The sequence below is a fragment of the Xenopus laevis genome, chromosome 3S, assembly GCF_017654675.1.
Source record: "Xenopus laevis strain J_2021 chromosome 3S, Xenopus_laevis_v10.1, whole genome shotgun sequence".
In the NCBI taxonomy this organism is placed as follows: Eukaryota; Metazoa; Chordata; class Amphibia; order Anura; family Pipidae; genus Xenopus; species Xenopus laevis.
Window position 1 is genome coordinate 36,256,337 of NC_054376.1, and position 288,358 is coordinate 36,544,694.

Consider the following 288,358-nt stretch of genomic DNA (forward strand, 5'->3'; position numbering starts at 1 on the left):
CCTTCCTGACTCCAAAATGGCAATCGGACTAGTCCCTGGATCAACTTGTACTATGAACTAAAAAGCTATCCAACCCCTTCTTAAAGCTATCTAATGTATCAGCCTGTACCACTGATTCAGGGAGAGAATTCCATATATTCACAGCTGTCACTGTAAAAAACCCCTTCCAAATATTTAGGCGGAACCTCTTTTCTTCTAATCGGAATGGATGAACTTGTGTCAGCTGGAAAGACCTACTGGTAAATAAAGCATTAGAGAGATTATTATATGTTACAATTATATATTTATACATAGTTATCATATCACCCCTTCAGCTCCTCTTCTCCAGCGTATATCTCCAAGTATATTTCACAAACATGTAGAGATCAGAAGGGAAATTGTGTGACCATAATTAAATAAGAACCTAGGGGAAGAAGGAAAATACACACACAGTACTTTGTTTGGAATCATTTCATATCGTAGTTGACAGGATCCAAGGAAAGAAGAAGCAGACTGGGGGATCAAGGTGATCGGGGGTCCAGAGAGGCACTGACTGATTATTACAATAAAATAATGTACTACTGCACTACTTTGCCCCTATGTTCCAGTGTTCTCAGCTAAGCTGGGGTCGGGCACCCTATAAACATGTCCACCAAAAATCACTGAGCATTTACAATAGCATTTACAAGAGTACCTGCCTATGAGCGAATTAGCAAACTAGTTAACCTATGCGTACTATTTTTATGCAGTTTTATATGTATTATAATTTAAATAGTTCTTTCCATTTAACTGACTTTACAGCAAATGAATATTTCAGTTTTATAAAATAAAAATTCACTGAGTGTAAGTATAGAGGAAGTGGACCCTGGGTAATGGGGGGGGGGGCAGGCCCCTATAGCTGTGTAATATAGTGAAATTCCCCCTGTCCTGCTCTCCTACCTGTGGCCAGGGAGTGGGGGAAGCAGGTCTGGCAATTCCAGGTAGGAATCAGTGAGCACCGGGCCAATCCAAAGATTTCTATGTGGGGGGGGGCAGTGTTATACCACTGTAAAAATGTGTTAAACCCCCCACTACTAATTGATGCATTGTATTTTTTTATAAATCATAATGACAATGGGAGCTATTATCTAGAATGCTCGTGATCTGGGGTTTTCTGTCATTTGGATCTCCATGCTTTAACAGGCCATTTGTCAACAATCTCATTTTAGTGTAAGGTTGCCATCTGTCTGGTTTCCACCCGGACAGCTTGGTTTTTTGAAGGGCAGCCCGGGTCAAAACTGCCCTAAGATTGACGCGGCGATTGGCCAATTGCCGATCGCAATGCCATAGCCCCGCCCCTGACATCATGACCCGCCCCCCACAGTGTCACAACCCCGTCCCCATTGCACCACGGCCCCACCCCTTGCGCAGATTCAACCGAGCTAAAAGGTGGCAACCCTATTTTAGTGGTTTTAGAGGTTTTTGAAACCACAACTAAACTCAATTTCTCTAAAACCACGAATGTCATGGAATTCATTAAAAGATCCAAATTTAAAAAGCACAAATGAAAAAAAGCACTGAATGATCCAAAGCAAAAAAGCAAATACCTCTTAAATTCCTATTTAAAAAAATGAGAAGGGGTAAATTTACTAAGGGCGAAGTGGTAAACGATGGTGACAATTCGCCAGTTTTACCGCCCACAGGGACATCGGCAATTTACTAACAGGCGCAGACCGTAAATAGGCCCCACAATCTATTAAGAAATCACAAATTAATTTAATTAATCCGATAGGATTGCTTTGCGTCCAATGTCATGGAATTCATTAAAAGATCCAAATTTAAAAAGCACAAATGAAAAAAAGCACTGAATGATCCAAAGAAAAAAAGCAAATACCTCTTAAAGCCTAAATTCCTATTTAAAAAAATGAGAAAACCTCTAAGGGGCAAATTTACTAAGGGCAAAGTGGCAAACGATGGCGACAATTCGCCAGTTTTACCGCCCACAGGGACATCGGCAATTTACTAACGGGCGCAGACCGTAAATAGGCCCCACAGTCTATTAAGAAATCACTAATTAATTTAATTAATCCGATAGGATTGCTTTGCGTCCAATAAGGATTAATTATATTTTAGTTGGGTTATCTTAGTTACAGTTTTACTGTTACAGGGAAATAAGGAAAGCATTTTTAAAATGTTGAATTATTTCATTGAAATGGAGTCTATGGGAGATGGTCTTCCCATAATTCAGAGCCTTCTGGATAATGGGTTTCTAGATACGAATCCCATACCTGTACCAATTTAAGACAATGCATAGCGTCAATAAATGTAATGAATACCATCAATGTCAATAACAGCAATATCTCAATCTCTGTTTTTCTGCCATCTGCTACATTTACAAAAAATATATTATAAAATATAAATATCAAATACATTTAGAATATGTATTATTTAAAACAAAAGGAATGACATTAATTTAAAATGAAATGTGAAAGATGGATTTAGACAATTGCCAGGTTGTTTTGCTCCCAATCTGCCCAACTGCTTATTTAGCCGAAGAGACTTTTCTGAGAAGGTGCAGTGTGCTTTCAGAACAGTTGATATTCTTGCACTAAACACCTGGCTGTGACATGTCTCATCACAAATTGTTAGATAAAGGAAATGCTGTGGTATAAGTGCAGCTATCTGACAAGCAGCTGCAACTGACAGATTAAAAAGGCTATTGGAATAATCCAGACCCAGCATTTACTCCATAAAACCTGGAAAGACTAAGATTCAGAAATCTAAGGCTCCACGGTCATTTAGAAGCCAACTACACTGTATAATACATATATTTTTATAAACTACTATACCTTCATTTTTTACAATTCTTTTACATATTTTTTGACAGCATGCATTTGCAACTACCCAGTAGCTCCCTGAGCTCTCTGCACTGTTTCAAGCCCCGCTAGTGTGTTTTATATACCTGTGCTCACCCACTCCAATAATATCAGCAGAGGGCATGGCAGGCGCAGGTATATAAATCAGAGCAGCACAGTGGGCAGGGTTTGGTGCAGGCTTGTCCTGTATGTTTTTTTACCTACACTTTACTGCTACAGGGGCTAAGGGACATCCACTTTACCACTTTAAAGGACAAGGAAAAGATTAATCATTGGGGTACCAATATTTAGGTCCCCCTTAGTGATTATAGGTGCTTTGCTTTATAAGTGGACACTTGCTTGGAATGCCTTTATTTGGATTAGGTTTCTGCTCCTAGTGGAATACAATTAGACCTAGACCTGCTTTAGGTCCTCATTGGAACTTCTATTCCAGAAGCTCATGTATAATAATATGCAACTTAGTGTTTAAATGTTTTCCCACTCACTGATCTTTATGCTTGACTAAGGGGTGCTCGCTCTGCTAAAATCGCAATAGGTGCTGGTGAATTTCTCTTCTACTTATGGTTTAGAGCAGTGATCTCCAACCAGTGACTTGTGAGCAACATGTTGCTCTCCGACCCCTTGGATGTTGCTCCCAGTCGCCTTAAAGAAGGTGCTTATATTTGAGTTCCTGGCTTAAGAGCAAGTTTTAGCTGCATACACACCATCTTTATTGCCAAACAGAGGCTCCTGTAGGCTGCCAGTCCAAATAGAGGTTACCAATAAGCCAGTCACAGCCCATATTTGGCACACAAGGAACATTTTTCATGCTTATGTTGCTCTCCAACTTTTTTTACATTTGAATGTGGCTCACGGGTAAAAAAAAAGGTTGGGGACCACTAGTTTAGAGGGTGCCGATTCCTCTTCACTGTGCACCAGGCTAAACTGCTCCTGAAGGCCAGGAAGCCAATATTTCTTGATTTTTAAAAGCAATAATGAAGAAATGGCAACAAACCATATGCCATTAGGGAGATAATGAGCCACTTCTGGTATTTTTGAGAATTTCTTTGATGTTATCATTTAAGGAAAAGACACACAGAGCTCCTTGCAGCAGTTGCAGATAGCAGCTACTTGTCATGGCTTCAAAAGTGACAATAGTGATAATTGGTTTTACACAAGCATGAAAAATGTTCCTTGGGGTGCCAAACAAGGGCTGTGATTGGCTATTTGGCAGTCCCTATGTGAGCTGGCAGCCTACTGAAGGCTCTGTTTGACAGTGCACCTGATTTTTATGCAACCAAAACTTGCCAGTGGGAGCAACATCCATGAGGATTGTGAGCAACATGATGCTCACGAGTCACGGGTTGAAGTATCACTGGTCTATGGTATAGCTGCTACTAGGAGCTCCACACAGAGGCCACCCCTTCAGACTAGAAGAAAAGAACTTTCATTTGAAGCAACGTAGGGGGTTCTTCAGTCAGGACAGTGAGGTTGTGGAATGTACTGCTGGGTGATGTTGTTATGGCTGATTCAGTTAATGCCTTTAGGAATGGCTTGGATGATTTTTTGGACAGACAGAGTATCAAAGGCTATTGTGATACTAAACTCTGTAGTTAGTATAGGTATGGGTATATATAATTTATGTGAAAGTAGGGAGGGGTGTGTGTATGGATGCTGGGTTTTCATTTGGAGGGGTTGAACTTGATGGACTTTGTCTTTTTTCAACCCGCTTTAACTATGTAACTATGTAACTATGTAACTGTGTATGTAACATAGAGGCCCATTTATCAAAGGTCAAATTTTGAATTCATGTGAATTTTTTTAAATTCGAATATACACACAATTCGACTGGGAGATTATTTAAGAAAAAATTTGAATGTCTAATATTCGATCGAATGGTTCTGACCCAAAAATTTGAATAGTATTAGATTCTTACAAATTGAGTTTTTCTCCTGAAAAAAAAAGTTGAATGTCAAGAAGGCTATTAACATCAGAGCCGGGCCAAGCCGGCCAGACGCCCTAGCCAACCTGGCCGGTCACGCAATATGCCGCTAAAGGACTAATAAATATACCCCATTGTGTTAAGATAAATTAGGTTTCAGAAATCCAAGATTGGGTCATTATCACACTATTGATGTGGGGTTAGATAACATTTCTGATAAAACTGTGTGTACAATAAGTGTATTCAGCTCATAGGTACCCAACTAGAACTTTATTCAATAGAGCTAATGACTAAAATTCTAAACATGGTCATGCTGAACACTTCTTCCTTATTTGGGCAGGGTGATGAAGTGCGCCCGAGGCCAGCGCCGGATGCTTCGCGGGTGCTCACACCCCCTCCTGTGGCCACATGGTTGTAGCGCGAACCCCCCGTGCGCAAATGAGTGTGCTCTTAGCTCCTCAGGATGTGGCAGGGCAGCATGACGCCCCTAAAATTTTGCCTCCCTAGGCCCGGGCCTTTGAGGCCTTGCCACAAATCCGGGCCTGTATTTGGGTGTAAATATTTGACATGGTCATTCCCAGTGCTCATCAGAATTAGCTTATCTACAGCAGCCCAGATAAAATCAGCATGTACCAGTACAGTAAAGAAACATCATTTCTAGCCCAATCCTGTGAAGCGTTCATTGAACCAATTAAACTGTTGGAAAGTATCCATAGATTTCAGTCATTCCCCTTCAGTTAAAAAAACTAATTGGTGTGAAAAAGGGCAATCAGCTAGTGCAGAAATGATAACTTGCTTCTGTCCTTACTGAATATATTCATTCCACTTTCAGATTTGTCAATTAGAACTGAAACTGATGCATGGGACTCACTAAAAACTATTTGAAAGAATCATTCATTCTGGTCATAATTGTGCCTGCAATGAAAAGAGAATTGGAATGGCCCACATTAGGTCTATGTGAGCATAAAGAATGGCTAACCTAAGGCTATGCAATGCTGGATGTTTTTACAGATGATAGAACAGATGATGGAACAATCGAGAAATATCCCTAAATATTTACAAAGAATAGTGCCACATGTTGAGATGCAGGAGGTCCCTGTAGGAGGGCAATACATGCTACAATTCATAATGCTTGGGGCATTGACCCATAAAAATGTGGCTGAGCACAGAAATAACAGGCAAAACACAGCCCAGCCCTTACCACTTGCGATTTGGTTGAGGGCAGCCTACATGCCTCCCCCAGTTGGCTCCTCATAAATACAGCACTGCCAAAACAGAGGCACTGCTGTATTCATCAGGAAACGGGAGGTCCATTTTGAAGTGCATGGACCTGTGTCTGTGGTTCCACATGGTGGGGACAGGGTGCATAGTGGGTTTGGCTGAATCCTTGTGCCTGGCCAAACTGAATACACATATATAAATTAGGGGTGGGAAGGTAAATCATGTGATTTTTTTGTCACAAAACAAGGAAGTAAAAAAATATTTTTCCACGTTTTCAATTCCCATCCCTAATTTGCATATACAAATTAGGATTTGATTCGGTATTCGGCCAAATATTTCATGAAGGATTCGGGGATTCACCCGAATTCCAAATAGTGGATTCAGTGCATCCCTACTTTGTACCCTTCCTCACAACTAACAATGACCCCCAGACAACATGCTGAACCAACAGGATATTGAATATTGCCATTACTAGTAATCATAAAAAAGGAGAGTAGGACCAGATGATTAGTTCCATTTTTGTTTAGTCCGAGATACCATTGATTCATCTAGGAGAAGGGGATTGCTGGTTAGTTAGAATTCAAACGATCAGATTAGCCCAATATTGCCCATGGGCATATCTGTGAATGAGCCCCTTGTTTGGCGACCTCTTTAAATGTATGGCCAGCTTTAGAACCCATCACATTTACACACAGCAGTGTAAATTTTATCAGGACCCAATTCATCTGCCTGTATATTTTGGGAGTGCGGGTAAAACCTGGAATACCCAAAGGAAGAACATACATGTCAGATTCTGTTCTCTCCAAATGGGTCTACATATGCCTCTATTATAATCTGATCACAACTGGATCATCTTTACTTAGCCCAGTGTGTAGCTAAATAAAGCAAAGATACTCTCATTTAGCAACTATGCCAAATGGGGTTTTAATATGTATGTCCAGCTGATTGCAGAAAGGTAGAAAACAATGATTTACTAGTGTAATTAAATGGAGAGGACCCAGGTGATAGCAAAACTCTCAGCGGCATTACTGTAATAAAAATAACCTGTTGAATATGACTCAGGAGACTTTTTATGTGAAAGAGAATTGTGATGAGTTATGTAGTTGATTTATCTTTGCATAATGTAGTGTTGTTTCATAGCTGGTTAAGCATATTTATTGCACAATAACGTCAAAGATTTGGGGATACCTTCTAGAAAGACGGTTTTATTGTAGGGGGGAAGCAAAATATAAGTGATGCCTTTGTATTATTCAACACAATTACAGTCTCTATATAAGCACTTCCTATGAGACACTAGTATTACATGGAACCATTGCATTTTGCAATACAGAACCATATTTACCTAGGGGCAGATTTATCAAGGGTCGAAGTGAAGGTTCGAAGTTAAAAACGTTGAATATCGAAGTAATTTTTGGGTACTTCGACCATTGAATAGTCCAACTTCGATTCGAAATTTATCATGTACTGTCTCTTCGAAAACTTCAACCATTCGCCATGTAAAAGCTGCTGAAGTGCTGTTTTAGCCTATGGGGGACCTCCTAGAACCTGTATAGAGGCAATTGGGGGAGTTTGGGAGATCGAAGGTCGAAGTTAAAAAAAACTTCGAATCAAAGTAGTGCTACTTCGAATCGTACAATTCAAACTAGGCCCACTTCGACCCCAAAAAATTTCGACCACCATTCGGTTGGTCTTTTTGAATTCAAAGTTTTTTTTAACTTCGACCTTTGATAAATCTGCTCCTTAGTGTCTTTCATGGACAGAGTAGAGGAGATTAGGCTCCCTATTTGCATTGGACTTAAAGTTGGATAGTTTTATAACATTATGTTTGACACCAATAAAGAAGGATAAGGCAAATGTATCTCATGGACAACAGAGGACCATGCATAATTGTTTCAAATGGACAACAGAAGGCCTGCTTTGATTAGTGCATGCTTGGTGTTCACAGTGATCAATATATTCCTTCAGCTTGAATTCTGCTTCTTGGAGAAAGAGTCGCTACTAAATATACAGCAGTGCTTAAAAGTTTGTGAAATATTCTATATTTATATATGAATGTGACCTAAAACACCATTTGATTTTCAGTCAAGTCCTAAAAGTTGATGAAGAAAACGTAGTTAAACAAATGAAAAATAGACGACCAAATATAAGTTTATTTACTGAAAAAAATGTTTCAATAACATATCTGCGTGTTGCAAATACTTATCATATAATTTTAAGGTGAAATCAGAGGTTGGTGTTTCCAGTCAATGGGATGATAATCAGGAGTGAATGACCCTGTTTTATTTAAAGAACGGGGATCTGGCAAAGCCTTATCACACTTACAACACATTTGTGTATGGCTTGAACAAAGGAAGTGTCTGTGGACACCAGAAAAGGTTGTTGATGCCCACAAAGCTGGAAAAGGTTACAAGACTCTAAAGAGTCTGCACTCCACCAATCAACAGTCAATTTGTGATTGCGTACAAATGAAAGACCGTTGTTAATCTACATTGAAGTGGTCCCTCTTCAAAGATAACTCCACCTGCAAGGGGTCTAATAGGAAACCAGGCTAACTAATAAGGAACTGAATGCCTGTCTCACATTGGTGAAAGTTGATGTTCACCATCAGGAGACCACTGGACAGCAATGGTGTGTATGGCAGGGTAGCAAGAAGAAAGCCACGGCCATGTGGACATACCAGAAGGAATAATGTTTTGTTGACGGATGAAGCCAAAAAAGTACTCTGTGGATTAAATGAGGAGCGTTACATTTGGAGAAATAAAAATACTGCATTCCACCATAAGAACCTTATCTCATCTGTGAAACATGGTGGTGGGAGTGTTCTAGTTTGGGCCTGTTTTGCTGAATCTGGTTCTGGACGGCTTGACATTATTGATGGGACAATGAATCCTTAACTATACCAGAAAATTCTACAGGGAAATGTCAAGACATCTGTGCAAGAACTGGAACCCAAGAGACAGTGGGTCAAGGCAACGATCCTTACCTGGTGCTACCAAAGAATAGTTAAAGGCATTGTTCAGTATAAAAACTGGGTAAACAGAAAGACTGTGCTAAATGAAATTTTTTTTCAATATAGTTAGACAAATGTAATGTATAAAGGTGGGAATGACGATGTCTAACATAACACCCAGAACACTACTTCCTGCTTTGCAGCTCTCAAGCAGTAACCAATCAGTGACTTGAGTGGGGGCCAAATGGGCCATGACTATATGCTTTTGAATCTGACCTGCATGCTAAGGATCAGTTGCAAAATCACTGCACAGTTATGTCCCATATGGCCACCCTTAATGCCACTGACTAACTCAAAGTTAGAGAACTGCAAAGCAGGAAGTAGTGTTCTGGCTATTATTAGAGATCCAGTCACTCCAGCCTTTATACATTACATTTTTGGCTAACTAATATTAGAAACATTTTTCATAGCTTATCTATTTACCTAGTTTTTATACTGAACTGTTTCTTTAAAGAAGAATAAAGTGAATGTTCTGGAATGTTCGGAGTCAAAGTTAAGATTGTCTGTGGTCCATTTGAGAGCACCTCTGTTGAACTTCACACATAGGACACCAGGGGTGTCTGGCGACTTGCATTTAAAAATGAATTACTTTATTCCACAATAATATATGGAAATAACTTGGAAAAGTGTTGGTGTGACTTCACCTGGTGATTAGCATGGTACAAACAGTAAGTACCCGGACCACTACATGTTCTCAGCTTTACACCACAACCTAATTTGTTAAGATACCAATGGCATCCCTTATTCAGAAAACCCCCGAATTACATAAGGGCATCTCTTAAAGAGTCCATTATAAGCAAATATTTCTAATTTTTAAAAATGATTTCCCTTATCTCTGTAATAGCAAAACGGTAGCTTGTACTTTATGGTAACCAAGCTACAGGAATTCATATTGGTGGAAAAACAATCCTATTGGGTTTAATGTTTACGGAAATAACCCTAATCCGGGAATCCCAGGTACCAAGTATTCCGGATAACAGTTTCTTAGGGGGTTTTGAGATAGATAACCATTATATGTCATGTAAGAATAGCAGATAGAACAAGTTGCAATCTGCTTTTCCATTTTGCTGCCACATATTTGGGATACGTAAATAATGTGTGTCCAAAATCTTGTGGAAATCGGACAGAAGGGGATAAGTAAGTGCTCAGTTTCTGTGGAGAGGCAGAAGCTGCTGGAGCAATAGAGCTGCAATGACAGAAAAGCAAAAGACAGTGACATTTCTATTTAAGTGTAAATTGTTGGGGCATGAGAGTTGATTGGATATGTCTTGTCTGTGGCCCATATGTGGCTAGCTTAAGAGAGCAAAGGTTTTAGCCAGGACTTCATTATTTTTAATCTTCTCAAACTCTTCTGTCTGGTATGGCCGAATAGATTTGATGAAAAGCAGAAGTAATTTCTCTATTCAAGCAAATGAATGCTCTCAGACTGGAAACAATTATGGCCAAACTGGGGAAGACATTCATCGCAAAACACATTCAGAAGTTTTCAATTATGATCATAAGTATGGGTGGCTGCCAAAATTAAAGACTTGAGACATCATGAGCTCCAGATCACTTTCAATGTCCCTTGATGTAGATAATACAAAGTTACCACTTTATCGACTGTTCATCATTCACATCACTGTTAAACAGTGATCGGTTATTTACTCTTAAGTTGATCTAGGAACTGGTTTATTTGTTCTTTTAAAGTTTTCTTTTAACCATAATTCAGACATAACTTGCCTCCAAATCAGGAATTCTAAAATAAGCACCTGCTTTGAGGCAATTGGGAGCAACATTCAAAGGGGGTTGGTGAGCAGCAACATGTTACTTGCAAGCCACTGATTGGGGAACACTGGTTTAAGAGTTGCACGAAGACCTGGACAAGTTGTGGGGCCGATTATCATCTAGTTACGCCACTGTGTGTGCCTATTTGCAATCATCTCTAGCCACCATGCCGTAACACTTTGCCAGAGGTGTGCTGGAATGATGTCCACGTTTCCCTTAAAGGGGAAGGAAACCTAGTCGGCGGAACCCCCCCACCCCTCCTCCCGTTTGTTGCCCACCCTCCCTCCCCCCCCTGGCCTACCCGTCCCACTGGGCAAATGCCCCATACTTGTTACTTACCCTTCTGCGCAGGTCCAGTCCAGGGAGTTCACAGACGACATCTTCTTCCACGCAATCTTCTTCCTGCTGTGAACGGCGTTTTGGCGCATGCGCAGTAGGATCATTTCGCCGGTACGGATCTACTGCGCATGCGCCAAAAGTCACGCGCAGTAGATCCTACCGGCGAAATGATCCTACTGCGCATGCGCCGTTCAAAGCAGGAAGAAGATTGCGTGGAAGAAGATGTCGTCTGTGAACTCCCTGGACTGGACCTGCACAGAAGGGTAAGTAACAAGTTAGGGGCATTTACCCAGCGGGACGGGTAGGCCAGGGGGAGGAGGGAGGATGGGCAACAAACGGGAGGGGGGGTGGGGGGTTTGCGCCGACTAGGTTTCCTTCCCCTTTAAGGCTGTGTGTCGAGGGCACAATAATGCTGAAAGCCTGGAAATAGATGTTGCATTATGGGTAAAAATCATGGCAATCTGCAAACATTTGGAGAGAGGTGCTAGGAGCAGTTGTGAATAAAAGACTTTACTGTAGTAACCAGCCTTTGTGCTACTTTATTACAAAATAATCATAGCCTCAAGCGTTATGTGCATGACTGTGCCATGTTAACAGTAAGCTGATGGCGCATGAAACGAGTAAGGCTACGTGTAGGATTTTTAATCCAATATAATTTTTATGTATTTGAATTTTGACCTGGAGGAACTCTGTGAGCGCCCGTCACCTTCTACAATTACATTTGTTCTTTTGCTTTGCTGAAGGTTTAGGTGTCTGTGCTCCTGTACCAAGGTGTATTAAAGGAGCAGATTTATCAAGGGTCGAAATTTGAAAAAAAACGACCAATCGAAATTTATTAAAAAAAAAAAAAAAAATATGGGTGAATAGGATCGAGCTGCAAATTCAAATCGAATTTGATTAAAATTTTTTCACCAAAAAAAAAAACAAAACTATTTTTTTAATAAAATGACTCCAGATTGATTGCAGGAGGTCCCCCATAGCCTAATACACCAATTCAGCAGGTTTTTCAATTCGAATTCTTAAAGGGACAGTACATGATACATTTCAAAATTCAAATTTCGATTCTTTTTTTTTTTTTTAATTTGAATAGAATTTGGACTATTCCCTAGTCGAATTACACTTGAAAACAACTTGAAATTAGAATTTTTAATTCGAACCTTGTAAATGTGCCCCCAAGTGTCACAAGCTGTATTCCATACAAAAAAAAAGTATAGCACTGTATGAAATTATATAAAAACTCAGCACAGGTGAAAAGAAAGGACTAGACGAACTCCAGAGTTTGTATTTTAGTAAAGCACCCCCCCCCCCCGTTGGCACATCACAGTTGGCACGGTCCAGTGGGAAGCCTCCGCTCCTACATCATAACTGGTGAGAGGTCTCATCATGCCTGAGAGAATGGGGGTGTTTATGTGCCAGGAAACGCTGTGGGCTGAAGAAGTTGCGGCCAGTTGTGAGGAGAGCAGCTGTTACCTCGCATCCACACAGAAACCATGTTTATTTCCCAGGAACAGCTGCCCTCATTGGCACGCAGCGAGGTAGCGCTTCCCCCTCGATCTACCTCACCCACTTTGGGTCGAACTTGAGCAGCTCCGGCCATGAAGCACAGGGAGATGCCTCAGGCAGATAATAGACCGTCCGGATCGACATTGCCAGGCTCTTCCTGCAGTGCGCGTTCCCTCCTTTACCCTCTCTAGGCAATTCGGCTCAGCGCAGGGCACCACTGCCACTCACTGAAGGACCCTACCGCTGGGAGCTATTGGCTGCGTCCCCTTGAGCTCCGCTTCTGATTGGGCTAGCGCGCTGTCGGTAAACAAGCTCCCGCCCCTTGAAATAGTAGGTTAGTGTTTACCGCGGTGCAGCGCAGGACCCGCGAAGCGCAGAGCCCGTCCCCGGGTGAGCAGAGAGAGCACAGTACCAGCCGCACAATGGATATGAAGAAGAGGATCCACCTGGAGCTGCGCAACAGGACGCCGGCCGATGTAAGGAGCGATGCGCTTGTCACTTACTGTGGGAGAGGCGGGCTCTGAAAGAAGAACGGGGCAGCGGGTACAAAGTGTCGCTTTGGGTTTAGGGGGCACCTGACACACAGGACTGAGCTCTGTGACGCTGCTCATTAGCTGGGAATGGAGAGGGCTCGTGTTGGGAACTTTGTAATCGTACGAACGCGCCAGCCTCATTCTCATACACACCTTACGTACATCTCTTCCCTATACACTCCTTACTTACATCTCTTCCCTACACACACCTTACTCACACACCTGACTGAGCGCCTCATACAGTGGAGCAGCAGCGCACCGGCTACTTTCCTATTAACTGAGCTCCTACAGTCCGACATTGTGCGTTTTAGCCGCTCTTCCTTCGAAGCCGCGTTTCTCCCCGCCCGGCGCGAGTATATCGGAGCCCCTCGGATAGAAGTCGGTAGCGCACCTGTCAACTACAGCCGAGCTCGTTGTTATTTCCTGCGGCCGGAGCCTTAGGACTTTTATATAAGCGTTAGATCATAGAAGAGGGGGCGGAGCGCGCGATGTCACACACCCACAGGGGCTATTTAGTGCCGTCTTTACTGAATTAGGGTGTGAAGAGACTTCCTTGTGCCGCCGGACACCCACCTGGCTTATCGCGGAGGGTATCGCCTCTGCACTGTCCCTAGCGGTTTGGGCAGGGAGGGATCGCGGCCCCATGATGTGTCCGGATATCAGGCAGCGCCGCCATCTTTAGAGCATGATGGCAGCAGCGTCGGACTTTATGTTGGCGGCGCGGATGCCTCTAATTGTGAAAGGGCAGTAAGGAGACATTAATCCGCCGCCCTGACATCGTAGCAGCTTCCTGTATTGCGTTGGGCGTCGAGTCTAACGGGGCAATGGTGGAATTCCAGTCACATGACAAATAGGGCGATGCCATTTTGTAGAGTTGTCCCCAGGAAGGGCAGAGAGACAATACGTAGTCGCTTCTCTGACATTGTGCCTATTCACTGAGCCCTCCTTGTATCTGTGCGCTTCAGCACGGGCACGGTTGCCGGGTTTATTTTTTCGAAACCAGCCGAAGTCGGCTTAAAACCAGCCCAAAACTAGCCAAGAGGCACTTCAAAAGTAGCTAAAAAATAACAGAATATATGCAGTTGAAAAAAAAGTAATTAAATGAAAATATGCCTTTTTCAAATTTTTCATTGAAGCAAAATGGGCCAGGGTAGGGTTGCCACCTGGCCAGTGGCCCCTGCCAGGGCCAGTATTACACATTTACTGCCAATGTAGCTGCCGGTAAATTTGTAATACCCTTAAAAAGACCCCTCGCCCGCCCCCAATCTCCTGTAAACTTAATTTTTGTTCTTCTTGAAATCTCTGCGATGTGGCCTGCCCCTTTTGACATCACAATCCACCCCTTTTTGTTCCCGCCCCCCACCAGCTGGTAAAAAATTCAGGAAAAGGTGGCAATAGGGTTGCCACCTTTTTTGGAAAAAAATACCGGCCTTCCTGTATATTTAGATTTTTCCCTATTAATAACATTGGGGTCAAGCATCATTTTTACTGGTCAGGCCGGTGGTAACCCTGGCCAGGGGCGTAACTACAGAGGGGGTCCATGAGGTATAGGTGCTCCATAAGGCCCCAATACATATACCGTTTCAATAAATATTGGTAAAACAGGTCAACCTCAGTCTAGACATTTTAGTCTAGATGTTTGCCCTAAAATAGTCTGAAATTGAGGAAAAAGACCGGAAAATGCTAGAATGTTTGAGTGACAGGAGACTGGGGTACAGAGCCCAAAATCTGGTAACTCCCAACTTTGAAAAAGGACATGCTGGGTACTGTAGTCTTACATTAAACTTGACAGTTGGCAACTTTTTTTTAAAAAAATTTTTTGGGAGATGCAGGCTCAACACATTAGGGCAAGAAAACATTTTGGCTGGTTCTTTCCAAGTTACAAACCAGCAAAAGGCCCAAAAAGTATCCCAAATTCATACCTTGGCTAGTTTGTACTTTAAAAACTTGTCTGGGCTTTAAATTAGTAGCCCAATTTGGCTGGAAAACTGACAACCTGGCAAGCCTGAGTACGTGCGACATGCTTGCGCCTCTGTCAATTCACTCGGCAGCACAAACATCCTCACAAAGCTCCTCTCCTGGGTGGAGGATCCCAGCCAGCCACATTGCAGCTGCCCCTTCCACACACACACGAACAGGTGCCTTGTTCCAGATGCCCAATGTGCAACCTCCTCCACACACGCGCATAGTTTTATAGATATCTCTTGTAATACAAGCATCTTGGAGGGGCAACTGCTATTCTCACAACATGTTTGCAGCCTAAAACCCAATTGTACGTCGTATGTTCACAATACTGACTTTCATTTTAGATGCTGTATGGGATTAAAGGGTGGTTCATGTTTAAGAAACCTTTTAGTATGTTATAGAACTACAACTTTTTATAGACCCGCCCCACCGATGTCAAAAAAGGGGCGAATCGAGCAGGCGCGCATCTATAAAAGGGGAAGTTTGAAGCCGGCAGTGTAAGGTGGCAAATGGGGGTGCAAGGTCTGCCCAAACCCGCCCAATCCGCGGGTCCCGTGGGTATCGGGCCAGCCCGCAAATCACTACCACAGACTTTTATCTTAATAATTAAATGCAGAAAATCACTTAATAATTCACTGTATGCAATTTTCTATTGGATTTTATTTTCTGTAGAATTATATCCGTGAATTATAAAGGTAATAACACCTGATTATACAGAAATTATTTCTAGATATAACTAGTCATAACTCATCCAACGGGCTATTCAGTGTTTATATGATGCAAATGTTGCTGTATTTAACAAACAATCATAGACTGACTTTGGCCTTTTTCTTGGTGTTTTGAATGCATTGCCAGAAGTGAGTGTGTGTGTGTATATGCAAAAACCCTGCTAGTCTCATCCATCTGTTTCACTTCCTTTCCCAGGCCCTCATAACTCTGTAGGACAGGAACCAATCAGCAACTAGGCTGACCTGATAGAAAACTGAAGCCAGTCTTTGCTTGTGTGACTGCAAGGCTGTGATTGACTACCCCCCCCCTCCTATTGTGCTTCAGGCAGGGAACTTTAGGACATGCCCACCCCTCATTTGAAACACAGACAGGAATCATAGCAGATATATAGGGAGCTCCAATAAAGGGTCTGATTTTAAAGAAAATATTAAGTATTAGCCCAATGTGAAACCAGCACCATATATTATTCAGAATTGCCTACAAGACTGTTTTTTTTTTTTAGTTCTGTTATATGTGTCCTTTAAAAGGACATGTCCACTCTCTGGAGTAGTTATACCTGTGCTCTGGCTTTTACAGCTCCAAATCCCCGTAGTTTCATAGTAAAAATATTACCTGACTGCCAATCTTTTCTCTCCAGTCATTTTTCTCTTATACTGTCAACATGTCACTGTTGTATCCTAAATTTTCCTCTTGGTCTGCACTCTGGCCTTCCCAGTACCCAGGAGGCAGGACAGTTATAAGACAGGGGTCACTGGTCCAATTGAATTCTACTGCAACTCCATGTTTAAAATCATTAGATAGAAATTAAATAAAACCTCCTGCAAATATATTTTTATTTGACAAATAATCTATTAATGCATAATAAAGCTAAGGTGCAGGATTGCTCTCCAATGTGCCTTATTCAGATCCTAGCCTGAGTTGTGCTGCAAGTCTGCGTCTGAATACACTGTTGTGTACAGGTAGTAGTCTGTGTTCTTCCATAGTTTCTTCAGGAGGTAGTATAGTTGTATATAAATTGGAAAGATCTAGTGGCCCATTTATCAAAGTCCAAATTTATTAGGGATGCACCGAGTCCGAATCCACTATTTTGGATTCGGCCAAACCCCCGAATCCTTCACGAATCCTAATTTACATATGCACATTAGGGGTGGGAAGGGGAATACATTTTTTACTTCCTTGTCTTGTGACAAAAAGTCACGTGATTTCCCTCCGTCCCCGAATCCTGCTGAAAAAGGCAGAATCCTGGCCGAACTGAATCCTGGATTTGGGGCATCCCTACAATTTATCTGATTATTTTCTGAAAAATACTCAGACCAAATCCGCATGGTTTTTTTCCCCTTATTTATCAATACATTTTTCCCAAAAAATTTCTGTGCGGGGGTAAAAAAATGTGAAAAAAACTAATCGTACAAATTTTTTCGGATTTTTCGAAAACTCACATTTTTTAAGATTTTTGCCCAAAAACCACTAAATCTTTGGATTATTGCACGAAACCCAGGGCAGATCAAGATATCTTGGGGACTTCTCCCATTGACTTATATTCAACCTCGGCAGTTCTGAGATGCTGGATTTTCAGATTCTGACTTTTTCCATCCTCGTGGTACAATAAATCCCGAAAAATTCCATTTTTTTTTTTTTTGCACTAAACGTTTGGATTTTATAGTAAAAAACACATTTTGTTCAGGTTTTTGCCATTCGGAGTTTAATAAATAATCCCATAAGATATTCTGTTGTATATTTACACAGTAATGACAACCCATTTGCTTTTATTTAGAGCGGGGATGGTGGGCTGTCCATTCTTGGCAATTAGCAGAACAGTGACTTACTGTATGTTAAGTGACATAATAATGCTTTACGAATCCCATAGTATCATCATATAAGGGCCCCCTTTACTTTGGGAATACAACATTTCTTATAATCATAGACTTAGCTTATCAGTCAGTTCCCCTCTTGGGCTCCAGCAGTAGCAGGGTCTGCTTCCTCTCTAGTTACATCCCTGGTTTTGCTCTCTGGAGCTCTTTGCTAGCATTTACTGTATTACTACTAGTTTCTATTTTTATTAAAGCATTCATAGCTGTTGTAAGCTCATTTAAAAATCTCAGCTGTCAATCAAATATTGTTTGCCCCTCCTCAATGCCTTAGTCATAGAGGCAGGGCAGACAATTACTTTCCATTCAGCATTTCTTAGATGTCACTGCTCTCCCCACATTCCCTCGTTCTCTTCACCGTTTAATTGTGTAGCCAGGGCATGGGGATGGACATCGAGTCCCCCATTCTGGTGCACAAACAAGATTCTGAGATGATGCAAGGCTTGTCTTAATAACAGTGTCCTCAAAATGGCTCCTGCCTGCTTGCTATAATTATGAATTCCCAGACTAAAGGAAACAAGATTCAAATAATTTATATAGTGTAATTAAAGTTCATTTTGCTTGACTAATGTGATAAAATATGATTTTGAATAATTTTGTTGGGTGACGGGTCCCCTTTAAGTCTCTAAATGGCATTCTTGTAACTGCATGTGAAATCCATGCACAGATAACATAAATTTTAGTGCTAGACAGTATGAAGAGGAAGGGGTTTGTTTGCAATTTTTGTACAAATATCTTCCAGAATGATAGAGCCTTTATGTCAACCAGCTGAAATCTTTTTTTTTTTTTTTTGAAGCACAGACATTACAGTTGGACAGGCAGAGTTAATTATATGACCTCTGTCTACAATAGTGTTGCCCAGGTCATTATGTAGCCACATCTGCCCGTTACTGTGGCGCCAGAGGTAGGTGGGGACAGGCCTGGTCCTCATTCAAGGTGCTGCCGTAAGGTGTCCTAGAAAATCACTATGTATTGGGCTGGTGGCGGGCTGTTTGGGCCTTTGTGTACTTAAAAAGGCCAGGGCCTATTTTGATATTTAGTTCATATCTGGGTGGGGACGTCACTGTAGGGGAGTAGGATATGCCTGGTGATATCATCAAAGGAGTTGGGATATGTTTAGTGAACGTGGGTGATTTTGGTGGTTCACCTTCAAGTTAACTTTTAGTATGTTATAGAATATGTCTATGAAGATTTTCATTCATCCAGGTCATGGTATATCTGATATAAGTAATTCTGAAACAACTGGACTTGCTGAGTAATCATTGAAGACGTTTCACTACTCATCCAAGCAGCTTCTCCAGTCAGTTGAAGCTGCTCGGATGAGTAGTGAAACATCTTCAATGATTACTCAGCAAGTCCAGTTATTTTAGAATTACTTATATTAGATATGTTATAGAATGGTCAATTCTTAGCAACTTTTCTTTTGGTCTTCATTATTTATTTTCTATAGTTGTTCCATTATTTGCCTTCTGACTTTCCACCTTTCAAATGGGGGTCACTGACCCCATAAAAAAACAAATACTCTGTAAAGCTACACATGTATTGGACTGCTACTTTTTATCACTCATCTTTCTATCCAGACCCTCTCCTATTCATATTCCAGTCTCTTATTCACATCAACGCATGGTTGCTAGGGGAATTTGGACCCTAGCTACCAGATTGCTGAAGCTGCAAACTGGAGGGCTTTTGAATAAAAATCCAAATAACTAAAAAAAAACAAATAATAAAACATGAAAACCAATTGTAAAGTCTCAGAATATCACTCTCTACATGATACTAAAAGTTAATTTAAAGGTGAATAAGCCCTTTAAGGCCACCCTTAGGCAGCCTACCTAATGTTGCACCCCGCCCTGCTCAAAAATGTAACAATGGTTAAATGGGTTTGCATTGTTAGTGAAGAGAGCAAAATTGTGGTCTCTGCACCAGAAGAGACAATTTTCTGGTTTAATAACTAGAATGTCTGCTCTGAAAGTATCATGGGAGGCAAAAAAGATGAGCGCTTCCATCTGAGACAAGATTTTCACCTTGTCTTATGTTAGTAGCACCCTTTGCAATGACCACCAAATAACTATAAAAAACACCAATGCACCATTTGCACTTTAGCTGCTACTTACCACTGACTTAAAGCAGTTTCCATGCCCCCAGTTTAACAAGCCATGTGTCCTTCCTTTATTTTGTTCTATAGAAAACAAGCAAGCCTAATTTTTGGTAGTCAGCTATGAGTTTCTACAAATTCCTAAGTATGGCATTAGCTTGAAAGCTGTTCAGTACAATATTAGCTTATTGATCACTACAATAGAAAAATATCAAACATTTATTTTATCAAAGAAAAAAAGAGGATATTCTAGTGATCAACTTGCTGAAAGACTATTTGGATTTTCTTTGCTTGTAGGTAAAAGAGCTTGTCCTGGATAACTGTCGGTCAAAGGAAGGAAAAATCGAAGGTCTGACGGATGAATTTGAAGGACTGGAATTTCTGAGCACAATAAATGTCTGCCTTAACTCAATTGCCAACTTACCAAAATTAAACAAACTGAAAAAGGTAAGTCTCCTTTACTCTCCACACAGAATACTCTCGAGGAAATACCCTCTTACTATTTTACAGTAGTCATCTCACTGCCATGTTTCCGTCTACATTATCACCATAAAGATTGCATTTATTCTGAAGCTGCCTGTTAAAATAAATCCTCTGGATTCAACATAGTCATCCTGCAATAGCTTTGGAGAATGAACTAGACCTACATGAAAAAGATTACAAGGATACTGTAACAAAGAGACATGTTTCCATCTTCACTTGTAAACTGTGCATGACATCAGGTAAATTAGTATAACGCAATAAGTGGTTCGTTTTCATCCCTGCAAATATTTTTATTTTTTTGCTTTCAGAGGTGGTTTTGTTCATAGAACTTGTAGATGAGTTCCACTGATCTCTGGTGCTTTGTAGACAAGACAATGGATATTGCTATGCTAGTAGTGATGAGTGAAATTTTGTGAAACGCATTGAAGTCAACAAATTATTGCTCGACAATGCTCCAAATGCGTGACTTTTTTTGTCCTAATACATTAAAGTCAATGGCCGTTTTTTCTTATGGCGACTTTTTTCTCTAAATGCATTAAAGTCAATGGCCGTTTTTTCTTATGGCGACTTTTTTCTCCAAATGCATTAAAGTCAATGGGCGTTTTTTTTTTATGGTGACTTTTTTTTCTCCAAATGCATTAAAGTCAATGGTCGTTTTTTCTTATGGCGACTTTTTTCTCCAAATGCATTAGTCAATGGTCGTTTTTTCTTATGGCGACTTTTTTTTCTCCAAATGCATTAGCGAAAAAATTCACACATGGTCAAATTTGGAATTTCCCCCGTGAATCCATGGCTGGCGAATAAATTCGCTCATCACTATATGCTAACATTTACATACTGAGAGTTAAGAATTTTACCCAACCAATGGATGGTCCCAGGGAAGTGCAAACCTGCTTTAAAAAGTAATATGATCACATTTCAGAATGCTATAATATAAGATACTTAGTTGATTATTTTGGCACGTGTGGTTGATCACCAGGCTTTCAGCCAGACTGAAAAATTACAATTCTGCTTTATTGTTTAATAGATTTAGATTGTTAATAGACATAAAGGCTGCCCCAACCCCAAGATCTGCTTTCAATGGTTCAATCATGGGAATCTCCTGCAGCAGCCTATTTATTGCATTTAGCCTATGCAGGATGTAACATCCTTTTCTTTGTGTGTCTTTTGATGCAGACCCTGCACCAAGTGGGTGCTTGGTGTGGTACAGCTGGGGTTCCAATCCTTAGGGTATTCCTTTGACTTTCAGCTGGAGTTGAGCGATAACAACATCTCGGGTGGACTGGAAGTATTGGCAGAAAAATGTCCAAACCTCACACACCTCAACCTAAGTGGGAACAGGATAAAGGACCTGAGCACAGTAGAACCTCTGGTGAGGCAGCTTAAACTTCTGGGGTTCACATCATTGGGGCTTCCACTAAATAAACAGCAAATTACTTCAGTCGACTTGCGCTAAATGTTAATGTATTATAGTGTGTTATGTTTCAAGTGTTACATTTTTAGGATGGATAATACTGATTGTCTACTGTGCCCAAGACTGAAATATTTGGGTTGTCCAATTAAAGCAGGTAATGAGCAAGTGTTTTGTAAGCAATGTATAACATATGGTGGCTGACTGTTATTAAAGGGAACTCCACAAGAACATAACTTAAGCTTTTTGAAAAGTAAACACAATTTCAAGCAACTTTGCATTATACGTCAATTAAAAAATATGCAGACTTTTCATAATTTGTAATGGTTTGGAACAGTTCCCTAGCCTAGCCCCCTGCTCTCCTTCTGATCTGTCTGACTACTTTGCTGAGCTGGCTGACTACCGTTCGTTAGTGTACATTGAAAAAAAACCCACCAAGACAAACTTAAACTTTAAAATTGCAAAGTCTTTATTAAGATAGAACTTACCGAAACTCCGCTTGCGCTCCTCTTCAGAAAGCGATCGGGCGATCCATCAAATGGCGCTCGATTTATCCTCCCTGACTTCCTTATAGGAGATAGTCAGGGAGGAGAAATCGAGCGCCGCACGATGGAACATCGCCCTGTCGCCTTTTCTGAAGAGGAGCAGAAGCGGTGTTTAGGTAAGTTATTTCTTAATGAACTGGCTTTGCGATTTTAAAGTTTAATTTGCCTTGGTGTTTTTTTTTCTATGTATACTAACTAATTTTGATGTTACTGGTGCTTTAACTGAAGTGACAAAATGGGGACGCCCATTTATCAAAGGTCGAAATTCGAATTCGGTTCGGAATTCGGACAGGATTCAGCCTTTTTCAGCAGGATTCGGCCGAATCTTTCTGTCCGGCCGAACCGAATCCTAATTTGCATATGAGGGGAATTGCGTGACTTTTTGTCACAAAACAAGGAAGTAAAAAATGTTTTCCCCTTCCCACCCCTAATTTGCATTTGTAAATTAGGATTCGGTTCGGTATTCGGCCGAATCCTTCATGAAGGATTCGGGGGTTCGGCCGAATCCAAAATAGTGGATTTGGTGCATCCCTAGTTTTTTTTAACTTTAATAAATTCGAATATACTCGAAATTCGATTGGGAGGTTATTTAAGAAAAAAATTGAATATCTTAAACAAAAACTAATATTACCGACCCGAAAACTCTTTAATAGAATTAACTCGAATAGAGTTTTTTCTCCGAAAAAGCACGAATGTCAGGAAGATCTTCGAATTGGTCACTGGACCTCTCCCATTGACTTATACATGAACTCGTCAGGTTTTAGGTGGCGAGTAATCAAATTCAAATTATTCCCAGGGTATAGGTTTGATATAGGTTTGATAAATCTCGAAATAACAATTCGAAATTCAAATTTACTATTCCAGCCTTAATAAATCTGCCCCTTAATGCACACTTGCAAGAGAACTTACCTTTCATTGCTCAATGTTGGTGCTGTAAAGTGGAAGGTGTAGAAAGGGAGCACTGAATCATTTTCCTCAGTATAGTGTGTGGTAAGACACTATAATTAATTTAGCAGTTTAGTGTGTTGGAATGGAGTGGGGAAGGAGTGGGTTGTGAAAAATCTGGGGGGGTTATATTCTTTGATGTAGTTGCTAAAATGTGATCATATATAGTTATATTTTGCATAGTGCCTGGTATAATGTCATGCCTAAATATGAATAGCTATTGGGGAATTTACGATTCTGTTGGCGATGGGTTAATAAACCAATTCCAATTGTTATAAGTCATTGGATAAAGTTCCTTTGTTACCTTATATCCCATGTTTTAATCTCTGCAGAAAAAGCTAGAGCATCTAAAGAGCTTGGATCTATTTAACTGTGAGGTTACCAACCTCAATGACTATAGAGAAAATGTATTCAAGCTCCTTCCCCAACTCACTTATCTTGATGGGTACGACAGAGATGACAAAGAAGCGCCTGATTCTGATGCTGAAGGTTATGTAGAGGGCTTGGACGATGACGAGGACGATGAAGATGGTAAGTGCTGGAGATAAGGTCTCTATAAGCTCCTCTTAAATTCCAGTAAAGTCTACTTCTTCCTGTAAAGTCTGTAACTTTTAAATTTACTATTGTAATTTCCTGAGACATTGCCAGTTGACATATGGGCCTTCTTTACACAACCAGAATTTGCTTGTACCTTGTACCTTATTACTGCCTGCACTAGTGTCCATATATCTGCTTTCAACAATACACCTATCTGCCAGCAAATTTAGTAAAGAAATCATCATGCTTGACTGGCCTTGGGCTCGATTGGGATAGTAATGCTGTGACGCAATTCATTAGGTAACTTGTTTTTTTGTTTTTTACATTGTTCCAGATTATAAAATGCAGCCACAATAATTCACTATTTCTACAGTTTTTTACCCCTTCAGGGCATTCGTATTATGTGTTATAATGTGCAACAATGCTCAATATATGAAACTGATATTGAAGCTAAATAGAAACTGGGAGAGATTTTAAATATACATAAAAAAAAGTCCTCCGTTTTCCAACTGGCATTTTTACTCCATGGCAAAATGTTTTTAAAAGGCGGCATAAAAACAGCCATGTGTGAGAGCCCTAACACTTTTCCTCTTTTTTTACAATTAGAGGCCCAAAACGAAAACGAATCTGACTAAATCAGCACAGGTTTTTTCCCCTTATTTATCAATACATTTTCCCGAAAATTTTCCATGCGAGAAAAAATCACGAAAAATCGAATTTTTCAGATTTTCCACCCGAAAACGCTTCTTTTTCGGATTTTTGCCCAGAAACCATGGAATCTTCAGATTATTGCATGAAACCCAGCTCAGATCAAAATATCTTCGGGACTTCTCCCATTGACTTATATACAACTTTGGCAGTTCTGAGATGCCAGATTTTCGGATTCAGACTTTTTCCATTCTCTGGGTATAATAAATCCCAAAAACACGAATTTTTCGGGTTTTTGGCATTCAGAGTTTAATAAATAACACCCTAAGTGTTCACTGTTTGGGTTTCAGCTTCATACTTATGGCTTGAAAACTGCATATGTCAATTGCCATTCAGGTATTCCATTACACATATTTGCCTTGTTTAATTAATGGCATTAACCTTGAATTTCTCTACATTCTAATTCACTGTTAAGTATTTTCACTGAACAGTCAAATGAATTCTCAGCACTACAGACACATCCATAATATAGAAATGTTCCCAATGTAATCCTTTTCCAGGTTACCCTGGAAACTATTCCCACTCTTGTTTTTCTACACATTGAGTCACCGACACATTAGGCACCACAAGAATACTAGAATTATTTTGTAGCTTGATAGATTACTTATTTTAATTCAGTAAGCCAGTGTTGTGTGTACACAAGTGTGTCTTCAAAACAGGGCTGCTGTACCAGCTCCAAAGTAAGAATGTGGAGCAGTGCCTTCAAGGCTCTTGCCTTGCACTTTTAGAATGTATTAAAGTAAAACAACAATGACTTCTGCAACAGGTCAAAAAGGGTCCGCTCGCCCTAAAAATGAAACCCAACCAAACACTTTGTGGTGTCTCACTCCTGGATACATAGATAGCTGAACTGAAGAAGCCACTCGGATAATACTCCGGTATTCTGACCTAAGCTTACAGTTTGTAAATATGCACACAAAATATTTTTTTCTCCTGAAAAGGAACTAGGGGAAACCTTTCCTGTGACCACTGTACTGTGCACCTTTCAGCTTATTCATAAAGAACCTGTACCTGGCAATTTGTGCAAGGATCATGTATAGAGACATGACAATAAGTGAATCTCTGATGCTTTTATTGCACTCCTAGCAACAAACTCCAGTTCAGTTACGTCTAAGTAGCCTATGGCCAACCTGACAGTCAAGAAATGTAGCAGCTTTAAGGTGTATATGTCCTTGATGTTCTGGTGCTATGTCATTACACAATATACTGCAGACCAGCGATTTGGGTAAGAATTTGTGTCCTACACTGTAACCAGACCGTGTGTAGCTACTATTATAAAGGAACCCTTGTATATTCTATACGATAATCTGAAGCTTATACTTGAGTTCATGACAAATAAATAAAGTTATCCTTCTCTTTTATAGAAGACGATTATGATGAGGATGCACCGCCAGGCGAAGAAGGTGAAGACGATGAGGATGAGGAGGAAGGGGAGGAAGAGGAAGTGAGCGGAGAGGAAGAGGTACAAAAGCCGACAATTTACTGTATTGTTCAGCCTACTTGTTAACATTATTCCTGTATTGCAAAATACTGGAATCCTTTTCTTATGATAACAGTGAATTTTTATCTGTACTGCCACAGCAATGCCAACTTCATACAAGACCAACCTCCTGCTTGGATGCATAGTGGAAATATTATTATTACAGCAACTGCAGCTCTTATTAGATAATCAACAGTTAATTTAAACTATGACTGCTGGAAATCTTATAATGTGCTGCTGTTTGTTTTTAAGGAGGATGAGGACGCTTCCAAAAAAGGGGATGAAGATGAAGCTGATGAAGAAGGTATGTGAATGATTCCATGCTACTGCTGGATCTATACTAATAATACTGTAAATGCTTTAGTATCAATCTTCTTACATAAATCAGTGTATTTTATAATGTTTTACCACTCGAGGAGCTACTTACTGATAGTATATTGCCATGACGTGCAGAATAGTTAAAGGAACAGTAATATCTCAATATAGTGTAGTGTTGCCCCGCTGTGCTAAAACTGGTATGTTTGCTTCAGCAACAATACTATATGTATATAGTAAGGTGCGGTATAGCCATTTAAAGGACAAGGAAAGTCTAAAATAGAATAAGGCTAGAAATGCTGTATTTTGTATACTAAATATAAGCATAAATTTACTGCACCACAAAGCCTAATCAAACAAATGATTTATGCTTTCAAAGTTGGCCACAGGGGGGCTGTCATCTTGTAACTTTGTTAAACATCTTTGCCTGACCCTGCACATGCTCAGTGGGGTCTGGGCTGCTTAGGGATCATCATAAACAAAGCTGCTTGAGTTCTGCATGGCTGGGAAGTAAGGCGGGGGCTCCCCCTGCTGTTCATAAGTATGATTGTTTCCCTGCTCAGCAGTTAGTGACCATCTGACAATTCCTATCCACAGCAGTAAATGAAGGGAGAATTTCACTGCATAGTCAGGTTTCTTATACAAATGGTACACATTTTTTAATTGAAGTATATTGGAGATAGGTTTCTTTTTCATTAAAGAAAGTAAAAATGGGATTTTATTTTTTTGCCTTTCCTTGTCCTTTAAGCACAGGGTACATGGTAGATAACAGATAAACTCTGTTGAATCCCATTGTATTCTACAGAGCTTATCTGTTATCTGCTATGTAAGCTGTGCCTTTTCTCCTTTTTCAGCTTGGAATGACTGCCCCATGGCTCCACAGCAGCTTGTTTATATAAACTATGGTAGAGTTTCTGAAGCAAACACAACAGTTTCACCAGTGCAGCTGGTGCAACAGTACATTATATTTTTATTACTTTAAAACACTAATTTGTTGGTGTTGCTGTTCCTTTAAGTTCCATCCTGCATATAAACTAAATAAGATAAAAAGAGTGACTGTTAACTTGAACTGACCATATATCTAGGCATGAGACCCCTTGCTTCAATCATTTTCTTGACCTCAGCTGTCTAGCACTGCAGATATCAAAATTAGGAATCTTGGTTAGCTCTGAAATGTTAATGAAAATGATTAGTGTGGATTATTAGCAGAGTGAAAGCTTGTAAATATATATAACTTCAAATTGGCTGGTGACTGTGTCTCCTCCTAGGAGACTGTGTGCTGGCAGCTCCAAGTCACTTAATATGATATACACAGGAGAAAAGGCATTCCACAGTGCTGAAAAAAAGAAAAATAATTGGGACCAGAGCTTCAGTCTAAAGGATTTGCTGTAAATGGCCAAGCATAGAGCATGTAGATAAGGAATCACTGGCACTCAAGGGCAGGTGCAAGCAGGGACAAACCCTTGCGTTTTATTAGCAGAAAATGCGACGTTTCGGGGTCAGGCCCCTTAATCAAGCATGCTTGATAAAGAGGCCAGACCCGAAATGTCACATTTTCTGCTAATAAAACGCAAGGGCTTGTCCCTGCTTGCACCTGCCCTTGAGTGCCAGTGATTCCTTATCTACTTGCAGTAGGAGGATGCCGATCCCTTCATCACCGTGCAATCAACACGTAGGACAGGGAGTGCGAGCGGAGCTTCTATTTGAAAGCATAGAACATGCTTATGCCCGAAGGACCACATGGGCAAATGGCATGACCCATAAAAATAGATGGGGTATTCCAGTTTAACAGTAATATTGCATTGCCTAAAATCTTTTAAATACTTGTAATCTTTAAAATTACTGAAAGAGTTTTATACACACTGTGATCTTAAAGGGCATGTAAAGGCAAAAAAATAAAATCGCATTTTTAATTTCTATAATGAAAAAGAAACCTATCTCCTATCTCTATACTTTAGTTAAAAAATCCACATTAGATTACATGACAACACAGGACCCAGTGCAGTCTGTATATTCTGATTATTAATCAGTCTTGCTGTATCGGCTTCTGGCAGATTTGACTTGTGCCGTTTTGATGATTTATGTTAATTCTAATATTTAATATTATATTAAATATATTTATTTTGGAATTCCTGACACCTCACATGGTGCATGCTTTGAAACTGCAGATAAAATGATCTTGGTGTCCATCCTGAACTGTTTCATGCTTCTTTTTTAAATGGTGAGGTTAAATACAACCAATAGTCAGCTGAAATCACAGCAGCAATAGAATGTGCACGGAATCTTATTATGATGTTCTGATATCCAACCATTGCCTTTCTTTACAGCCGAACATGGGGAAAAGAGAAAGCGAGACCAGGACGATGACGGGGAAGATGATGACTAATCAAAAACTGTATGGAAATGAAAGAATGGAGGACTGAGACAAATTTTGATAAAGAAAAAAAGGAGGACTGAACCCTAAAATCCTTTCTAAATTTTTTGTTGTAATTTGACTGTTTTTACCATGAATTTCCCTATTTTTTGTTTTTTATTTTCATTGTAAGGTTCCTTTAAGCTGGACAGATACTGAAAATGGAGGATCGCACCTTGTATTCCTACTGTTGCTCTTGCAGCTCTTGCAACTTGTTCTTCAGCTTTTCTTTAGCAGATTCTGTGCAGTGGGACTACTATCACTAATGTGTTTGAATTAGTTTAATGTCACTGTTTTTTTTATTTTTGTTAGTAAAAGAAGTCTTAACATTTTTACTTCACTAGCAGTTGGTTTGCAGCAGGCCCAGTGGCAGCACCAAAATGATGGTTCTCCAAATGAGCATTTGAATCTGCCATGTGTTACCCTGTGGCATACTACTGCAGAGCCATTTCCAGTCTATTCATTAAACTAAGACTGTAACAAACCAGGCACCTACATTTCCCAATAGTTCTGTTCAAGAACATACAATGTGCACCCAACACTAACATTTTGAGATACAGAAAATATCTGTGCTCTCATTGGTGCTGAGCAAGGAACACTTAACAACTGATCACAAGTGGGATACATATACAGATTAAAGGACTGGCTTTTCCAGCAGGGCATTGTCACATCTTAGCAATACTTAATCTTAATATACATGTTAGTAAAGCCAATCCAGCATTCTGCCATATTCATGATAATTTGCTCACACGGTGCACTATTTCTTTAGAATCTTTGAAGAAAGCACTACAGAAACATCTACACATATTCAACAGAAAATATTAAGTGTATGAAGAATATTCCATCACCATATACAAGTTTTACCGAACACTTCTAGAAAACAAATGTGAAAGTAAGCCATGCTTATAAATAAGGGTTTATTTTCCCTTTAAAATGTATCCTCAAAAATATCTGTAATGCATTATAACCTTGTATGTTTATGTGAGAGTGTTTTTGTAGATTCCTGCAGAAGAGACTATTCTAGTTTTGTTTAGCAGCTGCCTACAAGCAGCAGTGTGTGTTGTTCACTGTATAAAAACACAGATTAGCAGATAACATCACATAGCTCGAGGCTTTCCTTGATTAGCTAGTTCTTATTATGCTAGATGTCTGTTCCCGTGAATCAAAAGTGTGTATTAAAGGAAGCTGAGGGGTAACGATGTAGACAAGGGTTATCTGGGATGATCTGTATGCCCTGCCTACAAAATACGTGATTTTAAGAGAGTTTCCCCTTTAAAGGGGATGTAAAGTCTTCCTGTTGAGTTAAGAGGTGCTGATAAAAACCCTATAAACAAGCACATTTGCAATATATACTTTGCTTTATTCTTACTGTTGTGAAGATAAAGGAACCGGTAAAAGGGAGCCTCATTCAGCCCTACTTCAGCTCTTCTAGTCACCGGCTTTCGCTATCTCTCACTGCAGCCAGAGCCAATCCGAACAGAGAATGTATGAGCTAGCTTGCCTGTGATTGGCTGCTGCTGCACACACGTGCCTGAGCAGTAGGAGAGGGATTGGGTTACAGCTAGGGTTGCCACCTGGCCGGTATTTTACCGGCCTAAAAAAAACCCTTAATTCCTTTAAAAAGACCCCTCGGCCCACCTCCAATCTCCTGGAAACTTAACTTGTTTGCTGTCTTGAAATCTCTGTGCCATGGTCCCGCCCCCCTTTAACATCATGGCTGCCCCTTTTGACATCACACTCCGCCCCTTTTTGTTCCCGCCCCCCCCCAACAACCGGTAAAAAATTTAGGAAAAGGTGGCAAGCCTAGTTACAGCAGAAATGAAGCAAGCAGCTGCCTGTGGCTGCAGAAAACAGACTGATTATTTCTCCTAGTCAAGTCAAGTTGGGGGACAGTGGTGTATAGCTGGTACCACTAGGAGGCAGGACACAACAATAAAAAAGGAAAACATGTATATTAGAAAGTTGCTTGATTCTATTAGAATCCCTTAACTTAATTGGAAGGCCTTACATCCCCCTTAATGGGAGTAGGTGGCCGGAGTCCATTTTCAGGATAGATTCTGAGAACAAGTACAGGTATATTATAAGATTTGTTATCAGGAAACTCATCTAGAATGCCCTGAATTACGGCAAGGCCATCTCCCATAGTCTCCATTTTAATCAAATAATTCACATTTTTAAAAATGATTTCCTTTTTCTCAGTAATAAAATGGTACCTCGTACTTGATCCCAACTAAGGTCCCAACTAAGGTGGAATTAATCCTTATTGGAGGCAACACAATCCAACTGGGTTTATGTTCAAATGTTTTTAATTAGACTTAAGGTATTGGTGATCCAAACTATAAAAAAACCTGGGTTCTGAGCATTTTGAATAACAGGTAACATACCTGAAATTACATGAGCATTTTATTTTGCCTATATTAATTTAAGCATCGGGCTTTAGTAACAGATGATGTTAATAAACCAAGTTTTTATACTCTGTGTATGAAGTGGCTGGTAACTCATTAGCACTAATCAACCGCACAAACAGGATAGACGTAATGATTATTTTCTATAGTTGAAGAAATGGCATTTAGTAGGAGGGATAGGCCACTATGGACCCATAAAAATGAAATGATTGGGCTAAAATAAAGTTACCCTTGGTCTCACCTTGCAATGCCAGGATACAAATTCACTACTTTAGAAATGCATTGTGTGTTTTGAATATAACTTCAGTCACTTCTGAGTATGGCATTCGATTCGAGATTTGGATTTGTCACTGTATTGAGGTTCTTTCCAGTTCACCAAGGCTTCTGTGGTTTTTATAGAACTTGTTTCTTATTTAGGAGTGACTCTTTATGCCCTCTATATAAATTAGCAGATTATAATCGGCTTCCGTTTTGACAGGAGAGCCACACACTGCAGTTTGTCATTGGTAAATTTCAATAAAAACTTTTTTTTGTACAACTCCTCTTTTATTTCTTCATTTTTCACATATAGTGACTACTCTCAAATAGTATTAAACAACCTAGTGCATTTTTACACCAGTACTAAGGTTTTTCATGTTAATCCAATTAGCTGGGACTACATTGGGCACCTCACATTTATCCTTAAGGCCCCCATACACGGGCTGATAAAAGCTGCAGACAGACCGAGTTGGCAGCTTATTGGCCCGTGTGTGGGGCCATCTGACGGGCTTTCCCGGTCGATATCTGGTCGAAAGTTGGCCAGATTTCAATCGGGCGGGTTAAAAAATCCCTTCGGATCATGGCCACATCTCTGCGTCTCCTGCATTATGATCCGATCGTTTGGCCCTAGGGCGCATGATCGGATCAGTCCGATATCGCCCACTTCAATGTGGATATTCACCCATCACTATTAATGATCTACGTTTCCAATTTTCATTAGGGTTATGCAGACATAACCTCTCCTTCCTCCTTGTTTCCACTAGGGATGCAACAAAAACCGAATCCTAATTGAATTAGAACCTTGCGCTGTGTGCAGTTAAAAACATTTTTACTTCCTTGTTTGTGTGACAAAAAGCCCCATGATTTTTAGGATTCGGTTTGGATTCAGCCAAATTCTGCTGAAAAAGTCTGAATTCTGTCCGAATCCTGAATCAAATATTGGATTTGGTGCATCCCTAGAATCCACTACTGATTTCTCTCCTGATTCCTTGCTCCCGAGTCCTACAGTTCTTCTGTATATGGCTTTGTTCCTAAATATCCTCCTATTCCTTTGTCAGTGCTATCCTTTTCTGTCTTACAGAGGGTTTCCAATATGTTTAAGTAACAGCCCAGTATTCAATAACACTGGTCTGTGTTATTATTTTCACTCTTTGATAAATGTGCTCCTAAATGTCTGCAGAACCAGAGCTGGTCCTTGTGCTGACCCACACTTTTTTGGTACTTGTGCACCTAATGTGTAAAGAAGCATTTTATTCTCTGTACTTTCCCATGAGCAGAAGAGGTAATGTGTAGTACCTTTAATAAAGCAATGCATTTCTCCTTTGTTATGTCCTTGGAACTTATTGTGAGATGTGCAAGTCGTAAAATATTTCCTTACCTTCTATGGGGACCCACTAAAACGTGAATTTTGCCTGAGACAATCTTTATCTAGTAAGTGGTTAGTAAGTGCAGTTCTGCCTTCATGGGTTGCATTTCAGATTTGCATAGGTAGACCTATAGAATAATTGTGGATACCCACTTGTAAGTTCATGAGCTGATGATTCATTTTCAAGGGACTTGTCCCTTAAGCACTACCCTAGAAATTAACAAAATTATTATTTTGACTTAATTGCTAGTAAAATGCTTGTCATCATAGCAACCAATTTTACATTACTGGGACTTCTGTATCCCCTGCTAATATGTGTGCCAATTAATGGGGTCAAGGTTTTCATAACCTAATTCATTTACTTCATTCTTGGGAATTCAGAGATCATTTAAATTTTTGCAGCAGCCAGGACCGCCATCAGGGAGGCACTGGGGGGACCGGTGGCTCCTATATGTTAAGGGGGGCCTATGCTGCATTTCCTGGATTAACCTGGACCCCTTGAGCTGCCAAAGTAGGAGCCGAGTTACGCCAAAGAAGGAGCCGGGTTGGGCCGAAGTAGGAGCTGAGTTGCATCAAAGTAGGAGCTGAGTTGCATCAAAGTAGGAGCCGAGCCGAAGTAGGAACCACTGCCGAAGTAGGAGCCAAAGCCACGGAAAGGACCAGAGGAAGTAGACAGGTAAGTTCCACTGAACACCAATGACCACCTTTTTGTTTATTAAACCGTTGGGCACTATTTTTTTTTTTTTGTAGGGGGGGGCACCCTGGCCACTGATCTTTTTTTTTTAACTTGGTGGGGGGAAATCTGGCTGCATCATTTGTTTGTTTTTGCCTTACTATCTCCCCCTGTATTTAGCTAAGTTTGTATTATGAGACATGACGAGCTCTGTATAAACAAACTCAATGGACACAGGGAGGGTAAAATGCTTTGTGGCCCATGGGAGAAGAATAATACACATTTTCTCTACAGAGCTGTATAAAACTGATGAATTTGTATTTTTCCCTATAGTTTAACCAGTTGTACAGACAACTGCTGAAAGTGGAGTGCTGTGGTGTGCTGTGAAGTGGGATACTGATTTGCTAAGTATACCATTATGTAATAATGTCTCCTGGGCAGTTTGGGTTGTTAATACCTTTAATATAATACTTTGCATAGGAAGTGATTAGCAATAAATAATATATGCCTCATCTTGTACAATAAGGCTCTGTGGAAGAGGAAACAACATGGATCACTAGAGGAGATGTATTTATGTGGTTGAAAGGGTGAGTAGGAGGAAAGAATAAGAAATGAGTAGGCTGGAAACAAAACGAGGATGGAGGAAGAAGGGGGAGCTCTGCAGTGCTTTATTTATAGCTCATTCTGTAAATTCGGCGCATTCAATTATGGCTTTATTTTTTAACATCCCTGAATCTTCTGAACAAATACATTCTGGAAAGGAATGTTTTTCTATTGGGAGTTAGAGTGAAGTATTTAGAAAACCTATTAGCCCCACACATTAAAGGGATACTGTCATGGGAAAAAAAAATTTTTCCAAAATGAATCAGTTAATAGTGCTGCTCCAGCAGAATTCTGCACTGAAATCCATTTCTCAAAAGAGCAAACAGATTTTTTTATATTCAATTTTGAAATCTGACATGGGGCTAGACATTTTGTCAATTTCCCAGCTGCCCCATGTCATGTGACTTGTGCTCTGATAAACTTCAATCACTCTTTACTGCTGTACTGCAAGTTGGAGTAATATCACCCCCTCCCTTTCCCCCCCCCAGCAGCCAAACAAAAGAACAATGGGAAGGTAACCAGATAACAGCTCACTAACACAAGATAACAGCTGCCTGGTAGATCTAAGAACAACACTCAATAGTAAAAACCCATGTCCCACTGGGACACATTCAGTTACATTGAGAAGGAAAAACAGCAGCCTGCCAGAAAGCATTTCTCTCCTGAAGTGCAGGCACAAGTCACATGACATCGGGCAGCTGGGAAATGGACAAAATGTCTAGCCCCATGTCAGATTTCAAAATTGAATATAAAAAAATCTGTTTGCTCTTTTGAGAAATGGATTTCAATGCAGAATTCTGCTGGAGCAGCACTATTAACTGATTCATTTTGAAAAAAAATTTTTTTCCCATGACAGTATCCCTTTAAAGATAGGTCACATAGGTCTCAGAAAGCTCTCTCATCCAGCATGCCCCCTTTCTTCCCCTCTTGAGCAGATCTATCTCCTCCAGATATGAAAGTCTAAGACAATAAATGCATGTATTCTGGTGGAGCTGCATGTATTAGAAGCATGGAGCCTGTCTTGGTGTTGGACAGATTTCCAAGCAGAGGAGAAGGAATGCAGAAAGTTAATATAGATGTTTAAGCTCAGGGGACATACTGAAGGTCTAATTGCATTTGGAGATATACAGCATAGTGCAGATCTAAACCCAGTTTCCTTGACTACCACAAAGAGGTAATACATGGGTAGTTAGTACATTTATAAACAAAGACCACCCCAGAAGGCAAGAGCACAAGCCGTTGACTGTCCTAAGGCCAATGGAAAATGTCCATGAGTAGGAATCAGCTAGCTGTCCTTGTCCTTAGGGTTGTTCCTCAGATTTCTGAGCTCCAGCTCCAACTGTCGACAAAGAAGATCTCTTTGGCTCAGCTGTTCCTTCAAGCGCCGGATTTCTTCTTGCTGCCTGAAGAACATGCGGAGCAGCTGCAAAGTACAGGTAAGCAAGCAGCACTGTGAGAGTACAGTAGTGCAGCAGAAGCTGTGATTGGCTGTTAATGCTAATTTATGTGTATATTGTAATATTATTATGTAGGTAAGAACTGTGATAAGTGCAAGATAAAGAGAGTGGACAAGAGCAGCAAAAGTTCAGCACAGGCTGGGTTACTTACCTCATTCTCAGTTCGAGGTGGAACATTCTCAAGCAGATCAATTCCATTCACCACTAAACTCCTCTTCTCTTTCACTGGGGCTTTAAATACGGCATTGTTCTCTTTCCTATAACCCTCCTTCAGGCTCATCAGAACTGGGCCTAGAGAAAAGGAATGAATTAGGTCCTGGAGAAGCCATACAATTATATGGTCAAGGCTACACAAATAGAACTGATAAAGTAACTAGGCCCAGAAATAAATATACTGAATTACAAAAATAAGGAGCCCATTTGTAAAATATGAAATATTCATATTTTGGCTAAAATTCCAACCCTTTCGTATTGCAGATACAATTTTAACAAGCTGAAGAATGACATTAGAATTGGCAAATGTCTAGAAGCTCTAAAATCAAAGTGTGAATAGAATGTGCCCATAACATGCTGGCATCTGACAAATTGCTGTTAATGGCGAATTAACATCTCGCAGTCCCTAGAAAACTAGGTCAATATCCCCTAAACTTCCCCATAACAATTTCTCACCTTTGTTGACTCCACGCAGCCACTCTTCTGGGCTCAGTGCTGGTTCTGTGCCTGAAGTCATTGGATAAATGTCTTCTTGGTAGTTTTCTGACTGAAATGAGAAATTGGTATTATGATTATATAGAATTACTTATAGCATCCTTGGAAGGGACATAGGCCATTTCCTGGGAGGCTTTGTCATGACTTGAAATCAAAATCCTGCTGCTGGCTTATACAAGACACACATATATGGCTTGCTCACAATAGAGTTTATACCCCAACACTTGTTAAAATAGACTGACTTGGTGGGGCTGGTTCTAGGAGGAACTTCCCTGGGAAGTTCAGGTGGAAATGCAGCAGGCTCCAACTTTCAGGTAAAAAGTAATCTGTTAAAATAGTGAGTAGTGATGGGCGAATAAATTCACCTGGCGAAATTCGCAGTGAATTTCCGCGTTTCGCCGCCGGTGAATAAATTTGCGAAAATTCCCAGCCAAAAATTCACTGGCGTCAAAAAGTCCCTCGCTGCAAAACTGACGTGAGCAACTTTTCGGGCGCACGTCCAAAAATGACGCAGATGTCAATTTTCGTTTTTCGCAAATTTTTCGCAAATTTTTTGCCATTTCGCGGGAAATTTGCCAATTTTTCAGCGAAGCGAAATGGGAGAAATTCGTCCATCACTAATAGTGAGCTATACCTATCTTTTTATCTCTATAAATTTGAAACTTATATGAACATTTCAAGTGCGGAGAGCTGGGAGGGGACATCATATGATTTTACTTTGTTTTTTTTAAAGGGTGAAATGTAATTTATTTCACTGAATCAAATTAAAATCTAATGTCTACAAAGCAATACCAGACAAAGAAGATGGTGTTAATGAGGCCTAGACTAGACAATAAGTAAACTTCTTATATCCTTGCCAGAGCCCAAGATGACCACAGCCTTTTAGAATGAAGATCTGTGGTTCTGAAGATACCTCCAGTAGCTCCCCATTGTCTTTTTTTTCTGCTGATTTACAGCACATGCCCTTGGCTGCTTTCACATGTTACTGAGCTTAGGGACTGACTCGCGATATTCTGTATATATACAATATAAAGGTCCCAATTCAGGACTAATTAATAGTTAATTCAGATTTACATTACATGGCAGCTCATAAATGAATGTGTTCTGCATCACAATTGAATGATCAGCCTACAGTATCATTATCTATGACAAATATAACTTTATTCTCTTTGTGATAAGGATTACTGATGACCTCTCAACAGCAGCCCAGAGCACACTGAGCATGTGCAATGTCACTAAAAAGATGGTCTAACCCCTATTATCTATTCTCCTTATGTATGCAAAAAAGGCCATAGCCCTGCACTGGAAGGCTACCTCTGAACCAACAGTCCTATGCTGGCTAGATATTATCCAGAAAGCTACACCTTTATACAAATTGACATATATGAGAAGAAACTGTCTTGATAAATTTTGTAAAGTATTTGGCATTGGTTAGACCCGATAGACATTTGAGAGAGACCCCATCTAAGGGAGGAAAGCCCCATACCCCGATCTTCTCAAATCATTAGCCTGGTAACCAGCTCCCATTCCCAAAAAGCACCCCCATGATGGCCCCCCTACGCCACTACTGATATACACAGCTGGCCTCCCCTGGACGCACCGTATGTGACTCCACATTGCCTATATAGTTCTTATGTAAATTATTAAAGAAAATACATTTGTTATAAATAAATGTACACTGCACGTCATCTCTGAAATGTACTCTGAAGTTTATTGTTGATTACGGTTTTTTAAAAAAATGTAAACTTACAATGTACTACCATACCACTGTAATAATAATTGTTTTTTTTCTGTAAATTTTAGTAAACAGAATTGAGAAAAAAAATGGTCTAGCAAGAACCAAGATGTGGAGCTTCCTCGGACAGCTTTGAAGCCCTAAACAGTACCATAACTATTACACAGCTGTTGAGAACTTTGGGCTGAAATATTAAGTTCAGTAAATAAAATAATAAATACAGTATGTATAGCCATGTTCATTTTTAGGCTTAGTTTTCCTTTAAATGACAACTGCCTTTTAGGAAGGCTATACTTACCCTTCTAGGAACAATCATGGATATTGGCTCTATCTGGTTCTTCAAGGTGATGAGTTTATAGAATCGAAAAATCTCACATGCCGACACATCCAACCCATGTTTTGGCATCACCCCTGCAAAAGAGATTGTCCAATTATTTAGAGCCATGTTTGCTATGATGCTCACCAAATATACAGTATACCAGTGAGACACATACTGTATGCTTCTTTTATCTTCCGTCAATGGGCTAAAATTCCTCTTTTTGCTCCTGCTTTGCATTTGTGTGTTGTGCAAGTTCATTTTGTTATTGCATGTTATACAGATGCAGCCACGTTGGTTTGTCTGTTTGACACAGAATAACTAAACACAGATATCCCATTTATCTCATTTAACACAGAAAACTGCGTCACAACATCCCATCTAATTAAGGCATTCACCATTGTTCACAATGGTGCTTTGGTATGCTAATGGAAAGGTTAAATGCATTAAATGAGTTAAGATGACTTTAGATAACGCAGTTTCTTCAATTAACCATGAGTCATGACGCATTTATCTCACAAATCCAAGTGGCTTCATCTGTAGTTAAACCGCAGAACCCTGCAGCACCAGATTTCTCTGAGCAAGGTACAAGTATCGCATGTAATTTGAGTTATGATGCTCGGCTACATCCAGAAGATAAAATGGGATCTACAGGATTCTACAATATCAATCAATTGGTGGACAATAAATGTACGTCTAATAAATAAATGGAAATGGTTGGGACTCAGGTCACTAACTTAATACTGCAAATTACATTTTAGAGAATGTAGATGCAGGGGAACTTTTATAATATTACTGGCATTAGCCCCTACTCCTAACATCTGTCCTGGTGAAAATATCTGCCTGGGACATTTCCTCTAGAACAGGGCTGTCCAACTGGAGCTCCCCCCTCCTTGTGTGGCCCCCCACATGAAAGTCTGCCTGCTATGACTACCTTGTGTAAGCTTTAAAATATATCAGTACTGAGAATAACTGCCCCCTGTATTGTTTATCAGACATTAGGCTCTTGCATTGTTCACACCTGAAACTCTTCTATTGCACACATTCCTAATGCTCAGTACTGTTCACACCTCAGACCCAGACTGAAAATGCCCACATTGTTCACATGTTCATACAAACTGCTGGAGGGGCACCAGCTTTGTGTCACCGTATGTAGCACAGTATGATCTTTTTATTTTAGAGTGGTCCTCATAGGCTTCCCTGTCTCCTGCTGTATTCTACCTGCCCTTTGCTCCTTGTGTGTGCCATACTCTTCCTGCCCTTTGTTCCCTGTGTGTGCCATAATCTGCCTGCCCTATGCCCCCTGTGTGTGCCATACACACACAGGGGGAGCGATTCTGGTAGGGTTTGTTAACATTTGGAAATTGGTGTAAGGGGGCCCTAAGGTGTTTAATCATGTGTTGGGGGTGCAGTGTTATCAAGAGGAGAGGAGGAGGCATATGGATTTAAGGGTATGTTTAATATGACTTGACTATAATATCCCTGCAGTTAGCACCAACCATTTTGTTTTTTGGTGTGCTACCACCATTATTGTGGACTTGGTCTTAAAAGTTCTTGTGGTAACATGGGTGTGGTTTTTAAGTGGGTGCGGTTCAAAAACAGGGAGTGGTCTACAGTGGCTTTCATTATCTCCCTCCACCACATAGACCAGAAAAATTCCATCCCTCTGTACCACAGAAGTTGGACAGCACGACTCTAGAATGTTGGTCCTTACCTAACCCTTTCTGGGGGGCAGGAGAGCGGAATTCCATTAGAAACACTAGGTATGGCTTCTCTGCTGTGATCTCATAATAGCGAATGTTACCATCTCCCTGGTGTGAGAAAGAAGTAGGCAGTTAGCCAAATTACTCTAGTAGAATACGTTTTCCTAATGGTAGAGCTGCAATGAAATACAAGTATAGCTCACCTTTCCAGCCAAGTACAACATATGTGTATCTACATCATAAAAGGGGAATAACATCCCAGAAAGGCCATCTATTTCCTCTTCAGTCACAGGCATGGACAGATCCTCCTACAACCACAAGATTACAGATGTGAAATTAAAAAAAACCACCACACACACAAACACATACAACTTTAGTTAGACTGCTAGATGTGTGCATAGAGTTGTGCAAAGCTAATGACAATTCAGGCTTTAAGTAAGTAAATTCAACTTACCAAACAACTGGTTATTCGGATACCTACAGCAAAATCATACCCTCCAACAAATTTACAAACCCCTAGAGGCATAAAGTAGAAGACTAATGGGCATTACCCAAATATACCCAATTCTGGTTATGCTTTTCTCGTATGTCAATAGTCCTATGGTGTTGCATAGTGATGAATGAGATTTTTTGCCAAGTTTCGCTATGAAAATTACGCTCACAGACCTTAATTAATGGGTGAAAAAATTTGTTGTGTGTCAAAAATTTGTCGTGCAATATGTCTTGCGTCAAAAAATTTTTTGTCGTCCATAGACTTGGGAAATTTCCACCAATTTTCCGCGAATCGAAACAGGTCAGATTCACTCATCATTGGCTGTTGCAATTTAAACATTCACTTCCAAAACTGTATAGAAAGTTGGTGCAGGACATTTCATATTTGATATGTGTTGAGGAAGGATGTTCTGGAGTCAATCGCAGAGCCTCAAAGATATAATTAGCTAACTAAGATGATCATCAAAGCAAGTTTTCTGAACTTTATATTGTGATTGGATTAGTGGAAGAGTTTATATGCCGAGGACTTCCCACACCAGTCAGTTGAACTAAAGAAGCTGCTCGGATGAGTAGTGAAATGTCTTCAGTGATCACTCAGCAAGTCCAGTTGTTTTAGAATTACTTATATTAGATACACCATGACCTGAATGAATGAAAATCTTCATAGTCAACTTTCAGTTCCTGTATCAAAGCTAATTAAGTTTGTTCAGAATTTAGTTGTTCAAGGTTTGTATTTATTTTAGAATGGGTTCCTGCTTTTAAAAGCAAATCTTCAAATATCTGACATTGGGACTACAATATAGAAAAGTATCTGGTTTTGTATTCCATCGTTGTTTCTACTATTGAAAGGTTCTTCAAATGAAAGATCATTGTTGTTGTTGTCAGATCAGGCATGATGGCACTCTCTGTTCAGTGTGATATGTAGTCTGCAAAAGTAACCTTAAGGCTTGCACTTCACAACGGAAAAGAAGGTAGATTCTGTGCAGTGGTTTGTACATATTCTAATCACCATCTGTAACTTTATAATATGGTGGATTCATTTCATAAAAACTACTACTAATAATATGGTATGGTACGGATTTTAGCTATGGGATCTGTTATCTAGAAAGACCTGAATTATGGGAAGGCCTTCTCCCATAAACGCCATTTTAATCAAAATTTTAATAAATTATTTCCTTTTTCTTAGTAATAATAAAATAATACATTGTACTCAATCCTATGATATAAATATTCCAAATTGGAGACAAAGCAAACTTATTTGATTTAATTCATGTGATCATGTGATGTCCCATTCTGGATAACAGGTCCTAATAGGGCTATACTATAGAGGAAGCAGACCCTGCGGCTGCAGAGGGGCCCCAGGAGGTATAGGGGGCCCATGAGGTCCTAATTAATGAGCAATTTCAGTAGATATTGGTAAAACAAGTCAAACTCTGGACATTTTGGAGCCCTATAATGAATATACTATGGGGCCCAGTAACTTCTAGTTATGCCCCTGTCCAAACCTTTAATAATAAACCCAAAGCATTGAGAAATTCTTTGGCTGCCCTTCAGTTACTCACTTGGTCCCACAATGCTATCTGCCTTGTGTTCCATTTGGAGACACCTGTTGTGAGAAGACGTTTCATATCCCCAAGGAAAACAACCCGTAACACCTTATGATTCTTACAAGTGGCTTCCTAAGAGAAAGACAAAAGGCATATGAGTTGCATGAAGGGATGCATAAAAGTGAGAAGAGGTACAAGAAAGCAACAGATACAGTCACTATATAATAGTAAGGAAGTGTGAGAGTGACAGCAATTTAAGATGCAATGTGTGTAGAGCCTGACCGATAGATAAAAGTTAAGTCTGGACCATTATAATCAGTGAGTAAGGTAATCTAGGTTTCCCTTACCTGCAGGACACGCCCTGAGCGAGGTTCTAGAACACGTAACTTTTTGTCCTTACACGTGGTGGCCAACAGACTCCCATCCGTGTTAAAAGACATACAGAGGATGACATCTGTGTGACAGTCTATCATCTTCACTGCTTCCCCGACATCCAGATTCCAGATCAAGATCTGTGTGAACGGGCAAAAAAAAAAAAAAAAGATTTTGACAGCTCACTAAGGGGCAGACACACATCTATGTTACAGACTTCAGAGAAGAGGCATAATAAATGTGTTTTTATAACTTCTGATCCAGTTGAGAATGTTACATCTCACAGGATCTGGTGCTCTGACAGCCTTCACATATTTTTACATTTCAGGCTAGATAAAGGTAACATTGAAAGGCATATTGTTTAGATGCCTTACAAAGTGGAAAAGGGAAGCTAAAGCACAAGTTGTCTCAGAATACTACTTTTTACATCTTCCTGTAGAATAATTTTAGGGTGAGCTACTCCTTTAAACTAGGCCAGTATCTAGTCTAATTGTATCTATGGGCCCTTTTCAGACTGTTAATAAACACTGACTTCCCTAGCCCTTAGCCTACCTTATGCTTTTTAAGCATCTATGTGTTTTACTTTGTGTTATTTTCCCAATTATTTTAGTTTCCTTTTAACAACCGAAGGGAAAGCAACAACATCTTTAGGTCAAGACTTCATATTGAATACATATCTTAATATCATCATGACACTGACCTTATAGTCATAACCAGCACTGAAGAGAATGTTGATAGCTGTTGGGTGCCATTCTATTAGCCCCACTCTCCGGCTGTGTCCGTATAACTCCAGGACAGCCTCTGTCATGTTCCGCTTCAATCCACCATCTGGTATTTCCCATATCCTCACCTAAGAAGTAGCATAGAAATAAAGAGCCATGCTGATATAGATATATAAGCAAACTATTCAGAGCAATGAGTGTGTGGGATATGCTCTACTACCACACAGTATGAGGAAGTTCATCTTTCTTTCATTTCTAGAGAGAGAGAGAGACTTTACTCAGAGGCTGGACATTTCTATATAGCAATGATTTTGATTTGGTTCTGGGCTCTGGAACAGGAGGTTTAAATTTGTTTTCCCACAAACTCGAGGGCAGTGCTGTCCAATTTATATGGTACAGAGGGCCGGAATTTTTCTAATCTACATGGTGGAGGGCCGATAATGGAAGCCAGTATTAGCCACTCCCTGTTTTAGACCACACCCATGTTACCGCAAGACCATGTCCACATTAATAGCACACCAAAACAACAGATGGTTGGTGCTCATTGCAGGGATCAGGGCCAGAACTAGGGGTAGGCAGAAAAGGCGGCTGTCTAGGACGCCATCATTGAGGGGCGCACTTTTAAAGTTTTTTTTTTTCATTTTTTGCAAGCGTTTATTTAATAATTTGTTTAAGTAATCATGGTCACTCAGTCGGGTGGAACCCCCCTCCTTCACCTTCTCCCTCTTGCCAACAAGTAATAGCTCCTTCTGTGCAGTGTGCAGTGTATATACGCGTCAATAACGTCACTGATGCGGTTGGGTGGCAGAGAGAGCAATGGTGCCCAATTACCATTTTAAATAAGGTGTGAACAGGTGAACAATGTGGGCAATTTCAGTCTGGGTCTAAGGTGTGAACACTGCAGGTCTTTAGGATATAAACAATAGAGGTGTCACAGGTGTGAACAATGCAGGGGGATAACATGTTTGAACAATATAGGGGATTACTGTGTGAATTTGAGGTTTAAACAATGCAGGGACCAGTTACTCTCTGTAGTGATACCTTTTAAATTTTACTAATGGTAAAGAGACACAGCAGGCAGATTTTGATGTGGAGGGCCACATAAGGGGTACGGCCTGTGGGCCTCCAGTTGGACAGCCCTGCTCTAGGCGATCATCTTTATTATTCTTTACAGCACATATGCACAGGAAATGTACATAATAATACACCTAACTGGGAATACTGCCTTGCAGCAAGAATCAAGTTTCGGGGTAGACCACTTTAAGTCTCGAGTATACAAAATAATCTAAACTTTACTTGTAACAACACATAAATCAGTAGAGAAATGCATATTCACTCACCGAGGTGTCTTCAGAGCAGGATGCAATGATATTCTCAATGAATGGGTTCCACTTAATGTCCAAAACAGTGCCTTGGTGTCCACACACTTTACTGTAATTAGGTTCAATGCGGCCAGTCTGGGGGAGGTACAGAACATTGTACGGTGAACCCCCCCACCTTGCAGTCCTGTGAGAGGAGCACAGATACACGTCAGTGGCTCCTCCCACAATCTGCATAATCCAGCACATGTAACATCACTAAACCACATTTTAACCCTTCTCCTTCTGCATACAGTGACCCCCATGTCATTATACTAAAACATGATCACATAAAGAAGTTTTCTATTGTGACACAAGTGGCATGTGAAATAAAGAGTTTTTTTTTTTTAAATTGAGTACATGAGAGTGCTGGTCCTTACTATATATATATATATATATATATATATATATATATATATATATATATATATATATATATATATATATATATATATATATATATATATATATATATATATATATATATATATATATATATTCCCACACTCTTACATTTTTATAGGGGCATATGCATTCCTGTGCACTTTTTTTTAATTGCCCAGACTTTCCCCAAATCTGTGCATTATAATGTGGCCTTATAGTTATTCTTTCCAATTAATTATTATACATATGGTCTTCATTCCTGAGTATTTATATCTCCTCTAAGGATCTCTTAAAAATAATGCAAAATTATAAGAAAAATATCTACCCTGAGTGTGACCAACAATTTAGATTCTTACATTTGGGTTATAATACAATGTTTTGTGAATCTTATAATTCTAGAAAATAATCTTATTGCCCAAAATGTAAGAAATATAAACTGGATATTTTCCACTATATTTGGTCATGTCCTACTATCAAGGCATTTTGGGATAACATACAGGAATTTATGAGAAAAATAACTAAATTTAAAATTGAACCTGTCCCACAGTTTGTTCTTCTTGATTTTATAGATTATTTCAAAGAATCTGATAAGGATTTGCTTCCTAATGTTTCCGTTGAAATGATTAATCTTTGTTTTTTGGTTACGGCAGCAGCACGGAAGACAATTTTTCTAAATTGGATTAAAGATACTGCTCCTGTTTTGGAAGTTGTTTTTCAGTACATTTATAATCTTTGTTGACAGGGTGCTGTTAGATATAAGATAGGAGATCAATCGATAAGGAAACAATTTAAGTCTAAATGGTCTATTTATTTGGAAACTTAAGAAAGGTCAAAAAAGCAATTTATCTACAACTTTATGGGTAAAGATTTTGAGATCCGGTGACATATTGTTATCTGTCAGGTTTGAATTTGAATAGTCCAATTCACATAAACACAATATTTTTTCTCTTTGTATTTATCTCAAACAGAGTGATGTTATTTTACTCTTTGGCAACATGATAGTTTCCAGTTATTACTTTGTATTCGTTTTCACTGGTTTTAACTAGTGTTGGTTAATATTCTTCTATTAATCTATCAATTATTTCATTTAATTTGCATTGAAATCGTCATGTCGATTTATTAAATGAATTGTTTATTGATGTATTATTATAAAATTCAATTAAAAAGAAATTGAAAAGAAAGGGGTATATATCTGTGGCTACCCTGGACAGGGTTCTCTAGTACAATCAGGTGATACATGTCCATGGAATACCAGATTAGATGATAAATATGGACATGTCATATAAGCCATACAGTATATAGACTGCGCTATGGTTGGAATGAGGAGCAGTTGGCTCAGCCACAGTGCTTGCCATATTTGTGCAGCAGGAGTATTAGAAACTTTAACTGACAGGCAGAGGTGGGACAGTCAGGTTGGCAAAACAGTCAGGTTTAGGAACTTCAACTAACAATTACTTACATAAAAAACCTCACAGCAAAAAACGTGATCAACATGACCTATAGGTAACTTTTAATGTACATTCATATTTTAAAAAGGAGTTTTTTAGTGTCAGTATCACTTTAACTTTTAGTATGTTATAAAATATAAGTGGCTAATTCTAAGCAATTTTTGGTCTTCATTTTTAAAAATGATTTGCCTCCTTCTTCTGACTATTTCCAGCTTTGAAATCGGATCTACTGACCCCATCTAAAAATCAGTTGCTCTGTAACGCTTGGTACTGCTATTGCTACTTTTTATTTCTCATTTTTCTATTCAAGCCCCTATTTATATTCCAGTCTCATATTCAAATCAGTGCATGGTTGCTAGTGTAATTTGGACCCTAGCAACCAGATTGCTGAACTTGCAAACTGCAGAGCTGCTGAATAAAAAGCTAAATAACTAAAAAAACACAAATAATAAAACATGAAAACCAATGCAAATTGTCTCAGAATATCACTCTCTACATCATAATAAAAGTTCATTTAAAGGTGAACAACCCCTTTATGGAACTTTGATCAGCTGGCCTGTAGCAGGAGATAGTGCCTACAAAAGCATGAATGATCTTTAAATATGAAAACTGTCCTTGTTTATTGCCATTAACAGGGAAAATAATCGGTTTCAGTCCCAGCGACTCACTACTTCTGAATAGTGATGGGCGAATTTATTCGGCAGGCGCAAATCTGTGGCAAATTCCCACGATTCACCTCCGGCGAATAAATTTGCAGTGAAAATTCGCCAGCAAAAAACGGACGCTGGCGTAAAAAAAACGGACACCGGCTTCAAAAACGGAAGCCGGCGCCGCTTCGTGAATTTTTCACAGTTTCCCCGAATTTTTCAGCAAAACGCCCCAAATTCGCCCACCACTACTTCTGAACCAATTAAGTCTACCAGGCATTTAGCTGTAACAGGCTTTTGGTGCAGATTTGTCCCAGTGCAGTAGCCTAAAGCATTTGATCTAAAATCTTCTGACACTGGGTAAGCCTTGGGCCTGTTTAATGTTAACTGCTCTATGTGTCACTCACCTGGTGCAAAGGAATTACAAGGAATGAACCCCCTCCTGCACTTTCGGTGACAATTGCCAGGAACTTAGGGTTGACAGCACAGAAGTGGTTGTCGTGTACGTTCTTAGTTATGGGTATACAATCGTAACAGTTCTCTCGGCTCGCCACTTTCCCGTACACATTCCGAAATTTGGAGCACCGATACTGTGGGCGCCATGACATCTGTAAGAAAAAGGTTACAGAGGGTAGTACCATATTGCTGATCTTTAAATATGTTTCAGACAACATTTCGAGGCTTGATAAAGGGCTAGAGTTGGCTGATCTGTTTGCACATAAACACTATTTCACAATAAGATTCGGAGGGCTGCATTGAGTTTGTATTTAGATCCTATACCTGTATCACACTCCTCAGGCCTGACTTAGTCTCCATCTTTAAACTACAGTGACAATGAACAGAACCCACAGACATAACCCAGAATGTCGGGCACATTTCAGCTGTTATTTAAAACATTTCAGTATTTATCTTCATTAACATATTGAGTTGTTCATAACAATAAAGACACTATATAAATCATGTTATGTTTGGGCTGGGTTGTACCAGTGCCATGCATATATTAAAACGTCATGTCAACACCGGTTACAATAAGTGATTGTGAGGGTCTACAGAGAAATTACTGTACATGGCATTTTCAAATTTCAATAGTAACTATGTAATGCATGTGTTAATGTCACCCATCCCACAGTGTGTGTGATTATATGCTGAATATATTTCTGCCCTTACAGGTCACTGTAAATAATATCTTTCATTCAATTAAGTTAGTAGGGAATACTAAACTACAATGTAGTTAAAGGGGAAGTTCCCCTTTATGTTACCTTTTAGTATGTTATAGAATGACTAATTCTAAGCATCTTTTCAGCTTTTCAACTGGCCTTGTTTTTTTCTTTTCATAGTTTTTGACTTATTTGCCACCTTCTTCTTCTTACTATTTAAATAGCTTTTAAAGGAGAACTCAATCTAGTATTCTACCTAGTCCTCCCTCCTTGGTCCCCCCCCGCATAGGTGATAACACCTATAAGTGCCCCTAATCCTTTACTTGACTATAGGCAGGGCAGCCGTCAGGGGGGGACAGGGGGGAGAGTTGTAGGGGGTCCCGAGGGTAAGGGGGGCCCGGCCTCGCCACACTTACTTGATTAGCCGGGCCTCCCATCTTTGTGAGAGCTGCTGACTTCGGGAAGGCATGGACGTTTATAAGGGGCCCAGGCCACCAATTTTCTTATAATGTGGGGGGGGGGGCTGGCCACCAATTTTTTTTATGGGGGGCCCTGACCACCAATATCTTTTTATTAACATGTGGGAACCCTAGCCACCAATATTTTTTTTGGTTTTTTACAGGTGGTGGGGGGCGGACCTGGGGGGCTGGTTTACAAACGCCTGATCCAGCATCTCACTCACAACTCCCTCCTCGACCCCTTGCAATCTGGCTTTCGCCCATCACACTCGACTGAAACTGCACTCACCAAAGTAACCAATGATCTTCTATTGGCAAAGTCTAAAGGTCATTATTCCATTCTAATCCTTCTAGATCTCTCTGCAGCCTTTGACACAGTTGACCACACACTCCTCCTTGACATTCTACACTCATCTGGCATTCGGGACACTGCTCTTTCATGGTTTACATCTTATCTGTCTGACCGTTCCTTTAAAGTTTCCTTCTCTAACTCTACTTCTACTACTTTCCCACTCTCTGTTGGAGTTCCTCAAGGCTCTGTTCTTGGCCCCCTGCTGTTCTCGCTCTATACAACTTCACTAGGAAAACTTATTCAGTCATTTGGACTTCAGTATCACCTTTATGCTGATGACACCCAACTCTACTTGTCTACTCCTGATCTTTCTAATTCTGTCCTTTCCCAAGTCACAGACTGTCTCTCTGCTGTCTCCTCCTGGATGTCACAGCGCCACCTGAAACTGAACCTTTCTAAAACAGAACTCATTATATTTCCTCCAAGATCTTCCCCTGTCCCTCAGATATCACTCACCGTAAACAACACCACCTTTCATTCCACCACACAGGCACGCTGCCTAGGAGTTATCTTAGACTCACATCTGTCTTTTCACCACACATTCAAACACTTGCAAAATCTTGTCGTATTCAACTGCGCAACATTGCTCGAATACGACCCTATCTCAGTTCAGAATCAACTAAAACACTGATTCAATCTCTCATCATCTCCCGCCTTGATTACTGCAACTTACTCCTCACAGGTATTCCAACAAGTCACCTTTCACAACTCCAATCTGTTCTAAACGCGGCCGCTAGACTCATTCATCTAGCTCGCCGCTCAACATCAGCTGCTCCCATATGTATGTCCCTTCACTGGCTCCCAATCTCTTCTAGAATTAAATTCAAATTACTTACACTCACATTCAAGGCCCTTAATAATGAAACCCCTCCCTATATTTCATCTCTAATCTCCAAATACACTCCTTCACGCAACCTTCGCTCTGCTTCTGATCTTCGCCTCACTTCTCCTCTGGTCACTTCTGCCCATTCTCGTCTACAAGACTTCTCTCGGGCTTCTGCTTTTCTCTGGAACTCTCTGCCACAAGCTGTCAGACTTTCTCCTTCCTTCCAAACTTTCAAGCGCTCCTTAAAGACCCATCTGTTTAAAGAGGCCTATTCGATGTACCTTAATTAATCATTGCTGTATCAAAAATGACAGTGTTTATACAATCCTAATGTCTCAATTGTACCCTAAACTTTTAATTTGTAAACCCTATTGTACTCTGTAATCCTTGTCTGTTATCCACCATTTATTCCCTGTTTGCTATAACTGCAGTAAAGCACTGCGTATCTTGACAGCGCTATATAAATAAATGATGATGATGATGATGATGATGACCTGTGGGTTGGGGAGGGCAGACCTGTAGGTGGGGCTTGCGGTGGGCGCAGCCCAGGGGGCCCAGGAAATTTTGTTGTATGGGGCCCTGCGATGTAGGATGGCAGTCCTGACTATAGGTGCAGAGTAAGCGCAGTTGAGCTCATAGGCGCCATCTTCCGGCTCTTCTGCGCACAAGCGCATTTGGAGCAGTTTTCCGGTTCGTAGCAACTGTGCATGCGCCAGTACGCAAATTGCCTAAGGAAAGAGGACTCAAAGAATACAGAAGAGTTGTAAAATGGGCCCATGTGCACTTAATCTGCTCTTATAGGCAAGTAAAGGATTAGGGGCATTTATAGGTGTTATGCGGGGGGAGAGCTGGGAGGGGGAAACTATTACTGGGTAGGGGCTTTTATAAGTGGGGGGGTTGAGTTCTCCTTTAAATAGTGGCCACTGACCCCATCTAAAAACAAATGCTGTGTAAGGCTACAAATGTATTTTTATTGCTAGTTTTTATTACTCGACTTTCTATTCAGGCCTTTTCCTTTTCATATTCCAGTCTCTTGTTCAAAGCAATGCATGGTTGCTAGGGTAATGCCGACCCTAGCAACCAGATTATTGAATTGCAAACTGGAGAGCGGCTGAAGAAAAACCTAATTACTCAAAAACCACAAATAATAAAAAATGAAAGTCTGTTGCAAGTTGTGATCAAATGAATGTTCTACATCATCCTAAATGTAAATTGAAATCGGTTTCCCCCAAAGAAATAACGTTTTGTCTTTTTATATTAGCTAAATGATCGTGTAAGCTTTGCTGCAATACTTTGCATACACTATTCTGCCAATTTGTTTACCAGAAGTCATGTATTCTTTTTAAAAAAAGTTATTTACATGAATTGCCTTACTAACAATCATGAACGGTTTTATTCTTACCATCAGTCAGTTAACCACAAGAATTGCCTCTCCATGTTCAGAAAGCCTACTAAGTTCATACATGAACCTGTTAACTGTAAGAACAGTGTTTTACTTACAGCAGTCCATTTGCCTAAACTGATTTAGCAGCTAATTATCTGCATGCACTCTTTGCACGTCTGACTAACTACACAGCATATTTTTGGCAATAAAACGTTATAAAGTGTGGATTATTCTTCATACTAATTCTTCCACCTTGTCTGAACTGCAAGAACACGAATACCTTCAACCTTTTCTGGGAAAGGGTAGAGAATTCTACATGAAAGTCACATAGTCTGTAAGTGCTTTGGGACAGGAATGTATTATGTATTTATTCTCATTTTCTTATGTATAATAACTATAGTTGTGTTTGTGTTTTTCACTGTGTACATTTCTATATAAATACAAAGGGAACCACAAGTGAGAGGAATTTATGTGTAATTAAAAGCGTGACTAGAAAATAATGGGACTCATTTTTAATAAGGGGGCAAGGTGGAAAGTGCATGAAAAGGGGCACCAAGGCAACAGATCCTTAAATTATATTAAATATAAAGTTCAACGTAAGGCAGAGTAATCCATTTTCTAAATCGGATCAGCTTCAGTCACGAGGCAAGTTCTCTTTCCTACCCTTCGTCTTCCTAACCAACTCAAGAATACATGAGACAGACATCTGTTCATAATAGGACATTTACATTTTGTTGTGGAGACTTAGTTCAACGTGGAAGGGTCATTGTGCTGCAGTGTAACAGTGTACAAGGCAGAAATCTCTCTGTTGCAGTATTATATTGTTTCCAAGGGCAAAGGACTAATATAATAAAGTACTGGATTTCCTGTGTAGCACAGTGGGGGAGTCAATATGTCTATAGAAGAAGGATATCAGCACACGAGGCAACTAGCGTTGCAGGGCACAGCCTGCTCGTTTATTATGCGGTGATGCATAATAAACAAGCAGGCTGTGCCCTGCAACGCTAGTTGCCTCGTGTGCCAATATCCTTCTTCTATATCCAATTGTGAAGTTGCTGATCCTCTAATATTGTGCACCGGGCTGATTTCTTTGAGGGTGTGCGATTTTTCTAAATTGCTGGAGTCAATATGTCAACATTTTATAGATTAATGCATAAAAGAGATTGTGTTACCACATTTAATTGCACATCTTGGAAATCAATGTGTTACATTTTCACACTCAATATTGTTAAGGTAAACATTTTCTACATTAAAGGGGTGGTTTGCCTTTAAGTAAACTTTTAGTATGTAGTAGGATGACTTTTCACTTCAGCTTTTAATTGGCCTTCTTTATTTATTTCTATAGTTTTTTTTAATTATTTGCCTTCTCTTTACAGCTTTCAAATGAAGGTCACTGATCCCATCTAAAAAAAAAAAAACAACTGCTCTGTAAGGGTAGCACTACATGGACGTTTTCGTCGTGATTCGACGCCCTGCGACAAAATGCTAATCGCATGTGACGGAAATAAGGTAAGAGATAGAAATGTCGGATGAAGTCGCAGCGGTCATCCGTCACGACATGACGATTCTGCACCTGCATCCGACAGTCGTGTCACGTTGGTCTAACGCTGCGACTTCATCCGACATTTCTATTTTCGTTGCATACGATTTGTCTAATGCGTTTTGTCACAGTGCGTCGAATTGCTCCGAAAACGTCTCTATAGTCCTACCCTTAGGCTACAAATTTATTGTGGCTTTTAATCAATTCTTTAATAAAATTGTTATTGTGCTAGTAACCAGATGAAATTGCAAACTGGAGAGCTCCTGGAAAGCTAAATAAGTTAAACACCACAAATAATAAAAAATGAAAACCAATTGCAACCAACCAATTGTCTAAGAATATCACTTTCTACATCATACTAAAAGTTAACTCACAGGCAAACAACCCCTTTAAAGCACAGAATCCATGCGGCAAAGGGTTATACGGACTATACGAGTGGCACAGTCAATGTTTTGAAGGTGAGACACTCGGTATTCTCATCACATTCGACTCTGAGGAAGTGCCGGGAGATCCGGCAAGAAACGCGTAAGTCAGTCAGCCCTGTATACCCACCGCTGTAACCCTCATTCATGTGTGTGTTGAAATAAAGCCTAACTTTTTACACCGATGCAGTTGCCTACATACCGTGTCCTGGATCAGCGCCGAATGTGATGAGAATACCGAGTGTCTTACATTGAATACCGGCGGGAAGTGGCTGGCGTCTCACACAGGCTGCGACCAGGAGGACACAGCAACACTGGGTGAGCTTCGATGCGAATCACATCATTTTCTGTATAGTTACTTGCAATGTTTTGAAGGTACATAGAGTTGAAGGTTCTAGGAATTCATGCAATACTGAATATTTTTGACAAGTTTGGTGAACAACTAAACATGCAAGTTTCTAGGGTAATCAAACTATCTGGCTACTTATTACAATGTGAATGATATGTCAAAGATGGTGACATCTGAAGAAATTCACAGAGGTGTTGATTCTGTGTAGTTACTGTGATAGGATTATCCAATGTGTCATGCAACTCCTAGATACAGGTGTTACTTGTGAGAGTTGCATGAATGGATGTGTGAAGTGTTCTGAAACCGCCAGGGTACAGATGTTAGAACAGCATTGTATGTAGCAGACAGGTGGTGTTGAAGGCCCCGCCTCTGTTCAGGGATGGTTTCTCCACCTTGACATGAATCGCCACTTTCAGGCCTCATTCACACCAGCGGCCTTCTTTATCCAAGATTTGGACATTATTATATTTAAAGGAGTGTCCCTTGTCTTTTAGGTGTAGAAAGACACTTTTTATGTCTCAGTGTGTTTCTAGGTTTGAAAAACACAGGGAAGTGGTGTTTGTTGAAAATCCTCCTGAGTTTCTCTGACACTCCAGCTACATATGGGATGACTATGGGTAGCCACACGCTATCAAAGCTCCTCTGAGATGATTTTGCTCTGTGTCTTTGGACTCTGTATCAGTCGTCGCACATTCTGCCCTGTGGTGCAGAGTTCTAATGACACCCAGTTTGTGTTCCAGCGGATGGTGGAAATCAAACAACAGATATTGATCCGTATGAACGAGGTGTGAAAAAAGCGATTCATGTCAAGGTGGAGAAACCATCCCTGAACAGAGGCGGGGGCCTTCAACACCACCTGTCTGCTACATACAATGCTGTTCTAACATCTGTACCCTGGCGGATTCAGAACAATTCACACATCCATTCATGCAACTCTCACAAGTAACACCTGTATCTAGGAGTTGCATGACACACTGGATAATCCTATCACAGTAACTACACAGAATCAACACCTCAGTTGAAGAGTTACAATGTGCCATTGTGATTGGATTAGTGGAAGAGTTTATATGGCGAGAACTTCCCACACCAGTCAGTTGAACTGAAGAAGCTGCTCGGATGAGTAGTGAAACATCTTCAATGATTACTCAGCAAGTCCAGTTGTTTTTAGATTTACCTATACTAGATATACCATGACCTAGATGGATTAAAATCATCATTGTCACTATTGTGTTTTACTTTCAATTCATGGAATCATGTATATCTTTGTAGAAAAAACAAAAGAAATGTATTTATATCTGGAAGTTCAGATAATGCTTATGCATCTTTTCTATATATAAGCCCAGCTAAATGAGCTCATGTCAAAAATATATTTATTTTAAGTGAATATTAGCTTCCTTGTAATCGGTGGCGTAACTTTAGCAGAAGCAGAGAACAGGGTGGCCGGAATGCGGGGTTCAGATCCGGATTCCTAACTTCTGTGCCCCGAGGCCTCTTCACGCTGAATGGTCCTAGCGCCCGACAACAGCATGCTGCAGGGTCCTAACGCCCGACAACTTAATGCGCATGCACTTAAGCGCTACCGATTAGTTATTTTTAGAATGTGGCTGGACGGCATGCTGCCCCTACAGTCTTGCCACCCTAGGCCTGGGCCTCTGTGGGAGAGGGGACCTTCGGGGGGGGGGAAATGGGCAGGTGGGTGGGGAGTGCTGTACATCAGGCCCCTCTGAAGATTTTTTTGCAGGGGTTATACCACTGCTTGCAATCACTGAAAAAGTGGATTTTGCAGCTTTCAATATACTACTACTTTGATGGCTAAATGACTCTTTGAGCTGTAACTTACTCTAAGGGAAGTTATCATTGCCTCAGAAACCAGGGTCAACCTGGGCCGGTGTACATGGTGGGCCTCGCCAACCCAGACCCAAACCCTGCTGCGCTCCCTTCCCCCAATTGCCACAAAAATAAGTAAAAGGTGTGCTTGCAGAGGGACTGGGCTGGTGGTGGGTGAGCAGGTGGTTGGTGGTGGCCCCAGAGGGGATGTGGGGGCCCCAGTCTCAGAATCTGAACACTCAGTAATTGCATGGATTCGGCTTCAGCCCCTAAATGGAATTTATATACCTTTACTTTTATCTCTCTGAATACACGTCATTTTGTCACTTATGGAAACTGGGCATATTCTGCCCAAAATCAGCCTGTGTGCATAGTACCCGATGGATGCTTTTTCTGGCCAGTAGAATGCCATATCAGAGTATGACATTACTTAACAGTGACTCTCTCTCTAACTGGAAATGTAAAGTAGTTGTTGTTGTTTATTACTAGATCCTGATATCTCTATTTAAATTGTTGGTGGGCTCACGCAAGCAGGAATATTCTTACATGTTCTATTAATCTGTCCTGTTTTCAGCCATCTGTTAGAAATTCACAATGTTCTTGTTATATCGATTGCTAAGAGAGGGGGGAAAAAAAGACTTCTCGTGTAGAAAGTGTATTCATACTATTTACAGTTACAATTGTTGCAACAGGCCAGCGTTGCATATACTGACACTGCAATGTGGGCAGCACAATGTAATTTTGAAGTGGCCTTAAAAAAAGTTACTTTATTTTGGTTGAGACATTACCCTGTTGAATACAAGAGGTCCTCTGCAGTCAGTGCAGAGGATCTATTGTATTCGTCTGTGTGAATTTTGTGGTCACAGCCTCATTGCACCCCCTCTTAATGGTTTTAAAATTTAGTGGTGAACACAACTTTCCCTTGTACATTACCCTGGTCATCCGTTTTGTCCTCCTCCCAGCTGCCAGTTCTCAGGGTACAGTGTCATTACTATAATCAGGAGGAAGATTAATGCAAAGTGTTATAATGCCTGAGTGATTGGGGCACCATTATTGTCAGTGTGCAGTAACTTTTATTCTTACAGCCCACGCTAAGCAGTCTTTCTGCCTGAACGCATTGCAAGGAAAATCTGCAAAACAACATTGTTTTGTAAAGTGTTTGCTCCTAACCATTGGCAATTCAGGATGGACATTTTATGCCAACATAAGATATATATCTACCAGTTTAGGATATGTGATGTGGATGTGGTGCTCCCTGCAAACTGGGGGAAGCCATGGATTTTGGCATCATTACTTCTTGTTTTAGTGCATCTCAAACTACATTTACCATTGGCAGTGAATCCCTGCAGAAAAGAAAGATATATGGCCAGTGCTGCCAAAATGTATTAGACTATACCTAGCCTCTATTTTAGCAGCACTGTTTATTCTTTTAATGGAGACATTTCCCTGGTTTTACACTTGTGGGACTATTTTGAAACATTTCCATTTCTCAATAGCCTGACAAGCAAATGCACCCACATTTGCAGGTGATGTGGTAGAAGTGAAGGGTTGAATAAGTTTGAACATTTTTTCTCAGCCTCCCAATAATATAATCTACATGGGTAAAACCTGCTGGAAATCGTATTATTTTTACAAAATTAAAGTTTAAATTTTAACGTTTGTGTCTCTGTTGTTTCAGTCTGGCAACTCAGTGATCCAGGATCAGATTTGGTTACAATTTTCTACATTTAATTGCTACAATTAGTTGATACATTTCTCAGCAGCATCTGTGGAGTATTAGCAACTATTGTATCAATTCTAACAGCTGCCTTTAATGAAACTCAGGGATTCCGCTCAGCAGGTACAAAGATAAGAAATGTATCAACTAAATGTATCCATTTAGAACAGTTAAAAAAATTGGCCACCCCCCCAGAGCTACTTGAAAAGGCGGAAAACAAAACTTTACACTTCAGTGTTAGAAAAATGGTCACAAATAGATAAAAGAAAGTCATTGGAAAAAGTCTTTATTTCTGGTGAACTATCTGATACCTACTGAACTAAAAAAAAAGGGTCTGAAGGTGAACAACCTCTTTGAGGTCTTTACAATCTATTCTTATATTTCTAATGTCTATGGTCTAATCTCATCTAGTCTATGTACATATATTTCTATCCAGTGGCGTAACTAAATGGGAAGCAGACCCTGCAGGGGGCCAAGGAGGTATAGGGGCCTCATGAGGCCATCATTTAATAAATATTTGTAAAATAGTTCAACCTGTAGACATTTTGAGGGAAAATAAATTTGCAGTGGGGCCCAGTAATATCTAGTTACGCCACTGTTTCTATCAACACACACATAAATACCCACCTTTAAACGAAAGTATGGTGGTGGTAAGGATCTCTCCCATTCATAAAGTGGTTGGTAGAAAGGCATATTGTCTCCAATGGATCCCTCCAGTTTTTTTTAATGAAAACTCTTTATTTCCAGAGGCATGCAACAACAGGGGGAATGTACTTTTATCAAACTCAGCTATACACTTAGAAGTATCTCTAATTTTTTTTAGTTTTTTACTCTGATAAATACGATTGCACTTTTCATTGCTGCCTCAAATACATTTGACCTTTAATTTAACAGGTGCTCTTTTATACCCTATTCCACATGTGTCACGCTACTAGCAGGAAAATGAATATAGATTTGGAATTTACTATCTAACATTGGTTTTGCCATTAGTATGAGTTAATCCAGATTAGTTAGTAGTAAAAGGCAGTGCCTATGTGAAATGGCAATGACACATTTCAGAGGTTTCTGGAGAGCAGATTCCATACCTGTATATAAGCTAACTGGTACAAATAAGAAAATGCTTTATCTGAAAACCCATTATTCAGAATGCTCTAGGGTGCATTCTAAGTATATCAAATCTTTCACAATTATTTTCTTTTCCAATAATAATAATAATAATAATAATCATCATCATAATAATAATAAAACAGTATCTTGGACTTCATGGTAACTAAACTGCATAAATCCATACTGGTGCCAAATATTCCTGTTGGGTTTATTTGGGGGCAGATTTATCAAGGGTCCAAAGTGAATTCGAGGGAATTTTGGAAGGCAAAAAATTTGAAATTTGAAGTCATTTTTTGCATACTTCGACCATCGAATAGGATACAGCGACTTCAACTTCGATTAGAAGTAAAATCGTTCTAATATTCAACCATTCGATAATCGAAGTACTGTCTCTTTAAAAAAACTTCGATTTCAATACTTCAATACCAAATTAAACCTGCGAAAGTGCTATGTTAACTTATGGGGACCTTCTAGAGCATTTTTCTACGTTTTTGGAAGTCGAAGTAAAATCAATCGTATCTGAAATCCTATGAATCGTTCCAATAGAAGGATTTAATCGAACGATTTTACTTCGACTGCAGGATACCCAAATTTGCTGAAAAAAACTTCGACTTTGATAATCGAAGTCGAAGTATTTCAATTCAATTGAATTTCAAAGTATTTTTAACTTTGAAATTCGACCCTTGATAAATCTGCCCCTGAATGTTTAATATTTTTTTTTATACAAAAAACTCCAGGTTCCAAGCATTCTACCCTACCACTGTATACATTTTAGTAAAGTAAATCGTAAATGGGTGGTTCACCTTTGAGTTAGCTTTTAGTATGTTATTGAATGGCCAATTCTAAAGAATTTCAATTGTTCCTCATTACAAATGCTCTGTAAGGCTACAAATGTATTGTTTTTGTTTATTACGTATCTATCTATTCAGGCCCTCTCCTATTCATATTCCAGTCTCTTGTTCAAATCAATGCAAGGTTGCTAGGGTAATTTGGACCCTAGCAATCAGATTGCCGAAAATGCAAATTATAGAGCTACTGAATAAAAAAAGCGAAATAATTCAAAAACTGCTAATAATAAAAAATGAAAATGAATTGAAAATTTTCAAAATTGTCACTCTCTACGTCATACTAAAAGTTAACTGAAAGGTGAACAGCCCCTTTTTGAAACAACTGTCTCGAAAATATTATATATTTTGTAATTTTTTTATAAACATGATTTACAGGCCAACAACAAAGGCACAACATAAATGGGGTTTTTAATAAAGGTCAGTTGTCCCTTTTTGTTATTTAAAGCCAGCTATAACACATTAGGCGTTAATCAGTTTATTAGGAATTAATCAGTCTATAATAAGACTAACACAGTCATTTTTGACACACTTTACTTTCCACAAACACATTGAACAAATTCAGATGATAAATTTTGGAATGAACAGCGATATAAAGAAAAAGCAGCTGTGAACTGATTTCTGAATTATGGAAGAGCACCTATTCCTGGTCCTCGCCACTTAGCCATAGAATAATGTTGCTCTGCAGCAGCAGCTATACACAAACCATGCCCTCTCCTTTGGGTAACTAAGGACAGATGGCTGTGAGTGCTGTATGCATAAGATAGACCAAATCCTTATTAGCTTAGCAGCGGGTATGATTTACAAAGATTCATGGGGATTGCATTGTCTCTTATTGTTACCAAGTTGGAAATTAAGGAAACAGAAAGCAACTCTATAGATCTCAGCAACTAATTGTTTTGCTGCAAAAAATAATGAATACAATTAAATAAAACATTTACTGCAGGTTGGGGATTACAAGTTTCTGTAGGCTAAGGCAAGCCCCCCCCCTATCTTCTCTCTCAGCCATGGCAACACCATCATTCCATCTGTCAACCCACTCAAGAAGCAAGTATCTTGGATTTCACAGAAAACTTTGCCTTATACAATGTTGCTGCAATTAACATAAAAAAAAAATCACACAGTGTGCGTTCCTTCCAGCACAGATGGTTGTGCTTAACACATTGCTCCCCGGAATACATTTGGTCTTTAATTCAGTGGGTACCTTTTTTAATATCCTGTTCAACATGTAACACACAATAGTTTTACTAACAAAATACAATAGTAACGAGCCCTGTGTGTATCACAGCTTAGCGGTATTCATGTAACCTAAAGCTCTACCATAGCATAAACTTCTGCTTACAACCCATACCCAAATTACCAACAACTCTCCAGGTACAATGTATGATTCTAATATAAAATCCACAAACCCATAAACATTTTCATCCTTTGCCATGAATAGCACCAACAAGGAAAGAGTTTTTTGTTGAGTTACTCTTACCTCCGTGTGGCTTTGAGGAAGACAATGCTGCTACTTTCAGCCTGGTGCCTTTCTAATTTGGAAGAGGTGCTTAGGAAGATGAGCGAACGAGTGACAAGATCATAGTGACAGAAGGAGGTCACGGTGTGCGGCAAGGCAATAGCAGGTGGCAGAGATCATACAGTGACACAATGAGTATAAGATATTGAGGTGAGGGCAATTTAGCAGCACTTATAGCAATAGGCAAAAAGGCAATTGTTGTTGCCCCTGACAAACAATCATATTGGTCGTCTGAGCTGTACTAATTGCAGGCTGAAGGAGTAATGGGCAAAACACCAATGATTGGAAAACAAGCCATTATGGTGGGTAGTCAAGTTTAAATCATAATTACGCCATCATGAATACAAAATAAATAAATAAATGTTGGCCGTTTATGTAGCCAAATATTCAACTAACCATGTTGTGTTTCATTTTGTAGAACATATCACTTCTTTAATGAAAGGTTTGAAAAGCTTCCACACCATGCAATGTAATCCACTGGATAATCTTTTTCTAAAAATACACTTAAATACATTCTTATCCCCTCGATTATTTTTGGATTTTAGCGTGTATGTGGACTTGGCGGGGGATGATTTTGTTAATCTTTTCGGTCTTATTGCACAGGGAAATTCCTGGAGGTACTATGACTGTATCTATGTCCTTTCTATTGACACAAATGCAGTTGCATCATGGTTCATGACATGGTTTGGTTGGAGACACATTTATACACAGGCCACCGTTTTTGGGAACTGATGAAAAATCCAATTTTTTGGTTTGCATATATCTATAAATAGATTCTTATAAAGCCCAACACTATACTAAAATGGATATATAATGATTCCTACCTTTACCTTCTAGCTTAGTTTAGTGTGGTACAAGGTTCCCTGAATGCCTGAAGTGTATCAACTACATACAACCAGAGTAAAAAGTCTTATCCTTTTTTTTGTAGGGGACCCAATTTTGTTTTATAATTAATTGAGCATTGTATTTATTATTGTGTGTTATATTAAAATAAGAATATTTCATTTTACTAAATGGGGTCATAGAGCTCCGCCATAAACAGCATGGGGCAAAATTTTGGGTCCCAATACATATTTTAAGAATCACTGCTTTAACCTAATTATTAGGTGCTGTGTGAAATGACCAACATTGGTAAGATTAATCATGATTTAGGGAGGCTTAAACATTCCCAGGGAGGTGTTTTCTTAAGTTCTCCAATGGAAAACCTATAGTTAGCTTCCCCAAACAAAAATTCAGCCTTTGTCTCAAGACATGAAAACTCATAAGACTGTCCTGAGTGATGCATACATCTACCTGGAAATTCGGCCCTTAAAGTTACAAGAGGCGGCTTTTTGCCACCTCTTGTAACCGGCCGCTCACTGCCGCCATAGGCAATGTTCTCAGGTTGCCGAATATAAAACATAAAATTTGGTGCAGGGCACACTGGTAAACTCACGTATTGATCAGACCAGAAAAATAGTAGATTAAAAATTGAAGCTTTATTATATAGTCATCTCTCGCCTGACACGTTTTGTGTCACTGGGACACTTAATCATGATTAAGTAACCCAGTGACATGAAACGCATCAAATTGGAAAAAACTGCACTCACGGGACTTATTTAATGCAAACAAAAATAGTGGTTTTTATTGCAACGTTTTCGGCTATTAGACTCGAGCCTTCTTCAGGAAGTGAAGTCTGAGAGCCGGAACGTCGCAATAAAAACCACTATTTTTGTTTGCACTAAATAAGTCCTATGAGTGAGGTTTTTTCCAATTTGGTTACATGATTTTATAACCAGCAGCCAGGCAGTTGTAGTTTCTATGCATGAGTGCTCCAGCTCTACTAAGGATATAGATATATATATGTATAGCATTGCAGACACTCTCCTGTGGCTCCTTCCATTGGACTTCCTTTACTAGGACCTTACAGCCTGACACGCAATACACACAGGAAGCGCATGAATCCTTTACATTGTATTGCCCCTCTATGCAACAAAGCCACCGGATAGTTTGTAAATACTCCTGAAATACAATAAGCCAAATATGTACATTCTGCAATCATAACAATAATGCTAAGCTGGCCAAAACGCCTCTCTAATTGCTGGATTGCCGGCTGACGTACTAAATTGATTGGTTCTTCCTCCTCGCTATAAAATGGAACATGCTTATGAAATCTGATTGGAAGAGAACCAATAAAAACTGAGCAAGAGCAAATGCTTTTGCCATTAAGAATAGGTGGCAGAGAAATTATTTTCTGTTCAGTGTACAAAGCATGAGGTTGGCTGGAATTGTACTTGCTTTCTTTATGCATACTGCAAAGGCAGGAAATATACAGTATACAAAAGGCTGCTCACATTACAGTCTAAATTATCAATGTGTATTGGCTTTCCATATCGTATAGGACATGGGGCCAAATTCAGTTTGATGAACTTGATGAGAAAAACTTGTTTTAAATCATGAAAACTCATTTATAATATATAAGGGAATCTGGAGAGGAACCATTGTTTTTTTTTCATTGCAATGTATTAGACAGATATTCTAACCCTCCCTATTTTTAGAGTGTAAGCTTCTCTGGGGCAGGGACCGACACAGGATGAATGATCTCTGTAAAACCTTATGCAAAGATGTCAGCACTACATAAAGGATGTAAATTAGGGGACTAATAACAATAATTACCTTTCATAATAAATAATAAAGTCATTAGTCCTCTTTAATGTCACACATCCCTCAAGACTTGCACTGCAGGCCTGACCTGGATTTTCCCATTATCCTGTCTGTGTGCCACTGAAAAGCGGTTTATCTGGTAGTCTGATAGATTGGTTTTATTTTATTTCATTCTGCTTATGAAGACATCTGGGTACAGTATAAGGGTTAGTCCACACAAGGAGATTCTGGGAGACTAATCGCCTCTTCTTCTGAACGACAATCTCCCCAAACTGCCTCCATGTGTCTTTCCATCGGCTATAATGAAAAGTCGCCTGCACTAAAGCACATGTGGTGCTTTGTTTTCCGAAGTCGCCCAAAGTTTCCATGTGAGGCAACTTCGGAAACGAAGCGACACGTGTACTTTGGCAAAGGCGACTTTTCATTATAGCGGATGGGAAGACACAAGGAGGCCAGGCGACTAAATCTCCCCGAATCTCCTTGTGTGGACTAACCCTAAGGCTTTGGTCTCAGTGGGCTTATTCTCAGCCTGCAGATAAATGCACTTGGGACCATTGTGCAGCCCAGGTGAAGGCAAACAATGCAGATTTTAGCACCTAAAATTCATACTCATGCTGTTTGGCTCAGGTATCTGCTCCATGTGCCTGCATCTGGACCTGCATAGTGGTTCTGGGTGCAGGCATGGAAGGAAGCTGATGCCATTGTAGGCACATTAGCGTAAGGGTGAATTAGCCGTGCATGGTATTACCCATGGTAGTAAAACTGCCCCTGTCAAAAAAAGTTTTCCATATTCCCATCTTGTTCTTGTTGTTGCAGAGAAAAGGTTAGATTAACCTTGCAGATTTTCACTTTGCAACAAATCTTATTTATCCTCTTGAATCTAATAATATATTATATTGTGTAGCATTGAACATTATTATCCTTCTGCCGTCTCTGTTTCTTATTCTTGGAAATGGGGCTTTTTTTTCAACTATTTGACATTGTAATTCTTCTCTAACTCCAGTGGTAAAACCCATTATCGTTAAATAGTACTAGCAATGATTAGAGATCTTTATAGAGCCCCTTACTTGCAATCAGCTAATGGAATAGATACATTCGGTACCATTATCCTTTTCAGGATGTGAAAGCAGGTATTTGGAAGCAAGTACAAACTGCTTGAGAAAATATTTGCATCTTCACTGAGTTATTCCAATGGCCTGTATAGAATCTTTGTGGCATTCTGATAATATGTATGTGGGTCTGCAGAACCAGGCCCCTAATGGAATGAAGAATCATCAGACTTAAACATGTGCTTGACCGAGTGCAGGGAGCAGAACACATAAAGAGCTCGGTTTGGAATTATCCACAAGGTGACTTTAGAGGTCAGGGGCTGGCAAACTGTGATTTAGCAATTCAGCATTAATATATATATAATATATATAAGCTGGCATCCAGTGTTCTCTGCACTGATGCCCTACTCTACATGAAAAAGAACAGAATGAATTGAAATGTTACAGTGAGTCTGCTACATCTCCTTCTTATCTCCACCTTAAAGACACATATTTCTTTACTGATAATCCACCATATATGTTACATTGGTCACGGGAAAGATCATTTGTTTTCATTACAGATGTGCAGAGCTGAATCATCATATATACAGGTAGAAACAATAGAATTCTCCCTGTATGACGATTCAGCAGGCCGATCAAAATTTTCCGACCTGCCCAATGGACGAGACGACTGATATACTTGTTTTCTGTCAATCGATGGTCACCTTTAAAAATTGAATTTTTCCCCAAGATGGCTTTCTGTGTTCCACTACGTCTCACATTTCCCTAATAAATTGCTGTCTTTTTTTTCCATGTATCTACTGCATATTTTCCTCTTCATTTTTCAGGTTAAAATGAAATGGCCTCATAAGCATTTTTTCTATTTTAGCTTAACAGGTTATACGGTACTTGTAGTTAAAGTGATTTGCAGCAAGTAGCTAGGAAACTGGCTGGTTGTTGGCTGGTAGCTACAAGAACATGATAAAAGAGGCAGCATTGTTAAAGGGCATGTAAAGTCTAAAAGTATACTAAATATAAACATGAACTTACGGCACCACAAGCCTAATCAAACAAATAATTTATGCTTTCAAATTTGGCTACAGGGGGTCACCATCTTGTAACTTTGTTAAACATCTTTGCAAGACTAAGACTGTGCACATGCTCGGTGTGGTCTGGGCTGCTTAGGGATCGTCATAAACAAAGCTGCTTGAGTTCTGCATGGCTGGGAAGTAAGGTGGGGGCTCCCCCTGCTGTTCATAAGTATGATTGTTTCCCTGCTCAGCAGTTAGGGACCATCTGACAATTCCTATCCACAGCAGTAAATGAAGGGAGAATTTCACTGCATACAGTCAGGTTTCTTATAAAAACAGTACACATTTTTTAATTAAAGTATATTGGAGATAGGTTTCCTTTTCATTAAAGAAAGTAAAAATTGGATTTTATTTTTTGCCTTTACATGCCCTTTAATAAACCCACTTGGATAAGACCCTATTTGTTTTGATACAAGCAATATGTGTGTGTTCATCCTCTAGGCACATTACATCACATGACCAGACATACAGAACTCATTAACTTCTGTAAACAGGGTTCCTATTCAACCCAAAGTGCAGGACCTGACCTGACATCTGTCCCTGATTGGCACTACACTTAATCCCATTTCAGTAGTGTGACGTCCCTTCTACAAGACAAGAACTATTCAGACTTCATCGCAATCCTTATATATATCTTAGATGACATTGATTAAAGAACCATTTATATACTGATGCCATCAACATCATTATGGGAATGGAAACAGCTATCCAGTGATTATTTTTCAGGCCCCCCAAATGTTTAGCATTTTTTAAATTTTTTACCAATATTTATTGAAACTGTATGAGAATTAGGCCTCATGGTGCCCCTATACCTCCTGGGCCCCCTGCAGCCGCAGGGTCTGCTTCCTCTATATTTATGCCCCTTCCCTTAACAAAAAATGTTAAGGTAGAAAACAGAGATATTATCCATAGTTGTCTATATGACGACGCAAACTTTCCCTACAAAGCAAGTTAATCTTTTTAAACAGTCTCATCGGATTAAAGAATAAGCAAATTTTGACATAATCCAAATCCAAAACCCTTGAACATTAAGCATTTAAGGAGATGTACTGAAGTATCTGGTCACCCATACTGAAAATGCTAATGATTGGCATTATTAGCATTAATCCAATCACATTAAGTGCAATAGCTCTTAGTATTGTGGTCCAGGAATGAAACAACCTTATTAGCCAGTTATTATTTTATCATGAGTTAGCAAGATATTATTGCATCTTATAGAACACATTGCCAGGGCTTTAATGTTTGCTTTGCACAGACAACCGTTACACAGCCATCCCTTTAGAACTTGTCTGAAACAACACATCTCATAGGCAAAGTTGGAAGGCTGATAGATGACTATTAACACACTGAAGTCTAATGACCTGTTTCTATTAATGACTGCAATTATGAAGTGCCATGTGTTCCTGCTGCAACTTATGGCTAAATGCGACATGTAGGACTAGCAACCACGATCCTTTTCATCTAAATTAGTGTTTCTCAGGTGAGACAAATTAAGTAGTAAAAATAGCTTCAGGACCCAAAAAACGGTTTACATATTGACCCACTCTAAACAATAAGCTTTTATAAGCTTCCTTTATTTCTTCTGGCTCAGAGTATGTTTTTTTTGTAAAAGTAAGAAATTTATCTTCATTCTCCCTCAGAAGCATGAATTTTGGGAATGGGCCACTGGGTATTGTTAAAGGAGAAGGAAAGGTTAAAACTAAGTAAGCCTTATCAGAAAGGTCCATCTAAATATACCAGTAAACCCCCAAAGTAATGCTGCTCTGAGTCCTCTGTCAGAAGAAACACAGCATTTCTTTCCTTCTATTGTGTACACATGGACTTCTGTATCAGACTTCCTGCCTTCAGCTTAAACCTCATTGCCCTGGGCGTGAGCATGCTCAGTTTGCTCCTCTTCCCCACCCCCTCCCTTCTCTACTGTAATCTGAGCCCAGAGCAGGGAGAGACTCAGGCAGGAAGTGATGTCACACCATGTTAATACTGCAGCTCCTATCCTAAACAAACAGAGAGTTTCTAGAGCTTTTTACTCAGGTATGGTAAAACATTCTACAGAATAAATATAGCATTCTAGCTTGCACTATTGCAGCTAATCTATTGGCAATAAAATGCCTCCGTAGCTTTCCTTCTCCTTTAAGGGTGAAATGTCTGCCCCTCTGGCCTTGGGCTGACAGCGCTGTCATAAATTGGGAGTGGCAAGTGGTTATGGTAATGGACAGTTGTAGTTCCAGGAATGGGTTGAGGAATGGGCGATCTGTAGGTTCTGGCAAGTGACAGGGGCCGTTTTTAGATTTTTCCCTTCAAAAAATGAATGCGTTATACTTGATTTTTCCTGGCACCGTTGGGACACCATATAATTTTTATAGTCACATAAACATGCTGAATGATAGTCAATTCCTATTTCTTCATTTCTTCCTACAGCCAATTCAGCAAGAGCATGAGCACTCATAGATGAACACATATTAAACAAGGGATAGTCTGGATCTGAAAATACTTGGATCCCATTCAATATTGAATCCTTGGCAAAAGATTGGCTAAATACCAAATCAAAGCTAAACCCTATTTATATTTGAAAAAAATGCCACCAAAATCGCATCATCTAAAAAAAAATAGTTATCTTCAGTTCTAAGTCTTTGTTTAAGGGTTCAGTTTGGCTGATTTGCCAAATCCAAATCCACTTTCCTGATCACTTCCAGGTCAAATATAATATCCAGACTGTGTGAAGGGAAGAAGCACACCAATATATGTTGGCAACTTGACATACTCCTTTATCACATTTTATTGCATTTAGTTGTAGCACAAGCTTTCAGGGACCAACCCCTTCCTCAGTTTCAATACACACTAGTGAATATACAGTAAAAACCTTAAATACCCTTCAAATCATGCAATACAGACATGTGATCTATTTAACCCCAACTTAACTTTTTATGCAGCTGCTCTTGCCTAGCACTTTAAAGTGAACACCATGAAGGGCCCTAGTCAGGCCCAGATTTGTGGAGAGGCCACCAAAGCCTGGGCCTAGGGTGGCAGGATTTTAGGGGGCGACATGCTGCCCAACCACACCCACATTGGTTCAGAAACACTGGGGCAGCGCAGGAGATACAATAGTTTTTAAAATTTCCTGTATGCTTATCCTCATTGCTCTGGTCCCACTGATGAAAATTTGATTGAATAAAAGGGAGGGGATGGGGTGACGAATGACAGCAGTCCTAGGGGCGCCTGCTATGTAGATCCGGCCCTGGCCCTAGTTCTAAAGAATAAATGTGTATCTTCTTATACATTTACATAATGTATTTATGACAGCATTAACAAAAAAAAGAAGAAAAAAAAATGCTGAAAGTGCAGACAAACCATTTCTCTTATTCGAAACCCTTTGCAGTGCAATAAGTAAAGCTATATCCCTAAATACAAATTAAACTTATGAAATAAAATAGAAATACAGATATGGGACCTATGATCCAGAATGCTCTGTACCTGGGGCTTGCCGGATAACGGGTTTTTCCGTTATTTGGATCTTCATACCTTAAGTCTACTAGAAAATCATGTAAACATTAAATAAACCCAATAGACTGGTTTTGCTTTCAATAAGGATTAATTATATCTTAGTTTGGGTCAAGTACAAGCTACTGTTTTATTATTATAGAGATAAAGGAAATCATTTTTAAAAATTTGGATTATTTGATTATAATGGAGTCTATGGGAGATGGCCTTTCCGTAAATTGGAACTTTCAGGATAGCGGGTTTCCAGATAACGGATCCCATACCTATACTGTAAATGGAAACATTTATAAATTCAGAAATCAGATTCAGAATAATCATATATAAAACAATGATGAAAACAGGACAGCTGTGTTTAGACCCATGCACAATCAATACAACCAGTAGCACAATGTTGACAATGTACAAAGGCCATACCTCCCAACAGTTTGGAGATAAAAAGAGGGACAAAAAAGGTTTTTTTTTTTACCACGCCCATTTTTGTGGCCACACGCCCTAATTACCATGTTCATTTTACAAATTTTGGCAGGTTTTGTAAGTTTGAACATATTTCTGTAGTTTTTTTCAGTTATTACAGTTTTGCTAATGGAGGTGAATTGCCCTTTAAGCTGTGAGTCTAACTTCTCCCAAAAGACCTGTTATCTTATATTGTTACAGTTACTTATTTGTGTATCTCAAAATTGTTACAAAAGTATATTATCTGCAGCTGTGGCGGTTCTGGGCTCTCTGCCAAAAGCCAATTAAGTTAGAAACATTGTTTCTTTTTCTGGCTGTTCAGTGAAGAGAAAATCAGGACTCTCCACTACAAATGTGGGTTGAGCTGTCAAAAGAGGGGCTGTCCCTCTAAAAACGGGACAGTTGGGAGGTATGACAAAGCATCTATCAGTAAAATATACACAAAAGTACAATCGTCTTCAGTGCTCCCTTTTTATTGCAAAGAAATGTCCAAAGATAACCCAGGTCACTGTTCTGGCTTATGGATTTCTTCCCCTTAAGGTGGCCATACACGATAAGATCTGCTTGTTTGGCGAGGTCGCCAAGTAAGCGGACCTTTCCCTGATATGCCCACCAAAGGCAGGGCAAAAATCGAGTTAATATGAACATTTGGCCCTAGGGCCGAACGATCGGATTACAACGAGAGACTAGGCTCAGATGGAATGCGGTCCTCGATCACCAGAAAAATCAAACCTCCCTGTTTGATATTTTAGCCAGATATCGACTGGGTAGACCCATCGGGAGCCCCCATATACTGGCAGATAAGCTGCCAAATCGGTCTAAAGGACAAATATCGGCAGTTTTAATCTGTACATGTATGGCCACCTTTATTCTTTGTCAAATATGACTAGTGATGGGCGAATTTGCGAAATTCGCGAAACGGCGCCCGTTTTTGACGCCGGCGTCCGTTTTTTCGAATTTCGAATTTCGAATTTTCGCGGGTGTTTTGAGAATTTATTCGCTGGTGGCGAATCGCGCAAATTCCCCGAGAATTCGCGCCTTGCTGAATAAATTCTCCCATCACTAAATATGACCACGGACACTGTATCCTGCCCTGCTTCTTGTTTAGGTCCCTCAATAACCTTATGTTACAACAAATCCTCCAGTCCAAAACAGACAACCCCCAAACAGACATTTTATCTTTAAGGCATATCTTTGATATAGTACGTACTGATAAGCCAAACACACCATCAAAGCCCCCTTTCAATATTTCTATACAATTTATAGATATACTGAAAGATCCTTTCTTTTTAACTTAAACTAAAGACAATCAAGTTTTGACCTTTTACAAAAAAAAAGCATGTTACTGTGTGACATTAAAAAGGATGCGGCCCCTCTGGGTAGGAACTGCAGACAGAATAACTCCATACATACTTAATGATGAGCTAATGGATGTTTGCTAGCCAGTCTCTTCACATGAATATCCCATTCAGAGCAATTTCCCATAATAGATATTTCAGTCTAACATGCAGTCTCCCTCTGGAATTCAGCTCAACTCTCAGTAACCAAAGAAAAATGAGGGAAATCAGTGGAAGGGGCAAACAATGGGCCTCTTACAATCAGACAGGAAAAGGAAAAGTTGCCAAATTAGATTGCATTTGGTTCTGACAAAATGACATTTTATACAACTGCTGGGAGAACTCAGCCGTATATCAGTACCACAGAGCAGCACATGTGAAGTTAACAGCATGCCTCATTAAAACTAATCGGGGCATCCTCAGATGTCTAGGTCACAGGCCAGTACCTTACCTTCCTTACTGCTCTGTATCCTATGTGATTGACTCTGCCTGGCTGCGGCACACTGGCACAGAGCTCCATCACGCCACTGCAGCATCCTCACCCATAACATATAAATCACAGAAATGAAGCTTGCTGCTTGGGGCAAGGTTAAATTGGCATCTCTAGAAACTCGTAAGCACATTTCAATGTTACTACTGTACAATTCAGTATATGTATCTCCCCACCAATTCCTTGGGCAAGGGCACACTGGGCGATCCGGGCAGATTTAGTCGACTAATCGCTTCGACTTTGCCGCGACCAATCTCCCTGAACGCCTTCCATCACTCTGCGCTGGCTAAAATGAAAAATCGCTGGCGCTAATCACATGCGGCGATTCGTTTTCCAAAGTCGCCTCGTGAGGCAACTTCGGGCGACTTCGGAAACGAATCACCGTGTGTTATTAGCGCTAACGCAGATTTTTCACTTTAGCCAGCGCAGAGTGAGGGAAGGCGTTCGGGGAGATTGGTCGCCGCAAAGTTGAGGCAATAAGTCGCCAGGCGACTAAATCTCCCCGAATCACCCAGGGTGTCTTTACCCTAACAGGTTCATCCGGGACTTTGCTGACAAAATGTAGCCCTACAGCTGTCATTGCACTACAACTCCCAGCAGCCTTCAGCTGTGAGAAGAGTGTTGGCGTTTGCTTTCTGCAGGTAGGACCAGAGTTTGGACCTCTCTGATGTTTATACTATACACAATATGATCTGTCCCTTGTTCTTGCATCTTTAATTTTTCACATCAAAGAGTCCTCCTGATGTTGGGGGTCCAGGACAAAAGACATTTTAACCCTACCTTAAAATAAAAGAATAAAAGGCAAGATCAAAGCTAGGATGAGTATGTTCCGATAGCTTAGAAATAGTTACAAAAGCAACAAGCTCACATAGAAGGAAACGTTCACTAGATATATGCACTTATTTGCAGTCGGACGCACTTACAGATACTTACAAATCTGCAATCTCATTTCTTCCAGGGTAATTTCCTGCAACCAAACAACACGGAGCTTCACAGTATAAAGAGTATGAGCATAGAAAGTACAGCTACGACTAATACTAATCAGAAGGTTGAAGAATAAGTGAATAAAAAATCAGTTTAATCTTGTTTCTGAATGATCAGCTTCTTATTTGGAGGAGGGAATGCATGTTTCCTGCAGAGGGTTTCCCCTACACATTGAAAGCAGTTAAGCTATGCCACAACTGGTTTAAGTAGCCAAATGTTTTGCTGCACAGCCATGGAAAATAACCAACCCTTTACTAACTACATCCTCATCCAACTCAGAACATATCAGCCAGGAATAACTCCCTTCAGGTACCGTGTGCCAGTCTTCGCTTAGTCGTGGAAAAATGAATACATATTTCCATACCAGTCATGAAAAGTCCTCATCCAATCTAGTTTCCATCACTTACCATAGAGTCATCTCTCCCTTACTTGCCCACCACACCCTCTCTTTCAACCAAACTCTTCTACATTACAGTGCATGCATACAGTGCATCCTGAAAACCGGTGGCTTGGGTTTTTCACCATATTGTACCTGTACCCAGAATAACCCTAACTGCCCTCGCCAGTCCCAGACTGATTCTCTATCTCTATTTTCTATTCTCATCAAAATCACTCACATATTTAAAATGACCATATATAAACACCTGCCATATTTCTCCCTCTTCCCATACTGACTTTATTGCCTCATATCAACTTTGTTTACACTCATCCAAATTCAGTGTCTTGTGTCTAACCCCACAGAGCTTTAATTTTCTGAAGTTCTCACACAACTTCCATCACACCCAACTGTAAAGTAAAACCACCATGTGGTCACACTCATTGTGATCATACTTAGTATCCAGTCCCCAGTAACCCACTCCACATACCCACCTCCTTATTTCACACCCACTCGCCCACCCAACCAAATTACTGTGACAATACCCTCCCACCTCAATGAGTTATGCTTGGAGCACTTAGAGGGCTCTAACAAGCACGCTATAAAAATGCCAAATAATGAATTTCAGAGACCGGAGCTTATAAATAATGCATGCTGGATAGGATTTGAGAAGAATAAAGATCTTAGGGCTCTCAGTGGGGTTATTGCTGAGCCTTTTATTATTATTACTGCAATGCAGCATGTTGACAAACATTGCCTCTCTCCAACTGCCAGTGAGTATTTCCATACAACACACAGGGATATTATGAGCATGTTACTCTTTCTGTCATCTTTCCACCCCGCTTTCTCCAACCTTTATTTAATCTTTTCCTCTCTAAGGATCCACGTTCTGTCCCCCCTCCCAACAAAACTTGTGTCTCCCATGCAGAGCAGGAGGTGAAATAGCACTGCCTAATCTTACCTTGGTGACAGTCATACAGAGCTGTGTCAGTGCAGAGGGACCAGGTGCCCGGGCTGCTGATTTCTGACTGCAGAGTTCTGTGCCTGTTTCTGCCTCCACACACACACTCTCTGTGCTGCCTCCCCTCCTCCTCATTATTCCCATCCTTAGCGAATTGTGATGTCACTTTGCATCCATAATGATCAGGCAGGAAGCAGCTCTGCAGTTCTGTTAACCTTTTCCCAGCCCAGAGGCATATTGCAGTTTAAAGGGAATGCTGGAGGGTTTATAAAGCTTGTCCTGGTTTGTCTGTACCCCCTAAAAACATTCTCTACTGTAGCACTGTTTGATGTAGCGACAGGGAAAACATGCTCTCACCTGAGGAGCGGTATATATAATATGCTCTCACCCGAGGAGTGGCTGGGAAAACATGCTCTCATCTGAGGAGTGGTAGATATAATGTGCTCTCACCTGAGGAGCGGTAGATATAATTTGCTCTCATCTGAGGAGTGGTAGATATAATGTGCTCTCACCTGAGGAGCAGTAGATATAATTTGCTCTCACCTGAGGAGCGGTAGATAAAATGTGCTCTCACCTGAGGAGCGGTAGATATAATGTGCTCTCACCTGAGGAGCGGTAGATATAATGTGCTCTCACCTGAGGAGCGGTTGATATAATGTGCTCTCACCTGAGGAGCGGTAGATATAATGTGCTCTCACCTGAGGAGCGGTAGATATAATGTGCTCTCACCTGAGGAGCGGTTGATATAATGTGCTCTCACCTGAGGAGCGGTAGATATAATGTGCTCTCACCTGAGGAGCGGTAGATATAATGTGCTCTCACCTGAGGAGCGGTTGATATAATGTGCTCTCACCTGAGGAGCGGTAGATATAATGTGCTCTCACCTGAGGAGTGGTAGATATAATGTGCTCTCACCTGAGGAGCGGTAGATATAATGTGCTCTCACCTGAGGAGCGGTTGATATAATGTGCTCTCACCTGAGGAGCGGTAGATATAATGTGCTCTCACCTGAGGAGCGGTAGATATAATTTGCTCTCATCTGAGGAGTGGTAGATAAAATGTGCTCTCACCTGAGGAGCGGTAGATATAATGTGCTCTCACCTGAGGAGTGGAAGGGAAATGTGCTTTCACCTGAGGAGTGGAAGGGAATTGTGCTCTCACCTGAGGAGCGGTAGAAATAATGTGCTCTCACCTGAGGAGCGGCAGGGAAATGTGCTCTCATCCGAGGAGTGGTAGATATAATGTGCTCTCATCTGAGGAGCGGTAGATATAATGTGCTCTCATCTGAGGAGCGGTAGATATAATGTGCTCTCACCTGAGGAGCGGTAGATACAGTATAATGTGCTCTCACCTGAGGAGCGGCAGGGAAATATGCTCTCATCCGAGGAGCGGTAGATATAATGTGCTCTCACCTGAGGAGCGGTAGATATAATGTGCTCTCACCTGAGGAGCGGTAGAAATAATGTGCTCTCACCTGAGGAGCGGCAGGGAAATGTGCTCTCATCCGAGGAGTGGTAGAAATAATGTGCTCTCACCTGAGGAGCGGCAGGGAAATGTGCTCTCATCCGAGGAGTGGTAGATATAATGTGCTCTCATCTGAGGAGCGGTAGATATAATGTGCTCTCAACTGAGGAGCGGTAGAAATAATGTGCTCTCACCTGAGAAGAAGTAGATACGTGCTCTCACCCAGTGTCAGACTGGGACACCAGGGGACCACCAAAAAACATTGGATCAGGGGCTCACTCTCAGTACTATTATAATTCCTCTCCTCACTCAACCTCTATTCTGCTAGTCTCTTTTCTTTACATGCTATAATCTATCATTCAATCTATTTAGTCGCTTTGTTCTCATAGAAATAGGTAATGGCCATGAAATAGGCCAAATGTTTTGAAGCAGGAGGGCCCACTGATACCTGGGCCCAGCGGGAGTTTTCCTGGTATCCCTGTAGGCCAGTCCGACAGTGCTCTCACCTGAGGAGCCGTAGATATCTGCTCTCACCTGAGGAGCCGAAGGTATATTGTGCTCTCACCTGAGGAGAAGCAGGGATAATGTGCTCTTGAATGAGGAGCAGCAGGGATAATGTGCTTTCACCAGAGGAGTAGCAGGGATAATGTGCTCTCACCTGAGGAGCAGCAGGGATAATGTGCTCTCACCTGAGGAGCAGCAGAAGCCAGTAAATACCTATGAACCAGCATCTGATTGTGTGTGTGTATTTCCAAAACACACTTCTGTTCTGTTAGTAATAAAATGCACATATAATGGTTTTGCTACTGCCGGTAAGTTCTGTCTTGAGTGGGTCAGTACTGTCCTGGTCTTGTGCAGCACCATTACTTTCCCAAGGTCTATAGATGAAAGTCAATGTTTGATGTTCTCTTGAGACATTAATGCCAGGGTATTTACTTTCATTTGATGCTCAAACTGCTATAGGCTTAACTGGCCATTGCAGAAAAACACTAAGCTACAGTTATGATGGTGACAGCAGCGTATGCGTGAGTTCACAGACTGTGCTGTTCCCTCTGTACTCTGTACTGTATGTGCATGCCAATCTGAGACACAACCACAAAAGAAACGGTGGTGGTGGACACAGAGAGTTTGCATGGACCTCATACCGCTAAAATATATTAAAGGGGATATAAACCCCGAAATAAAATGTTGTCTAATGTTTGTAAAATGTATTGCCAAGCAACTCTCCAAGACACATTCATTATGACTTGACAGTGGTTTATAAATATATATAGCAAAAATCAGATGCAGAAAGCATGCTTTTTTTAGGTCTGTTAATCAGTTGGATTCAGGGTAGAGAACAGAAAGGGATACTGATTTCAGTAGTAATCGCATTTACAAATAATGTAAAACAAATACGTTCAATAACTGTATACTTTAAAGATGATATTTTCTTTCAATAAGTAGAATTTTCATTTTATAGGATACATTCAACCTAATGCTACAGGCAGTAAGCAAGTACGATGGATTTACTACTTGTTCACACCCATCCAGTGTTTGCGACTACATATTTCCTGGATTCTATTAACTCTTGGGGTAACTGTATGACCATTGCACTAGTGCTGTCATTTTATAACTGGCAGTAGAACATAACTAATCACGGATTAGTTGTCATGGTCATTGCATTGTATAACACTACTATTCTGCTTATGTCGAGGAAAATCTTGAAATAAACCAAAATGTAAAAATAATGTAGGTACTACTTTATAACGCAGCTTATGGGGTTAGATTGCCTGCATCAATTTAAATAGGTCTGTAGGAATTGTGCAATCTATATTATTTGCCACAGAAGTGTAGACTTCTAGTTCAATGTTTGATTGACTTTACTCATCAATAATTTAACTATTGGTCAGTGAGGAAGTATAATATGGTGAGATGGTGCCTATAGTAACAGTGGGATAATAGTCTATGGGAAGGGACTGTGGCTGTGGGATAGCAGGTATAGTAGGGAGAGATGGTGTCTATAGTATCAGTGGGATAATAGTCTCTGGGAAGGGACTGTGGCTGTGGGATAGCAGGTATAGTAGGGAGAGATGGTGTCTATTGTAGCAGTGGGGATAATAGTCTCTGGGAAAGGAACTGTGGCTGTGGGATAGCAGGTATAGTAGGGAGAGATGGTGCCTATAGTAGTAGTGGGATAATAGTTTCTGGGAAGGGACTGTGGCTCTGGGATAGCAGGTATAGTAGGGAGAGATGTTGCCTATAGTAACAGTGTGAAAATAGTCTATGGGAAGGGACTGTGACTGTGGGATAGCAGGTATAGTAGGGAGAGATGGTGCCAATAGTAGCACAGGAGATAATAGCCTCTTGGAAGGGACTATGGCTGTGGGAAAGCAGGTATAGTAGGGAGAGATGGTGTCTATAGTAACAGTGGGATAATAGTCTCTGGGAAGGGACTGTGGCTGTGGAATTGCAGGTATAGTAGTGAGAGATGGTGCCTATAAGTAGCAGTGGGGATAATAGTCTCTGGGAAGGGACTGTGGGATAGCAGGTATAGTAGGGAGAGATGGTGCCTATAGTAACAGTGGGATAATAGTCTCTGGGAAGGGACTGTGACTGTGGGATAGCAGGTATAGTAGGGAGAGATGGTGCCTATAGTAGCAGTAGGGATAACAGTCTCTGGGAAGGGACTGTGGCTGTGGGATAGCAGGTATAGTAGGGAGAGGTGGTGCCTATAGTAACAGTGGGATAATAGTCTCTGGGAAGGGATTGTGATTGTGGGATAGCAGGTATAGTAGGGAGAGATTGTGCCTATAGTAGCAGTAGGGATAATAGTCTCTGGGAAGGGAGTGTGACTGTGGGATAGCAGGTATAGTAGTGAGAGATGGTGTCTATAGTAGCAGTAGGGATAATAGTCTCTGGGAAGGGACTGTGGCTGTGGGATAGCAGGTATAGTAGGGAGAGATTGTGCCTATAGTAGCAGTAGGGATAATAGTCTCTGGGAAGAGAGTGTGACTGTGGGATAGCAGGTATAGTAGGGTGAGATGGTGCCTATAGTAGCAGTAGGGATAATAGTCTCTGGGAAGGGAGTGTGACTGTGGGATAGCAGGTATAGTAGTGAGAGATGGTGTCTATAGTAGCAGTAGGGATAATAGTCTCTGGGAAGGGACTGTGGCTGTGGGATAGCAGGTATAGTAGGGAGAGATTGTGCCTATAGTAGCAGTAGGGATAATAGTCTCTGGGAAGAGAGTGTGACTGTGGGATAGCAGGTATAGTAGGGTGAGATGGTGTCTATAGTAGCAGTAGGGATAATAGTCTCTGGGAAGGGACTGTGGCTGTGGGATAGCAGGTATAGTAGGGAGAGATTGTGCCTATAGTAGCAGTAGGGATAATAGTCTCTGGGAAGAGAGTGTGACTGTGGGATAGCAGGTATAGTAGGGTGAGATGGTGCCTATAGTAGCAGTAGGGATAATAGTCTCTGGGAAGGGACTGTGGCTGTGGGATAGCAGGTATAGTAGGGAGAGGTGGTGCTTATAGAGAACTTATTTGCTGTTGCCCCGCAAATGGACTAGGATACGGTTACCACCACACCCCTTTAATACAGGCCATATATAAAATCCACATCATGCAATTTATTTAGAGAGTCATGCTGCAGCAGGTCAATTGAAACATCAGGGAGAATTCTAATAAATGCAAGTTGCTGGGCTACATTAAATGTAATCGCTGTAGCTGGATTTTTAAGCATCCTCAGCGTTAAACCTTACAAATATATGAATGCATAACAGGCTGGATTTGCAGTAGTACATCATCTGGCCTTACAAACATCAGTAGCTTTGGTAAGCCATTATCCAGTAGCCCTTTCACTTGCATGAAATGTGCTCCAAAAATGGGTCAGATACAAGATCACTTGAAAACACATTTGAAGAAAAAAAAAAAAAAACAGCTTGAAAGGCTGTACAGGTTGCACTTTAATTCAAATACAATCAATGCAGCCCTGCCACATGCATTTATAAGAGGTATCCCTGAATATAAGTGATCTGGTAACTTTAAGCCATTAGTAACACTATACACAGCAGTTCCCAGAATTCCATGTACCTTTCCTGTAGGCCCAAAGACACAACACACTTTCTGTGTACAGCTGATCGGTGCAGCAAATCAACGCATTTCCAAGTCCATCGTAACACAAATAATCAGTCCTTTATCCTTCGCCTGGATAACAGTGCTGTATAGGAATCCTAGATTTATCCTGTATTGTTTGCCTTAATGAACAATCAGACTTGCTGTTTTTGGAGCTGCACAGCAGTGATGGGAACAAATTGATTAAATCCTGTATTGGGGCCGCCTTTTGTAATCCAGTGTGTTTGTGAGAGGATATACAAATCCTGGAATCCATTTATGTTAGTCCTGTATTGCTGGCCTGTATCAAACTGCTCTGCTACACACAAGAGAACTTTCATTTTGCATGGTTACTGACACAAATCCCCCAGTATTTGTGTCAAACTGTATGAATCCAGGATTCCGGTTTTAACTGCATTTCTGCAGCACAATGATTTGGTTCACTATGACATTACATGACTATAACATCCTAATAAAGCTCTAAATTGCACCCGTGTCACTGCCAATAACAACCAACCAGATACTTGCTTTCATTTTCTAACTTGTAGGAGTCTGATCAAATGTAATTGCTGATTGGTTTCTATGGGTAATGCCAATTTTAGCAACTAAGCACCCGGAGGGTAAATAAGCACTTGTATGTACAACTATTGCTACATTTTGTGCCATTTTAGATCCAGTCAATGTATTTTGTTACCATGAGCACTATTTAAAGGATTTTGGAGTTCAAGTACAACAAGATCATGGATGACAGCGGATCGGACAACCTTGTCCAGTATACAAGTATAAAAGCAAAACATGTTACAAATTACACAAGCATCCCATCTCCCAAACTACACTGGAATGATTAAGCAATAATAGTAACATTAGATTCATGATATTGGGAATACATAGCTCAAGCCATATTTCCTTCATGGTCTTGACAAAATAGAAATGTCTGTAATATTGTGAATGTGATACATTATAAATATGGAGATGGTGTGACCTTGTACAAATACTGCTTGAATAAAAATAATTTTTTAAAATGTAAAAATTGTCACAGGGGGTCACCATCTTGGAATTGATCTGATATTAACTGTACTGGTTTCTGTGCTGCCATGTACTAATTACTGTATCTGTACTAATCAGCCTTATATTGTGACATTTCTATTCTATGTGTACTGTATATTGTACATAGATCCCTAAGTTCAGTAAGTGACAGCAGCACAGAGCATGTGCAGTGAATCAGCAGAAAAGAACATGGGGAGTTACAGGGGCCAAATAGGATTGCCACCTTAAAAAAATACCAGCCTTGCTATATATTTGTATTTTTTCCCTATTAATAACATTGGGATTAACCATCATTTTTACTGGCCAGGCCAGTAAAATACCGGCCGGGTGGCAACCCTAGAATAAAATGAGGCAGCCAGCAATGCCATAAGGCTGTAAAATATTCCAGTGTGTGGGGTCACTTACTGACCCCCTTATTGCTTTACTTCCAAATTCCAGATGGTCCACTGGTTATGTAGGTCATTGGCCAACAGTTGCAGTGACTGGACCTGCCACAGAAACACCATCCCATCCAATCATTTGGCTGCAAGCTGAGCTATAAAATCAGTGCACTTTACCCATTCACTTTTTCAAACAGATCAATTGGGGATATTTCCTTCCCATGGCTGTTATTATCTTGTAGGCAGAAGCAATGGCGTAACTAGATATTATTATTTTTCAGAACCCAAAAATATCTAGAGGTTTTACCAATATTTACTGCAATTGTATATGAATTAGGGCCTATGGGACTCCTATGCCTCTCGGACCCCCCTGCAGCCGCAGGGTCTGCTTCTTCTGTAGTTACACCTCTGTACAGAAGTTATGTGAGTAACTCTGCAGTTTGACTTTTGAGTTTTTTTAATGATGTGCGCAAGCCAGTTATTATGTATTGTAATTATAGCATTTATTAGTTCTCTTTCTGCTTCAGCCCTCCCTTATCCATCTTCCAGTCTGTCATTCCAATCACTATCTGCCCAATCTTAAGGCTGATGGGTTGTTGCTAATTCACTGTTGCACAGAAATGGAAATCCTCAAGATACTTAGAGCATTTCAGGCAGCTGGTGAGAGCTAATGGTCGAGGGTAGAGAACTATCTCAATGATATATGAACCCCATCCTGTAGGAGGTCACTGCATTAAAACCGCTTTTATACATGCATCAAAATATAGATTCAAAATTCAACAGAGGTAGAAGTTATACGTAGATACAAAGAAGAGTGCAAACTGATGGATCTGATAAAGTGCCAGTTTGTTAACTAAAGCTTAACTAAAGAAGTAGCTAGAAATGTTGTACATTATGTTTTGAGCTTCTGTACCAGCCCAATGCAACCACAGCTCTTTAGCAGTAAAAATCTGTCTCCAAAGATGCCCCAGTAGCTCCCCATCTTCTTTTCTGCTGATTCACTGCACATGCTCTATGCTGCTGTCACATCCCATCCAATCATTTGGCTGCAAGCTGAGCTATAAAATCAGTGCAATTTAACCATTCACTTTTTCAAACAGATCAGTTGGGGATATTTCCTTCCCATAGCTGTTATTATGTTGTAGGGAGAAGCAGTGGCTTAACTAGATATTATTGGGCCCAACAGCAAATTATTTTTCAGGCCCCCAAAATATCTAGAGGTTTTATCAATATTTACTGCAATTGTATATGAATTAGGGGGTATGGGGCACCTATGCCTCTCGGGCCCCCCTGCAGCCGCAGGGTCTGCTTCTTCTGTAGTTACACCTCTGAAGAGAAGTTATGTGAGTAACTCTGCAGGTTTTTTTAATGACGTGCGCAAACCAGTTATTATGTATTGTAATTATAGCATTTATTAGTTCTCTTTCTGCTGCAGCCCTCCCTTATCCATCTTCCAGTCTGTCATTCCAATCACTATCTGTCCAATCTTAAGGCCGATGGGTTGTTACTAATTCACTGTTGCACAGAAATGGAAGGGGGGGATCCTGGAAATTCTCAAGATACTTAGAGCAGTTCAGGCAGCTGGTGAGAGCTAATGACCGAGGGTAGAGAACTATCTCAATAATATATGAACTCTCTTATTCCTTCAAATCGTAATGTCTGTCATGCCAAGAGGAACTGGAACCCCAAGCGCACCAGCACTCTGAAGAATTCTGTAGAATATACTCTGGACTCCAAAATAAAAGCTGCTGGCCGAATATAAGGTAAGTAATAGGAATGTCAGATGTTGTTGCTGCATGCATCCAACATGAAATGACTGTCTGATGCAAACGCTGCATGTTACGTCGTGTTGAATTCACGCAGCGACAACGTCTGACATTCCTATTACTTGCCTTATATTCGGCACATCCGAAGTGACACCTGCTATCGCCGGTAAAAGCACTCGTATAGTTCTACCCTAAGTCTTCTCTAAAATCATGTAAATAGTGATTGGTGAATTTGCAACTAAATTTGCGAAATGGGTGAAAAATTTGAGAAATGCCCATTAAAGTCAATGGGCGTCTGTTAATCGTCGCCAGCGTCTAAATTGGCACTGCCTTCGAAACTGTTGCTGGTGTCAAAAATATGTTGACGCCAGCAAATCCGTAAATTTATTCGCCGGCGGCAAAATGCGGAAATTCTCAGCGAATTCGCAACTGCCGAATAAATTCGCCCATCACTACATGTAAACATTAAATAAACCCAATAGGCTGGTTTTGCTTCCATTAAGGATTAATTATATCTTAGTTTGGATCAAGTACAAGGTGCTGTTTTATTATTACCGAGAAAAAGGAAATCATTTTAAAAATTTTGGATAATTTGGATAAAATGGAGTCTATGGAAGACCTTTCCGTAATTTGGAGCTTTCTGGATAAAGGGTTTCCGGAAAACGGATCCCATACCTGTATAAATAACTAAATACAAAAATTTACATTGAAGGTTATGTGCTGAGTGTTTAGAGAATGTTCAGGAGTGCCCTGCATGTAAGATTCAAGTGAAATACCAGTAGTACTAAAGAGCCCTTTTTATGGCCACTTATTATTTTTACATAATCCCCTAAATACAGAGTTTTAATCAAAGAATATGGTGAAACTTTTCTGGGGATATAATTGATTGCATTTACAATGAACAAGGTGAAAAGTGTTTTGCCCTCAAAAAGTCAACCATTTTACCATAAAGGCATTTTATGTATATTGTGGTTCAGTTGGGATCATGCTACTACCATTTGGAAAACTTAATGCAAAAATGTCACTGGTTTCTGTGAACAACTGAACAACTGCATTTGTGCAATTTACTGTATTACCTATCATGGTGAATCAGCGCCTGGGACACATTTATAATCAATTGCTTACATTTTCCATAGCTATTCCCATATTCTCTCATGAACAGTTTACAGTAAAAAAATTCCAGTAATAAAATGTCACGAAATGTAGAGTTAGTCGTGTATCTAGGGCAATATATGGAACGGCCCATATTTAGCCCCTTTTCTTGTCTCCCTAAATACACATAGGGAAATACAGTGTTGGACTGGCCCACCAGGATACCAGGAAAACTCCTGGTGGGCCCAGGTGTCAGTGGGCCCTATTGCTTCTAACCATTTGGTCTATTTCAGAGATAAAAGAACAGGAGAAAAAAGAGGTTGAGTGAGGAGAGGAGGAATAATCGTTTGGAAAGTGGGCCCATGGTCTAAGATATTCTGGTTGGCCCCTGGCATCCCAGTCCAACACTGGGGAAATATATATCAAAGGAGCTTGACGCAGTTTATCGAAAGGGAATTTCAGCAAAACATTCGCTTGTATAGCATTTTTGTGACATGTTTATCAAGTGAAAGTAAAAGTTTAAAGTTTACCCTTTAAAAAATATACCAGTTAAAATTCTATGCAAGTGTCAAAGGTTACTCTTTGATAAATATTCCCCTAAACTTCCCACAAACTGACATTATACTTAATGCTTATTTAGCAATGCTGACCCTAATCACCTTACTCCATCAGTTCCCTTATCCCTCCCTAAAGCGATTTTCTTGGCCACCCAACTCTTTCATCAAACATAATATTTTCAGATGAAATCTATATCCCAAGTGGGTGGAAAGGTGTTTAAAATGAAACAGACTGAAACAATATTGTGGTCTTTACAGACCAACGTGACTTCCACAGGGATTGTTATTTTTCTTTACAAGGAACAGCGTGGCTTCCTGGACCCCCCTTTTAGGATAGTATTTCTTATGTCTTCAAGGAACTCTCTGCTTTTCGGATTGGTAATGTAAATAGCGGATGGGTATGCTAAGTGCTCCTCATATTTCATGGAAGGATGCATTATTTGGGGGTGTCCCTGGACAGTTGTTTGGCCCATATATATATATATATATAATATGCAGAATGATACCGGCACTCATAAAAGGGTACTCACTGGTGCCTGGGTGCAGTCCACGAAAAGCAAATAAAACTGAATGATGAAGGGTAGTCGCACTCGCAGGTCTTACATTGTAAAACGTGCACTTTATTAAACGGCACAAACTAATGTTTCGGCTGCGTCCACAGCACACACAGCATAGAAACGTTAGTTTGTACCGTTTAATAAATTACACTTTTTACAGTGCTAGTGCTTCTACCCTTCACCATTCAGTATATATATATATATATATATATATATATATATATATATATATATATATATATATATATATATATATATATATATATATATATAATGTGTCAGTGGATGTGCAGAGAAATAGATATTTTCTTCTAGCTTTCCCTCAATGTACAATATTGTCTAGTAGTTCTTTCAGAGAAACTGTGTTTGGCACATTTATACCATTGCATCCAATTAAATTCCTGCAAGAGAACCAGCCTGACTGCAGCAACAATCATTCAGAGCATTTCACCTACTGTTTCTGGATACAAGTTATAAAAACATCAGCAAAAACGAAGAGAAAATATCCCAAGGTAAGAAAAACGGCCCATCCGGACTGAATATGAGAAATCAATCATACACTCCTATGTCATTATGGGTGTAAATGCTTTTCTCAGTTCAGCCTAACCATTCTTGTTCAATGACCATCTCAAGTCATAGCTTCCAGATTTTATTAAGCATATCTATATTATGCTTTGCCTCAGCAGCAGGATAGTCTATGCCCTGTTAAAGGGATTTTAAGCAATATGATTAAATGTGGCTTGATATTGTATGCAAAAGCTGTCATGAGTATAACCCATGAAATAAATCTATGCTGATATATATTTTTATGATAATGTTGAAGGTAATTATGGACTTGGTTCGGAGTAAGGGGCAACTGTAAGGAAACTATATGTTTTATGGTAGCTGTAATAACTACAACTCCCTGCACCATAGATCAGTGCTGCTTATTGGGGCATCTGCCATGTTCCTATACAGCAGGGTATTCTGGTCCGGTTCTGCTCTAGGCACCTGTTTTTGCCCATTGGCGCATGTGCAATGACATCTGCAGATGTGACATCATGTCCCTGTTTGTCTGAGTGTGATGTCACTTCCATCCACAGACCAAAGAGGATTTCTCCCCCCACCACCTCTGCTGTTGGATTTCATGGGAAAGTATTTGGCAGCAGGGGTAGTGTATTTGCTCTTGCAAAAGTTTCATTTACCATAGGCACCCAAAGACTGCCCCCCCTGAAGCTGCTGCTCTAGACACAGGCCCTTCAGTGCCCATATGGCAAAAAAGCCTTTGTTCTAATATGGTTGTTGTCACTTCTTTTAACAGGCACTTTGATCATGCATTGGCGCTTTTGAAAGATGTCAGTTGTTGCCAATGTATTGTGTACTCTCTATAGAGAACTGTACAGACCCAACCAGTAATGTTATGCTGCACATTCAATCCTGCAACTGCTTTATCTGCAACCCAATAATAGTGAAATTGTGGATCCGCACACATGAAAGTCATTTTTATTTACTCTTGGCTGTAATGATGCCAATGCCTGGCATCTAGGGAAATATCTCACCACAGGATAACCGAGGAATTGATTGCTAGATTTTTTTGCACTTTTATCTGCAAACCCACCCACTGGCCACCATATAACTGGAAGTATTGTCATCACTGACCAGAAATAAAATAATCATACAAGCTGAAGTGGTGTCATCTGAGGGCAGGGAAGATGTTACTTGTGGCAGAGAAGTGTACCCGCAACCTGCCTCCTTGGTTTGAACAAACATGGCCATACTAGTATTTTCCTGAACAAGAAGAAAATGTTTTATGGCTTGCTAGTGGTTCATAAAGCTCTTGCTATCAGGTTCCCTGGTGGGTCCTGGGTGCCCCAGTCTACATAGTAACATAGTAAGGTTGGAAAAAGACACACGTCTATCAAGTTCAACCTTTTCGGGGTTTTTTTTTCAATCTGCCTAACTGTTAGTTGATCCAGAGGAAGGCAAAAAAAAACACCTGAAGCCTCTCCAATTTGCCTCAGAGGGGGAAAAAATTCCAAAATGGCAATTGGACTAGTCCCTGGATCAACTTGTACTATGAGCTATCTTCCATAACCCTGTATTCCTTCACTTGCTAAAAATCCATCCCACCCCTTCTTAAAACTATCTTATGTATCAGCCTTTACCACTGATTCAGGGAGAATTCCACATCTTCACAGCTCTCACTGTAAAAAACCCCTTCCGAATATTTAGGCGGAACCTCTTTTCTTCTAAACGGAATGGGTAACCTCGTGTCAGCTGGAAAGACCTACTGGTAAATAAAGCATTAGAGAGATTATTATATGATCCCCTTATATATTTATACATAGTCATCATATCACCCCTTAAGCGGCTTTTCTCCAGAGAACAACCCCAACTTGGCCAGTCTTTCCTCATAGCTAAGATTTTCCATACCTTTTACCAGCTTAGTTGCCCTTCTCTGTACCCTCTCTAATACAATAATGTTCTGTTTGAGTGATGGAGACCAAAATTGTACGGCATATTCTAGATGGGGCCTTACCAGTGCTCTATACAGTGGAAGAATGACCCCCTCCTCCAGTGACTCTATGCCCCTTTTAATACAGCTCAAGAACTTATTTGCGCTTGATGCTGACACTGATAGTGCAGGTGTCCATAAAAATATCTAAGGTTTATCACCATATAGTACTACAGTTGCCAGTGGAGCATGTCTGGCATTTCTGCCTCTAAGTCTGACCTTGGTGCTGACTGTGTGGGTCCACTGATGGTAAATAACCAACTTGCAGATGTCACAGCTCATTGCATAGAATATGACTTTCATGCATAGTTTAACCAGCATGTAATGGCCTGTGGGATACTGCTGCCTCACTTGTCCTGAGCGCAGAACCTTTTTGCAGACCTGACATCAGTGCGAGGCCAGGCCAGTAGTGCGCAACCAAGTACGCGCGTGCACAACCACGCGCAACTGAGGACCCACTTGCGCAACTGCGCGCAGCCGAGTGTGGTTGTGCGCAAAGCACTTTAACTCCAGAGAGCGCCCTGGCCAGATTACACCTCTATTTGTAAAGTCTTGCTTTGGATGGAATGTTACCCCTATATCCACACTCACCTATAATGTTCACTGCGCTTAATTTAATAATTTGGTATCGCCTAAAAAGCAGCTCTGTGGTTCATGCGTGGAATCAAAGAAGTTAGAAGCAGTTAATATGTGTTAGGGCTTGTCAGCTGTTACAGCAGGTTATCAATGAGCTTAGTGCCCTCTGCTGGCCAATAAAATTTACCTCGCATAAGATTCAACATAATTTGTGCAAAGTGCATAGAAATCAAGTCGGTTTAGTAGAGGTATCTGGTTAAGATTCATTATATGGGTTACAGGCTGGATACTAACAACAATCCATAAACGATCAGCGGTAGAGAGGTGCATGAATTCACTTGTTATACTGTAGTACAGTATAAAGGTAAAAACAGTATAAAAGTAGAACATAACATCCTTAATGAGGGGAATATCAGACAAAGTGGGTTTTCATTGGACACTATCCATAGTTCCCTAAACTGTAACATTTTCTTAGTAGCTCTAGTATACCTGAAATGTCTGGTAGGGGTTAAAGTATCAGACTCTTGAGGGTTGTCCCCAAGCTTCCTGCAATGGGCTTTGGAAACAGGTCCCAAACGCACTACCATTTTTTCCTAACACAGGGGAGGAGCAAAAGCATCATTACAGAGTTTTCCAGTAAAACATGTTGATTGCATTAATTGCTTACCATAATCCGACAACAAAACGGTAAATAATTTGAAAACCATAAAAATGCAAACCAGTTGCAAATAGTTTTAGAATGTAAATGTCTATGTCATACTAAACATTAATTTAAAGGTGAACCACCCCTTCAAAGTAAAACTACATTATCCAGCATGTACTGGGTACTTCAAATTAAATCCTACCCTGTCTGCCTGTGTGTGCCATACTCTACCCACCCTATGCTTCCTGCGTGTGCCATATTCTACCTGCCCTATTCTCCCTGCGTATGCTATATTCTACCCTATGCTCCCTGTGTGTGCCATACTATGTCTGCCCTATGCTCCCTGTGTGTGCCATACTCTTCTTGCCCTATGCTCCCTGTTTGCCATACTCTGTCTGCCCTATGCACCCTGTGTGTGCCATACTCTGCCTGCCCTATGCTCCATGTGTGTGCATTACTCTGCCTCCACTATGCTCCCTGTGTGTGCCATATTTTGCCTGCCCTTTATTCCCTGTGTGTGCCATACTCTACTTGCCCTATGCTCCCTGTGTGTGTGCCATACTCGGCCTGCCCTATGCTCCCTGTGTGTGCCATACTCTGCCTCTACTATGCTCCCTTTGTGTGCCATACTCTACCGGCCCTATGCTCCCTGTGTGTGTCATACTCTGCGTCCACTATACTCCCTGTGTGTGCCATACTCTGCCTGCCCTATGCTCCCTGTATGTGTCATACTCTGCCTGCCCTATGCTCCCTGTGTGTGCCATACTCTGCCTGCCCTAAGCTCTTTGTGTGTTCCATACTCTGCCTCCACTATGCTCCTTGTGTGTTCCATACTCTGCCCTATGTTGCCATTTTGTGCCCTACGCTACAGGTAGGTGAACCTGGTGGGGGTTAGTTCTGGGGATTTGTTAGCATTTGAAAATAGTTGTTAAATGCTTAGGGGAGCTGTGCTACCAACAAGAGAGGTATATGGATTTAAGTGTATTTCTTAACATGACTTGAACTTTTTTCCCATATGAGTGATGGGTGATATCCCTACAGTGAGCAACAACCATTTGGTTTTTTGGTGTGTGTCACCATTAATAGGCATATGGTGTTAAAAGTTCTTGTGACACCATGGGTGTGGTTTAAAGTAGGCATGGTTTAAAAAAGTGAGTGATCAACACTGGCTTCCATTATCGACCCTCCAACACATAGGCCAGAAAGATTTGTGCCCTTAGTAACACTAAAGTTGGACTGCGCTGCTCTAGATTGTCTAATAAAGTCCATCAAACTGGAAACACACATCCAAGGGCACGCATACATGCTACTTTACATCCTTCAATGAATGCTGAGCACCCACACTTCTTCCTGTTACAGTTGGAAGCTGCATTATTTCCTGTCAGGTGATCAGTGAATGACCTCACACAACATCACAAAATGGTGGTTCAAAGAGGGCAATGTTTACTTATATGTATAAGCCGACTTCATACGATCCTTTGAGCGGTCAAATAAACATTTTCTTACTCAACATATAGTTCTCAGCTTTGCTGATGAAAACCCAGGGTCTTAGTTTGCAGCACATGTTCAGTATGATGATTTGTCTGCATAAAGAATATTGTGGGATGTACAGTCTCCAGCAAAGCATTTATAGATTTACACAGACAAATTGTGCCCTGCAACATTGCACTGGTAACGTAGTCCCTATTTAGCATTATGTAATCAAGATTTGTAAACCGAGTCAATGCTTTGCACCCATTGGCACTTAAAATTGCCATTACCTGTGTCATATATGTTAAAGGGATTATACACCTTCTAGACACTTTTATTTTAATAATTTCAGTTGTTTTCATATTTTTCACCAGAAAGAAAAACTGGTTTCAATTGCTCCATTTTTTGCCGGTATAATATAAATGCGCTTTAAATTTTGTCAGATAGACAACACAATAACTAATACAGATTTAATTATGAAAGACACTCCCTCCAGTGGAATAGTCAAGCCAGTGCACAGATATCCCTCCCCTAAACCAGACTATGGACAGCCGCAGAATCTATTACATCCTAATGCTTGCTATGTTGGAAAGCTCTCCATGTTGGCCATGTGGAACAGCTGAGTAATGTCTAGTGTGAGATGCACTGGCAGCAAAACCACAAGGTACAGCTGCCAACCAACTGAAGCTACTGTAAGCCACTTTCCTCAATGCGCTTCCTGCGCGCTCACAACTGAATTGTGCTCCAGTCAAGAGGAGCGATTAAAGCAGTTAACCTTTTCATTGAAGGTTTGCTACTTTCAATTCAACCATAAAAAGGTAGCAACATTAGGAAAGTGTTAAACTACTGCAAGGATTAAAAAAAAACGTCACAGTAGCTACATGTTTTAATCAAGGCCCTTAGGTGCTATTAAGAAAATAGGTTGCACGTCTCTCTCTGGCACCAAAGGGTTTACTTGTGAAAGCTTATCAGAAGCAACACATGGTAAATGCATAATGCAGGAATGCTGAAACACCTGTGCACTTTATAAGGACTACTCGTTTATTCCTTTCTCTGCTTAAGAATGATTCACTGGAAATTGAAATCCAAGGCTTATCCTCCAGCTTTACGCACACATACACACGCACATACACACACACACACGCACACACACACACTGTTTCTAATAGTCACTTTTTATAATTTAAAATGAGTGTGTTCTATATAACAGTATACTGATCTTTGTTATCTTTTGCTTAAGGATGGATGGACACCAACAGATACAGTTTTACTAAGCTGCTTGGCAACTGAGTGTGTGTTCACATCCAGACAACCTAAATTCTTAAGGAAATCATCCTGAAATCATGCTGATTGGTAATAAACACGTTGGTAAGTGCATTGCTTATAACAGAGTATGCATAATATTGTCTTCAAATGAACAACCAACTCTTCTGCTCGTTTTGGCAGCCTATGAGTAAGTGCCCTATCAGGCCCGAAACGCGTTAAATTTTCTACTTTTTTTAAAAAAATATTTAGCTCTTGATTATTGGAGATCCTCACATTTTTCCTTTTGGATTTAGTGTCTTGGATTTTGCACCTTGGGACTGAGGTGAACTGTGAGTGAATCTCCTTGCTATTTACTTAATCACGTCATTTTTTGGCTTATTAGAGTGGTACCATTTACATTATGTTCTTTCTCGTGGCAGCACACACTCCAATTTTTCTCGTTTTGGCAGCTGCCATAAAATCAAACTTTGATTACCATTGTAATCTAGGGGGCTGTTGTAAGATGTCATAAACAGTCACTATTTATTGAGCTGGTGGGGGGCTAGAAATCTATCCATTCAATCTTCAGGCCACACAGATTCTTTGTTACTCAAGATGTTTGCCCCTTTTTTACCCAGTCACCTACAGAAATAGAACAGTTACCTAATCCCTGTAATGCACCTAAATGTCAGAAACCCCACCCATTTAACAGCACTAGAATTACCTCTGAAAACAAGCGGTGTTGGATTTACCTTGGAGCCTAATCAGGAACATGGCCAGAGGTATAAAGGGGCCATGGCCAATACACACCCAAAAATCAGAACATATATACCTGTATGTTGCTGGGTTGCAGTCTCTGCAAACATACACAATGTCATGTGTGCACCCAGTGGAAGATATCTACAGTGTGACATTTGTCAACTCCACCAAAGTTACCAATTTGTGCAATCCCTTAATACTTTTGACAAATTAATAATATAAACATACACCAAAATTGTAATGATTTTTTTTTAATTTTTTTTTTATCATTCTTATGACAGAAATATAATAGTAGTTTATTAGTGTGGTTCCTCAACCTACTATTTTTTCCAACCTCAAATCAGTCAGCTATGGAGTGAAAAAATTAGAATTGCTAATTGTAGAAAACACAGTCCCATTTGTGCACATGGGTCTCTTGACCTGTAGAGGTCTCTACTGGATTAATGGACACATTCATGGCTATTTTATGAATCTGACAGAGGTTCACAGAAACCACAACATTCTGGAACACATTAGAGAGACCCTACAACCAGCATTGAATGGGTTCAATGTAAATAGAACCAATAATGATGTGTTTTGCCCAGTGTCTCTTCCATGTCCTGAAAATCTGATTTCTGTTTGTGATATTTTTGTGCCCTGTCACCAGCTCAGTGGTCACTGCTTCATTTACAGTTTGGGAAAGGCACATGTCCAAACCACTACTGAAAATTTTATTTAGACAGAAACCTATTTTGGGTGACCAGTGTTCTAACATTTGAAAAGGATTTAGCCAAATCGTTTCTGGAAAAAAAAGTAAGCATTAATTTATCTGCAGAGGATGTGAAGGAATGTGCCATTCCCTACATAATAATCTGTAACCTATGCCCTGCAACAGGGATGTGTTCCCATACCATTCTTGGAGAAGCCTAATCAATAAAATAGGATAGATACTGCCTCATTGAACTCCACTTTTAGCCAGAGAGTGGATGTGTTTGAAGATAGGAGGCCTTAGTGAGGAGAAACAGTACCCTAAGGTAGGACATAGAAAAATACTGGTGTATCTGACTTCTTGAACTATATGCTGGGCTTTCAGATGTATCTAGGAGAGAAAATTCTCATTTCTCCCATTCTCACCCTAATTGAGCCCTCCCCCTACCACGACTCCAAGCCAGTTGGGGGAGATTTTGGGAAAGGGACCCTGTAATTAAGGTCAAATAGCTCCTGTTATAGCACACTCAAGTGTTGAGATAGGCAGTATGAGCTAGTAAGAACAGTTCTGTGCTCCAACAAGGAAAATGGAGTTTGGGGTAGTTCCTCAGGTGATACCCACCAGACTATAGTGACTCAGTTGGGTAGGACACATAAAAAGTGTGTCAAATACCTTTAGGGCACATTCTGAGATACTGGAAAGCAGGACCCCTGTGTATATACAGTAGCACTATGTTTGGCTCCTGATGTAATACTAATCCTGTGGTGATAACATCACACTGAGGACTCTACCCATTCCCACACTCAAGTCTTTAGCTTTCTTTTAAATACATGTTCTGATCCTCAATCATAGCTTTGGCCTCCCATTGCTAGTGGACTATAAAATAAAATTCTGCTATTCAGTGCTTTGGGCCCCTCTGCCCTTTAGTAACAGAAGTTACTGGGTCCCAGCAAAAATCTTGTACCACTGATCCAACCCCCTACCTCCATTATTTGAATTGTCTGCTATCTCTATTGTTATGTCCCTGTGTTGAAGTCATGTCTATAAATGGAAGTCAGGGTACAGACTTAAAGTGGCCATACACCTAAATACCTGTTTGTTTGGTGAGGTCATCAATGTGCTAGGTCATATCTGGTTGATGCGATTGTTTGGCCCTACGAAAAATTACTGGATTATAACGGGTTCTATTACAGCCCAGAGGACCACATTAATGCACTTATGAGGTCCTTACCCTGGATATATTTTTAAACCTGCTCGATACGTATTGTTGCTAATGGCTATTCTGAGTCGATTTCTATATAGCATGGCAACCATTACAGAAGAGATGTGCTTATAGGACAAGGAAATCCCTATACATCATTTATTACCATATGTTAGAGCTCAATTAAAAGAGTACAAACACACCTTCCAATCCTCCCAGTGATACACTATTCTTGGTGAAGATCTACAGTAATTCATATTTTTCCCAAGAGTTCAGTTACGTCAAATCCTGCTTAAACTAGCGCTTCAGAGTCAGACCTAGACTTTGCATCTTCGCTCATCTGTAGTCTGAAAAATTGCTCATGCGTGTGATTCTCAATAATCTGACGGCTGTATGTGTGCATGCGCGATCAATCATGCTGGCATGAAAGATGACGTAAGAGGAAACAATATGGTGGCTGCCAGGCCCGGATTTGTGGAGAGGCCACCAGCCCGCGGCCTAGGGCAGCATGATTTTACAGGGCGTCATGCTGCCCAACAACCAAATTGGTTCAGAAACTGTACGAAAGGTGCAGGAGATATGATCGTTTTTAAAATTTCCTGTATGCCAATCCCCATTGCTCTTGTCCCTATGATGAAAATTTGATTGAATAAAAGGAAGGGGACAGGGTGATGTACGATATTGGGCCTAGGGGCACCTGCTATGTAAATCCGGCCCTGGTGGCTGCAAACCTGAACAAAAGTGTGTGGGTCTAAAGTAATAAATGTAAGGGTATTTAGTGAAATATGGGCTATGTTGCCCAGTCTTTTGCCAAAGTTTCAATTATTTTTCCCCACTTACTTTACCAATAATTATTTTAATAAAAATCGGTGAAACAATGTTGTGACAGGATCGAACGTCAATTGGAATTTGTTGTGGTTTTGATTTCTATCCACTAGGTGCAAGTAAAAAATGACTGACTTTTCCATGACCGCATTAGAGCGAGTGGCTCAGCAAAAGGGGTCCAAAAGCTGGAATGCCATTTAGAAAAAGAGAGTGATAACGAATTTAAAAACAATTGTTAGCAGCACTTGTAGGTGCATTATACGTGCATTTTCTGTGAACTGCTAGTATTCATTTCCTGAAAAAAATATTCATTGGGTCAGAAATGTCTGAAATGATATATATAAATATACAGTGTATTGTTATCATTATGGTTTGGTGGTGTAACTGCAAAAAAACCTTCAGAGGAGCCCGGTGCACTCCTATCCCCATCCTAACTCGCACTCCCACCCCGCCCATGTCCTTTCCACGACCCGACCATGTTCCACCCCGACTTGCGTCCCCCTCCCCTGGCTGGGGAGGAGGGGGTTTTCTTATTAGCTATAGATGTTCCCCGTGCCCCCCTGTGACTGCGGGGTCTGCTTCCTCTATAGTTACACTACTATTATGGTTGTAGTGCCCTTATTACAAACATTTTCAAAATATTTGCTGTCAGAAATGTGTTTTCCCAAATCTTGCACAATTTAATACCTTGGAAATGAGTCCCTAGAACAAAGTGCTATTCTACACCAGTTATAGATGGAAGCAGTTCCATTGCCAGCTGCGTTTTTAAAATGAGTGTCATACTGGGCAATTCCCTTAAATGGCATGGGACACTCTGTTCTCTGCTATAACTAGTGGCAGGTAGCATTTTTTTTATTCCTGCTACTTACAATGGTGATTAACAGGCCACATGTGTCATAACTGATAACCAATGGTTTAATGGGTGTTTTATTATGTCTCCATGCATAAATCATAGTTCCACTGATTTTTTTTTGCTGGCATCATTATTACAGAATCCTGTGTACAAATACTTGGATACAGCACATAATTGTCGCATTGCGTGGAAAAACATTGTAAAGCGTTGAAATAATATATGAGCCTTATTTTTCCAGTATAAACAGCTTTCATTACTTACTTACAATTCTGGAATTTATCCCACACAATAAAAGTATATTCTGTGCATCATTGTAAAATGACTCATATGCCATTGCCACAAACATATGAACATAGTGTGGACCCAGACTGTGACCACACAGTGATTTCTGACTTCCATGTGTGTTTGGATTTGGGAGGATATGCAGGAAGAGGAAATATAAAGGATGTTTGAAGCATCCAGTGAGAGAAATTTCATCTCTTTAAATCACTTAAAGTATATTAACACAAATATACTGATGAATGTTGGTAGAAAGAATGACAAGCTTTGCAGCTGTAGCAGAGCATCTCTTACTGAGTTCAGAGCATGATAAAAACAGCAATATATGAACAGTTTGTTAAAAACTGTTCAAGTGTCCATAAATGCGCCCCTTAGAGCTCATTGAAAAAAAATACATTTCCCGGGTTTGGCTGTGCTCTGCACCTCACTCTTTATCTTGTGCAGCGCACAGTGCAGGTGGGCGCAGGGTAGGTTATGCATATGAATTGTGAACAAAATAGGGGGCACGAAAGAGGGGGGAGAGGCGATGCCCATGTGCTCCATTTTGCAGAGAGCAGGTTGCAGAAACCAGGGCAGATTTTGACAGTTTTTTTTTTGACTTTGCACCCTAAATGATCACTATTATTGTTTTCAGGGTAAATTGGTTGAATTGGTCAGACAGACAGTGGTCTTACACGGCTTCAGTCCAATTTCCCTGTACCCCAAAACAAATTCTATTCTAGCTTTACAGTTAAAAAGGTTTAAAAGGGTGACAACAGCTGATGATGCCAAGCCCTTTGCAACTATGGACTAGATATGCTCCTCTCCATCTGGACATGCATGGCACCTGTGGGAATGAAGGTTAGTTTTGGCAAACCTTATAAATATATATATATATATATATATATTGCATGTACTTAGTCAGAACACTAGGGATGTCGCGGACTGTTCGCCGGCGAACTTGTTCGCGCGAACATCGACCGTTCGCGTCCGCCGAATGTTCGCGAACGTAACGCAACGTTCGCCAATTTGGGTTCGCCTTAGCTGGCGCTTTTTTTTGCCATTTCTCCCCCAAACCAGCAGATACATGGCAGCCAATCAGGAAGCTCTCCCTCCTGGACCACCCCCACACCCCCTGGACCACTCCCCTTCCATATATAAACTGAAGCCCTGCAGCGTTTTTTCATTCTGCCTGTGTGTGCTTGGAAGAGCTAGTGTAGGGAGAGAGCTGTTAGTGATTTGAGGGACAGTTGATAGTAACTTTGCTGGCTAGTAATCTACTTGATATTGCTCTGTATTGTAGGGACAGAACTCTGCAGGGATTTGAGGGACATTTTAGGTTAGGTAGCTTTGCTGGCTAGTAATCTACCTTCTACTGCAGTGCTCTGTATGTAGCTGCTGTGGGCAGCTGTCTGTCCTGCTGCTGATCTCTCATCTGCATCTGTTCTTCAAACCACTGCCACCTAGCTGTGTGAGCTTTTTCACATTCTGTCTAAATATCAATAATAATACCGTCTCCAGAAACACCACCTGAGTGACGTAGTGTGATTTCTGCCCTTTACAGCACAAAACGCAGCGCTGTGTCAACAATGGATTTTTTAGAAACATATTTGCCCTTGATCCCCCTCTGGCATGCCACTGTCCAGGTCGTTGCACCCTTTAAACAACTTTAAAATCATTTTTCTGGCCAGAAATGTCTTTTCTAGCTTTTAAAATTCGCCTTCCCATTGAAGTCTATGGGGTTCGCAACGTTCGCGAACCGTTCGCATTTTTGTCCGGACGTTCGCGAACATGTCCGCGAACATTTTTTCCGACGTTCGCTACATCCCTACAGAACACTCACTGCCAATTTCCAAATTGCCCCTGGAAGCAACATCAGCAGAATAATTATTCTCAGGAAGCAAGGGATTTTTATGGGTGTGCAGCTGCACCCAACAACCTAACATCACCCAATGCAATGCCAAAAGTTGTTTGGAGAAGTTTAAAGGTTTTCTGCCATTGGAGCAATGGAAAATTTATAAAAGAAAAATACCAAAAAAAAAAAGAAACAGCACACAGTGAGCATGCTGTGCAAGATTTAATACAGCCTGTTCTGCTGAAGCTCTGTTTCTCTTCCAGAGAAAGTAACCCTGAAGCCTATGAAGTGGAGATCATGATTCAGGCACAATGTCCATACGGCTGTAGATTCAGGTTCTTGAAGTATATTAATCACATTCAAAAATGAGGTGAATCAAACAGCTCCAGGCAGTTATTATTACTGTAATGTGTTTTTTATTAGCAGTGTAGGCACACTACATGTTTAGGGCAGAGCCCTTTATCAAGAGAAAGCAAACCTGAACCCTACACGGTACAATGACAATTCCATGCTTACTACCTTGTTGCAAGTGATTTGCTAAAATGGGAGTGAAAGGATCTAACTGGCCTGCTCAGAGCCTCAACCCATATGAACACCTGTGGGATTAATTTGAGCACCAACGGATTCAGGTGTGATCTTCAACATCCATGCCCAACCTCAGTAATTGCTTTGATTCTAACTACAATTCGATCAAAAAACCTTTTTTTAAAAAAACTATCTCTTTTTTAACTGAATTTTGGGTACTCATAGTCTGGGCCAGGGAACCGCATTCAATTTCTTTATTCTCTGTTGTTCATATGGCACTGGTGGATTTGTGGTTTTTTAGATTTTAGCTCTTTAAGAGATAGGGCATGTAATATACGAGACCACAGTCCCCAGTGTACTACTTTCTCCCCGTGTGGGGTCCCAGGGCTTAGAAAATAACAGGCAGCAGTTTCTTTGGGACTTCTCCACCTCTACACTATTTTCCTTTTCCTACTCAAATTTCCTTGAATGTTGGTCCTGGTTCCTTTTTTGTAAAACGAAATTTTTAACGAATTACCTTGTGATTTTATAATGCACTAGCACTTGCATAAATTAATTATTTCGAACCACACTCAGTCGGCAACTGAGTAATGATTAAGCACTAGCACTTTTTAATTTATTGGAATTCTGAATCTATTGCTTATAGAGTAAGTACATAAATTAACAAGTTGGCACTGGTCACTTTTTAAATACACAGAAAAAGCAACATTATGCTTCTCTGAACTTGTTGTTTGTGTTATTTATTTTAAGCTTTAATCAAACTAAGCAAATCTTGTTCATTAGCACAAGCACTTTATAAGCACTTTAATACTATTAACTCATTGGTTCACTATATAATTTAAATAAGTTAGTTAATTAATTTGAGAGTAAGGGGGCTCTTACTATCTTTTTCTTTTCCTTTGAATAATTGGCAACAGTAATTCACGCCTCCTTTCCTCCACAAGGTAACATTTAAACCTAAAGGACTGCCTTTCTTCCTTGTCAACCTCAGTAATGCTTCAGTGGCAGAATGGAGGCAAATCACTCCAGCAATGTTCCAAAATCTAGTGGGAAGCTTTCCTAGAAGAGTCCTTTTATAGAGCACTGGTAAGGCCCCGTCTAGAATGCGCTGTACATTTTTGGTCTCCAGAACTCAAACAGGACACTTTCGAATTGGTCCAGAGAAGGGCAACTAAGCTGGTAAAAGGTATGGAAAATCTCAGCTATGAGGAAAGAGAGGCCAAGTTGGGATTGTTCACACTGGAGAAGAGAAGTAAGCATCATATTGGTGCACGCGCAGTTGGAGCAGCCTGCCGGTTTTTAACAATTGCGCATGCGCCGAAAGTCATGGAGATTGGCGAAGCGTCGGAAGAAGACCCAAAGATTACTGAAGAGAAGAAGATGGCGCCCACAAACGATTCGCTGAATCTGCAATGAGGGGTAAGTAAAGAGTTAGGGGCATTTACCAAGGGTAACACCTAGGCTGGGGTGGAGCAGGGAGGGGGTCTATGTAGGGTGGGGGGTAGGAGATTTTATTATAACGGGTTTGATTCTCCCTTAAGGGGCGATATGATAACTATATATAAATATATAAGGGGATCATATACTAATCTCTCTGATGCTTTATTTACCAGTAGGTCTTTCCAGCTGACACTTGAGCACCCATGGAGATTCCAGCTAAATATTCGGAAGCGTTTTTTTACAGAGAGAGCCATGAAAATGTGGAATTCTCTCCCTGAATCAGTTGTGATGGTTGATACTTTAAATAGCTTTATGAAGCGGTTGGATGGCTTTTTAGCATGTGAGGGAATACAAGATTATATTTATAGACTTAAAAGATTGAACTTGATGCACGTGTGTCTTTTTTCAACCTAACTTACTATGTTAATTCATAACTATGTAGTAGAAGCAGTTACAGGAGCAACCTGTAACAACATTCTTCGTTGGAATACCAATGGTACATTGCTATGGTGTAGTATTATTTGCCACATTCCATAAAATCTGTTAAAATTTTCTGTGATAATACTTATTTTTCTTAATATTTTCTGTTTAGTGAGGGTCTTTCTCTCTGCATCTATTTGCAGAAAAAAAAAAACAATTATGTGTTGTTTGGGACTTTTCAGGTGAATTAACCCTCGATATTCGACTGCCGAATATCGAAGTCGAAGGATTTACCGCAAATAGTTAGAACGATTTTTCTTTGACCAAAAAAACATTAGAAAGCCTATGGGGACTTTCCCCATAGGCTAACATTGCACCACGGTAGGTTTTAGGTGGCAAAGTAGGGGGGTCGAAGTTTTTTTTAAAGAGACAGTACTTCGATTATCGAATGGTCAAATAGTCGAACGATTTTTCGTTCGAATCGTTCGTTTCGAAGTCGAAGTCATAGTCGAAGTCGAAGTAGCCAAAATTCAAAGTTTTTTTTATTCTATTCCTTCACTCGAGCTAAGCAAATGGGCCCCTATGTGTTTTTTAATTGAGCCAATTCTCAGTAAAGTCTATGGCAGGGTATTTTTTGACATTTTGTAGCCAGAGCAAGTAGCTGCCACTGGCTTAGTGTCTTCACCCTAAGGCCTAGATGAGAAAGCGACTGTTCCACATCCCCACTCTGGTATGTCCTCCTAACTGCTTACTGAAAAGGCATCAGCTAGGATACATAGAATTATCAGGTGCTGTGGTTTTATGGTTAACTGAAGATTTTGTGTTTTTTGAGATGGGTCCATATGTGTGTGTATATATATATATATATATATATATATATATATATATATATATGTGTGTCTCCTGCCTACTCCTAATCTGGATTCGTTCCCCTCTTGCTTCCCTCCTATGTCACTCTCCCCTTCCTACATCCCTCCCCTCTGACACTGGCCGCTACCTCCCTACCCTTCAATGCCCTCATGTGTGACTCATGCGTGCACGCAGGGAGGGGGCGGGGTTAGCCGACTGGGTCACGCCTAGGGTGCCCGGTAAGCTCGGGCCGGCACTGCCTGGGTGTGATTCAAGTCTGCTTATCTGTTCCTGACCTGTGCTGTATCGCTGCCTGAACTGACCCTTGCCTGTTACTGACCACTCTTCTGGATCCCAACTCTGTACCACAGTACTGTACTGCACTGTCTGACTGGTACTGACTTGGCCTGTTTCACCACTAAGCTCCTGTTCCTGATCCTGTACTTCACTGTCTGGTTGGTACTGACCTGGCCTCGACCTGGGCTGTTCCACTACTACACTCTCTGTACCCAGTGCTTCCTGTATACATTACGATCCCCTTGTCAGCCCAGAACTTCCCCCTTGGTCCTCTCACTTTAAGACCTGGGGGCATCAGTGTAGCGGAGGGCACCCCCTGAAGCGAAAGGTGGTTGTTTGAGGCAGCAGCATGAGCCGAGACCTTGGGGTTTTTTTCTGGGTTTTGGGATACCATATGATAGATGTTATCCAGCAACAACCGGTAGCTAGCGCACCAACTCCTGGCCCAGGAAGCAATGGTGGATTTCTCGTGTATTTTATTTTACTCTACTAGAATCCAAAAGAGGGTTCCTTCCTTTCATACCAGGGCTATATGCAAAGCACATAATGCATTTAGCTTTGGTGCATATGAATTATATGCCAGATCATTGTGAATCTTACTCTGTGTATAGTTTGGTCAAGGCTTGGTTCCCAAAACAGATGCCTCACTTTTGCCTTACTCTGTGTGGAGTATGGAAGTCAGATATGCCTTATCATTGAATAATCACAGATTATTTTATGGCAGCTGATACCTGTATGTATTTGCTGAGATATCAGTTTTCTTGAACTTCAATTGAGCAATTCACAATCGGCCTGTATTGTTTATATATGCATATGCAAACTAGGATTCGGTTCGGCCGGGCGAAAGGATTTAGCGGAATCCTGCTGAAAAAGGCTGAAGCCCAAACCGAATCCAGGATTCTGTGCCTTCCTAATTGTTGATAGCATTTTACCCTCCCAATAGATTAAGCTTGGGTACATCCCATGTAGCTGACATGTAGATGGCCATGAAAATTAAAGCATACTTACCATGATTTTCCTTTCCTGGCCATCCTCCATGTCTGCAAGTTTTTCCCACCCTATTCCTTATCATAAATTAACCTGGCAGCTTGTTACTTAGACACCTGTGTAATGGACAAGCCTGGATTTGTGGCAAGCAGGGCCGGCCTTAGGCCTATTGGACCAATTGGGCCCAATAGGGCCCCGCACCTCTGGGGGCCCCGCACCAGAGGGCAGCACAGATAATATTTCCACCAGCACATGATGCTGCCTGGCCTGCCCCCAAATTTGAGAGTCCAGCCCATCCCCAAATCCATAGGTCCAGCCCACCCCCAACTCTGATAAGCCAGCCTATCCCCCCAACTCCATAGTTCTAGCTCGCCCCTAACTCTCATAGGCCCAGCTTTCCTCCAACCTTGATTGGCCCTGCCTGCCCCCAATCCAACCAAGCCTGCTCCCAAGCTGAATCGGCCCAGCCTGCCCCAAACTAATTGGCCCAGTCCACTCTCCTATTTCCTCCCTCTCTCTCTTACCCTGTGTGCCCCTATTATGTGTCCCTATTTCATCCCTCTCATTCTCTTACCTTGTCTGCCCCTTTCCTTTCTATTTTGTGCCTGTATGCCCTTATTTTCCTAAATACTTGGTGCGTCAGTAGCCAGCAACACTTTGTCTAGGGGCCCTGCCAACATGGTCCCAATTGGGCCCCACATTTGATAGGACCAGCCCTGGTGGCAAGGCTACAAAGGTGGTAAAATTTTAGGAATGCCACCCAGCCACATCCCTAAGGAGCACTTGGCACATTCATCCCCCCCCAGTGCTTTGGCACATGCAGGATGGCCTAGGTGGACCACATGGGAGAAATCTGGTAAGGGAGTGGGAAAGTTTTTGGGAGGGGGTGACTTCTGTTTGGGGGCAAAGTGGAGGAGCTAACCCATACATAGCTGACATGGAGGATGGCCTGGAAACGAAAATTATGGTAAGTATGGTTTGCTTTCCCTTTCTTTGCACCTGTGCCCCTCATAGTGTTCTTAGTCCTGAAGATCTCCCGTAACTCCTAAACATTCCTTTTGTCTATGTCACATTTCATTGTTTTCTTTCTCTCTTATACCCTTAATTCCAAAGGCCCATATTTTCTTTTACTTCTTTCTCCAACTGTCTGCTCTTCTTTCCTTATTCTTGCCCATTAATAAGAATTCAGGGTGTAAAAGGTTAAAGAGTTTATGTAACTGGCGGGCTGACGCTCAGGACATTCCACGGCTGTGTGGAAATCTTGGTTATGAAGATGAATCTCTGCTGAGGTCATATCCGTGGCATTGTTCGGCAAAGAGAGACTTTATCATCTGTCCCTTTGTTGGCACCATTTTTTACTGATTTACAGTGGGTTCCTGTGATCCACATCTGTCCTGAGCTGCCTGTTCCATCTCTTTCCTCTGCACATTCCTGTCTGTCCCTCACATTGCGCAAGGTATGCCATAAACAGATAAAATTTCCGTGTGCAGATTCTTTCCAAAACCTCACATTAGCTGGAGCTGAGAGATCCCATTAATTTATATTAGGCCCTGGAACAGTAGCACTCAATGCAGACATATGATGCCCCATGAGCAGTGCAGCTTATCCTTCAAGAAGCAGAGAGTTAATAATGACATCATTGACGTTTCTGAGACCTGTGTAGTATTTTTTCAGAGCAGAACACGTCTATTTAAGGGCAAAAATAACCGTGAGCTTGATTTTTTTTTTTCTTTGATCAATTGCGACTTGCTTGGTCTTTTGTATTTCTTCTACCTGTTGCATATCTTCAGAGCTTACATAGTCTATTCATTTTGGATTTAAGCCTGTAAAAGTTGGGAGGCATTTCGGTTGCCCCTGTAACAAGCTTCTTCTTCTTATTTAAAACATAAGTTAAAGATTTTAGAGTAGTCATATCCGATGCTTTGGCTACTTTTAAAGTAGAACACTGTTACACTGTGACTCCCACCCCCCCCCTCAGCTAGGCCCTCATAATGTTGTCCAGAAAGGAGTGGTGTTGCAGAACTAGACATCTCATTCTGCAATCAATGTATAGTAGGATGCCAGAGGATCTTAACCATTAAACAAGGTTTATTGAATTCACAAGGAGTAGCTACTTATACTCTATAATCAGTCCTATGTTGGAGCTCAGTGCTGCTCTTTATAGTTAATACTGACTATCTTACACACCTAGAGTATATTATAAATAATATAACTAGTGCTAATCTATCACTTTCTTCTAATTCTTTCACAGTTCAAATGGTAGACACCTAATTTGTTCTACCTTTTGGTGATAAGGGAACATTTCAGAGGGTTTAAATTGCACCAGCGCAGTTGCCCAAGGCATGCAATCAGATCTGATAGTAGACAGATGAAAACGAATGACTTGTTTGTTGTAATGGGCAATACTGAACAACTTTTGTGCTTATGCTTGTGCATGAGCTCTTAGATTTACATTTATTGTAGTACAGTTTCAGAAGCAAAATGTGTGGTTGACATATTGCACGCCAATGTTATTTTCTGCTCTTTTGGATCCCCCATTTCCTCATGTCCTCCGTCCACCTCTCCTTCACCCCTGTGGGGCATGAACATGATACATTAGGGTCAGGGAGGAACTCCATGGGTGATTTGGGCGCGATCCGACACAGGCGTCACGTCAGATGCGACGGAAATAAGGTAATCGATGGAAATGTCGCATCGTTGATCCCACGCAACACGACTGTCGGATGCAGATGCAGCGTGCAGCATCTTCACCCGACAGTCGTGTTGCGTCGGATCAACGCTGCAACACCATCCGACAATGCTATTACTTACCTTTTTTCCATTGCATCCGACGTGACACCTGCGTTTTTGCGCAGCACGTCGAATCGCGACGAAATCGCCCGTGGAGTTCCTCCCTAAGCAGCCAGGGCAGGTGGCTTTCTATTGAACACGTGCTGTTATGTGGAGCAAGCTCATACCACTAGAATTTGTTCCAGCAATCCAATTTTTTCTAGTATATAGGCAACAGTTGTAGGGATTTTATGAGTATGGTTTCTGCATCGTAATCAGACTTTAGATATTTTGGTATAATCAAAAAGTTTTATATCTCACATTAGCTATTACTTATCCACATCAAACATTTTATTCGAGAATGTTCTCAAAGGACTATAAAGGAACAGCTCATTTATAGCACAATGCTAGCCTTGCAACGTATGCCCTATTGTCTTCCTTTGTTAATATAAATAACTGCAATAGTTATTTTTGCACGTAAGTAACCAAAGTAGTTGGGCTGAAAAAAAACCCAGACATGTCTACGCGCATGTTAAACCTCATATAGGCATACCCACCAAGTGTGGAAAATTATTAAACTGGACAAGAACAGCTGGAATTATATCTTGCAATGTATTGGGTATTTGTTGTGAGGCACTATTGATATTAATAGCTATTCCCGTATGTTAAGTATACTTAGATATTTTGACACAGAAAGAAAGTTACTGGTATTGTGAAACACCCCAAAGCATTTATCAAGTGCAGATTTTTGGCCCAATAATTTCTACTCACCTTTTAGTGATTCCAGAGGAAGGGAATCATTTCCTGTGAAACTGTCTTCCTTTGGTCTAAGAAGTAATAGAAAAATTCTGACTCAAAAACCATAATCTTAATCTGAATTAATACTGCACTGTGCTGTGAGTATTTATACTAATAGCAGTGTATATTCTCATTATCTGAAATAGCATCCAAGCCTTTTTTTTTTTTAAAACTATTATATCTGACAGTGCAGTCATTTCAAAGACTTGTGAAATTAAATCTTTTTTTCTAATCTCATGGGATGCTTTCTTTTCTGAGATAACACTTGCTGGACTAGGGGTAGGCTGCAGGTGAGGTACTTGCCACTCTATATTATAGAATCTATAATATGCTGTTAAAGCACATTTCCAAAGAAAAGTCACCCCCAACCACCTGTCTATGGGTCTCCATCATTGTCATTACCTTAACCATGCACTATTGGGTCCATAATACTGATTCCCATAAACCTCTAAACCAGTGATCCCCAACCAGTGGCTCATGAGCAATCTGTTGCTCTCCAACCCCTTGCATGTTGCTCCCAGTGGCCTCAAAGCAGGGGCATATTTTTGAATTCCTGGCTTGGAGACAAGTTTTGGTTGCATAAAAACCAGATATACTGCCAATCAGAGCCTCAATGTAGGTTGACAATCCACATAGGGGCTACTAAATGGCCCATTACAGCCCTTATTTGGCCCCCAACTAAAATGTAGCCAATAATGTATCACCTTTATGCCACTTTTGTTATTTTTTTTTTATTTCAAAGGGGTTGCACTGCAACTGTATAGTAATATGTGTCTGTTTTTAAACAGTGCACAGACACTTTATATTTGTACAAGTTATTAGTATTGTTCAGTAAAGCCAGATAAACTTTGCCCGTGAATGGGGGTACAGTATCAATAGAGCCTGTGGTTGATGTTCAGCGATATATTATTAAGAGGAAGGTTGTCCTGGCCGGTCATGGCCCTGAGCTCCAGGAGGCAACAGGCGACTGTGGGTTTCCTACAACAGTTCACAAATTCAGTCTTCCCAATAATGTTAGGGGCCAGTAAAGTAACCCTCAGTTTGTGTTTGATTATCCTCCCCTCCCTGCCATAATTTATGTGATGTGATTAATCTGTGATGGGCTAATCATCGTGAAGCTTTACCTTAAGTTTAATTTTGCCCATTTAGTAACATGGTGTTGTCAGTGCCCTGGTGAGGCCTATGGAATTACTAGTGTCTAAAGCCCCAGACAGTCTTATAGGACAAGGAAAGTTAAACTAAAGAAGTAGCTAGAAATGTTGCGCATTATGTTTTGTGCTTCTGTGACAGCCCAAGGCAACCACAACCCTTTAGCCGTAAAGATCTGTGTCTCCAAAGATGCCCCAGTAGCTCCCCATCTTCTTTTCTGCTGATTCACTGCACATGCTCTGTGCTGCTGCCACTTACTGAGCTTAGGGACCCACTCACAATATACAGTACACATAGAATAGAAATGTCACAGTATGAGGCTGATTAGTAATTAATATGGAATTACTAGATGGCAGCACAGCCCTGTAGCATCAGCTTATATGACAGGCCAACCTCATTTTCTGCTTGATAATTTGCAACGACCCCTAAGCTTAGCTTCTCAACAGCTGCTCAGAGCCCACTGAGCATGTGCGTGTCACAGACAATTTCCAAGATGGTGACCCCCTGTGACAAGTTTGAAGTCCTGGATCATTGCTGCTATTGACAAGCTGAAACTTTAGACTGGTGCAATAAGGTCATTATATAAAATATGGAATGTTTAGCCCTATTCATTTTTAGGGTTTAGTTCTCCTTTAAGGAATGATCAGATATATTGGCTTGCGAGTTCCTCTGTAATGTATTGCCTGTAGTGCCTAGTAAGAGCTGCCACCGACCTTGATAAAAGCACAACTGATGAGTTATGCGAATATTGCAAGGCAAAATCCTCATTCTTTTTCAGAGCAGTATTCTACATACAGTATTATACACAAAAGCAGTATTTTACATACAGTATTATACATAAATTAGCTCATTGTGCATGAACTGTAAGGGCAGTGACTCCTAGACATGTTAGTTTAATGGGAAATATGTTTGCACCTTTTTTGTAAAAAGAAGAATGTTTTTTTTTCTATTTCTAGATGAACCTCTCTGCGTTATTCACCTTTGTATAACTTTTTAGTTTATTATAGTCACACCTATTCTAAGCAACTTTTCAAATGTTCTTCACTTAGCATTAGCAACTGTTTTTTTCCCCAGACTGCACCTGTAAATGGTATATGGTTGCCGGGGCCACTGACCCTGATTCACCATCAATTTTGTTTTATATAAAGTACCTGTTTAAGGGCTCTTACACATGGGAAGTTTTTCCTGCGCTCCCCTACATTGCGCTTTCTTCCGTTCAGCCGTCGGGGAGAGCAGGAGTAGACACAATTATTGTGAAGGGAGCTGTACTCACACAGACGCATGTATGCGCCGAACGCAGGTGAAATGCAACATGCTGTGTCCCACCTGCTTTTGGCACTTACATGCGTCTGTGTGAGTACAGCCAATCAATTCTAATGTGTAAGGTGATTGTGCTCCTTAATTTTTTCATCCCAAGGTGTATATCAGTGTGAAATATTTTATATGTTATCATTGTTTGTCTTTCTCCTGAGATGACTAGCTTTGTAGATTGGTGGCAATTTATCTTATAATGGGAGCAAGGTAAAGTCAGCTGGAGATCTTATTCAATTAGACACCTGCATTGTTATGCCAAATGAAAAGTTTCCAAAATGTAATATTGACTAATTATTAAAGCTTTTTATACCTTTTTTTCTGGCAGAGCTTTCCCTTATGGAGCAGGTTGGTCCTAGTGCCACACAAGGCAGATGATTTCATTTATCCCCCTGGGTATATAACACAGGCAATTCGCCATGCTGCTCACAGGTGGGATTTGAGAATTCATTTGCCTCCTGAAAGTTTTAATTATATCTATTCAGTAGTCATAATCCCATATATAATATTACCCATATATGGACATATAAACAGACCCATTTTTAGGACTGAGTTACTAGAATGTACAGTGAAATATGAGAGCTCTGAATATTTATCATTTTTTTCTTTGTGCAGCTGTGCTCTGATTTCCTCAGTACATTTCTTCATAGACAGTTCTTTGCTTTGCTCATAGGATGTGTCTGCTCGTAGACTGCATATATGTACACACAGCTGTTCTTTTTTTGAGGGTTGGTGTTTGATATGATTTTTGAATCACAGCATGAATACCTATACACAGATCTAAAAATAATGTGTGTTGGTTTATGGTATGAAACAGGCAAGCAATTTATAGGCAAGCATATAATTCATCATGTATACTTCAAATAATTAATAATTATCCTTGTGCCAGAAACAATGCTTTCGTTAAGCACATTGTAATTGATGTGGTCCCTAATTTGGATCATGTTTGGAGAAAAGGTAATAATATTCATTTATAAAGCACCAACATTAACCACGGTTGCCCAATGTTTATAAATGAACCACGGGATCTATAGGCACAGGTCACACAAGGACATGCACTTCTACCATGATTCATGAAGGGCAAGTGGGGGAGACATGTAGGTGCACCCCTACAGCCCCCTTGCCACCCCTTCCCAGACAAGTTGGGGAGTGCCAGCAGTGTGCTCTGTACTTTGTTGCAGGTTAGTGATGTCCGGGTCGACACACACCCGAACCCGCAGCCGCTCAACCCACACCCGCCCAAGCCAAAAATTGGAAGCCGGCAGTGTAAGGTCCCAACCTGCAAACAGCACAGAGAGGTCGACCTGAACCAGACCCACCCACGGGTAAACCCGCAGGTCCCACAGGTATCTGGTCAGCCCGCACATCACAACTGCAGGCAAGCCTGGATTTGTGGAAAGGCTACCAAGGCCCGGGCCTTGGGCGGCAGGATTTTAGAGGGCGGCATGCTGCCCAACCATACACTCATTGGTTCAGAAACACTGGGGATGCACAGGAGAAATGGTTTTTAAATTCCCCTGCGCCGATCCCATTGCTCCGAAAATTTGATCGTATAAAGGGGAGGGGACAGGGGCGACGAATGACAGCAGGCCTAGGGGGCCCGATATGTAAATCCGGCCCTGACTGCAGGTGTCTCATCCAGTTGCAAGTATGCCGTGGATAATGCAAGGGGCTTCTGAATGAGCTCCAAAAGGACAATTTTGCAGTTGAAGCAATTTTGTCCAGGGCATAGGCAAATGATCCCTAAAATATGCAGGGTTATGCAAGATCAGAAGTCAGTAAGAGATGTGACACTAAATTTAATTCAAGAATCCTAAAAACGGAAATCTTAATACCAGTTGCAAAATTGCTTCCATTGCTTCGTCTGTTTCAATAATATGAAAATCTTCTTCATGCCTAGATAGTATGTACAGTATATATCAGGTAGGTTCTTATATTGCCTTAACGTGGCCCTTAAATGAAAGCTTTGCCCCATCTGTTATTAATGACTATATGATTAATATATTTACTCCATCCACTCTCCTCCTGCTCGTGTCCTTTCCCCTGTGGTACCACTTACGCCTCCTACCAAAGTCTGGTCCTCCCACTTCCTCAGTCTGCTATGAAACTCTCCAGCCTTGGAGCCAGGGAATAACGGGGACTGAAGTGGGGGAAGTTGCAGCATCACTGGCTACCAGTCTGGCACATTGAGTGGTGCTGAGAGCATGGACCTGTGCAGAAGACTCGTGGCTGCCTGGGCTCTGTGCCTGCTGCCAGGTGAGTGGGACAAATACACATTTCCCTCTCATACACTCACTGACATAGGACATAAACTTCATCCTATTCTTAACCCCCTGTGGGTATAGGGATGCACATTTAATGTCACAGTTGTCACAGTGTGCCCGCACAGAGAAGCAGATACTGGAATCATACCATTGAAATGATGCTTAAAATTCCATTGACTTGTAAATATTTTCTGTCCTATACAATTCATTCCATGAAATTTCCATCCAGTACCACATTTAACACATTACACAATCTCGATCAGAAATCAGCTACTTTGTGGCTTTGCAGATATTGCTAGACTACAACTTCAACCGCAAACCGTTAATGTTTAGTATTAAAATACACCAAACCTAAGCATGTAGATCTATGAGTTAAATTATTAAATTCTTTGGGGAGAGAGAATTTTTGCATGTTTCCAACTTTTTTATGGCAGCTGTTGAGAAATGCTTTGAGTAAACCGGGCTTATATATTTAAGTAAACCGGGTTTATATATTTGGATTATATTAACCTTGGGGAGCTGTGGATTTTGGGAAGAATGGGTTCGGAGCAAATGGAAAAGAGCTAGCTGCATGTGCAAGCTACTGATATTTTATTGGAACAAGTGCTATGATAGACAAAAGAATTAGCTGTGTGTGAGAGCTGCATATTATTTGAGCAACATCTGTCAGTGTCAAGCACTTTTCAAGGAATATTGAATCTCAGAAATGTGCCAAGTTATTCTGCGCCCCTCACTTTGCCTGAATGGGTTGCTAGCAGGATGCTCAGGTTATTACAAGTCACAGACAGTCTGTATACCTCATTGTCCCTTTAATGAGGAGGATTCCTCCCTTTCTCTCTGAAGCAGTACTCTCTCCGAGACCTCAACATCTGGCAGCAACTGGAAACAAAATCAGTCAGCCAAAAATCCCAAAGCAAAGCAGAAATGTGAGGAGCCGGGGGCTGGAGAGATGAAAGGCTGGAGCAGGGGACAGATTTGGGTAGGGGGGTAGGGGTGCTGAGCTTGGCATCTTCTGGAGATTGTGTAGCAGAATTTGGGGAGCTCAGGACCAAAAGGAAGCAGAGGAGGACAGGTCTGAAAGCTCTTCAGGGACTCCAGGCCACAGATATTTCAGGAGAGATGTGGTTTAAGCCGAGGAGAAAGGCTATAGGGAGAGATGTGAATGAGAAAGAAATAATGAACAAGACAACACCGGGAGAAAAAAGAAGGGAATGAAAGGAAAAGGGAACTATGGGGGGGGGAGTCTAATGGGAGCGGATACTGCTGCATTACTAGAATGTGCATTTCTTTAAATTCACTGATGTCAGAGACATAGGCAGGAGCAGGCCAATGGAAGTTTTAGGGAGAGGTTGTGTGGAGCAGCAGGAGACGTTATGGGGAAAGGGTAGATGTGGCAATAGGAAGAACTATAGGGAGGGGTTACACAAACTAGTTAAAGGGATTGGAAGAACTGTGCTGGGAGTTATATGAAAGTTATATAGAGCTCTTGATGGAATATAAGGAATGGTTCCAAGTGCACTTGAAATAATAGGAAGGCTCTTATATGAAGTCATAGAGATAAAAAAAATAGGCACTCTTGAATGCATTCATAAAAATTACAAAGCAGCAGGAGGTTGTTATTTTGGTTACTGTAGGTTATAGGTCCAGCTGAGTGGATCAATAGGATGAGATGCAGGAAGAATTTAGGGAAAGGGGTAAAGTGCACCTGTGAATTAGAAGTAGTGTTAATAGAGTCTGAGTAGGGTTATTGTATCAGTCCTCAGTCTGTGCTTCCTGTCACTGTATTTGCAATAAATAGGGGAAATGTTCTGTTGTGAATGCATTATAAGCAGTGATACAGTATAAGATATTATGTGGAAGTCACTTATGGTTCTTATCTCTGGCTGGTGTCTGTTGGTTGTGTAGAGCTACTATAGTAAGAATTACCTTATGTAATGTTCTGAAAGTATCACACCATTGTGATTTAATGTCCTCTGTGTTTTCTTTTATATGTTTTACAAAGGGAATATTCTCTGTCTTACCTACCTTAATCCTGGCCCTGTTCAGCCCTTTGTGCATATTAGTAGGCTTTGGCACATCAGTGATATCTACATGTCTGGCACCTGATCACTAGCTGCTCTTTATTACTTAGAGAATGACATAATCGTAAGGCATTTCGGGAGGAGGTGTCAGTCCCACTGTGTCATGAATGATGGAAACACTTGTTTCATGTCAGATTCTTGTCTGGATTCCCCACTAGAGGCATTCTCACTCCCAGCTCTGTAATTAACCAGCTATACTGCAGCGCTGGGAAGCCACAATAAGCACCATTTCAACTGACATATGCGGATAGATTAGAAGCGCGTCTGGTTCACCCTAGATTTAACTTTTAGTATGATGTCGACATTGATATTCTGACATCATATTCTGTTTTTTTTACATTGTCTTTCTATTATGGTTCTAGTTTTTTTTAAAAATGATACTTGGTTGCTGGGGTGAGTGCTGCCCAACAACCAGAAAGCAGCTTTATACTGACTTGGTTTCAAGAGACAGAGCTAGCAGTGCAGAAAGAGACAGTCAGATACTTTTAATGGGTGGAAATCAGAAAGTTGCTTTACATTTTTTCCTTGCACTAGTTAAAACATTTTTGGGGGTTTACGCCCCTCTAGGGCCCCCTATTTGTTTGGTTTGTGGGGAAGCACCCTGTTAGGGTACAACCAAACCGCAGCAATTTATCCCTATCAAGGAATGGCAATAATACCTTGTCCAACAGTATTTCAGTCCAGGAAGGAATAAGAAAATACATCTATATTTCTATTCTCTTTGATAAGCCTGTTCTGTGGTTCATTAGTACTCAGGGTTTCACTCATTAGGTTGCACTTTTGTATTTGTTTGGCAAATTCACCTTATTCTGAAGCAGGAGATGAGATTTATAGGCAAAAGCTCCCTGCAGGGGTTAATTCCACTCCAGCTCTAGTTTAGATCCTTTTTTACGACATTCCTGTGGGTTCTGCAGTAGAGGTTTTCTCAGGATAGAATTCGGCCTCAAGAAGTATCCCTCTTAGTGGTTGTATAATGCCTAATCCATAGCAACCATCATCCCTGATTTCCGGGTGCCCCCCGCAGATAACAGAATCCCATGCTACTGTCTTGGCTTCTCCAGCACGTGCACACTGGGGTTTTAAAGAGATGCTATAAACCAAACAAAGAGCCAGGAATTTAGCTTGAAAACATCTACTTAGAAAAATCAGAATAGCCCTGAGAAAAATTTTTTAATACACAATTTTTTTAAATGACTGTCTTCCTTTAAAAGATAAATAGCATATTTGTCATACTTTTTTGGCTGTATACTGTGCAGCCATTTAACCACTAATGCGATGAATTAGTTAATCAGATACAAAAAAGGCTACACAAAGCTAGGAGGAGCAAACTATTGTTTGCACAATAAAAATTGAGTATAATTCTAAGCAACTTCCCAATGGGCATTAATGAAGCATTTTCATTGGTTTCAAAGAGTATTTGTTGTATTTGCCAACGGCATTTATTTATCCATGTGCTATCTGCACATACCCCCTGAAACAATTGAAAACTATAGCAGAGGTTAGTTCTCTTCCAGGTCTGTTAACCAGCTGGCCTTTGCTACATTGTTTCATGAGTCAGAACCACCACCCCAGAGATTCTAAACAACCAGACAAATACTGCTTTTCAGCAGCAATTACATTAAAAATCTAGGTATCTGTCTGAATGCACATTAGAAAGTTGCTTAGAATTACATTTTGTTTTATTATGCTCGAAGAGGTGTGTGGGTGATGTTTCCCTTTAAAACATGATGTTTATATAATTAAAGGAAAGCTTTATAGCATGAAAAATAAATGTTAATATTATAAATTGAAATTTGGGATGATTGGTGTTGGTGGTTAGTGTGGTTTACCACAACCAAACTGTTGTGCTGCTTCCCCTAGGGGGCGCACAAAGCATTATTATAGGGTGCTCAGTCTCAACATTTCTTACAGTAAAAATGTGTGTGTGTGTTTATATATATATATATATATATATATATATATATATATATATATATATATATATATATATATATATATATATATAGTCAACTACAAGAGGTCCTCTGCACTCAACCCATTATCAATATATTTAAGACAGAGACATTTTGTGCATACTGCTACTAAAAAATGCCTTACCCTTTAAACAACACAGGGATTGTTTGTCCATATATTGCAATATATTTAAGCTGGCCAACTACGTCAAAGTCATCCCATATCTGGCCAGTCCTACGCTTAATTTTCATCTGATTCATTACGAATTCAATTGCTTATACATTTTGCAAAAGGACTAAGTTTTACCTGCAACTTACTAGCTGCTTTCAAAGTAAAACTCCCAAACTTGGCTGCCCTTTTATTAGACACCAGTGGGATCACCTGACTATAGCTGGGAGGGGTGGGAGCTACAACATAGAGCTGGTCACTGCTCCTGTATATATATATATATATATACACCCCCCCCCCCGCTTAATGGTCTTAAAAATGAATGGTGAGCACTTTCCCTTGTTTGTTCATGGATATATACTGTATATACTGTATTTAGCTATACCATGATTTCACTAACCTATAATGTAAAGGCTACACCATCATGAACCCCCAATAGCCTACATGTGCTCTTGGACAGCTCCAGAGTCTGTGACCTTAGTTGTCCTTGAGAGAGGAATTTTCCTCAACAGTATTTGGAAGGAGCTGCTCAGTGATGTGTCAGGGGAAGAAATCTTCTCTAATTAACAGCAAGAAGAAGGGAAATGTCAGATTGCTCAACTGCTCCTTCATTTTCCCACATTAGTAAGGGTAAGGCCACACTAGGCGATAGTGCCGCGATTTGACTCGCTGGCGATTTGTCGCGATTCCCCATAGACGCCAGCGCAAAAGTTTCCCCAGCGATTGCGGATTAAAAGTCGCGGCGAAAAGTCGCCGCGAGTCAAATCGCGGCGCTATCGCCTAGTGTGGCCTTAGCCTAAGAGAGAAATCATTGGCACACGTTTGTGGTCAATGTGTAACATTTTTGTAGTCACTTTTGATGCCTGTTGTTACAGTACAATAAAGACTTTGCTTTAAATCAGTAAAAGCTGATGCACGTTTTTATGGATACATAGATTTTCTATAAGAAAAGATGTTTAGCACATGCTGTGTATTAGACTGGAATTAAAGGGGCACTGATCAAAATTTCACTTTGATCTATGCTTCATTGTGTGTATATTGGCAAGTGCAGTAAGATAAGGTGACAATTAGAGGCTCTCCTGGGCTTTGTCCTTAGTACCAATAGGAAAATAGATCAAACAAATAGGAATTAGTCCCCTAAGGGTGCCATACACAGGGAGATCGCCAAACGAGCGGATCTCTCCCCAATGTGCCCACATTGAAGTGGGCAATATCGGGCTGATCTGATCGTGGGCCCTAGGTCCCAACGATCGGATCAGAATGGAGGCCAAATGGCAGTTGGATCGCGGAATTTTCTAACCTGCACGATCGGCATCTGCCTGACTTTCGGACAGCTATCGACTTGGTCTGTCAGCAGCTTTTATCAACCCGTGTATGGGGGCCTTTAAGTAGGTCAGGACACCAGATACAGTATCTTAACCGGATATACTGTTAGCACCGTAGAGATGTCTTAACAGAAACCATCACACATGAACATTAGGGAATCAGAATTAGAGGTTATAGTTACTTGCAGGTGATTCTAATGGTTTGGTGACCAACTGTAATCTTAAATGGAAATGGTGGCACAGCTTTATCAAGGAATGTATATTTTTGTTCAACCTCAGCTTCTTGTATCTGATAAGTAATTGTACTGGGTAACTGTACTGGGTTGCATGTGGGAGTTATGTTACAATATTTACACCATATAGGACAGAAATTCACCAAAGGGCAGGTGCCTATATAGAAAGAAAGACTCTAAAAACATGTCTCCCAAGTAGGGTTGCCGCCTGGCCGGTATTTATATATAAAAATGATGGTTGATCCCAATGTTATTAATAGGGGAAAAAGATAAATATGTAGGAAGGCCGGTATTTTTTTCCAGAAAAGGTGGCAACTCTACTCCCAAGGCTGCCAAGAGCTGAATCACTCTCTTGTGTATTCAACACATTTGAAATATCTGTTATAGGCATGTGCCATTTGGGGAGGGTTAGGGCATAAATATAGTGCCTAGGGCAGCACCGGACTTGCCTGGCCTCTTGTGGATGTTTAACCTGAAGGCCAGTTAGGATGAAAATTAATTAGAATTGCAGTTTGGTCTCCTAGCATTTGCTCAGCATGAAGGTCAGTCAGAGAAAGATTTAGGGGGAAATTTAGTAAAGGGCGAAGTGGCTAATGCTGGCGAAAATTTTCCAGCATGACGTCATTTCTACACTGCCGATTGACTAACGCTCGCTGGTGTAATTTTCGCCAAGGAGCAACTTCGCACTCTAACGCCAAGCGAAGCTTCGCTCTGGCAAAAGAGCGTTACTACGAGAATTCACTAAGATTTTGATTTTACTGAACGTTACCTCTAACGCCAGACTTGCCTTCGCCACCTAAAACCACGAGAAGTGCATTTTTTTGACGCGCGTCTTTTTTTTTTACGTACTCCGCCATACATGTCTATGGGCGTCATTTTTTCCGCGAAACGAGGCGAAAAAATTCGCCCATCCCTACAAAAAAGGTTTGACAACCACTGATCTAGAGGGTCCTGCATAGCAAGACTACTTCATAATGCTTTATTTCCCCTTTAAGAAAAACATTTTGGTGTGTGCAAAAGAGTTTTATCACAGTGACCAATTAGACCTTTTCGTAATATTAATACATTATAGCTGTTTGGATTTGGAAGTTATAACCAGTGTCGGACTGGGACACCAGGGGCTCACCCAAAAACCTTAGACTAGGGGCCCACCAAAGAACCATAGACTAGAGGCCCACTCTCTGTACTATTATTCTTCTTCTCCTCACTCAACCTCTATTCTCCTAGTCTCCATTTTTACATACTATAATCTATTATTCCATTTATTTAGCCTCTTTGTTCTCAAAGAAATAGGAAATGGCCATGAAATAGGCCAAATCTTTAGCAGCACAAGGGCCCACTGACACCTGGGCCCACCGGGAGTTTTCCTGGTATCCCGGTGGACCAGTCCGACACTGGTTATGACACAAACCTCTGCTACTACATTAAATCTGATATATAGATTTGACCAATAACTGCTCACAGGAAACACCATAAAATATATTCTTATCAAATCCAAAATGTCATTTTTTTTTTCCGGACAGCATTCTAATGGCATGAGTTATCATTGTTTACCCGCTTCCTGAGCAGAGTTGATTTCTCCCATATGTTCTTGGTATGTGCAAAATCAGCCGTTGGACCATTCAGCAGCACAGGAAATCCTCATATAAGCACAGATCAGTCAGTCTGCACAAGGGGGCAATTATTGTGAAAGACCTACCTGTTTCTTTGTTTGTATAACCTGACAGCCTGCTAGTTTACGGATCCTCCTGGATTATGAATCTTATCTAATCCTATGCAGTGTAAGGTTTCATAAATTCAGTGTATTTTATTGTACAGTGCAGCCTGTCCTGTGGATCTGCTTAAGCGAGGTAGCAATTATTTTATTAATTTCATCTTCTATTGGATTCAACTTAATCTACTATATCAATAAGATCTTTTTATAGCCTCTGTTCACCTATAGGCTAATGTCAGACAGGGGCTGAAATATGCAGGCTGAAAATCAGTCCCTATGCGGGCACGAGCTTCCTCTTCTGCCTGCACTAGGGTTGCCACTAGGGATGCACCGAATCCAGGATTCGGTTCAGGATTCGGCCAGGATCCTGAATCCTTATGCCAGGCCTATGCATATGCAAATTAGGGACGGGGAGGGAAATCGGGTGACTTTTTGTCACAAAACAAGGAAGTAAAAAATGTTTTCCCCTTCCCACCCCTAATTTGCATATCAAATTCAAATTCGGTTCGGTATTTAGCCAAATCTTTCGCGAAGGATTCAGGGGGTTCGCCCAAATCCAAAATAGTAGATTCGATGCAGCCCTGTGCCCGGAACTATTCATTTCTTCACTGAAGTTAGCCGTGTGTGTCTACACCAAAGCCAACACAATGGTTCCTGGTGTAGGCAGAAGAGAAGGCTAATACTTGCGTGGGAGCTGATTTTTGGCCTGCGTACTTCAGCAGGCCAATTTCAGACAACGTTTGGAATTAGCGATAGGGCTTTAGAGTTTAGGTGATAATTTAATAAACACACACATATATATGTTTACAGTATGTTTGATCTTTAAACACCATAAAGTTGGAGACACACAAACACACTTTAGAAATATTCCGCAAATCAGCCCATGGGCAGGATGACTAAGTTGTACTCATACCCCCATTCAACGCACAGGGTTTTCAGTTCACTCTATGGGGCAAATTCACCAACCTCCGAAAATTCGCCAGTGATGGCTTCACTCACATCGCAACACTTCGGCAGGCGTAGATTCGCCAGGACAACGCTAATTCATTAAAATCCGAAGTTGCGTCCAGGACGCCGAGCGCTGGCGATGTTGCACTAGCATTGCTGCGGCAAGCAAAGCGAAGTTGCGCTAGCGTTGGCTAATTTGCATACGGAGGAAAGTTAAAGTTGAATGTACATGTACATTACACTACACAAGCCCAGGGAACGTTAATAAAAGAAATAGAGTTGTTATATTGCCCTACATATGAGCCCAGTGTATAGTTTATGTGCCATATGTAAGGAAATATAGGGGGGAAGCCGGGTACCCCAGAAAAAAATTACGATCTTTTGCAGCCGATCACCCTGAAAAATGAAAAGTCGCCAGCGTTTTTTGGGACTTAGAAATTTTTTTTGACGTGGCGAAGGCAAGTCTGGTGCAAGAGGTAACGTTCAGTAAAATCGTCATCTTAGTGAATTTGCGAAGTAACGCTCTCTCGCCAGAGCAAAACTTTGCCTGGGGTAAGGGTGCTAAGTAGCGCTAGAGTGTATCGCTTTCACTAGCGAAGTTACGCCAGCGACCATTAGTAAATCGGCGAAGCACCGAAATGACGTCATGCTGTCGAATTTTCGCCAGCGTTAGTCACTTCGCCCTTTAGTAAATTTGCCCCTATGAAACTGGCAGCCCATGCAGTTCTGAAACGCTCATTAATATATATAAAAACTATGTCATATGATAATTTTCTATTTGATCACAGATCTACAGTCCATAGCTGGCACAATATTAATTTTATGAAGACATTGCAACCTGTGATGGTGTATTATAGCAATTGTGATTGTCCTCATATCTAAATGACATTACTCAGTGAGTAGATTGACTGGTGTTTTTTTTGTGTATTCACATATATGATTTTAATTCACGTTCCTTATTCTCCAGGCATTACTGACACATTCAACATCGATACGAAGAAACCAAGGATCATCTCGGGCTCTAAGGATGCATTCTTTGGGTACACCGTGCAGCAGCATCAAATTGCTGGCAAAAAATGGTATGTTAGAATTTACAGATTTGCATCTTTAGAAACAAAATAGATAACTGTATTATTAAAAGACTGGAATGTACATTATCTTACCAGGCATGGAGTAGGTTATTATACTGTATAGTCATCTGCTACTAATTCACAAATGCAAAAAATTAATGTTACACTTTATTAGATACCCTATTATCAAATTCTACATCAGTGCTCTCCAACCAGAGTTCAGTTGAACAGACACAGCGCTCCATGGGAATTGTATGGTCCCCCTGGACTTTCCAAAGACTTCCTAGATTTTTTTATAGGACATCATCAATAATATCAATATTATTTGATATATTGGATATTTGGCTCAGTGTCAAGTTGGACAGCTTTTGTCCAAATAATGTTCAATGATTACAATTTACAGTACAGTACAGAGGACGTTAAGGGCCTAATTTAATCATTATCATATCTCAGCAGTATCTGTATAAATAGATTTCAGACACAATGCCTCACTTAGTACAATGAAATTATGTTATTGTAGTATCTAGAAAGACTATAGGGGTCATTGATGAAGCACTACCACAGTTGTGGTCACTGGAATTGATTAGGACACCAAAGATTTTCAGCTCGGCTGTGTTCAATTTGTTTCAAAGCACACTTGCAATTGTGCACGTTTGAACACATTGGCCACAGTGGAATATGATTCATTGACACCTTGCATCAGCAGTTTAAACCTTTATCTCCCTTCCATTTGGTAACATCACCATTTTACCCGAGGTGCTGTCTCTATGTATATGCACACCAGTGGCATGGGAGTCCAGAAAGGACTAATCCCTAAGGCTGTAATTTTAGAAAGATTGGAATGCAAAGTGTGAGTTGTTCTTCAGATGATTTCTATTTGAATCATGGGGTCACAAAATGTGTTGTAGTATTATAACAAATTTGTGGTTGACCTATAAAGACCACTAAACCTACTGATTGGCTGCTTTGGGTTACTAGAACTGTTGCAAATCTTGCATCTTTATTTAGACAGTCCTCTTGATATTCATGACATGCTGAGCTGTTACTTCTCTATATAATGTGTTAGCAACAGTTTATATTCCTTTGTCCCACAGATACATTACTTAGAGCTCATAACTTTTTGGTCTGGGAGAACATAAGAAGCTGTGAGATATAGTTCATACTAGTGGTCAATGTTTGTGCCTTTGACAACAGAGTTCCTGTGGGAGAAATGGTGCTGTGTATAAACAATGAAGGGTAAAACAAATAAGCAGCATAAAAACACAAGGGAAACACAATAGTTTAACTGTAATTACAACTAGCACTATGGAGCACAAATATAAAGCCCAGCTGTCAGCCAGTGATTTAAAATCTTGAATTAAGTAGCATGTAGCTATTTTTCCAAAGCCTTGACATGACCCTCAGGTCCCAGATTCACTAAAGTTAAAAGAAATGACATAATCTGAACAAAATCCCAGCAGATCATTTGCGGTCAGTGCTCTAGTGAGGGAATTATAAGTATATAGCATTAGAGCTGAGCTCTGGAATTAAGGAAATAATGCTTGGGCACAGGAAACTTCTTGATCACATCAGGTTTCTGACTATATGACTCATATTGTTCCTGATAAAATATGTACTCTATATAATATGTTCCCAAACAACCAATCCACTGTTTCTTATTATCTTTAAAACTGACTTAGATGTGGTCAGGTCAGTTAAACAACTGGTCTATAGGGAAGGTATGGGCATCAACACAATTTTGACTTATGATGGCATATCAGAGGGCTACTAATGTATATCTTCATTGTTCCCTTCATATTTGTCTAATGGAGATATTAATAGGTGAATGTGTATTTGCTGTTGGTTGCTTCCTTGAAAGTGTACTTTACTGGCTTGAGTTGCAGTTTAAGGGGGTTATTTACTGAGACCCCCAGAGTATTAAGTCTGTGTATGGCTGCACCTCACACACCTGTAGGTTCAAGACAACCCTGTCCTTACAGCCTGCTATAGGGGATTCAGTATGTATGGCCAGTGCCTGTCTATGTGACTAACCCCATCTGCCTCTCATGAATACAGTGCTGTCTATCGCAGGCTACTGTATTCATGGATCTAATGCAGCTCTTTTTACTGTGAAAAATTACAATTGGTCAGCACTCACCAAACTGGTTGAAAAAACAATGAACAGGTGCCTGTATAAATTTGCCCATCTCAAGTGACTAAGGGTAGGACTAGATGGACGGCAGTCGCAGCGCCTGTTTAGTGTGCGCCTGCGCGAATTTGCCTGCGCATGCGCGAATTTGCGCATGCGCAGAAGTGCACAAAGCGTGAAAAATACATAGAGTCGGCAAGAGAAGGGAACCGGACTTGGGGTAGGCGACAGAGGAGGTACCTGGCGCCCTCCCCAGCCCTAGGCACGTGCCTGCTCTGCCTACCCCTAGTTCCGGCCCTGATCGCCATCTCATTATTTTCAATGTCCTGTCCGGATTTCCTAATTTGTAAATCCAGACAGGAAGGTTTCACCGTGACAGCCCTTCCAAATACCAAGGGTGAAATCCGGACAGGTGGCAACCCTAATAGTGTCACAATAATGCACAGTACGCCATAATGTCACTTACAGAGTCGGACGGGCCCGGCGGGAAACCAGAAAAAACCCGGTGGGCCCCGACCCTCATGGGCTCCTGCCAGGCCAGACTCCCTCTCCTGATATTCCCATATCTGCTCCCATTGGGGTTGTACTGCTTGTGCGGATTTCCACATTTAAAAATTTCGGACAGTCAATGACGCAGCAATTAGCCAATTGCTGATCAACACATCATAAAACTGTGTTGATCATAGCCAGACCCCTGAAATTGCACCAGCCTCACCTCTGACATCATCAGCCAAGCCGCCTGATGTCATCCGCCCTCCACCTGGACTCTCAAGCCACAAAAGGTTGTAACCTTAGTTCCCATGGACATCCTTTTGAGGTTTAACCACACAAGAGCTTAAGAGAGGGCATGTCCTAGCAATTCAAAGCATAATTTGCAAAGGACCGCAAATTGAGCATTCAGTAATAAGGTATTTTTGTACAGAGAGGTAGCAAATAATTGTTTAAGCTCAAGTATTCTTTGACATGAGTTCAATTCTGCAATAGGCCCTATTCTGGTTATATAAAAGCAGTTGTGGGTTTCCAGCCAGTAGCACATTATGTATATAACATTATGTGTAACTTTCCACATTGCCTGAGTGCCTCACTATCAATTGTCATCTATGATTATAAATTGTTTTAATAAACACAATGTTAAGTATGTCCTATGCGCCTCTCTGGGAAGAAATTGCCTCTTTTCCTGGGATTAGAGTTCAAGTGGAAGTGAGGTACTACATACAAAAGATCAGTTTATGATTCTCAAGGGATCAGAATAAACGTGATGTCAATTAGAGGGAAATGTAAGGGTAGTTTAGGTTTTTGAGACCTTAAAAGTTTTTCTGAAAAAATAAAATGCATTTTGGTTGTATATGTGTGTTTTTATCATATCATACTGTAAAGAACTACGCAAACATATTGGAGCTATATATTTAAAGGTTTTATGAATAAATATAAACCAGGGACATACATTGCAGGGCCTGAGTGCAACTATTCAGCAAACAAATGAAGCCACAGTACAGCATGATCTATTACTGGCCACTGGCATCTGTTGGGTTAAATGCATCAGGACAGGAAAAGAATTTTCTGTTTGTTTATCTACTTTGTGGTGAGTTTGTATCTCAATGGGAATCGGAAGAAATCTTCACAGCTGACAGCTTTATTTTAAACAGCTTTACTTAATAGTGGAATTTCATTCTGGCAATCAGTCCAAATAAATGAAATAAAAACAGTTACTGGATCCTCACACATTAACCCCTTAATTGCTTATTAAGCAATTAAGGGGTTAATGTGTGAGGATCGTTAATGATGTCATGTTCTATATGCAACTTCCTGTGTTACCTTGTATAAATAGGTGTAAACCAATGTTTGTTACTTGAATGCTGCCCTTGGCTTGAAAAAGGGGTTTGTATACCCCAAAACGTCGCCCTATGGGCTTTGGTATGTCTTTCTACAATATATATCTTTTTTTGCATAGGAAACTTGGAGAGCTGTGTCAGTTTATATTTTTTCTATGATATTGGCTACTTTGGCAGTGCCTTTTTGACTACTTGCACCCAGAAACCAAGAGGGACAGAAAATGTCTGGGACGAGTTAGAAAATGTTTATCATTAAAAGAACTTTGTTTCCCCCAACAGAGGGGATTTTACAGTGTCAAATTTATTCTAGAGGGATGTTTGCAGGGGTAAAATTATTTTAATTACTGTACCAAGTAAGAGTTGCAGTAGATACTCCACATTGTGGTATCCATAGAACAGATGTGGCAAATGTGATCCCCGTAGTCTAAATATTTATGGTAAAATAACATATTGTAGAGAAATGTTTCACTGAAATATATAGAACTCTAGTTTCGATTTTACAAGACAGAAAATCTAGTATTTAGTGTGAAACCTTTTACTCTACCTGACACCACAATCAATATACAATCCCTATAGATATGAAACAGATCCAAACAAACTACTTTTTCACAAAAATATTCGCAATGTTAATAATTTTCAATATTTTTGTTCAGTTTATTTGTTAAATAACTAATTGCACCCCAATTGTGCTCAAGCAGTCAGAGCCATTTTCTTCTCTCCATGTGAAGCTTTGATTGACATGTTCTTTTGCTACTTTTAGGGGATTAAAACCTTTTTTTGTCTTCTGGATATCTGGTCTTAATAAATCAAAGCAAACTACAGAAATGCTAATGCTACAGAAATGTTGGTTACGTGTCAATATGGGAAGGAACAGAGCAACATCTATTTAAAAATAAAGTGCCCTTTTAGGTTTAATATTTTTCATGGGAGGATGTTTATAACATTTGTCACTAAGGGATCAATTTGTTATCCAGAATCTCCTTTATACAGCAATCCCGTTTTTCTATAGTTTACACATAAACAATTCTTCTTTTGATTTTTTTTTTCTCAAGTGATGCTCATTAACTATCGAGCCTAAGGAAATTCTTGTTGATGGAGTTTCCTAATGTTCCAGTTGTTGAGTAGATTTAAGGCATAGAATGATCATTTATCTGTAAAGGTCCCAAGTATAATATTTATACTCCTCTATCGATGTTTACTGCTTGCTATTAGAGATATGCCTGATTATTAGTTTCACTGAGCAACTTCGCTTTCGAAATACACAAGTGGAGAACAAAAAAGTGGTTTCAGCCAAACTGTCCATCAGACTGGGAATAAGTAGTAAGAGAATTTACATCATGTCTCACTGTACCTGGCCTTTAGGATTGGTGGTAAAAGCCCCCTAAATAATGATATTAACAAAAACCCACTGTAAATAATTCAGTTTAAAATACCTAAAAGAACTGCATTGGAGAACTGGACAGCAAACTGGCAAATTAGTTTCACTGTTACTAAGTGCAATAATAATAAATAAGTTAATAATTATTTATAGGTACTTCAGTAGAAATAACATAAATGACTAACTAGTAATGTTTTGGGGGGTTATGGGGAGTTTTGTGGCTAACAAGCTGTGAAACTCTAGGCATTGTCATTCTGTGGCTACTAAAGCAAATAAAGTTCTGTCTTGCATAAAAAAGGGCAATAACTTAGTGGATAAAAACATAATTATGCCTCTTTATCGATCCCTGGTGAGGCCTCATCTGGAGTATGCAGTGCAGTTTTGGGCTCCAGTCCTTAAGAGGGATATAAATGAGCTGGAGAGAGTGCAGCAACATGTAATTAAACTAACTGGTAAAGGGAATGTAAGAGTTAAATTATGCGGAAAGACTGTTGAGACTTGGGTTGTTTTCTCTAAAGAAAAAGGTGTTGCAAGGGCATATGATTAATCTTTACAAGCACATTAGAACATATAATAGACTGATAGCAGGGGATCTTTTATTCGCATAGGAAAGGCCAACAAACAAGAAGCCACCTCTTTAGACTTGAATAACTGAACTTTTATTTGAAGCAGCCCAAAAGGTTGTTATGGATGGGGGCAGTGAGGTGTTGGAATGCCCTGATGGGTGATGTTGTGATGGCATATTTTATTAATGCCTTTGATGACTTCATGGACAACCATAATAATCTATAGTGATTCGACAGTTAATTCAGTATACGTTTGTGTCTTTTTTCAGTCCAAATTAACTATGTATCTACACACAGAGTTCAAGGGTAAATGTTACAAAAATGTTAGTTATGGGCACATTTACTATGGGTCGAATATCAAGGGTTATTTAACCCTTGATATTCGACCATCGAAGTTAAGATTTACCGCAATCGAAGGAAAAATTGTTTGATCGAACGATTAAATCCTTCGAACCGAATGATTCGAAGGATTTTAATCCATTGATCGAACGTTTTTCCTTCGATCAGAAATTGCTAGGAAAGCCTATGGGGACCTTCCCCATAGGCTAACATTGGTGCTCGGTAGGTTTTAGGTGGCGAAGTAGGTGGTCGTAGTTTTTTTAAAGAGACAGTACTTCGACTATCGAATGGTCGAATAGTCGAACGATTTTTAGTTCGATTCGAAGTCAAAGTCGTAGTCGATGGTCGAAGTAGCCAAAAAAATACTTCGAAATTCTAAGTATTTTTTTATTCCTATCCTTCACTCAAGCTAAGTAAATGTGCCCCTTAGTGCCTCTCAACAAGCTGATATTTGTGATGGGTTAAAAAGATTGTTTGGCAACCACATGCTGTAACTGTTTTGTAGAAAGGAGCATCATCTTCATGAGTAATGACATCCCCCTGCAGCTCGGAGGAAACTGAAGTGATATAAGGAATAGTTTTGTGTAAACACGCCATTAGGCCCTTGCACATGCAGGTAAGAGACATTGGCTCATGTGAGACCAGCCACAGAGATTAGATATCATGCAGTAGTTTGGTGCAGACACACTCTGTGTAGCAGTGGCCCAAACACACCAGTCCTTGGAATAGTAAAACAAAAGAGAGGGTATTGATCAATGCACATTCCATGGTCTCCTGTTTCATAAGTAATTTAGAACTATGTGCATAGGTTTTAGTTACGAAGTTATGAAAATTATGAAATTGGTGAGCCACCATACCCCATCAAGATAAACCCCACATGGTGGTCCTTAGCTAATACTAAATATAGTATTCAAAAGGCTGGCGCCTCTCTGCATAGAAGCATTTCTTGAGAAAATCTTTCCTGACCTGGGCATTGCTTTGACTCACAGAGCTTAGATACTAGTGGACCAGGGAATGTGTGTTGAGCAATCCCCTCTCTTTTATATCCTTGCAGCTAATTTGGCCAGATCGATCTCACTTGTATATTTTACTTTTAGTCTTGGAGTGCTCCCACAACACATCTATTTTGGAATGGAGAAGCCATTGTATCCCCTTTTTATTCTCTCTCTAAGGGACAAGAAGGACTTTTGCTTTAAGCTTTAAGTTGTTATTGGCACAGAAAGTGCCAGTGCTTTGCCTTATCCATGACATCAGGTAACTCCTAATTCCCTTGCTGGTTCTCATCGCGTCACTTCAGGGCCAGTGCCTGGAAATTCACAGTCACTTATTTCCAGGTAGCGCCAGCTGCATACAAAGTGCAGTCATATTTCAGTACTGCTCAACATTGTTATAACTGTGAATGTCTACTTTCCAGACAGTAAAATGCTGTTATAGAATTCTGGCTATTAAAGTGCACATAAAAAGAGATGGTAAAAATGTCAAACTAAACAAATGGAAAAACCCTTGTAAAACTGCTCAGAAAAAATATGTGTAATTTGTGGGTGTCATCATGGGTGGAAAAGGTTTGAGGAGTTCCCAAGTGCAGGGATATTCTGGTATCTCATTTCAAAGTTAGGCAAGTTTCAGGTAGAATGTGGATAGAATAAGAATAAGCCTATTTCACAGAAAATGACTGAAAAATCTAATTAAAACATTTTTAATGGTTATAAAGGTATCAGGTCTTTCAGTGTACCTATCTCTGCTTTACCAATGGTAGCTCCACAGTTAGGGCTCTTACTCACGAGCGGTTGTAGCTGCACTCCCCTGCATTCAGTTTTTCTGCGTCCAGCCGCAGGGGAGCGCAGGAATAGACGCATTACATTTTTTCAATGGGGCTGTACTCACACAGGCGCGTGTAGGCGCTGAACGCAGGAAAAATGCAGCATGTTGCGTCTCAACCTGCGTTCGGCGCCTACACGCGCCTGTGTGACTACAGCCCCATTGGAAAAAAATGTAATGCGTCTATTCCTGCGCTCCCCTGCAGCTGAACGCAGAAAAACGGAACGCAGGGGAGCGTAGCTACAACCGCTCGTCAGTAAGAGCCCTTAGATACAGTCCTGGGGTATTGGTTCCACAATATGGCCATAAACATAACATAAAAATGCATTCCTTTTCTTAAAACTGAAATCAAGTGGTGGTTATACCAGTCAGTGCTATTTAATTGATGTCCGACTCCCTAATTATTTCTAACCCTTCAAGGTTTTTTATGTTGTTATATGACGTTGCTGGAATCTTTGGTTCATTGCCTTGACATGTATAATATAATACTATGTAGACAAAAAAAACAATGTTAATAATAAATAATTCTCATTGTCTACACAAATGTAACCTACAGCAATATACCAGTGGTAAATTACTGCTGGATTATCTTCCATAAAGAAATTCTAGAAAAGTAGGATCAGTCTCCCAAATAAGATGCCCCAATGAGCAACCTGTAATCAATGGCGATGTAGCAATATACAGGGGACTTCATAGATGACACTACTATCCTGTTTATATAACAAGTGAATGATACATTTGAACAATAGCATTCTAGTTGCATATGAGAGTGTAAAAGAGTAAAATCTAGACATTTTTAGATGGCAGATGTTTAGAGAGCCATTGCTTTTGTTGCTCAGATTAATCCCTTGGATCAGCAAATGGGCCTTTGGGAGAGAAACAGAGGGGACCATGATCTGGGCAGCTTTGTGCTGCAGTTTTTGAGTCTCATCAGTTGCCAGGTAACAGACGAGAGACGAGAGCTGCTAAGTTTTTCCTGGCTCAGTTCCCTTTACCCAGATGTTAGTCGGTTCCTCCTTAATGTCTGTCATTTTGGAATGTCCCCATTGCAGGGCCACATGTGCAGGGTAAATGTGTGTATAGCAGGAGCAGCTTGGGTGTATTCCTTCCACTCTTTGTGCCTTTCTATACAAATGTTCAGATGTTAAGGTTCTGCTGGAAGGCTTCACACGCAAGGTTTGCTGCCTAGAAGCATCTGGGCCTCATGGATAGAATGCCAAACCAACTGTGATGCTTGCATTAATGAAATAAAAACAAATACACAAAAATGTTCTTCTGTCTTTCTGTTCAAACTGGAGTAGGAGAGCACAAAGGTATACGAAAAAACTGTAGCCAAATGTCGACTGTATCTACGAATACATTTGCCTATAATGTTGCACCAGTTATTTGCTCTGTCTCACCAGTTATACTTCTCCATCTCTTCTGTTTAAATATTTTAGAGCTTCACTGTTAATTATGGAGGCACCAAATCCGACATTCAGTCCCATCCTGTGTCGATCTGGCCAAAGAAATCCAATCCAATCCAAGCTGCCATTTATTTTCAAATTGCCATTCATTTCAGTAGTGTGTCACTTACTTTACTAATAGCACAACAGAACGAGCAATACTGTACCATAACTGTGAAACATTGCACTAATACTACCCTTTTTATTAAATGAAATTAAATTTATAATGACCATAACATTTTACAAGGATATTTTTCCTCTGTAGGTTGGTGGTGGGAGCCCCATTTGATGTCAATGGTCCCCAGAAGACAGGTGATATCTACAAGTGTTCAGTTACCAATGATACTTCAAATGACTGCACCAAGCTTGGCATTGGTAGGTGGAACAAAAAGATCATGTGTCTTTAAAATATATTTATATTTGATGAACATGTGACTCCTTATTTAAATTCAACATACATTTACCATGTGCCTTATATATTGTTGTGTGTCACTTTTGGCAGGGCTGCAATCATTGCCCCCTTGCACCCAGAGAGTCTAGTGCAAGTGGCATATATTGGGCAACATATGATTTAAAAGGCTTAGTATAATTGTACATTAAATCATCAATTTCTGATTCAGGTGGCTCCTGGAAATAGGAAGAGGATAAAGTGTATTTGTTTTACATTCAGAATAACTGATTAGTAAACTACAGTATTTGGGAAATACAAACTGCCATATAAATATGCAAACATCAGAGTTTCTGCTCACAGTAGCATGTCATGATGGGTATGGAATTAAAGAGCTCATAGTAAACAATACTAAAGATTTAGGGAGGCTTAATTATCCTCAAAATAAAGCAAATTCTATACATTCATATATAATTCTAAGTTCTCCTCCCCTCCTCCCTCGGATTCTCTAAAATCATGGTGCTTTAGAGATTGTTTATTTTGGTAAAAAAAAAAAAAAAAGAAGAGAGACCACGGAAGTGGGCAAGACAAATTCAGAATGGGAAAACCCTACCTCAGTGAAAGTGACTGAAATAATGTTACAAGTAGCAAGAACAGAAGTAGATGATTGGTTTATTGTGTGTATAAAGGAATATAGAATTTATAGCAGATACCTCTTCTAAAACAAAGCTGCCATGTTATGTTAAACTGTATGTGAAGAGAGGTACTGGGCAGAACGGCATTTTTAGTGAATTACCTCTAGTACCACTGGCATTTTAGGATAGGCACAGTGGGACTACAGTATTGTACATTACAAGTAGGGGATCCATTATTCGGAAACCCCTTTATCTGAGTTATGGAAAGGCCATTTCCCATAGACTCCATTTTATCCAAATATTCCAAATTTTAAAAAAGACTTCATTTTTGTCACTGTAATAATTGAAAGAATACCTTGTATTTGATCCAAACTAAGATATAATTCATCCTTATTGTAGACAAAACCAGCCTATTGAGTTTATTTAATGTTTACATGATTTTTTAGAAGACTTAAGGTATGAAGATTCAAAATACAATAAGATCCTTTATCCGGAAAACCTCATACTTGTACTCAAATTACATACAAAGCAGCATTGTGTAGGCAAAATGCAATATTTATATAAAATTCTGAGTATGTCTCTCAGATGTCAAGGCTCTTGTACTCTTGAAGATTAATATGAGATTGTTTAGCATTCTGCACTCTGGCCGGAATAAGTCCTGTATAGTAATCTGGTTATATTTTGGCTCTTTAGGGGATTTATGTTCTCTGTGAAATGTTCAAATGGCTTAATGTATGGTAACTGGAAGTTTCTTAGGCAGGGTGACTCTTTCCAATATCTCGGAGAGAAAGGATAACATGCGCCTGGGAATGAGTTTAGTCACAAACCCCAAAGATAATAGTTTTGTGGTAAGCCTTGTGCAAATACGTTTCCTTTGTGCGCTGTTCTGTTTACCTTGTTCAGTTCTAATACACTCTTGCTATATTTTTCCCATCTGCATTCATCCTTTTAAGAACCTCGTATTGGAGCTTGTCATGTCACTCTCTGCTTGTAGTACAACACTTGTAGTGCAACACTTGAGCCTCTGACTATGGCATGCAACACTGCAGCTTCCTTGTATTTTTCCTGGTGGCCTGGACCTTCCTTGTTTCAATATCTAGGCTTGAATTTATCAGTTTTATCTGTTGTTTCAATGTTCTCTTTAATAGGCCTGCAGTCCTCTCTGGTCCCATGAATGTGGAAGCTCTTTTTACACCACTGGGATGTGCTCCAGAGTCAATGCCAACTTCCGTTTCTCCAGGATTGTTGCTCCTGCCCTACAGAGTAAGGAACTGGAGATCTGACCTCCTACAGTTTTACTTGTCTCCTGCACTAAGACATATTGACATGGGAACAAATAAGCTGGGCTTTGCTTTTAGTAAAGAGAATAATTATTAATGTCAAGTATTGTATAAGATAGAGAATGATTATGGGGTATCCCTCATGACAGATTGAGCATATTGGCTTACATGTTAATGTTTGGCTCCACCATAGGATGCCCTACTTTCATGGACATTGTTATTGTGTTGGACGGATCTAATAGCATCTATCCTTGGGTGGAGGTGCAAAGTTTCCTTATCAGTATTCTGCAGAAATTTTACATTGCTCCAGGGCAAATACAGGTAATTGGATGCAAAAATAAAAACAAAATAGACATTGTGCATGGTATACTGTAACAATTTGGTACCCAAGCTCATTGAGACTTCCCAACAGGTTGGTGTGTTGCAATACGGAGAGAGCGTAGTACATGAGTTTTATCTGAATAACTATCGCTCAGTAACAGATGTGGTCGAGGCTGCAAAACGCATTGAGCAACGAGGAGGGACGGAAACACGCACTGCGCTGGGGATTGAGAAAGCTGTGTGAGGAGATATGAATATTTGTGTGTGCAGACAGGGAGGGTAAACGTTTGTGTTTACATTTATATATATTTGTAGAAATATATCGCCTGTATTAGGTTATGTCTTTCACTTTATTTCGATATTCTTTAGTGCCATGGTAGTTTTATATCATGTGTTATTATGAATCTTTGCAGCACAGAAGCATTTCAGCATGGAGGCAGAAAGGGTGCCAAAAAAGTCATGATAGTTATTACAGATGGAGAATCACATGACAGCCCCGACCTACAAAGAGTGATAGAGAGCAGCGAAAAAGACAATATAACACGTTATGCAGTGGCGGTGAGTGTTCTTTAACCATGCCATCCAAAATAGTCTGATATAGTGGTCAGACCTCTACATCAGATGTTCTCAACATTAATATGTTCTAATTTACCCTCTACAATATTAACAACCTTCCATACATGTCATTTCATGATATTAAAGGAAGGGATAATGCCCGGCCTATCAAAACTCTGCAGCAATATAATCAGAAGAGCATGTCCCTTAGTTCTCATCCATAAAGCACTTCTGTCCAGCAAATGGTAGGGCTGTGCACCTTGCGCCTGATAATAAATCAGGGGGCACAGCCCTGTCCTTATTGCCTGCCATTGAGCTATAGAGGCCTATCTGCCTTCCCCACTCAGCCCCATAAATATTGCTTCTGAACCTGTGTCAATTCTTTATACAAGCAAGGACATTTTTTGCAATTTGAATACTTCCTTCCTAAGATTAAATTACCCCTAATGTGTTATAAATGGAATTTTTAAGATCTTAAAGCTCACATAAAGCTTGGCAGAACTAATGAAAGAAGACCCCTCTAGGATTCATTTTCCTGAAGCAAGCACAACAGTGACTACTAAATATGTTCATATTTGCCTGACACTTTATAAATAATGTATCAAAGTAACACTTTACCTGTAAGATAAATTACATTTCTTTTTTTTTTTTTAATTACTGATTTTTTTCCACCTCTAAATACACACCCAGGTTTTAGGGTACTATAACAGGCGAGGGATCAATCCAGAAGCTTTCCTAAATGAGATCAAGTACATTGCTAGCGACCCTGATGACAAGCACTTCTTCAATGTGACAGATGAGGCTGCGCTGAAGGATATTGTGGATGCACTTGGGGAGAGGATATTTAGCCTGGAAGGAGGTAAGAGCTGGGGTTTTTTAAGGTCTTTCTTTATCAGATATTCCTCTTCTCTTCCAGTGGATGATAAATTGTGAAAAATTGTGAAATGTAATTTCCTGCATCTGCTACATATTCCAACATCATATCAACATTATCTGTTCTAATTTCTTTTACTACATCCCACAATAAAATATTCTAACCTTTGCATGTCATCAGAGGCAGAAACTGCCTCCATCACCCAGAGCATACCATGATTCATGTTTGGAAACCATGAGATACCTCTCTTTATACTGCAAGCGTCCATGTAGTGTAATTACACCATAAAGCATGGGTCAATTGCATAGAACGTGTGTGCACAAGCAGGAGTGTACCGGGAGCCTTGGAAGCCCTGTACAAAATGCCTGCTATTTGCAGGTGTTAAATACAGGGCTCCTTTTACCTACATAAACTGAGCTCTGCACCTTGCAAAGGAATTTAAATCTAGTATGAGCTGCAGAGATCAAATGCAAATGGGCAATCATTAACTACTTATGCTACACACGCTGGCAGATACACTAGTCCAGGTCTACTTGTTTATTAGCAGCCTCAACTAATGAACCAGGCAGGAGCATCCGTCATCCATTAGGCGGATAATCATGTTTACATGGTTATATGATTATTAGACACTGGGTTTTTGGATCCAAACAAATTGGCAAACGGTATATTCTGCCAAAAATGTCATGAACCTCCGGTATGTCATTAATCCATAATTTCCCATGCCTATTTCATCCTCAACCATCACTAATCCTTTTTATTTCCTGTTTTCTATTTTTTGTTGTTTGGTTCTAATGTTTCTATGGTGTAGCTATTTCATATAATATTGTTTCTATCTTATGTAATCCTATGTATCCTGCCTCATTAATATCACTAATCCTTCATTTCCTCTATATCTAATCCTTTGTCTTCTTTATAGCTTCTACCTCCATCAATTTTTCCAACATCACTCTGTATTTTATGGCTGTATGGCCAACTTCATCTAATTTTTGACTAGTCATCAGTGAAGAAAGTAAACGATTGTTCTAATGTGCAGGTACAAATAAAAATGAGACGTCTTTTGGCTTGGAGATGTCCCAGGCAGGCTTTTCATCACATGTAGTAGAGGTGAGTTTTAAGGAGGATCATAAAATGGCGTCACTTAATGTAACATGGTGTAGCAGTAACCATATTAACACTTTTGGTAGATTTTGGGCTGTGCCAGGCAGTAATATAGTTCATTATATTGATATCATTTGGAAGAGATTCAATATTGCAGTACAGTAAATGTGATGGGAGAGAGAGTTAAATTCAGATCTCCACTCCTTATTCTGCTCCTCCTGGCATGTGTTGGGATTTGCTTGTAGCTCAGGCATCTGAAAAATAAAATCTTTTTTTATTGCTCCTGCTACAAAGTTGGAGCCTCTCTAGGAATTTGACAGAAAATTCTAAATCCTTTTTCTAAGGATATTAAACTTCCCCTGCAAAAGTAATTTTTTCCCATCTTATAGTAAGCTAATCACTTGCTTTTGGAACAAAAATGTCATCTGGATACTGTGTGGTTTTCCGTTGTCTGAACTAGGGAGAAAGGGATGCTGGGTCACAAGTATCTTCTGGGCATTTGAGGGCACTGATCTAGTTGGAAGATCCATCTTTCTCTTATACTTTGTCAGTGGTTTTGGCATTTTGTATCAACGAGTTTTTTTCTTGCGGTCAGGATGGTATATTGCTTGGTGCAGTTGGCGCTTATGACTGGAATGGAGCAGTCCTGAAAGAGACCAGCTCTGGAAAAGTGATACCTCGCAGAGAATCCTACCTGAAAGAGTTTCCTGATGAACTCAAGAATCATGGAGCTTACTTGGGTAAGAAGATGACCTTACATGTAAAAAGTATGAGAGCGTGGTAGGAGGGGAATATGCTGTGGAATTAAAAAGCAAGGGAAGAAATGGTAGTCTAGTGCATGAGAGGTCCTGTAATTTGGTGTACAATGTAAGGATGCAGCCCTCTAACTTCTGAATTAGATATAATGTTTCATGTTATTCTAGGTACACACAATTAGATATACCATCAGGAATAAACAATTTATTCTTAAAGCATCTGCATTCCATTTCATGTTATTCTAGGTACACACAATTAGATATACCATCAAGGAATAAACTATTTATTCTTAAAGCATCTGCATTCCATTCATCATGCATAGTGAGCTTTCTGCCCTGTAGTGTGCCAGAGGGTTGGTTGGGACTTCTTTCAATACACCAGCTGTTTTGATAACTAGAAGGAAGCTCCAGCCAGTCAGAGTAGAATACAGATCACATCCCCTGCTGCAAAGGGAAACTTACCCCTGACTGGCTTAAATAAAGAGAGCATCATCTGTATGGAGAATTATCAGCTATGTGGTGAGCTTATATATTAAATGTTTTTGAGAAAACAAACCACATAGCCTAGGAGTACTTTTGTCTGAAATCTCATGCTGCAATTATTTCCATATTAGAAGCATTAGAATCACTTTACTCATCACACATAATCAATGTGTTGATTGGGTCATATGACCTATATAAATAATATCTACTGTCCTTTACATATGTATGTCATTCTTCCCTATAAGTCTATAAAATTATATATATACTGTGTGTGTATATATATATATATATATATATATATATATATATATATATATATATATATATATATATATATATATATATATATATAATTATAAATATATAAACAACCCCTCCATAGCAGCTTACAATTTGATGCTTTTTTAAATCTGTTCCATTAATTAATAAAAAGATATGCATATTATATGATTATAATAGCATATGGTTTTAATATTATATAGTTTTTCGCGTTTTTGCCCACAAGTAGTTTTAAGAGTTAATGCCAGCCTTGGAATCCAGCTTTGTCTTGGAAGTTTACTCGGAAAATTGTCGCTGGAAAAAAGTGTTTTATATCCTTTAGATTCAGGATGGATCCTATTTCTTTGGTCCTGTGGAAAGGCAGACTGGCCCCCTGCCTGGAGCTGCTCACCGCAGACCCTACACTGGCGGTGGGGGAATGTGTGGGATCTGAGAGCTGCTTCCAGGTTTGGGCTTCTCTTAACCGATATTCTGTGCTTGCTCAGTGATGTGGAAGGTTGCCAACCAGCAGCTACAATATATACTGAAATTATCAGTTTTCCACTTGCATAATCCTTTAGTTAGTCAGGGATGGACCTAGAGTAGGTAAGAAAAGACATTTGATCTGGGGCCCCATCATTCCAGAGGGGCCCCATATGTTTGAAAGCACAGAAGTGCAAAAAACACATTAGAACAATGTAGAAGCACAACGATCAGCCTTCAAGAGATGTTTGCACTTGTAGTTCAGTATCTGGAGTTCCTCCTGTTGACTGTGCCCATGTAGCCTTAAGAATGAAAGATCTGGACAACTGTAGAATGTATCATACATGCATAGCACATTCTCTTTCTTTGAAGGACATGCAACGTGAACAGTAAGATGTATTAAAATAACTGGAAACACAATTAAAATGTTTACATTCAAAATAACTGATCTGTGAGTGACTGTTGCACCTTTGGTATGTTTTGCCTACTCAAGCTGTAGGTCTGGAGAATATCCACCCATTCTCCCCGTTAATACTGCTGAACTTCTTGACTGTGTGACTTTATTGCTGTTATTATACAAATTGCCAGGTTGCTAGAATGAAAAAATATCATAAATGTAGATTGTATTAACCTTAAATCACAGGGAAAAAATAAAGAAAGGTGTTACCCAATGGGAGCTATTACCCAGTGACATTGCTGGAATGGAGGAGGGATGAGCAGGGATGCCATCCCTCCACTTCTTTAAGACTGTGAATAGCATTCCTTCAGGGGGCCTGCAAGAGTTTTGACTCCTGGAACTTTTTTATTATAATACCAGAGTTTTCTTATGCTCCTCCTCACTTCTGCCTGCAAATAAAATAAAGAGGCTTAAAGGCACACTTTGAAAGAGCATATTGAAGAGAAAAGAAAAAATTGCTGGGAGAGAAGTAGAGAATAGATGGAGAAGGTTTATACAGGAGAAGAGGGTGGAGGCATCAGAGAGGGTTATAGAGAACAGCAGAGAAGAAGAAGAAGAACATAGGGGAAATAAAAAGGGAAACTTCAGGTAGGGGACAGTAGCAGATTGAGGAATGGTGAGAGAATGATATATTAAATAATGTGGGGTAATATAGAATATGCTGGGGTTGTGCTTTGTTAAGACACACAATACGCAAGCAAGGTGCTGTGTTTGCAGAAGCTGAATAGGCACAGTTTGCAATTTGGGGGCCCTACAGGCCACATACTTCGCTAAATCTATACACACTGGATATCAAACTGTTCATAAGGAACTGTTCATTAGTGGGTAAAACCAGAAAGTGTTCGTGGTGAGGCTTATTATAACTGTGGGTGTGGCTAATAATTGTGGGAGGGGCTCATTTTTAGTTTAGTTTAATTTCACCACAGTGCACGCGGCACACCTAGCATCTCTCCACTTGTTTTACCCCACTTCAAGCACAGCCCCGTGGTTGCTATTATAATAGATCATTCAGCCTGGGCGATGACCAAGCTACAGAATAGCTATCTGATTTTGCTTGCTCTGGTGATAACCAGTGTACAGTATAGCTTTATCTAATTTAGTGTTATTTCAGTTTTAAGTTTATCAACAACAATGAAGAAGTGCAGAAACATATGAAGATGCAAGTACCTTCATTAATTGCATCAGTATGTGTGCAGTTTACAGCACCCCTACATGTGGCTGATTTTGTAAATGACCCCCTGCAGTGTTTCTGTGCAGCATATACCAGTATAAAATAAGCATGGGAAATGCCCACACTTCTAATCCCAATTAAATCAATTAAGTGATTCTTGAACAAATAATAAATTGAGGTTAGGTGACTCACTTTCTGTCCAGAGCAAAGCAAAAAAAAAAATAGTGGCAATTAAACTTTGGCTTGTTTTGCATTCACTACAGATAAATATGTAGTCAGTAGTTCACCTCAAACCACTAACATTAAAGGGATCCTGTCATCGGAAAACATGTTTTTTTCAAAAAGCATCAGTTAATAGTGCTGCTCCAGCAGAATTCTGCACTGAAATCCAATTCTCAAAAGAGCAAACAGATTTTTTATATTTAATTTTGAAATCTGACATGGGGCTAGACATTTTGTCAATTTCCCAGCTGCCCCTGGTCATGTGACTTGTGCCTGCACTTTAGGAGAGAAATGCTTTCTGGCAGGCTGCTGTTTTTCCTTCTCAATGTAACTGTATGTGTCTCAGTGAGACATGGGTTTTTACTATTGAGTGTTGTTCTTAGATCTACCAGGCAGCTGTTATCTTGTGTTAGGGAGCTGCTATCTGGTTACCTTCTCATTGTTCTTTTGTTTGGCTGCTGGGGGGGAAAAGGGAGGGGGGTGATATCACTCCAACTTGCAGTACAGCAGTAAAGAGTGATTGAAGTTTATCAGAGCACAAGTCACATGACTTGGGGCAGCTGGGAAATTGACAATATGCCTAGCCCCATGTCAGATTTCAAAATTGAATATAAAAAAATCTGTTTGCTCTTTTGAGAAATGGATTTCAGTGCAGAATTCTGCTGGAGCAGCTCTATTAACTGATTCATTTTTTCCCATGACAGTATCCCTTTAATGTGCCTCAAGTGGGTACTCTCCAGGGAGCTACTCCGTATTGCCATCTGGTAACTAGATTGAGTGTCTCTGACAACCAGAAACCATATTCAATGTGGGGAAGTTTGTTTTGTGCTTTCTATTTAGAGCCTGTACGTATATACATCATTCGGCAGAAATCCCATCAGTAGAGACATTGCAAATTTACTACCATGCGCAGAGGACAATTCGCTTGTCGAAAGAGACCGTTCTTAGTGTATGTTTGTACGCTATCACTGTTTCCTTCACCACCTTGAAATAGACGAACTGATAAGATGAAGCTACATCCTCCTCAATCTTATGTCAGTGACATCATATCTTGTATGCCGGAAAGTCAGAAAAGTTGTAAAAAAACACTGGCGTCTTTTCTTTTTTTAAAGTGGGATGGCCTTCAAAAGTCCTAACTATTAAAGATTTTTTAACCAATTTGAGGGGCATGCCACATTTGTTTTAGGGTGGGCTCATGTCTAGGGCATTAAAGGATCTCTCTTGTCTTTATTTTGCTTCCTTGGACATGTGTAATAATAAGTGGCCACTTCAAGCATTTTACCCAACATAAACCAGAAAGACGTCTATATGTCCTATATGTACTCGCTCTATGCAAATTGACCTTATCGTAAGAGTTCCAATGAATTTTGTAACGCTAATGAAATATTGCTAAAAAAATGCTTGTGCTGCCGAATTAACGTTAGCGATACTTCGCCAGTGTTCAGCTGCTGAGACTAAACTTTGCAATTTAGTGAATTAGTGTAGTGATGAACTTGCGCCTGGCAAAGTGTCGCAAAGTGTGGCAAAGTGGTCGCTGGCAAAAAATCGCCGTTTAGTGAATTTACCCCATTGGGTCATCGAGTTTAGCAACTATAACACAGTATACAGTATATACCTAAAGTGAAAATCTGCAAAGAAAAAGTATGAAATTATAAATAAAAGACTGTATAGAAAAACTCCATTTCAAAGATCTCTTGCCTTTATCCAATAAAATAACAGGTGAATAAAGGTAAAATCCACCTTTTGGATTGTATGATAATATGATATAGTTGTGCCCAGACCCAGATGTCAAATAGTTATGATGAGTTAGCAGCAATGCACTTTCTACCAAGAATTCTCTCACTGGAAGTGTTTGAGTAGGAAATGCTGTTGTCCGACAAGTGATCGACAGAGATCTCTGTTCCATGTAGGTTACACAGTCACCTCTGTAATGACATGGCAGCGTGTCAGGATCTACATAGCAGGAGCTCCACGATTCAATCACACAGGCAAAGTAATCACCTTCACTATGGATGGGACAGAGAATCTGACCATACACCAAGCCCTCAAAGGAGATCAGGTACTTGAGAGTCCCCTCAATTGGGTAAATACAAGTGTTTTTCCTGCTTATTATTTTAATGGACGATAGGGTGATACATTCTTGAAGAAGGACTGGTAATACTTAAAGGTTTTGGCCCCCTAATATGAAGTACATTCTTCTTTCCCAGATTGGATCCTACTTTGGTGGTGAGATGGATTCTGTGGATGTAGATGGTGATGGTGTTACCGACATACTGTTGGTTGGAGCTCCAATGTACTTTATGGATGGATGGGAAAGAGGCCGGGTGTCAGTCTATGTTTTGCGAGAGGTAGGTCTTCGTAGCAATTTAGTTGTTCTTGGCCTTTGGATATCTCTCAGATATTGTTTGTTTTGTAACTTTCTGGCAGCTTGAGATCATCAGATCTAATGATTAGTGACGGGCGAATTTGCGCCGTTTTGCTTCGCTGAAAAATTTGCCCGTTTTTGATGCCGGCGCCCATTTTTGACGCGGGCGTCCGTTTTTTCGGAAAATTTTTTTGGCTCCGGTGAATTTATTAGTTGGCGGCGAATCGCGCAAATTCGCCGTGAATTTGCGCCTGGCGAATAAATTCGCCCATCACTACTAATGATCTCTCCACTGGATAAGGTCTCAGGGGGTTGTGAGGGGTTAAGCCTGCCCATGAGTTATCTTTTAGTATATTATAAAATGACCTATTCCTAGCAACTTTGCAATTGCTTTTCATTATTGATTTTGTAATTTTTTTTAAATTATATGGCTTTCTGGCCTCTTCTAGCTCTCAAATTGGAATAACTGACCCCAGCAGCCAAAAATTATTGCTCTGTGAGGCTACAGTTTTAGTGCTTTTGTTACCTTTTATTACTTTCTATGGAGGCCTTCTACTATTTATATTCCCATCTCTCCACCACTGCCTAGGGTAAATAGGACCCTAGCTGCTAACAAAAAGCTAAATAACTGGCGAAAATCCATAAAAAATAAAGAACATATGCAAAATATCTCAGAATATCAATGTCTTTGTCATATTAAAAGTGTATTTAAAGGTGAACTACTCCTTTAAAAACAGTTTACATTTCACTAGTAAGTTCTGATGCTGTGTTGTATTCCTAGAGACAATTCATTCACAATGGATTCCTGCAAGACTTAGACAGTTTCCAGAATTCACGCTTTGGGTCCTCCATTGCTGCAGTACCAGACCTCAACCAGGACTCTTACAATGATGTAGTTGTTGGGGCACCATTGGAGAATGACCACAGGGGGGCCATTTATATCTTTCATGGTCTGAGAAAGAATATTCTAAAGAAGTACAAACAGGTAATATCCAATCATTTAGAATCATTATAAATTAAATGCATTTAAGTTGAATAAATATTTACTATTAAAAGCATAAGATACTAGTTACTCTTCTGATGTATTTTGTTAGTTAGTTATTTAACTTGTGATATTGTGTGTTATCTTATCTTATCTTATCTTCCTTCAGCGTATCTCTGCTGCAGACTTGGCTCCAGATCTGGTTTATTTTGGCTGCAATATCCACGGGGAAATGGATATGAATGAAGATGGGCTGGTGGATCTGGCAGTAGGGTCTATGGGAAATGCTGTCCTGCTGTGGTATGTTTGTATATTGCAAATGCAGCTGTGCTGAATCAACAGCTTCTCTGAAACAATCGTTCTTCTTCTGTTTTTTTATAATACAACAAATAAAATAGTTATTAAACTGAAAGTTCTGTGGGGCACGGGGATCACTGTGCCTGAATAGTCCATGTCCACAGCTACATATGAATAAAGATATGTTAAATAAAGTGCTGGTCCCTCAAATCCCACTTTCGGTTCAGGGAGACATGTATGGGTTCTATTATTTGGAAACTTAGTATACATAACTCTCCAAAATATGGCAATGCCATTTCCCATAGTGTTGCTAGTTAAACAAATATATATATATATATATATATATATATATATATATATATATATATATATAATAAGACAGTACCTTGTCCTTGAATTACCTATTATTAACTAACCTAATAAATCTGTTTGGATGGCACAATAACCATATTCTATTTCTTTTTTATTATTATTGTGTTTCACATTAAGGTAGGACTTTTTTTTCCAGAACATAATAGGTCCCAAGCATTTCAGACTGCATATGTGTTTATAAAAACGTTGTTGTTAGCAGGCACGTGCAATTGCGCTTTGATGAACTGGATGCAATTGCAGTAGGAGCATTGCCCTTTTGCGCCCTCAATGAAACCAGAATTCTGGGGAAAACACTGTACTGTGGGGAAATAAAAACATGTCGATTGTACTCAAAATAGCACTTTGCTCACTGCATTTATAGAAGTACATGTGCCATATGATGTTTTATTTTGGATTAGTAGACTTGGAGCAAACCTTGATAGTAGGTAACCTCGACAGTTGACTATGGATGGTGGGATATGCACTTGAAAAATGTTCAATACCATTGTAAACAAATGTGTCTGCGAGGGAAGGAACAAGTAGTACATGTATGCTTTGTTTGACAGGACACGCAGTGTTGTGAATATAAATGCTACTATGCACTTTGATCCTCCGAAGATCAACATCTTCAACAAGGATTGCAACAGGAACGGGAGGGAAGCCACCTGTATGTCAGCCTTCATATGTTTCTTCCCCATGTTTAAAGCCGAGCAGTTCCAAGGACAAAGTGTTGGTATGTACTGAGCAAATTTTTGAATGATCACCTTATATGCAATCTGTCTATCTCATTCATTTCTGAAATATTATTGAGTAGGGCAGTTGGTAACATATGGTACATATGCTGTCTTGTAACTGGGTAACACATTCTAAAAGGTTCAATGTTTTGTAGGGGATCAGACATACCCTTCCCCTGTTTTTCTGTCTGGGACATCATCCAGCCCAGTTACATGCTGGAGAGCCATCCAATTGGCTGGGTGCCCCCGTGCATCCTTGGGAGAGGGGGAGTGCCTGACTTTGGAGTCAAATGTACAGGGTTTCCCACAGAGCTTAGAAAGGAAAAATCCCTGCTGCAGTAGCTAGAGAGAAACAGGAATTCAAGGAAGAAGGAGAAGGAAAGGCTGCATTTTGCTCTGCTGGAAAAAGTATTTGAACATTAGGGAGAGACCATTTCTGTCTCCTGTCTGTGGATACTTTAGCTACTGTGTGTTTCCCCAGGGTGAGGACAGGTCTTGCTCGTGAACCTGCCACATGGGAGCGGCTACTACTTTTGAAGGGAAAGGTACCTTGGGGCAGGTAGCGCTACTTGGGGACATAAGAGCTCTTGGGGAAGAGACATTGAACTGACCTGAGTCATTCTGCATTCAGCCACCCGGTGTGGGACTGTGGCACTGAGAGACTGTGCCAGGGGTTGATAGTCCACACAGGTTCCCCAGAGTAAAGTGATATTGTGTGATTTGCATTAACAGTTACTTAATACAGTTTTTACATAAAGTTTATGTTTGTTTTATTGCAAACTGTGTGTGTTTTATTTTTCCTAGTGGAAATACCGTGAGTGGAGCTTCTCACTGTTCCCTAGATGGAGGCACTGCTCTGTAAATCCCAGTTCCCACTACTTTTCATATGCAAAAGGGACTCAGGGCCCTGGATTGCCAAGGGTTAATTGCTATTCAAAGAGACAGTAACCAAATTAGAGTTATAGTTTGTTTCAGGCCTAGTAACCAATATCAGATATTTGCATTGAAATAGGTGCCCTGTTACTACTAAAAGCTGATACAACGCCTGCCCCAGAAAGCCATAGATTAATATAGATGACAGATGGAGTGGAGTGGTGTTTTGGTTATCGCTGTAATGAATGGTGCATTCAGCAGCTATGTTGTGACCCTAGATTGGCAGAGAATAATTTTTCATATTTCCTTTTAATTTACTATTGTTGGAGTTAGTTTTACTGTGTTAAATGCGATTACAGTGACACACCCTAAACCGCATAAGGAATGTATTTTGGGGTGCCAACCTACAGGTTAGAAACCCATAGGATACATTATCATTGAGCAGATTAATTTTGGTTTTTATTGATGTAGTAGGGCACTTTGATTCAAATCTGCTCTAACTCTATGGCTATATTAAAACTATAATGTAATATTTACTGAGAATAAAAACTATATTTGATATTGTCAGCCATCAAGTACAATGTGACCATTGATGAAAGGAGATACATCCCCCGTGCTGTAATTGATGACATCGGAGGAGACAAACATTTTGTGAAAACCATCAGAGCCTCCAGCGGACACAGCCAGTGCCAGCAGCTCAACTTTCATGTTCTGGTTGGTAGGAAAACTATGGCAAAAGCAGAATGCTGAATAGTTGTATGAATGGGTGCATGAATGAACATATACTGTAACCTCCTGGTAATAGTGTTGGCTAATTGTACAGAATGATGATCTGCAACCTGCTGTTGGTTAATAATGACAACCACTCGGGTATCCCACCACGGCTAGTCAGAACCTCAGGCTTTAGATCTCTCATATTAATGGCTTTGTTGTGTGTACAGTTGTTTACCAGATCAGGGAGCAGTTTCAAAACACAATTTCCATATCTGTCTTCCCCTTTTTCTAGGTAACTAGGGTTCTATTATTCCCTCCCAGCATTAATTGTGTCTTATTCATCTTTAAGGATACAGCTGATTATGTGAAACCCATAACCTTTAACTTGGAGTATGAGTTGGCATTTTCAGACCAAGGACCTGTGTTAGAGGAAGACTGGCCAACATCGCTAAAAGTTTCGGTATGTTATAGAAGGCTCCTCTCACATCATCTTATTTAAACGCATTCCGTTTTAAACTTTTTAAATGAAAGTTAACAGTCGCAAAAATACTTTTTGATATAATTTTTAGTGCCAAACAAAGTAGAATCTACTGTACCTCCATAAAAAGATCATAATGCTGGTGCTGCAGATTGTATTGTTCCAGTCCAGTCTTTGATCTGCACTGCAGGCCTGGTTGCAAAGCAACACACTATAGATAGTATAGCTAGTAGCATAGATCAAACAGTAGACCATCAGCAGTGGTCACTGCAGAGGTAATGCACTGTACTGGGTACAACTGTCTATGACTAGCAAGGATATATGCTGCATCACATTCTGTTTCCCATTCCTGTTTAGACAGAGGACATGACATCACCTTTTTGGTGGTCAGCATAAAGTCCCTTTGCAGACATAGTGTAAAGGTGGTCATACACTGACCAACGAGTGGATTTTTCCCACTCAATATGCCCACCAAAGGCAGTCAATATTGGGCTGTTCCGATAATTCAGCCCTAGGACCAAACATTTGGATTACAATGACGGGAATAGGCTGCCAATGGGATGAGTGCTGCATGAACTAGCCGGTGCAGTGCTCAATAGGGCAGGAAAAATCAAACCTGCCTGTTCTCAATCTGGCAGATTTTTGGCCAGATATGTCTGTTAGAGGGCCCCATACACTTGCAGATAAAATCAGTTTAAAGGACTTGTGTATGGTCACCTTTTAAGACACCCTGTTTATTGACCCTTCTCCCAAAGAAGTCTGCGAGCAAGGAGTTAAGGTGTGGCGGTGCTAGAGCCATACTATCAATTGAAATTAGTAATAACAAAACAGTATTTTTCTTTTGTTAAAAAAATAAATAAAATAAGGACCCCTATATCCTGGAGGGCCCCTGTGCAGCTGCATTGGGTGCACTGGCTATTTGTGGGCTCCTAATCTATTCTAATCTATGTTCACAGTGCAGCAGCCATCTTTCAATAAATAACTATTCTACCAGAACATAAAAAGCTTCCGGGCCTGTAGCTAAACCTATTTATTCAGTTATTTTTGTGGGGTAAAACACACACACTGTCATATGCCACAGATAAATGCCTTTTTACCAAATGTGTTTCCTTGAAAGATTACAGACTCCCGTTTGGCCCTTGTGTTATTCTCGAATGTCATTGGCTTCTACATAAATACCAGTGATTGCAACACAGGCCTCAAACTCCTGAAACCAATTATGCTCATTCCAAAAATTCAAGGCAAATAAATTGAGGTCCCTCTTCATAAAACGTTGCCAAGTGTTGGCAAACAATCTGCAAGCCAGGGGGTGATTGAGTGACACACAAGGAGCTCAAATGTAGTGTGATTTTTTTCCCCTCAAATGAATTTGATCTGTGCACTTCATAACCCTTTTTTATTCCACATGATGTCAAATGTGTGCACATTTTATTTAGTTTGCAGTTAGTGAATCTTGGGCTTTTGGATCTAAATTTAACCCTTCGTTACCTTAGTTACACTCTATTTATATAATATTGTATACTCCACGTCTAACCGCTAATGTCCTAATTCAGGTCCCATTCTGGAACGGGTGTAACCAGGACGAGCGATGCGTGCCCGATCTCTACCTCGATGTCAAACACGATATCCCTACAGCGATGTGAGTGTGTAAACTGATTATCTAGTCTATTTGCACCACTGTTTCAGGAGGTTCTTCACTTGTGTACACACACTTCTGGCACCTGTATTTAATTTCCAGTGTACATCATTTTTTATCTCCAGCAGCCTTAGAACATTCAGTTGTAGAGATCACAGATGTAATAATACTGCAACAACTGAGACGGTGCCGTAACTGTGCAGTGTGTACACCTATCTGCAATTTACTTTGTACATTTGCCTAAGGGTGAGGGCACATGGAGCTATTAGTAGCAGCTACTTGGCACGACTACAACAATAGACAATGCTGATAATTTACTGATATTTACTGATAACTTTCTCTATGTGTGTTTTAGCGGAGGCAATTCTCAGCATCGTCTATAGCAGGGTTTTTTCTGGCGTGTTGTAGCTGTGACAAGTAGTTGCTACTAGTAGCGTCTTTACCCTAAATGTGAGTGCAGCCTGCTACACCATTGTGTCAGAACACATCACCACTGTTTGTGTATGTGACCTATTATAATCTCATCTTGTGCTAGAGTTATGTCTTGTTTAGCTTTATAATTACAAAGGTATGGGATCTGCTAGCTGGAAACCCCATCATCCAGAAAGCTCCAAATTACAAGAAGGCAGTCTCCCATAGACTTCATTGACTTCATTGATTTTTGAAATTTGATTTTCTTTTCTCTGTAATTACAAAACAGCACCGTGTACTTAATTCCAACTAAGATATAATTAAGGAAACAGTAACACCAAACAATGAAAGTGTTTAAAAGTAATAACAATATAATGTACGGGTGTGCTGCACTGATACAACTGGTGTGTTTGCTTCAGAAACTCTACTATGGCTGCTGTGTAGCCATGGGGGCAGTCATTCAAAGCTGAAAAGAAGAAAAGATGCAGGATACACAGCAAATAACAGATAAGCTCTGTAGTATATAAGGGATATATAAGAGATTCTTCAGAGCTTATCTGAAATCTACTGTGTATCCTGTGCTTGAATGGCTGCCCAGATGGCTACACAGCAGCTTGTTTATATAAACTATAATTGTGTTTGTGAAGCAAACACTCCAGTTTTACAAGTGCAGGGCAACAGTACATTAACTTTTCATTATTTTGAAACACTTTAATTTTTCAATGTTACTATTCCTTTAATCCGTATTAGAAGCAAAAAGATCCTATTGGGTTTATTTAACACTTAACTTAATTTTAAGTAGGGATGCACCTAATCCAGGATTCGGTTCGGGATTGGGCCAGGATTTGGCCTTTTTCAGCAGGATTCGGATTCGTCCTAATCCTTCTGCCCGGCCAGACCAAATCTGAATCCTAATTTGCATATGCAAATTAGGGGTGGAGGGAAATTGCGTGACTTTTTGTTACAAAACAAAACAAAGTGAAAAATATTTCCCCCTCCCCACCCCTAATTTTCACCCGAATCTTTCGCAAAGGATTTGTGTGTTCGGCCGAATCCAAAATAGTGGATTTGGTGCATCCCTAATTTTAAGTACACTTAATGCATGGAGATCCAAATTATGAAAAGATCCCATATCTGGAAAACCCCAGGTCCTGAGCATTCTGTATACTTATAGACACATACTTAAGTGTCATTGTGCCATGCAATGTTTGCCTGGGTCGTAGAATATTTATGGGAAACTGTCAGATCTCTAGAGGTCATGGAATGACATTTTCCAGCACATTTGTCTTCAGCTCCCAGTGGGGGACACTAACTGGTGTAATTCTTTAAGCTCTGGAGAGCCCCAGGGTAACCCAACTGACTGTGAAATGTGCCTGAACGGGTAATGCTACAGAGAGGGTCATTAATGCAGTGCCACGTGGTTTTTATTAAACAAAGGTAAATGTTTCCATAAGATTTCCATCCCCACACTTATATAAGGAGACATTATCATAGGGCAGAACAACATAAAGCATATGATATACAGGCTCATACCATCACATTTCTGGCTGTTAGGAGAGCCCTTTGGCAAGTCATAGGTGGACGGTGGAGTGCTTAGCTCCCACGCAGTCCCAACGTAGATAGGCAGGTCTTGCACGGGGGTATCTGCTTGGAAGGGAGGGAGCGGGCGGGTTGTGGACTCCAGGTATATGGAAGGGTAGAATTCAATTCCACAACAATTAATGAAGTCTCTTTGAGACCCCACCGTCACACCTTATGCTCAATCTGTTTTAAACTGCATGTCATTTTTATGGAAACGGTCCAGCACTGCCGACGGATTGGTTGGCTAGTGGGTGTGTGTCTCAGTGAGCGTGTTTTTTAGAATTACAACAGTAAAAGTTACGTTTTAATTATACTTTGTTACTTTGTTTGGTGTTACCACTTCCTGAACTAGCTTACTTAGTGGCAAATGAAAGGTCACCTACTGCCTATTGGTGTCCAGCTATTCGCCACAATTTTTTGATTTCGATTTTGATTACACTTGTGTGTTAAAAGCTTGCAGTGGAGTGGAACACATATACTGAATTGAGCTCAATTATTTCCTTGTTTACAATTGAGTGAGACATAAGAATTGCAGAAAGAAATGTGTGATTTATGATACAGCAATGACAGATTAATTAAGTTACATTGAATAAGCTTCCCTAAACAGGTGGATCTTTAGAGCATTTGAAAGTTTGGAAAGGAGAAAGACTGACAGCTCAAGGTAGAAGTTCCAGTGAAAAGCAGAAGCCAGAGAGAAGTCTTGTAGATGGGCTGTAGTGGTGAGTGGAGCAGAGAGCTGAAGATCAGAAGCAGAGCGTAGGTTGCGTGAAGGATTGTATTTTGAGATCAGAAATGAAATATAGGGAGGGGCTTCATCATTAAAGGCCTTGAATGTAAGAATGAGTTTGAATTTGATTCTAGAGGAGATTGGGAGCCAGTGAAGGGACATACATATGGGAGCAGCTGATGTTGAGCGGTGAGATAGATGAATGAGTCTAGCAGCAGCATTTAGAACAGATTGGAGTTGTAAAAGGTGACTTGTTGGAATACCCAGTAGGTTGCGGAAATCATAATAAGAGACTGGATAAGTGTTTTGGTTGTGTCTGAACTGAGATACGGTCGTATTCAGGTAATGTTGCACGGCTGAATAAGACAAGATTTTGCAAGTGTTTGGATGTGTGGTAAAAAAGATGCAAGTCTAAAATAACTCCTAGGCAGTGTGCCTGTGTGGTTGAATGAAAGGTGATGTTATTTACTGAGTGATATCTGAGGGACAGGGGAACGTCTTGGAGGAAATAAAATGAGTTCTGTTTTAGAAGGATTCAGTTTCAGGTGGAGCTGAGACATCCAGGAGGAGACAGCAGAAAGGCAGTCTGTAACTTGGGCAAGGACAGAAGGAGAGAGGACAAGTAGAGTCTGGTTTAAGCATAAAGGTGATACTGAGGTCAAAACAACTGAATAAGTTTTCCTAGCGAAGTAGTATAGAGTGAGAACAGCAGAGGGCCTAAGACAAAGCCTTCAGGAACTCCAACAGAGAGAGAGGGAACATAGTAGAAGTTGAGTTAGAGAAGGCTTCTTTAAAGGAATGATCAGAAAAATAAGATGTAAACCATGAAAGAGCAGTGTGACGAATGCCAGCTGAGTATAGAATGTCTAGGAGGAGTTGGTGTCTAAGGCTGCAGAGAGATCTAGAAGGATGATTATGGAATAGTGATCTTTAGTCTTTGCCAGGAGAAGATCATTGGTTGCTCTGGTGAGTGCAGTTTCAGTTGAGTGTGTGATGCATTGTCTAAAGTGCCAGGACCAAGAGTAGGCAACAGAAATGACTGACTAGGGTGCAACTGGATGGGTGGGGCCAACTGCTGGTGGGTCAGTGAGCCAGTGGGTTGGGAGTGGTAGTGTGCAAGTGAATGACTGGCAGGGTCAGTGTCTCTGGAGGGCAGTATAGTATGAAACTGTGCCTGCTTGGCCTGGTACTGACCGGTGACTAAAACCTGCAGTTAAAGTCACATTGCTTGCAGAGTAGTTTAAAAAGGTCAAATATCACTTTTAAGGAAAATAATTTTTCTCTTTTGTACCCATTATAATATTTTACATTTATTAATTACAATTTTTTTAAAAAAAAATCTTTAAAACAAATTTCAGACAATGGGAGATATTGGCCAAAGTGAGAGAGATATCATATGGGCTTCCCCACTATGCTATGAAATCAGAGTATCTGCCACAGGATGGCTCCATGATTAACAGTTTGGTATATCTAATGTAGTAAGCTGTGGTTAGACTGGGTACTGGTGTTCCTGCTGGAACCTCACTTAGATTTAAAGCCATTGTTTTTTATAACTGCTGCTGTTGCCTCACCTCAAAAAGCAAAAGAACACTGTCCCACACAAGCCGCTCTATATCAATTTTGTGAGCAATTTTACAAGGTGCAAAGTTTCATGGTTTTACTTTGGGCATGTCCATTATAAATGATACATTTAGAGGCACATTTACTAAGGGTCGAATATCGAGGGTTAATTAACCCTCGATATTCAACCATCGAAGTAAAATCCTTAGACTTCGTATACCGAAGTCGAAGGATTTACGACATTTAGGAAAAATCGTTACTCCGAACGATTAAATCCTTCTAATCGAACGGTTCGAAGGATTTTAATCCATCGATCGAACGATTTTCGTTCGATCAGAAATTGCTTAGAAAGCTTATGGGGAAGGTCCCCATAGGCTAACATTGGTGCTCGGCAGGTTTTAAGTGGCGAAGTAAGTAGTCGAAGTTTTTTTTAAAGAGACAGGACTTCGACTATGGAATGGTCGAATGGTCGAATAGTCGAACGATTTTTAGAAGTCGTGGTCGAAGTAGCCTATTCGATGGTCGAAGTACCCAAAAAAAACCTTCAAAATTCTAGGTTTTTTTACTTCGAATTTTTCACTTGAGCTTAGTAAATGTGCCCCTTAGTAGCCTTTAAATGTGGGAGGAGTTTAGCTATGTTGTAATAAACACACACATACAATATATTGTAACTGTTGGTTTCTTACAGGGAGTTTTGCCAGCGTTTCCTTTACAGAACCCTGACGGCATGTGCAGAATTTACTAGCGCCTTTGACAACTCCGTGTTTATCATCCAGCGCAGTAGGAGGCGGGTGGCACTCGAAGTGGTGCTGGAAAACAGAGGGGAGAACGCATACAGCACCATGCTCAATATCTCCCACTCCCAGAACCTCCAGTTTGCCAGTCTGATAACAAAGGTGAATGCAAAGAAAACAAAACAATATATTTGTGTTCATGGTCATACTGGCAACTGTTTATACTTCATTAAATTGTATGTTTAATTTACCTGAAATTGCATTGGGCGGGGGCGATCCGGAGCCACCTGTCCTGTACATCTTATTCTGCTAAACTAGATGTGACTGATGAGTGCGGTTACATGTTCCTTATTGTGTCGTGTCTTGTAGGAGGATTCAGATGTTAAGATTGAATGTAAGAGCGATGAGCGATTTCCACATACCAAGATCTGCAATGTCAGCTATCCTTTTTTTAGGGCTAAAGCAAAGGTAAGACTATTTGACACACTGGTGGTCATTTGTTAACAATAGGACCCACTTATATCTAGACTAACCTCATACAGTATATACTGTAGTTGGTGAGTGCTAGGGCTAACTTTTTATTCTAGAAGTGTTATAATGTTAGTGCAGTCTAATCTGGCACTACAGGCTGCCTGTCACTATTGATGGGCGAATTTCTCCCATTACGATTTGCAGAAAAATGCGTGAATTTCCCGCTAAATTTGAAACAGGGTAAAATTTGCAAAACTCTAATTTTGACGCCCGCGTCAATTTTGACACCGGCGTAAAAGTCAATGGGCGTCTGAAAAGTATTGACACACAACGGTTTCGAAGTGATCGACTTTATCGTCGTGCGTACACATTTTTTTTGACGCTGGTGAATTTTCACAGGAGTTTTGCGAATTTATTCGCCGGTGGCAAAATGTGGATATTCGCTGCAAATTCGCGCCTGGCAAATTTATTCGCCCATCACTACTTGTCACAAGTCAATCATTCAGGGTGTATGTTGGATATAGATTGATGTGCATAATGTCGTAAATAACAGGATAGTTTAGCTGAATCCCCATTAGGTGTGAGAGGCAGGCTGACCTGACAACTGTAGGTTCTGCTATTATAATATAATGGCTGCAGCTGAGGACAACTAATATATGAACAGTGGAACAGCGATGGCAACTTATTATTTTCTTCTTTGAATGTGAACAGGTGACATTTAGATTGGACTTTGAATTTAGCAAGTATCAGTTCCTCCCCTATCTGCAAGTCCATCTCTCGGCAGGCAGGTGAGTAACTGTTTATCTCTCTCTGGTAAGCTTGTCTTGCTTTATGAATATTTCTGTGTCCCCTTGGGATCCAGTTACACCCAAGGTAATCTTCAGACACGGCAACTCAGTCCAGAACTGTTGATTATGACACTGAGGCACCTGATATCCATAGTGCCAGTCATCAGGGAGTAAACTAGTCAGGTGTCCCATTCCAGAGGGATCCAGTTTTAAGTATGACAACATAGAGCAGTGGTCCCCAACCAGTAGCTCGTGAGCAACATGTTGCTCCCTAACCCCTTGGATGTTGCTCTCAGTGGCCTCAGAGCAGGTGCTTCATTTTGAATTCCAGGCTTGGAGGAAAGTTTTGGTTGCATAAAAACCAGATATCCTACCAAACAGAGGCTCCTGCAGGCTACCAGTTCACATAGGGGCTACCAATAGTCAATCACAACCATTACTTGGCACTAGCCAGGAACTTTTTTCATCCTTGCGTTGCTCCCCAACTCTGAATGTTGCTCACGGATGGAAAAAGGTTGGGGACCCCTGACATAGAGGAACACCACAATCAGTGCCTATGGGCACTCCAGAGTGAAGCGCAAGGACCTGCACCTACCACAAGTCAACAAGCTCTTTTGTATTCTAATGATAGTATCCTGTTAAGCCTTAAATTCGGTATGCATATATGGCTTAGTAATGATTTTAAATGATGCCTTAACCTAAAGCATTGGTATCATTGAGGCACTGGGGCTGTGCCGCCTGTTACACAGAGTCAATGAGATGCAATCTTCATGAATAGATCATCGTTTCCTCTGCTGTTATAGAAGCCTATTCATGGCTCCCCTGTTGCATAATGAGGGACTGATTTCCTGCACCTTGCGTGCAATTGCTGCTATCCATCTGGAAAGCCAATGTCTTTGAACTGGAGTAAAAATGAGAATAGCTGCCTAATGCAAAATGACAGGTAACTGGAAAGAATAATAAGGCTGCTCCGTGATAGTTTGTGGACTATTTCTCTTAATGTCTCACGGTTCTGAAACCCAAGTCTGCTATTTACCCCCCTATTCTTTCCACAGTGACAGCGAAGAGCTGGAGAGTACAAGGTTCGACAATGAGGTTCTGCTGGATTTCCATTTGAAATATGAATCAGACCTACTGTTTACCAGGTTCTGTTCTTTTTCATCCGCTTCCAAAATCAGCCCCCCACACATATAGCTGCTAAAGGAGAAATAGGCTATTTATATGCTACATGCTAGAAATGCATTTGCCCTCATTTTATTCAAGTGACTAAAGGCTACTCTGTTTAAGAAGTTATAGGCAGTGAAATGTGGCTGGTAGCTTAGCCAAACATATAGACTTTTGGCACTAGATTGAATACACAAATCAGTACACCCTGTGGGTTGTGACTCTTACAGAATTAGAGTATAATATTGCTCTATATTTATACATATAACGGGAGCCACCTCTGTTATGAAAATAATAAATATTCATAAATGAAAGCATCAGCTCTGTCTCTTTATTAGAAGAGCCTATGGATGTCTGTTAACACGGCAGCTCCTCAGTCTCCCATTCATATGAATCAAAGCAAAATAAGAGTGAAGTTAAACTTCAAATTTGCTGTTTGTTTAAAGGGAAGCGAAAGGCAAAGGGGTTACTTACCCTTAAACATCTATTCTTGGTGGCTTTGGGTGGCAACAGAAAAGCAATTTGCAAGGTTCCTGGGAGCTACACTCCATGTTTCTAATGACGTGTATGATGCAGCCATTCCAAGCAAATGATCCGATTCCAAACATATTTTAATATTTAATTCCGTTGCTTTGAAAGCCCAGAGATTTATAGGATTGTATTCACGTGCCAGCTGTTATCTAGGATATTTCCAGTTTAGGAACCTTTGGATAACCCCCAGGACTGAGAGACAGGGAGTTGAAAGGTGAAGTCAGTGCAACATTATGCACAACACAAACCTGCCTAGAGCCCAGGGCCCACACTCACCCTCACAACCAGAAACCATTGACTATAGACATGCCTGTGTATTTTTGAGGATAAGGTTTTCCTAGTAAAAGGCAAGAATCTCTTATTGTTCCATATGTTCGTAATCAGGGAAATATCTGGGACAAATTGAGTGTTAGAATAAAACCATCAGCCTTCTCTGTTTAACTCATGCAGAGCGGGGATGTGTTTGGAGTTTACAGAAAGGGATTTGGGGAGGCTCATAGATTATTATAGGGTTATAGAAAACAGTCCAAGTGCCTGATTCACTAGGGAATGCTCATGTCCAGTTTCTCTGTTAACCATGAGCACACCAGCGAGCCTTTGGACAATCTTTTCAGTTGGGCAACATATGTAGTCTGGCCTCTTGTACAGACACATTTTACTTGGATAGATGGTTATAGAGATGTGGCCTCATACTAAAGGAAGTTGTTCACTGGCCAATCAAAGTTTCTGTTTTGAGAAGTCAGCTGAGACGTTGACAAGCAAGAATTCTGAATCAGATGTTTCTTTAGAGAGCAACTACGGGCATCTAAGGACAGTTTTGGGTGTATTGGCCTGTGTGTCTGGACTACTACAAAAGCAGCATAGCATTGTCTTTATAGGAGTGATAAAATCATTCAAGTGTGGGCTCCATCTTATCTAGTGAAAAAGCCTGAACTAGAAAAGCTGATTGATTTATTCATATGTCTATTTCCCCTCTATAGGCACTCAAGTCTGGATCAGTATGAAATAACCTCCGAGGGATCTGCAGGCGGATACAATGCCATTGGGCCTCCGTTCAACTGCACTTTCAAGGTAATGGGACACACGAAACCATAGGCGGAGGGTGATTTTTTTGTTTGTAGAGGCTAAAGTTTTCCATATACTGGCTAACATAAAGGAACAGTTCAGTGTAAAAATAAAAACTGGGTAAATAGATAGGCTGTGCAAAATAAAAAATGTTTCTAATATAGTTAGTTAACCAAAAATTTAATGTATAAAGGCTGGAGTGACTGGATGTCTAACATAATAGCCTGAGTTAGTGACCATAGGTCAGTGACCATAAGGAGGGCCACATGGGAAATAACTGTTCAGTGAGTTTGTAATTGATCCTCAGCATTTGGCTCAGATTCAAAAGCAACAGTTATGACCCATGTGGCCCCCCCCCCTCAAGTCTCTGGTTAATGCCTGGTAACCAATCAGTGGAAACCAAGAGAGCTGCAAAGCAGGAAGTAGTGTTCTGGCTATTATGTTAGACATCCACTCACTCCAGCCTTTATACATTACATTTTTGCCAAACTAACTATATTAGAAACATTATTTTTTGCACAGCCTGTCTATTTACCCAGTTTTTATTTTGCTGCCTTCAGTCTGTAAAGTTTTCCCAGCCACGCCTACTCTGAACCTGGTTGGTACATTTCACTGTCTGTAAAGTCAGCTGTGCTCTGACTGGACAAGTTACAAACCAGATATATCCCATCAGAGTGCAAGTGATCTCTTCAGCATCGTGGTTTGGAGGTGGACCTTAGCTACCAATCCGTAATTAAAGGAAAAGTGCAGTCAGCAACGGAGCAGGTTTTATTTTGTTTTATTTCTTTTTATTTTAGGGGTCAGATAGGTTTGGGGAGGCTTAGCCTCCCCTAGCCTTATTGAAAATCCGCCTATGCACAAAACACAACGCAAAGATATCAATCATTAAAGTAATTATTTTATATATATATATCATAACCCTGCATGTCTGTGCTTGTAGACATAAAGATGTACATTAGCAAGTTTTTCAAGAATTTTGCTGAAAAGACTTTAACCCAATAATTGTTATTGAACAGATACACTGGGGGGTCATTTATAAAGTTTGCGCAGCGTATATTTATTCTCATACGGTATGTTTTTTTCTGAACGCTAATAAATTGCACTGCTTTGCCCCGTCTTTCCAGTTTTTGCGAACTTGCATTGAGAATAAATTTTCGCAAATGAGACGGGTGTTTGCGTGAGTGCGCCCACTGTGCGAGGTTGCAAGAAAATTTAATTTGTGAAAGTGTTTTGCAAATACTTTCTTCGCCACCAGAGTGTGCACATAATATTTGGAATTTGCGATTTTTGCCATATTTAAAAAGCTCTTATAGACATTCGCAGTGTGGAAACAAAATTCACACTTCTGTTTGCAGAATTTATAAATGTAACCATGCGCATGGCAAATATATTAACTGTGCGAACCAATCTGCCCTGAGTGAAGTTTATAAATGTGCCCCACTGTGTCTGAAAACCTGTTGATTCCAACATGCACTGACTGGTATATGCTCCTATTAACTGAACAGCTCCACAGCATTTTTTTCACCAAAAGCAATTTTGTTAGGTCCAGGCTGGTGAACTGCCATTAGTGATTTGCTTAGGACTCTAAGGGCCCCCATACATGGGCCGATAAAAGCTGCAGACAGACCGAGTCGGCAGCTTATTGGCTCGTGTGTGGGGCCATCAGACGGGCTTCTCAGATCGATATCTGGCTGAAAGTCGGGCAGATCTCGATCGGGCAGGTTAAAAAATCTCGTTGGATCGCAGCAGCATCTGTGCGTTTATGCGGTCCCGCAATCCGACCGCCAGTTTCAAATGCATTATGATCCGACCACGACCGGATCAGCCCGATATCGCCCACTTCAATGTGGGCATATCGGGGAGAGATACACTTGTTTGGCGCCAAACGAGCGGATCTCTATATCTATGGTCACCTTAACTTTAGAAATGTAGCTGTGATTACAGCTACCTGGCCCCAACATAGTTCCCCCATCATACTAAAATAGGCCTAAAAATACTGCAGTTTGGATAGAAGATGTGTTGTCCCCTGGCTATCACGGGATAGCCAGGGGACAACAATGAAGATTTTCAATGAAGATTTTCCCAAATCCAGTTGGTATGAGCTAATGTGTAACATCTGGTACCCAATGTTAAAGGGGTAGTGCACCCCCTTGTTCAACATGAGTTCAATTAATCATTGAGTTCAAGTTGTAATATCCAGTCAGTATATGTTACTTCCTATAACTATTTATGCTTATAGATATCTCGAAATTCGGAAATGGATTCACTCAGTAAGAATAAAAACAATGTAAAAAGAGCGTTTGCTTTTCTGCAGATTCAGAACTTGGGCTTCTTCCCAGAGGACATTCACCTCAGGATAACTCTACCGGTTGCAACACGTGGGGGGAACCGGCTGCTCTTTTTGCACAGCCTAACAAGTGATCAGGTAATGGAGAAAGGTCGGTGTTGGGAGAGGCCTGAATGTGCTGTGGCAGAACTTTAACCGGTTGGCATTTTGCTCTCTCTTTATATACCAGGAAAACGCAGACTGTAGCATTTGGGGCAACAACACTGACTACCGCAGGAAGCCATCGGAAGAAGACCTGAGCCGCGTACCTCAGTTGGTATGGCCCATCACTCCACTAACCAAACAGCTCACTCCACAACTGATGGGGCAGGAGAATCTGAAACCTCCAATGAAAGAGCTGGTTCACCTTCAAGTTAACTTTTAGTATATGAGAAAATGGACAATTGTTTAATTGGATTTCATTTTTAATTTTCAATAGTTTTTGAATTATTTGCCTTCTTCTTCTTCTGACGCTTTCAGCTTTCAAATGGGGGACACTGACCCCATCTAAAAAATGTTCTGTAAGGCTACACATTTATTGTACCAAATCCACTATTTTGGATTTGGCCGAACCCCCGAATCCTTTGCAAAAGATTCAGCCGAATACCAATCTGAATCCTATTTTCCATATGCAAATTAGGGGTGGGAAGGGTAAAACTTTTTCCACTTCCTTGTTTTGTCACGCGATTTCGCTCCCTGCCCCTAATTTGAAAATGCAAAGGACTCAAAGGACTCGGCTGAATCTGAATTCTGCTGAAAAAGGCCGAATCCCGAACCGAATCCTGGATTCAGTGCATCACTACTTATTGCTTATCTTTCTATTCTCCTATACATATTCCAGTCTCTTATTAAATTCATTGCATGGATGCTACGGTAATTTGGACCCTAGCAACCAGATTGCTGAAATTGCAAACTGGAGAGCTGCTCACTAATAAACTAAATAACTCAAAAACCACAAATAATGAACACAATTACAAATTGTCTCAGGATATCTCTCTCTACATCATACTAAAAGTTATTAAAAAGTGAACAACCCCTATAATTGTTGCTTTCTCTCTCCTTCCATATCTGCTAATTGTACTGGAATAGCACCACAATGTAACACAATGTTTTATCTCTTATTCTAGAATCACAGTAATTGCGATGTGATATCCATTGACTGTGTGCTAAACCTGGCATCCAATCAGGAGGCATCCTTCATCCTGCATGGAGACATCTGGAGCAAATCATTAAGAGTGGTAAGAGCAAATTTCAATTGTGACAAATGCAATATAGAAAATCTTTAGACAGGTTACTATGTAACATAATAACATTCCTAGTTATCTTCCACCTACTCTAAAAGAAGGTGAAACTATTGCTCTACAACAGCGACAAGACAAGCTCTTGATAGATTTCTGATTTTTTTTTTGCAGGTGAATTTCCGATCTGTGAGTCTGGTTGTATTTGCCGCATTACAGCGCAAATTCCAAAGCCCCTTTATCTTTCTTGAAGAAGTGCCCATCCGCCAGGTAATGGCTCGTATTACATCATAACAACAAATATTATAGAAGGCCCCATTGTAATGCATCTGCGTAGTTGTGTTGTGGGTGTATTTCACACTATATATTTGGAGAGAACAAAATCTCATTGCATTATTTAGATGTATTTAGAATATGCTCAGACCATGGGCCCACTTTCCAAACTATTATTCCTCCTCTCTTCACTCAACCTCTTTATTCTCCTAGTCTTTTATATCTACTTACTATACTAGACTTCCATTATTAAGCATTTTTCCCCATAAAGAAATAGGTAATGACCATGAAATAAGCCAAATGGTTAGAAGCAAAAGGCCCAATGGCACCTGGGCCCACGGGGAGTTTTCCTGGTGGGCCAGTCTGACACTGAAAGTGCTGCCTGTTGTAGGTCTGTCATCAATCAACTTGCTCCTCCTAAAAGAAAACTCTCATCTCAATATGCCGCCTTCTTAAATAGTTTTTTTCTCATAGTTGATACACGTCAAATTAGGAACAATGACTGCATGCTGATTACTGCTTAAAATTTAAATTTGCTACAATTAAAGATATGTCATGAAATAAAGAAACCAGCTATTAAAATAATACAACTTTGAAGCGGCTTCTTGAAGAGCCATTCCAGATTTCATATCATGCCTGCTTTAGATTAAGCGCTACAAATATCAGCCTTCATTTCTGGAATTGCCGGCAAATTTGTGATTCATTATTTTGTGACAATGCTGCCCAGCCTGACTTGTGTCTTATCCAACATTGCAGATGTGTTATATAGTTACATAGTTCTGGGTTGAAAAAAGACAGTCCATCAAGATGTATACTTGCTCTGCCCCCTACTGGGGATATACAGTAGCTCTTATAGAACACACAGGTCTGCTTGTGTCAGGGAGCCGGGAGCCCCCTCTGGGGAGTAGTCCGGATCTAGGAGGAAGCCCCTCAGGAGGGATCAGGGTCGTGGTATCCAGGGGTAAGGCAAGAGAATAATCAAAATCCAAGCACAGGTCAAAAGGCTGGCGGAATACAAACAAAGTCCAGGGCCAGGCAGGGGGTCTATGGCAGGCAGAGTATCAGCGAAGTCCAGGTCCAGGCAAGGGGTCACACCAAGGAATCAGGCAGATTATAAGCAGGGGAAACAGCAAGGGAACCCAGGAATCTCTAAGGGAACAGGATCCTATTTTCGGGCGCCATCTTGGCGCCTCAGGCGTTCTTTTATCTTTGAATTTGGCGCCCTTGCGCTAGCGTCAGCGCGCCTGCGACCGGCGCGCCGTGCTGGCGTCACTGCGCCGGCGTCGGAACCCACGTGGGTTGCCTGGGTGCCGCCATCTTGGATTCTTCGCCGCCGGGAGCGGACGCGACTCCTCGCGCTCCCGGCGGTCTTGACAGCTTGCTGCTATTGAACAGTAATTATAGGGTGGACAGGATTTGGTTTTGCTGAACATCAACCGGTAGGGAAATAAGTTCTCCTGCTATGTGTCTATAATGCAATCTAATATACTGTAAAGAGTAATCATGTCCCCTCGCAAGTGTCTTTCATTATGATTTTAATTTCAGTATTAGACCATATCTTAAGTGCTAGATTCTGTATTTGGCTATACCATAACACGATGGATTCCATGCAGTAGATTTGCACCAGAGAGCCTAACATTACAGGTCCATGAGGAGATCTTCTGGTACTTTGGTAGGGCAGTCCAACCCTCCATATATGGTATTACCTTTAATTGCTAATCACATAACTACGGGGAGAGAAGAGGTGCATGTTGGGAGAGGCCTTCTGCACTGGGGCCACAAACCCCACCAAGACCTTCTTTGTTGCTGTCCTGTCTATCCTACTTAACCCAATTGAGGGACAAATGGTTTGATATAGCCTTAGACGTGGCAACGTTGTAGGTACCTGGAATTGTGTATAAACATATTAGCAATATGTGTTTTATCTGTGCATAAATATAAGGATATGTCTCAGATCTCAGAACAAGAATGTGCCAGTTGTTGCAGGCTGAGAAAGTAAATTGGCACAAGCAATGTTCTTTGCTACCATTATTTTCAGCCGTTGAAGAAATGCTCACTAGCCCCCTCTGCTGGCTATCATTTGCACATTTTAGTTTCCATTCGTGCAAATAACAATGCCATATTTTCATATTTGACCATGGTGAGCTAAATGAGAAGCAATATTTATGTAACTGCAAATACTTATGGGCTATATATCATTAGCTAGCATGATTTCCTGGAGTATTGTGGTGCTCAAAATGCCTTTACCTTCCTGCAACTGCTTCACATTGATATGAATGGAAAATGTGCTGCCATGGCATATGCCTTGCTCACTTTATGCTTTATTTCTTTTAGATTACATTTGATATTTCCAAGCAGGAAGAATGGGAGGTGCCTATCTGGGTTATCATAACCAGCACATTAGGAGGTCTCCTTCTTTTGGCCCTTCTGGTTCTGGCTCTTTGGAAGGTGAGTGGTCTGCCATTGTCATGAGAATTGGACAAGTGATCTGCACTGTAAAGGCTTCCGTTAGTTGTGCTGTTCTAGTGGAGTTGGGATGAATGGGTCATTGGGTTAAATGGATAGTGCAATATTGTTTTGCTTCTCAGTACCATAACTAATATCAGACTTGCAGGTCAGACTCAGAAGATACATTAACATACAGAAAAGTACCATGGAGATTTAAGCATTGATTTTGTTCTCCCTTCTTATGCCCAGTTGGGATTCTTTAAACGCAGCCACCATGAGAGGGAGGAAGAGGACAAGGATATGGAGTGAAATGAAGAAGAGAAGCAGGTGAGGTCCTCGGCCCTGTGTGAAAGCATGCCTATATTAACCCAGAATTTGGGGCTGGAGACAAAGGCTACATCATACCCTGGGGACAGGAACTGAAAAGCAGGGATCTCTCAGAAACCCTTTTCAACAGCCTTCCAGTTATAGAGATTATTGATTATGGGTGGTGACTTCTTGGCGTTTATGGGCCAAAGCCTTTATTTATTTCATCACTGACTTGACAAGAGACTTTCAAGTAAGGACTGAACATACAAACCCTCTCAGCTTCTGCTCGGAGACCAAACTAATGGAGACCACAATTAGTTTCCCTGGAAAGCAGCAATTACTGGACTTGCGGATATCTTCTCTTGCATTCTTCAAAGCTATACTATTTAAAAAAGCCACTAAACATCGATCTGGATAAAAGTCCTATTTTCTTACTTACATAACGTTTGCAAAACATGTACGAAATGATAAATCCGTCGTTGGAATGTGACAAATAGACATGGAGGTACGACATCTATCTTGGCTTGTTCACTCAAACCAAGGACTGAAGGACGCTGTTTACTTTCTATTTCAAATTGACTCAGGACAAGAGCCTCTTTGTTCATGACCGTCACACAAATAATTGAATTTGACTGAGGAACAGCCACGTGGGGCGGAGTGATAACCACGGAATAACTTTCTTGTCAGTATGTATAAAGCCACATGGCACAAATTGATTGGACTCAATAGCTCAGACTTCCCATTCAGCTGGTTAGTAGGAATTTCTTCTGTGCCCCCCACAAAAACCACAATAACAATTGATGTGGGGCAGATCTTGGCTTGTCATACAACCTGTTAAGCTTCTCAAGGGCAATGGGGATCTCCATGTAATTCTATATATGACAAAGGCCATATTGTTGTGCAGACTCTAATCACACAGGGTTGTTACTGAAGATTATCAATTCTGACATGCTTCAGTGAAGTCAGTTAGCAAAATGATTAGATTAAAGGGGGGGGGTCACATCCATCAACATTTTTCATTAGCGAGCGTCCAACAGCATAAGCTCATTAAACATAAAAGCGACATGTATGTAGGTCAGCACAGCGGTTTGTTTATTACAGAGCTTTTAGTTATTCATGTTGGGTTTAATGCTATTTCTAATCTGCATTTTTATGTCCCAGCCACTTGCATGCCCGGGCCTGGACTAGGATTCCAAACAGGCCCTGGCCTTTCATGTCCAGCCTTTTGGCTTCCCTGGGCCACATTTAAAGAAGAAACATTTTCTGGGGCCACACTCGAAATACACACAAACACTTAACGCTAGCTTTTGATTTATTTTATTGTAGAAGTAAAAGAAAAGAGGGTATCATAAACCTAGTGAGATTTATGACATTGTGTTTGAGAAACGAATGTATCAATATCTGGTTGAATGGAAGTAGTTGCAATTCTCAGTGAATTCTCAAGGTGATCATCAGATGATTTGGTTCTAATTTTACTCTTGAGAAATTCATTCTTGAAAAAAAGTTGCTCACAAATGTAGGCGCTGCATATATCCCTAGCATAGCGGGCGATGCCGCTGAAGAATGCTTATGTAAGTAACCAAACGCTCACTTGTTAACCGCTTTTTCTGCTCTAGGAAGCCACACACACTGCACATCCCATGTAAAATTGAAACCACACATGCACACAATTAGCGACTGCATACATACACTCTGTGTGTGACATTGAAACCATGATGTTTCCTGGATTGGTGAAAGTTCAAGCTGGGCCACATTCATATCTATCCTGGCCCTCGGGCCGCGTGTTGGACACCCCTGAAGTACACCGAGACCCAATCAACCTCCCCCCGTCCTATAAATGGTGACTGTCTATGGCATCTTACAACCGCCCATCTGCCATAATCCACATATTGACTTTCTGGGCCGGAGCTACATTGTATGTGATAGAGGCATTTCATACAGTGCAAAGGGGTCATACATTATTCAGGGATCAGGAACCTTGGCTCTCCAGCTGTTAAGGAACTACAAGTCCCACAATGCATTTGCCTTTAGACTCCTTCAAAAGGCTCCATTATTGCATTGTGGGACTTGTAGTTCCTTAACAGCTGGAGAGCCAAGGTTCCTGATCCCTGCATTATATTATCCATTGCCAATTCCATCACCATGCTTGCCTGAAGAAACAGACAAGTAACGCAGCGTAACCTGTGTTATTGAAAAGTGTGGAACTGTATCGTGTATAATGGAAGGATGAAAACATTTTCACAAAGGCCCAAGTTAATGCAGGGGAAGGAACTTGACCGTCAGGTGGTTCTCTTGTCAAGATAAACCCAAGAGTCTTGCTTCCCAGCCCTACAATGCACAAGCTGAAATATAACAGGAGTGACATACACACATTGATGGATACATCAAGTAACTCTGCCTTCAAACAGTTATAAATTGCTAAATTGGAATGCACTTTATCTATGATGTTAGCGGTGCCCAGATATAGGTGCCATTTTGTTCTAGTCTTATGTATTTCCAGTTACCATACCAGCGCAGAGGCTCAGCAGCCCTACAACTGTAAGGATCTATGTTGGCCAAAGGAGGGATTCAATCCATTACACGCCACTCATCGTTTTTTACAGAATGAAGTAGCGCTTGCAGTTTCACAGCTTTTCGGGGCACACCCTTCAGTGCGCAGAGTCCCAGATGCACAAGAGTGCTTGAGTAATATTCTCCTCAGTTGTTTGGCTGCAGAAAAAGCCTTTAAATAGTGGATTACAATGTATCAAAAACTTGGAAAGGGAACTTAACAGATGTGTGTGTCTCTGATGGTGTGATGGTGCACCCCACCCACCCATAGTTCCTTTCTCTCTGGTGCGCTCCCATCCAGTTAGATTTCCTGGTGGAGCGAAATAAAACATCCTGCTTTATATATTAAAGTTTGACAGTCATGGTTTTCCCTGAGAGAGAACAGCAGCAGTCAAAACGCCAATGTGCCCTAGGCCTAAAAGAATACAGTCATACAGTTGAGCACAATTACTGGCTCCCTATAAGGCACCAATGAGCTCAAGGATTATCACCTCTGTCACCCAACAGCACAGGCAAATCAGCACTAGGAAAGGGATCACTTTGGGGACATAAAAAAAAAAAAAACAGTTAGGTACTGTTTAAAAGTACAAATATAATAAAGGCAACATGCTCCTTATGATGGTATCCAAATGTTAAGCTATTTGAATGTATATGGAATCTGTTAGCTAGTTCTGTGCAAGCCATGTTCTTCTGTACCTCTCTTAAGTGTGCCGTGTACTTCAGTAGCCTTACGCGGAGTCTCCCTAGGTCACGAGTTAAAATTGAAAAAAACTTTATTGAAAAAAACTTTATTGCCAGGTTTGTGTTAAAAACAGTGAACAGGTATCGTTTGGGAGACTTACAGTATCTCCTGAACTCATGACATGTGCAGTCATCTGACGCGTTTCATGCCTTGTTCTCGAACTTCATCGGCACTTCTGTTGTTTTCTTGTTGTTTTCAAACTCTTCCCCATCATAGAACTGTAGAAATCTATTAATGGCAACTAAAACTCAGTTAATATTTGTTCTGTCTTCGTCTGCACACATGAACGTGAAAGCTCTTATAGCAGCCAATTACACAAAATGGATTAAGGGTAAAACTCCACAACCAATTACGATGAGATTTTGTGGGTGAGATTTTATCTGATCATGCCATGCAACAGTACAACCGTTTCTCTGATGCTCAAAAATCTGATCCCCCCTATATCTAGAATGTAAAGTCGGATCAGATAAAGTTGGATGGAGTCTTTGACTGTCTGATGTAAACGCATGAACAATGTATTGGAATGAGAATAAAATAAAATCTTTTCGACGCCATGTTGGATGATGATACAGGCATGTTGTGTTGGATGGAAAATGTTTCACGTAGTTTACGCATCAGACTTTTGTGTCGGTTCCATTATGTTCTGACCCATGTGACTACATCCAACTTGTTGGAAACGTTTTGTCGATCAGACACCATCTTACAAAAGCACTTGTGGCATTTAGCAGCCTATGCGTCTAGACACAGTAACCCAAAATCGTGTGCAAGATAATCAGATACCATACATGTATATGAAGCCCTGATTAAGGCATTACACACAGAGAGAAGTTCCCTATTGCTGGCACCATTTCTCACACATAGCTGTATGCTGTTGCCTGTACTGCTAGTGGTTTACACCCCCCCCCCCCCGCCAATGGTGGGTCCAAAGCAAAGCATAGCTTTCTTTTGAAATAGGGGTGACTGCCGAGGTCCCTCACATTGTGAGCCCCACAGAGTAATAACTGAAGGTAGAAAGAGAGAGAGATAGTTGGGCAAAATGGCAGCTCACTCTACATCAATGTTGGCAAACCTGTGGCCCTTCAGGTGTTCTTGAAGTACAATACCAAGTGTCCAGTCAGTCTAGCTTCATATAATATTGCAGTTCAATAAGGCCCAATGTTCCCTCTAAGCTTAACAGGGCAACATTTTTCACGCACCCATAGTGCAGAATTTACTTGGACTCGCCAGCCTCCTCACTGGACACAAAAGATTTTTTTTTTTTGCCCAAATGGAAATTTAGAGGGAAATGTGGCTTCTCTGCTACTAAAGCAATCTATAATTTTACAGATGTTTTTTTTTTCCCAACCCCTCCCCCTCCGAGTCATTTGTATAAAAGTATGAACTAAAGAAAAAAGTTCTTCCTTACAATGTTCCACTGATAACTGTACCTTAAAAAATACTCTTTGGAGACGCTGGAAATGTACAATAAAGACCAATAAATACAATACAACCCCAGTCTGGCTTAAGAGTCTTTTATCAACAGTTGTGAGCAATGAAAAGCGAAGACAAACACCAAAATAACTTTTTGGTCTAAACCCGTTGTGCTCTGGGTGTACCTGCAAGGGAAAATTAAATACAACCCTATCGTTAAGCAATATTGGGTTGCAACAGGGGTTACTAGATTCACTTTCTTATCAGAAAACCCATACAGTGGCAAAGAGAAGGACCTCTTTTTGGCACTCAACATGCCCAAGATCTCCATAGATCTCAGTATGTCATTGTTTAATAATAAAGCCCCTAAACATGCTAAGTAGATAACTGTCCCACAGCATGGAAAATCATGGACAGCACTGATCTAAAGGCACTTGGGCCAACTTGGCTTTCATCCATCTGATGAGTCAGTCTGCAAGTCTAGAGGTCACATGGTGTCCAGTTTGGAGATCAACACAGATGCCTTGCTATTTCTGCAGGCTCATTGGAGCAGATCAGAAAGGAGCGAGCACAGTTGTCAAGGTCATCTAGAAGTCACTGGGAGCTACGCTGATCTTACTGGACCGATTTTAAATCAGACAGAGAGGTTTTCAGATTTGTTTTTTCGCTAGGAATTGTCCATAAAATGTGTATTTTTAGTCACTTTTTTCGTTCGTACTTTTTATATCCAGATCTTTAAATAAATTCACTGACAATCGTGGTTTTTAGAAAAAATGATTTTACCGTGGCTTCAAAAACCTCTAAACCCACTAAAATAAGACTATTGATAAATAAGCCTCCACGTGTCAACTTCCATATTCTCTCTGAATACACAGTTCATTGTGCAGCAGCCATTTTGCAGGGATCACAGTGATCAAACAATGAGTGTACAACACACTTCACTCCTGAAAATATCATTATCTGTTAAGTTTCTGTTGGGAGTGTGGTCTCCAGTGACCATGGCACTCAAAACAACCTTGCCAGCTGGCTATTGAATGGGAAATGTGCTGTTTTTGGCTATAAGGTGGGTTTTGCTCAATGCACATTCTCTAGCCTATGTGTTATACACTCTGCATAGATATACAGATATAGGATCCGTTATCCAGAAAGCTCTGAATTATGGTATGACCTTCTCCCATAGATTCCAATTCATCCAAATTTTAAAAAATGATTTCCTTTTTCTCTGTAATAATAAAACAGTAGCTTGTACTTAATCCAAACTAAAACATAATTAATCCTTATTGGGAGCAAAGCCAGCCTATTGGGTTTAATTAATGTTTACATGATTTTCTGATAGATGTAAGGTATGAAGATCCAAATCCATTATACAAAAAACCCCAGGTCCCCAGCATTCTGGATAACAGGTCACATACCTGTAGATACAAAATAATGCCAATACAGTATCAAGTATCTCAAAATCTAGACAAAACAACAAATGTAATACCTGGCCGAACAGTATTTCAATTCAAACACTTACCCAGTTGTTTTTCTGCTTCCCTATCTAATGCAATCAAGGGCGAGTCGTGTTCTTTACTTTGCAGGCTCTTTGGAGTATGGCTGTACAGCAGTTTTAACATGTTCCAATGCTTTAAAAATGTAATGGAAATACAGAGGTGATGTGCTGAATGCTCTGCCTGTTCATAATATTGTTAGCAGATTTGGGACAAAGAATAAACAGTCCTTACAGCTGACAGATACTACCAGAAGTTGATACAGTCTAGACTAAATCCATTTTAGGGATGAACCTGATCCAGGATTCGGTTCAGGATTTGGCTTTTTTCAGCCTTGTGCCTGGCTGAACCAAATCCTAATTTGCATATGCAAATTAGGGGTGGGAAGGTAAATCACATGACTTCATCACAAAACAAGGAAGTTAAAAAAATGTTCCCACTTTTTCCTTTCCAACCACTTATTTGCATATGCAAATTAGGACTCATTTCGGTATTCAGACGAATCTTTCAAGAAGGATTCAGCTGAATACCAAATAGTGGATTAGATGCCTCTCTAATCAATTTGCAACACTTTAAATAAAGAGGCTGCAGAATAGACAGAATTATAGTGTTATTGTCATGGGCAGTTTCCAAAATACAATGATAAGTAACAGCGAACATTAGAATACCTGCAGTGCAATAATATTATGTCATGTGTACAGCCTTTCATCCATAGGCACAGGCTTCCTGGCAGGGAGGAGGATGTGGATATCTTGCTTGGGAAGAGCTCGGCTCACCAGCTGTACAGAATGATAGTAAGTAAGAATGACAGTAGGTAAGAATGACAGTAGGTAAGAATGACAGTAGGTAAGAATGACAGTAGGTAAGAATGACAGTAGGTAAGAATGACAGTAGGTAAGAGTGACAGTAGGTAAGAATGACAGTAGGTAAGAATGACAGTAGGTAAGAATGACAGTAGGTAATAATGACAGTAGGTAAGAATGACAGTAAGTTAGAATGATAGTAAGTTAGAATGATAGTAAGTTAGAATGATAGTAGATAAGAATGATAGTAGGCAAGAATGATAGTAGGCAAGAATGACAGTAAGTTAGAATGATAGTAGGTAAGAATGATAGTAGGCAAGAATGACAGTATGTAAGAAAGATAGTAAGTTAGAATGATAGTAGGTAAGAATGATAGTAAGTAAGAATAATAGTAGGTAATAATGATAGTAGGTAAGAATGATAGTAGGTACACTAGCACAGATTTGGAAGCAAGTGAAATGAGTGGGAGACCCCACACCACACAAAAGGTGGAGGCTCAGCCCATAGGGTCTACAGAAAAATACTAATTCATAGAGAAAATGGTTTTTTTTGTTTTTTTTTCTTGGTGTGTTTATTTAGACAATTCATTTTGGTTCAATGTAATCACTCCTATATATTCCCAGTAAAATCAGCACAACTAATACTTATATATATTGTTTTAGAACCTTCTGAATCAATGATGTATTTGTTAGACCCTGAAATGACGGGAGCCGGGAATATTTTAACGCAGGGATGAACAACTATGCCCCAAAGAGGTACTCCAGACATCTTTCATCTATGAAGGAGAAACTTGGGGTTATTACACCTGGAAAGCTACAATCAAAACAAAACTCAGAGGCTTTACTAAAAGGAACATTAACACCAAAAAATGAAAGTATCCTAAAGTAATGAAAATATAATGTACTGCCCTGCACTGGTAAATCTGGTGTGTTTGCTTCAGAAACGGTCAACTATAATTTATATGAAACAAGCTGCTGTGTAGCCATGGGGGCAGCCATTCAAAGCTGAAAAAATAGAAAAGGCACAGGATAACAGATATATGCTGTAGTAAACAATGAGATTCTTCAGAACTTATCAGTTATCTACTGTGTATCCTGTACTTGAATGGCTGCCCCCATGACTACACAGCAGCTTGTTTATATAAACTATAGTTGTGTTTCTGAAGCAAACACACCAGTTTTACCAGTGCAGGGCAACACTATATTATATTGTCTTTCCTTTAAAATACTTTAATTAAGGTAAGGTAAGAGATAAAATTGTTGCATGGTGTCACAGCGTTGATCCAACGCGACACGACTGTTGGATGCAGACGCTGCACCTGCATCAGACAGTCGTGTCGGATCAACGATGCGACACCACGTGACAATTCTCTCTTACCTTTTTTGTCGCCGCGTGTAGGATCGCGCCAAAATCGTTTGTGTAGTCCTACCCTCAAACTAAATTGTAAGACACTCAGGTAACAAGCCTATTATACATGTCCCTTATGGGTGAGATTTCATAAACGGATCCATGCTAAAGAGTCATAAATATGACAAAATGGAATTCTACCCCATAGTACCAATAGATAAGATAAGGCTCATTTACAACCACAGAGTAATGCAATTGCACTCCATGTCTCAAAATGTTTTCAGTGAGGATCATGTCACTTTCATCTTTTGTCGTTAAAACTTCATGAGCATGTGATTATTTTGCTGCCTATTAACCCAACCCACTGGGAGAATGCTTGAAGTTCCAGCCACGTTCAGGGTTATGATAGCTCCAGGGTTCCCCGGGGTCGTTGCACAGAAAAGGTGGACATACAAGGAGCGTGTTTGGACGCAAGAACCTTTAATGTATAGTGTCAATGTGCATATCACTTGCGTCAATTTAAGCGCAACCACACTTGTGTTTGTAAATGAGGCTTAATGTTCATTAGTGCAAATTGTTCTCCAATCACTCATTTTCAAATTCAATTGGCACAGCAGTGTCACACATTCAGATCTTTTTACTATTCCTTTGAAATAAATTCATGCAAATACAATCATATGAAAAAGTTTGGTAACCCCGCTCAGACTGCATAATAATTTACTCCACAAAAAAAGTGGGTGTTTTCTGAACAAAGATTTTTAGTGAAGCAGTTATTCAGTTGTATGAAATTAAATCAAATGTGAAAAATAACAGCATGGGATCCTCAAAGTAACTCTCAAAAGATCTGAAAAAGATTGTTCAGTATCATGGTTTATGGGAAGGCTACAAAAAAAGCTATCTCAGAGGTTTAAACTGTCAGTTTCAACTGTAAGGAATGTAATCAGGAAATGGAAGGCCACAGGCACAGTTGCTGTAAAACCCAGGTCTGGCAGGCCAAGAAAAATACAGGAGCGGCATATGCAGAGAATTGTGAGAATGGTTACAGACAACCCAAAGTTCCCCTCCAAATACCTGCAAGAATATCTTGCTGCAGATGGTGTATCTGTACATCATTATACAATTCAGATAGAACATCTGTATGCCAGGGTGATGAGAAGGAAGCCCTTTCTGCACTCACGCTACAAACAGAGTCGCTTGTTGTATGTAAAAGCTCATTTAGACAAGCCACAGACATTTTGGAACAAAGTGCTTTGGACTGATGAGACAAACAATTAGTTATTTGGTCATGACAAAAGCTGTTTTGCATGGCGGGAGAAGAACACCACATTCCAAGAAAAACACCTGCTACCTACTGTCAAATTTGGACGCGGTTCCATCATGCTGTGGGGCTGTGTGGCTAGTTCAGGGACTGGGGCCCTTGTTAAAGTCGAGTGTCGGATGAATTCAACCCAATATAAACAAATTCTTCAGGATAATGTTCAAACATCAGACAAAAAGTTGAAGTTACGCAGGGGTTGGATATTCCAACAAGACAATGACCCTAAACACACTTGGAAATCTACAAAGGCATTTATTCAGAGGGAGAAGTACAATATTCTGGAATGGCCGTCACAGTCCCCCGACTTAAATATCATGGAAAATCTATGGTATAATTTGAAGCAGGCTGTCCATGCTCGGCAGCCATCAAATTTAACTGAACTGGAGAGATTTTGTATGGACAAATGGTCAAAAATACCATCCAGACACTTATCAAAGTCTATAGCAGCAGTCTAGAGGCTGTTACATTTGCAAAAGGAGGCTCAACTAAGTATTGACGTAATATCTCTGTATGGGTGCCCATATTTATGCACTTGAATAATTTTATTATAATGCATATTGCATATTTTCTGTTAATCCAATAAACATTATGTCACTGCTGAAATACTACTGTTTCCATGTGTGAGTGTGGAATTGAGGGGTGTGAGTTTCGGCAGGGAAGTGATATCACAAGCATTCAGGGTACATTGTGATGTCCCCTCCACCGACATTGCATAAGGAAGGGAGAAAGATATCCGGGACCAGAATACAACTCTGCTGAAGAATAACATTATAATAACATTAACGCAAATGCTCTCAGAACAATAAGGGGTGTAAGAAATAGCAGGTATAGTCTATTATCCTATACCAGTCAATCCAACACTCGTACCAAATTAGCCAGCCAATGAATCTTAATTGCTGATTATGTGTCACCAGAACTGAATATTTGGCAACCCTTATTACATTGCCTGGTGATCTCTAGTAGTGTTGAGAGCAATCTGACACGGTGCTGGGGTGGTGGTTAAAACTCTCTTCACTGCTAGCGTTTCCCATATACAAAGTATGGTAGGCAGTAAGCACATGGGACTGCAATTGGCCTTTTCTATTCTTTTGAATTGGAAGTGATGACAGGGGTTGAGAGCACCACAAAGCTCAACATGGCAGGTGTAGCAGAGGCAATTTAGCAGCCTTGAAATCTGTAGGAGCTACATCCGCTGCTGTTGCCATTAGCATAACAAGTTAAAGAGGCATCACTGTTTGCAGACAAGAATCTCCGAGGCGTTCAGTTTCATTCTATCCCCTGCGCTCAAGCAGAATTGATTAAGTAAAAAAAAAAAAAAAAAAAATAGAATCCCAAAAACAGAAAAAATAATAGTCCCATTTATTTTTTCATATTTAAACCGATACATATGCATAGAGTAGCCATATCGCTTTTGTTTTTGTATACCTAAAAGGCCAGTAACACCAAAAAATAAAAAGTTTCCTCCTATTGAAATATAAAATACTCTTCACCTGCTCTTGTAAAAAAATCCCTACGTTTGCTTAAGAAAGTCCAATTCAGTCTATACGAATAAGTTCTGTTGTAGCAGTCAGAGGCAGCCATGTAGGGATATGGCGGAGTAGGGAGGTGGAGTCCATCTTGCATAGACAAAAAGCAGGTCAATTTTAGCATCCAATGGTTAAGTGCCGAGGTGCTGGCAAATACATGGCACATAAAGGATGAAACAGTCTGCTGGGATTTACCTGTTGGATGGGGAGACAGACACAATACACATACATATGTATTCTCACTTTTTGGTGTTACTAAACCTTTAAGGGTAAAGAATAAACTTCAAAGTGAAAACCAGCTTTTGGGCATAACAGATTTCATTTTTTTTCTCCAACCAGGAATGACGGTGACAAATGAAATTCCACTCGGAGCAGAAATCATACAAAAGGGTTAGCAACATCTGTTATATTTTAAAAAGAAAAAAAAACAAAACAATTGTGCAAATATTAGATTGGTCAGAACATAATGCATTAAACCACTCGCTACCCATACAGGAGAGTGACCCTAGCAGAGAATATTAGGTTTAAGCCGATATTATATTAATATATATTAAAGGAATACAGTGATATTTCCAGAATTAAACAGTACAGCAGTGCAACTGCCAGGACCCAATATTCTGGATATGGCACAAGCTGAGAAGAAAAAAACAAAGTGTACTTCTAAAGTATTGGGTCCTGGGCATGGAAATGCTGCACTATAAAATCAATGCCAGCATCTCTTGAAGGCCCCCCCAAATACTTTGTATATATTCTAATCCTGATCTTAATAAAGTTCAGATCAAACCAAAAACACTGCTAAATCCCTTATGAAGTTTTGCCCTTGTTGGCTTGTTAACATAGGGTCACTGTACAATTTATCATGTGCAGCAGCCTTAGGCAACTTGTCTGTGGCCCTGTGAGCTTCCTCCTACTTATCTGTCACGTGTTCTCACATAGGGGCAGATTCACTAAAGGGCAAAGTGGCTAATGCTAGCCACATTTCACCAGAAATCCCATCCACAGGGAAATCGCCAAATTAAATAATAGGTATAGACAACAATTAGCAAGTGAACGTGACGTCGCTAGCGTTCGTTCGCGCTCTATTGCCAGGCGACTTTTCGCTCTGGCGAACGGTCGTTACTTTGCAAATTCAGCAAAGTGCAAATTTTACTGAACGTTAACTTCTCCACCTCAGACCGGGCGAACTGCTAAAATGAAGCTACATCCTCCTAAAACTTATGTCAGTGACATCATATCCTGTCTAGCGGAAATTCATTAAAGTTGTAAAAATGCTGGCACTTGTCCTTTTCTTTTTTTAAGCGGGATTGCCTGCAAAAGTCCTAACTATTAAAGTTTTTTGGGTTAACATATTCCCCAGACATTTAAGGGGCATGGAACATTTGTTTTAGGGTGGGCTCATGTGTAGGGCATTAGAGGATCTCTCGTCATTATTTAGGTTCCTTGGACATTTGTAATAAAAAGTGCCCACTTCAAGCATTTGCACCAACATCTCTAATAAAGACGTTCATACGGAACGTTCAAAGGTTCCTTCAACGTTTGTAATAAAAATTGGCCACTTTAAGCACCAAAATCTCTAATTAAGACGTCCATACAACTTTAATGTACCTACCCTATTTAAATTGACCTAAGCGTAAGAGGACTAACGAAGTTTCGTTAGGCAGAAGCGATCGCTAGCTAGCTTTGAAACACTCACACTGCCATTGTTCGGTGCGCATTTTAATGAATTAGCCTATTGGTTACTAATTTTTGCCTGGCTAAGTGGCACGAAGTGTGGCGAAGCATTCGCTGGCGTCAATTTGCCCTTTGTGAATCTGCCCCCTTAGTGTCTTCTTTAATTGTATATATCAGCGACCATCACTTCTAGGCTCCAAACCACAGGTGTTCAATAGGGGGGTTGGAAAAGGGAAGCAACCACAAGGCACTTGGTCACAAATAAAGGCAAGAACATTAGCTCCACAGGGCTGCTGAACATAGGAAACTGTACAGAAACCCTATGCACACAGGCAAACTCCAGCACTACAAATTTTTTTAGGGGGTTAACCGGACTTTAAAATCATCACATTGGCTTAGAATCAAATAAAACAGTTCATCTTTTCAATATCTTATTAAAGAATGTGCACTTCAGCCATGAACAAAAAATTGGAAAAAATCTATTACACGCCAAATGCAGGCCCCTGATTGCTGGACTGATGAATATATTGACAGTGATCTATAGTCCTCCTTTATTTAAAAACATCTGCTTGTAAAGCAAAGCTACAGTCAGCCTTATGCAGCCTCAGTGATCTCACGCATCATAGCTGACTGGGATACCAGAAACTGCCCTTTGTGAATACCAGTCACTTTCAGCTTATATTGTGTGCCTTGCACAATTCAGCACTACTGGGTTCACTTGACTAGGTCACAGGGAAGCAATTATATATAGGCTCAGCGACATGGGCACATTCTGAGCCTCACACTGATGGTGAGCTCCCGGAGGCTGCCTAAGAGAAATGTAACCTATGATTTATTCATTTTGCATGGTAAAGAAAGCTTATACAGCCCAAACCTGAAGGGAAACTGATGACATCACATTGTCTGCTTTAGCCGGCTCCAGCGAGTGCAGTGATCAAGCTGGTATAATGTCAGTATGACTGGACAAAAGCAATGTAAACAACGTGCACCCAATTCTTGCTGCCTAATGCTGACGGCCCACTCAGGACGGCCAATTTCCAGCACTGACCAGACAATTTAGCTATCCCTCAGAAACAAAGCAACTGGGGGGGCAGCCTGCAAAGTCCCCGTAAATGCCTCAGGTGAGATTTAGTCATTCAGCTGCAGTCATAAAAGGACCTGAAGAAGTTTTTATTTGGAGACTTCCCTGTGAAAGAAAGTCTCACCCCGGCTTCATCCATTAGAAATGAAAAAAAAAAAAAATCTCACTGAACAAAAAAAAAACCAAACTGAAGTTGAGATTCAGCACCATATCTTATTCTCTCTAAAACCCTGATCAGTAATTAAAGCAGCTGCAATGTCATGGAATCAAAACCAAAATAAAATATGAGGCAGCAGCTTTGCAGATGCCAAATGTGTTGGCTGTTTTGGCTTTGCCCCATGCTCAAAGAAGAGACAGGTTGGCCCTCAGGAATGGTGTATAACCAATGCTCAGAATGCTGGAATACAAATGGAGTTCACCCAAACCAAGGTTTAATGAAATTCCACAAACTCTTCAAGAGTTCTTGGGATCTGATTTTGATATTTAATGTTGTGAAATCGAACAGCCCGGGCTGCTAGGCACTTCAAACTAAGCTTCATTTGGGTTTTCAGAAGAATTTCTGACACCCCTGTGGTGCTTCTGTCCAAAGGAGTCTTCTTCTCCTTGTTGGTCATATCTGTGTGAGCCCCTGCCTCTACTAGACTGATGATAATGGCATGCAGGGTAAGAAAATCGCTGATTGGGCGGTTGTATTGTACTATAACATGGAGCGGGCTGTTACCCATCTGGTCCACAGCATTAACATTCGCTCCACAGTCGATAAGGAGCTTTGCCACGGCGGCACTTGGGAAACTGCAGACATCATTAGTGTGGAAGTCATCTACAGGCGTACCGGAATCAACAGCCAAATGCAGGAGACTGCCTCCTTCCCGCGTCCGAGGATCCAGGTGTACAAGGCGGTAGATTTGCTTATTAATGCGAGGCTGCTCCTCATCTGAGCAACGAGTTTTTGTGGATATGCAAACAAGGTAAAGGAAAGTGTAAAGATTACATTCATGGTTTTCCAGTGCAGAATGGGCATCGGGTTCTTGGGGATTTTGGATACGGGATATCCCACGTTCTATTTCAAGCACACTACATTCCAGCACATGTTCCACATCCCGAGATTTCACTGGCTCATTGAGGTGGATCATCTGAGAGAACACTTGCGCAAATCTCAGCAAGTCTTTATGTGTATTGCGATTTCCTTTCTGCCGCAGTTGCAATGCATGCAGCCACAACTTGATGCACTGTTCAAACTGCATGTTGTCGGCATACACAGCCCCCCGATATATTATTGGGTGTGACACGTCGATGTTGTCGGAGCCAAGGATGCGCTCACGTACAATCAAGCCCTCCAAATGGAGAGCATCTGTGTTATGGAGGATAGCACCTAACTCCTGTGGATTTCGACACTCTGTTCTCATTCCATAGGCCTCAATTGGAGGAAGGACCTCCTTGTGAAGAATGTTTGAGGGGTCCCGAAATCTCTCCAGCATTGCCAAGTACAAATACTGATAGGTCTTGGTGAGGTTGTAATTCTCCCGGTCATTGGCAAAAGAGGCTCCCAAAAGTTCCAGTGCCTCTATACGGCTCTTGGCATCACAGTCTGAATGTGCAAGAAGCAGTTCTACCACCTCTGCCTTACAGCTCTCAGCAGCTACCTTAAGAGGTGTCATCCCATGTCCATTCACAACCATGGCTGCTTTCCACTTGACCAGCTCTCGCACAATATCTAAGTGTCCAGCTTCTGCTGCAAAGTGCAGAGCTGTTGCGCCACAGTGAGCTCTGGCATTTGGGTCAGCATGTTGTTCGAGAAGGTAATGCACTACATCAGTATGGCCCTTGTAAGCAGCAATCATCAGGCACGTGTTGTCATACTTATTGGCGATGCTAATGTTTGCATTGTTTTCCACAAGAAAGCAGACAATGTCTAGTCTCCCATCGAAGCACGCAGCTCTCAGAGGGGTGGAATTTGTGACAGTTGTGTGGTTGACATTTGCCCCATGGCTTACCAGCAACTTGACCACTTCGTAGTGTCCGGCCCCAGCAGCACACCACAAGGCAGTAGCTCCATCAATGATATATCTACAGAAGGAATGGGAAAAAAGAAATGTGAATAGCCATGAATGAACTCTGATAAAGCAATGAATGCTACACAGGAATAAATAAAATGTGTTGCGTGTATATTGTCTAAATTAAAATATCATACTAAGTAAGATACTTTGGGCACAGCCACGTTCCCCAACTTGTAGTTGTAACACAAACATGGGGGGAAGAACCCACTCTCTGTCCATTTAGGGTAATGGAAGACAGGCTGATTGAAGGTGCTGTGGTTCCCTGGTAACATCTATAACTTACATATATTAGTAATGACATTGATTGTGGGTAGATGCACAAAATATTTCTCTCCATTGAAGGTTGATCTTATCTTTTATCCCCACTACGACGGATGACGGTTATACGTATTTCCTACGCCCCTGCAATCTGGAGAGTTTGTTAAAAAATAAATAATGAGGCAAACTAAGGATAAAACCTCCCCGATTTCCCCAGTTACATTGTCAGGGGGGGAACTCTTTATCCTTGGCTTTTATCAGGGGCAGGTCATTTGATTCCATCACCCTCCTCCTCCTCCTCTGAAACACTCACAGGGAATAACCAAATCCATGGAATGGAGATTGTTGCTGTTATCTAGAAGGAGACTGAGCACAAGGCCTATTCACTGAGCTCCTGATGAGTCTATTCTGTCTCATAACTCTACACTTTAATGTGTTGTGAAGTTTATTACACACACACAGGTGGGAATAGGTTTCCCACAAGCCTCGTCCCACTCAATCAGCGACTGACAGGATTCCATTACTTCCTGCTTTCCGGTCAGACCAGGTATCTGTGCCCCTGTCATTCAACCAGAGTCGTGGCCCTGATACTGCCCGAGCCCTACTCACCCGTCGAATCGCACAGTGCCAACCTGCTGCACATCCACCTTGTAATGTTCCAGGAGCAGACGCACCACCTTGTTGTGCCCATTACGGGCGGCGATGATGAGCGGAGTGGATCTCTGGCCGCCGTGTTGAGTGACGGTGGAGAGCAGGGTTCGGATCTCAGGTTCGGTCCGATTGAGTAACAGGGCAGCCAGAGTAAGCACCCGGCCCTCAGCCGCCGCCTTATACACGTACCCGGCCAGCCCGTCCAGGGCCATACCTGGGCAGCTGTAAATGGTCCTCGGTTCCCCACTTCCGGTCCCTAAAGGTACGCTCCCCTGGAAACATGTCAGCTGTACTATGGTTCCGCAACACGGAAATTTGGTTTTCCTGGCGTGATTTTGTCCCCAGTTCTATGGATTTCCCACTAGTTACCCCTAAATGGTCAGCACGTGACCATCGCATCATGGATATACTATGAACAGCTACATTTGAAAGAAAGCCGTGAAGCTTCATATTAAGGATCACTGGTTTACGTGCGTCTCCCGCCCCTTTTGCTGTGTAATTGGCCAGCGAGTGCAGGTTGCTGGCCAATCAGATGCACAGTCGGAAGACAGGCACGCGCTCCCCATTAGCCCAGAGAGATCGGCGGCAGCGGGTTGAGAAGGATGCAGAGTTCGGTGCGGAGGCGACATCAGGCGGCCCAGGGGTTCGCAGGCAGGTAGGGACTAGGATCCACGTGCTCCACCGGCTCATCGCCTTCATCACGGTCTGGGGTTTCCTCCGCATCACATGCGCAATCTGTTATTCTTCCGGAAAAGTTAGACAAGAAACTGTGTTCTGCGTGTGTCTCCGCCAGTCCGACCGGCACAACTGCTGGGGTCGCCGATCACCTTCTGGCGCGTGATGTGCGCTTTGTATTCATTAGTCACGCCTATGTCTCCCAGAGATGGGGCACCAACAATTCCCCTGTGCTGTAGTTCTTTGCCCCTCCATCCCTAAACTATGGGTGTGTCCTGTCTCTTCGTTTTTGTGTGCTACCTACCCTATTGCATAGTTTTTGGGCTCTGCCCCCTATTCTGTGATTTTGGGCTCCGCCCCCTATTCCATAGTTTTATGGCTCCACCCCCAATTCCATAGTTGTTTGGCTCCACCCCATGCCCATTGTTTTTGGGCTCCGCCCCTATTCCATTGGTTTTTTTGGGCTCCGCCCCCTATTCCATTGTTTTTTTGGCTCTGCCCCCATTCCATTGTTTTTTGGGCTCTGCCCCCTATTCCGTAGTTTTTGGTGCAGCCCCCTAATACTGTATTTTTTGGGCACTACCACCTATTCCATAGTTTTTGGGCCCCGCCCCCTATCCCGTAGATTTTGGGCACCACCCCCTATTCCATAGTTTTTGGGCACAGCTCGCTATTCCATAGTTTTTGTGTGCAGCCCCGTAATTCTATAGTTTTTGGGTATTATTATTATTAACATGTATTTATATAGCGCCAACATATTGCGTAGCACTGTAAAGTAAATGTGATTATACAACTAAATCACATGAATTACATACATAGAACATATGGAGTTACATACATCACAATCAATACCGGTACAAAAGGTGAGGAAGGCCCCATGCAGATAGAGCTTACACTCTAAAGGGAAGGGAGTAATACACAAGGTGTGGGAGTGGGCAAGATCGAATTAAGTGGGTGGTAGTTAAGTAGAGTGAGGGTAGGCTTCTCGAAAGAAGTGCGTTTTCAGAGATTTCTTGAAAGCAGAAAGGTTGGGAGAAAGTCGGACAGACTGTGGGAGAGAGTTCCAGAGGAGGGGTGCAGCCCTTGCAAAGTCTTGAATGCGAGCATGTGAGGAGGTAATGAGAGAAGAGGGTACTGCCCCCTATTCCATAGTTTTTTATTGCAGCCCTCTTTTCCATAGTTTTTGGATGCAGCCCTCCCCCAAGGTTCATTCCTTCCCCATTGCATGGTTGTTGGGTGCAGGTCCCTATTCCATAGTTGTGGGGTGCCGTTTTACAGTTATTGGATGCATTCCTCTCTGTATTATAGTTTTCAGTGCAGCCCCCTATTCCTCAGCACCATATCTCAGTTATTAGATAATTATTTACACATCTCTTTGTTGTTATTGTGAGACTGCATTGTCCCCATTTTGAGTTCAGCTCTTTGCCCTCCATCAGCTGTTAGCCTTTGGTCAATATAGCAGCTATAGTTGTGATAGAACCTTTGCACTCCTAAAATACTTATTCTATATAACAAGTATAAAAATAAGAAGAGATGGCAATATTGCCACACCTTCTGCACTTGTCTTAGGAGCATGCCTGGGGCTCAGGAGTCAGTGAGACATCTAGAGGCATCATTTACAATGTTGACTATGTATGTGCAAGCAAAGGGGCTGCTTTAGAGATATTTCCTGTGTTTCCTGTGTCTGGCAAATGGGGTAGAAAAATAATTGTATGCTCAATATTAAATTGGTACTGTTGGACTCAAATATTTCTTCCCTCTCCTGGGCACTACTGGACTGATGGAGCATCCCATTTGGGTTTTTTTTTTTCTTACTGTTGTATTTAAGAAATGTTCACTCTGTCCAGCCAACACAGCTAGTTAAACAATGGCAGTAAGGAAGCCATAGACGCACAGATAATATTGTACAAAACGAATTTTCGTATGATATTCGGTGCGTGTATGGTGGGAAAAGAGCCAACTGATATCGGCAGAAGACTTGGATATCGGTCTGGATGGAAAATTTTGATTGGCCCCTTTGAAGGCAACCTAACATTGGTTATTGTTATTACTGAATTGTCAGATACAGGTAGAATTCTATTGTTTCTGCCTGTATATCTGACGATTCAGCTCTACACGTGTGTATTGAAGCGAACGATCTTTCATGGAAACATCTTTTCCAAGAAAGATCATAATTGTTTTACGTCTATGGCCACCTTTACATTGTACTCATAAGATCAGTGAATGTATTCATTGCCATCCCTATGAAAAATAGCTTGGTTTCCCTCCTCTCCTTTTATCTAAGATTTAGCTCTGCTCAGCCAGATGGTGGCTGCAGGACCTCGCCCTTCCACTTGGACCTCTGGTTCTATTTCACTCTGCAGAATTGGCTTCTGGATTTTGGACGGCCCATTGTAATGGTGAGTGTATAAAATGAAAGAAAAAAAAAAGAATGTACATGCAAAAGTCCTGGCAAAATCTTTTAATAGGCCCCACACAGACGCACAACTCAGCCAGTGTTTGTTATAGCCCACACTGTTTATTTGGAGTATGCATTGTGTTTATCTTGCAATGCCCAATCGATATATATCATACAGTGCTGCAGAATATATTAACACTTTATAAATATTTAATATTAATAATAATGTGTAAACGTTTAAACAGTGTATCAGATGTAGCTGCTGGTATACCTGTTTATTCAAGTCCATATTTTGAATTCAGCCTGCTCTGCCAATATCTGGATGGTGATCAGCTAGATATATACAGTCCTATCCCCATGGGTCTGCACAGTCCCTTGTTATAGTTGGGCCACCATTAATTAACATTTGTATTATTTATCTCCCTATTCAGACTAGAGTCCTGCAGCAGGTCGGGTACCCGCGGGTTACCTGCAAAAACCTGCGGGTTGCGGGTAGAAGTTCCAGGTGCGGGTATAGACTCGGTGTCGGGCCGCGGGTTTTCTCAATAGCAATTGTTACTCCTTTTTTCTGATCACGCCTACGTCCGATGATGTAACTTCCAGTTTACAATGACAGTACTTCCTGTTTTACTCCTTTTTTTCTGACCACACCTACTTCTGATGATGTCACTTCCGATTTACTTCCTTCACACCTTGGCCTACGGGATAAACTGAACAATACTATACAAGTGGCCATTAAAGCCCATGGCCATGTTCAATTGTTCACTTTAGAGCTGCAATGGCAGCAGATGATGTATTCAAATAGGATAGAATATCTGCATTCCAAAAGGATCAGAAAACAGCCAAATCTGGGCAAGTATTCCCAGCTTCATTTACTGCTCTGTTCCATGGGCACTGCTCAGTAGTGTTATTGCAAAGAATCTATACAGCTACAACCAGTTGTATATGCTCAATAAACATAGGGTGTGTCATGCTTATACTTGTTTGCTCCTCCATAAAAATACAGTTGTAAAGAGTGTTATCTCAAAGGTGAACGACCCCTTTAATTGTTTCCTACTGCAGAGGGAGAGTTCTGAAAACCTACTGTAGAGGGTGTAAATGGAGGCCTAGTATAGAATGCAGAGGTTGCTCTTGCTTGGTGCATGGGTGGATCTCTTTGGATACCATATCTTGTTGGGAAACCGGAGCAGCTTTCACATGGTCACGGCCTGTGTTATCTGCCAAATGCTATTAATTACATGCTATTTGGTTTACAGCCCGACTTGGCACAGCACATATTTACATTTTATGTTAAAAGAAGAGTATTTCTTTAAAGCAAAATGCTTTGTTAAAAGTTAATTGGTCCCAAAGGTGCGAGACACTAATGATTTACAGCACTGGCTTCACAAGGTCCAGGAAATGAATCGGGTAGGCAAGTTACCCTAATAAAGTGACATTATATTGTACATGTTCGAAAATCTTTCCAGTTGGCGATCACTGTGGTCTGGGTATAGAGTATGATGCTTGGCTAATTATATATAAGAAAACCGTTCCTTTAATTATCACTTCTATATTAGGCAAACACAGAATATGCTTCACGCTATGGTTTTGTTGCCTGCTTTTCTTTACAGATCATCCTACCGCTCGACTGGTTTCCACTTAATAAACCCAGCGCAGGAGACTATTTCCACATGGCTTATAATATAATAACGCCACTTCTGCTCCTGAAGGTATGGCCACTAATTCCAGGCAATGGAGTAGTCATGTTGGATGGTGGTTTCTTGTAAAGGTCTTGTCTTTCATTAAACAGAATGTTGTTTTTTTTTTCTTGCAGCTTATAGAAAGGTCTCCGAAAACTCTTCCAAACTCTGTGATCTATGTAAGCATCATAACATTTGTTATGGGAGCAAGTATCCACCTAGTGGGAGACTCCGTCAATCACAGGCTAATATTCAGTGGATATCAACTTCATCTCTCTGTGCGGGATAATCCAATCATGCAGAACCTAACACCGCCAACCTTGGTGAGAAGGAGGATAAATTATATAGTGGAGTGTTGGCTTCTCAAAAGTGCTGTATTTAGGTCCAGTTTCACCCTAACTGTGCCCCCCCCATTTGTGGAAGTGATGTCACATTTACGGCTACATATGACGTCGCTTCTGCTACACATGACTTCACTTCAGCTATGCATGATGTCATGCCCCCATGAATCACAGGGTGACCCACTTCAGCTTCCTCCACTATTAGATTTGCAATCTATTTTTCTAAAATGAAAAATGCAAAAACTGCCGCCCTAGACACAGGCCCTCTACTGTATAGAGAGAGAGATAATATAAATATATATCCCTTAGTACTCGTACATGGTATATGCAATGCTTATAAAGACCGTGGTTGGTTCCTTAATTTAGATTAGGGATGCACCGAATCCACTATTTTGGATTCGGCCGAACCCCCGAATCCTTGGCGAAGGATTTGGCCGTATACCGAACCGAATCCGAACCCTAATTTGCATATGTAAATTAGGGATGGAAAGGGGAAAACATTTTTTACTTCCTTGTTTTGTAACAAAAAGTCACGCGATTTCTCCACCGCCCCTACTTTGCATATGTAAATTAGGGCTCGGATTCGGTTCGGCCGGGCAGAAGGATTCGGCCGAATCCGAATCCTGCTGAAAAAGGCCGAATCCTGGATTCGGTGCATCCCTAATTTAGATACATCTTGCCAGCTACATCTCCATATTGATGTAGATGGCAGGGGGTTTCTCAGTATGGATGGCAGGGGGTTTCTCAGTATGGATATCAGAGGTAAGTGCTTAGCCATTATGGATGAATACCAGAGGTGGACAGTTTTTTCTTGGAGTAGGTTGGCCCCTAGTTTGGATGCATTGGGAGGGCGATTCCTCAGCATAAAGGCAGTAGTTGTGTGGTGCCTTTGTCTTGAAGTGCACTGTGGACAGGGGATGTAGGTGGTACTTTAATGGTGGATTTGGGAAGAGGTGTAAATGCAGGAGAAGGTTGATTCTTTAAAATTGTTGCAGGGTTTGAAATAAATGGTACATAGGTTGATGGGTGGAAGGATGATGGGTGTGTCCTCATTGAAGCTGGCCAAAGTCCATCAAGTTCAACCCCTCCAAATGAAAACCCAGCATCCATACACACACATCCATACACACACCATCACATAAATTATATATACCCATTTCAATTGTAGTCATTTTTGCATTTAGTACGTTGTGCTTGCAGTTGTTAATGATACCTTGCATGTCATAGATTTAATAGCCAAATAAACTGTAATATGATATTAGACATAACGGGATATATTTATCTGTATATTCTTGTTCTCACCCCCCCCCCCCCATTCCTCTTCTTTTCTCACGAACAGGTCGACTCCTTTGAGTTACTGTATTACTACGATGAATATCTGGGACACTCCATGTGGTAAGGATGTACCTGACATCTGTCATGTTATTGAGATGCCTGTGCTAGGATATCGGGAGGGAGCGAGTCCCAAACAGGTCATCTGACCTTGGCCGTGTGAAATCCAACTGTTTCATAACATTTAATCAGCACTATAACAATATAATCTCACTGATCTGCAAAGGTAAACTCCATCATCACAGGCTACATGCAGTTTATTTATAGTGTCTATTGGATGTCCCCTCCAATTATTTTACATTTAGGGTAAGGAAACACGGGAAGATTTGTCGCCCGCATTTTTAAAAAGCGAGTCGCTGCGACAAGAGGATAGTCTTTTTGGCACGGAAGATTTCGAGCGACTTTTGACATGGAGGGATTTGTATCCCATGGTTTGTTGCGGTACTTGCTCCTCCCAAGCAAGAAACGGAAGTAGTACTGGCCTCGGCGTTGTCTTTGGCGTGTTGCCTCGAGCGTTTGAAAGAATGTTGTTCCGGCCGCGACATTTACTGGCGTCCTTACGTGCACTCGTCATTCTGCTTGCGTAAGAATTTGAATACTATCGCGGCTACTTATCTGTATGCGTGTGCGCGTCTAGGAGATTTCAGTACTTTTCTATGTACTTGCTATTTCTGACAAATTGCTCGAAAAAGGGTCTCGGTGCGTTTTGGAGCTACAGGCGATTCCAAATCGCGTCTTTCAGTTGGTGGTATGTTTAGAAAAAACGACAAATCTTCCCGTGTGTCCTTACCATTACACATACAGTAAAGGGTCTGCCACTCTAGTGGCACTGTAATGTCTATGCAGAAAACTTGCCAGCATTTGCCATGACTCTTATGGCTGGAAGTTTATTGCAGATGTGCTCTACTTCTTTACTCTCGCTTAAAGGGGTCATTAACCTCACTTTGCCATTCTTGATATTTCTATTCTAGTTCACATAATAATTATACAAATATACCCTCCCACCCAATCTGCTTTATAGATTTCAGATTAGTAGGAAGCCAATTAGAAAGACACATAATCAAATATTCTCATAATATTCCCATCTGCAAAATATATATTTTTAAAAAGATAACTTCCCCTTTCTTGATCTGTGGGATTTGTCTTTCAAACAGCAGGGCTGTTGCTAACACAAGTGCATTCTCTTCTGGCACAGGTACATTCCGTTCTTCCTCATCTTGTTCATCTATTTCACTGGCTGTTTCTCCAAAATAAGAGCAGAGAGCAGGATGCCACTGTCGGCCTGGACTTTGCTTGCTCCAAGCAGTCTCTATTACTGGTCAGTCACTCGCCTTCTAATTACACCTGAAAGATCACTGCTCTGTTTGTGATTCCTCACAAGGAAAGGGGCTGCATGTGCCTAACCACAATATACCAAGCGATTCATATGATATCCCTTGATTAACGGCAAATTAAATTAAATTACATTTTCCCAGCCCTGAATGCATTTTATTGGGCTCTTGTGGGATATGTGTTTATTAGGGGGATTCACCTTTTATTTCTGACAGCCCCTGTATTTATTGGTCTTGCAGGTACCTTGTGACTGAAGGGCAGATCTTCATTATCTTCATTTTTACATTCTTTGCAATGTTGGCAATTATCATGCATCAAAAGCGCAAGGGCCTACACCTGGACAGCAATGGCCTCTTCCTTCTCTACTCCTTCTCTGCTACTCTCATTTTTATTGCCGCCTGGATAGTCTGGCTCTGGAATGACCAGATTCTGCGCAAGAAATACCCTGGGGTGATCTATATTCCAGAGCCCTGGGCCTTCTACACCCTGCATATCAATAGCTTGCACTAAAGTCTGTACCCCTTTGTAGAAGGGACTGGAAGACAGAGCTGACCGGGAGCTTCCACTTCTGCTTTTGGGGGACAGTTGAACAGCAACAGATGGACACTCCATATTTTATTTACTCATTTCTCCTCAATGCCTCCGCAACAGAGTGGCATTTATTTTATGTATATTTGACATCTTTATTATATATATATATATATATATATATATATATATATATACACACAGTCCCAAGGTGCACACACCGTTTACTTAGGAGAATACCTGGGTGCCCACCAGTGTGGAATAGATGCAAAAGTAAAAAGTAGCGGCACTCACAGGTTTTTTTAGAAGTTCAAAATAAAGATGGTTTTTATTTAGACTCAACGTTTCAATCCCCCAGAGGGATCTTCGTCAGGAGTATACAAACAAACATTCAGACAACCCATAAACCCACAGAATTTAAACCCACGTCAGTGAAAATGGTGCCAAGAGTTGTTGGGGGAGGACATAAAGTGTGGGATAGTAAAGAAAGTGTACAGTAGCAGAATAAGTGAATCGTGACAGGTAATCATTTAGTCAGCAAGTACTATCGCTGTGCCAATAAAACACCACTCTTGTACAACAGAGTGGTGTTTTATTGGCACGGCGATAGTACACTTTCTTTACTTTCCCACACTTTATGTCCTCCCCCATTACTTTCCAGGAAATTATGGCTAGAGTGCTAGCCAAAACGTTAGTTGTTCTTTTTTGATTCAATAAACACCATTATTTCTTCGTAACACCTGTGATATATATATAACCAAAGGAATGGTGCACTCCGTTGACAAAATTAATACCTGGGTGCCAGCATGGGAAATAAGCAGTGAAAAAGGATTGCAGCACTCACAGGGTTTTATTGAAAAAACAAAAAAAATGTTTTATTATTAAGCCTCAACGTTTCGAGCCCCACAGGGATCTTCGTCAGGAGCAATGTTTGTTTGTTTTTGCTCCTGACGAATTTGTACAAATACAAGAGTCCTCAGCACTCATTATCCCACCCATTATCAATATATTTAAGACATTTTGTGCATACTGCTACTGAAAAATGCCTTACCCTTTAAACAAAACAGGGATTGTTTGTCCATATATTGCAATATATTTAAGCTGGCCAACTACGTCAAAGTCATCCCATATCTGGCCAGTCCTATGCTCAATTTTCATCTGATTCATTAAGAATTCTATGGTTTAATTATACATTTTATAAAAGGGACGAATACGTTTTACCTGCAACTTACTAGCTGCTTTCAAAGTAAAACTCCCAAACTTGGCTGCCCTTTTATTAGACACCAGTGGGATCACCTGACTATAGCTGGGAAGGGTGGGAGCTACAACATGGAGCTGGTCACTGCTCCTGTATAACTATAATATATATATATATATATATATATATATATATATATATAGGCAAATCTATTACAGTAAGTTAAAGCCCATAGTTTTAGGCAGATTATGTTTGTTTTTTTTTTTTAGGAATTTGTGTTCCCTTCATAAAAGGTTTGTGCATAGAATGATAACCGAGACCAGCGTAAGGGCATTAGTGGCACATAGTATTTTCCCAAGCCTTCATCCTGCTGTACAGAGTAGATCAGTAGTGAAGGAGCACATTCAGATATACTGTTTGTTTACGTGTGGAAACAATGTGTGATGTTTAGTATAACATTTCTATGTAAGAAGCAATTAACTTATAAGTGAATTCCCAGTCGCTGCTGTGTCTCCTTCCTTCATTACTCGGCATTTGTGTAATGAAAGACTTCTGGGCTTGTGCTCAATCTATCAGTGCCCCCCATCCCCCGCCAACGGCAGCTCCAGATATTTATAGCATTGAAAAGGAGTAAATCTGTCATGCTTTATGGCTAAGATTCAAGATATCTTTAAAACTGAGCTTTCTGTCACAGCTGCCATGGATCTGAAATCTATTGTTTTATTTCTGTAGCATTTATGGCAGTGGTTCTTTAGCAGTGGGGCTGACCCACCTCGGGGTGCCTCTATCTGGAGGCAGGTACCTGAAATCCTGACTTGAAGGGCAATCAAAGTAAATCTTTGGGACTGAGATAATCAGTGAAAGTAACGTGTGCCATTACTGTTACACCCATTATTGACTTATCGTTTATCAATCAAAGAGATAAAGAGTTGTTTTAAAACATGCAATTTTTTAAAATTCTTTCAAAAGAATTTACATTTTAACGGGACTTCATTTCAGCTTTTTTCTGCTTTCCTGTGTTGCCTCCCAAACCCTGTATAAGCCAATCAGCTAGAAGGGCCTGTTTTTCCTGATAATGAATTCTATCCCCTTGCATCAGTCCATGTCTAGATATACAAAGGCACTGTAAATTGTACACATTCTTTTTGAAATGTTTTTTTTTATATATAAAAGCTATTTGACTTTTAGCATCTCTGTCTCATAAATGGTGTAGAGCAGCGACTCCATAGCAATGTTAATATAATAACATCCATAAGCAATGCATACATTGTTCATGTTCAGAGGTAAAGAATTAAATGCACTAAAAAAGGATTCAGTTTGACTGCCGTCCCTGGAACAGCAGGGAGGCTCCATTACCTTTACGCCATAAATATTTGATGGGCAGGAAGGTGTAAGATAACAGCAGTTAAAGGACAGTAATAGGAACCTGCTGCTCCTGCACCTGGGATAGGAAGGTAGAATCCAATCCCGAGCTGCCATAGCAGCAGTTTATTTGCTTCTCAGTGTTTTCAAGTTATTGCTGTGTGGACTTTGTCTCGTGCAGAAATCGAGAAACAGCAGCTCACAAGAACAAGATGGTGAGTAACTTACAGCAGCACCCACTTACCCACTTCTAGGGTCTAATAAGGGAGAGACAGGGCTGATGTGCACAGCTGGCGTGTGGATAAGGGACCACATGTACAAATAATCCATTTGGATCAAATATCCATCTGCTGAATACAAGTAACTGGTATTGCAGGGAGTGTTCCTGCCCCATCCCATGGAGTCTGTTCAACGTCAGTTGCCTCTCTGAATATGTGATGATTGATATATTCACTCTCATAGAGGATCTGCAGTTGCTGTGTAGTTTCATTGTGTGTTTAAGGAATTTTTCTGATTTTGTTAAAGGGCGTTATGGCTGAGAGGGAGAGGGGCAGAGTACAGATTATGTAAAGCTCTGTAATATACATATGTGACTGAAGCATCAGTTGTACGTCACACTTCAGGTGGCCAAATGATCAAATGCTGGTTCATTTTAATCAATGCCAATGACCAGTACCCCTCAGCTTTAGGATTTGATTATTTATTCTGCTGATTGTCCCAGTCCATTCTTCCTGCACGTGACTGCCGGAGAACAATGGCATGGAAATAGATAGAACAGATGGGAATCCCACGTTTCCCAGTTGGATATACAATCAATCTGCCACCAGGTTTCATTCCGTGCTGCACATAAACCGTTGTTTGTGTCCAAAGACATTGCCTTGTTTGAATAAGTGCTGAGCACTGGCTGTCCCTTTGGCTGTGCCCACAGGTTTACTGGATTCCCTTTCTCTCTCCACAGGCCAAGTTTCTGTCTCAGGATGAAATTCAAAGTGAGTTAAACATGGGATATTGGGTAGGTGCTAAATGGAAACAATATGAGTCTCCTCAGTAGGTCACAGACAATAGGGAGAGAATTAGTGGGCAATGGCACTTAATTGACGCTCCAATTACTTACATGGTCATCACCCGGACCTGGCAGAGCACTTACATCTGTGTGTAATAATAGGCACTAAGTTTGCCCAGGAGCAGTAACCCCTAGCAACAGGGTCAGACTGGAGCATTGGGGGCTCACAAGGGCTGCAAAATGAAGGTCCCTACTGGCAGTCCCTGGGGGCCCCCTCCCAACCTCCAAACTTGCTCCACACGCATGTGCGAAAGACACAGCGCAACAGCTGATCGGTGGTGCAGGTCTGGCCCAACGGGTTTTTTCCCAGTGTCCCGCCAGCCCAGTCCGACCCAGCCTATCAACCAATAAGATATTTGCTATAAAACAGATGACCAGTAAACCTGCTGATTGGTTGCTAGGGGTTACTGCTCCAGGGCAAACTTAGTGCCTTTTATCATCACTGGATTTGCCAGATCAGCTGTAAGAGGGCTATTATATAAATAGGTGTCGTTATGGGATAGGCAATAGTCTCCCTGAACCTGGGAACTAAGTATCACCCAGCAATGGCAGAAACCTGAAGGAAAAAAAAATTGTCATTTTTTTTATATAAATGAATAAATTATTATTAATATATTATATATTTTATATCAGAAATATATATATTTTAAATAAGGATGACAACCTCCTTTAAATATAAAATATAATATGAATATATTATATATTAATAATATATTAGAAATATATATATTTATTTATTTTTTAAATGACAACCCCCTTTAAGTATAAAAGCTTGTAGGCGTTTATGGGCCATTTTGCTTAGGTGCCATTTCATCTAGGTATTAGGCAGTTTTTCAACCAGTAGAGGAAATTGTAGCCCAGTATATTATGTAGGACTACACAGACTAGCAGACCCTATTTGATATATCAAGCACTGGATACAGGTTACATCAGATAGGGCCACTGTATATTAAAGTGGCATTCATGTTGGCCCAGAAAAAGTGCAGAAAACAAAGACAGCAGGATAAAATATATTGTGCTGTTTTAATATAATTTTATTTAAAGTTTATTTATACAAATTTTCTAGTAATATCTTTATTTAAATCTAAGGACTTTTGGATGTTTATTTTGGCATGTACTTTGTGTCCATCTGAAGCCTCTCACTGTCCCTTCCCCTTTTTTTTTCCTCTGCACAGAGTACAAGGAATGTTTTTCTCTCTATGATAAGAAAGGCAAAGGTAAAATCCCGGCCGGGGACCTTCTGATTGTCATGCGATGCCTGGGAACCTGTCCCACACCTGGGGAGGTCACACGACACCTACAGGTCCACAAAATCGGTATGAACTAAAGGGAGAAATGTAAATACCTGGGTGCAACAATTGTGTTGGGAATTCAGTCTGCTTGCAAACTGTGTTGCAGGGTACAGTTATGATGAATCACAAAGGGAACCCATTTCCATGGGACCTTGTTGTGCCTGGGAACATTAAGGAGAACCTTTTTTGCACCTACAAACTGGAATTTTAATTGTTTCAATCACATGCTCTAAATTTTATTAAAGAGGAACTATTGAACTATTAATAATGAAAATGTAACATACATCCCACTGAAATAAGACATTTTCTAAATATATAATCAATTAAAAAATCTGCAGTTTCTGAAATAATCAAGTTCATCTTCACTATTCCTCTCTCAGCATCTGTTTCTCTTCCTTCTGTCTTCATGCAGCAGTTGGGTGTCAGATAATCATCGACAGTTAGATCCAATATATCTTATAGGGGGGCTCCTTTTGTCTAGAAGATGTATTAGAGCTCACTCTATTAAAATCACCAGACATCACGTCTTTCTACATGCAGGATTTGTGCAAAAGGCAGTTATTTCATTAGATATTGTTTGTACTGGAATCAGTTATTTTAATGAGCTCTAATACATCTACTATGAAAGGAAGTCCCCCAATCTGTGAGTTCTGGGTATATGCCAGAGGGGCTGCTGTAAGATGCCATATGCTCTCACTGGAGGCCCTTTTAAGCAAGTGAGGTTACTGATCAACTACAAGTAGACTTGGACATTGTTAAAGGTAGAATTTATTTTTATGGTTGGGTGGGGGCTGGATAGTTAAAAAAGATAAATATTGAAGCAATGTTTGTGTTAAGAAGGGTTTGAGGTCTATGACCATTGGAAACTGGAAGAGACAATCCAATATGTTGTGTTGCTTGAGGCAGAATAGAGCCTGGGCACCCCTCCCTGTCCCTCAGCTCTGACTGGGGACTGCCCATATGAAAAACCTGCTGTGCTCTGTTCCTTGTATAGATGGTCATACACAGGCCAATTGGGTGCACTGCAGACTGATGTGCCCACATGGACAGGGAGAGTATGCCTTCAGATTCTTAGAAACCTCCATACTGTTATTGATGGTCTGGGCAGAAAAGGTGGTGGGACATAAGGGGCAGAATAGCAAAGATCACCCCTCCTAGAACCAGTTTCAAACTGGTTTCTTTTTCTGTAAATATTCCTTAAAAACATTGGTGGTGGCTGTACCCAAGCAAGGGTAGCCTGTCCCCTCAAAACACTGGGCATTTTCCCCTTAATAAATGGGGCGTATCAATTGGTGAACTTTCACTATTATCCTTTGATAAATACGCCTTTAAAAATCCCATAGAAATGAATGGAGAGAGGCGGTATTTCACTCTGCGGACTGAGGAGATCTCTAACTTCACTCTTTGATAAATCTACCCCATGATCTTAAATGGAAGCTCCCTGCAAGTCTAAGAAAATCCCTAGACTGTCCCTTTAGAACCTCTCCCCCATCTTAAAATATGACTTTACCAGTGATTTTCAGACTTCTCTCTTCTCTGTCACTAATGGGCATTTAGCAAGGAAATTAATCTGTAGCAACAGAAAAGATTGGCGCTTTGTCGGTGCATAGGCTGGAGGGCAGGGGGTGAATGTTATCTACCGATAGTGGATAATGCAAGTTCTAAACAAGATTGCTGTTTTACTTGTAATTTTCTTGCAGGCAAGGATGGGGAAGTGGACTTTTCCACCTTCTTAGCAATCATATACCGGCAGCAGAAGCAGCAGGACCCAGAGAACGAGATCATGGTGGCCATGTTAATGTCGGACAAGCAGAAGAAAGGAGTCATCCCACTGACAGAACTCAGAGCCAAACTCACTCAGATGGGGGAGAAGCTCACACCCAATGAAGGTACCTAACTCTGGCTGCTGAAAAGGAAGCTTTTCAAACATATACAACATTATCTCAGCAACTGCCTTTCAGACACATGCAGGGGGAATATTGGTATCTATAGGCAAGGTTTAACACTTAGACAGTATTCTTGACCCATAGCAAATGCTGTGTTGCTATAAGTACATTTCAATGTACTATATACAAAGTCCATTTCCACAAAGGAGAATTAGTGCTTGGGAAGGAGATATTTTTTAGTAATATCTTCATTTATGGTTTTAGATACAAATAGGGGTTTGGGGTACAGAAGACAAAGGATAGGGGAAGGGAGGGGGAAAAATGGTACATTGGTAAACGGTTATATACATGTATTACCATTAAACTATAGGGCAGAGTCAATTCAAAAAAGCGATTGAGACTCCCTTAGATATTGTCTTTAACTGACTCGATGATAATATGTATGAGACAGCTGGAAATTTTTGTGACTTCTGCACTGAAATCTGTTTTTCAAAAGAGCAAGCTGATATTTTTTTAATATTTAATTTTGAAATCTGACATGGGGCTAGACATATTGTCAGTTTCCTAGATGCCTCCAGTCATGTGACTTGTGTTCTGATAAACTTCAGTCACTCTTTACTGCTGCACTGCAAGTTGGAGTTATATCACCCCTCCCTTTCCCCCCCCCCAGCAGCCATCAGCAGAACAATGGGAAGATAACCAGATAACAGCTCTCTGGTAGATCTAAGAACAGCACACAGTAGTAAAAATCCAGGTCCCACTGCTGCACATTCCATTACATTGAGTAGGAGAAACAACAGCCTGCCAGAAAGCAGTTCCATCCTAGGGGCAGATTTACTCAAGGGCAAAGTGGCTAATGCTAGCGTCAATTCGCTACTGCCCATAGGGACCAATTTATGGGTGCAGGCGTCACTTCGCTAGTAAAAGAGACAGATGCTAGCGGTCATTCGCACTCATCGCCAGGCGAAATTTGCTCTGGCAAATGGACGTTACTCTGCAAATTCACTAAAATTCGGATTTTACTGAACATTACCTCTTCCGCCAGCTCAGGTCAGGAGAAGTGCACTGGAGTGCATATATCTTCCTCAATCTTCTGTTACTTTCATCATATTTTTTTGTGGAAAAAGCTTCAAAACGCAAAAAAAACAAAACGCTGGCGTCTTTTCCTTTGATAGCCTGCAAAGTCCTTAAAATTTTTTTTTGGGTAACCGAGTTCCCCCATACATTTTCTAACATATGGAACATTAACTATACAGTGGGCTCATGTGTAGGGCATTATAATTACTCTATTGTCTTTATTAAGGTTCCTTGGACTTGTGTAATGTAATGTATTTGCTGCAACATATAAGTGAATTCAACTTTAAATTTCCACCCATATACAAATTTACCTGAGCGCAAGACCTCTAGCAAATTTGCGCTAGGCAGAAATGAACGACAGCACATCTTTTCTTTCAATTGGTCGCATTGCCGAAGTAACGCTAGTGAAACATCACCCACGGCGAAACTCCGCATTCCAGTAAATTAGCGCTGTCTGAGGGAATGTTCGCCTGGCGAAGTGTCACAATGGGTCGCTGCCAAATTTTCGCCCTTGAGTAAATCTGCCCCCTAAAGTGCTGTCTCTTTCTGAAAGCACACGACAAGGCAAAATGACCTGAGATGGCTGCCTACACACCAATATTACAACTAAAACAAAAATACACTTGCTGGTTCAGGGTTAACATTTTACATGGTAGAGTGAATTATTTGCAGTGTTAACAGTGTAATTTAGAAATAAAAACTACACCTTTTAACCATAAAATGTAATGCAAAAAGCTCTGTGCAGTGCAACCCACCCATGACCCACTCTGCAATATAGTAACCATGTGACTTACAGTTTTTGCCTTGGATCCACTGGATCACTCCATGCTGCAGTTAGGCCTGGACTAAAGTAACATTCTCAAATCTGTGATCTAGTGATATGAAGCACCTCTGTTCTGCTTCCAGAGTGGGACCCTCCTCAATCTGTGTTGTCCCTCCCTGTGGCCGTGGTTCCTCACACAGCAGATCAAACAGAAGCAGTCATTTTTCTGAATTATGTCTGGCACAATATATTGCTCAGAGTAGAGCGGCTACAGAAGAGAGAAGTAGAGAAACCAACCTGGTTAGGGCGAGAAGGGCTGTAGAGCAATAGAGCCTTTTTACAATGAAAGATATGCATGCATCACACCTATTCACATAACCCTCACAAAAGGAAATATGGGCAGCAACATGCAAATCACTCCTTAAAGAACTTAACCCCTGTAAAGAGAGAAGCTCCCATGCACCCAGCTCCATTGTCCCCCCCCCTTTCCTGCAGAGTCTATTACTTGAAAAGTATCTCTGGATGTAACTCTGACCTATTGATGCAGAGTAGCACAGCAGAGCTCATGGACGCCATCTGTATCTTCGGATCCTATTGGTGATTTATGAAGCTTTCCAGCACATGCACGGTTGCCTCTAATACTGGACTGCCTGCACATGTTGCATGCTTCAGAAGGCTCAGTGTCGGCGGTTCCTTAGTGAAAAGTGTGAAGATACGGCAGATGGCACATGAGAACTCCGCTGCGCTATTCTGCATCAATAGGTCAGTGTTACATCTAGGGACACTATTTTAAGCAACAGACTGTAGGGGAGGAGCTCAGTGCATGTGGGCTTTTCTCTTTATGGGGGTTTAGTTCTCCTTTAAAGGAGAGGGAAACGCATCATGCACTTGGGGGTGCCAAATGTTAGGCACCCCCAAGTGATTGTATTTACTAACCTGAAACCCCGGGCCGGTGCTCCTATCAGCAGAAAACTGCACTGGCCCAGTGAGCAGCACAAATCAATTCTCTTCCGTCTTCCACTTTATTCGCGCAGCTGCACATGCGCCGTAGAACGAAAAGCCAAACTTTAACTAAAAAGTCGGCTATTTTGTTCAACTACACATGCGTTTGTCCCGGGAAATTTGAAGCAAGAAGAAGCCTAAAGAGGATCGCTCCGGGATGATCACTGGTATAACCCCCCATACTTTTTTTTTTCAATGTTCGGCTTTTTGTTCTACTGCGCATGTGCAGCTGCGCAAATAAAGTGGAAGACGGAAGAGGATCGATCGTTGGTGCTCACCGGTATAACCCTGGGCCGGTGCAGTTTTCTGCTGATAGGAGCACCGGGTTTCAGGTAAGTCAATACAATCACTTGGGGGTGCGTAACATTTGGCAACCCCAAGTGCAGGATGACTTACCTTCTCCTTTAATGTCCCTGTGGCCAACTAGGCACCCAGAAGAGCTGGTTTACAAGCACAGATCTGAGCCTTATACCCAAATTTGCAGGGTGAATGAAATATCGCTTTATCTGCTCTCAGTTGAATGCATTAACATGTCTGTCTTTTCTCAGTTGATGATCTCCTAAAAGGTGTTAAAGTCGGACCAGATGGGATGGTGAAATATGAAGAGTTTGTAAGGAATGTCACACTTCCTATGCCTGACTACTGAACTGCAAGAAAGCTACAGACCCATAAAGTATTTGTATTTAGTTTAATAGTCAACTTGCTGTATGGAAGTCAAACTTCAGCTTCCTCAACACTACACCTTTCCCAGCCCTAGATTAACTACTACCACCTTGCAAAGCCTTGATATCATATTTACCACCACTTTCCAGCTGCTGCAAATAAAACTCCTATTGCTATCACTGAGCTGACAAATCCTGTTTGGAATTATTTGCTTTGAGGTTGGCAGACCTGGCTTACCCATACAGTGTAGAAAGCCTGATCTGGCTAAATGAACAATCATTGTGATCCCAATACAAGTCCCTGCAGCCAAATGTAAAATGACATCCCGTATAACAATGTGTTGTACCTACCTTACAATAAAGAAATTGCCAGAAATGCACACCGCTGTCCTGCATTCAATCCAATATTTTATTTTAAAGGGCTAACTTTTCGGCCTCCTCCTTTTTGAAAAAGGCCTCGGAGGAGGCCGAAACGTTAGCCCTTTACAATAAAAACTTTTATTCATTTTTAAGACCTGCGAGTGCGGATCTTGCTTGTACGTTGGAAATTTCGTTTTTGATACTGCACCCAGGCAACTATAACCTGCTGGCTTTGGGATTTGGGATATATATATATAATAAAAGCACAATCTGTACAGGAAAGTACAGCTGAACCACTAAGTAGGGAGTACAATACAGGTATGGGATCTGTTATCCGGAAACGCATTATCCAGAAAGGTCCAAATTACGGAGAGGCTGTCTCCCATAGACTCCATTATAATCAAATAATGCAAATTTTGAAAAAGGATTTATTTTTTGTCTATAATAATAAGATAGTAGCTTGTACTTGATCCAAACTAAGATATAATTGATCCATATAGAGAGCAAAACCAGCCTATTGGGTTTATTTAATGTTTAAATTATTTTCTAGTAGATTTAAGGTATGGAGATCCAAATTACGGAAAGACCCATTTACCAGAACGCCCCAGGTCCCGAGGATTTTGTTTAATAGGTCCCATACCTGTAAATGCCACCAATATAAATTTAATATAAATGTGGAATATACAGTAAAATAAACATTTCCCCTGGGCTAGTACTAGCTATTGGTTGGGTTGATATCCGTAACATTGCATCCAAGGGTTCTGAATCCCTATAGTAGGAAAACTGTGTGGCCAGTTCCATGCACTTTGCATTAAGGGAGCACAGTATATACTATTTTGGGATTTGGGATAATCCTGAACCAAATCAGAACCCCAATTTGCATACGCAAATTAGGGGAAGGAAAGGGTAAAAAAAAAAAAAAAATATGTAACTTCATTGTTTGTGTGACAAAAAGTCACAATTTTAAAGATTCAGATTGGCCAGGAACTTAATTTGGCTGAATCTTTCTTGGGATTTGGGCTAATCCTGAACCAAATCAGAAACCCAATTTGCATACGCAAATTAGGGGAAGGAAAGGGTAAAAAAAAACTGTAACTTCCTTGTTTGTGTGACAAAAAGTCACATGATTTTAAGGATTCAGACTGGCCAGGAACTTGATTTGGCTGAATCTTTCTCAAAAAGGCCAAATTCTGTCTGAATCCCAAACCGAAATACTGGATTTGGTGCATCCATACTTTGCAATCTTCCATGTTAGCAGTGTAAATCCAATTCTAAACTGTAGGTCTGATTCATCAGTAGTTGAGACAAAAAGATTTTGCAGATTGAAAAGAGCAGAAAAGGTTCACTTAAAAAAAAATCTCAAAGAATTTGGGAGCTAAAAAGCTTCGGAGATAAATTCAAACCAGAGCACAGCAGCACCCGTCTAAATAAGTGTAGGACTACACGAACATTTTCAGCGCGATCCGACGCACTGGGACAAATCACATGCGACGGAAATATGGTTATATATGGAGATAGAAATGTGAAGTCGCAGCGTTGATCCGACACGACTGTTGGATGCAGGCGCAGCGTCTGCATCCAACATTTTGATCTCTTACCTCATTTCCGTCACGTGTTTTGTCGCAGCGCATCGGATCACGCCAAAAACGCCCCCTCCCCCTTACAAACGTCCGTGTAGTCCTACCCTACTCTTTCTAGTATTGTAGATTATGTAGTTGCTCTCTCTAAAGTCTATGGGAATGTTGTGCAACTCAAGAGAAACTCTCAGGTTTCTCCACAATAGAGAAATTGAAAGATGGTCCCTCGTATGAAGTCTGTCCATTCAATTTCTGGGAGGATCAGTTGGATACCGGACCATAAGGCTACCACATTCAGTAGTCGGCTACCAGAACATTTATGGGACATGGATTACAGAAAAGGGGGATGAGCCGATCAGGAACTCTAGTGGTGACAATTAATAGGTAAAACTCCCTCTATATATATGTGTGTGTTTCTCTTTAATGTTTTATTCTTGCCTTGTGTTCAATGTAGGGATGCACTAAATCCACTATCTTGGATTCGGCCGAATCCCTGAATCCTTTGTGAAAGATTCTGCTGCATACCGAACTGAATCCTAAATTGCAAATGTTAATCAGAGAGGAGGAAAAAAAAAAAAAGCTGCACAGGAAGTGTGCGGCTTAAAACATTTTTTACTTCCTTGTTTTGTGACAAAAAGTCACGTGATTTTAAGGATTCGGATAGGCACAAGGATTCCGCCGAATCCTGCTGAAAATGGCCGCATACAAAACTGAATCCTGGATTCGTGTGCATCCCTAGTTCCATGTGCCTGTAGGCCGGGGACCGAGCATCACCATCCCAGGGCTGTAAATAGACTGGAGCTGCGAGGACTGTACCACTGCACCGCTCAAGATAAAGTCAGACAACATCAGAATGCTTGTTTTATTACATCTAAAGACTGCTACAGAAACAGATAACATTCAATAGGTAAACAATTGTGTCCAATGCAAGTAATAAATATTTTCACTTGATACTTTATACAAACTGACATTGGCCTACTATACATTGTTTAAAAGCTTTTCAGCTGGTCTGGCATGCCAATACGGAAACATTGTTAAGGCAATGAGTTACAAATTCAGTCCACAGAAACCAGCAATAAGATCTGATTTGTAATATTTACATCAACTCCTGCCCACTCGGCTGCTTATGGGCCTAATGAATAAGCAGCACCTTGTCCCCAACACTGGCAAACTTAGCTTAAAGTAAGAAATGAAGCCGCACACAATCCTTCTAGTGAGCTAGACAGCAACCATCCCACTGCACTCTCTGCTCTCATACCAACAACCCAAGAGGTGTCTGGCATGAGCTTTATGGATAACATGTTCATTCTGACCGGTGAAAGCAGAAAAGTCCTCTTTGTTTAGGCTTATTCATGGAAGGAGCTTTTACTTGTGCTTGTCCAGATAAAAAAAACCCCAACATTCAAACAAGAAACATTCAGTAATTCAGTCCTTACGCACATATCTCCATTGGAATCTCTCCTTGCCTTGATTGGATCAACTGCAGCTTCTAATCCATGAGAAAATTTAAAGGGAACTGGCTCACCATAAAATTTATTTTGGAATTCATTTCCATAGATCAGCATATTTGTCCCGCAACTATGCGGCTTGGAATTGAACGGCTATCTGGTGCTTGGTCTTAACCGGGTAGGCCACCTTTGGGCTCTTACTCACGCGCGGTTTTACCTGCGTTCCGTTTTTCGGTGTTCAGCCGCAGGGGAGCGCAGGAAAAGACGCATTTCATTATTTCAAATGGGGCTGTACTCACACAGGCGCCGAACACAGGAAAAATGCAGCATGTTGCGTCTCAACCTGCGTTCGGCGCCTACACGCGCCTGTGTGAGTACAGCCCCATTTGAAATCATGAAACGCGTCTATTCCTGCGCTCCCCTGCGGCTGAACGCCGAAAAACGGAACGCAGGGGAGCGCAGGTAAAAACACGCGTGAGTAAGAGCTCTTTATATTAACTGCCGTACAACATAGTGAAAATCAGAGACAATCTGCCACTGGCCTTCATTGCTGTGGTTATTAAAACATTTAGGCATCTCTCCAGTTTGAGGTTAATGCAGCTGGTTTCTAGGGTGCACTTTACCCCAGCAACCAAGCAGTGGTTTGAATGAGAGACTGGAATATGCATAAGCAAAGAGCCTGAATAGAAAGATAAGCAGAAAAAAAAAAAAAAAAAAAAAAGAAATTGTAGACTCACAGAGCCTTTTGGCTGCTGGGTTCAGGGATTTCTGACCCCTGTTTGAAAAATGGAGAAAAGCAGAAGAGGAAGGCAAAACCTCAGAAGAATGAGAATAGAAGATTCTATAACATACTAAAATTTAACTTACAGCTGAACTATCCCTTTTACTTCCATAAAATAAAAAGTCTTGCGATATATTGTACTGGAATTTTTATGTGGCATCAGCACCAATGAAATGGTTCATAGGTTTCACTGTTAGTTCATGTCTTCCACTTGCGTGTGTATGAAAATACAAAGATCAGGTATGGACACAAAAAGCAATACACCTTATGTTCTAATTTCACCCAGATAGACGCAAAGGCCTCTATCCACGTGAACATCAGACTTTCATGGGGAAAAATTCCCCAAACTGACTATCCATAAAATAAAACTGCAAACAGCTCAGCCACGGGTCAGACTACGACTGGATGAAAACCTTCTAGTGCATAAACCACCTGAAACTCTACGTCCCCATAACCCTAAACCTTTCATAGAAAAAAATCCCTTTATTCTAAGGAACGTCTGTAGGGGGGAGGGAGGGGGAAGAATATTAAAGAAAACTATACCCCCCAAACAATGTAGGTCTCTATAAAAAGATAATTGTATAAAACAGCTCATGTGTAAAACCCTGTTTCATGTAAATAAGCCATTTTCATAATAATATACTTTTCTAGTAGTATGTGCCATTGGGTAATCATAAATAGAAAATTGCCATTTTAAAAAATAATGGCCGCCCCTGGGATCCTAACACATACAAACCGTACTTGTTAGGTCACATGAGCCAATTAACAGACAGAGTTGTATGTTTTGCTTCCACACTTCTTCCTGTTAGAGTTGTAGTATTTCTGGTCAGTAGGGATGGGAGAATTGAAATGACGCCCATAGACTTGTATGGCGTCGTGCGACAAAAAAAAAAGGGTCAAATTCGCCCATCCCTGCTGGTCAGGTGATCTCTGAGGCAGCACACAGATCATCACGAAATGGTGGCTCAAAGCAAGAGATGTAAAAGGGCAATATTTACTTAAATATAGATATACCAGTTTGGTAAGATTCTTTAATATGTTACTTAATATTTTGTAACATATTATTTTGGGGGTATAGTTTTCCTTTAACTAAAAAAACGGGGAGATGCAACTCGCACACGCACAGCTGAAGTTTTGGGGGGATGCTATAGAGATCCTGAGGCAGATATAATGACACCCTCTGCTTTACAGTAGGTTACCCACCCTTTGACCACACAATGAATACTGCTTAAAGTGTCATTTAATTATACCTATTTGCTCTTCTGTTTGGGGGGGAGGGTAAATAAACATCAGGTTAAAAGCCTTATACAATATTTCAGTAAAAAGAGAACTGTTGGGGGTAGGACTGCTACGATGCGGTCATTTTCATTTTCTTGTTTTTATCAAATGGATATTCAGAGGTGAATACAGAGAGTAATAATACACCAAACTCCTAGCGGTTTACTAAATGCTGCAAGGAGGTGTAGCTGAAACTGAAATCTCTCTTAGATTGGACAGCAGATGAGAAAGATGGAACCAAACAGGAAGGGGACAACCATCTTATTGTCACTCAAGTGCCTGTGCCAGGACTACAATGAATTAAATCCACTTTTAGCTCAGCCCAGGCCAAATAATAGATACAATCTGACATTTATTTAGTGCTGATTGCAGATTGAAGTGCTTTATTCTGAACTGTTCATTTGGCAGCAAAGCATTTTGAAACTCCAAACTCAATCGTTGTTGGGTTAAAAGGGGAAGCCAATGTCAGAGTATCTGTACTGCCCCAGAGCTCACCTGGATTGCCGTAAAGAAGTGCAGATTTGATTGAGACGGTTTTCACGGAATCCTTCAGTATGGATTACTAGAAGTGGTAGAGGCAGCTCAGATCACACCAATATGATGGCTGCTGTGAAGTGCAGTGGGATGAGCAACACCGGGGAGCTTTATTTATTTAAAAAAAAAAAAAAAAGTCAGAAATCTCCAGGCCAAGAGTCAATCTCTGGGGTTAGGTTAAAAAATTAAAATGAAGTGGGGGGAGAGTGAGTAACAGGTCTCAGTTTTATCAGATGATTAAAGTCTTCGGTTTATATACAAAATTAAAACTGAAAATATAGTTCTGTTCTCTGTACATGTATTTAGCTTTTTTTTGTATTTTTAGCATTTCCCTTAAAAAAATTAATAAAATAAAGAAATCAGGTGGTAGGGGGTCCTGCATCTGTCAATCAGTCCAAAGAGATAACATCTGGTATGATGCCATAAAGTGAGGAGCTGTCTGCCGGCCCACGGCTGGGGGCACTGTGGGACTCACGAAGACTGTTGGACGATACCAAGCTGCTGTTACTGCCACTGTTGCTCCCGTTAGTTGCTGGCAAAGAAGAGCTTGCGCTTGCATTTAACTGGTCCAAGAAAAGCTGGGAAGAGGTGTAGGGGAAGAAACGCGAAGAATGAAGCAAATCCGGTTCTTCTGATGCGGCAGCAGCAGCTGCTGCCAACAGTGATGTGTTGTAATGCTGGAGGAAAAGAAGCACGATTAGTAACAATAGTGAAAAGTGAAGAATACTGTAACTGCAGAACACTGTGGATATAGAGCTCACTGACAGATAAACAGATTTACCTGTAAATGTAATACAACCCACTTAAATGGCCTCTCTAACCTCATACTTATCTACATGTTTGTGCTTGATACAAAAGGGGATATTTATCAGAGTGAAGTTAGAGATCACCACAGTCCGCTAGTATGAAAAACCTCCTCTTTCTCCACTCATTTCTACGTTTTTAAATGCGTATTTATAAAATGGTGAACTTTCACCCCTTGATAAATACGCCTTTAAAAAGGCCATAGAAATGAATGAAGAAAGGCAGTGTGGTGACTGTGGTGATCTTTTTTTTTTTTACATTGAAAAAAAACAAACAAAAAACACCAAGACAAATTAAACTTTAAAATCGCAAAGCCTTTATAAAAACTTCCCGAAACTCTGCTTCTCTTCAGAAAAGGCGACAGGGTGACGATCCACCGTGCAGCGCTCGATTTCTCCTCCCTGGCTATCTCCTATAAGGAAGGCAGGGAGGAGAAAGAGCGCCGCACGATGGATCGCCCTGATCTCTTTCTGAAGAGGAGCGCAAGCAGAGTTTCGGTAAGTTATTTCTTAAAAAAGACTTTGCGATTTTAAAGTTTCATTTGTCTTGGTGGTTTTTTTTTTTCAATGTATACTAATGAATTTATTTTTACATTTTTTTTTTGATGTTACTGGTCCTTTAAGACAGCATAAAGACAAAAAGCTTCTCACCTGGTTTTCTCCAGACAGAAAAGGAAAGAAATCCAGACCTGGAAAAGAGAACATTGTAATGATTTAGAAGAGAGGAATGAAAGGAGAGGCAAAACAAGAAGGCCCAAGGTTTTACTTAAGCAAATTCTATAAAGATTCACCAAGGGCATGAAAGGGGTGGTTCACCTTTAAGGCAACTTTTAGTATATTATGGAATGGCCAATGCTAAACTTATTAATTGGTTTTCATTATTTTTTTTATTTTTTTTTTATAGTTTTAGTTATTTGCCTTTTTCTTCTGACTCTTTGCAGCTTTCAAATGGGTGTCGCTGACTCCCTTCTAAAAAACAAATGCTCTGTAAGGCTACAAATGTATTGTTATTGCTACTTTCTATTACTGATCCTTCTATTCAGCTCCTCTCCTATTCATATTCCAGTCTCTTATTCAAATCAATGCATGGTTGCTAGGGTAATTTGGACCCTAGCAACAAGATTGCTGACATTGTAAACTGGAGAGCTGCTGAATAAAAAGCTAAATAACTCATAAACCACAAATAATAAAAAATGAAAACCAATTGCAAATTGTCTCAGAATATCACTCTCTAGGACTCTATGCTATGTCAAAGGTGAACCACCCCCTTTAAATGACCAATGAATGAGTGTAGTGCAGCAAGTGACTATACCTTGTAAGTCATACGGCATGTGTGTCATGTGGAAGGGATGCCGATAGTCCTGAAGTAAAGGCGCATTGATGTATGTGGAGTCAACAGGCGGTAGGCTAGGAGTTCGAGAGATTGGAGAGGCCTGGTGCTGGAGATTCAACATACTGCAAAAGATTGAGAAATAATATATCACAACAGCAAAGGAGTCTGTGAAGCTGGGAAGGAAACATCTAAACCCACAACCTTCCTCCTTTACAACAGCGGATCCTAAAGAGTTTTGGCAGATCTAGCCCGACAGTACATGGATTATACACATGTATGATACAGTGACCTGCAACAAAATTTCCCAGATTACACAAATCAGGCTGTTTGGCACTAGAGTCATCAAGTTTTGGATCATTTTTTTCTGGCCCGAAGGAGGAGGCCCTGCTTGGTGACATTACAGGGGCAGGCATATGATGTCAGGGATGGGGAATAGGTGTATTGGGGGGGGGGGGGGGTGGAAGCTATGGGAGATGAGACAGCAATTAAGAAATGTAGGAGAAGATTACTACAAATTAGTTTCTGGTACTATAGGCATTTAAAGGGGAACTAAACTCCAAAAATTGATGTGGGTTTTCTTCAAAGGGTCATGATTTTTATGATGTATTTTTAAGTTTTAAATTACACTGCAAATAATTCACTCTACAATATAAAATTTAATTCCTGAACCAGCAAGTGTATTTTTATTTTTAGTAGTAACATTGGTGTGTAGGCAGCCATCTCAGGTCATTTTGCCTGGTCATGTGCTTTCAGAAAGAGCCAGCACTTTAGGATGGAACTGAATGTGTCGCAGTGGGACCTGGATGTTACTATTGAGTGCTGCTCTTAGATTTACCAGGCAGCTGTTATCTTGTGCTATCTGGTTATCTTCCCATTGCTCTGTTGTTTGGCTGCTGGGGGGGAAAGGGAGGGGGTGATATCACTCCAACTTGCAGTACAGCAGTAAAGAGTGACTGAAGTTTATCAGAGCACAAGTCACGTGACTGGAGGCAGCTGGGAAACTGACAATATGTCTAGCCCCATGTCAGATTTCAAAATTAAAATATAAAAAAATCTGTTTGTTCTTTTGAGAAACGGGGTTCAGTACAGAATTCTGCTGGAGCAGCAATATCATATGTCCCATGACAGTATCCCTTTTAGCACTATATTGTCATTATACATCACCAACTAATAAGGAGTGACACACACTGGATTTAAAATAAATAAAAACACACAACAGATAAAACTGTGGCTACTTAACCATTTCCAAGGCATGGTTAAAGCTATGAAGGGCATTAAGAATATCAGCTGCGATGACGCCACTCTCTGGCCTGCACAGCTAGCAATATATTGTAATTCTTATTTATATAGCTCAACACACTATGCAAAGCTTCATCGATTTATTTAAACTTTTTTCGTTTCAACTGCACAAGTGCTGGTTTGTGTACCCTGTATCCTTTGCAAGCTAAAAGATTTACATTACAGAGTCAAAACACATTTTAGCAGATGCGAATCTTGCTACGGTAAATAAGAACTTCAGAATGTTATGTTCTTACCTCTTATTGCTGAGAGGAGATGCAGGAGTAATGGATGGGCAACTCCTCTTGGGACAGGGTTCCTCTTCGTCCTCATCAGAAGAGCTGTCTATCGTCAGGTCAATTACTTCCACTTTCCTGTTTTTGTTGGAGGATTGTTGGTTCGAGGACAACTGCTGCTCAACTGAACTGCTGATGCACCCACCTGCAATAATAAATAAATAAATAAATAAACAATATAATAATATATATAATAATAGCAATGTGCTTAAAAAAAGTGCATAAAGCTCAAAATTCTTAGAATAGCTTTTATTTCAATACACAAATGCATTGGGAACACTGCACATTCTATTCCAAATCAAAATGTGAAGTAACATTTGGAAAATCTGTGTTATTCCTTTACAGAAAGTGAAAAAAGGGAATGTTACGCTTTTCCAAATAATTAGCAGCATCTGCATTCTTTACAAACTCAAACATTCACTGTATAAACTGAAAAATGTTTCAAGATTTTGCTTTCCTTTGAATGACTGAACTAATATTTAGTTGTATAATCAGTGTTTCTGAGAACTGCTGCACATTATGTGTTGCATGGAGTCCACCAACTTCTGGCACCTGTTACATTCCACAATTCTTCTGCATTTCTTGCTTTCGCCAGAGAAACAAAATTTTTTCACCCCACCAGTTGTCTACTGGATTAAATTCTGGGGATTGGGCTGGTCACTCCATTACGTTAATCTTGTTGTTCTGAAACTAAGATGTTGCTCATTTACTGGAGTGTTTGGGGTCGTTATCTTGTTGAAATACCCATTTCAAGGGAATTTCCTCTTCAGCATAAGGCACCACGACCTCTTCAAGTATTTTGATGTATTGAAACTCATCCAAAATCCCTGGTATGTGATAAATAGGCCCAACACTATAGTATGAAAAACATCCCCATATCCTGATGATTGTGCCACCATGTTTCACTGTCTTCACAATGTACTGTGGTTTGAATTCAGTGGCTGGGGGTCATCTGACAAACTGTCTGTGGACCCTAGACACAAAAAGAACAATCTTGCTTTCATCAGTCCACAAATTTTGAGCCAGTCAATGTGTTCTTTGGCAAATTGTAACCCCTTAAGCAAACGTTTTTCAACAATAGGACTTTGCAGGGGCTTCTTGCCGATAGCATTGCTTCACATAAGCGTCTAATTGTAACGGTATCACAGGTAACTTAACACCTTCTTTGATCTTCCTGGAGCTGATCATTGACTGAGTCTTTGCCATTTTGGCTATTCTTCTATCCATTTGAATGGTTGTTTTCTTTTTTCTACCACATCTTTCAGGTTTTGGTTGCCATTTTAAAGCATTTGAGATCATTTTAGCTGAGCAGCCTTTCATTTATTGCAATTCTTTGTTTCCCCTCTCCAATCCACTTTTAAATCAGAGCACACTGTGGTTCAGAACAATGCCTGGAACAACCCATTTTACTCAGTTTTTCACAAAATCAGCAACATTCAAATCATGACTATTGGGTCTCTTGGTTTCTATTACTCTACTACACGCACTAGTAAATTATTTGCCATGTAGAAATATAATTTCTACCAAAAACAGTGATTGATAAGGTTATTGATGTCATACTGCTATTATTCTGAACACAACTGTATAAATGGTCACAGCACTGCTATTCAGTGAACATCAGGTCAGAGACAATTATACAGATGTCAGGACATAAATACCACATTCCAGAATAGTTTACATCTTTACACACTATGTATTTTACTTCCGACAGGCTGTAACTCTCAAACTAAAATATTCACAATGAATTATAGGAGCAGTGATTTACTACATAAAACTTACTGTCCACTCCATTATAAGAGGCTGTGACTTCCTGTACTTCCTTCTTTGATCGCATGGGTGACCAGGAGCCATCTTCCTTAAACTGTATTTCATCACAGTCTGTGCAGCACTTCAAGATTTCCATAAAGAGACTAAAAAAAACATGTAAAAACCAATCTCAAAATACAGATACTAAGATGTGTTGTCTCAGAGAATAACAATAACATTGGAGTTTTCAGTGGTGTAATTAGTGGGGATGCAGGGGGTGTGTCCGCCATGGCTGTGTGGGTCTGGGTTCAGATACTGCAGTACGAGGGGGGCGGCAAGCAGGGAAGGGGAAGATATTTGGGAAGGGGCAATTGCATCCTGAAGTGAAGGAATGCATATTTTACACCAGGGAGAATTTCAGGAAAACCTACACTCAATTAGCTACTTATCCCTCAAAAAAAGTAGTCCAACAAGACAGACTATGTAGATAAGGGGGTTGTCAACATCAGGGTAGCTTTTGTAACAGAAGAGCCTTTACCTTTCATATTTTTGATTTTCTTTACAACTTATCTTCTATTAAAATACTAGTAGAAGGGGCCACTAATGCTGCCATAACATGGTTGCTGATGTTTCTCCAGCTTACACTTACCCATCTATGATTAAATGCTCATATGGGGCTTTCTTGTCACAAACAGGACACACCCAGGTGGGCTTCTTCTCATTCATCTGAATGTAAAGTGTGGCATCAAAGCATTGAAGGTGTGAGCATGTTAGAGACCGGCAGGGGATGGTCAATCGCATCTTGCCAAGCTGTAATGGAAGAACAGTGGCATGAGAGAAAGTTAGGTAACCAAGTAAATGGACATGTAGCCAAGAAGAAATTCATTTTCTTTGTATTGTAATTGTATTTGGTATGTAGGTTATGTTGAATAAAGCAGAAAAGGCTATTTTACAGATATATAAAGATATATTTCTATGGACCATGCTTCATTGCAGCACAAAAATAAGTGTCAGAACAGAGAAATGCAGGAAAATAATACGTTGGAATTAATTGGAACACTGCTGATCACAACAGGCCAATAACAAATTATTTATAAGTTAGTGCAAGGGTTTCCCTACAAAGAAATCAAAAAGAGGCTTTTACCGGACACAGGAGGGAGACACGTAAACTGGTTGTGGCAATTTCACTGTCTGGATCAGCTGTGAGCTTCTCCTTAACTAAAGGGAAAGAAAAAAACAAAATGTTAAACAAAAAAGCCAACTAAATTACACTTGCTTTCAGAATTTGGTTTAATAAAAAAAAAAATCCACTAGTGGCCAGGGCCTCTTATACAGGTAAAAAAACATTAGTGGCCAGCCCCCAAAACAAGTTTAAAAAAATAATCATTTGTAGTCTGGGCCTCCCCTACAAGTTAAAAAAAAATTATTGGTGACCAGGCACCCCCTACATATTGGGAAAAAAATCATTGGTTGGCCAGATCCCTCATTCATATTTAAAAAATAAACAAACAAACAAAAAAAAAAAAACTGGTGTCCCCGTCACATAAACAATTATTGGAAAAAAAATAATCATTTGTAGTCTGGGCCTCCCCTACAAGTTAAAAAAAAAAATTTTTGGTGACCAGGCACCCCCTACATATTGGGAAAAAAATCATTGGTTGGCCAGATCCCTCATTCATATTTAAAAAATAAACAAACAAACAAAAAAAAAAACTGGTGTCCCCATCACATAAACAATTATTGGGGTCCCCCTTGATTAAAAGCCACCCCACCCAGTGCAGTCAGGGAAATACAGATTTCAGAAGGGAGGGTGGGAGATTAGGTTCCTTCATATTCTTTCTGTACTGCTGATTGGTCACTGAAGTCTAAGTCCTGGTACAGCTGCACAGGGATTGGATGGGTCAAGTTTGAACTTCCCCCCCAAGCTGTTTTTCCAGGACTTAAACTTCAGTAACCAATGAAAAGAAAAGAAAGCTGCTAGCGTCAAGATGATGCCGGCGTGTGAGGTCCTGCCCTCCCTTCCGAAGTCTGCAGCTCTCTGATAGCAGGGTGGCCCGGCTGAACAAACAAGTGCAGCATGGCTGGGCCCCCTAACCCACAAAAACCCACGGGGCACGGGATAACCGTCTCCCCTGTACCACCCTAAAGATAGGACTATGGTTTAAAGAAGCAGTAAACATGAAAAGTGTAATAGGGTTGAGAAAAAATATTTTTTAGAATTATTTCCTAGTCAGAAGGATGCAGAAAAGTTGAAGACAAAAGGGAAGAACCTAGATTACAATGCCTATTCCATTCATTGACATATCAGGAAACAAAGAGGAAGATATGAAAACCAGAAGGAAAAATAAAAGGTTATTTCTTACTTAGAGCCCTGGAATGGTCAGGGTTGCGGATTCCTTTCGCTCGCAGTCTCTGTAGCAAGATGGCCGATGAAAGTTGCTTCACCAGATAAACAGCCAAAGAAAAATTCTGAAGATGGATAAAACTCAGTAAGTGGCAGAAAGTTACACAACACTGTTTAATATTGTGTATAAAGTTAAAACCATAGAGTTATTTTTGCTGTTAAAACTTACAATCAAAAGTGACAAATGTAAATAAGGATAGTGTTATAATATCTATACATATTTAAAAGTGAACAAGTAGCTGCTTTGCTGAGATATTTTAATAGAATATTTATCGCTTTTCTGTCACGCACAAAAAAAAAAAAAAAATTGAATGATCTTAAGAAGTAAATGCAGTGACACGTCACTGACCATTTGATTTGGACTGATTCATAATCCAAATAAAAATGAAATATATCCTATATGTACAGGATAGAAATCATTAGCATATTTGGTACATTTGTGCAGTACTAGTCCAAAGCACAGGAAAACATCAATAACCTCGTTGTTATGGGTTCTGGAAGAAGCCTTACCCTCCCAATTTCTGCAGTCCATGACACCACAATCGTGTTTGGAACTGTTGTGGAAAGTCGTACAAGTGAGGTAATATTGATTGGTCGACTAGGTCGCTTTGGTTCAACCCCATTTTTAGTTGGTGGAAGATACCCCTGTAAACAAAAGAGCAGCAATGAAAGTCTTTGTATTTGAGAATGACAACACACAGTGGAAGGAAATGCAAGAGGGGGGATTACTTACTGGAAGGTTACATGGTTTTCCATTCACCTTTACACACAGGTTGGGTGGAAAATGATCTTCTTGGGGGCAGCTTGTCTCAGAGAGACAGAACCTAAATGAAAAGAAAAAAGAGTTTAAACCTAGGCTCATGGAACAGAGAAGTAGCATTGGTACACCAATTAAAAAGAAGACAACTGAAATCCTTTCCAAGGGATAAGAGAAAGCTTTGTAGTGGTAATGTACAAAGCCAGGTTTCTATAATGCCAATATGGTGAGGATAATAATATACCATGGAATAACTGGCTTTGCTATCAAAGACTGCCAAAACACAGCAAGGGGGGGAAGGAATACACAATTAGAATTTTCACAAAATATACCTGAGCTGCACTTGTACTGTGAAGTCACATTTTGTCCCAGAGATATCCCTAGAGAGAAGGGAAAAAAAAGAATTAATACAGAGTCCTGTGTGGATCTATGCAATTTCCATGTTCTGCCAGCGCATAAACAAAAAGGAAACATTTCACTATCATCAAATGTCAAAACATGACTTACAAAGTATCCACTGCTATTAGTGAAAGAATTTGTTATTTAAAGGAGTTGTTCACCTTCCAAACACCTTTTTTCACTTCAGTTGTTTTCAGATTTAACAGAAACAAAGACTTTTTCTATTTCCATCTTTTATTTTTTACTGTTTTCCCAAAACTGAAGTTTAAAGGAGAAGGAAAGGTTAAAACTAAGTAAGCTTTATCAGAAAGGTCCATCTAAATATACCAGTAAACCCCCAAAGTAGTGCTGCTGTCCCCTGTCAAAAGAAACACAGCATTTCTTTCCTTCTATTGTGTACACATGGGCTTCTGTATCAGACTTCCTGTCTTCAGCTTAAACCTCCTTGCCCTGGGCAAAAGCATGCTCAGTTTGCTCCTCTCCTCCCCCCTTCTCTGCTGTAATCTGAGCCCAGAGCAGGGAGAGACTCAGACTCCGTTAGGGTAAGGGCACACAGGCAGCCTCGGGGAGATTATTCACCCTGTCACCAAATCGCCTCTTCTTCGGGGCAACAATCTCCCCGAACTGCCTTCTCCTACCTTCCCACCAGGTTATAATGAAAAATCACCAGCGGGATGGCACTTGCGGCACTTTATAATATTCCTCGTGAGACAACTTCGGAAAACATAGAGTCTGAGAAAGAAAAAAAAAAAAAAAAAAAGAAGAGACTTACATTGAGCTGCTTATCTGCTGTACTTGTTGCGGTGTTAATGCAAACGCAAAGCAAGTTTCTTGAAAGCGCTGACTATTATCAGATGCTGCAAAGACAAAAAGAATATCATTAGAACCTGAGCCATGAGCTTCACCAACCACTTGCTCGCCAATGCGGACAGCTCCCATTATACTAGAGGACTATTCAAAGACAACTGCAGTAGGTGTTCCTGAGGTACACAGGCAGTCCTCTCACTAAAATAAGTTATGTGACCAATATGGTATCTCGCAATTGCCCTGTTTAATTAAGTAACAAACCAGCAAAATGGTTATTAATAAGAAAGTACAACTATACAGTGCACTAACTCAACACATCCAATCACTTCCATACCTGGTCATACAACATAATCAACCGTATTCAAGGCTGAACCTTAAAAAAAAAAAAAAGCCTCACCAGGAGTCGAAAAAAACACTAGTGAAGTTCATGGAATAATGCATATAAATAGAATATATAATAATGGAGTAAACTTGGCTTTTGTAGTTCAGTCCACCTTTATTGTATGGTTTGTTCTTGGCACCAAGCTTTAAGGGAGGGCAGATTTCACATTCATAATATGTTATAAATATTTAATAACTACTGGCATTCTGGAGCAAAATAACGTACTGTCTTCAATTTTATTGCCATATACTCCAGACTAATATTAGCAGAAAGCAGTAAAAAAAAATCAGTTCAAGAGGTCCAGCTTTTTGTTGGGGGCCACCTATGCTCATCACTGGGATATAGGAAAATAGTGGTATATTATTCAGTCACTGTTCCAAGAATATCTAGAACAGTATATAAATGTCTGCACCAAATTTCACCCTAACTGAAATTAAAATTGTCCCCAAACCTCTCCTAAGGGCAGTGGCACACAGGAAGATTTGTCACCTGAGATTTTTTTTCGATGCGGCTGCAGGCGTCAAGTTTCCTGAGAATGCCTCTCGATTTCCGGTAATAGGAATCGCTGGCGGTATGTCCAGCTGAATTGCCTGAATTTTCCTCTGGAGGCAACTTTGGCAATTTAGCAATCAGTTGGGCATAGCACCAGTGATTTCAATTACTGGCAAAGAAGAGGCATTTTTGGGAGATTTGTCGCCCGTAGCCATGTCTAAAAAACCGTGGTCGACAAATCTTCACATGTGCCACTGCCCTAAACTCACTATAATGAGCTGCTTCAGAGGCTACGGATTAGAGACTTATGTTCAGAGGTAGATAGGGAGATCTAAACAAATTACACGGTTTATAAAAGAAGGGAGGGTAAAGTCGATGATAAAAGTCTAACTTTTAGGGCAGAGACACACGCTCAGATTCAGTCTCCCCAAACTGCCTCCCGCCAGCTAGAATTTAAATCGCCGACAGGATGGCACTCGGAGCGATTCATTTTCCGAAGTCACCAGAAGTTTCCTCGTAAGGCAAGTTCAGAAAACGATGCGCGCCGATTGCCATCCCACTGGCAATTTACACTCTAACCGACGGGAGGCAGTTCAAGGATTAGTAGCCCTGAGATTTGTCGCTTGGCGACTGATCTCCGCAAATCGGAGCGTGCGTCTCTGCCCTTAAGGCACACAGTGCTACTTGTAGCCAGCTAATAAAAGCTACAAAAGCCAGAAAATACCCTGCCATAGACAATGGGTATTTTCTAATTAGTGCATTATGATGGCAAAAACAGGAATATATAGATTTTATTTTAATTAATAGGCAGAATGTTAGTTTTAACACAAGCCCTATTTATTGTGTAGGAAAGGTGTTTGTGGGTGTATTCTGTGCCTTAAAGCAATGGCTAAGTTCCAGTTATCTTCTCTATACACTGTGGCAGTTTGTGTCTCCACTGGGTCATGGGTAATCAGATTAAAGCCTGGAGCAGCTGTAAAAAATAACTGCTGTAAAGGTGATGCCTATACAAAGCATTTTATCCCACAACATTCAAAATGCTATAAACCATCAATGAAAACATTCGCTCACTGTCTAATTCATAGAGCAGTACTCTTACTGCACACAAGGTGGCCCTTTCTATTGTTTAGCTGCAAGATATAGCAGCATAAAATAAGTGCACAATGTAAATTCCTGCCTTGATTTATTTAAATGACCAGTAACATCAAAAAAAAAAAAAAATAAATTGTTAGTATACAACGAAAAAAAAACAGACAAATTCAATTTTAAAATAGCAAAGCATTTATTAAGAAATAACTTACAACTACATAAAATAATGACAACAATCTACTGTAATAAAGTTGCATGAAATAAACTGTGATTCACCGAGGAGCTGGGCAGGGACAGGTTCAGCCCGGGAGGAGAGGCTGTTGGCTCAGTCCCTGATCCATAGTGTAGCCACATCTTGAGAGCGGCATGAGCTGGAGGAGAGAGGGAAGCGAGGGAGGAGAAATTGAGCTCCGTAGGATGGATGGTCGTCCTATCGCCTTTTCTGAGGGGGAGCGGAAGTGGAGTTTCTGTAAGTTATTTCTTAATAAAGGCTTTGCTATTTTAAAATTTTAATTTGTCTTGCTGTTTTTTTTTCGTTGTATACCAACAAATTTTTTAAAAACTTTTTTTGATGTTACTGGTCCTTTAAGTAGCTATCTGGTTGCTAGGGTCCAATTTACTCTATCAACTCTGAGAAAGCCAATAGGCCTACAAATGAAATCATCAAGAGGCAAAATACAAAGATGATCAGGCTTTTCAGGTACTTAACTGTAGAAACTCAGGTGGCCAAATGAAAATAATAGAAGTATATGTGGCCAGCATAGGTGTTCGGATGGGTTGAGAGGCAGCTTTTGATGGTCAACCAAGTGGCGTAACTAGAGTGCTCCGGGCTCCCCTGCAACAAAATCTTCAGAGGGGCCCTGCACACTTAGATTCATATCCTCCTGCCCACTTCCTGTCCAGTCTCCACCCATAGGTACACTTACTCCGACTCCGCCCAACTTGCGTCCCCCTTCCTCTACGCAAGTAAGAAAGCGGCTGGGGGAGGAGGTTTTTTTTGTATGAGCTATGGAGAAAACCGAGCACACAGTCTAGGCCCCCCCTGCGACTGCTGGGTCAGTTTCCTCTATAGTTGCACCACTGAGTCAAACCTTACTATTTAAATTTGTTTACTACTTAAAAATGTATTGTCCTATGCTATGAATTTGTATAATTGTAAATAGGATGGCCTATAACAAGCCTTTTGTCATACAATGTTCTAAAACAATAAAAAATAAATATAGCTTTATGATCATATGAATAGGGAAGTGGAAGTAGCCATTGTGTACAGGGGAACAAAAGCACAGTAGCACATTAAACTAGTAGATCAAGATGTTGGCTTTTTCAAAGCCAACATAATTACTCCGAAACAAGAACTGTGTGGATATACCTGCTTTCATTAGATGTATATAGTATATTTACACAAGTATTCCCGGTCATTCAATAGCTGAAAACCTCAGAATTATGACCACACGGATCTTGATACGGATTTTTAATAGCTGACAACTGTTAAATAATATCTAACTTTAAAATGGATTGAGTAAAGCAGCCGCCAAATCCACAAACCTTAAAGGAACAGTAACACCAAAAAAATGAAAGGGTATCAAAATATTTAAAATATAATGTAGTTGCCCTGCACTGGTACAACTGGTGTGTTTGCTTCAGAAACTCCACTATAGATTATATACTGTAAACAAGCTGCTGTGTAGCCATGGGGGCAGCTATTTAAATTGAAAGGAAGAAAAGGCACAGGATACACAGTAGAGCTATCTAGAATCCCATTGTCTTCTACTGAATTTAACAGTTATCTGCAATGTAACCTGTGCCTTTTCTGCTTTTTTAATTTTGATGGCTACTACCATGACTACACAGCAGCTTGTTTATATAAACAATAGTAGCCTTTCTAGTACAAACAACCCCATTTTACTAGTGCAAAGCAACACTACATTATAGCTGAATTAATAAAAAAAAAAAACCTTTAATTTTACTGTTCCTTTAAACTGCACAATATACCATTGCACTCAATGGAAGTTGATTGAAACAGCCAATGAGAATGCTTTTTTAGGTGAATTTGGCCTGCAAATGTAACAGTTAAAAAGGGTTACTGTCATTCCAAAATGCATCAGTTAATAGTGCTGCTCCAGCACCAGCATCACTGAAATCCATTTCTCAAAAGAGCAAACAGATTTTTTTATATACAATTTTGAAATCTGACATGGGGCTAGACATATTGTCAGTTTCCCAGCTGCCCCCAGTCATGTGACTTGTGCTCTGATAAACTTTAGTCACTCTTTACTGCTGTAGTGCAAGTTGGAGTAATATCACCCCCTCCCTTCCACCCTCCAGGAGCCTAACAAAAGAACAATGGGAAGGTAACCAAATAGCAGCTTCCTGGTAGATCTAAAAACAACACTCAATTGTAAAAGCCAAGTCCCACTAAGACTGATTCAGTTACATTAAGTAGGAGAAATTACAGCCTGCCAGAAAGTAGTTGCATCCTAAAGTGCAGGCAAAAGTGACATGACTGGGGCAGCTGGGAAACTGACAAAATGTCTAGCCCCATGTCAGATTTCAAAATTAAATATATAAAAAAAATCAGTTTGCTCTTTTGCTAAATGGATTTCAGCGCTGAAGTTAACGGATGCGTTTTGAAAAAAAACATGTTTTCCCATGACAGTATCCCTTTAAGACGATGAACACAGAAAATGCCTTTTAAACACCACTGACAGTGGAGAGTTTAGACAAAGACTAGATAAACAGAAATGTCATGGCTGCTACATAAAGGGCAACAAATACCCCTGTTATTATAGGGCAGTATGAAAGAGCCTCACTGTTATCATACATGTGCACAAACCTCCCCCCACTGATAACAGTTGTCATGAATAACCCAACTGCCCGCACGGAATGTCCCCTCTCAGCAACTGCACAGAATGTTCAAGTGTGGGCTCTGGATGTCATTTATGGTGAGATTTGAGATAACTACTCATTCTCAAAAGAGGTGGTTTACCATTTGGTATGTTCTAGAATGGCCTATTCTTAGCAACACTTCATTGCCATTGTGTTCTGACTCTTCCCAGTTTTCAGCAGGGAGTCGCCGACCACAGCAACCAAAATGCTATTGCTCCATGAGATAATTTACTTATAATTAGAAACAAAATGAACAAGCGTTGCTTCTCACCTTGATCAGTACTAGGCCCAAGAAGCACACTAAATAATAATTGGAATTTAATCCATAAAGGGAAGCTTGATTATATGGATGAGAAAATAGGCAGTATAGGGGTTACTTGAGCAACATAAAATATAGACATTAAAGGGGACCTGCCACCCTGACATAACAGCTGTATAATAAAAGCCCTTTTTAAATTAAACAATAGACCCAAATTCTTGTTTTCAATCAAAACATCCCTACCTGTTTTAAACTTGTTTAAATCTCAGCTGTCAATCATATATTACCTGCCCCTCCTCCATGCCTTAGGCATAGAGGCGGGGCAGACAATTAGTATCACTTTCCATTCTTTACTTCCTATATTTCAGTGCACTCCCCACATTCCCCCTTCCCTTCTCATCATCCAATTGTGTAGAGAGTACATAGACATGGGCATCAGGTGCCCCACTCTGGCACATAAATAAGATTTTGGCATGACACAAAGCTTGCCTTCATAACAGTGTCTACAAAATGGCACCTGCCTGCTTGCTAGGATTGTGAATTCCAAGACTAGACAAAAAAAAAAAATTATAATAATTTGGTATACTGTAAGTGAGGTTTATCTAACTAACATCCTAAAAGAGGATTTGGAATGATTTAAGGTGACAGTTCCCATTTAATACCAATATTAATATGGTATTCTGAATGGGGCATTTTGTGAAGCTCGGAGGTTCCCCGAATAAGAATGTGTTCATTGCAGTAAAAACTTTATAGCTAATTCCATTACCTTGAAGGGACCAGCACGGCAATATTTTTGGATTTAACAATTTTTTGGATCTAGCAATTTCAGCTGAAAAGATTGCATTTCAGGAGTCTCCGCTCAAGAGACGGGCCTTACAGTTTGTAAGGCACAGACCTAGACAACATTTTTATTTCTGCCAAGAGATCAATGTATTTAAAACTGGTTCTAGGCTGATGTGAAAAAAATAATTGAGAGATATAAAATGTAACAGTACAAAGATTTAAGGGTTTATAATGAGAAGCATCCCTCCCCTTACATAAAAATTGTAAAGGGGAAAAAGTTTACACAGATTGAAAAATAGTTTCAGGGCTTAAAGTTATACTGGCACATTCCAGATTTTCACACAAGGGTTTTATTATCACTTTAAAAGGCTTCCTGGTACTTGTGTTAAGTGTTTAAATTAACACCTTCTTTCCTCATCACCCTCATTATGGTGCCAAGACTCCCAATGCTGCTTTTAAGCCATGGCTGCAGTAGAAGTGATGTTCATCTTAGGGGCAGGGCAAAGAGCAGAACAACTAGAGAACAGGGTCTCCAGCCCATCTCCCCACCGACAAGCTCATCATCATTTCTACAACAGGCGTGGCTGAAATACTTTAAGGCAGAGATTTGTTTCTGGTTTGACAAGTTCTTGAGATCATGGACGATGTGGGGCAGGGTGTTTATCTTTAGATTAAAGGAAAAGTAACACCAAAAAAGTGTTTTAAAGGGGACCTGTCATCCAGACATAAAAATCTGTATAGTTAAAGTCCAAATTATTTTTTTTATTAAAGCATTCATAGCTGTTGTAGTCTCATTTAAAAGTCTCAGCTGTCAATCAAATATTGCCTGCCCCTCCTCTGTGCCTTAGGTATAGAGACGGGGCAGGTAATTACTTTCACTTTCCATTCAGCACTTCCTAGATGTCACTGCTCTCCCCACATTCCCCCTGTTCTCTTCACCATTTAATTGTGTAGCCAGGGCATGGGGATGGACATCAGGTCCCCCATTCTGGTGCACAAACAAGATTCTCAGATGATGCAAGGCTTGCTTTAATAACAGTGTCCACAAAATGGCTCCTGCCTGCTTGTTATAATTATGAATTCCCAGACCGAAAGAAACAAGATTCAAATAATTTATATAGCGTAATTAAAGTTAGTTTTACTTGAATGACATGATAAAATAGGATTTGGTATAATTAAGGTCCCCTTTAAAGTAATTAAAATATAATGTACTGTTACCCTGCACTTGCAAACTGATGTGTTTGCTTCAGAAACTCTAATATAGTTCATATAAACAAGTTTCAGGGTAGCCATGGGGGGCAGCCATTCAAAGCTTAAAAAAGAAAAGGCACAGGATACACATCAGATTGCTCTGTTGTATACAATGGAATTCTACATAACTTATCTGTTATCTATCATGTGTCCTGTGTTTGAATGGCTGCCCCATGACTACACAGTAGCTTGTTTATATAAACTATAGTTGTGTTCCTGAAGCAAACACATCAGTTGTACCAGTGCAGGGCAACACTACACTACATATTCATTCTATAAAAACACAAATTTTTTGATGTTGCAGTTCCTTTAAGAACGGTCTTATTTATGGGTTTTCAACTTCTTTCTACAGATGTTTAGACGGCATTAACGCGTTCAGTATTAATTAATGGTGTCATACATTGCCTCGCAATGCATTTACTCCCATGAATGGAATATTGCATAGAAAAATGAAGTATAAAGTTTAAAACAGAGAAAGAAAGGAAATGGTTTTCAACATCCACAAATAACATTCATTTTTAAATAAAGTGCGAGCAAGAAATTTGAGATTTTTTGGTAGGATAGACTTGAAATTAAACATGCAAAGTTACTCAGAGCAGAAATAGGAGTTTTTGTGTGCCTGGTTCTTTACAAGAAGAGTGAGGTTATACAAGTGATATAAGAGAGGGCACATTTGTAGGAGAAGAACTGAAGCTCTAAGAAGTGAGAGAGAATGACTTGGACCAATTAGTACAGATATGGGGACCGTTATCCAGAAAGATCTGAATTACAGAAAGGCCATATCCCATAGACTCCATTTTATCCAAATTTTTAAAAATTATTTCTTTTTTCTCTGTAATAATAAAACAGTAGCTTGTACTTGATCCAAACTAAGATATAATTAATCCTTATTGGAAGCAAAAACAGCCTATTGGGTTTATTTAATGTTTACATGATTTTCTAGTAGACTTCAGGTATGAAGATCCAAATTACGGAAAGATCCATTATCTAGAAAGCCCCATGTCCGAACAATCTGGATAACAGGTTCCATACCGGTATATAAAACACCTGCACCAAATATAAATCTTTTCTTTATGCAAGTTTGGGGAAATGATTGTGGAAACCATGAAATTCTGATTTATTTATTTATTTACTTTTTTAGGGGCTACATTTACATGTAAACAGCAAGAGAATGCAATTTCCATCTCGGGGTGTGTTGTATTTTGTCTACTGGTAAAGACCATGGGATTCATTTTGTGGGAGACCAAGGGTAGCCTGAGGAAAAGCTTCCCATAGGACTGACAATGGACGGTATACAACAAATCAACCAGAGGACCTCTTATTACATGACCCTCAAAGTGTCAGAAATTACTGCAGCCAGCAAAAAAGGAAGGAAGGAAGGAAGTGCACTGTTTTTCTTATCTGTATGAAAATTGTGGAGTGAATGGATTGATGCTTCTCCTTAATTGTCAGCAGATTTTTATTTATTTTTAACTAAATTTTCTCGATTACAGTGTCAAATTAAGAATACTGATTTATGGTTCCTCCAGAGCAATTCAAAAATGACTGCTTCGGCCAAGTGTTATCTAATCCCAGCAATTTGTCCACAGATAGATTGATCACACAAACCCTCTGTCTGTCATTGCTCCTAATAAAACTGACTGGTGAAAACTGGCCCTGCACAGTATGAATCAAACAGGGCACTTTTCATTAGAAGTGCCAAAAAAATGTACATTTGAAAAGGAAATTAGGGTATGAGAAAATCCCTTTAATGATGTGCTGGCCATAGAAGCAAGGTTTTTTTTTTTTTATGAGCACAGTAATAAAACACACTCCCTTTACTAAAAAGAAGAGAAGGAGTCAGAGTAGGAGACTCAATGATTACCTTCAGGAGCCAAACTCTACCAACTAGCAACTAGAATATGCAATTATCTTTAAAGGGAAGGCTCAATAGCATGCATTTAAACAACAAACTCAGAATCACGTCTATCCCTATGATGAAAGTAAGAGAGCACTTAGAAAAACTACAACACAGTTTACTTATAAAGTAAACATTAATACAAATTTAAAGATACCATATTTGTTCCATCAATAAGGGGTGGGGAGTGATATTAATTTGGCTGCCTTGCTTTCCTGTTGCACAGGGAAAATAATTCCCTTTGTATACAATTTACATAAACCCCATTTTACTTTAAAGGACCATCACACATATTCTAGACAACACCCTAAGGGTCAGGGCACACAGGCAGATTCGGGGAGATTAATCGCCCGGCAACAAATCTCCTCTTCCTCGGGGCGACTAATCTCCCTGAACTGCCTCCCCACTGGCTAAAATGCAAATCGCCGGCGGAATGGCACTGGGAGTGATTCGTTTTAATAAGTCGCCCTAAGTTTCCTCGCCGAATCTGCATGTTTGCCCTGACCCTAAGGCTGTGGCCTCAGGATTTATTTCCACAAGCACATGTGCCTAATCGCCTTCGAATGTTGTCCCACTTGCAATAAAATGGCCGGTCGGAACACACGCAAGTCGCTTTGGCTTTTGGCTTTTCTGAAACACATGTTGCATTTGGAGGAAATTTGTTACCCACAGAAGAGGAGGTTTTATTTTTGCAACCTACTAATCTCCTTGCCCCCCATTGCCCAAACAGAGTGGGCCCTAACCAATGGTTCATGAGAAACATGTTGCTCACCAACCCTTTGGATGTTGCTCCCTGTGGCCTCAAAGCAGGTGCTTATTTTTCAGTTCCTGGCTTGGTTTGCTAGGTTTACTCCTGTCTACATAGGACTACTGAATAGTATCTAAGGGGTGCCAAAAAAAAAAAAGCTGTGATTGGCCATTTTCATGAGAGATGCTCCCCAACTCATTTTACATTTGAATGTGGTTCATGGGTAAAAATAGGCTGAGGACCCCTGTCCTAAAAGTTGCAAGCCTTCTGATAAGGAGCTGCTCAAAGGCTACATGTTAAGAAAGGAAGGGGTTTGTTTTTTCAAAGAGTAATGAATAATAAAACAAATGCACTGTTTATAACGAGAGGGGAAGAATTCAATGACAATATTCAATTACTTCTTTGTAAGAGCTTAAAAAATGAAATAATTTAGATTTTTTTTAATTAAAAGAATAGAGAAAATTCATTTTCAACACAAGTCCTATGTATTTTGCTCATTTTTAGCAAAGGCGTTTTTAAGTGTAAATTGTAGCATCACAGAGCAACAGTTTTTTTGGCTGCCAAAAAGGCGGTTAATTAAAAAAAAAACTAGGGGTGCACTGAATCTAGGATTCGGCTTTTTTCAGCAGGATACGGATTCGGCCGAATCCTTCTGCCGAGCTGTTCCAAATCCTAATTTGCATATGCAAAATTAGGGGCTGGGAGGGAAATCGCATGACTTTTTGTCAGAAAACAAGGAAGTAAAAAATGTTTTTCCCCTCCCACTAATTTTCATAAATTAGGGTTCGCATTCGGTTCCGTATTCGTCCTTTTGCAAAGGATTCGGGGGTTCGGCTGAATCCAAAATAGTGGATTCGGAGCATCCCTAAAAAAAAACAAAAACTATACAAAATAAACACTAACTGAAAAGCTGCTAACAATAGGGCAATCTGTGCCATACTAAAAGTTGAAATAAAGATTTAAACAGAACTTCAGAACAGACAGCCTACATACAATTCTGTAACAAAGATCTAGTATAAATAATAAGTAGCAAAATGCTACAAGAACAACTTACCTAAACTTGTGGGTTTAATAAGCTCATCCAGCAGGTCATAGAAAGGAAGTTTTTGAAGTTTGATATCCGGATGGACAGGGTGGAGATTTGAAGTGAGGTGTGGGAGATCCAGTTCATGTTTGGGGAGGAGGGTGACTGGCAGTAATGGAGAAGATGCTGGATGGCCATCATAGGAGAGCTGAGGAATGGAGGATGGTGACAGGTTGACTGGCATAGAGCTTGAATGCACATTGGGCAAAGAGAAGTCAGCAGGAGTCAAAATTTTTAAAGGGAACCTCCGCCGATACAATTCCTTGATTTTCATTTGCACAGCAGGGCTGCACCCAGCCTTAAGCAAGTGAAGTGATTTGGTTAACAGTTCGTGTTTACGACCGTGTTTGTTGCGCCCAGCGTATCCCAACAGCACTTGCAGCTCAGAGACTCTAAGACTCATAACCATTTGCTATAAAGAAAAAAAAAAATACATTTAGCTTAAGATAATAATTGAGATTAGTTAGTAGTTATTTATACTTTGATCAGAAAGAGAATTGATAGGGCGAATGGAAAACAAGCTAGATGGCACACTTTTGAATGTTGACCTACATAAATGCCTTGCCAGCATTTACTGTTATAGCAGATAAACACTATTTTTGGGCAAAGACAGGGTACTACAGGAAATTACCTTGCCCCAGGTGACCAATGGCTCAAAAATAGCTTTTGATCTGGAAGAATAAAGATTGCAGCATTTAAAAACACTTTATATGCAGCAATCTGACTTTTTTACAGGAGAATAGGGAAGAAGGTATTTACTAGTGGTTACAAGGGAAAATACCTTCTACATATTCCTGCAATTACACTGTTCTAACAGTTCACCAACAGCTGATGTGCAAACTTCAGTTTATTTAACAATTTGTAATTTGTTTACATTGTTTATGAATTGTGGTTTGAGTTATTTAGCTTTTTATTCAGCAGCTCTCCAGTTGGCTATTTCAGCAATGTGGTTGCTTGGGTCCAAATTACCCTAGCAACCATGCATCGATTTGAATAAGAGACAGGATTATGAATAGGAGAGAACCTGAATAGAGAGTTAAAGGGGAACTATCGCAAAAATGAAAATTTTATAAAAGCTCTCGTACTTAAGTAACAAACTTTCTAAATACAATCAATTACAAATTCTGTTTTTTTTCTGAAATAATCAAGTTTATCTTCACTATTCGTCTCTCTGCATCTGTTTCTCTTCATTCTCTCTTCATTCTCTCTTCATGCAGCAGTTGGGTGTCATATAATCATTGACAGTTAGATCCAATTTATCTTACAGGGGGGCTTTCTTTCCTAGCAGGTGTATTAGAGCTCACTCAAATGTAACAAAATAACAGCCTTTTGCACGAAACCTGCATGTAGAGAGACATGATGTCTGGTGATTTTAATAGCGTGAGCTCACATACATCTTCTAGGCAAAAGAAGCACCCCTATATGATATATTGGATAATTCATCTGAAACCCACCTCCTGAATGAAGACAAAATGAGTTGAACAGAGGAGGACAGATGCTGAGAGAGGGATAGTGAAGCTGAACTTGATAATTTCAGAAACAGTACAACATTTTTTAATTGATTGTATTTAGAAAGTTTCTTATTTCAGTATTATGAAGCTTATATTAAATTTTCACAAAGTTCCCCTTTAAGCAATAAAAAGTAGAAATAACAATACAATTGTAGCCTTGCAGAGCAATTGTTTTCTTAGATGGGGTCAGTGACCCCCATTCGAAAGCTGGAAAGAGTAAAAAAGAATAAGGCAAAAAAGAAAAGAAAAATTAAGACCAATTAAAATGTTGTTAGGAAACTAACGTTTCTCAAAGTGCCCTCAAAAACCTAGATTGCTAGCCGAAACTTAAGTGTCCCGGTAATAAAGTTAAAAAAAAAATATTTTTTTTTCTGGTCCCCTGAAAAACATACCGTAATACTGGGGTTCTGGGGTTCTACCATTGTGAACCGTAATTAAATATTATATGCACAGTAAAGTCATGTAAAGGACCAGGAGACTAAAGCAGAAGAAAAAAAAAGTCCTATCTGCTGAATTTACAAACAGATAGGCTAGGGTTTAGACAAGCCTACCCAATACCCATACCCAAGCAGAAACAAACAAGTTCTGCATAAACAAGGATTGCTCTGAAAAAACTGAATTTTCAAAAATTATACTTGTCTTTATGAGATGAAACTTATATTATTTCAATTATATTAGAATATTTTTCATGATGACAGTTCTTAAAGAAAAAGGTTAATTTGAATTGAACATTTTTTGTACTTGGCAGAGAAATGATACGAGTAGCTTTACCATTTGTTCCTCCTAAGCAGAAAGTATGTGTGGCCCAGCAACAGAGTTGAATTGCCCACACATGGAATTTAATCCCGGTTATATAAATTGCTAGCAAAAGCATAAACATCTATTTCATCTTCTCATAGCCTAGTCTGTTTCTGTGAATTAGGCATTGCATGTGCTGTCTATACAGTGCAATACTAATCTGTACTAATCTCAAAGGTCCACATTTGAGCAACGTTTCATGAAGCTGGGAACTTAACTTTCCAGTGGAAGTGCGGATATCCAACACAAGGAAAAACCTTTTCTATATAGTGTAAATATTGCACCTGGGAGCATATACCCCGTCATGGGATACATTTAAATGGGGATACTCTTCGGGTACATTTTTTTCTCCCAAGCCTTTAGCTCCCCTTTAAAGATGAACACAAAGATTAATTCCAAACAGCTTGGATCCTAGTAAATAAAAACATTTCGCTTTTAGGCTAGAGCCACACGACATGGATCTTGGCTGCAGTTGTGTGGCCTTAGCCTTACAGCTTGAATCCTCTTCCTCAGGCAAATAAGCACTACCAAAAATGTGCAGTAACTAAAGATCATTTAAACGCTATACAAACTAGAAATTTCATAGTGAACCATCTGTGAAAAAGTGTATGTGGAGGGTCAGGTAGTGAACATGGTTCTGGTCTCGCCATACAGTTACACCTGTTTCGAACATTCAAACATTTGGCAATTCCACCATTAATCAGAGTAACTTTACTATGGCAAATGGATCACCTGCCAGTCCACCTCATGGCATAACAAGAGTTCCTGCTACATATGGGCCAACTTCCAATAAATATAGTGCATATTATATGCAGACTAAAGGTGGCCATACACGGGCCGATAAAAGCTGCCGGGGCCCCCCCGACGGGCTTCCCGATCGAGATCTGGCCGAAAGTCGGCCAGATCTCGATCGGATGGGACTAAAAATCCCGTTGGATCGCGACCGCATCTGTTCGTTGATGCGGTCCCGCGATCCGACCGCCCGTTCGCTTGGATCCGATCGTTGGGCCCTAGGGCCCACGATCGGATCAGCCCGATATTGCCCACCTCAAGGTGGGCATATCGGAGGGAGATCCGCTCGTTTGGCGACATCGCCAAACAAGCGGATCTCTCCATGTATGGCCACCTTAAGTCAATTATGTCAAACAGGTTTGAGTGTGTTTATTTTAAAAAGAATCTGGTAAAATTTGCTAAGATTTCCCATCAGCAGCCAACCCAGTAGGAAAGGTGGAGGAAGCTATTTATAGTTTGCTAATTTCTGAACATATAGTACAGTCTTACTGCATAATGATTACCTACATCTAATTACAAAGATAAATACGGTCATGAGCATCTACAACAACTAGTCAGTTTGTCGGCGTTTCATTTCCTTATAGTAATTAATTTCTCAAGTATGACTAAGGCATTTCTTAACAATGCTTAGAACAATACACAAGGCATCCTGCGCATATTCATCTGCATATTTGTCGGATTTTTTTTTTTTTTATAAGCTCCAATATATATTAGTCATGCTGTTTTTTTCCAGAGGCAGAATTGCCATCAGGCCCTACCCACTACTTGCACATAAATACTTGTATGCCAGCTTTCCATGCATATCTATAGGGATGGAAGTGTGATCAGAATTGTCTCAGGCCCGGACTGGCAACCTGTGGGTTCTGGCAAATGCCAGAGGGGCTGCAGTATGGTTCCATAGAATGTTACCCTATAGTGGGCTGGTAGGGGCTGTTTGGGCCTCTGTGTACTTGAAATGACAGGGCCTATTTTGACTCCCAGTCCAGGCCTGAATTGTCTTGGTCAGACCAAACACTGTAGCATGTATCCTCAAATGGCAGGATCATATAAATCTAATGCTCAGTTTAAAAGAGAAAAAGGACTGTGTCTAAATTGCAGAGAAAAGCCTGCAGTGAACATAAAGCTAAAGATGCCCAAACATGTAAAGGGGGCTGCATAACCCATTTGCAACGTTAAGTTTAATGTTAATATTTTTGCACTAAACAGGGCAAACATTGAAAATGAAACGCCTCATTCTCATTTCTGAGGCGTATGAGGACAGTTAAAACAAATCAGCAGTCCACTGAACTGCATTCTGTCTGTATAAATAAAGCCTTCCCTTTGCCCAGCTAAGGCCTGTTTCAGCTTATAGCAGCGGATATCTGTGCCCAGTTTAGCCATCAGGACATAGGGCAAAATCAAACTAACGGGCCAACGACAGGCTCATAATGTAGTCCTACATGCATCAATGCAGTTTTCGTCTGTCTGGAGAGGGCACACACCGTCAAACATAAAAATAATGACCGATACATTGAAAGATAAAGAAGGACCAGCTTGCTGGAGCTTACAATCTAAAAACAGAAACTACTATACATTATGGATGCACTGAATCCAGGATTCGGCCTTTTTCAGCAGGATTCGGATTCGACCCGGCCGAACCAAATCCGAATCCTAGGGATGCACCGAATCCACTATTTTGGATTCGGCCAAACCCCTGAATCCATTGCGAAAGATTTGGCCAAATACGAATCCTAATATGCATATGCAAATTAGGGGTGAGGAGGGAAATTGCATGATCGTTTGTCAGAAAACAAGGATGTAAAAAAAATGTCCCTTCCCATCCCTAATTTGCATATGCTAATTAGGATTTGGTTTGGTATTTGGCCGAATCTTTCGCAAAGGATTCGGGGGTTTTGGCCGAATCCAAAATAGTGGATTCGGTGCATCCCTATTATATATAAGTAAATGATTGTTTTAAAAATAAAGAAAATCACAAAGTACACAGAATACATGCAGGTTTAAACTGATCGTACGAATCAAGGATTCGTACGATTTCGGACCGTGTGTGTAGAATCCCGACATTTTTCGTCCGGCAGAGATCTGCCGTTTGGTCGATCGGACAGGTTAAACGATTTCTGTCGGCTGCGGGTCATATCTCTGCATGTATTGCCGATCGTACGATTTTCAGTGGGAGACTGTCACTAGCTTTGTCTATCGTACGATTGCTGTCAGGGGCAGAACATCGGCTGATCTGTTCTTTTACTTCTTTATTTGGTCGGAATGGTAAGACTTAGATCTGAATGGTTAGTGGCAGGTCAGGAGATGGGGAAGTCCGATTGTACGTTGATTCGTATGACCGGATCTTTGCGTCTGTGGCCAGCTTAACAGGCGTATCCCAAGCGCTTCTCATAGTACAACAATATGAATGCAGAGCACTGATATACCTTACGGCGCTCCCTAAAATGACAACTACTTTCCTCAAACAAGCACGGTTATCAAAGAGCAGCGGAAGTAGCAGTTCAACAACAGACGGAGGCTTGCAAGTCATGAATATTGGCTACAGCACATTTCTGGGTTTCCCAGAATAAAAGACACATGCTCCCAGTTAAGAAAAGCAGAATAGCAGAGAGCTGGAGTTTGATGCAAGCTGTGGCCATATGCATGAAGTGGAAACATGGAACAGGAATCGTTTTCTAAATCTCCCCCAAACAGATCTAGATGCAAAGCCACCAGGCACACACATCTCCATTACTTACTATCAGCACAGACACATGAAGTCTGGAGAGGGAGACAGGGCCATGCAGAGGAAGGGTGGGGGAGGGGAAGGCGAGTGGGGGAGGGGTAGCAGGCAATAGATGATCCCTGAGCATGGTGACAGGGGATGGGGAGATGTAAAACAAGCCCCAAACCACAAGCAATTTTGTAACTATATGAACCTTACACAAAACACACAGCCCGGGTGACATTGTATCAATCCTTCTCACAACAAGCAGCTCCACGCGTGAAACTTTAAAGGGAACACCAAGCCCAACATTGAGGCATTTTGAATCCCGAACACAAACGCTGCAAGTGGATAATAAGCACCACGCACACGTCCATCACTGAGAAAATGTTAAAGTGTTGCTTGGCAACAGCGTCAGCATGCGACCCATTGCCGTCATTATACTTTCGGGCTCATCGGACGGGATGGTGCGATCAAAGCAGGCTGTAGCCAGGAGATTCCCGACGGCAGGCACAATAATGAACGAGTGAAGCGATGAGCACAACTTGCACACGCGGTGGATAAACTTTCTTTGCATCAAAGCATAAAGCATCCCGTGACAGCCGGTTGTCAGGGGAGAAGGTGATGGATTGGCCAGTCCCGACAGCAACAGGAGTCGCAAAGCAGCGCCCAGTAAGTACCAGCCAGCAGCATCTTCCTCCTCCTCCTCCTCCTCACACTCTTCATCCCCAGGGAACTCTCCCACAGCTGTACGCCCTGTCCCGCCTCTTTCTAGTGCCTCGTACCGCTTCGTGTGCGCATCACTCAGCCTCGTATCCCCCTGCCAACATGCCCACATCAACCCACACCAGCCCCCCTCCACCCGGGCACCACCAACAATAACAAGGGCCCCTCTGTCTTTCACATACAACATAACTCCCTCTACTTCCGGGAGGCGCTTCCGGGAGTTCCCCCGCTCATTCGCTTCAACACACCCGACCTCACAACTGTCAAAACATAGCGGAGACCGTAATCCCGGTCCCGCAATTCCAGCTGCGCTTTACCTTCAGTTCCGCACTGTCCGCCATCTTGCTGCTTTGCGCGCAGGCGTAATGAACCCGCCGCGACGTGGCTCGGACGCGACTCGTGACGTCACCGCGCAGGATTCGAATTAAGGCGCCAATGGAAAGAACTGCAGACTAGTGTAGGGAATGAGGTGTTTGCTCCAGGGTTGCCAATTCGGTTTTCCATCCAAATTGGGCTACTAATTTAAAGCCCAGGCGGGGTTTGGAAGTACAAACTAGCCAAGTACTGGGCTACTTTTTGGGCCTTTGGGTGGTTTGTACTTTTGAAACCAACCAAAGTTTTTTCTTACCCTAATGTAGGGTTGCCACCTTTACTGGAAAAAAATGCCGGCCTTCCTATATATTTATCTTTTTTTTCCTATTAATAACATTGGGATCAACCATCATTTTTACTCGCCAGGCCGGTAAAATACAGGCCAGGTGGCAACCCTACCCTAATGTGGCCAAGCCTGTGTCTCCCAATGCATGTTGGCTAATGTAGTTTTTGTTTAATAATTTGCCAATTGCCAAGTTTAATATAAGACTACAATACCCAGCATGCAACTGGACTGACTTGTGTAGAAGTCGAGAGTTGCCAGATTTTGCATTCTGTACCCCAGTCTCCCGTCACTCTTAAATATTCGAACATTTTCAGGTGACTTTCCTCAATTTCAGTGTAAAAATCTGCTGGCCACCAAAATTTCTGACCTGTTTTACCAATATTTATTGAAATTATATTATGGGGCCCTCTCTGTAGTTATGGGAAAATTTGAAAAAGGCATAATTAGACTTTTTTTTCACTGGACATGTGCTATTTTTTGTGCTACTTTTGAAGTGCCTCTTGGCTAGTTTTGGACTGGTTTTTAAAATTAGGCCTGGCAAGCCTACCCTACGGTAACCATCTTTGCTGCGGGATGTGTAGCTAGCTAGGCGCTGTTTGTTGTAAATAGGGTTGCCACCCGGCCAGTATTTTACCTGCCCAGCCGTTAAAACACCGGGCAAGGCTGGGGCTGGTATTACAAATTTACCGGCAATGTAGCTGCCGGTAAATTTGTAATACCCTTAAAAAGACCCCTCGGCCCGCCCCCAATCCCCTGTAAACTTAGCTTTTGTCTTCAGTTCGGAAATCTCTGTGCCGTGGCCCCGCTCCCTTTTACATCATAGTCCGGCCCCATTTGAAATCACACCCGCCCCTTTTTGTTCCCGCCCCCCACCAGCCGGTAAAAAATTTAGCAAAAGGTGGCAACCCTAGTTGTAAAAAGGCTGGACAGATGTTTTATTAGGCTCAAGTAGCGTTTTTAAGGTGTTTCCAAGAGGCCTAATTATCAAAGTTATGTAGGCTTGGCAATGGGAAGTAGGGGCCGCCATTAGAAATCACAGGGCCCTATACAACAACATGTGCCCCGCCCACCCCAGATTCCGGACACACCACAGTTAAAAGACTTCAAAGACATAAGTGCTAAAAATAGTAAAAACCCCACATGCACAGGTTATAAAAAGCCATTGATGGTAGGGCCTACTTATAAGTTAAAAAAAAAAAATTTGCCACCATAAAAGTTTTTTTAAAAAAAACATTGGTGGTCAGGGCCCCCCTACAAGTTAAAAAAAAATATTGGTGACCAGATCCCCTCTATAAGTTAAAAAAAAAACATTGGTGCCAGGGCCCTCCATAAAAGTTTTTAAAAAAAAATCATTGGTGGTCAGGGCCCCCCATAGGTTAAAAAGAAACATTGGGGCCCCAGAGGATATTTTTTAAAAAAATATATTGGTGGCAGGGTCCTATAGAGTATTAAAATAATACATTGGTGGCCAGGGGTTTAATAAAGTAAAAAAAACAAAACATTGGTGTTCAGTAGAACTGAATTGTGGCTTCAGGACTTTAACTTGTGCTCCTTTCGTGGCTTCAGGTCTCTTTGGGTGGGTTTGGCATAGTTTTAGCGCTGTCAAGGGGGGCCCGACTATTTTGAAAGTGCAGCACAGCTGGTCCCCCTTTAGGCCCGGGCCTGGTACAACAGTACCCCCTGTGCCCCTCTGATGGGGGCTCTAGTGTGTGTGAGAATGTGTAACCTGTAAGCTCCACTGAGGTGGGGAATGATGTATAGTGTGTGCACATGCTGTGTGATATGTTGTCACTCTATAAATAAAGAATAACATAATATTCTTGTCAAAGTTGTTTTCCAAATTTTCAAATCTTTCCACAGCTCTGCTGTCAGCTCAGTTTCTTTATGTAGTCATGGAGCTCCTCCTTATATATTACAATGGGGTGTATGTTATGCCTCATATAATCTCAAACAAAGACCCTTAGCAAATAGTTGTTAGTGAGGGGACTACAGAGAAGCAGAGCCATAGTAAATAAGTCCCTTTTCAAGGTATGTGGGGATCAATTGCACACCCCACTTGGGGACTATGGGAGTATAACTATAATAACATTTCTCCCTACCCCACTTGTACTAAAATGTGTAAGCAGGCATTTAGCAAGGACCCACTGAATACCTGTGGACTCCTAGAATATCACTGTGAAGGCCTGGCACTTGGCCTTGGGAGATATGACATAATTGTTGAGTATCTTCCTCTGTTGGTTGGGTGCTGGGATGGCATTTACCTGTAGACCTTATGGTCACAGACATTTCCAGTTAAATTACACCTTGAATTGTAGCCCACTCTGCCCACAGTAATCAAGTATGGGGAAGACAGCATTACTTAATGTCACCCCAGGGGTGTAGGGAGCTCTCCTGTGCATGGATATACTGAACAATGATATCCATGAAGTAGGTGCTAAGTCCTTGCAGTCTAGGCCTCCTGAAAAGTCACATAGTAAAATGGCTGCAAAAGGTTGTGCCCCTATAGAGTATATTCTGCTCACCTTCCCTGATTCAGATGATGTTTTAGGATGTTTGTACCCTTTCCTGAATGACAAAGACCATTTGGGCTGTTTTTTCTTTTGTACTACAGTAGTAAAGTACAAGCAAAATCATTCTGCCTTCTATAGATGCACTATAACAAGAATACAAACCATATGTCAAAATATAAGGAGGTGCTATGATAAGGCAATTAATATATATATATATATATATATATATATATATATATATATATATATATATATATATTATATATATATTTTTTCCATAATTTTTCTGATTGGTTGTTTTCTGTATAAATGCTCATATCCTGTGATTGGCATCAGAGCCCATGACTAAGCGCCCTGAATGGGTGTGAAACGCGTAGGGTGGATGGAGATGCAGATTTATATATTTTTAACTTTATATAAATGAAAATATTTTTTAATTGAACTTCTCTAGTCCTGTGGATCCGTTTATTATTTATTTTCCCAATAGTGTAACCACAATTAATCTCTGGGCACTACCTCTTCAACAAATGGATGGTCAAACCGTCAATATCTACAAAAACAAAGTGAAAGAAGGACGCGCTCCCCTAGGTAAAGAGTCTTTAAAATACACACTGCTTCGCTGTCCACAAACACTTCCTCTAGTCGCAGTTGGATTACAAATCAGTGTGGTTTGTCTGGATCAGTGATCCCCAACCAGTAGCTCGTGAGCAACATGTTGCTCTCCAACCCCTTGGATGTTGCTCTCCGGGTCTTCAAAGCAGGTGCTTATTTTCGGATTCCAGGCTTGAAAGCAAGTTTTATTTGCATAAAAACTAAGTATAGTGCCAGGTAGAGCCTCTTCTAGGCTGTCAGTCCACATCAGGGCTACCAAATGGCCAATCACAGCCCTTATTTGGCACGCCAAGGGACTTTTTCATGCTTGTGTTGCTCCCCAACTGTTTTTACATTTGAATGTGGCTCACGGGTAAAAAAGGTTGGGGACCCCTGGTCTGGATGTTGGTTCAGACTGATCCCACTTCTGCGGCCATAAAATGTTACAATATAAGTGTCACACTATGGTATCAAGGCAACAGATAAATAGCCTTTTTGTCTTACAATACACACTCCAGATAATACAATACAATAATCCAGACCTACATATTTCACAATTCAACATGTTTAGAAGATACTATCCAAATTAGACCCCAGCAAACAATTAGTTGTAGAGGGGGGCTGTCTCACACACACACATAAAGTGTGTCCAGATGACTCTATTATCACCTCTCTGATAGTCCTTCCTCCCAGTAATACCTGTTACAGTCAGAGAGACATGTCTACGTATATAAGCTGGAGCCTGTGTGGTGGGGTAGAGACCTCTGAATTTACACTAAAGGTTCCCATAGACGGAAAGATCTTTAGATGGTGAACAATCAATTTCAGTGCAATCCGACCAATCCATCAAATTATCATGAAGTTAGTGGGAATCAAACGATCGTGCATCTTATGATTTTTCAGCCGACATCTGTAGAAAATTGATCTGCCAGATGAAAACATTTTTATCGGCCCCAGTGCGATCTATCTATGTTTGCAGGGCCAAGCAGGCAGCTACCCTCAGTTTTCCTGGCAATATCCCTGAAATGGTCTTAGTTGATGGACAAATTGTACATTTAAACGATTGTTTCGAGATAATCGTGGTCTGCCGATAACAAAAAGATCTTTTAAAAATCTTTACATCTATGGCCAGCTTTAGGCTTGTCTGACACATCTTTTGGCCTATGGCACAAGGGGTTTACTCCCTACTGGTTAGATTTTAGCCTGCCTTTCAATTCAAAGGATTTGAATATAACCATTGGTTTCAGGCAGAACTTGGCCAGAAAATGCTTAGATGAAATGTGTTTCTGGACAAATTCTGCCTACCACTGCTATTGATAAAACAAATGGCCACAAATGCAATTTCTGCACCAGGAGACGTTATGCCCTGTGTATATGCATAAGGTGAAAGTTGCAAGTGCAACGAAATGCCCGGACATTATTAATGTAATACCTTGTATATATATATACAGGTATATTGCATATTATATATTTAAAATATAACATACTTATTTCCGATGGCTTGCCCTGGACTTAAACTTTTTTTCTAATGTAGAAATGCATTTTTTGGCAATCTGATTGTTTATATATCAAGCACAGCACCATGTTCTCTGTATGTATTACTGTGCTGTCACAATGTGATCCTTCAAGCACTTTATTTATTAGCTTCTCCCATGTGTGTGTGTGTGTGAGACCTCTGCAGACAGGTTGCTATAGTAACTGATCCCTGCACACAGCACTAGCCCATCTAAGTAACACCAACGTTGGCCTCTCACAGCTGGGACCCTGATCTAGAGCCAGAGGGGATCTGACCATTGTCTCTCTGTTCCATTTTCTACTGCCCTACCATTCCATCATCTGTTCCCAGAAACATGTGCACATTATTTGTTCCTATTCCCTGCTGAAAAACTAATATTTGTTTGGTTTAATAAAAAAAGTGACTTTTTATTTTTTCAATATAAGGTGTTTCTGGTTATGACTAATAATATGTACTAATTGGAATGACGGTATTGGACTATTGTCAATTATGCAGCCAGCAAAAAAGAGTAAATGGATTTTGTCATGTGGTTTGAATGTTTATATAAAACAAGCTGCTCATCCTATTGAAAAGATCTACTTATATAGAGAGTGTTAAGGTTTGTGACTAGTATACATATATACATTTCTTCAGCATTCAAGGAAAAACATGTGGTTATGCCATCTGTACAAACATACATGAGCTGATACACCCCACCACACAGGGGTACTACTGTCTGGAGCCCAGTCAACTGTAGGCCTGGTGACAGGGATTGAGGTAAAAGAGAAAGTGCAGTAAAGTGTGCTAGTGCCATTTAGTGTCACCATAATCTTCAGGCACCCCAAGGCTGCAAACCCTGGGGTGCAAATGCTCAGGCTCCCAAGCTGCATGGCTCTTTGGCCAGAGGATCAACTATTTCTCCATCTCACAGTAACACTGTGAAGTTAGTGGGAATCGAATGATCGTGCATCTTACGATTTTTAGTCCGACATCTGTCAGAAAATTGATCGGCCAGGTTAAAAAAAATGTATCGGTCCCAGTGAAATCTATTTATGTTTGCAGGGCCAAGCAGGCAGCTACCCTCAAAAACAAATACTTTTTAAAATGCTTTACATCTTTTATTTATTTACCGTTTTTCCAGAACTGAAGTTTAAAGTTTAATGTTCCTGTCTAGTGTTTCAGTCTGGCAGCTCAATGATCCAGGAACATCTGAACTGTTACAATTTGCTACATTTAGTCAATGCAATTAGTTGATACATTTCTCAGCAGTATCTGTGGAGTATTAGCAACTATTGTATCAATTCTAACAGCTGCCCCGAAATGTACGGATTCTGCTCAGCAGGGACAAAGATAACCAATGTATCAACTAAATGTATCAACAAAGGGGCCCATTTAGTTAGCTCGAGTGAAGGAATAGAGGAAAAAAACTTCGAATTTCAAATGTTTTTTTTGGCTACTTCCAGTGGCGGAACTACCGGGCAGTTTGCGCGCCGCCCGCACCCCCTCAGGGCCCCCCGGCAGTTTGCGCACTGCTTTGCGCCGGCCAGTTCCAGGTGTACGGAGGGGGGCGGGGGGCCCGGCTGCGCGTCCTGCGCCAGTGCCTGCCCCCCTCTAGTTACGTTTCTGGCTACTTCGACCATCGAATGGGCTACTTCGACCTTCGACTTCGATAGTCTAAGTACTGTCTCTTTAAAAAAAAAAATTCGACCCCCTAGTTCGCCACCTAAAACCTACCAAAGTGCAATGTTAGCCTATGGGGAAGGTCCCCATAGGCTTTTTAATGTTTTTTAGGTAGAAGAAAAATCGTTTGATCGATGGATTAAAATACAAATATCTATAAATCCTTCGACATCGATATTCGAAGTCGAAGGATTTAACTTCGACAGTCAAATATCGAAGGTTAATTAACCCTCAATATTCGACCTTAAGTAAATTTGCCCCTAAATGTATCAATTTAGAACAGTTAAAGAGACGGTGATCCCCCCCCCCGAACTGCTTTAGAAAGTGAAAAATTAAACTTTACACTTCAATATTAGAAAAACGGTCACAAAGAGAAAATAGAAAATAATTGGAAAAAATTTCTTGTGAACTACCTGAAACCAACTGAACTTAAAAACGTGTTTGAATGTGAACAACCCGTTTAAGGTAGTTTCACATCTGGTCTGCTGCACTCCTGACAGAGGGAGATGGAGCAAAGTGCTCTAACATGCAGGGCATTCTGGCCCAGGAATAGGAGACCAGAGCTGCAGAAGGGATAGAGTGGTGGGAGGAATCATAACATGAGGTATAAGGGAAGGGGCAATACAGGTAGGGAAAAAGTACTATATGAGATGGAAGAGAAATTAAAAAGGGGTTAGGCAAATATAATGGAAAATGAGGACACCTTTTAAATTTGGTTTGTATTTTTTTTTTTAAATGAGGACACACCCTCAATCCACCCAAACCACTATCGGCAGGAAACTCCACCCTTTAAGAGTGTGCAATTAGGTGAATTTATGCAGTTTGAAATAACAAGGCAGAAATGTCACTTGAAAGACAAGAAAATTAAAATATGAGAAGCTTAAAGAATGTATAATGTTATTATTCAATTTTTTTTTTATATTTAATATTCCAGGTAAAGGGAGGGTACTCTCTGGGAATCCTCAAAACTAAAGTAAAATTCCTTGTGGCTTCAATGAGATATAACAAGTAAAATAAAGTATTTTTTTTTGGCATGGTCTATTATCTTATGCGACCCCGATGTTAAAGGATTTTCAGACCTTGATGTTCCCTCCAACCTTCTCTCCTGAGAGTCTCTTCACCCTCTCCAAGTTAGTAATCCAAAGGGATAGGATCACATTATACTGTTTTACCACAGATCATATTCCACATTAACCCACCCAGTTATAGGTAGAACATTCTTCTTAGGGATTGCCTACTATTGGCATTGCTGTGTACTATCATAACCTTATATGTAGCCGGTCTTACTGAACTAATTAACTCCTTCACATGCTCCTAAAAACCTGCCTCATTAGTGAAATCTAACAGGAGCCTGTAAGGACATGTACTATATTAGAAAATTACTAAATCCTATATATTTTATGAAATAACACAAACAACTTCATCTAACAGAATTATATATGTGAAACAGAAATATACATATAAAGCATAATACTAGAACCGGACATATATATATATATATATATAAATATATATATATATATATATATATATAAATATATATATATATATATATATATATATATATATATATATATATATATATAGATATATATGTATATATATATATATATATATATATGTGTGGTATGCTAAAAAGGTTTTTATTTCCATCTCTGTCTTGCTAGGGGTCTAAAATCATCAAATCCACCCCCCAGATCTCACTTGTAACTCTACATTCAAATTGTGTTATATGTAAACCTTATATTTCAATCCTTAGATGTTAGTAGCTAGAGATTATATGATTAATCGTGGTTAATTGTTATACAGTTTTTTGGGACCTCTTGTCCAGAATTCACAGGACCTGGGGTTTTCCAGAAAAACGGTCTGTCCATTATTTGGATCTCCATAGTTTCGAGTCTACTAAAAAATCATTTAAACATTAAATAAACCCAAGAAGATTGTTTTGCTTCCAATAAGGATTCATTATATCTTAGTTGTGATCAAATACAAGGTACTGTTTTATTATTACAGAGAAAACTGAAATCATTTTTAAAATTTTGAATATGGATTTTCCAGATAATGGATCCCATACCTGTATAAAGTTAAATAGTTTGTTGTGAGCATAAGAAACATTTGGTGTGTTTAAGAAATTTGTTAAAGCACCGAAAAAAGAGTGGGCACAGGATACAGAATATGTTGATCACTCACCATGTAGAACCAGTGGTCCAGGTGCACTAGACCCTCAGGTTAGGGAGTGGATAAACCAGCAACACACGAAAAGGGGTGTCGGGCACTTCTATTGCCTACAATGACTTCAATGCGTTTTGCAAATTTTCAGGCAAAGTGAAAAGGGACAGATTCACTTATCACTACACGTGAAGTTAGCATGATGTAAAAGTGGTACGGATACACTTAAGGTGAAACTATTTTCACTTTTCCGTTGTTTGGGTCACAAGCTCAGCTTATAAATAGTTACGTAGTTGCATAATTAAATCGGGTTGAAAAAAGACAAAGTCCATCAAGTTCAACCCCTCCAAATGAAACCCAGCATCCATACACACACCCCTCCCTACTTTCACATAAATTATATATACCCATATCTATACTAACTATAGAGCTTAGTATCACAATAGCCTTTGATATTATGTCTGTCCAAAAAATCATCCAAGCCATTCTTAAAGGCATTAACTGAATCAGCCATCACAACATCACCCGGCAGTGCATTCCACAACCTCACTGTCCTGACTGTGAAGAACCCCCTACGTTGCTTCAAATGAAAGTTCTTTTCTTCTAGTCTAAAGGGGTGACCTCTGGTACTGTGATCCACTTTATGGGTGAAAAGGTCCCCTGCTATTTGTCTATAATGTCCTCTAATGTACTTGTAAAGTGTAATCATGTCCCCTCGCAAGCACCTTTATCCCATTAACCCTTTAAGCACCATCCAACATTGATTCTACAGCACTGTATCTTAAACCATATTATTACAGAAAAAGCAAAATAACCTTAAAGTATAAGAATTCCAAAGAATAGGAAAAGAAGATTCCTGTCTTTCGGAGCTTTCTAATAGCTTCCTGAATGACACATCCCATACTTGTAATCTCTGTCTTGTTTGTATTATATTAAGAGTGAAAAGTTTCCTGTATTTGACATGGTATATTATTGCTTAATAAATGACTGTACTTTCTAATACCACTTTTATATGGGTTATAGATGTTCATATGGAATGCCCCCTCTACCTGAATGACAGCACCTATTTAATGTAAATTCAAATAGGAGGACACTGGCAGCCCAATAAATAGGTGCTGTCATTTCAATCAGTAATTTAAAGGGCCTGTGACGCCCGAAACATGTCGTGTGGATAGCAATAAATTGCACATTGGCAGTCATCCTGCATATTGTCCTTCTGTCCTCCTATTTGAATTTACATTGGTATATGCAGGTGCATGGACGGAGCACCTGAGAGAGAGTTGGACTAGCTACACTACGCTTATATGTGTGTAAATTACTGATTGAAATGACAGCACCTATTTATTGGGCTGCCAGTGCATCCGAAAGTGCTCCCTTCCTCTGGCAACAAATCCTAATCAAATCAATTAATTCACAGCCTGCGTGATAGCTCTCTCATTTCTAGGATATTAAGCACTTAATATGTTGTGTCATTTTAAATCACACATTACGTTTCCTAAAGTGCATTTTAATGATAGTTTAGTGATGTTTATTGGGAAATGCAAGAGAATACATGCTGCACTGCTACTGGGTTTGATCTGCACCCACAGGGATCTCTCTCCATCTCTACAAACCTACCTAGCAATTGCCCTGACCAGACTAATCTGAGAAAAGAACTGTTCTGCAGCTGCTTTAAATTTTATGATTGGTTCAAATACAAACTGTAACCAAATGGAAGGTATTCCAAATAATGTTATAATTATGGAATATTATGATGTTTTCTAAAATTGTCAGCTTTTTACATAAATGATCATATTATCCTTCAAGGACTCCTTTGGGCAGTTGCAGCGTTGTACTGTGGGAGTCTGGGCCCACTGGAACTGCCTCATAAGGGCCTTTTTGTTAGTAAATGAGCCATAATGAGCCATACGTGAAGTAGCCTGGAATAACTATATTGTGATTTCAGTTATAACCAGGGTTTTAAGGGTTTCTTACCCCAGATACACCAGTCAGAACCTGTGCTGATCTAGGGTAATCTTTGCTGTGCCTATCAGACCCCTGTTGCCTGCACATAAAATGGCCACTAAAATGGGAAAAGAAAGTCCAAAAGGTTTTGGAACACGAGCAAAGACATCAAGCTGGCACTAATAATAAATTGTTTTGCGATACAAAGACCCTGGTGGAGGTCATAAATACCCAAGTTCAGTTAATAAACACAATGGGTGCAAAGAAACAGTCGGGATCATTTACCATTTCCCCAGGATCATGCGCAAGCGTCCTTAGCACCTTAAAGGGCATGTAAAGGCAAAAAAATAAAATCCAATTTTTACTTAAATGAAAAAGAAACCTATCTCCAATATACTTTAATTAAAAAATGTGTACCGTTTTTATAAGAAACCTGAATGTATGCAGTGAAATTCTTCCTTCATTTACTGCTGTGGATAGGAATTGTCAGATGGTCCCTAACTGCTGAGCAGGGAAACAATCATACTTATGAACAGCAGGGGGAGCCCCCGCCTTACGTCCCAGCCATGCAGAACTCAAGCAGCTTTGTTTATGACGATCCCTAAGCAGCCCAGACCACACTGAGCATGTTTACAGTCTTAGTCTTGCAAAGATGTTTAACAAAGTTACAAGATGGTGACCCCCTGTAGCCAACTTTGAAAGCATAAATTATTTGTTTGATTAGGCTTGTGGTGCAGTAAGTTCATGTTTATGTTTAGTATACAAAATACAGCATTTCTAGCGTTATTCTATTTTAGACTTTACATGCCCTTTAAAGGGCATGTAAAGGCAAAAAAATAAAATCCAATTTTTATTTTCTTTAATGAAAAGGAAACCTATCTCCAATATACTTTAATTAAAAAATGTGTACCGTTTTTATAAGAAACCTGAATGTATGCAGTGAAATTCTTCCTTCATTTACTGCTGTGGATAGGAATTGTCAGATGCTGGCTAACTGCTGAGCAGGGAAACAATCATACTTATGAACAGCAGGGGGAGCCCCGCCTTATTTCCCAGCCATGCAGAACTCAAGCAGCTTTGTTTATCACGATCCCTAAGCAGCTCTGATGAGCATGTGCACAGTCTTAGTCTTGCAAAGATGATTAACAAAGTTACAAGATGGTGACCCCCTGTAGCCAACTTTGAAAGCATAAATTATTTGTTTGATTAGGCTTGTGGTGCCATAAGTTCATGTTTATATTTAGTATACAAAATACAGCATTTCTAGCATTATTCTATTTTAGACTTTCCATGCCCTTTAACATCATGCACTTACATTCTTTGTATCTTACACTGGATTCAAAATCCAGCTCAATTTGCACGCAGAACATAATAGTCAATGTAGCAATTTACTCCCACGGGTGCTCCCTTGTCTCCTGTTTGAATACTGTGCAAACTATGGTATATCCAAGGGGTACAAACCAGACGTCCCCTCATGACAAGAATGTTGCTGAATGCAGTTACAACTGGATGCATGGGAAGGAAAATAGGCTAATATTGCAAAGATTTTCTTGTTCCCCTAAAAGCCTAATGTATCCACCTAGGAACCCTATACTTTAATCCTTTGGGAGTTATTGTTTGTTGCGTTGCTAATTCTTGTTCTACTTTCTTGTGCAGTGCAGCAAAAATTATTAGTGCGTTACAAATAAATTACACTAGGCATATTCCACTTCCACCTTCCAAACTGAGTCTAATTAAGAACTGTTTTTTGGGAGGGGAAGGATGAATTACCTTGGTTCTCCTGAGGATGGTTCTTAAACAAAACTGTTAAAATATGAACAGGGTGAATCTGGCCCAGGAGTGTAGAGGGTCCGGTAAGATCCCGATTTATGGGCAATTTCAATATATCTTGGTAGAATGGGTTTACTTAGGGCCCTAAATTGAATTTGCCATGGGCCTCAGTACCATCTAGTTACTTCACTGCTCCTGGTATCACTAAAAGCATCCCCTCTGCAATCTTTTTACTCCCCTCTAGGTAAACTACAAAACACTGGATGTACGATTGCCTTCATAGACCTTAATCTGACCTGAAAGGGCATATGGCTAAAAAAATGCAGATAAGCAAGGGCTAGCAGTTGTTTTTACACCCAGATATTATACAGACTAGGCACCAACCCCCACCCCAAGGGAAAATGCAGTTTTTACTCAGAATTGTGTGTGTGTGTCTATATACATACATACTGTACATATAGTGAGTAAAATACCCCCTATTGTAAAATATAAGGATAGAGGAGTCACAAAGGAATTCTGAGGTCGAAGCCTGAGTTCTCTTATATACTGTAGGTCATGAAACAAGATGATATCTAATATGTTAATATTTTTCACTGTAGGTTCTGTTTTTATTATAAAACTTTTCAGTGAGTCACTTGACAGAAATGACATCACTAAGTACTGTTTATTAGGATATACTTTACATACAGGATAGGTGACTTCTAACATCCTTATATTTTCCAACAAGGAGTACTTTTTATTATAATACTAATTATTTATTATAATACACAAGTTTTATTGAGTCATGTGACAAAAATGACATCACTAAGCAGCCGTTTCGGAGGATATAATTTACAGGATATTCATTTGTGTATTATATATAATTTGATGGTGAAATAGGAATGAGAGGACACTTTCACTTCAGTGTTGAAATACTGTCCCTTTGTAGCTTGCCCTGGTAGTACCCAATTAGCTCTCATCACTTTGCAGAATCTGTCATTTGTAACTCAAAAAATAAATTTAAAATTTAAAAATGATTTCCTTTTTCTCTGTAATAATAAAACAGAACCTTGTACTTGATCCTAACTAAGATATAATTAATCCTTTTTTTAAGCAGAACAATCCTATTGGGTTTATTTAATGTTAAAATTATTTTATAGAAGAATAAAGTATGGAGATTCAAATGATAGAAAATATCCCTTATCTGGGAAACCCAAGGTCTTAAGCATTCTGGATAACAGGTCCCATACCTGGTAACAACATGTACAAGTCCTGTAGGGCTTTGGTGCAGCTACAGAGCAAAACCACTAGGGGTCAGTATCAGATTGCTAGATAATTTGATGCTTAAAATACTGCATAAGTAATGTATCGAAGGAACCTGTTTGAGAATACTAAGGGCCAGTATTAGCGCAACAGTATAACAGATCAGTTGGTTACTAATTATTTTGCGCACAAGTTTCCCAGTTGGCTGGGTGATGACTAGATCCCAAAGTTTCTACAATTGGATGTGTTTGAGGAGGGTGAGAGGTATAGTGGATTCTTGGACAGTGGTTAGTGGATTATTTTGGCCCTGGAGGTTAAATCTGTTTTGAAGTCAGGTTTAAGAGTGTAAATGACCTGCTCAAGATCACAAGGAACTACAGTGTTCTATGGGGCTTGTGTTCAATGTAATGGTGCTAAATTGCAGCACTGCCGTTTCCAATAGTGACTGATTTGCAATTAGTTGTGAACTTGACAAATGAAAACAAAGTGTTTTTTTTGGTGTACCTTTCAGATCCGGAACAGGGTGGGAGTTGGTTTTTACCATTATTTTTTACAAGGGGTTTTTCACCTTCAATCACTTTTTCATTTGAGTTGGTTTCAGATGTTAGAATTGATACAATAGTTGCTGATATTCCACAGATACTGCTGAGAAATGTATCAATTAATTGTATCAACTAATTGTTTCAACTGTGTAACACATTGTAACAGTCCAGATGCTCATGGATCACTGAAAACAACTCACCTGAAAAAAGCAGGGCAATGCACTTTGCTTGTGACCTTACTTCCCCCCTCCAATCCCAAGTGTAGTGACATGAAACAAGGGGGTATTTGTTGGACAGAGAATACTTCTGATTAGAGAGGACTCTTGTATATGAAGTTAACCCTGGACCAGCACCCCTGTAGTTATCCTTGATTCTTAGTTTATATCCTTTTGAGGCAATAACTCAAGACCCCCTTGAGAAACCTCCTCATTAAAGGAGAAGGAAAGTCTTAAAGGAGAAGGAAAGCCCTTTTAAGTTAGGCACTCCGAAGTGATCGCATTTCCTTACCTTTAATGAAAACCCGGCTATTTCATTCTACATCACATGCGTCTGCCCCATGAAATGTCTAGAAAGAAGAAGCAAGAAGAGTTTTGATCCATAGTGCTCGCTGGAAGAATCCCAGACTGTTGCAGTTTTCTCCTAATAGGAGCATCAGCTCTGAGTGTTACGTAAGTAAATGTGATCACTAACTTTTGGCACCCCCAAGTAAAAATGACATTCCTTCTCCTTTAATCACTGGGGGGAGCCAAATGTTAGGCATCTCCTTAGCAATTGCAATCACTTATCTAATACCTCAGGCCAGAGCTCCTGTTAGCAGAAAACTACACTAACCTGGAGTTCTTCTTAGTGAGCATCTCGGAGCAATTCATGTTTTCCCTTCTTATTTCTTTAATGCCTGGGGCAGACACATGAGCAGTCATCAATAGTGTCCTGATTCTCTCATCTACTCACAATATTGGTTCTCTTTCTCTACAACCAATGGAAGTGCTGTCAAAGTTATCACCCAAGAGAAGGTGCTATTCCTCCTGTAAACTCTTGGACCACACTGTCGTCCTACCTAAATGCTGCACCCCTATCTATGGCTTCACCATGGAGTCACTAACCCAACTACTTTTGTAGTTGGGTTAGTGCATTTACTGTCTTGCCGGATTATCTCTTACCCCTTAGATGAGCTCTGCTCATACCACCTTGTCACTAGCTTGTGCTATCCATGGCTGATGTCCATTCTGATATTCCCAGACCAAAAAGCCCTTTCTTCTCTTTGCACCCCCATCACTAGACACTTGAAGAAAAGCCTCAACTCTAGTGATTGCTGCCATCTACTGACCAAAGTGTAAAATACACTTAATTATGTACAAAACATTTTCATCTCCTCTACTAATGAAAGGCCCAGTCAAGCTCCCAAAACGGCAAGCAGCCAGTCAGTCTATGTGGAGGTCTGGCTACAAACCAGGTTAAATTGCTTGAATCCTTCCAGCATCCTGTAGTTGTAATGGTACAGTCCTATAGATTCACAGCGACGATTCAGTAAATATATCTGAACTGTGTTTGTTAATTTAATATTAGGGCATAGCTTCCCATGGCCAGCGTCCCTATGCCTTTTCAATTAAAATGCCCTATCTCCTCCATTAAACTACTCTTACCTTATGGGGTTTCAATTGCAAGCTTCCTCTTTATCCTTGCCTGAGTAGAATTGCAAAGTGAGCCATGAAGTTATACTATCCTAAACACAAAACAAAGCATATATTTATTGGCTAAAATGTATTGGCGCTTTATATTGCCTTTAATATATGTCAGAGGTTTCCAAATTGTGCGGCAGGGGAAGGGAAGAGTTGAGGTTTTTGTCAAACCTCATTTTCATTTCTGGATAAGCCTTGATCTACAGTCAGCTCAACCATATCAATAATGCTTTTAACCTCCTAAAAGTTAAATGGCTTTAGGGGTTCACATTCAGTTTGACTAAACCCTATGGCAGTGTAACCTGGAATGAAAGTGCCAATCAAGGTGATACTTGAGGGTGAGTGCTTATTTACTTCACTATCTCTAGAACTAAAGGGCTCCATATCAACAATCCAAAGCTTTAATGACTGCTGTGCTAAAGGCCACATCCTTACTACTGTTAGGAGCATGTGCTGAACATACATCAATCAATGGGCAGTAATAAACAACCACTAGTTATTAATAGGGGCAGCAGACCTAGTGGCTCCTCCTAGATGGGGCCTAGGAGAATAGAAAGCCCAGTGGGATTTTTATATAGATTTATGTAGAGATAGAGCCGACCAGACAGAATGCAGTCCAGAGGCCCCACATAACTGCTTGGAAGTTAATGTGTGTACAACCATATGTGATGTGATGCTTTCTCTCTGAATTCTGGTCCATACTTTGGGCATCTATCAATACATACCAGCTTGGGAGTTTGCTGGGAATTGTGGTGGAGTTGGGCCTCCCCATTGAGCTTTTCTCTTTTCTGTAGGTGCCATCTAGCTCATGTACGACCAACTTTTTGTTCCCTTATAATATATGCTTAAACCTTTGGTTTATAGCTCTAATATAGATGCACTATAGTATTCAAGCACTTAAGACATGTACTAGTTACACTTGTATTGACTCCTGTGTGTTTAATCCTCTACCTTAGTGTTTGGTGGTCCACCTGCTGATTGATGATAGATAATAGATAGATGATATATAGATAGATAGACGGACAGAAAGACAGATAGAGAGAGAGACAGAAATATAGATAGATAATAGATATATGATAGATAATATATATATAATAGATAGATAGACGATTGATAGGTATATAGACAGATCTTGTATTATGAGCCATCTCCCATAACCCTGTTTTCCCTCACTTGCTAAAAAGCCATCCAACCCCTCCTTAAAGCTATTTAATGTATCAGCCTGTACCACTGATTCAGGGAGAGAATTTCACATCTCACAGCTCACACTGTAAAAAAAAACCCTTTTGAATATTTAGATGGAACCTCTTTTCTTCCAATCAGAATGGGTGACCTTGTGCCAGCTGGAAAGACCTACTGGTAAATAAAGCATTAGAGAGATTATTATATGATCCCCTAATATATTTATACATAGATAGATCGATGATGGATAGATAGAGATGATAAAGATATATAGATAGATGATAGATAGATAGATAGATAGATAGATAGATAGATAGATAGATAGAGATGATATAGATAGATAGAAAGATGATTAGTAGACAGATAGATAGATAGATAGATAGATAGATAGATAGATAGATAGATAGATAGATAGATAGATAGGGAGAAAAAACAACTGAAGCCTCTCCAGTGTGTGAAAAATGAATTCCTGACTACAAGAGGGCAGTTGGACCATTCCCTGGATCAACTGTGTATTTTGTGTACAATAAGTATTATAATACTAATAAACCATATAAAACAAGGCATTAAAAATCAGATCCCACCAATGAAAATCTGAAGCCAGTCAAGGAATTCTAAGGCAGGATTTTAGTTTTATTTCTTTGGAATATTATTACCATAATTATTATTGTGGGGGCTGTTGATATGGGGGAGCAGATCCTTCAATCCTTTTGTTTTGCACATGTTCCTGGACTCTCACTGTGTGTGTGTGTGGGGGGGGGGGGGGGTGATTTCATGCTTTTGCTAATGGCACTCAATAGAACAGTTGATAACCTGACTTGGAATATTATTGTCCCTTAGTGTCCCTAACCCCAAATCTCTGAGCTGCACACTCGCTGGTAGCTGGAATAACCAGGCCTTCCCGTCTTAATGATGTGGAAAATAACATTAGGTATGAGAACGGACTACTATTAATGGAGTAGTGCATGAATCCTAATTTGTTTGCCCTCAGGCTGCTTATTAACCACTTTTATTTGAATGCATACATCCCTTTGGTGGTTGGAAATCCCAGTATCAAAGCAGCACAGAGGCCTGCACATAATAGCATTGTGTAGCACTGCACTGGGCAATCTGCTGTCTAATTATTCTTGCCTAGGTGCACCCTACATACAATTAAAGGGCATTTACAATCTTCTGGAATAAGCGTTTTTCTTCATTTCACTCATAAAACAACAAATTATGATAGAACTGCTTCACAGTCCTTTCCAACTCTGTTTAATTGCATGTATACACATGTTCAGAGCTTCCTTGTTGTACTATAAAAAAACTACTTGTATAATAGGTGTAGTTTCAAGAAATTCCCATTAATGAAAACATACTGCTGTACTGCAAAGTATAAATAAAAAAACATTATAATAACTGACTGCCCAAGCGGAGTGTCAAACTGACCTGCTATTAGAGGACTGTGACTGTAATAGGTTAGGGTATCAGCTCATCCCTGGTCAGCTTATATGGTGTCTGCTCTCCCTTTCAGTTGGGGGAGCACTGCAGAATTTAAAATTAAACCCGCCCCTCTGGGCTATCAAAACACAACAATGAGGAAAAAATACCGCTGCAGCACCTCCTAGTTGCAAAAGTGAAAATTTTAATTTACTGTATTAAGTCAGACAACCAGACAGGTACAACACAACAATGTCCTCATTAAAAGGAAGGATGACTCTTGGAACAGACAGGCTGTCGGTCTATACTAGAAAATGTATAAGGGAAAAAGCTGGAGAAGAGGCGCTTAAGGGGAAATATGATAACTATGTATAAATATATAAGGGGATCGTATAATAATCTCTCTAATGCTTTATTTACCAGTAGGTCTTTCCAGATGACACAAGGTCACCCATTCCGATTAGAAGAAAAGAGGTTCCGCCTAAATATTCGGAAGGAGTCTTTTACAGTGAGAGCTGTGAAGATGTGAAATTCTCTCCCTGAATCAGTTGTACAGGCTGATACATTAGATAGCTTTAAAGGGGAAGGAAACCTAGTTGGCGCAAAAACCCTCCCCCCCTCCCGTGTGTTGCCCACCCTCCCTCCTCCCCCCTGGCCTACCCGTCCCGCTGGGCAAATGCCCCTTACTTGTTACTTACCATTCTGCGCAGGTCCAGTCCAGGGAGTTCACAGACGACATCTTCTTCCACGCGATCTTCTTCCTGCTTTGACCGGCGCATGCGCAGTAGGAGCATTTCGCCGGTACGATCTACTGCGCATGCGCCAAAAGTACATTGTGACTTTTGGCGCATGCGCAGTAGATCCATACCGGCGAAATGCTCCTACTGTGCATGAGCCAAAACGCCGGTCAAAGCAGGAAGAAGATCGCGTGGAAGAAGATGTCGTCTGTGAACTCCCTGGACCTGCGCAGAAGGGTAAGTAACAAGTTTGGGGCATTTGAACAGCGGGACGGGTAGGCCAGGGGGGAGGAGGGAGGGTGGGCAACACACGGGAGGGGGGGAGGCTTTTTGCACCAACTAGGTTTCCTTCCCCTTTAAGAAGGGGTTGGATGGCTTTTTAGCAAGTGAGGGAATACAGGGTTATGGGAGATAGCTCATAGAACAAGTTAAACCATGGACTAGTCCGATTGCCATTTTGGAGTCAGGAAGGAAATTTTTCCCCCTCTGAGGCAAATTGGAGAGGCTTCAGATGGGGTTTTTTTTGCCTTCCTCTGGATCAACTGGCAGTTAGGCAGGTTAAAAAAAAAAAGTCAAAAGGTTGAACTTGATGGACTTATTATAAAGGGTTATAGACGAAAGGGTTGCTGAAAATATCCGAAGAAGCAAGAAAACAAGGAGAGAGTGGGAGAGGGGGAAATAACTTAAAATCAGGATCAGACTGGAAAGATGGATGGGGACAGCTGAGGACAGGATAGACTTTTAGCGTAAAATAGATAGGGGCACTATCATTAAAAAAATAAAGTTTGTATATATGCTTGAAAACATACTTTTGCATACTGCACATGTCAATAGCCTGTACCATGCATGACGTTAGAGGCCTGCTGCATTTTTCATGATGAGGGAGAGGCACGTCCAGTATATTGAGGGCACTTGAGGTCACTGGTGGGTCCCAGATGCCCCAGCGTAGAACAGGCCATTCAGACTACAGTGATCTCGGATCCTTTGTGAAACTCAGGTGGATAAAACCTGAAGAACTCCCCTGCTCATTTTCTCTCCACTGACAGGTATGGTGTTGGCCAGAGACACAGAGTGTATATTGGTGCAAAAAAGTGAAACTATACATTTTCTCTCCAATAACTGCTCCGGGTGTCTGTAGACGGATCAACAACATCATGCTAGACAGTGCCAAGATTTAGTTGAGGGAAGCATATCGGTTTCAAGAAAATGCAGGCAGAGAAAAGCCAAGGCCGCAACATTTCTAGAGAACCATAGCGACCAATCAGACTCTTTCATCCAGCTGACTATAATGGGTACTTACTGATAAAAGTATCCCTTTAAAGGAAGCAAGAAAGTACAAAAAGATTTAAGAATGCAAGATGCAGAAAAAAATCAGGTAGAGGATAACTGGGAGGGAGAAAAAAGAAGAATGGCTTTATTATTGCTAAAGAGATATAAAGTCCCAGCATAAGGGCTTATTCTATTAGGTTTCTTGATGAGTCCTGGTACCCCAACTGGCATCTATATGTTAGATATAAGATCACGTGAGAGCGAATGAGAAACAAGAACAAATCATGTCCAGTTGCCTTCCTGCATGAGTCACACAGCGAGGTTCCTTCTTTAATACTTTCCCATGAGCCATCTAGAGCAGAGAGGGACCATATGCAGCAAGATGAATTTATTTAAGAACAAATTTCACTTATACAGATTTTTTTTTCCTCAGAACAAATTGAGTTTTCATTTTGTACACAAGTTGGCGGATTTCTCCTTAAAGTGCTGTAAATTACATTGTCCAAAATACAAAATATGGTAAAACCAAACGAATATAGAAAATAATTCAAATAACTTAAAAAAATACTGTTTTAATAAGAATCACAGTACATTGATACCCATTGCACGTAGCCACTCTTGCCACCATTAGCCCCCAGTTACTATGCCGCCAGTAACAGAGGGAAACAGTCTCTGCTACTGATGGGCTTATGTGGAGACATACAGAGGAATTAAATAGTAAAACAATACATTGAACTTTTTGCAAGAATTGTCTTTAAATATATATATATGTATATATTTATATTATATATATATATTATGTGTCAGTTATTCACAATGCCTTATAATACAGGGCTGATCATCTCTGGATCACTCTTGGCTCAGATTCCTTAGTGCTCAGGGTTCCTGATGCACCCTGTACAAAATCTACAAGTTTTTTGAAAGTCCTGGGGGAGGGGGTCTCTCCCCGGCCAGTCCTGCGTGCACTCTTGTTCCCACGGATCCAGGAAATGGCTTGGTTTGTGCTGTGCTCCTGCTTATCTCCCATTCATGGCGCTGGAGGGTACATGAGCTTCCGTGGTGCCCAGATGTAGCTCAAGGGGGTAGGAGTTGAGCTCTGAAGGAACAGCTCCCTGTGCAGGGTCTTGGTATCAGCATCTTAAAAGACAAATGATGTGTCATGGGCTACTAAAGGAGAACAGAGACCCGGCATACAGTATATAAACTCATCATATACAAGCCTCTACTTAACCACTAATACTGAACATCTCGCTTGAGTTCAAGGAGGACTAGTGGTCACTGCTCCATGTGATTTACACATTGCACAAAGAACATGCAGTAATTATTTGGCTCCTTGGTACTGTGCACCCTAACTTGTGCATCTGAATGACTATTCTAGAGCCATGGCCAGAGGCCACAGACATGCAGGGTGCAAAGTGTAAAAAACATGGGTGCTTGTCCCTGTTTTTTTCACCCTGCCATGTAGTTTGTGGTCAGACTGATTCTTTAATCACTAGCCTAAAGGTCCATTAACTCTAGGAAAATGCCGTGTAATAAATACCTATTGCTCTGTTTGCACAGGTAATGGACATTTGAATATCACTGAATGAAACTATAATTTACATCTACGCAACTTTAGTATGTTAGCATCAGTGCAGCTTAGTAGCAGCTCTGCGCTCGAGCACCTGGATAAATCCTTACTCCCCTGTGCCAACTACATTCTGTACCTCCCCAGCTGTAATTTATCAGAATATTAAAAGTCACGGAGGCATTCCATAACCTATTAAAAGTTCCACTAAATCATACGATATGTGTGACATTACAAAACACTGATTCTACATGATGACATCACAGTACACCATTTACAAGGATATTTTTGGAGGTTATTCATGGCTCGTGTAGTATAATGCTCTATACATGGACAATTCAGTGTATGTCCTCTCTATATAGAGATGGAGAGTATTAGCTCTACACATAACACATGGTGAGAAATGTTCTTTATCATCTATATAATACCAGTACGCACACACACACAGAGCAACGCTCTGTTCCAGCTCTATATTAAACACACAAAATAATACTTTATATAAGCAGATTCTGGATTAATGACTAAATGGAGTAATGTTCTATTCTCCTTTCTCTCCAATATACACACACACCCACTATGTCTCCTGTGTCACACTCCTCTATATCCCCTGCCCTATGACATACTTTCTCCTTATTTTCTTTGTTTCCTAATACCTTTTAATTTCTGCTGGATGGCATAGCGTGCTTTCCTCTCCTGATCCAGTTCATTACACAGAGTGTCTGGGGAGAGAAAGAAAGGAGACTTTAGCTTATTGTGCTCAATGACAGACTCTATGTCCAACAGCAAACTCCTTACCTGCCAGGGGGGACAGGGCATATATTATAGTTATATGGAAAGTCAGGATGAGACAAGTGTTTAGGAAGACAGGCAAACAGACAGGACATAAGTATAAAACCATAGACTGCTAAAAACACATAAAAATTAGTAAGTGTTAGTTTTAAAATCTTTCTCCCACCCATTTGTTCTATTTAACGTTCCTGGGTAAGAGCAAAACACCAGTCCCACTTGCTGTACAATGCTTTATTGTGTGCTTTATTACATATACTGTATATGTGAATATGTACATATATTCCTCTGTCTCTCTCTCTATCTCCGGGTTAAGTCCTTGCTCTACTGCTACTAGATAAATAGTGGTTTGTTAGAAGTGAGTTACAGTAGGGAGGCTGCCTGGGCTTCTGCGCTGGGAGGCAGATGTATACGAGCAGAATTAAACACAATTTGAGGCATTAGCGTGCAGGTAATTTTACGCCTCGATTTTTAATTTAGAAACCCATGCAAATTACGTGTGCGGAGGAGTTCAATCACTGTTTGGTAATAGTGCCTGCAAGGCCTGAGCAAGGCTTGTTTGCTGTTTTCCGGCAAATCAGAGGATATTAAATAAGAAAAAATAATTGCTAAATTACCTTGCATTTAAACCTACGTGATTGAGTTTTTTTTCTCTCATGACTTTCCGTACAGTAGGAGGGAAGGACCTCTTACCTCTCACTATCTGTAGTTGTTGCACCATCTCTTCTCGGTAGGCCAGTTCCCTCTTCATCTGGTCCTGGAAGTTATCTAGAAAAGAGAGGGCAGCCATTTTACCTTATGTGGGTTATTGTACAGTCAGTGCTGCTGCCTCTGCATACAACAATAACTGCTGAATAGCTGAATTAATACTTCCATATGTGAACGCCTTTACCGTCCACACAATTCAACAGCACAGCATGAAAAGGGTAGTTCCCTTAGAATTTACTTTTAGTATAATGTAGAAAGCAAATTCTATGGCAGTTTGCAAGTAGTCTATACTTTTTTTGATGTTCTTTTTGCATTATTCATTTTTTTTTGTTCTGCAGCTTTCATGCTGGAAACTAACTGCTTCTTGGTTGCTAGGACATATCTACCCTAGCAACTAGCTAGCAGTTAAGTAGGAAGTCAGAATGAAATTTAAATAGGAAAGGAAATAGGGAACAAAACAAAAACTATAAAAATGATCACAGTTTTTTTTTCTGGATTGCTGGGGTCAGTGACCCCAACAACCAGATAATATTTTCAGTTGTAAGGTGGAAAGAGGAAGAAGAGTAACTAATATAAGGGAAAGAGTGCCTAATAATATATGCACTATTAGTAATATGTAAGTATAAATAGCTGAAACATTGAAATAAATACAATAAAACCTCTATTGGCACCTGATACAATGTTTAGTTGTACAAGATCAGATACCCATGTGAATATATGCATTTTGTATCTCATACATGGAACCCTTAGGTTCCCCAGCAACACTTGGAGCATTTGCGCATGTTTCATCAGAAAACAGTAGGACAGATGCAATGGCAACAATGCAATCCATAAAATGAATAGCCTCATTACATTCACAGCTTTGAGTCCATACGACTTGCTGTCATACACAAAGCTTTAAATCTCTGGTTGCTATAGGTGACTGCCCTGTTACAGGTTAGTTAATTTATGAGCCAGACTGAGAGCTGTTAAGGCAGTGACACACTCTAAGATTCGGGGAGATTTAGTCACCCAGCGACAAATCGCCTCTTCTTCGGGTGACTAATCTCCCTGAAAAGCCTTTCCGCTGGCTAAAATGTAAATCACCGGCGGGATGGCACCCGGAGCACTTTGTTTTCCGAACTCGCCCGAAGTTGCCTCACGAGGAGGCTTCTCTGGGAAATTATTCGCCTGAAGAAGAAGCGATTTGTCGCTGGGCGACTAAATCTCCCCGAATCTTAGCCCCAATCTGCCTTCCGCTGGCTAAAATGAAAATCACCTGGGGGCAGGCACATGGAGCGCTTCGTTTTCCGAAGTTGCCCGGAGTTTCCTCGTGAGGCAATTATGGGCGACTTCGGTGTGCCTGCCCCCAGGCGATTTAAATTTTAGCGGGTGGAAGGCAGATTGGGGAGATTAGTCGGCGCGAAGAAGAGGAGATTTGTCGCCTGCCGACTACTCTCCCCGAATCTGCCTGTGTGGCCAAACCCTATGGTGTCTGGTACTACTAGTAGCTGTGTGTAGTTACCCTAAGCTATGCTCACTTTCCACTTTGTGACCTGAAACCAAAAGATCTTACAGTGAATGCTCAGCATCAAGATATGGTACTAAAAAATGACAGTCCCCATTTTCATTGTTAGGGGGACGACACAGTGGAATATAGTTAATTGAATACGTTTCCTACTGGCTATTCATTCGAATAAACAATAAAAATGAAAAGCACATATTGTGTTTAAGGCCCTCATACGACAGGTGATGGCTACTTAAATAATAATGTCCAATTTTAAGAGCACTTTTGTCTCGAGGAAACAGCTGTCAGTTGGCACGTGCATTGGAATATCTCTGAACGAGCCAAGTACTTAAATGAGTAAATGATAGTATTACTGTATTGCCTGAACATGCACCTCCTCTGTCCTTTCTGCTGCTATTCCACTTATAGACCCAGAGATATTCCCAGCCAGTGGTTACCTGTACTTCTTGTGTTTGGTTTTACACAATGCGCTGAATTCAGTCTACCCGGTTTTGTCCGATCAAGTTTAATGGGGGTCAAACAAAACAAAATTGAACCCAATATCTATGCATGTACGGTTAGCATGAGATTAAAAATACACATTAAAAGTTTAAGGTTGGCACTGTAAGAGATGGACTGTGCCACAGTTAGCCAGAGCTCTGTTACCTTAGATGTAAAGATGTGACTATTTCTGCCCAAACTGGATGAATATGGGTTAGTGCTTAGGGTACCTAAGAAAGCGATCCCTCTCCTTAAAGTCACTATAGTTGAATGTCCAAAACTGGTAACCAGGTTGCTACTGACCCCCATCTGCACATGTAAGGGTGACTGGTATGCTCCATACAGTATCGCTGTATCTAAGCCAGCTGAATGTAACAGATGTATGGCTTGGTGGAAATACCTTTCAGACTCTGAAATTCCCGTTCCTGCTTTTTCCTCAAATCCATCTGCTCCACTAACAGCTTCTGCAGCTCATCTATAGGAAAAGGAAGTATTAAAATTATAAGCACAGCACATACCAAAACACATACATACCAACATACACACACATTCCCTCTCTCTGTGCTCACATCTTGAATCAAAGAGGGACAGCTTAGCAGGATAAACCCTCAATGTAGGGTCCTTATGTACTCAGAGGATACCATACCACGTATCACACAAGCAGTCAATGATCATCACACAGAATTCCACGCAACACCCAATATAAACACACTTACTGGGAGCACAATCATCATCTAGAACAGTTTATGGCTTGAGATCAGTAATACTGAATTGAATAAATAAGAGAAAGTAATGATATTTGTGACCCTTCCCTTACAGTTGTTCATTATAACCCTAGTCTTAATTATATATCAGATATAAATCTGCTTATCAGACAGTCAGCAGCTGGAAGGGGACCATAATGTTATATCCCACAACTAGCAGAATGGATACTTTGGAACTCTTCTGGAGAACAGGTAGTACATGACAAATGAAATATAACATGTATAATGAGATTTATCAGCATGATATCAATTAAAGTATTAGGGCATTAAAGTATTATGGCATATATTGTGTGCAGGGTTGCTTCTTCTTCTCATGTTTGCACATATGATGCCACTACATAGCACAGATCATGATATCTTCCACATGACGTCGACAGGTTTGAGATGGAGTTTTTTCAAATTTGGAATTTTAGCGGCCTCAGGGTATAATAAATATTGAAAAATTAGATGTTTTCTGGTGTAAGGAAGTGCTGTGCGGAGGTGCATGGGGAGAAGGAATCCACACTAGAATTGTGAGAAGTTGGGGGGTGCTCTCAGAACCAGTGGTGCTATCATGCATGACACGTGCAGTGCAGACAAGTGGCTTTACTGTTCACAGCAGAGGAACCCAAACCATGGGCATTTTATATATAAACAGATACAGATAGCAGCTTATTTAAGAGTTAGAATATATGAATTGGTACAGTTGGGTACAAGGAGGCTGAATCATTAATAAAATATATGTTATAGGTTATTCATGGCTGTTGTGTATTATTACAGTAATATTTGTGCTTATTAATGCCATGTATCACTAGAACTTATAAAGTTCATTATTAAAAAAAATCCCCAGTTGTATAATTTGTGGATATTAGGAGTAGCTCAGAATTCCATGTGAGGCATGTAGCTTTTGGAAGGACAAAACTACTCAGTGACTGTATAGTTTGCAGTGGGGAAACATTAATGCCTCTAAGACTCGCACAGGCAATCTGTGGATCCTCGCAAATGGCTGCTGTAAGATTCCATAGACACTCACTATTTATTGGGCTGGTGGGGGGCTGTTTGGGGCCCCTATGTACTTGAAATGCCACGGCCTATTTTAGAATCCTAGTCCAGACCTGATCCCTATAAATTTGGCACTCCCTGACATATGTAAACTAATGATGTGTGGGCTGGCCCGATATCCGTGGGCGCGGATATATAAATAGAAGCAGACCCATGTGCTGGGTGTGGGTTCAGAGTGGCAGGTTAGTGTCTAGTTAAACCCAATAGGATTGTTTTGGCACCAAATTCATGCCACCTGCATTGATTTACTGACTTATCCTCTGGGGGGAGGGGGAAGTTTTTATTTGGGGAGGCTACCAACAAACGGTTTTCTGTTGTTGAGAGATAAATATATATATATATATATATATATATATATATATATATATATATATATATATATATATATATATATATATATATAATATATATATATATATATATATATATATATATAGCAGCTGTTCCCTTTTTTGGGGATGCCTCCCAAAACAATTATTGTCTGCCTTTGCTCCATGCCAAGCAGAATTACATTTGTTACACCCATGGCCAATCCAATTGCTCGAGTCAGTTACACCCTGTATATCACTGATGGACTAAAGTTCCTTCAACCTAAAAATTTTATCACAGGTGCAGCAAGTTAGAGACTCACAGAACAAGCTGGTTGTACCAGAGAAATAGATTATAAATTAAAAATATGATTTGCATAAAAACATAAATATAGTGGCCCTATAGCCTGCATTTACTGTCTAAAACACAATTCTCTTTTTGTCTCTATAAGTACTCACTCAATTACATTTCATAGCATCATTCCATAAGAAGAATGCCAAGGTTTCTTTAAAAATAGTTTTCTTTTATCTTGTATCACAGTGGAGTGAATGTTTCTATGTTTCTAATGTTTCTAGTGCTTGGTACCTGTACAGCAAATTACTGATATAACAACCAAAATGTTTTCTGACTGCTTGAGAACTCTCTGACAAGAGGGAATGGAAGAATTAATAGAGAACTCACTGAGGCAAGAAATAAGGAGTATAAAGCCTTTGTAAAGTTAAAAACCCGTCTTATAAAAGATACGCAGCACTGGGATGCACATCCGCTCTTTCGTTTTACCAGTAACAAGTTAATAACAGTGTGTGTGTTCTTGTATAGTAAAATATATATTCATGCACATAGAGGGGCACATTTACTTAGCTCGAGTGAAGGATTAGAATGAAAAATACTTCGAATTTCAAATGTTTTTTTTGGCTACTTCAACCATCGAACTGGCTACTTCGACCTTTGACTATGACTTCGACTTTGAATCGAACGATTCGAACTAAAAATCGTTCGTCTATTCGACCATTCGATAGTCGAAGTACTGTCTCTTTAAAAAAAAGTTCGACCATCTACTTCGCCAACTAAAACCTACCGAGGTAAAATATTAGCCTATGGGGAAGGTCCCCATAGGCTTTCCTAGCTTTTTTTGATCGAAGGAAAATCGTTCGATCGATGGATTAAAATCTTTCGAAATGTTCAATTCGAAGGATTTAATAGAACGAATGAATTGCGGTGAATCCTTCGACTCCGATATTCGAAGTCTGAGGATTTTACTTTGACCCATATTAAATGTGCCCCAGAGGGAGAACACACAAACACTCATGGATGTGTAGATAAAACAGAGACAAGCATTAATCGGCCCATACACATTATATGATAGAACACGTTCAGCAGACATAAACAACCATTAATTAGCATAACAGGACATATGCTGACCTTTTATATTGGTCAAAGCATTTGTTTTACAGTGAAGGCACGAGGACTACCCATGTATTAGAACTGCTGCATACATTCTGCCTAAAGGTGCCCTGAAGGTATAGTATTATGGGATGTGTGCAAATAAAAAAGGGCACCCACCTTTTGCCATGTTCTCAATGTCTTTCTCTACAAACTGGGTCCCAGTGACATCGATCGGACTGTCTTCTTCTCCTGCGAGTGAACAGCATGTACAGTGAGACTAATGTATTATTCCAATGGAAAGCACATTCCCTGTACTTAAGGCACTATACCAGCCTTAGAACACAATAAGGTCTCTAATATCCAAAAATGCTAGTGAAATGGCTTTGGAACACTGAAAACATAGCTAACTAGAAACACAATAAAACAAGTAAGCAGAACATGAATGAACACTATAAAGTATATTTCCTACTGTGTACAATGTCGGCTAATTCAAGGGAAGTAGGAAATTATCGTGCCTTAAGAGATTCTTTATAGCATGGTGGTACCTTTAGCATAACAACTGCATCTGTTTCATCTGCAACACTAAACTATGCCTATACATGGTTCTAGCACCTTTAATTTAGTAAATGGAAAGCAATTTAGTGTTCTGTATCTCCCTTCTCATAGGTAAGAACTCTCATAAAGTGCTGTGGTATCCTGTGCTGTACAGTGTAGGTGTTATGATTAAAATCAGGTAAGTCACTGCTGTTTCTTGTAGAGGCTGGAAAGCCATAGATGAATCCTATATGGGGCAGCACTGAAGCTATGGAAAGACCTAGCTATTTCCGGAGTAAGGGATAATATAGGAATGTCCTTCTTTATTCTGCGGGGAATGCAGATGCCGAATCTAGCATTGCACAGGATCTCAGCTCTACATTAAACTATAAAAGATGTTAAAGACGTAGTTAACTCTTTAATGTATTATTAGTAGTAGTAGTAGTAACTCTTTATTTGGTTTTCATTTTTATTTTAGATCATTTTTTAATTATTTGCCTTCATCAGCTTCCTAATTCCAGCTTTCAGATGGGGGCCACTGACCCCGGCAGCCAAAACCTAAAGCTCTGCAAGACTATAATTTTATTGGGTTGGTTACTTATTACTTGTCTTTCTATTCAGGCCTCTATTTATCTTCAAGTCTCTAATTCACACCACTGCCTAGTTACAAGAGTACCCAGAGCAACCAGATAGATGCTGAAATTCCAAACTAGAGGCCTGCTGAAATCATTACAAAAATGACAAATGAAGAAAAGCAATATGTCTTAGAATATCACTGTCTACATCATAGTAAAAATGTATTTTAAAAGGGTGTTTAACCTTTAACTTAACTTTTAGTACATTATAGAATGGCTCATTCTAAGCAACTTTTCATTTGGCCATCATTTTTTCTTTTTTATGAACTATATGCCTTCTTCTTCTTCTGAATGTTTCCAACTTTCAAATTGGTAAGGCTACACATGTATTGTTTTTGCTACTTTGTACTACTCATCTTTCAATTCAGGCCTCTCGTATTCCAGTCTCATTCAAATCAAGGCATGGTTGCTCAGGTAATTTGGACCATAGCAACCATATTGCTGAAACTGCAAATTGGAGAGCTGCTGAATAAAACGTTAAATAACTCAAAAACCACAAATGATAACATTTTTTAATAATTTGGAGTTTGTCTAAGAATATCATTGTCTATATCATATTAAAAGTTAGTTTAAAGGTGAACAGCCCCTTTACGATGCACTTCATCATCATCATCATCATTTATTTATATAGCGCTGTCAAGATACGCAGTGCTTTAACTTCCACTTAGGAAACCCACCTCACAAGTATATATATATATGTCAGAAAGGGAGGAACACCAAGGCCAATATTTAAATTGCTCATAGACAAAGCAAGCATCTAACTGAGGTATTTAAAATTTTGGTGTTGTAGCTCACAAACATGAGTAAATCCCAGAGACTAGTTGAAAATCCTAGAAGAAGGCTTTAAATGTATTCTCTGAACATTCTCTAGAACATAATAGGATTTTAAAGAATGTAGCATCTATTCTATTGGGCCTACTTTCTACCAGCCAACTCAAAGAAGGAATCCCGTATTTTTCCCCCCACACTGCTGTCTAACACAGCAAAATAGAATCTTGTGGGCAAGACTAGAGAAAAGATAATCCTACAATATACCTGTGCTCTAGAAAGCTTTATCATTAAGGAGATTTAATTGCAGTTTTTTAATTAACATAATAACTCAAGCTGAAATGCAAATTGTTTGCAATCGGTAACATGCAGAAAACAATAAATATACAAATCTGGACCTAGGGTATCATCGCTTTTATTATAAAAAAAAAAACCCCAGGATGGCAAAAAAATACAGAAAGATACATTTCCATTCAGAAAACATTCTTTAAACAATTGAGTCGGTTATTTAAATATTTATCTGGTGAAAGCTTGAGGGGACAAGCCTTTTTACTGCTGATTTAACTCGCCTTCTATTGATTCTGAATAAGCAGTGCCAAATATGTATTATTAATGGGAGCATTAAGAAGGAGGATGGGGTAATGCGCACATTTTATAGGATCTGGAAGCGGAATACAAACTGACCTTTTATTAGACAAGTGGGAGAGGAACATTCTCTATCTGCTAAACATACATGACGGTGGAAACATTAAAATGATCTACTGCGTAGGGCCAGTGATAACACCTACCTCTGTCAGTGTGTAAGGGGCTTGTGTGGGATAAATGACTCCTTTGGTCTTGGAATGCTTTCCTGCTGTCCAATTCCTCAGCAGTTGAGTGACTGTCCTCCGAGTCTTGCTCTTAAAAAGCAATAAACCAGTTTTTAACTCAGAAACACAGAACCTGCACCTAATACACATACAGTAAGACGGGGGTAACTGGCCTCTAAGGCATTGTTGAACTCGAGCTGACAAATATTAAGTTATATGTAAACATTACACACCATGGACTTTATGAGTTAACAGCAGCTGGAATCTAATCACCACGTGATTAATTTTTGTGCCAGAGACAGAAACTGTGACCTTGCAGGATAATTCAATGAGCATACTGTTAATAAGACCCCATGTCCACATCGTTAAAGCATTAACATCCTCTAAAAAATAATTCTCGCCAGTTGACCAGGGTCCATGTAGTCCCGGTCAGGAATTAACTGTTACAAGTCAGAAGAGTGGCTTCCCTGCAGATGTAAAGATAATGAGAGGGCAACTCTTCCCAGCCAGGCACCAGTTCCAATCTCATTTCTTACCATTTGGATCCATGTTGCACAGATAAGAGGAGACGCCTTGGTGCGAGTTGTTGCCCTTTGTGAGGTGAGGAAGGTCCGGCATCTGCTTTGCATAGACCTGTGGGATACAGTGGCAAGTTATATGGATCTACCAATCCATCTAGCTTACATACAGGAACATGTGACAGCTAACACCTAAATGGAGATCAGCACTGTCCAACTTTTCCCAGTACCAGGCCATTATCCATTATACTACATGTTCACTATAATAAGATTTTGATGCTGAGGTCAACAAGGCTCTTCAGGGCAATGAATATCTCCTGGAGCATTCTGTTGGATAGCTTTGACTAGATGGACATGGACACTAGTTACTAGGCTTCATGCACAAATTTCTCTCCCATTTGAATTCAAGTTCAAATTGTACAACGTTCTACTGAACCCAAGTGGGCTTTCAGAGTTCCCACACAGTCAGACCAAAGTCACTGTACGTGATAACTTTACTCTGACTGCAAAAGGTGGAACGAATGTAAACACATGCCTGGAGATCTAGCTCCATAATCATTAGAAGTCAGTAGATATGGTTTCTCCTGCAAGGTGCATGCAGGCTGATCTAACTGCTTTTGCCTGGTCACCAGGCTAACACTATGCTGGTTTTCGATATACAAAGGAGTGCAGATTTTTAATGGATGACTTCATGGCTTGAGTATGACATATACGCTGTATATGAAATGAATGGTTAGCAGTCAGGAGATGCAAATGTATGTGATGTTCTGAGTACACATGAAATTAATAATAAGATTCAGCCTAAAAGACTTCATAAGATAACAAGGACAGGTGCAGCAATTTTTCATACTAAATAAATGGTGGGGGTCCCATTAAAGAAAAAGTAATCAAGAATAATGTTTATATCTGAGAAGGGAAGCCTTTTCTTAGCAGCAGAGGAAACCTAATATCATACAGTAGCTTCCCCAAAGAGATCCATTGCATGTTTATGGATCTTCCTAAGACCCAAGATATTCATTTGTGAGATGATTAGCGTATCCTTTCCATAAGATCTGGGAAATAATTCCTGATCTTAAAAAGGACAAGTGTTTCATTCCGCATAATTATTGGTGCTTCTAAGAAAATTACTGCAATTATGAGCAATCTCTTCAAAGGGCAGCCCCTGTATGCCGCAGCCTCGGAGCATGAAAGGACGGGATAATTAAGCAAATGTAAATGTTCATGGAGAAAGCCTTACAGGTGTTCCCAACATAGGGAGAGAAAAAGGGAGAACAAAAAGGTTTAAATATATGGGGGGGGGGCTGGCGGTTTATTACTAAAGTATATGCTATTACCTGTAATTACATGCTCTTCAATTAAACAGATTTATTTGATATTATCCCTTGGAAAAACAGAAGGGAATATTTAGGTTCTGTCATCTTTTGTAAACAAGGAAATCATCTTTAAAATTATATCATTCAACCCCTCGCTCGGCTTCCTGAGGAGTCCATACCCACAACCATTCCGTATGATGAAGACCTGGGCTCATTTGTTTTAGTATAAAGATGATGCCCATTTCGGTTAGGGCCAAAACCTGGGACAAATGGACCTGCCTTCAGAAATTTACCTGAAGGGCCACTGAAAAACTGCAGTCTTGTGCTGCGCCTCATGGTCCCCCATGCAAACAATTATTGCACAATAAAAGAAAACGTCATTCAAAGCAACTTTCCAATACACATTTACTACTAATTGTGATGTTGCTAATAAAAGCAATATCCGACTGTTTACATTCTCTGCACTCCTGGTTCTGACTCCTTCAACAGTGTAAAACACCAGTTTCTTTCAGGAGACAGACCTAGTGATCAGAAAGGGATAAAAAAATACTGCTTTCTGCAGCAATTACTAAATGAAAAATCATTGGAAATTAAAACAATGTATATTGGAAAGTTGCGTAGAATTATATTTTCTTTCATCATGGGGGTGCAGGACCATTTTAAATTATACAACACATTCAGCAGTCACTTATAATGACATATTTTATTGACTCAAGCAAATATCTGTTAGCGCCAAGCACTATTAGCTACATGTGCAATATAATCTGAGAGGCCAAGCAACTCCGTGTCAAGATCATGAGCCAGTCCTAAATTTATAATTCCATTTACTGCTCTTTCCCACTTAGCACAGAATGGAATAAGGCCATAAAAATTGAAGAACTAGATTATTATCTTCCCTGATTAAATGGAGTTACTGCCGTCTCCTCTTTATATGCTCAAGCTTAGACATGTGTGTGGCTTCAGACTGGCTAAAGGCATTCTACTAGTTTAGAAATGAATGATATAAACAGAGATGTGGAGCCATCTGTACCAAGTGCAACTACTGATATGATAATACAAATGACTTGTTGAACAGGACTCCAAACATAAAAAAATATTTTGTGCCTTGTGAGTAATGATTCTCTATAAGAAAGTGTGGGCTCTTCAGCTAAAGAGGTTCTGCAGCAGCTGCAGGCTTTACTCTTACTAAATGTTCTGCTCTCAATGGCCTGCAAAATCCTGTTTTGAGAGCATTGCTCTTTTGAGCTCTTCAAAAGGCTAATAAACCACAACACACAATCTGAGCCCCACTATGGGCAAACTAATTCTGTATCTCTTCAAAGATAAAAAGGAATAGATCCCTTTATTCCCCCTGATACAAATGATGACCATGCATTGGGATAGCATCACCAGTGAGAGCGGCATTAGACATGGCACAAGTCAATAAAGACATATTTGTGGGTGCAATAAGCATTATAGAGCTAAGACTAGAGCAGTGCTGTTCAACTGTTCCCATATAGTGGGCCAATTATTAACTATACAACGTGTTCAGGAGCCAGATAATAACACAGTGATGACAGGAGCTCTTCCACTGGACCCCATGGACCTCCAGTTGGTTTTGCCCTCTCTTTAATCACAGCCCCTCTCAACAGTATAAGGCCCACATAGGATATGGGATATTGAGACCGTTGCCCTGTTACAAGTATAAAGAAAAAGGGGGTGATGATTTGAAGGTGTCTGTCATGTGATTATGATTACCAGCAAGGTACAGAGCTCTTTCACATTTTAGGGTAAACCTGTATTTATTTGTACTACTGTATTCAACATCACAGACACAAATAAAGATATTGCGCTTAGGTAAGCACTTTCCCTATCATTGCATAATTTTTCTCTCTGTGACAGCCCAATACTAGTTTAGCTGGCCATACTTCAGCCACTATTTTTTATCTAACACACTAGTCTGTAGCAGCCAACCCAAAGCAACAGGATAGTGAGATCAAAAGTCTAATTAAGTCTGTATCTCTATTATAGTGAGCCAATATCTCCCACCTTAAACTGGGCAAATCAGGGAAAGGTCTGCTCGTTTGGGGACATCGCCACCACCCCACCCACCTTAAGCTGGCAGTAGAGGGGCACTGTACAGATGCATAAGCCTTCTACTTTTTTTTTTTACTACCCTAAAATTGCCTCCTGGTACAACTGGGGGAGGCAACGCATCCAATAATTAGCAGCTCTCTCCCTTTAAAATAATTTGTAATGTGTATTAGACTAGCAATGTTGGGTGAAGGACAATCTCATTCGTAGTTGGATTTTCACACGACTGCATCACACTCCCATTTAATATTACACCATGATATTCTCCCTGTGAGAGTTCTGCTATACTGCAGCTCAGGCCTTTCTGGGGGAGTGCACTCACACATCCTGCAAGAAGTACTGACAGCTCCCAACTAAATTCCTACTCAAAACAAAATGGGTCGAACTGGCAAGTACCAAAAATATCAAGCAAACCAAAAGAGAGCCAATACCTGATTATACAGCAAATGGGGTGATCCCAAATTTACTCCATGGTGCTATAGACAATCAAACGTTTCGCGACCGCATGGCCGTTTGTCATACGGTCCCAAAATGCTTTATCAATTGTAAAGTGTCTCTAGCACCATGGAATACATTTGGGATCACCCCGTTTGCTGCATAATCAGGTATTAGCTCTCTTTTCATTTGCTGGATTCATTACTGGCATTTGGATAGGCCAGTGTAATACCTCCATCCCCTTACTTAAATTTGTAAGTACCAAAAATATGACTTCCACCTGCCTCACAATTCTGGCTTGTTCCATGTTCAATCCATATATATATAAATTCTTGCAGAAAGAAAATTAATAAAATAAGATAAATGTAATGCTAATATAGGGAATTACACATACCCCCTTCTATAAAACATCACAGGTAACTGAAGAGTTTCCGAGGCCACAGGATGGGTTATCCACAGATTATGGAACTTCAAAGTTGACTTCTAATATCCTCATATTTTACATCAAATGCCATGTTGTTTTGGTTTTAGAACACATGGTTCAGTGAGTCATGTGACAAGAGTGACATCAATAAGCATGGATTAGAACTAGTGACATCATTATATAAGGATAGATGTTATAGGAAAATCATGGTTATTGATATATATATATATATATATATATATATATATATATATATATATAGACAAATACAAGAGTCCTCTGCACTCAACCCATTATCAATATATTTAAGACAGCGACATTTGTGCATACTGCTACTGAAAAATGCCTTACCCTTTAAACAAAACAGGGATTGTTTGTCCATATATTGCAATATATTTAATTTCGTTTAAAGGGTAAGGCATTTTTCAGTAGCAGTATGCACAAATGTCGCTGTCTTAAATATATTGATAATGGGTTGAGTGCAGAGGACTCTTGTATTTGTCTATATGTATTTTGTGGTCACAGCCTCATTGCACCCCCGCCTAATGGTTTTAAAAAATAGTGGTGAGCACAACTTTCCCTTGTTTGTTATATATATATATATATATATATATATATATATATATATATATATATATATATATATAATACACAAAAGCCATGAATATCCTGTAAATTATAACCTTATAAACGGTGAGTTCTGATGTCATCAGTTATAAACGGTGAGTTCTGATGTCATTTCTGTCACATGACTCACTGAAATTTGTGTATTATAATAAATAAAGTACCCCCATTTGTAAAATATGAGGATATTAGAAGTTACCTCTGAGTTCCATGACCTGTATAAAAACACTCGGCCTTCGGCCTTCGTGTTTTTATATGGTCATGAAACTCCTCGGTAACTTATAATATCTTTATATTTTACAAGAGGGGGTACTTTATTCACTATATAATCTTCTAGTTGAGTTGAGATCTCACAGGCCATGATTTCCCTAAAAGAGATCTGAATCCCCAGAGTCATTGCTTGCATGAAAACAGGAGGCTACAGGCAAAGGGGATGTAAACCAAAAAGAAAAACCCCAAAACGTTCTAATATACATTTTGACAAATGAAAGAAAATGTCATTTTAAGAAACTTCCCTATATTCATTACAAAATGTTTATGCTTTATGAGTAAAGTTATTTGCTATTGGTTTGTGTTCCTTTCGGTTTCTGACTTTTGAAACAATGTAGCAGAAGCCAACTCAGCTCCAAACCAAGGCATGTCTGATAATCGGCTGGCTTCCACTGCATTGTTCTCACAAGTTAGAACTGCCAGTGAAAAAGATTGTGCTTCCATGGCAAACTTTCAACCATTGGCAATTGATAATTCCTGCTTTACATACTCTTTAAACTCCAAAGATAGATGTTTTATTATTATTATTTCATGGCAGTGAGTGATACAGGGAGATGAGGGGGTTGACTGGGAACTCTGTGACATCCATAGGCCCCTGCTACTATGTAGAAATATTTGGAATGATGGGGAGGTGGAATTAATAAGGGTCGCTGAAGAATGATTAGGATTTGGGGATTGATCTAAAGGAATCAGAGGGAATTGTTCTGGCTCAGTCTCATCTGGATGGAGCAGCTGGGAAAGCTTTGATTCTATCAGTATGGATAGATTGGATCAATGTTTATGGAAGGAAGAGGAAAATAAACAGAAGGTGCATGTACAGTGCTATGGGACTTATGACTGAATCCACAGGCCAGGTGGAAGGATTTGACAATGTACACTACACAGGTGAAATAGTTGGGATGATGCCGGATCCCTCCGCTTCTGAACCTTCCTATAAGCGCAATATCCTATTCCTTTCTCCCGTGAGCTGGAGTGGTGTGCAACCGTGCGTGGCGTAATTGTGATATCAAGTATTTGTGCTACATTGGAGTTTAAAGGGGCGGTTCACCTTTAAGTTAACATATGGTATGTTATAGAATGTCTAATTCTAAGCAACTTTTCGATTGGCCTTCATTATTTTTTTAATAGTTTTTTTTAATTATTTGCCTTCTTCTTCATCTGACTCTTTTCAGCTTTCAAATGGGAGTCACTGACCCCCCCATCTAAAAACAAATGTTCTGTGAGGCTACACATTTATTGTTATTGCTACTTTGTATTGCTCATCTTTCTATTCAGACAGTCCCCTATTAACAGTCCATATACTCATTCATATCAATGCATAGTTGCTAGGGTAATTTGGACCCTAGCAACCAGATGGCTGAAATTTGCAAACTGGAGAGCTGCTGAATAAAAAGCGAAATAACTCACAAATGATAAAAAAATGAAAACCAATTGCAAATTGTCTGGGAATATCCCTCTCTACATCATACTAGAAGTTAACTCAGAGGTGAATGAAACATAATGGTGGGGGTCCCCTATTTCTATTCAGTAACACACGTGACCTGAGCCACCTGTACACCCCCCAGTACCCAGGTCTCTTACCTCGTACCCGGCCACACTGACTGGACTTGCCCCGGGACTTTGCTCTTTCCGTTCAGATCCTGGGGAAGAGATGCTGGAGGGGGCCCCAGGGCCCAAACTTCCCGGCTGCCCGTTCTCCTCTTCGGGGAAGCGTCCGGACTCCACATCTACGTCGGGCTCGTCGGCGGTGTCGGGGCTGGGAGAGGCTGAGCGGTAGCTGGAGGTGTCACTGAGTAGGTCCGGGGAGCTGTACCCGGCGGGTCTCGCTGTCCCATACAACTCCCGGCTTCCGTACAACTTGGCCAGACTCTCCGCGGCCTTTACCACCGGCCTGAATGCGGAGATGTAGCGCAGTTTCCTCGGGGTGAGCGCTTCCCCGGGCTGCCGTCCCTCATCCCCCGACCTCTCCTCCTCCCGGGTCGGTTCCTCAGCACTTTCCCCGCTGGGCTCGGCCTCCTCCGGTTCTGCCACAACAACTCCGGCCGACTTGCCCGGGCCCTGCTGCTGCTGTTGAGTCAGGTCCGTGTATGAGGGCACCGCCAGGGCTCCGGCAGCCGCCGGCCAGAACACTGGGAAATGTGGGTACACTGAGTCCTTGGAGGCAGGAGCCGTCGGCCAGAAAACTCCCGGCAGCCCCGCTGCTTTAGTCGCATCCGCGAGCCCCCCATCATCTTTCTTGGCGCACAGGCCGAATGCCGGGAACCCATAGGGGGGAGGAGGAAAAAGCGGCGGAGCCATTTTGTGTAACACCCCAGAGAAGCCCTTACTGGGCACCGGGATCAACGGGAAACTTCTGACTGCAGCTGCCCCTGGCTCCTCCTCCGCGGACGCTCCGCGCAGCACTTTGGCCGGAGGAGGAGGGGGCGGCGGGGCCAGATCCAGGTGTCGCCTGGCGGAGGAAGAGCTGGAGGAGGATGAGGAGGAGACGTGGGAAGAGAAGGCTCTCTTGCGGGTGCCCCCGTTGAACATGGCTTTCACGTCCTCCCACGAGTGCGACAAGTCATCCTCCGGGCTGGCGTCTTTGAGCTGAAGGTGCCGCCTCCAGCTGTTGAAGTTGGCGGCGTCGGGCTGAGTGTACTTGGAGTCGGGGGTGCGGTGCGAGTGGAAGATGAACTTGTTGGGGGAGAAGTATAGGCTGCAGTAGGCGCACTTGATGCACTTGGCTCGGGAGCTGTTGTATCGGGCGGGGATGAAGCTTCCCCGGCTGCCCCAGGCGCACTCGTGCACCACATCGAAAGCGAAGTTTTCGGGCAGTTTGGGCGGCCGGTGCTCCCCCAGGAAAGACTTGCAGAGCCGCTCGGCCTCCCGTTTGGTGATCATCCCGCAGCGACGAGACGAGATGGGCATTGCGCCGGCCCTGCGCAGAATCTCCAGCTGGACAGGAGTGCACTGCACACACGTGATGCCCAGGGCCACCCGCCGGTTGTGGATCTCGTTGTAGCTGTAGCTCTTGAGCAGAGTGTTAGAGATCTGGGCCAGACACAGGCGCTCCTGCCCGTCTATCACCAGCGACACTATGGGTACACCATACAGGCACGTCTTCCCCACCTGGTTGGGCTTCATCAGGGAGCCGGCGAAATGTTGATTCTCCTGAGGGCTCTGCTGCTGCTGCTTGGAGCTGGGGGGCGAGCTGGGGTCTCTGTCGGCGCTGATCCCTTCCATGGCGGCTCCTAGGGTGCGACAGAAGAGACAATCGGATAAATAATATTCCACTGCCCATATACGTCTACCCTGTGCCTATAGTTACTGAACTACAACTCCCAGAACCCCCCCCCCAGCTAATGAACCCTCTCTTCTTCCTGCATGGAAGCCAAATGCACGTGAACGAAAACAGCGATATTTAGCGTTATTAGCGTCAGATTTAAAAAGCCAACATTGGCCGAGTGATCGCTACAAATGAAAGGGAGATGTGATATTGCTCCAGTCATATGTCAAACATGACGCCACTCTATTTATGTTATAACTTAAATATAATACTGTCCGTGGTGCTTTAATTAATACCCCCCAAACCAGGCTGAATTCTCTGGAACGAACCCACCGAATGAAAGGAAATAATAAATTTAAATTATTACTTTATTTTTTCCCGTGCAGCGGAATCGTGCGATTCTATTATGCTATATTATTTATATATGATCAGAGATCAAATAAAAGTGCGCCTGGGGTATCTAATAATTGTACATATAGAACATTTTGCATTACAAGAAATTAAAGGGCCGGAGCTCATTTCACAGCCCAAACAGAACCTCGCCTATTCTATATTGCATAGAGATCTTTTCTAAACTGTACGGGGATGTTGGCTGTTGGGTAATTTGCCCTTTGTGTCACTTTGGCGTTATCTTAAACAATCCGCAATTAATCGTACGATCTGATCGCTCTTGGGTTTCCTCTCGCAGTTCTGATGGCAAATTCTGGACATTTATACCCACAGGCTCAATCATCTCTAGGCCCGCTCCCCACAAAAGTGCAACCCCCTAAAGCCTAGCGGCTTCATCTCTTTAAGATAAAGAGGTACCGGAGTGGCCCCACTGCCCTTCACAAAAGGGAGCCTAACATTTTTTATTTACGATTTTCCTTTATTCCTTTTTTTATGACCTGTCAACCAATCACAATCAATCACACCTTCCATCATTTTAGAACTATTTTCCCATTTTAAATCTGATCCCTGTGTTCATTACCTTCTTGCCTAGGAGCCTTTCTTCTGTAGATTGTCAGCTCTTTGCTTTGCGTTAAAACGATGAACCACAATTTCGTCATTTTTTTTAATCAAAGGGTAAATTACAGGAGTGTTTGATCTCAGCGCGAAGACAGAATTCATTTCAGGATCTCCTTAAAATGAATATAACTCCTAGATATTATTTACTAATAAAGCAAACATTTTACAGGTGCCGAACCGTTAAATGATACTATTCCATAGGCTTTTTTTCCCTTCAATTATCTTATATTTTTCTACATTTTAAGTAAGAATGGGGGATATTGGCTCAAAATGCACGTGTATAAAGTACGCATATGAATTTTGACGCTATGTAACCAATATCTAATTTAATTGAATTATTCGTATAGTTTTAGTATAAAATATAGCAGTTGTATAATGTCTTTACACTGAAATTATTTTACAAGGTAACTTTTTTTTGCGCTCAGAGGATTTTTACTTTGTGACAGCGGTTGAAATGAATAGCATGGCAGGAAAAGTAATATTTGTTTTCTCGTTCGAGTAACTTGTGTTTATAGACTGTTATTGGCAGGTTTAAGCAGACATGAACAAGAAGTGAAATGTATAGAATGTATGATGGAAAGAAAGGAGTCTCAGGGAGTAGATGGAAATTCCAGGAGCTGTCCAAGGTACCGGCCCCGCGCTGAACTGTCTGGCTGATTGGCATCTATCTATCTATCTATCTATCTATCTATCTATCTATCTATCTATCTATCTATCTATCTATCTATCTAATCTATCTATCTATCTCTCTATAGATCACCAGTGAGTGGCTTCCAGTGATTGTATTTTGACAATTCTGATTATTATGTTACTGCATAGACTGGTGTCAAGCAGAATGTCCACTGTAATGATTAATGGCAATTGGTGTTGAACATTTTTATTTGATTATTATTAATTCGCAAGAGACATGGAGAAAGGCTCGATTTTAGTACATGTAAATGGAAGGCCACTTGTATCCTCAGCAGCCCCATGCCTGGCACACATTAAATAGAGTTCCCTACAAGCAACTTTGCTGCATTTGTTGGCTTACCTGATGCGATCCAGCCCTTTAACCTCAATTTTTTAAACCTGAGGAAGCCCAACATAATCCGACCCTTTGATCCCACTTTTCTACCGTTTAAAGCACCCAGACTAATCCGACAATTCCTCTTCTGACCACGAAATATTCCAGCCTTCAAACAAACCTGCCCCCTATTCACACGCCACGTCCTTTTCACGCGCAAAAGCCTTGTTTTGTTTATGTCGGTGCCCTGGTGCCAGAGAGATGTTGGTGCCCATCCTGGGTTCTAGCATCCCACCAGTTTCTTAATCCCTAAATACAATTCCCCCTGACAATAACAAAGGCTGGTGCTGGACATCATTTATAACAACACATTGGCTCACTTGTACTTCATTTACGCACTTTATCTCAGTGTCCATTGGATTGCACTCTCTCTTTTCCTTTCTAATTGTTTATGCGTAAAAGGTAATGATTTGGGGGTCTACAAAGCAAAGCCGGTACTAAAGTCAACATGTTGTTTTGAGTGGGTGGAAAGCATTTCCTTTTTTTTTCTTCTAATCCCATTTGTGAGAGGCTTTAGTGCCTTAACAAATCCAGCTATTCGGCCTTTTTAAAGTCTTCCCAGAGGATAATCCCGGAGCAGATTAGCTGTAACATTTGTACGGTTCCGGCACGGGGCGATTCGGCCGAGCAAAGGCGATTAGCCCAAAGGGATCATCAAGCCGGGGATTTTATTGTAATTACACACAATCACATGAATGGGTAACAGTCGTGTCCTGCTCCCACCCGTGACCTTATCCCAGTCACCTTTTGCTTAGGTAATTGCACCCACTACGTTATGGCAGATACAAGGACGAAAAAGTACTGGGTGTCCAACCTGTAGCCCTGTTATTTTCAATCTCTGTGGATGATGTTACATGTAGTGCAATTACTGATTATTCAAAATACTTGATAAAATAAATAGAATAGAGCAAATGTAGAAAACAAGAGTCCTTACCTTTCCCCTGCTCCCTTTATATGATCCACTGGTCCCTAAAAAAAAAAACTACTTTATGGCCCAAACGGACCCGGCATCGAGGCTAAAGCTGCTAATCGTTCTACATGAGCCGGAGGAATTGTTGTCTGTGCGGCTGCGTCCGCTGGATGCGGCTGATCGGGAGTTGCAATGCGATCCAGTGACAGTTAAAGTAACAGGGAGGCGACTCCACTTAACGTTGACATATTCACATTAACTGTTTGTGTGCTGAATCCTGAGAGAGAGAGTCAGGCGAGAAGGAAATCCGAAAGGTAAGTGGAGGGATTAGGCACCTGTGAGTGTTTATCAGAAGCCCCTGCCCTTCCCCCCCCTGAGTGAGTGCGGGAGGGGGAGAGACTGCACCCTCTGCTCTACCAACTGACTGACTCGGGACCCTTTAAATCGGATGTGTGGGAGAAGAGTAATCATGGAGATGATAATTATTACTAATTAATTGCTGGGTAAACAGAAGAGTATTCGGTCCATGTTCCCTGATCACGGGGCAGCTATAGTGTGTCAAAGGGCAATGAGCATTGGTGGGGCCCATTATTTGTGTTAGAGTCAGTACATATCAGATGGGGCATCATATTCAATGAAAGGAAAAGTACATGTAAGTGGGAAGATTCTGGGCTTAACGGGCAATAAATATTAGTGGAGCAAGTTCATGGTGTGCGTGGGGCAGGTTGTGTGTGCGAGGGAAATAAATACTATTAAACATAGTATTATAGATATATTGGTATCTGCCCTCACAACACTTGCCCCTTGACATGTACAGCCCCAGGTCTCATCTCCTTTCCATACATTGCCAGATCCGTTAACTCGATTTTTTTTCTGTGCTGGCCAATATAATTAGGACTCTACTTTCTCCGTTTCAGTTACACTTTCAGAAATTGTCCCTTACGATTGAGCGCCCCCTGCTCCACTGTCCCAGTCCCACTTCGACCATTCCGAGCATTTCAGGGAGCACCGCGGTTGGCAGTGCAGAGACAGGCCAGCCGGGCGCTGTAGGCTCCCGCCGCAGCAGTGCGCAACCGAGTACGCGCATGCGTAACCGTGCGCAACCGGGGACGCGCGTGTGTAACCATGCGCAACCGGGGGCGCGTGTGCGTAACTATGCGTAAACGGGGACGCGCGTGCGCAACCGAGGGCTGCCGAGTGCGGTCGTGCGCAAAGCGCTTTGACTTCAGAGAGCGCACCCACTTTTCACTGAGGTAACAATTGCCGGACTAGGGGTAGGCTGCATGTGAGGTATTTGCCTGGCGCCCCCCAAGCTTTGCGCTCTAGGCACGTGCCTCTTCTGCCTCCCCTAGTTCCAGCGCTGTTTCAGGTCCAGACTGAGAATTAAAATAGGCCCTGACATTTCAAGTACACAGAGGCCCAAATAGCCCCCACCAGCCCACTAAATACTGACTTTCTATGGCACCTTATAGCAGCCCCTCTGGCATTTGCTAGAACCCATAGATTGCCAGTCCGGGCCTGCGCTGGTGGGTGGCCCTATACCATTCCCGGACAGGGGGCTAGGGGGTATCCAGTGGTGACCTGCAGCCATACACACAGCTGTATATTAGTACAATTCCCTCCCTGCCTAAAGATCTAGCACAGTCGTGTAATAATAATATGAGCAGGCCTACAGAGTGCCCCCCAACTCGCTTCTCATCGATACCCAGGCTAGTTCTAGTCAGTGTCGGACTGGCCCGGCGGGACACCGGGAAAAAACCCGGTGGGCCCCGACCCTCGTGGGCCCCCGCCGGGCCAGGGCCCCGACCCTCGTGGGCCCCCGCCGGGCCAGGTCCCCTCCCCCGATGCTTGTTTTTTTAAAAAAGAAGGGATCTTCATTGATGCGCAGTGTGCGCACGCGTGCCGATGGAGCGCCGTGTGCGCAAACACACAGAGGCGGCACCATGTGCGCATACGCATTGAGGGGCGCCGCACGGGGGGCCTGTAAGGGGGGCCCTGGAATGGAGTCCCGGTGGGCCCCGGGCCCCCCAGTCCGACCCTGGTTCTAGTGCCAGGCAATGTACCCCAGACTGAGTCTGAGAGGGGACTTTATTCTGTATGTATGTGTATTTTTTTAATGCCAGTACACACAAAGCATGTTTGAGGTCTGAACAAGAATAACAAAAGCCCAGACCCCCCTAAAGATATTTCCCTTCCTCCCCCTTCTAATAAACTGAGGCCCAGCCTGGTGTTTTCACAAACTCTCGCCCGAGGCTCTTTCTAACACATTGTGGCAGTAAGTGTTCTTAATGGACACGTTAATTAAACTGTAATTAATCATACTGTCCGGGCTAAATTTGAACAATTACACTAATCAAACAGAAGTTAATATCGGTCAGAGTCTTGCCTGGGGCCATACTTCTGTTCTCCAGTATCCTAATCCCACAAACTGAGCCAGGGAACTCCTTGTGTTATTATATGGCCCCTTACCTCCTGATTTCCCTGCACCCCTCCCTCCCACCTTCCCTTATGGAGAGTTTGCCCTCAATATAAAGGCCAAGTGCATCCAGAGTGTCTCAGCACTAAATATTATCTTCCCCATAGGTTCTCAGCTGGGACACCTGGGGCCTTCTTGTCTTTTCTTATCTATAGCTGTCTGTCTGTCTGTGTCTATCTTATATAAATGATGAGAGCTGCTTTTGTGTCCAGCGGCCTTCCTATCCCTCTAGCTTATAGGGTCACATTTAGGGGAGGGTCCTGCAATATTAATAAAAGTATAATAGTATAAAAATATGCCATAACATAATACAATAATATAAATATACACAGTCAGGCCCATATATTTTCACTCGCTGCTCCTCCATACAGAATTAGGGCCATACTCCTGTCATTTGCACCAACAATATATAATCCAGCTCAAAATCATTTGTCCTCCAGGCCAGAACAACAGATCCAGGGCCACATTCTGCTGTTCCTCCAGTTTATTACTAGAGAGCCAAGCTTTAGACCAATCATGCCCCGAGTCCTCATCTTGTTACTGACTCCCGGGCCCAGATCACTGAAGCTAAATCTGATACCTGGGCTTTACTCGGGTTTCACAGCAGCAGCCTGGCGTCCTCCATCCCATAATTACCAGGCTATTCTGTAATTATCCTGGGGTGCTGAATTATTTAGGGGCCTATGTGATGGCTTGTAACAGGGTGGTGACAGGAGGTTGGGTGCCCCAGTTAGGGTCCTCACACCTCTGGCGTCTGTAATTAGAATTCCATTTCCCTCTCTCTCATCTCCCTCCCTGGATATAACATCACAGATTTAGCTCTATGCCGCCCTCCAGACTGCCATACACCTTGTATATGCACCGTAGAACACTGCCACCCTACACATACCCAGCAGCACTGTGCCACACACACGCAGAGTCAAAGTGCCACCCACACACACCCAGCAGCACTGTACCACCCCTCATCAACCTTTCTTTCATTGTCCCTCTCTGTCTCTCTCATTCACACTGTTTTATTATTGATGCACTCGGATGCACTGACTGACAATCCCTATATGTAAGATATTTATTTGGGGACATATCAGTTGCATTCAAAACAGAAATATGTTGATAGGTTCTAACATAGATAAGTAATATTAGATAGATGATAGTAGCTAGATGACAGATGATAGATAGATAAATAGATAGATAGATATATAGATAGATGATAGATAAATGATAAATAGATGATAGATAGATCAATAGATGATAGACAGATAGATAGATAGATAGATAGATAGATAGATAGATAGATAGATAGATAGATAGATAGATAGGTAAATAGATGATAGATAGATTGATAGATGATAGATAGATAGATAGATAGATAGATAGATAGATAGATAGATAGATAGATAGATAGATAGATAGATGATAGATGATAGATGGATAGATAGATAGATGGATAGATAGATAGATAGATAGATAGATAAATAATAAATAGATGATATATAGATAAATAGATAGATAGATAAATGATAAATAGATGATAGATAGATAAATAGATGATAAATAGATGATAGACAGTTAGATAGATAGATAGATAGATAGATAGATAGATAGATAGATAGATAGATAGATAGATAGATAGATGATAGATAGATAGATAGATGATAATGATAAATAGATGGTAGGTAGATAGATAGATAGATAGATAGATAGATAAATAGATGGTAGGTAGATAGATAAATAGATAGATAGATAAATAGATAGATAGATAGATAAATGATAAATAGAAGATAGATAGATAAATAGATAGATCGATAGATGATAGACAGATAGATAGATGATAGATAGATAGATAGATAGATAGATGATAGATGGATAGATAGATAGATAGATAGATAGATAGATAAATAATAAATAGATGATATATAGATAAATAGATAGATAGATAGATAGATAGATAGATAGATAGATAGATAGATAGATGATAAATAGATGATAGATAGATAAATAGATGATAAATAGATGATAGACAGATAGATAGATAGATAGATAGATAGATAGATAGATAGATGATAGATAGATAGATAATAGATAGATAGATAGATAGATGATAATGATAAATAGATGGTAGGTAGATAGATAGATAGATAGATAGATAGATAGATAGATAGATAGATAGATGATAGATAGATAGATAGATGATAGATATATAGATAGATATATGATTGATAGATAGATGATAGATAATTAAATAGATATGATAGATCTGTATACCTGTCTGCCTAATTCTGTCTACCTACAGTTATTTTCATATCTATCTTCTTTTATATTTGTATTCATCTCTCTCTGGCTTTTATCTATACATATATTTTCTCTCTCTCTCTCTCTCTCTCTCTCTCTCTCTCTCTCTCTCTCATAGACTTCTGGCTATCATATCTATCTATCTATCTATCTATCTATCTATCTATCTATCTATCTATCTATCTATCTATCTATCGTCCATCTAATCTCTCTCTCTCTTTCTATAGCTATCTAATCTATCATGTACCTGTCTGTCTCGGTGGGTCTGTCCCAGGTGAGGGGCATGCTGCACTCTGTCAGGCAGTGAGTGCGCAAGTGCCGGCTGTCAGACTGCCTTCTCACCGACTCACATCTTTTAGCAGTTGAATTAACTGGAGTGTTTTCGTCTGATAATTAGGTTTAATTTACATAATTAGTACAGTATAAAGAGTAGTGGGGATAATCAAAAGGTAAAGACGTATTTTGCTTACTGTGTAAACACAAAGTCGGAATAAAAAAAAAGGCAGATGTAATTACAGCATTGTGTTGTGTTAAGGCAGGGCCCTAATTGTAATGAATTTCTAATTAACATTCAATGATTAGTAAAGGCAAAAGGCTGTAAAATTTGTGTGTAGTTCCCCCATTTATATTTCCTTGGATTTGAGGGATCTGGATCTTGTAGGGGTGGAGGTGCCTGGCTCATCACTGGTAACAGGGAGTGAAATGAAGGGCCATTTAGAAGAGTATTGGAAGACACAAGAAGGAATATTAAGCACTAGGATTGCTGTTAGTCTTGCTGGGGACTATTTGTATGTAATCTAAAATAGTGTTTTATTCTCAGGTGCCTTTTCCTTTGCTTGTGTTTTCTGTAACTGATCCACCTACACTAAACTGACACAGCCCAGGTTATACAGCCCAGCCCTCACTGACCCCCAAACCACTGAGACTGAACATACTGGAAGTTATTTATTAGGCCAGAAGGCAGGAACTCGCCTCCCAATACAGAGAACGCTTGAGTAATATTTTTATATTAATAGCCAGGGGTAACTGTTCCATAGCCTGTAAAATGAGCCGCTGCACCTGGATACCTATTGCCGTGCTTTGTGATTAAATGGTTTGGTTCTTACAGAGCCTCCTGTAGCCCCCGATAACGTTGCAGGAAGGGGTTACATTAAACTCTACCCACTGATATTGTCCCATTGAGTGCAAACCATCCATCTCTGCCAGACCCTGTCCTGGGGACATACCGGAATATGCTGGGGATACTGAAAGCAGTGGGACCCGCTCCTGACCTTCCCTTTGTTACTGAATGGGAGATTAGCCAGAGAAATCGGCATTTAATAATTCAGTAGAGGGAGTTATTTATCTGGCAGGTCTCTCAGGTCAAACGCGCGGGCTCCTTTCTTTCCTAAAGTGCCACATTTAATGTCTCTTCTGATTTACTGAGCTCAATATCTGCCCGTTTATAATGAAGAGAGAACGCGCGAAGTTCTGGTTGGACGCAAGAGGCGCTACTGAGTCTCATCTCCTCCCCATCTGCTCCCTTGTGTTTGTGGCCCTTATTTGTGAATGCAATTCTGTATCACTAGTGGAACCAATAAAACGTTTGCTTCTGTATCTCTGAGTGCGACAGACGCAGCTAAGCCGATTGCTGATTTGCTGGACAGAAAATAAAGAGGGGGTGGTTACAGTTCTTGTAGTGTGACAGCTCTTATATTCTATGGAGTTACCTATTTCCTATTACTGGGTTAGTGAGGGGTATTTCTTGGTCTAGTTCAGTGTTTTTGATTAGGTTTTTGTGAGAAACTGTCCCACTACTTTCTTGGGTGCAACTTGACCAGGTTTTCTCCAAAGAAGACCATGAATACTGCAGCCGTTTCTGTCTCTAGAACTCTGTGTACCCTCTGTTCTTGCTAAGCCCCCACTCCCTGTTATTAGCAGACAACCCTTGCCTTGCATGGTACTCCCTGTGCGCCTTCTCCCAGAGAGGCAAATCCTTGGCATGATATTTTCCAGAACCAGCCTGGCACTCCCATAGCCCCTGTCAATCAGATTTGCACTGTATCTCCTGACTTAGTCTTGCTTGAAATTCTTTATTTATAAATTAATGTAGGGAGGGGGGTACAGAAAGCAAGAAGAAGGGAATGGGAGGGGGGAATTCATAATAACAAATTAACAAAATAATCTTACTAGAAGCAAGCATGAAAATAGTAAATCTTATCTCAAAGCTTATGAATAAAATGTGTCCATGTAACAGCTTATGATAGCAATTTACATACTAAGTTTTCCTGACTTAGTCTTGTACTCATAGTCTGGGGTACTCTGTATCCTTGGCACAGCCTGGCACATTGTGTCCCCCTAGCACAATCTCATTCTAGTGTCTCTGGATAGTGTAGGGTTCATGGTATCCCTGATGTATTGTGGGGTATTCTATGTCCCCGGCAAAGATGTGAAATCTGTGTTTTTGGCTGGGCACTTGTGTCCCTGGCACTATCTGGTGCTCTCTGTGTCCCTGGCACTGCCAGTGCCCCGTTTCGCTGGTACAAACTGATTGAGTACTTTTTGCTCCCTGGTCTCCACCTTTGCTTCTCCAGCAAAGACATAAAGTATGTGTAAGTGGCTTTTATTTCTGTAGGGGACGGATAAAACCGCAGTGTGTGGAAAAAAGATTACATTTCCAGCTTCTATTTTCCAAACATTTAGGCCCCCAGAAAAAAAAAAATATCAGCAGTTTCTTTCTGAACTAGACTGGAGTCATTTTTCGGTTAAAAGCTACAGATCCGTGTCCTATAAAATCAGAACCTTCTCCTCCGGGAAGATTGCCCTATAAATCACTGCAGACTAATTCAGTGCAAGTTTAATAAACGCTCCTATTGAAAATGAATGTTCTCCATTTAACAGTTGTATCAGCACCATATAAAAGCGTGACCCCTATAAATCCCTCTTTACAGGCGGATCAATCCCTCCTCTCTATTGATCTGCAGTCACACTTTTCCTTTGTAGCATTTCTTGGATAGAAATAGCATTTCGATTAGATCCTTTATTAGGAAAAGATTGTTCCAAGCGGATCAGCGCAGAGAGATAATTAAACGTTGACATTTTAATTAGGGGGCATTGATAAAAGAATGCAAGGCGATGGCTCGGTGGTGCTGGGGAATCGTGGGTGCATGGGGTGGTGGTGGTACTTGTTTGGCCCAATCTGCTCACCAGTATGATCAGTAAATAATATATCTAATAGCAGAACCCTCCATGTTTGTGGTCCTGTTATTATTGTTGTGTCTCTATTGTAGTGCATTAGGTCCTGTTACTGTTGTGTATCTAAATTACTGCATCAGGTCCTGTTATTATTGTTGTGCCTCTAGTGTAGTGCATTATGTCCTGTTACTGTTGTGTATCTAAATTACTGTATCAGGTCCTGCTATTATTGTGTCTCTAGTGTAGTGCATTAGGTCCTGTTACTGTTGTGAATCCAAATTACTGTATCAGGTCCTGTTATTATTGTTGTGCCTCTAGTGTAGTGCATTAGGTCCTGTTACTGTTGTGAATCTAAATTACTGCATCAGGTCCTGTTATTTATTGTTGTGCCTCTAGTGTAGTGCATTAGATATTGTTACTGTTGTGTATCTAAATTACTGTATCAGGTCCTGTTATTATTGTTGTGCCTCTAGTGTAGTGCATTAGATCCTGTTACTGTTGTGTATCTAAATTACTGTATCAGGTCCTGTTATTATTGTTGTGCCTATAGTGTAGTGCATTAGGTCCTGTTACTGTTGTGTATCTAAATTACTGTATCATGTCCTGTTATTATTGTTGTGCCTTTAGTGTAGTGCATTAGGTCCTGTTACTGTTGTGTATCTAAATTACTGAATCAGCTCCAGTAACTCTTGTGCGCCTTAGTCGTGTTACGATTGTGCATTTGATTTACTATATCAGGTCCCGTTATTGAGCACCTGGGTCAGTGTAACCCTGTTACTTTTGTGCATGTGGATCACTAGGCCCTGTTGTGATTAGGCGTGTGGGTTTCTAGATCGGGTCCAGTTACATAAAGCAGAGAAGCCCTGGTGGGATTCAGTACCTCGGACAGCTGCCTCCTCCTCCCTGTAACGCACAGCCGAGCCATTGTGCAAAGAGCCTCGGGGGGAACTAATATCCCACCGTTCCCCAGCTCTGCGCTGATACACGGTACCATAGGAGGGATTTATAGTTATTTCTCCTTATGGGATGTTTGCTTAGAATTATATCAATAAAAGCAATTATTGTGGCTGCCATACCCCCCCCCCTTCTACTCAGGCTAAAGCACAATACAGCCTACTTATTTATATCCAGGGGTCTTAGTATATGGTATTTTGTCTCAATAAATTCCACTGGGCACCCTGTACCCCCCTGACCTCATATTTGTGAGACCCCCCACCCACACACCTTTCTCTTCGTGATGGGTACTACCTGTCTTGCCATATAGGTATCCCCTGGAAATAAGAAATTAAATATTCCACGCCGCACCCTGGCCCATCTAGGGGCTGATACCTTCCTAATAGAACATCTTCTGCAAGACAACCCCAACCTATGAACTGGGGACTTGCATTTGCTTACAGCTGCTACGGGGATATGTATATTCAATATTCCAGACTATTCAAACGAAGGTTAATACAGCCAAGGAGAGTGAGATATTTTTTATCCGATTTAATTTGATACCCACCCGCATGTTTAGCATCCATTACATTATAAATATATCATATATATAATTTTATTTTATTTATTATCAGCTAAGCATAACAGTAGCATGTCTGCCGATACAAATCACCCTTCTTAAAGTTTTATTTTCTCTTCGAACCAATAAAATATGCAAAATAATATTCCACAACCTGCTAAAATACAGGACCTGGGACTGGATTTAAATCAAGTTCCCTGTGTCAATATAACATGTCCTGTATGTGCTGGTAACACACGAGAGCTGTTTGCACAGATCATTTCTCTGTGGGCTCATTGTTATTATAGAATAGTGATATGGGGTTCTAAATAGCAAACAGGGTTTAGGAGTGGATGTAAAAAAGTGCAAAGTGATTTCTCTATACTCATAAATAAAAATCATGAAGCAGTTGACAGTTTGTTTTAATATAATATCATCTGGATATATTAATCTATAACCTTACAGCACATTTACTTACATATCTCGTCCTGTATTTTATTAAAGACTCATGGTTGTTTGTTTAGTTGTTGCACGGTGTTTAACCCCCAGCCACAAAGGCCGATATCGAGAGATTTTGACAAATGCAGTTTCACAAGAAAGCATTTTCGTTTGTAATGGATATTCCAGTGAAATGTAGGACGGTGGCTCCGCTGCGGAGGAGGAAACAAAGAAACTAAATGCAATCAATGGACAATCTAAATGCACGGGCAATTGAACAGTGTTATTTAGATGAACATTCAACCAAAATGTGTTATTATCTGGGGTTTGTCTGTTGTTTATTGCGGATAAGAGAAGCTTTGGATTTATATATATATAAATATATATATATTTATATAGTGACAGTACCGCACTCAACTTGGGAATACTTGTTAAAAAAACAAGATTTATTGACAAAAATTCCAACTGTGCTCTTTGTCAAGTATAACATATATATATATATATATATATATATATATATATATATATATATATATATATATATATATATATATATATATATATATATATATATATATATATATATATATATATATATATATAGATAGATATATATATATATATATAAACATTTTTGTTGAATTATAAAGGACATCATGATATAAGTAAAAATGATATTTGTTCAGCTAAATGTTCTGGTGCAAACGTGGGGCTTGTTCCCCCCTTTCTTAGTGTTAGATGTCACGGTGACCCGAAGCAGCAGTGAAACTGCCCCATTTTATTTACAGGTGCCCCTTTCCACACCGCCCCCACTGTCCACAAATGGGTTTGTAAGCACCACTAAAATGTATGGTACATTGAGAGCTCACGTGCATATAGATTTACACCCTTCTTTTACTTCTCCCGCCTTGAGATTAAATCCCCTGCCCTGGAAATAATTATTGAACATTTTAATCAAACACATATTAAGCAATAATTATCTGTTCCAATAAAATGAAGTTCCATGTTATTTTTTTACAACTAAAACAACGCCCATCACCCCCCAGCCTATTAAACTTATTGCTTTATTTATTCTGGACCTCTACCATGAGCGCCCTTCTCATGTGCTCCAGGGGATTTATCAGTTTGCCGGTTTATCATGTTAGTCCATATAAACTGTAAGCTCCAAGGATCAGGACCACCATAATTGCTGTATTACTACTGACAAACCAATACTAAAGAGAACATGATACGCCGAAGGAATAAGGGAAATCACTTTTTTGAAAAAAAAATGAGCGGTATCCCCAGCTTTGAATTTTTTACAGCTCCATTTAGAGGTTCCTTACAAATAGGGTTTATTATTTATATTCACAAACATACTACAAACATAACAGAGATTGTTTGTCCATATATTGCAATATATTTAAGATGGTCAACAAAGTCCAAAGTCATCCCCAGGATTGTATGGATAAACAACCCCTGTTTTGTTTAAAGGGTAAGGCATTTTTTAGTAGCTTAAGGCACAAAATGTTTCAATTTCCCTAATATAAAATGCGTTGAGTGCAGAGGACCTCTTGTATTTGTCTATGTGAATTTTGTGGTCACAATCTCAGTGCAACCCCCCATTGCAACTTTACCTTGTTTTTTTTTATTATTATTATGGACACAATACTGAAGCAATAAGTAATGTGTCTTAGTTTTGAAGGTGGAAATAAATACGCAGACACCATTTTTCTGAGTAGATATTAAGCGTTGCCCCTTGCAGCCTCTTTGAGGGAAATGTAAGCAAAATAAATAAGCCTATATACTTAGAACGTAACCTATAGGAATGGCATATTTCGGCTTTGAAGGAAACCCATTGGGTTGGCTGAGGAGCTGTCCAGGGTGCTGAATTCTCATTGAATAGCCCACAGGTTTGGCTGCAGCGCTATCCAAGGTGCTGAATTCAGCCCGAATAGACAGCGCAACGGCTGTTCCTACAATTACACTGACTGGTTAATATACCCCCTCCTTCCTCGTCTGAGGCGGCTAGAAAACTGCCTAATTTCAATCAATTGCCAGGCAGGTTGCTGGTAAGTGATGTTGCAAAATGAAATTTACACGATCAATAGACAAGACTTTATTGATTAGGTTAAAACAGCTCTAAGGGAGTCCGTGAAAATGAGGGAACAGGAGCAATTAAGTCATCCAGATAACCCTGGCTTCACGGCGACTAAATTGTAGTTTAATGAGAATTGGAGGAGGGGCCCAGAGGCTGATAGGGGAATTGGAATACTTGCTGGGGGCAGTGAGGGTCTAGAGAGTGTGAGTCGGTAAAGTTAAAAGACACATATACAGATATAAAGTTTCTGTTTATATTTGGGTGGGCTTGATTAAAGGGCCCATAATCCACAAGGTATGGAGCATGAACTCACTTAAGGCTCCTTTTATAGAACTACAACTCTCACCATCTCCTAACAGGGCTGCTGGAAGTAGTAGTGCAAATGTGTAAATTTCCGCACTTCCCTCGCCTTTCCTTTGACAATTCCTGCTAGATGGTGCAAAAACTCTCTAGACGGTCGGCACACGTCAATCAAAGTAATCACAGTTGAATGGAAGAGAGCAGCACAACACCAATTTGTTGCAGGTGGGGAGCTTCCCCATTTATCTTTCACCACAATGGTGGTGAAAAATAAATGGAGAAGCTCCCCACCTGCAACAAATTGGTGTTGTGCTGCTCTCTTCCATTCAACTGGAAGTAGTAGTGCACACACAGCTGGGAGCCACAGGTTGGGAGGAGACACTGTATCAGTGCAAGCTCATTCCCTGATTTGTGCAAAGCCCAACAAGGTCACGGCCTAGGGCGGCAGGATTTTAGGGGGCAGCACGCTGCCCAACCACACCCACATTATTCCCGTGTGCCAATCCCCATTGCTCCAAAAATTTGCGTGAATAAAGGGGAGAGAACGTGGGCGATGAACTACAGCAGGTGTCTGCTATGTAAATCCGGCCCTGTGCAAGCTGGAACAGAATATGACCAATCCCAGTGCCTGAACCTCTCCTCTATATCTAGACATCTCCACTAGACTTCTTCTGGGTCAGACAAACCTATAAACCTTGAACTGTGAGGGGGAAGTGCGGCAGAAATGGGCACCCATTTATTCAATAAATAGACCTCAATAAATCGCAGCTTTAGTGCTCTCTAAATCATCTCACAGTAAATGGAGAGAGAAGCACAGAGCTCAGGGACGGGGCAGCCTCAGGTCCTGGGGGTTTATGGTCCATTAGGCTTCAGCAGCAATGTGTATATATGTAAGTGTGTGTGTTTAAGTGTGTATGAGTCTATAGATAGATAGATAGATATACATACAAAACAAAAATCACCAGCATTTCTTGAACAGACATTTTGGAAGTCACATCCCTTTCTCAAACATTTTTTTTTAAGATATATGTATTCATACACAATGTCTTTCAAAAGTATTTAGACCCATGACCATTTCTCCCACCTTACTGAATAACAAACCTACACTAGAACTGAAGTTTAATTTCAAATAACTGATATTCTACTGTGTTATAATGGGTCATTTTTTATACTAGTTAAAAATTCTCAAATACAGAAGGCAGAAATACAATACTATTTGCATTTAAAGGGATACTGTCATGGGAAAAAAAATTTTTTTCAAAATGAACCAGTTAATAGTGCTGCTCCAGCAGAATTCTGCACTGAAATCCATTTCTCAAAAGAGCAAACAGATTTTTTTTATATTCAATTTTGAAATCTGACATGGGCTAGACATATTGTCAATTTCCCAGCTGCCCGAGTCTTGTGACTTGTGCTCTGATAAACTTCAATCACTCTTTACTGCTGTACTGCAAGTTGGAGTGATATCACCCCCTCCCTTTTC

The 288,358-nt window shown here is 40.5% G+C and overlaps 8 protein-coding genes and 1 long non-coding RNA gene across 16 annotated transcripts; 4 read left to right on the top strand and 5 right to left on the bottom strand.

The window, feature by feature from the left end:
- Positions 1-12,375: 12,375 nt before the first annotated feature.
- Positions 12,376-31,565, top strand: anp32a.S (acidic nuclear phosphoprotein 32 family member A S homeolog). Its single transcript, XM_018255229.2, has 7 exons — positions 12,376-13,071; positions 20,083-20,232; positions 21,518-21,640; positions 23,502-23,700; positions 25,779-25,876; positions 26,147-26,198; positions 28,537-31,565. Exons 1-7 carry the CDS (start codon positions 13,018-13,020, stop codon positions 28,593-28,595), a joined length of 735 nt encoding a protein of 244 aa, XP_018110718.1. The 5' UTR covers positions 12,376-13,017; the 3' UTR covers positions 28,596-31,565.
- A 3,211-nt stretch (positions 31,566-34,776) lies between these two features.
- coro2b.S (coronin, actin binding protein, 2B S homeolog) lies at positions 34,777-78,739 on the bottom strand. 5 transcript variants are annotated; one of them, XM_041588190.1, is made up of 13 exons: positions 73,181-73,201; positions 57,476-57,583; positions 47,224-47,424; positions 44,320-44,436; positions 42,958-43,107; positions 42,233-42,397; positions 41,901-42,017; positions 40,050-40,154; positions 39,858-39,954; positions 38,126-38,238; positions 36,054-36,144; positions 35,536-35,675; positions 34,777-35,350 (listed from the first exon to the last, which is right to left on the bottom strand). In XM_041588190.1, exons 2-13 carry the CDS (start codon positions 57,539-57,541, stop codon positions 35,213-35,215), a joined length of 1,500 nt encoding a protein of 499 aa, XP_041444124.1. In that variant the 5' UTR covers positions 57,542-57,583; positions 73,181-73,201; the 3' UTR covers positions 34,777-35,212. The 5 variants fall into 5 exon arrangements, with proteins under 5 accessions (XP_041444124.1, XP_041444123.1, XP_018110720.1 ...); XM_041588189.1 differs by lacking the exon at positions 73,181-73,201 and adding an exon at positions 60,281-60,373; XM_018255231.2 differs by lacking the exons at positions 57,476-57,583; positions 73,181-73,201 and adding an exon at positions 78,719-78,739.
- Positions 78,740-109,662: 30,923 nt separating this feature from the next.
- On the top strand, positions 109,663-163,145 carry itga11.S (integrin subunit alpha 11 S homeolog). Its single transcript, XM_018255232.2, has 30 exons — positions 109,663-109,806; positions 119,204-119,315; positions 129,078-129,187; positions 130,592-130,683; positions 130,984-131,098; positions 131,309-131,436; positions 131,528-131,676; positions 131,850-131,994; positions 132,682-132,850; positions 133,899-133,969; positions 134,559-134,703; positions 139,703-139,851; positions 140,000-140,140; positions 140,939-141,142; positions 141,309-141,439; positions 142,354-142,520; positions 143,963-144,108; positions 144,458-144,568; positions 146,140-146,225; positions 151,190-151,397; positions 151,605-151,703; positions 152,418-152,494; positions 153,550-153,639; positions 155,170-155,260; positions 157,569-157,679; positions 157,771-157,857; positions 158,708-158,818; positions 158,993-159,088; positions 161,426-161,539; positions 161,789-163,145. The coding sequence occupies exons 1-30, from the start codon at positions 109,755-109,757 to the stop codon at positions 161,846-161,848; spliced, it is 3,567 nt and encodes a 1,188-aa protein (XP_018110721.2). The 5' UTR covers positions 109,663-109,754; the 3' UTR covers positions 161,849-163,145.
- Positions 163,146-163,897: 752 nt separating this feature from the next.
- LOC121402140 lies at positions 163,898-169,969 on the bottom strand. The gene is made up of 3 exons (XR_005966598.1): positions 168,709-169,969; positions 168,067-168,175; positions 163,898-165,381 (listed from the first exon to the last, which is right to left on the bottom strand). It is a non-coding gene; the product is annotated as an uncharacterized LOC121402140 (long non-coding RNA).
- Positions 169,970-174,337: 4,368 nt separating this feature from the next.
- On the bottom strand, positions 174,338-178,973 carry LOC108712797 (protein fem-1 homolog B-like). Its single transcript, XM_018255234.2, has 2 exons — positions 178,711-178,973; positions 174,338-177,853 (listed from the first exon to the last, which is right to left on the bottom strand). Exons 1-2 carry the CDS (start codon positions 178,962-178,964, stop codon positions 176,218-176,220), a joined length of 1,890 nt encoding a protein of 629 aa, XP_018110723.1. The 5' UTR covers positions 178,965-178,973; the 3' UTR covers positions 174,338-176,217.
- Positions 178,974-179,267: 294 nt separating this feature from the next.
- Positions 179,268-187,774, top strand: cln6.S (CLN6, transmembrane ER protein S homeolog). Of its 2 annotated transcripts, XM_018255235.2 has the most exons (7): positions 179,268-179,407; positions 181,712-181,826; positions 183,436-183,534; positions 183,639-183,827; positions 185,185-185,240; positions 186,373-186,495; positions 186,749-187,774. In XM_018255235.2, the coding sequence occupies exons 1-7, from the start codon at positions 179,355-179,357 to the stop codon at positions 187,017-187,019; spliced, it is 906 nt and encodes a 301-aa protein (XP_018110724.1). In that variant the 5' UTR covers positions 179,268-179,354; the 3' UTR covers positions 187,020-187,774. The 2 variants fall into 2 exon arrangements, with proteins under 2 accessions (XP_018110724.1, XP_018110725.1); XM_018255236.2 differs by lacking the exon at positions 181,712-181,826 and having other exon boundaries at positions 179,281-179,407.
- A 591-nt stretch (positions 187,775-188,365) lies between these two features.
- On the top strand, positions 188,366-197,725 carry calml4.S (calmodulin like 4 S homeolog). The gene is made up of 5 exons (XM_018255237.2): positions 188,366-189,812; positions 190,556-190,586; positions 191,836-191,976; positions 193,653-193,841; positions 197,229-197,725. Exons 1-5 carry the CDS (start codon positions 189,810-189,812, stop codon positions 197,324-197,326), a joined length of 462 nt encoding a protein of 153 aa, XP_018110726.1. The 5' UTR covers positions 188,366-189,809; the 3' UTR covers positions 197,327-197,725.
- Positions 197,726-202,670: 4,945 nt separating this feature from the next.
- On the bottom strand, positions 202,671-230,986 carry pias1.S (protein inhibitor of activated STAT 1 S homeolog). 2 transcript variants are annotated; one of them, XM_018255238.2, is made up of 14 exons: positions 230,860-230,986; positions 223,985-224,426; positions 213,109-213,193; positions 212,270-212,317; positions 211,914-212,004; positions 211,691-211,825; positions 211,140-211,245; positions 209,921-209,994; positions 209,426-209,586; positions 208,810-208,940; positions 206,992-207,175; positions 205,436-205,578; positions 204,775-204,812; positions 202,671-203,997 (listed from the first exon to the last, which is right to left on the bottom strand). In XM_018255238.2, the coding sequence occupies exons 1-14, from the start codon at positions 230,881-230,883 to the stop codon at positions 203,710-203,712; spliced, it is 1,950 nt and encodes a 649-aa protein (XP_018110727.1). In that variant the 5' UTR covers positions 230,884-230,986; the 3' UTR covers positions 202,671-203,709. The 2 variants fall into 2 exon arrangements, with proteins under 2 accessions (XP_018110727.1, XP_018110729.1); XM_018255240.2 differs by lacking the exon at positions 230,860-230,986 and adding an exon at positions 230,725-230,747.
- A 20,995-nt stretch (positions 230,987-251,981) lies between these two features.
- Positions 251,982-274,951, bottom strand: skor1.S (SKI family transcriptional corepressor 1 S homeolog). Of its 2 annotated transcripts, XM_018255241.2 has the most exons (9): positions 274,651-274,951; positions 269,962-271,610; positions 263,260-263,356; positions 262,703-262,813; positions 260,155-260,226; positions 256,878-256,952; positions 254,476-254,550; positions 253,650-253,715; positions 251,982-252,566 (listed from the first exon to the last, which is right to left on the bottom strand). In XM_018255241.2, the coding sequence occupies exons 2-9, from the start codon at positions 271,600-271,602 to the stop codon at positions 252,457-252,459; spliced, it is 2,247 nt and encodes a 748-aa protein (XP_018110730.1). In that variant the 5' UTR covers positions 271,603-271,610; positions 274,651-274,951; the 3' UTR covers positions 251,982-252,456. The 2 variants fall into 2 exon arrangements, with proteins under 2 accessions (XP_018110730.1, XP_018110732.1); XM_018255243.2 differs by lacking the exon at positions 274,651-274,951 and having other exon boundaries at positions 269,962-271,699.
- Positions 274,952-288,358: the final 13,407 nt, after the last annotated feature.

Bases quoted from the DNA above. Each gene is read 5' to 3' on its own strand.
- anp32a.S (XM_018255229.2), top strand. From the start codon at position 13,018: ATGGATATGAAGAAGAGGATCCACCTGGAGCTGCGCAACAGGACGCCG. The intron at 21,641-23,501 runs GTGAGGCAGCTT...TAATCTCTGCAG, and splicing joins TGAGCACAGTAGAACCTCTG to AAAAAGCTAGAGCATCTAAA. The intron at 26,199-28,536 runs GTATGTGAATGA...CTTTCTTTACAG, and splicing joins AGATGAAGCTGATGAAGAAG to CCGAACATGGGGAAAAGAGA.
- coro2b.S (XM_018255230.2), bottom strand. From the start codon at position 73,324: ATGGGAATAATGAGGAGGAGGGGAGGCAGCACAGAGAGTGTGTGTGTG. The intron at 39,955-40,049 runs GTGAGCTATACT...TTCTCACACCAG, and splicing joins TGTTGTACTTGGCTGGAAAG to GGAGATGGTAACATTCGCTA. The intron at 36,145-38,125 runs GTAAGTATAGCC...TTCTCATTTCAG, and splicing joins CCATGATTGTTCCTAGAAGG to TCAGAAAACTACCAAGAAGA.
- itga11.S (XM_018255232.2), top strand. From the start codon at position 109,755: ATGGACCTGTGCAGAAGACTCGTGGCTGCCTGGGCTCTGTGCCTGCTG. The intron at 130,684-130,983 runs GTAAGCCTTGTG...TCTCTTTAATAG, and splicing joins CCAAAGATAATAGTTTTGTG to GCCTGCAGTCCTCTCTGGTC. The intron at 133,970-134,558 runs GTGAGTTTTAAG...TCTTGCGGTCAG, and splicing joins TTTCATCACATGTAGTAGAG to GATGGTATATTGCTTGGTGC.
- LOC108712797 (XM_018255234.2), bottom strand. From the start codon at position 178,964: ATGGCCCTGGACGGGCTGGCCGGGTACGTGTATAAGGCGGCGGCTGAG. The intron at 177,854-178,710 runs GTGAGTAGGGCT...TTCCTTCTGTAG, and splicing joins GGCACTGTGCGATTCGACGG to ATATATCATTGATGGAGCTA.
- cln6.S (XM_018255235.2), top strand. From the start codon at position 179,355: ATGCAGAGTTCGGTGCGGAGGCGACATCAGGCGGCCCAGGGGTTCGCA. The intron at 179,408-181,711 runs GTAGGGACTAGG...CTTTTATCTAAG, and splicing joins GCCCAGGGGTTCGCAGGCAG to ATTTAGCTCTGCTCAGCCAG. The intron at 186,496-186,748 runs GTCAGTCACTCG...TTGGTCTTGCAG, and splicing joins CCAAGCAGTCTCTATTACTG to GTACCTTGTGACTGAAGGGC.
- calml4.S (XM_018255237.2), top strand. The intron at 190,587-191,835 runs GTGAGTTAAACA...TCCTCTGCACAG, and splicing joins GTCTCAGGATGAAATTCAAA to AGTACAAGGAATGTTTTTCT. The intron at 193,842-197,228 runs GTACCTAACTCT...GTCTTTTCTCAG, and splicing joins GAAGCTCACACCCAATGAAG to TTGATGATCTCCTAAAAGGT.
- pias1.S (XM_018255238.2), bottom strand. From the start codon at position 230,883: ATGGCGGACAGTGCGGAACTGAAG. The intron at 212,318-213,108 runs GTAAGTCTCTTC...CCTTCTCTCTAG, and splicing joins CAGCAGATAAGCAGCTCAAT to GGATATCTCTGGGACAAAAT. The intron at 203,998-204,774 runs GTGAGAAGCTTT...CTTTTCCTCCAG, and splicing joins TTCTGTCTGGAGAAAACCAG to CATTACAACACATCACTGTT.
- skor1.S (XM_018255241.2), bottom strand. From the start codon at position 271,602: ATGGAAGGGATCAGCGCCGACAGAGACCCCAGCTCGCCCCCCAGCTCC. The intron at 254,551-256,877 runs GTATTTCCACCA...TCTCTTTTCTAG, and splicing joins GGAATTTCAGAGTCTGAAAG to ATAACTTCCAGGACCAGATG. The intron at 252,567-253,649 runs GTATTAGGAAAC...TTGTCTTTTAAG, and splicing joins CATCCAGCAGAAATTAAAAG to ATGCTGATACCAAGACCCTG.